This window comes from Leptonotus elevatus, chromosome 12 (genome assembly GCF_054856555.1).
Source record: "Leptonotus elevatus isolate MCC_2025b chromosome 12, RoL_Lele_1.0, whole genome shotgun sequence".
NCBI lineage: Eukaryota > Metazoa > Chordata > Actinopteri > Syngnathiformes > Syngnathidae > Leptonotus > Leptonotus elevatus.
The window spans coordinates 10,698,731-10,903,649 of record NC_141250.1 but is presented as its reverse complement, the minus strand read 5'-3'; the positions used below and the strand labels follow the sequence as shown (position 1 = coordinate 10,903,649).

General features: G+C 39.7%; 4 protein-coding genes across 9 annotated transcripts in view; 3 read left to right on the top strand and 1 right to left on the bottom strand.

Moving 5' to 3' along the window:
- The window catches only part of nalf1b (NALCN channel auxiliary factor 1b), a 101,102-nt gene extending 62,174 nt beyond the window's left edge, over positions 1-38,928 (bottom strand). Inside the window, exon 1 of the mRNA XM_086091628.1 lies at positions 37,554-38,928. Within this exon, the coding sequence (XP_085947754.1) occupies positions 37,554-38,318 (765 nt within the window). The 5' untranslated portion in view covers positions 38,319-38,928. The remainder of the gene's footprint in view (positions 1-37,553) is intronic.
- A 29,192-nt stretch (positions 38,929-68,120) lies between these two features.
- On the top strand, positions 68,121-75,281 carry abhd13 (abhydrolase domain containing 13). The gene is made up of 2 exons (XM_086092004.1): positions 68,121-68,298; positions 70,392-75,281. The coding sequence occupies exon 2, from the start codon at positions 70,425-70,427 to the stop codon at positions 71,478-71,480; it is 1,056 nt and encodes a 351-aa protein (XP_085948130.1). The 5' UTR covers positions 68,121-68,298; positions 70,392-70,424; the 3' UTR covers positions 71,481-75,281.
- Positions 75,282-77,087: 1,806 nt separating this feature from the next.
- tnfsf13b (TNF superfamily member 13b) lies at positions 77,088-80,704 on the top strand. Its single transcript, XM_086091406.1, has 6 exons — positions 77,088-77,372; positions 77,818-77,914; positions 78,007-78,063; positions 78,936-79,060; positions 79,891-80,041; positions 80,164-80,704. Exons 1-6 carry the CDS (start codon positions 77,160-77,162, stop codon positions 80,274-80,276), a joined length of 756 nt encoding a protein of 251 aa, XP_085947532.1. The 5' UTR covers positions 77,088-77,159; the 3' UTR covers positions 80,277-80,704.
- Positions 80,705-83,280: 2,576 nt separating this feature from the next.
- Positions 83,281-202,838, top strand: myo16 (myosin XVI). 6 transcript variants are annotated; one of them, XM_086091568.1, is made up of 38 exons: positions 83,281-83,440; positions 84,990-85,053; positions 85,707-85,754; positions 85,871-85,983; positions 113,019-113,294; positions 122,352-122,422; positions 122,712-122,855; positions 130,359-130,467; positions 131,498-131,622; positions 131,698-131,823; positions 137,318-137,393; positions 138,952-139,102; positions 139,184-139,334; positions 140,795-140,905; positions 142,750-142,815; positions 144,638-144,765; positions 147,715-147,820; positions 148,328-148,445; positions 149,411-149,558; positions 149,665-149,782; positions 151,767-151,884; positions 154,684-154,755; positions 154,852-154,993; positions 157,453-157,525; positions 163,298-163,450; positions 163,943-164,143; positions 165,378-165,453; positions 169,163-169,353; positions 170,870-170,950; positions 173,347-173,552; positions 180,612-180,714; positions 181,299-181,395; positions 182,575-182,857; positions 184,638-185,008; positions 186,852-188,078; positions 194,525-194,677; positions 194,872-194,954; positions 199,471-202,838. In XM_086091568.1, the coding sequence occupies exons 5-38, from the start codon at positions 113,054-113,056 to the stop codon at positions 199,642-199,644; spliced, it is 5,793 nt and encodes a 1,930-aa protein (XP_085947694.1). In that variant the 5' UTR covers positions 83,281-83,440; positions 84,990-85,053; positions 85,707-85,754; positions 85,871-85,983; positions 113,019-113,053; the 3' UTR covers positions 199,645-202,838. The 6 variants fall into 6 exon arrangements, with proteins under 6 accessions (XP_085947694.1, XP_085947695.1, XP_085947692.1 ...); XM_086091569.1 differs by lacking the exons at positions 83,281-83,440; positions 84,990-85,053; positions 85,707-85,754; positions 85,871-85,983 and adding an exon at positions 88,177-88,323; XM_086091566.1 differs by lacking the exons at positions 83,281-83,440; positions 84,990-85,053; positions 85,707-85,754; positions 85,871-85,983 and adding an exon at positions 95,138-95,246.
- The last annotated feature ends 2,081 nt before the right edge of the window (positions 202,839-204,919 follow it).

Genomic DNA, 204,919 nt, shown 5'->3' with positions numbered 1-204,919 from the left:
CCGGGGATACTTGCAAAGTTTTTATTTTGTCCAATGGATACAATACTTCCAATATTCAGAAACAATTTTAGTATTCTCATATAAAAACATACATATAATAATAATGATATCATATATCATTTGTATGATTTCATTCTCTCACCCGATGAGACAATTGATAAGCAGTACTGATAATGGAATTTAAATTGCTAAATTCAATTTGCTGATTCAATTGCCAAGTAATACCGTTCCTGCTGAGCGGTGCTCCTGTGAGGCATTTCGTGGCATTTCTGCCAGTTTCTTTCCGAGCCTCCCGCAGCACCCAGTCGTCCATTAGCATGACTTCCTGGGCTCACTTCCCCTTCTGGTGGAACGTATCGTCGAGGTACGCGGCTTTAAAAGACCCCTTATCTGCACCTTTTATTTGATTTCAAGCTTTATCAAAAGTGGGACACGCGCCACAGAAGGCGAAGCAATATCAAGTAGCGGAATGATGCATTTTCCAGCACAAAGAAATTCTGTCTGGCATTGAGGCCGAGTGCAAAATACAGCAGTCATTCTTAGAGAAGTGGAGTCATTCAGTCATGAACAGGCAACAGACAAACACCATTTGTATGCTGTGAAAATGTAGGCAGACTACCTTTTTAAAGAAGGCACATTATGCGTGCATTTCATTTCACAATTTCAAATAGTTCCAGGTGTCTTCATAACATTTCTTTGACTTGCTTTTGTCAATTTACCCTGAAGTTCAATCATTATAGCATTTGGGATTTTGTTATGACTGTGTTTTGGGTTTGGGTCATCAGGTCATATCTGACTGTTTTTGGGTTAGGTCATTGTGTTGTTTTGCAGCTGATGTTTTCAGTTGCTATGCAAAATTGTTTACTTTGTACCGTGTGATGATATTTGTAGATGCTATGCAGTTGCCATGTCCCTTTTGATGATGATGTATTAGCCACTAATATTTTGTAATTGCTATGCAGTTATTATGTCCCTTGTGAAGATATTTGTAGATGTGATGCAGTTGCGATGTCCCTTTTGATGATAATGTCAAGCTTACCTTGTCCGGTCACTATTATTTTGTAGTTGCTATGCAGTTGCTATGTCCCTTATGATGATGACATTAGCCACTCTTATTTTGCCTGGACACAATTATTTTGTAATTGCTATGCAGTTGCTATGTTCCTTGGGGTGATATTTGTAGTTGCTATGCAGTTGCTATGTCCCTTTTGAAGATGATGATGCATTAGTCCCTCTATTATTTAATAGTTTCTATGCAGTTGCTATGTCCCTTATGATGATGACATTAGCTACTCTTATTTCGTCTAGTCACTCTTATTTTGTAGTCACTATGCAGTTGCTATGTATTTTTTATATATGATGAATTAGTCACTGTTATTTTGCCTAGACACAATTATTTTGTAATTGCTATGCAGTTGCTATGTCTCCTTGTGGTCCTATTAGTAGTTGCTATGCAGTTGCTATGTCCCTTTTGATGATGATGCTGCATTAGCCACTCTAATTTTATCGAGTCACTCTTATTTTGTAGTTGCTATCAAGTTGCTCTCTTTTGATGATGAAGTATGAGCCACTCTTATTTGGTCTAATCACACTTATTTTGTAGTTCATAAGCAGTTGCAATGTCTTTTGTGACATTTTATAGTTGCTATGTCCCGACTCTCTTATGATGACGTATTAGCGAGTCTTACTTTGTCGAGTCACTCTTATTTTGTAGTTGATTTGCAGTTGTTTTATTCCATGTGATGGTGAGCTTGTCAGTTGCTATGCAGTTGCTATAGTCATGTAATGGTCACTCTTAGGTTGATGCATTTTGGCTCTGTATTTGTGGTGCTTATTTTGTCATACAAGCCTTTTTTCTGTCTTACATAATTGTGTATTGCCCTGGTGAGAGTCACTGAACTTTTGTGAGTACGTCAAGGTCCCTTAGTCAAGGTTTTTCACATCAGTTGAGGTTTCTTCCATGCTAGCTGTCCTTCATGGGTTTTGTATCCAGCCCTGCTCGCTGTGGTTACTTTGTACTTTTAAGCTCCGCATCCAGCCCGCTCAAGGTTCTTAGTCAACGTTTTCTTCTAGGCCACGTGATTCCAGCCCTGCTCTCTGTTGTTACTTTGTATATTTGTATATAAAGACTCTTTGCTTCCCAACTCTCATGTCTTGTCTGCGTGTGGTTCCAAATTCTGCACGTCCCGTGACAGACTTGCTAAAATCATCTTTATGGATTGGACCTGTTTTATGGACTTGAGCATCCCAAAAAGCTATAAAAACCTTTTAACTCAATGTGCCACTTATCAGAAGCTAATTTCATTAGCTGATGCTAATCCATATATCCAAAACTATATACTATTGGCTTTGACATGATAGCAGGTGTGCTGGACGCAGGCGACGTAGGTGTTACTGAGTGACAGTTTCTAAAGATAGTGTAGTGCAGTTGCTAAAAAGTCGCTCTGGATCTTATTCCAGCCGAGGAAATCTTGTCATGGGTGACACATTTTAATAATAAGGCAGATAAAGGATTTACTTGGTGGTTTATGTTCAGACTTGACGGATAGGCAGGTACTCAGACTCAGATATTTGTATACAAGTCTATTTTCCATAAATCAGTAAATGAATGGAGGAGTTGAAGAAAGTGTTACCTTCGAAATGGTTGCAAAATACTGTATGTACATTTTATGAGGTATAATTTTTCCATAACCATTACTTATTTGTGCAATGTGTTGCTGCATGACTTGCCCACTATTTGAACCTCCACTAACTCTTCTCAGCAGCAGGTGTGCGAGTAAGACAATTTATACACTGCATTCATTTTTTATTATCATTGTTTTATTTTTATAAACTGTCCCGTTCGGCTGCCCGGTCATGCAGTGTGATGGATCCGCACGACTTTAAATGCTGAATACGACCTTCCGTGTGTTTGCTCTGAACAATCTCTCTCCACAGAAATGATAAATTGCAAGTTTAGCACTGCACATCCACGCAGCATCTTAACAAAGGCACAAGTCTTGCAGTCTACATTATTCCAGTCAAAATAAAGCTGGCATCAAAACATTAGTTGAGAAAATTGGCTCATAACTCAAAAAGACAAAATAGGTATAATCTTGAATTGATTAATCAGGGGACAATCAAGAATATTTAGTCCAATGTTCTACGCATCTTATAGGCATATTGCTCGCTGGCTACATGCTCACTCATTTGTGTTGCCATATTTAAAAACATAAATAAAATTTAAAAAAGCATTTTCAAGGCAGCACTTAGCACGTCTGCCTTACAGTTCTGAGGTTGAGGTTTCAGAATCCTCCAACATTCCAGAAAGCAGTGGTCATCAACCATTTTGAAACTGGGAGGTACTGATTGATGTGACGGGCTACCAGTTTCATCCACATTTCTGAAAAGACAATTAATTTTGGCAAAAATTATCGGCTATGAATTAACAAGTGCATTCTAAACGGTTTGGTCAAAAAATAACCCGACCAACCCAACTTTTTGGGTTATTCACTTGGCCCAGGTTTTTGAGTTAAATAAATAACTGAAAATGATTGGTTAAATGCATGAAAAACTAGTTTTTTTAAAGAGTTATTCATTGGACCCAACTTTTTGGGTTATTTACTTAACCCAAACACTTTTTGGGATTAAATGAATAACACAAATAGTTGGGTCTAATTTAAGTTATTAAGAGTGTTGGATTTAGTTCATATCAATATGTAATGCTTTATTTCTATAATTCTGTGCAAGTGCTTACATTTATTTATTTTTATCACTTTTACCACCACCACCGGTGAGCTGTATATAGAACAGCCCTGCGGGTTACTCATGCAGTTCTCTGTGACTACCTGGTGCCTGGGAAAACTGCGTTATGCCTGCTCTAAACTATCCATAGGTGTAAATGTGAGTGTGAATTGTTGTATGTGTTCTGTGATGGACTGATAACCAGTCCAGGGGGTACACCACCTCCCACCCAAAGTCATCTGGGGAATCTGGGACTGAACTGAAAAGACACTGGGCCGGATGGAAAGATGTATTTAGATAAGTGAGTTAGCAAAGCATTCACTCTCCCAAAAAGAAAATTGGCGAAAAGATTTGTAGTCAACTGAAATAGCATCTTTTCCTGTGGTTTTAGTTCCTCGTACGCACTTCCCTGAATTTGGTTGAAGGGAAAGAAATTAGCGATGTGCTTTTCACCGGGAGATGGGATTCTACTGCACTGCTCTGTCCCTTCATCTTTATCTCAAATGACTACAATCAAGTGAAGTGAACTCCTGGAAGTGGGCTAACGTTACGCTGAAAAGAGTCTATTGACGTCATTGGCCTTCATGCAGAGGCTGGAGCCCTTGAATTGGTCAGCGGCTGTTCTCTTACGGCTGTAGTGGAAGACGCTTGTGATGCTGGCACGAGGCAACAAGATGTCAATACTTCAGTTAAAATCATTCATTGCACTAACAAGAATTGAGTCTCTTGGTAGCAACGTAAAATGGCCGCCGGTGGTTGAATTTTTCCCGACTACGAGTTAGTGGCATTGTTAGTCTATAATCGATTTAAAAAAGATGCGATAGTGACAGCACTAATAAGCATGTTGTCATTTATGATCCTTGGAGTATTTTGTCCAATTTTATTTAAACACCTAGGAACTGTTTTCATTTGTGAGGAAAATGGCATAATACATCTCCTTTCAAGTTTGGCAAGGACTCGGAAAAGCTTTGCACCTCATGGTGCGTTCCCCCTGAAGGGTCTTCTCCTCCAGAGAGCTGTAAGAGTGTGCAAGCCTACTTCCTGCAGCTCTTCATCTAACAGCGAGGCAAAGCTATTCCAGGGGCTGTCATTTCTGCCCCGCCACTGGTCATCCACGCTCACGTGGAAAAGTGGCATGTTCCGCCTTCCCCGTTTGCAGTCACATCAAGTCAAATTTGCTCTTTTGTATGTGTGTGCGTGCGTGGTCTTTAAATGCTTCCCTCGCCGAGCCTTCCGGCGACTTCGTCTCCCCTCGCTGTGCACCTACTGCCGGCTCAGCTGGTTTGGAGACCCTCCCAAATATAGATCGGGAACCTGGGAGAACCGCATGGGGTCCTGGCCCTCTGGCCTGTTCCGGAGCTTATATTGATTGGCACCGAGCTGAGCTGCCAATATCGCAGTGGTACGGGGAGCCTGTTAGTTGGAGGGAGGAGGAGGGGGGGGGGGGGGGGGGGGGGTGTTCTCCATTATAATGTTTCTACCTACAACTTGTTTTTTTTTGACAATTTGAAGGCATGTCACCAAAAATGCAGTCACCCCCCCCCCCCCCCCCCCCACTGCAAAGAGATTTTCGCTTTTTTTACGAGGAACCTTTCACAGTGAAAAATGGACGGGTAATAAGGAGAAAAGTGCAGACAGAAAAGAAAGAGAATGAAGAGGTGGTTAATATTTGATTAGTTAATTAGAGAGTGTGCTATGTTCTGAGCGAGTGTGCTGTTGCTCTAGGCTTCCGGATGTCATTGCGGTGGGCACAGTCATCACTTACTGTACAGACCCATTTCCTATGGCCTTCGCCGCACAATAAATACGCTACTGAGAATATTCTCTGGCAGACGGGGGACGAGAGCGCATGGAGAATGGTGAATGTTATTTTATTTTATTTTTTTTACCTTGGAGCATGTGAGACAAAACAGCAGATAGTTGATAATAATTCAATAATAATTAAATGTGACACTGGACATAACTGGACAGTTTTGGACTAATCCTCTGGATCTTCTTAGAGGTGCAACAAGTAATCAATTATCAAATGACTCTATTATTTTTGATAAGCAATGAATCGTTTAGATAGCTTTTATAATTTAAAATTAGGGATAGACCAATAATCAGCGCCGATATTCAACAATTTGATGAATTTGATTAATTTTTAATCTGACAGTCAATAATAGATCAATTGAGTTCAATTCAGTATATACTTTATCGGAAATGCTGTCGACAATTTAAACTCTATATCTTCTGCTTTTGTTTGATATTAAAACGAAGATAAGTGAAAATTTAACATTTCAGACAGTTTGAAATTTTGGAATACCATTTACTGTAGAAAACAATGGGGAATTATTGACTTATTTCAGTTTTCATTTAACTTTTTCAGGCATGTTGTAGGGGGTACCCTGCACTTTTACATCTATAAGATAAAAATAATAATAATAATAATCAACATTTTGCAAATCGGAAAAATTGTTCAATAAATATATGTTTAAAGACATTTCAAAAAAGTGTGTTTGGAGTATGTATTTTTAAAACATTTGGATGCCAATATTTTTCCTTTTAGTGAAAATAAATATCAGCTCCAAATATCGGTTCCCGGCCTCCTTGACTACTAATAATGAGTAATAGCATCAGTCAATTTAAAATTGTCCAAATGCTCGGAATTTCAGCTCCTTAACAGCAGCAAATATTTTCCCATTTCTGTCGTCCTCCATGAAAGCTGACTGTTTGTCGGTTTTGAATCAAAATAAAACAATTGCTTTTACTTTGAAAAACAACAATTGAGGATGGATGGATGAAATTGAAAGTCGGTGTGAAGCGCTTTGAGTCGCATAAGAGGTGGAAAAGTGCTAAAAGTGAAAGACCTTCACATGTTGAGCAAAACTAAGTGCGCTACTTGGCTGAGACGTTGACTAGTTTGCTCTTTACTCAACACTATATCAGCTACAAGAAGTTTAGCGATATCCACGCTGTGACACAACTCCTCTGGGATAAACATGAGCCTACCATGACGGAAAAACATCCCTCATCATTTTCCTTATTCGTTATTTCAAATCCAAACAATTTGACCTTTAACCCTCCACTGTATCGCCTCTAACTAAAGACAATCCTAATAAAGTGGAAGCTCAGTGTATGAACTGCATGTCCTAGACTGTGGATGTAATTAGATATTCTATGGCATGTTGAAGCAATTTAGCCAATTAGCTCTACATTACTCAATAATCAGTGACAAGGTAGTCCATTATCATGGTTTCTGTTCACTACACTGTGGGAGGCTATGCAAAGAAAACGGGTGATGAGAAGCCCGCGGGATGTTAGATTTCCTTGTAGAGTCATGTCTAGATTTGAAATTTCAAACTGATTTGCATCAAGTGCAGTGGCGCCATCATACATATTCAGGTTCGCTCATGGAGGACTTGGCAGCGCCCTCATTCTCTCCGGACACCTGGAAAGGACAAAATCCACCTTTCATCAGCAGAGGTTGATAGCATCAAGCTTTGAGGGGCCACGCTGACACAGGACAAAACCTTTGCAGGTGCACGCCTGGCGCACAATTGCTAAGCCTCACAAAAAAAGACCCTTACAGCCAAAGGGAGGGCTGGGGGGCAATGAACAGTCGCCACAGGTGTGATCTGCCGCCGCAGCTGCACTCGTATCGTCCTAATCCCTGCATACAGTGTTGTACTGCATTATAGTGCAGAGGCTTCTGCTATGGCTGTCCTGCTAAACAGTCCATATTTATGTACTCCACATTAGGAACGGAATATATCTTGTAGTCAACTATAATGTGACGAAATTTGAGTCAAAATTGATTCATACATGTTGTCATTGATGGTAGGTCCCCTGGACCAGTTTCTCAAAGACATATAACAAATAAAAGCAAAAAAAATTTTCATCTTTTTTAATACACAATTCAAACTCATTTTTGTTGCTGACCACCATTGTCGTCCTTCAGAGGAATGTTATGACTGTGAAACCAAATAAACGCATTCACTCCCAGACATTTTTACTGAAGCAACCCCCTTCGCTCCTGGCTGTTTTACTGGATGTTGACTGATTTTGCAAGGCCCACAGAATATTGTGTTCTATGGCTATAAAAATATGCAACCTACCAAAAAGAAAGATTAGAGTCTCTTCTTTCATCAAGAAAAAAAAGTATAGTTGTTTCCGTTTTGCAGCAATTAGCATTGGGATATAGCTAAGTTTCATCATTATTCACAAATCTGCTTCGAACTGTGGGGAAATCAGCTTGTTTGCAACATGGTTGATCTCTTATACTCTGCTGCCAACTGCTGGCAGTTTTTTGTAATTACTACCATTGCTTTAAGGGACCTCTTCAGGTCAGAGGCTGCATCAAAGCCTTCTGTTTGCTCTAGCATTAAAAAAACAAAAACATTAAAAACGTTTAAATACGTCCTTGGGACACTTAGAATATTTAAAATAGAACGTATTTATACGTTTTTGGGGGAAAATGATTTAATTGTCCCATCGTATTATTATAAATAAACAACACACACGCACATACACATACTCACCCACAGACAAAATAATAAAAATTAAAAATTAAAATAAATTAAAAAAAGAGAGCAATGATGATGACATTACCGAATGAACAATACTGAGCTCTTAAAAAAAATTAAATAAAAATAAATACAAATACAAATACACAACAAATTGAAGGATTGCTTGTTTTTAAATCAAAAGTCTACGGGTTTTTTTTCAAATATTGTTTAAGTTGCTGTAAAAAGGGTAACAAAAACATTCTTGCAAAATAACATTCTAGAGCTGTCAGTCGACTAAAATTTTTAATCATAATTAATCACTTGATTTCAATAATTTATTTGAGATTAATCGCAAATTAATCACACATTGTATATCGGGTTTTCATACTACTCTTAACATAAAAGTGGAAAAATATAGAACACAAATATAGCTGTATATTTTAGTTCTTTGATACAGTAATTTCATAGTTATTCATAGTTATTTCAAGTTAAAAAGATGCCACCTAGCATTACATACTGTATTGTAAGAAGGAGTGTGAAACATTGATTGGTGTTTAAGTCATTTCTCTCCCACAAGATGGCATTAGCGGTTCATGTTGGACATAGTTGATAGCAACTGTGCATTTTCTTTTTAGGAGCTCAACATGAAACAACTATTTCTAAGCCTATTTTCGACATGGGAAAATACAACTTGACTGCAGTCCCTACAAATATTTGCATTATTATTACTTCTATACTATAAGTTTTATACGCGTGTGAACTCTCATTAGTGATGTAGCATTCCTGCAAACGAGCCAGAAACGACACAGATGTGTTATGCTAGCTTTCCTCTGGAGTTGCTGAATAAAATACGCCTCACATCAAGTTCCTTGGGGTCAGTCCAAGCGACAAGACGGGCATACACTCAGCTTTTGGCGCTAACCCGCTAACGGTCAATACCGAGGGCACGTGATTAGCGATTAGTCGATCTCAAGCACTAAACGTCAAAAGTCGACTCGTCGTCAATCGACTGATCCGTCGATGTCGCTGTCCGGCTGTCCTGTACAAATATTTAGTCGTATGACTGCTGTTGCAACAAATGGATCCAGACAGAGCGGATTTGTCAAAGTGTAAATTTGCCTTGGCCATAAATCAACGACTGCCGGTTGTGTCGAATTTACAGATTTTTCGATTTTTGGCACCAAAAATCACTTTTGCCGTATCTGAAAGATTCTCGTTTCTATTTCTACTCTACAGCCCACAATGCAATTCCTCTCGACGGTTGAGGTCTCAACGTGAGTTTGACAAAGTGCACTTTACAGAAACATGCATGTACAATTAAATTTAGGCGGCGAAGGGTCCACCTTGCAAATGAGGGTGAACATCTGTTTATCTTGAGCAATATGACTCACCTCATCATCTTCATGCAGCAAAACAATAGAAAGAGGCTTCGAAAGAGACAGATAAGACGTTTGCGTACAAACAGGTAGCGGCAGCCTAATTCCATTAGGTGCACTGCACAATGCATGTGTAGATGCAGGTTACATGATTGCAAGAAGCCATCGGAGACCCAGCTTGTCTGTACCACTCAAATGCAAGCTTGTAAACATCAGATAAGCATAGGTAGGGCCATAGCAGCTGCTTCATCAGAACTTTGCTAAACAAGCAAAGGATAGCACTAAAATCGTGTTGTTTTCTCTCTTATTAGATGCTTTGTGTCAGTCAGTCAGTTAGTTAGTTAAACAATTTGTTAGGTAGTTAACTAGAAATGTACTGTTTAATTGCAGGGTTTTCCCCCAGCGCTTTATTAGATCGGCGGTCGCCCCCGTTGATAAATAGTCGTGACCACTGTGCATTCCTCATCGGCGAATGCTGAATAGTAATCGTTGGATGTTGGCCAGTCGGCCAGCGTCACATTCATCGTCACCACCCCCTAACTTGAGAATGACAAAGTTCACATTATAAAGCGTCTTAATTTGTTTATTTTGGGGTCTTGCTGTTGGTCTAGTTCACTGTGTTATTTTTTTTGTTTGTCATATTGATCTTTCATTTGTTGCACTGTTGGATTTTTTTATTTTTTTATTTTTCCTTGTTCATCTTTTTCACTAAAGAAACATCTAATTATTTGCTAATGTTGAACTATTCTTTAGTTTCTATCCATTTTCAGTACAGATGCTTTAAAATCACCATCATAAAGATCGGACAATGAAAAAAAATGTGATTTTTTTTTTTTTCGACTGGCATATTGCCCACTTAGCTGTCAAATTACCAGTAATCGATTAATCGGCAAGTAATCCATTATCAAATTAATGAAATTAATATATTTTAATAATCGAATAATCATTTGAAGCCTTTTTTTTTATTTAAAATTGTCCAAATCAACACTAATTTCACTTTTTTGTAACACACTTTAATGCAAAATTAAAATGAACCACATCCGCCGATTAATCGAATCAAATCGAATAATCGATAGATGAATCGCTTCTAAATGTATTCGATAGTGACAGCACTAGCAGCTGGAATCCTAATTAGCTGAGCTGCTGTGTCTATTTCGGAGATTGAGTGAGTTTGCAGAAAATACTACTGTAACATAACCCCCGCAGCCCCACCCCTATTCACACATCTTGCACATGAGCACACATTCATACGCATACCAGTAAAAGCATTGAGTAAAAAGCCAGAGACCGATATAACTGTCTGAGAAAGCAAATCTCTGTTGTGGTGGATGCGAACATTCAGTCAAATGCCCTTTTATAACGGGACACACCATGTCCAATGCATTCACTTTTATTGATTAGGCCGATCTTTGTAAAGAGACATTTACGGTGGCACTCTTTTTCCGCGTAAAGATGGCAACGATGACACTGACGGCCTTTTCTCGCCACAGACGGGTTGCCATAAAGCTAAGTGTGGTTTGGGTGGCTGCAGTGGACTTGAAACCCAGCTGGCCTACACAAACGCTCAGCCTGTGAACATGTGATCACATCTTCCCCTGTGAAACCCGCTACAGTCCTCTATTTTAGGTTGCCTCAATGTGGAAAATAATAGTTTTGCTGCAAATCCATTTAGTGTTCTGCCTCAAATAAAAACTTACAGCAGCCTCGATAATTGGACAAAATTGCTACATTCTACTCGGGCCCACTACCAAACTAAGAAAAATCTAATTATTTTTGCTCCATTCAAAGCTAACAACTGCATCAATAATTACACTGGGGAACACAATTTTTATTGAGTTAGGTCTGACAGATTTTTTAAACTACTTTTTAAGTGCAGAATCCAAAAGTGCTCAAGTTTTGGAGCTAAAGGATCCCCGGTTTCTTATAGATATAAAGAATATAGAAAATATAAAGACAAATGATAGCTATAAAAAATGTATGCAAAAAAACACTAAGATGGAAGCTTTGATAACAAAAAAATAATGGCATAAAACTAAACAGTATACCAATGTTGAGAAAAGCGAGCACTAATCTTCTTAATTCCTGCTACGCGAGTTTCTGTTTGCAGATATTGATGGTACAGACCACTGATCTGAATGTATGGCTGGATAGCAGATAGACCAAGACTTTTGAAGTCACAAGGCCGCCATATTGCTCCTCCCAAGAAAGGTTTCTCGGCATACGATCTTGTACATTTACAGTATCGAAATTGGAGAAAATTGGAGACAGTACTTAGTAGAAACCACCCCGGCACAGTTGAGTGTGAGTTTAAATCATCGTGGATGGATGAATGGAATGTGGAGAGGTCAACACATCTGCATAAATGGAAATTAAATGATTATCAAGATTTTGAGTTTCCTTTTTGTAAATAATGCTCTTATTCTTAACACAACATTTTAAAATCAATGTATATTCTATGAATTAAATGAATAAGCACTGTCGATGCAGCAAGAGACCGTATTTAAACAACAACAACAACAAAGGTTCCACCGCAGGTGTTCAGCACCCACTTGATGGGCTTTGGTGGTTGTGTGTAAGCCTCATATGACCCTCAAAACCAGATTTGTTATTCTGTTTTTCCTTCTGCAGAGACACTGCAGGTGCCACCAAGGACACGAGGGACAAAATGTGTCTGGATGTGCTCGCCTTGTACCTTCATTTGTCTGCAATCGGACCCTTTCAAATGGAACGCTTAGGAACAGGCTGAAATTTCGAAGGAAAATATGATCCAAAAAAGTCAAACAAAACAGACTCAAGGGTGCAATATTTAGCTGGGCCATTCTCCCGTCACGTGTGACATTCTCACATCAATTCTGTTGTTCTGTGGGGCTTCAAGCTTAGGCAAGAATTGAGACCTTATACATTATTATATTTATTGTGTCTTAGGTGAGCTCTGTCAGCATATATAAGTAGTTTAGCTTTTTCACTTCAATGAGACAATGAGGCAAATGTGTTGCGTCACGTATGTGACGTCACATCCGTATTTTGATGTCGCTCTAAATTGGTTATAATTTTTGAGATATTCCATATTTGGGTTTAAAAACGTGATACAAATCTGCACATTTTCAAATTGTGTTTCAAGCGCAAATCAAGCTAAACTAAATGAGACTGGATTAGCAGTAAACAAATACAAAAACAGGCGACGTCAAAAGCATAAACGCTACTTTTAGTAATGATCAAAGTACATTTCGTAATCTGTCAAAGCACTCCAAAATATCAGTATCTCAAAAGTGCTAAAAGAGATGGATGGGTGTAATAAAATGCTCTTTATTAGCATGATCCTCCCCACAAAACATGGCCGGTAAAGCATCACCCTTCCACATTAGCATTCCAAAGCAGGCGCGATGTTAGATTAGCTCGGATCAGACACGAATGGTCATCTTGAATCCTGAAACACATCTCTTCCTTTAAACTTTTGACTCAGTAATGCTTGCTACAAATAACCAAAACTAAGTTGCCGTATGTTTATTCATGAAGAATTTAGAGGTGGGTCAAGCCATATTTTGAGAGTTAAGCTCCTTACAAACTGGCCATCAAAGCCAGCTTTTCCCTCCAACTCGCTGTCCTGTGTGCAAAGGGTCGATGCGGGATGGGGAGAGTTGAAGTCGACCGGCTTCCGACATAGCAATAGAGGCAGAACGCCGCCAACACTTTCTGTCTACTTACCTTTGTGTTGCGTCAAATTGCATCTATTTATCTTAATGAAGCTTTGAATTCCGCTACTGGTCTAGAAATCACTGAAGGGCTTAGGTCCTGAACAAATGCTAATTAAATATAAACACATTAAGGCTCTGAGGTCAGCAAATCGGGTCAGTTAGTGGGTTCCAGAGTTCAAAACAAACATGGTGAATCAGCATTTGTCTGTTATGCTGCAAGTGTAAATGTAAATACTTTTAAATCCAGGCCCCCCCCCCCAAAAAAAAAACCTCTATGTTTTTGCCCCCAAAAAATGTATTTATTTCCTTTGCTTTTGAATGTCCTAAATCATTTTATTTATAAATACCTTTAAATGTTATATTTTTAATTACCGTATGTTTTGCACTATAAGGCGCATCGGCCAATAAGGGGCACCTTCAATGAATAGCCTATTTAAAAATGTTTTCCATATATAAGGTGCACCGCATTATAAGGCGCACAAAATAGAAGCTACTGTAACGGCTGGGGTTGCGTTAAGCATCCATTAGATTGATCTTATTTAACCAATATTGATCCATATACTGTATAAGGCGCATCGGATTATAAGGCGCACTGTCGGTTTTTGAGAAACGTAAAGGCTTTTAGGTGTGGAAAATATGGTATGCGAAGCACATTACCGTTACCTTGTCTATCAAATGTGCTCAATAAATAAAGCTGCCTTGACGTTATTATATTTTCCCCTTCCCCCTCAATCACCAAAGATTTTGTGAAATAATTTACAAAAAAATGTCATTTGCTGAGCTAGAAAATCCTTCTTGTGAATTATTATCGAACACGAAAATCTTAACACCTTTACTGGAATTGATATGAACATTACCGACATTTGATGTACTGTCTTTACCATTCAACTGCTTTAATACTCAGGTCTTCATGATACGACACTGATAGCAGTGCTATATATAATAGCGTTGGACTCTTAGCCGTTTTTATGAAAATTGTTTGCTTTCCTCTTGCCTTCTCCTATAGCTGCTCCACTTCAAACTCACAACGGCACCAACACATTTATTGTGTTGCCGTCTTCAAGAATCAAGTCTGCACATGATGAGAGCTGAGAAGTCCATTGTATGAAAAGGGAAAGGAGAGCATTGAAACAATTATGTTTGTTTTTTTAAAGACAATGAAAATGTGTATGAATTAAGACTTAATAATAATTACTTTCAACCAAGACACCTTTATTAATCAGTTTTCATGAGACATTTGGGGCCCCTGAAAAATCTCAGGGTCACAGGTGAGCTCATGCCTACCCCAGCAGACTTTGGACCTGAGGCAGGGAACACTCTCGACTGATCACCAACCAATTGGTCAATAAATGTGGAAATGGAGGTGAATGTGTAGATATTTTGAATTTGGGGCTTTTGAGAATTTTGTGAATGGGGAATAATAAATGAGATGGCTTGAACACGTTGAAGTTAGAATGGTTTAAATCAGTCAAATAATGTTGAGGGAGGAGTGATTAATTTAGAGTGCCTCCTAATGTGGGATTTTTGGGGGTGAAAATTAGGGAATTTTTGGTATGTGCAAAATGGATATGTTGAAATGATAACTTATTCCCAGGGAAATTGAATGAGCTGAGTAATATATATATTTTTAAATGGGAACGATGTGACTCGGTTTTGTGTCAAAATATGTCATTGAGATTGAATAGGGTTTTTTTGTGTGTGTGTTTGGGAGTAATTTAAAAGTGAAAATTTGGTATATTGAGAATAGTTCCCAGGATAAATTGAATGATCTGAATGATTTAAATGTCAAAATGGAACAATGTAAATGTTTAATGTTAAATGTGCCATTGGGATTGAACGATCAACAACTAATGTGGGAAATTCGACCTCATTGGGAATGCATGGGGAATATTTGGATGGAAAATCTTGATTTTGGGGAAAACTGTGAATATTAGGAATGAGAAAAATGCTAGCCCTTAAGGCGTGAATTTTCGGAATGTGTTTTAATTGGAATGATGTGAGTCGGAGGAATTATGTGGCAAGAGATGCATGCCAAAAAGGTGGAAAGAATAAAAAATAGGAGTAACATGTGTAAAGGCCTTCAGCCTTCACGCAACAAAAAGTATTCAATGGAATTTAAAATGTCTGAGATAGGAAACTCACACAAGCACTGGGAGAGCATGCAAACTCCAGAGATTTGAACTCAAAATCATAATTGGGAGTCAGACGTGCAAACCACGTTGCTGCGCATTAACATCCCTCACATTAACAACCACATTTGGTTTATCCATCTAAAAAGCACAACACGACCTCAGCTATGGAAAGCTTCGCTTTGAAAAGCAGTCAAATTCCCATTCCGGCCGCAGTGCAGTATCGAAGAACATAAGCAGACATTTGAAGTGACTAATGCATATAATATTTTGAAGCACTTCCAAGCACTGCTGCAGCAACCCATCTCTGACTTTTTCCTCACTTTCTCTTCCTCCAGTTTCTTCTTTGCACTCATTTATCCTTCCTATACAGCAGCATATGCTGCACACTCTTGACTTATTTAAATGGATATGCGGCGCGCGGTGACATGATTCATCCGGACGCGCTGCATTACTCATGACCCGCCAAACTTTTTAATAGTCCACGCTAGTGAACGGATTGCTGCTCCAACTGTTTTGCCCTAATTTTGCCCCGCGTGAGTCATGACATCGACGGCGCTTTAACGACTAAGAGAAGGAAAATGAGATCTCTGTGTCCGTCACACATACACATGCATGTAGATATGGTGGGATGTGGCGTTGGTGTGTTCACAGTGACACTGGTGAGTTGCAGTGCTAATGAGAACTTGAATGTGAGCCGCACACAACAGACAGATGACAAGAACACAATGACACACACAAAATTCACAGCAAACACACACAGGAGTGAACTTTCACAAGCAACTCAGCGTCATGCTGTACAGTTACATTCAGGGGTGACAGACATGCGCAGAGAATAGAAGAGAGAGAGAGAGGAAGTGTGCATCGGAGATAACAGGGCAAAAAACGCATTTTTTAAACGAGTGGAATACATTTCCTAAATTAATCTTTTTTTTATATATATATAACAGCAGTTTTATTTAAGCCACTTTGAGGACTTTGTAAAAGTTTGCATCAAAAAAAAAAAATTACGACATCTCCGATAAAAGCCAATGATGCTCAATGGCGGTGAGGTGAGGAGGAGAGTGCACCATTGCGGTGGCCCCCCGATCCCACACGGCTCATAGCAGCCCATTCGTCTCCATTATAGCAGCTATAGAGCACGTGACTGCGAGGCCCAGGGAAGAAAAAGGTGCAGCTGATGGAACACGTGGGGAGGAGGAGAGGACAGCTGGGTGGGCTGTTGAAGGTGAAGATGTTCTGTTTTATGCTTGCGAGAGTCGGAGAATTGTGACCTGTTGCATTCTCCGCTGACAAGGTCTAACCAAAATTAATAAATTCCTACATCCACTTGTTAATATTGGTAGTAGCACTTGATTAATAGGAGAATGTGGAATTAATTCATCACATTTTTTAATTGAATACAAATATTTGACATAATAAGCTTCTTTTTATTTTTTTATGCAAACAGATTTCGGTCGATGAATAGACATTGACGTCAGCGTTACCCCCTGTGCTTTATAAGCCTGGCGGACTGCCAGGCTTTTCTTGAAACCAGGTGAAGCGTCTACCTCCCACCCTTAGTACTTTGAGACCTGACTGTGTTAAATGATAACTCCTAGCAAAATCAAGAACTATAGATAAATATAGAGCACATTTGTAAAGTCTAAGGCCGGCCATTAGATTTGCTTTAGTTCAAAATTTTCACCGGACGAAAACTAGAACTAGACTACTACTAATACTAAACTAGACAAAAACCTTCAGTAATAAACAATAACTGGGATTTAATTAGTATGCATTTTCGTCGACTAATGAAGACGAGATGAAAATGTACTCCACGTAATAAAAACTGGACTAAAATCTATGGATTATTTAATTCATGAACAGAGACAAGATGAAAATTATTTGATTTTGTAAAATTCTTCGCCTGTGACACTCGCGTGACACATAGCGACACACCCCCTTTCAAATCTGCAGCTAGCGAGTGCAACATGCACAAACACATGGGACAGACAGGAGGTGGATTCTATGGAGGACCAAAACTGGCAAAATTCAAAATAAATAAACGACTAAATAAATAAATAAATGACTAAAAGTGAAAATAAAACTTATGGAAATAAAAACAAAAAAACAACTATATATATATATATATACATATATATTCCATTTATATTTATTTTTTATTTAATTTTCAAATTGTGTTTTTTATATCCCTTTTTTATTTTTACTTTTTGTCATTTATTTATTTATTTAGTCATTTATTTACTTTTTGGCAGTTGGTCCTCCCTACTCCACGTTGAAAAGTAAAAAAAAAAAAAAAAAAGTTAAAACCGTAACTTTGATCCAACGGCTATAACGTTCCAACAATAATGTTAATCCGACCGCTACCTCTGGCTAACTTACTAGCTTGTAGCATGGAGCCGTAGTAATGGCGTGTGTGAAGTTGTTTTTCATCAAAAAGATGAGGGAAAATTATAAGTGAAATAGTTTTAGATCCCAAATGTTTAAACATTATCTGCTGACAAAAATAGGGGGGAAATGATTGTCCTGACTAAAACATTGACATTGACTAAAATAAACACTAAAATACTAGATTTATAGTCGACTAAAAGTTGACTAAATAAAAATGGGATGAGGTTGATTAACAATGATAAAAACTAACAACGTGACTAAAACTGAGACTAAATTTAAAAATGTCTGATAAAAATTAACACTAATTTCTAGGCTACAAATGTGTGGTACCATTACGGTTCTGGGTGGTGGATGCTTTCATATTATCCATCCATTTTCTTAACCGCTTGTCCTCACAAGGGGGATGCTGGAGCCTATCCCAGCTGGCTTCGGGCAGTAGGCGGGGTACACCCTGAACTTGTTAGCTTTCATATTATTTTTTTTTATTTTTTTGTATAGCTGCATCTTTTTCCTGTTATTACTTAAAATGTATTACTCAGTCAAAATGACCAAAATAAGTCATAACAACACAGTTCGATGAGTTTGGAATCAAAGTTAGATGATGAAAATTGCTTCCCAGTTTTCCCAAAAGACTTCTTCCAAGCAATCAATCCCCATTGTTTTGCTGTGCTGGAGTTCCACAACAGCAGCATCTGCGGTGCAATTACTCTCAAAGCGGGTTGGCACCGGTGGAGGTGGTGGGTGTGTAAGGTCAATCCTCTGGTGAGAACCACCTGTTTTGTCTGCAGTCAATCTTCAACTCAACCCCCTTTTTATCTATTCATGTCATCCTTCTTCACTCAACAACTCCACCGCCCACTCTCACCTAACAAAATCTCTCACTCTTGGAATGAGGAGCCTGAAACCCAATAGTTGACACTCTTTTTTTGGAAAGTGGAGTGGGGGAAATAAATAGAAGGGATAGTGAAGTTAAGTTTAATTTGGTTGCTTGGATGGAACTTATTAATCATTTCTCAAAGCAAATGAAGCTAAATTGATTACTCTAAAAACAATTGGGTCAAACTTTTTTTCTTTTTTTTGCCAGGGTCAAATTGATACATGTAGTGGATTGGTCCATTTTTGACCCAACTTTTTTTTCAAGTGTACTACGCCCTATTCTGATAAATTTGGCCATCGTAAGACTGGAACTCAATTGTAAACAGTATACTATCTCTTGTTCTCCTTGAATAAATTATATATATATATATACTATAGCTGAACAACAAAAAGTGATTTTGTTGGGTACCCCTGCATTAGCTAGTGCAGGTATACCTAATACAGTGTCCAGCAAGTGTATTCTGTGGGTGCTGCCATTATTCCCTGCAGGGTAAAACGAAGACCAGACACAATGTGACACCCACCTGCCCGCTAGTGTTTGCTCACATGCTTAACATGAGTGACTGTGGTGGCACGCACATGCTTCTTGCGTGTGCGAACGTGTGCCTACAAAGAGTCGCACAGGAGAGGGGGTCACAGTTCCTCCTCAGTGCCTTTGAAAAAGCCTCTGGCAGATGAATAATTTAAAGTCTGTGAGGGGCTGCCAGCGCCACTGGACGGCAAAAAAAACTGCACCCGGAGGAGACAAAGCACAGTAGCGAAAGCCATGTTTTAAAGGTCATCAAAATATTAAATAATTCATTTTTTTTAACCACTTAAAGCAATCCTCCACTGTTACACGCATCATTATAAACAAAGTATTTCTAAAATGATTACAATGTCAAATCTTGTAACAAACGTTTTTACCATCTTCAAAAATGAGCTAGTTACCTTTTAAAGGGCAAAGAACCATATTTGGTAACTTCAAAACGGATGGCACATGCCTTATTGCAAGGCAGCTAAATCATGCGATTTCTCTCAGGCATCACTGAACACTGGCAACAGTAATAAAGAAAAAGGTATAATTAATTGCAGTGTTGCACATCCATCCTTTTTTTTTACTGCTTATTCTCACTAAGGTTATGAGTCAACAGGAGTCTATTCTAGCTGATTTGGGGCATACAAACAATCAGACAGTTTAGTTTTTAATTGCTAATTAATTACTTTAATTATTAAAGTAGGAGGAGGCTGGATGACCTGGAGAAAACTCCCACAACCAGGGTGAGAACTAAAAATTTCACACCGAAACTGAAACGCAAACTTTGACATTATTATGAATTTACAATAAAACATTTTTACTTTCAACCCTTTTAACAACAAACATATTATAATTCCCGAGGGTTTATTTTGGGCTTTATAAAGAATAAACGACAAGAGAGCTGCTATTATTTTGAGCTGCATGTTTTGCAGGCTAACGATGTTCGACGGTTGACTCATAAAATGACACTAGAAATGCTGCACTGTATTTCAAAAAATTATAAAAATAACAGAAAAAGTCACAAATGAGGAGAATAAAACAATAACGATTGCTGTTTTGGACACATTGGAATAGTTAGTTCAATGCTAGTAAAAATAAAAATAAAAATAAAATAAAATAAAATTACATTAAAAAAAAATTATAATAATAAATAAATAAATAAATACAATAAAAAAGAATAGTCAAATCTCATCTAGTAATGTCTTGTTTAGTGGCTAAAAAAATCTCAGAATCTGATTGTATACTTTGGTGTCATATTTTCCGGTTCCAGGGGATGTGGGATATAGGACAACAAACAAGGGTCTCAAACTCACAGTCCGGGTTCTATTTACAGCCTGCAGGATGATATTTTGCGGCCACTTGCTTTACATGCAGCCCCCACATTTTTGCCATGTGGTTGCTGTGGGCGTTTTGTGTTTTTTAAGAAGACTTATGTGCTATCATAGCTCTGGCTCAAGGCAACTTCGAGGGATAATTGTGAAGTGACAGACAGTGGAAAGCAAATAAATCCTGTCAACCAGTCCAAGTCATGTCTTCAGAACAGGCAATTTTAAGAAAAATAGGAGACGGAATGGGGCACCCCAACATTTCATGACTGCACAGAGAAACTTGAGAAATCAGACATCAGTACTCAACTAACTATGCTGAGGATACCAAGTACCAGGGAGATGAGAGAGAGGACCGGGTCACCAATCTTGTTCACATTCTGAAGAACCGCGTTAATGTTCAGACCTCTTATTAATAAAGATTGAGTGGATTGGATTAGCTCAATACTTGAACCCCTTTTTTTGTGGAATCATTGATCCAGCACAGACACACCCACAATATAAGAAGAGGTTTCAGACCCCTGCAGTAGAACCTCTAAAGTGCAACACTTTGGCAGTCGTTCCATTTTGGAGAAAGGCCTCATCATATTTGTGAGATTTCAGCGTGGTGAGCATGTCAACGACTAACTACACAAATGTGCTTTGCGTTTTCCTTGGCTTTTATCGAGATGCTAACTGGTCGATGGAAATCATAAAGCATAATTTAGATTAGTACTTAGTACAAGGCTTTTATAAATGATCAAATACTGTATACAGTTACGATGCACTTTTAATTGGAGTCTTGAGTTACCGGCACAGATGAAGGCACACAGTAAACAGAAGCAATTGCTGTGGTTTAGCATTGCTTTAGCGTTAGCACTTCTAGTTCACAGAGGGTGAAAATACCTCCTTCTTGAGTTGTTTGACACGTAAGTAGGCAACCTGTAATTAATTGTGTCTTACTTTGTGGCAACCAACAGAGGTGCGGTTGATTCACTCTCTTATTGTGAGGCAGAAATGTGAATAACTTAGCTAAATGTGCTTCTGACAGAAATTCTACCACCCCATTTTAAAAATATTCTTACCAATAGTCAGAGATGGGTAGTAACGAGTTACATTTACTCTGTTACATTTACTTGAGTAAAAATTATTGTACTGTTAAAAGTAGTTTTACCACACAATGTTTTTTATTTTTACTTGAGTAGATGTGGGAAGAAGAAACCCTACCCTTATTCCGCTATATTGGGCTACACTAGAGGCGTTACCCGCCGCGCCATTCCTACATTAGATTTACCGTATTTTCACATAAGCGCTCCACTTGGCTGACTGTGTAGGAGCATTTCCGCAGACACATTGCTTATATACAGAAAATGCGGCCCTGGATGAAGACTGGCAGGCATGATGAGAACCCAAAAGAGTCAACTGAAAGATGACATCTTGGTGCTTTCGCTTTAAGAAACTGCCACCTATGGTCGAGGCAGCACCGAGCGAGTTACGCCACAATTTAATGATAATAATATAATAATAATGCATCCGATGTCTATAGCGCTTTTCTGGACACTCAAAGACACTTTACAATGGAATGGATACATTATTCATGCACTCACACATTTATACTGTGGTGGCGGTAAGCTACTTAAGTAGCCACAGCTGCACTGCAGGTTGCGCACAACTGCCAGTGTGCTCCGACCACCACCAAACATTCGCACCTTCCATACACCTGTGTGAGTAGTACTGGAGGCAATGCGTGTGAAGTGCCTTGCCCGAGGACAGAACGACACATGACTTAGGGAGAGTGGGGATGGTTACTGAACGACCGTCGCTACACCCTGATTCACGGCCGCCACAATTTGTGAATGGATTGTGCATGCTTAGGCTAAAGGTTTTTATTTTTTATTTGAAGATGCCAGCATTTGCACATAATTTTATGTTTTTGTCTGTCTGATGACATTATTTTAAAAAAATAAATCAGACTTCATGTTCAAGTAGTTACTCAGTACTTGAGTATTCTTTCCAGTAAATACTTTTATACTTCTACTTGAGTGATTTTTTTTATGACTACTTTTTAACTTTTACTTGAGTAATAATATTTTTGAAGTAATGCTACAATTTTTGGCTCCTCTCCCCACCTCTGCCCATAGTGGATGAAGTCAATTCCTAGACTTACAGGTAAATGAGAACCGACGTCCCAGAAAGTGTCACTCAAAAATCGCACTCTTGTTCGGTGACCCCTCAAATTACACCACGCTGCGCACACGCCATCTGCACGGGATGTATACACACACTAGTGTACATTTGTCTTCAAGAGTAAGTGTATTTCCGGATGTGCGAACACAGCTTACGCTTAGAAATACTCTGGCTTGGGTCAGCTAGACAAATGGCACCTCCTTGGCAGAGGTGATAAAAAGAAGCACGTATAAAAGGAGGTCAGACGGAGTAAAAAAAAAGAAGCAGGTGAAGAAAAAAATCTGAACCAGAGGATGTGGTATTTGTCAAAAAGGTGAAAAAAACAACTCACTCTATTCCCCTTCCATCCCCTTCACACATGGGGGGAAAAAAACATGAGTAAGAGATGACGATAAGATCCTCATTATCAGGTCCAGCTCCATTCCTCTCCTCCCTTGCTTTAGTTTTTTTTCCCCATGCACTATCTGTGCCCGTCAATAAGCTCCCTTCCGCTCCCCCCTCCCACATACGTCCACAATCAAATTACTGTCAAAATGGAGGTGGGTGTTGCGTGGTAGGGCGTATTTAAGGGGGAAGAGGTGTGGAGTGGTGGTGTTGGTGTTCGGTGCAGCCCACTCTCAAAAACCCTCAACCTGGATTGTCAAACGATGCTCGCTCTCTCTTTCTCTCTCTCCCTCACACACACATACACACACTTGAAGGCTATATCAAGCCTCTGAGGTGGTTGCTAGGTGCTGCCCGAGTAATGATGTGAATAATCAGCCTCTTAGGCTTTGTAATGACGGCTCAGAGGAAGCCATCATTTGCATCAGCTGGAGAAAAAAAAAAAAAGGTATTTAGCGTATAAGACTCATAGCTCAACACAGCAAGCGCAAAAAACTTTACGCAAGCACAAAGCACGAGAAAACTGTGCGTGAACTCCTTGCGAAGTACAGCAAATGGAAACAATGGAGAGGGAAAAAAACACTGAGACCTTGGCTCGGATACCATCTAAAAATATTTTTGTTCTTGACTCTGAAACTTCTAAAAGCCTGAGCAAGATTGGCTCAGATTCCACCGTCCCTAGTATTTGATGATTTGTTTCATAATCAAAAAGCGTTTTTCATTTTTTTTTTTTAAATAATAGTTACAGTAATTATGACTTTACTACTGCGTTAGCATAGGTTAATAAATAATAATAACAATAATAATAATAATAAACTTTATTACAGACTCTTAAAGGTCCAGGTAAAAGCAAAAAAAACATTGCATACTAAAATATATAAAAGTCACATAAAATAACCCTTCCCAACATATTTACAATGCAATTAGTAAAAGCCACTTTAAAAATACAAAAAGGCTAAAACTATGTACAAATTTGGATGATGGCGCCTACGTAGGAACACAAATCCTACACCAAGCAGTCCCTGTACTTCTACGTAAAACCACACGGCCCCTTGACTCTATATCAACTATCCATTTTGTTTTCAAGATTCACATTAGAAGAAAATAATGTAAATAACCCAACTCTCTGCAACCTTAAACATTTTCGCTAAAACAGGTCACACCGATACATGCAGGTCAAAAATTGGGTGGCTCAATTTGTCAAAAAACTGCTGATTTTACTGTAAAATGTATCCCAGTGCTTTGATGACATTGTGAGCTTGGTGTAAACATCGTTTTACCTTGCTGTACATTGTTACAAGCTTATGTAATCATTCCAATACGGACATGCCAAACAAGTAAGCTTACATATTTCACAGCATTGAACCTACACTCGTTTCTGTAGTGACATTTGTTTCCGTTGATAAAGTGATTGTGATGTTTTGTACAGATTATTGGAGGATTGTTTGTTTCAGCTCTTAAAGCCTTGACGGGAGTAAAAAAACAATGTACCGCTCTGACGTTTGAACTCGACTACCTCAAACATCTTAGGTCATGCATCCTTTAAAAATTAATAAGCTCGGAGCATTCACGCGTAAACCAATAAACCCTGAAAGTTGCAAGATGATCGATTGGAAATTACAACTGGAAGTGAGCCAACCGTATACCTTCAGATGACAAATGCCTTAAGTTAAGTTTCCTCACAATTAATCACATCACTTTTTTTGATAGAGATGTTAGGTATGGCATAATGGCTTATGATTGATTGGCGACCAGTCCAGGGTGTAGTTTGCCTTTCAACCAAAGGCAGCTGGGATAGGTTCCAGCTCCCTGTGATCCCGAACAGGATAAGAAGAAAATGGATGGATGGATGGAAAAACATAACAGTAGGCTACATAAGAAACATTGCACAACTTTGTTTATTGTTTATGTTTACTGTTTAACAGTTTAAATTAGCCACAATGCTAATCCTAGCACAACACGAGGTATCCTGACTGGTCAACCGATATTCTAGAACCCTGCGTTAGAAGTGCAACTGTCAAAAAGGTGTGTGTTAATTTATTTTCATAACACTGAACAAAGATAATTCAGTTTCACAAACAAAAATGGTTTCCTCTACTTGAACATTACAATGGCGCTCTAGAATGGTCAGCTTACTGCATACTGTTCTTGTTTTGATTCAGACTGTAGAGAAGGAATTCAGCTGCTGCTGAGTGGACTAGTAGATCTATTCCAGTAGGATACAACCACGGCAAAGCAAAAAAAATAAAAAATCCTAAACTATTTCCTTTATCACCATTAACAGAAAGGCTTGACGTAGCAATTTTTCAAAATAGCTACAGCACATTAGATAAACAATACAATGACTTTATTGATTGAGTGTTTTCCCCATGTTTAATAAGCAGCAAGCACAATTTAGTCCATCCCTAGCAAATACGAATCTAGTAGTCAAATGTGAGACCGTCACTTTAAAAGTTCTTTTGACTCGTGTCACGCATAACTCTGTAAAAAAAAACATTCCCAACATCACACAATGCCATACCCTCATGCACGCACACGTGTGCACTTTCATCCATTGACAGAAAGGCTGATTAAATGAGAGAGGATTATATTTCGGGCCAGGTGCTCAAATGAATTGCTCTCGCCCACCCCACCGCCTTCCAGAAAAAATAAATAGAATGAAACCTCGAGAAAATTACAGTGCGTCTGGGGAAGTGACACATATTGTCAGATCCTGTCTGCACACATCACTGGGTATTCTCTCTAATCTTTAGCATTTTGCTATTGTCGCCGCCACCCCCTCTCTGCCTCCGGGCCTTGCCGGCTACACGCTACATGTGCTAATTCGTACAGCGGTTAAATGGGATCTCTGCTATTCATGACAGGTACTGCTGTAGTCATTAGTTACACTCTAAAAACGAATCAGCTGTTACATTAAATACTGTATATCTAGTGATATAACCAATATCCTATATAGAAAGTGAAAGTGAATAACGGCTTCAAATATTGGTTATCAGCTTCCTTGACTACTAATAATCGATATTCTATCTCTAATTGTACGATATGCGCCACTGTTTAATGGCGCAGCTATTAGTCCAGCCCGCCTGTGATTACGTGACTTGAACGGCTGAGACAGCTAGCATGGAGATGTGCTTGAACGTTCATGTTCTGTCTGTAACAGGACATGCTGTTAGCGGATGATGATGATGACTCAGTGATGTAAGAATGTCACCGCAGCGTCTGGGAGCTCTGGGAACTGTGACTGGTTTTGTATGTGTGTGTGTGTGTGTATGTGTGTGTGTCTGAGTGTGCTCTCAGAGCTTCATGTCAACGTTGTCAGTGAAATCTTTCTAGTCCTTCAGGCTGTCCCTCTTCTATTAGACCTTGGATCAATCGGCAGAAGAAAAAAAAGTGCATTATTGTACCTTTAGGGGTACAATGACTTGTCACTGCGTTTTTGAACCCTTGATGCTTGATTTTTATATTGTTGTATAGTACCTGTAACCCTTTCACGCCAGGAAAATGTAGTTACCTTAGAGACCAATAAAGAAGTGTCAATTAGTGTCAATTGTACCTTGGAGAAGGTAATATTACTTAAACTCAATCCTTATTTATACCTGAATGGTGTGTAAAAAAAGAAAAGAAACAATCAACAAATAATCTTTGCTTTTGTCTGTGCCTCTCAAAATCAAGCGTCTAACATCAACAGGGTCATTAGAAGATGGACCGATTCAAAGTTGTGACTGTTGGACTTATTAATATGTATTAACCGACTCTCAACTATCAGAAATTGTTCAATAGGGGAAAAACAAACAGAGCCAAGCAGCTTCAGCCATTTGTTGTTTGCTCAAGCGTTGCTTTAATATGAGCAAGAGGAGCTCAAAACAGGAAGTGCTTGTCATGTCTGATATATAGCTGAAACGCTTGTTTGATTTAATTATGCTCTGTCGAGTGAACCAGCGCAACAGCGCGCAGGAAGTCAGGGACGTTGGCAGAAACCCGTTGCGGAAAGTATCATTTATTGGCACAGGTGACAAAAGTACTCACTTTGTACTTTAGTATAATGAACAAAAATATAAACACAACACTTTTGTTTTTGCTGCTCTCCAATATTGTCCACAAATCTAAATCTGTGTTAGCGAAAGTTAGCTACTTCGACTTCACCAGGTGTTGTATATGAAGATGCTGATTAGACAGCCTGATTTTATACAGTTGTACCTTGGGCTGCCCACAATAATTGCTCACTCTACAATGTGCAGTTTTACCATCTCGGCAAAGGAGAAGTGCTCACTAATACAGACATAACCTTGGATGGTGAGCCACATACTGCCTCACCAAATCAAAAGACAAAGACATCACCTGATAACATGAAGCAGGATGTTTTTTCACTGTTTATAACACTGGTATTTAAAATGTTCAGATGATGGATGGATGGATGGATGGATGGATGGATGGATGGATGGATGGATGATTTATTTTGCCAACACCTTCATGACTCACACATTCTACAACATGTTATTGTACAACACTAATAATAGCATTAACAACATTCAGGCCTTAATGCTGATTTGTTTTAGTGAGGTTCCAGCTTAATGGAATTCTATTTATAAATCGATGATTCAGTAGTCTTAAAAGAACAAATGCCTTTGCAAACGCGCATGCAAAAAAGATGCGCAAACCGAGCCCCACTCGCTGCACATACTGCATAGCAGCTACATCTGTTCCATCACACCACGCAGGTTGTTGTTGCCCAAAAAGGCGTGAAGATGCAGATGTTCTCAAATGTAAATACAAACGTTCCACATTTTCTGACTGGGTGCGCGGCGCATTTGTGTGTGCGGGATCATGTTTTGAACAGCGGCCATTTCCACTGCGATGAGAAGCCCCCCCACCCGCACCCCCCTTCAATCTCGCTTCTCATCTTGTCAGAGAAAAATCAAAGCTAACACATCACCCACTCATCAAATCATTCAACTGAGCATAACAGCGACACTGTGTAAGGAAGAACAACTCTTTATCTCCGCTGAGTGAAAACAGTGATTGTCTTATTCTGTTATGGAAAATATACTTTTTAATGGATTGTATACTAATAGTTGGGTCTCTGGAGTTCCTTCTGAGTCATCAAATTGAAATTAAACAACCATTTAAATATGCACATGTTTCTATGATTTACTGTCACTCACAAAATCATTTAGTTGTGAATTTGTATCCTCTAAGAAAATGCCTGTAAGTGAGCCATATAAAAATCAACCAAGAATTTTAGCTCTTTCATTTGATCTCTGTTTGTCTTCACCTTGAAAAATGAAATGTTGGGGGGAAAAAACGATCACAGAAGATTTTCAAACCTCGTACTTAGCGAGATGTATGCTCAAAAACTGGGCTATACTGAGAGAGGCCTCTCATAGTCCGCAAATGTTCTCCTGTTTTATCAAATTTTCCTGACTCTAAACTTCAAAGGTTAGTGAAACTATATCTGTTACTTTTCTCAGAATAGTACAGTTTAGCGTGGAACTGCCAATGTGGAGCAAACATTTATGACTGGTGAGTATGTTAAAAACTCGCAAATACTTTCAGACTGATTCGCAAGTATGTTCAAACATCCTCTCAAATACGTTCGCAAATACGAGTACGTGCTACAACCGTAGCCTATTTTCCCATAATGCCATGGGGCAGTGGTGTCCAAACTCGGTTCTCGAGGGCAGGAGTCCTGCAGATTTTGGATGTTTCCCTGCTCCAACGCGCCTTTTCCAATGAACAGGATTGTTGTCAGGCTTATGCAGAGCTTGCTAATGGGCTTCAAGTGTGTTAGAGAAGGGAAACATCCAAAACCTGCAGGACTCCACTGCCATGGGGTATTACTTACACAAGTGAAATTATACCAATACATTCAAAAATTAAATACAAACATTATGTCTGCAATACATGATTTAGGTTCGACATTTTTCCCCCATGATGCAACAGGGTATTGACTTGGCATGCCCGAATACTGCGTGGCATGGGAAAATATGCTTTGTTTGTAGCATTTAGCCTACAAATACGTTCGAACCCAATTGTGAGTGTGTTCCAACGTACTTGCGAGTACATTCGAAAGTATTTAAAGGTTTGAACATACACACAAAGACGTTCGAACCTATACTTGCCAGTTAAAAATTAGTCCTTCACATTGGCAGTTCCACGCTTCTGTGGAATAGCACTTCACCATATGGAGTAGCGTTCTTGTAAATGTTTGTGTTTTGTTTTTCAGAAATGTGTAACTATGTACAACATGTCCGTTCGTAAAATAATCAATCAATGAACAATATCATCAACAGAAGACAGGGTTTCACTCCCCAGTTGTCATGATAACAAAAGCCGGACTCCTCCAGGCAGCATACAGTCTCTCTTGTGCATCAAACAAGGCAGTCTTCACAAAGTGGCTACTAAGTACTGGGGGATGTAAAGTGTGCTATAGTTCTTGATCCTTGAAGTATTTGAATGAACTCATGCCACAGGTATTTTATCAAGACACCTAAGAACTGTTCTAAATTGTGGAATGAAAATGCTTAATACGTCTCTTTCAAACAACTGCCGCAGAGCGTAATAGAGAAAACAGAGTGATACTATAGAAAAAATATGGACATGAGACATGAAGTGATGAGAGTTGAGGTTCAAGTTGGCCACTTTCATTGTAATGCATTGCAGAGAGGGAGAAATGGGAACAGAGAGAGAAGGTGTTAGCATGGGAGTGTTCTTTTTCCAACACACACACACACACACACGCCCACACACCACACATACACACGTTCCCTTATCTACTGCTTGGGATGGAGGAAGCAAACACTGGTAGCTCATTTGAAAGAGGACTTTCCCAGCATCTATTTGAACTGGACCCAGAGGCAACTTAATTGAATTGGAAGGAGAACTTGTAGAGAGTAAGTTTTGCACTTGGCATTTGTATAATTCACGGGGGAGTAAGAGTTGTATCCTCTTCAACCTTGCGTTGAAATGAAGAAAAACAAATAATCCGTTTTCTTGTTGTCAGTGGAGGGATGAATGTAATGTGGTCATTATGAACTTAGTAAATATGTCAAAATGACCTTTTTTGACCTAACTTTTGATTGTTGTACTCTTGTTGTACTGTGAATTTGTTTTAAAAAATGATTACAAATCTTAATCAAAAGGTATGGAATAAAAGCAAAGTTTTTAACCTGGATTTTAAAAGCATTTACACTTGGGGCTGACTTCACTTCAGTTGGTAGCTTATTCCGTTTTAAATGCCGCTTTGCCATGTTAACGTTGAACTCTGACCCGAGTGTGCAGACGTCAAGCATGTAAATTAAGTAACATTTTATCTAGATTAAAAACAATGGTGAAAACAGTGCTATTCGATATATATTGTAAGCATATGTAAATCGCCAATGGAGGGGGCTGCCAAATAAAAACTCACCCAGGGCGTCACATGGGTTAGGCAGCTCTAATGTTAGATAAATCAGCATATTAACATCCTAAATCAGTACAGATGCATCAATCCATCCAACCAGCCAACCAATCATTCGTGCAGCAATCTATCATTCCATTCATTCATGCATACAGTAGGTGCATCCACACATCCATTCATTCAAATGATTAATTCCTTACAGTCCTTTGGCCAGCAGCAAAAATGCAAGAGAGTCACATTGATAATTGATTGATTTCCGTTTGCAGCACCATCCAGCAGGGTTTATACGGTGAACATGTGCGCCAACATCCACAGTTTCCAGCTTGCAAATTGCCGGAAATTAATGTATAGAGACTGGATTAATGTGGGAAGTTAATTCCGATCCTTGGTCATGGAGGACACTCCAATGTCATTTGTTACACTGATGGTAATGTTATTAAAAAACCTGGCAGTTCAACATCAGGATAAAAATTAATGGCCCTTGCAGCAAGAGACGGGAAAGTGCATGTTTTACTGAATAACTGAAATAATGAATTCCCATGACTACAATTCAAGGAAAAACTGTAAAGGCCTCCTCCCAAATTGATCAAATAATCACATGGTGTTCTCTGTAGCTGAGTAAATAATACCTCCCTGCTGCTGTTTGAGGAAAGTGATACCTCCATCAAATAAAAGTCTGGTATTAACAGCAGTTGATCAAATAAAAACCCTTAAACTCAATTTCAAGAAATATTCTAAAGGCCTCCTCTCAAATGGATAACACTCTTAAATAGTCATCTGGTACTCTGTAGTTGAGTCTGGTTACTATCAGAGGAATTGGTTTAATGGTCTCCCCTCAAATGGATGCCTCCATCTAAAAAAAACACTTTGTACTAGTTGCAGTCCAGTAAACAAAAGCCCATAAACCTTATTTGCGGAAATATTTTAAAGGTCTCCTCTCAAATGAAGGCCTCCTTCCAAAAAGATGTCTCGTACTCTTTTTGTGTTAATGTATATAAATGTGCTCGGCAACTAGTTGAAGAAATTCTGTACTAAAGGCATCCTTTCAAATAAACGCCCGGTTATTTTATGCAGTTAATCACACAATAATGATTTCCATAGGAATGGAATGGGTGAGTACTGATATCAGGCATCGGGCAGATACGATTTTATTTTTGGGGTATCGAGGACTCGTGGAGCCAGCCGATGCCACCAACTGATACTTAAAGCCAAGAAAATCTGACATCGAGTAGTTGGTGCTATACTGGTATTGATCAATACTAGAACTGGTATCAGTTTGAAAATAGTGGTATCGAACATTACTAAACATAGCATTAGCAAATATGTGCTTCTGTCATGGCCACAGTGAGCGATCAGTAATAAAAGAAGATGAAAAGAAAGTGCCCAGCAAAGTCTGACATTTATGTGAAGATACTCACCTTCCAGGTGCTATATCAATCACATTTTCTAAGTTATAGTGAATGCTAAATGTGTTATCTAAGCATTCATATGCTAAATATGGTCAATATGGCTTAACAATTATAATGATACTTAAAATATTGACTGTATACTATAAGTAAAGGTTTTCTGAAGACAGCTTGGAGCGGGAAAGGATTATTTTTGCTTCTATGGTTTTGAAACATAAACGTGATCTTGACTGACAGTTGACTGGTATTATTGCACCAGTACCGCCGCGACATGTGGCCGCAAGGGGGGTTGGGGGTGGCAGGGGGGGGGGGGGGGGGGGCTTCTGCATGAGCGATGCGAAGAGCCCAAAGAAGAGTCTGTGTGAACTGTGAACGGGTCTGTAATTGAAGAGAGGGAGAGGGAGAGGGCCTTAACCTAGATCAGTATCTATCACTCTAACACTCACATATTTCCACAGAGGGAGGGGCCAATGCCCCTGACGGGAACTGAGTGCATGAAGAAGAAGAAGGAGGGAGCTACAGTATAAAGCGACCACATGGACGTGTGACGCCCGTCCTTCGTCGCTCTTGACACAGATGGGAGGAAGACAAAGAGGCAGAGGATGTGAAAGTAACCAAGAGACAATGATGAATAGACGGAAGAAGAGGATAGACATGCTGCGGAGCGGCCCCGGAGACGCAGCCACAAGAGAAGCAGAGAATTATGGGAGTGCAAATTAAATTACACCGGAAGGGATGCTCAGGTCTGGACCTGCAGGAAAGACAGGGCACAGGGGGGCCCTGCCTCTGTTTGTTGTCTGTGCGTGCGTGTGGATCAGAAAGTGTAACGATCACCAAAAAGGATTACGATGGTGAAAAACAAAGTGAATAACGAGCGTTAGAGTCACGTGTAAAATGGCTGCTTTTCCTCTTAAACTAAACATTCACACACAAGCCACATTATTAGGTAGATGAAAAAATAATAATAATAATGCGTTTGGTATGCCACTGTGACTCTAGTTTGTAATGGTGAAGAAGAGAATTGCATCATACGGAGCTGTTCAATTATTGTGGCTATGTTTAGCATGCAATTATGGGAGACTACAGGTGTGCCTCATTAAAGTGTCATTGACGAGCTCTACCAAAGAGGTTTTCAGAACAATCAGTGACAGCCACTGAATTTGGTACCTGGGCCTATACAGTAAGGATGAGACAGATTTTATCTAAATATGTGTTTTTCAGGGTCAATACCGATATGAATTATTAATAGTCAATGAGGCTGATATTCAATGTTTGGAGCCGATATTAATTTTCAGTGAAAGAGAAAATATTGGTGTCATTTTTTTTTTTTAAATACAAACTCCAACTCTTGATTTTGTTGAAATTTTTTAAGCATGTGACTTTTATGATTTGCACAATATTTAAATATTAGTGATTAGACATCTATGTTTTAAAATTCAAACAAAAAATTAGTGACCTCCCAGGGCCACCAGCATGTCTTAAAAAGTTAAATAAAAACTTGAACAAGTATATAGCTCCCTATTGTATTCTACAGTAAATAACGTTGTCCAAAAATGTTTAAATATCTCGGTAAATGTTAAATGAAGTGCACCTATATAAAAAGTGAAGCGAGTTCATAGGGTTAGCAGCACCTCTTATATAGTTAACTGAAAATTTAAATAAATAGTTCCCTGATGTTGACACAGTTTCCAATGATTCTTCCAAAAGGCAGATGCCGATCAAAATGCTGAATATTGCCGTCAAAAATCAGCCCGGCCCATATTGAGTCTATCCCTAATCTAGGGCAGTTAAGATCAATATGTATTTAATCACAATCAATACTGTGCATCATACTCACCAGAAAAATGCATGCAAATCATTACAGGTGTGTTTTGCGCATTGAAACTAACTAACTTGAAGTTGTCTGCTGGCACTGCAAAAAACTGCTTCACCATTTTGTATGACATCTATCATTAACATTCTATCTCAAGAGATTGTCCAGGTGTACCTAATAAAGCGGTGCCTAGGTGGCCGTTTGCACTTATTGACAGCTGCTTGCGCGCAATGAACACCATGATGTCACCCTTCCTTTTATAAACCGCCATATGTGTGACTTGGACCCAGTCCGGCTGGATACTGCTAATCTATCAAGAAGTGACTTGTCTAATGACTTCAAGTCATCCTCTTTATGCAGAAACTTTCTTCGCCGCTATTTGGCACTCTGCCCTAAGGCATTTTAGAAGACATTCATTAAAGAATACGTATTAATAAATAAATAAGGTCTCAGTTATGATGTAAAGTTTCATTTTGAACAAGGGCAAAGTCATTGCCTGAGATGAATGGCAGTCCAGTTTTTCAACAAACTTCATTTTCCAACTGCAGTAAACAGTGTGTTTAATGGGGTGCTATTTTTAACTGTAGTTAATTCAAATTAACCATTTGCTTTACTGTTTGTCCTCATGAGGGTGGGAGGTGTACTGGAGAATATCTCAGCTGACTTTGGCCATGATTCGGGCCGGTTGCTAGCCAATCACCAGGCACATAAAGTATGGACAAACAACTCACATTCACACCTATGGACAATTAAGATTAGCCTTCAATGAACTTAAAGGGACGTTCAGCGAAATGAATAGCATTCGAAGCACGCAGGAGCACGCACACTACGGTGGCTCAGAGAGACCACATTTCGCAAGCCTACCACCAATTCTTATTTTGCGTGAGAAAACGAGCATTTCGGCGCGCGACGGCAGCTAACAAGAGCAGCTAGCGGGAGGAGCTAGCAAAAAACAAAAAAAAAGCTATTAAAACTTGCGAGAGCAAAGCAGAAAGCGACGGGCCCGAATCATGGGAGATAGTGACGACGACCTGCAGGCCCCATCTGTGGAAACCGGTAAGCTGCGGTCGACCCATTGGGTCCAACACTTGATGCAATACCACCCAGACTAACTACATCCTTTGAGCATCCGTAGCAGGAAGATGGCGGCGAAACATGGCAGCTCTAGTTAAGTGAGACTACAGCCATTTAATGTAATTAGTGATTACTAGCCCTACGATTATAAATGTTAAAAAATATACCTTTATGCGATACAACATTTATTTATTTTTGCATACTATTGACATAAACAATCTTTTTTTTTTTTTAAATGAATGAATTATTAGTTCATCACTAGATGGCGCTAGGGATCACTGAATGTCCCTTTCAAACGCATGCTTTTGGAATGTGAGGTACGTTAGAGAATCCACACAAGCATGGGGAGAACATGCAAACACCCCACAGATTGCCAGAGATGAATTTAAACTGAAAACTTAACTCTGAGGCATCAAATTCATTCCACGTAAAAACATGATTCCAAACGGTAAGTAAAAGTAATCAACTGTTGGCTCAACAAACATATAAGCTAACAAAATTATTTGCTTTAGTTGTCATTTCAGAATGGACTGAAGCATTAACACCACCGCATTTCCTATGGGCATAAAAACTGTAAATGGCTGTTTGCATATTTAATGTAAAATTATTATCCACATAAAACTAGCGTAACCAATGTACAGTGTGCATTCCCCATATGATCCTGAGAAGAGAATATTGTATAATCTCAATAATGAGTTCCAGCATCACCAAATCTCACAGGATGCGAATCAAGCCGTTAAAGCAGCCACTACATTAAATTCATCTTCATCGAGAAAAATAAATGTAACAATTAGCCTTTCATTTGCAATACAGTCACTATGCGTACAGTAATGCCTGCTCTCAAATGAACACCTTCTTTGGATAAAAGCGTAGCACTCACTTTGTATTTGAGTGAATAAAAGCCTATTTGGTCACTTTCTGAGGAAATAAAACTATAATATTCTGTCAAGGTCAAATGGATGCCTCCTTTAAATAAACACCTGGTGCTCTTTGCAATTGAGTTGATAAAGGTCCATAGAAAATATTTGAGGAAATATATAGCACAGGCCTGCTCGAGACCGGGCAGCTTCCTCAAAAAAATACCTTGTATGCTCTCGAAATTTGATTAAATAAAAGCCTCCTTAAACTAATTGAGGAGGTACTTCGAAAGGCCTTTTCACAAATTGACAATTCCTTCAAATGAATGCCTCGTATGCTCTCAACATTTGAAAAAATAAAATCCTCCGGGCACTAATTTGTGGCAATACAAAAAATGCCTCCCCTCAACTGGATGCCACAATCAAATAAACACCTGGTACTCTTCTGCAGTGGGGTAAACAAAACAAAACGGCAAATATAAGAGGAAATACAGCATTGGCCTTCTTTCCTATGAATACCACCTTTAGATAAACACTTGGTAAAGCTCCAGGGAACTATTTGAGAAACATAGTAAAGGCCTCCTTTACAATGAGCCGAATGAGCAACGGTCACTAATCGAAGATACTTTAAATGCGTCTACTCAGTTGGGCGCCTGGTTCAAAAAATGCCCGGTACTCTCTGCAGTTGGCAACTATTGCAAGACATACCACATCGACCGCCTCTCCAATGGATGCCTCCTTCAAATAAACATACTAGCAACAATTCCGTAAATAAAAGCACCCAGTTTATTAAAGTTTCCACTCAAATTGACACCTTGGTCAAATAAACACCTTGCACTTTCTGCAGTGGAGTAAACATAAGCCCCCAGCAACTACTTGAGCAAATACAGTATAGGTCTCCTTTCAGATGGCCGCCTCCTTCAAATAAATGTCTGCTACTCTCTTTGGATCTCAGTAAATCAAATCTCCCGTGCACTATTTGAAAAAAATATAGCCGAGACTCTCAGTATGATGCCTCAATCAAAGAAACACCTGGTACTCACTGCATACAAGCTCCAGGCCAATATTTAAGGACGTATGGTTTGTATAGAATGCTGTCTACCTGTCAAAGTCATCATGTGATTGCAACCTCATGGATTCCAATGCAACAGGATTGAAAATGGATCTTAACCATTTGTTGACAGTATTCAAGATGACACCAACATTGAGACAACAATTCAAAATGAGAATGAATAGCTATAATTATCAAATCAAGTGGCGTAAATGTATTTATTGTCTGGCAGAGTGCTTCTTGAAAGGAGCATCGGTTTGTCATGCAGTCCCGGGGCGCCGCGATTTCTCAAAGGTCACTCGGACACCGAGGCCGATTAGGAATGCAGATTGGGCTAAAGGGGCTAAAAGGCGGTCATGGCACTGCCTGAGACTTATTGCATTAGCAAAGGCTAGCAGTGCTGATTAGATGACACGAGGAAGAAGCGGCAAAAAGGGGATAGAGGAAAGAGATTTGTGTATTCACGTAGCATTGAATAAGAGACGTCGCTCATGCTATATGTAACGCAAAGGGTAACACTGCAGCACTGAGTTCAGTGCGTGCTTCCATGATTTACAAATAATAAAACAAATCATTTTAAAAAGGGCCTCTTGAGGGGGCCTAGTTTGCAGCACCATGGACAGCAAGAAGGCCACAAAGGCAGAATGTGGGCTACCAAAGGTTTAGACTGGAGACGATGCAAAGACTAGCTGCAAACTAGAGCAATACACAAACGCAAAACGTCAGAAAGTGTTCCAACTGTGCAGCTGCACACCGAAAGCTTCATTTCTTGAAAGGGAAGACCAAAAATGCAAATATCCTGACATGCCCACCGGTTGCCATGGCGACCGTGAACCCACCCCCTCAAGTCCACTTGTGTGAGTCGTGCGTGCGTGCGCGTGCCCTACCTTGCATTCCTCCATGCACGTCCGAACCGAGTACGCGTCCGTCTCGTATTTGCGCACCAAGAGCTCGAAGTCCCGGTAGTTGTCCTCCGCCTGCCGGTCGAGGAGCTGGTAAGCCCGGACGCACTCGCCGCATCCCGGCGCGTCCGCCCCCATGGCCATATCCAGGGTGCAATTCATGTCGCGTGGACTCGTAAACCCGTAAAACAAATCCAAAAGTGAGTAGGAATTACAAAAAGAAAGGTACAAATCGCTCAGGTTCACGTACGCCAACTGCGTCCCATCTCCCCCTGCGAGGCCCAGGCACACGGTGTCCGCGTCCGTGAAAGTGAAGCAGTCTTTGGACACGCTGTCCGGGTGACAGGTGTCCATCCGCCACAGAGGTTCGGTAGAATTCCCTAGAAAAATAGCATCTTGCTCTCTGGCGCGGTAGTGGTGGTGGTGGTGGTCTGAAGATGGTGATGATGATGGTGGAGGTGGTGGCGCCGGCGGGAGCCAGTGGAGGGAGTGAGGCTGCTCGCCCGTCTCTCTAATCCCGAGCCCCCCCGGGCCCGAGCGCCGCTTGTCCCTGGTGCGGGTGAGCGTGGCCTCGGCGCAGAACCACAGGTGATCCGAGAGCAGGACGGTGATGAAGAGCAGCGAGGCCAGCGACAGTCGCCATCTCTGGGCCCGCTCCGACTCGGTGGATGGCTTCTCGGTCTCTCGGGGTGCGAACCAGTATTTTACGCCTTCGTCATGCTGTCGACGCATCCAAGCACCCCTGGTCATATTTTAGGAGAGTGCTGCCCTGGCCGACTCCACCGCGGGGGCTGCTCTGTCTCAATACTCATTGACTTAGGCGGACTCGGCTCGGTTCTCCTCGGGGTGCCGTTGCCTCCGCCGGTGCAGGGCGCTGCTCGATCGGCGCCCGCAGCAATCGGTGCTATTCCGGTCCAGTAAACCCGCCCGCGCGGATTAAGCTTGCCGCATCCTCCGTGGCTCCCCGCGGGGGGACAGCGTCCTCTTTGACCGCATGCCGCGTCCGTCCCTTCCTTCCTTCTTTCCTTCCTTCCCTCCCCGGGTGTCCTCCCTTCGTTTCTCTCTTCTCCTCTGATGATGTTTCTGCTTCTGCTGCTGCTGCTGGGGCGTCTGCCGCAGATTGGGCTTTCTCTCTCTCTCTCACTGAAGTGAAGCGACCGGCCCGCACTGGCCGGTCTCGTCGCTGCCTCGTAGCCGAGCGTGAAGCCTTGAATCCCGTCTCCGGCTGGCCGTTGTCATCTTGGAGCGCGCCTAAGTTGCCGCCATGTTCGCCTGGAATCACTTTTTCGGAGAGCACAGGCTATTTGCGTCATCTCCATCGCTGTGAGAGCTCCATCGTTGCGCAGTGGCCGAGCAGCTTATTGCCTATATGCACACGCAGAGAGAGGGAGAGAGGGGGAGTGGGGAGGGGGTATGGTGAGGGAGGGAAGGAGGTTGGTGAGTACTCAGGTACACGCAAAAACAACAACAACAACAACAACAACGTTTTAACAAATGTTTGGCTTGCCTAAAGGTGCACTTTGGCATCATCGTTTGTTTTGATGCGGGGTAAGAGTCCATTCAATGAAGGCTTGGTGATTGGGCACAACTCTGCATGCTCGTGATAATTGCATGGAATAAGCAGGAGTCCGTTTCTATCTATCTTCAGGCGCATTAATGGTCTCGTGCATATTTTCAAAACACGGTTGCACCCACGAAAACAGTTGAATACCAAACCCATTGGTGAGAATCGTTTAGAATTTAAGGGTGCTTCTAGAGTCAGGGTTTAGGGGGTGCTGAACTCCAAGATACATTTAACCATTTTGTACATTTCATTACCACATTTATGAAAGGGAAGCATAACACTTTTTGGTCATGCATCAGTAGCCTTTCAGTAGCACCTTGTATTTAATATTAACACATGCAGGACATCCAGCTAACTTCTCCCATTCAATTTCAAACAGAAGATAGTGGTGCTGACTCCGATCGCCCATATTCCCTCGCTAGGAAAAAAAAGTGTCAGCTAACTCCTACCAAGCATAATTGCTGTAATTTTGTTAGAATATTACGTTTCAACAAAGTACTTTATGTTAACATACTTTGCTAGCTTGTTTAATTAAAAAGTGCTTATAATTTAAAAAAAAAATGTAAGCTCTTAAATTTTAGAGGTGCTGGGATTCAATTTACGTGTTCTTGAGCACATCATAAAGGGAAGTACCCTGCTAACAAACAAATTAAAAAAAAAACACACATTTTTTTAAATAGTTCAGCCTTGGCAGAGGTTTGCCCGCTACGTTTAAAGTGGTCATTGCAGCTTTGCAAAAACAACTCCATTGAGGAAATCATGCAAAAAGTAACAGAAATAAATAAATTATTTTCACTTCTTTTATGTATCCTAATAGTTTTGTCCACTTACTATAAGTTGTGTTTGATTAAGACGATTGTTTCTCTTGGGCTAAAAGTAAAATAACAGTATATATTGTATTTAAGCACCCTTAGCACTGCTTATCATTGTCAAAGTGTCCCTGCTGCTGTTGAATAAACAAAACATTTGTTAAACTGCTACACAAACACGCTAACAAGCAAATGGATGACAAATGAAAGGAGTACCAACATAATCTGCCCTAGTGAGGTGTTGGCCCATCTTACGGCGAGCTGGCAGCGTCGGCTTCAGTGCACCTTGGCAAAGAGTCTACGTCTGGAACTCCCCTGGCGGGATGAACATCAGTCTTCCAAAAGAGATCCCCTCAATTTGTGCTCTGGTGGACGAGGCTGGCAGGGATGACTAACGCAGCATCGATCCAAAAATGTGGTTTAAGATGCAGGTTAGAAGCTACATTTATAAAGTAAAATTTAAAATACTTTAAAATGAGCAAATCTATTGAATGTAGAATATACTTCACCAAAACAATGTAAATCTTTTATTGATAGCGTGATAGCTCTTCATTTTGAATTATGTTTATCATTGTGGTTATTATTGTCAGTGGTGCTTAGCAAATTATATTTGCCAATTAATTAATTCACTGCTGTGATAGTTTATATTCCACAACTGGAATCCAACCATTTATGGCCACCGGCGAAAACATTTGTAAAAAATAATGTTTTCATCATTTAAGCATGAAAAGCGTCTTGATGACTTTAGTCGATGAAATTCAGGTCTGTAAAGCCCTTGTAGTTAAAACAGAGCCCTGTAGATGGCAGCGTTTCAAGATCAGAATGAATCTTGTCTTAACGCATCAGCTATGAGCGAGAGAAATGTCAACATGTTGGAAGTCAGACAAGTTAAGTCATGTCACACTTCAACTGAGTATGTGTATGGATGGTATAAAAGGAGTATGCGTCGCGGTAAGTCGTAGAATGTGTGTGTCATGATCGTGAAAAAAGATGATGAGATGTCAAAAAAAGCCACACTCGGGCCATGTGGTGAGTTAGAGTTACTTACTGTGCTTTTATTTGTCTTATATTGGTGAATAAATTGACTTTTTATAGTTTGAGGTGTTACAAAAATACAAATGGTAGCGTAACATTCACTGTTTTGCTTGACATGTTTCTTTTCACAAAAAGTTTATTTTTTTCTGCTTTTGGGTCAGAAACTGGCATTGTTTGTGTTCTACTTTTGCTCACTAAAGAATTGAAAGAGCTAGAAACGTTTGTTTTTCCAGTGAAAGAAGATAATCTTTTTTTTTAAGGTAGTTCTGGTGCTTATATTGTCAAAGAATACAATATCCTGTAAATCTCAAAAGATCCGTCAAAACGTTATGAAAACAACTGGCAGTGAATGTCTTAATACTTCGCACAACACTTTAATGGCATTTGAAATGCTTACAAACATCTTCAAACATTTCTTTAGCGTTAAAAACACAGTACAGTAAACCATGTACCCTGAAGCACGCTCTTTCCGTCTAATAATTGCTCCCTGCTTGGCGCATGCGTTTGTGACGTCTTTCCGACACGAGCATTTGTTGTTGTTTTTCCTGCAGCTATTATGTGTTGTCTACAGTTAGGTCGTCGCACTTTGTTGTATTGCGTATGAAGTGGTTCAATCAGACAACAAGGCGCATTCCACATTGCAAGCTTGTATTCACAACTCAAGGAAACATGAACCATGGGTCTGTTCGGCAACATCCAGCAGTCAGGCCTTCAAAAAAAAAGCACTGAACATTTACTTCCCATGAGCAGCTTTGGCGCTTCAAAGGGTATGCGTAGATGTGGGCTACGTGCTAAGCTAAAGGCTACTGCTACGGACCTCGAATAACACACCAGACTCAGCCATCCAGTTGCACAATGTACAGTATTTTAGGGATATGTTTGTTTCTAGTTTAATTCTATTATTCGGTTTTCTTGTCATCACTGATTGGCTGACAACATTGTATGGATTAATTTCATTGCCAATACATCAACCTACTTTCCCTGAACGGAAATTCAATAGTTTAAAAAATATCACAAGAAAATTGTAGCCTTTTTTTAGGGATATAAAATCTATTATTATTAGTAATAGTAGGAATGGGTGCGTGCCGATACCAGGTATCAGTATTGGGCCGATACCAGGCCTTATTTCAAAGTATCGGTGCTTGTGATGGTGACCATATTTATATGTTTTTTATGTGTATTTTATGCTAGAGCATACAGAAGGCGTTGATGCAGCCTCTGAACTGAAGAGAACACTTAAAGCAATGGTAGATATTACAAAAACGGCCAGCAGGTGGCAAGGCTATGTAGGGAAAAGGCTCTTTTCCCCAGTGTTTTAACCTATTTATGCCAGGAGCGCGTGATTGCGCTTCTACCGCTATAGCCATTTTGTTTTGACCAATTCTTGGTCTCTTGGCCGATGAAATGCATCAAAATATGCACGAGAAGGTGACATGGACCTCGAAGCATGTCCTGGAATTTTATTCGAGCATTCGTGCCTGACGCAGATTCGAGGGAGTTATGAAATAAATGACGCGATTGACGACGGCAAGGGAGGAATTTGTATCAGTGTAACGAGTCGACAGTGACATACTGTTAAGAAATATGTTTGTAGACAATGAGGATGTTGAAAATTTTGACGGCTTTGTAACGGAATGCACGGCAAATAATTACCACTCGATCCCCTGAGGTTATTACAACTGGGCTCCAGTGTTGAAGGTAAATATGTATATGGAGTTATATACCCACAGATGCGACATTTGTTTGTTGATTTAAAAAAATATATATATATATTGAAGGTTTATAATAATAAACTTAGGTTTGTGTGAACACCACATGTGTAAGCACTGAAATGTTTTTATAGTTATGTTTCTATCTGCTTAAGAAGCTGAGATATCAATTACTTTTAATATTGTTGAATTTCCAGAAAACTTCAGGTTTTCCGGGGTGACTCAAAAGTTACCCATGGGTTTTGCCAGGCGCTTTAGGCCTTAATGGGTTAAACAGATTTGTGAATAATGATGAAACTTAGCTACAGCATATTCTAATGCTAATTGCTGCATAACAGAAACAGATAGAAATATACTTTTTTTCCTGATAAAATAAGAGACTCTAATCTTTCTTTTGGTAGGTTCCATGTTTTTATAGCAATAGAACACACTATTCTGTGGGCCAAGATCAGTCAAAAATCCATTAACTCATTTACTGCCATTGACGGCTATAGACGTAAAAAAATCATTTGAACTATTCATATTAGTTTAACATTTTTCCACTTTTGTTAACAAGAGTATGAAAACCTAGAAAAAATTATTGTACATTTAGAACAGACATAGCATTTGTGATTAATCGTGCGTTAACTATTGAAGTCATGCGATTAATTACAATTTAAAAAAAGAATCGCCTGACGCCCCTAATTTTTAATAAGCTTTTCTTTAATATAAAAAAAAAAAAGATTATTAAAAAAAATGTCTAGGTTTTCATTCTCTTGTTAACAAAAGCGGGAGGGAAAAAGTTAAACTAATAAAATAGTTAAAATGAATTTTTGAGGTTTATAGGCGTCAATGGCAGGAAATGAGTTAAACAGCCGGGAGCAAAGGGGGTTGCTTCAGTGAAAATGGCTGGAAGTGAATGAGTTAATTTCATGCAATTTTAAGGTATGACGCCAAATTGGGATATATATATAGGTCTTTCTTTAAAATTATCTGTCATTGTTTTTTCAGAGGGGGGTAATTATTTATCTATCAAAAGTACTAGTGGCATCAATACTTGGTATTTGTATTGGTGCCTGTGGTCGTGGAGGAACGGCGGATGGTATAGACTTCAGCCAAGGCCCCATCTCTTTGGAGTGAATGAGACGCACTTCAGTACACCAGATGGTGATGGTAGAGGTCAGGATGGGGTCAACTCTTGTTTTGAGGTGCACCATCATAGCTGACATTAACACGTTTGGCATCATTCCTTTCCATGGAAACTTTTGATTGAAGACTCAAGATGATCCTTTCAAAACTTACTTCTACTGATCTGTGAGCCAAACCATGACAACAAACATTCTGGCACGAAGCACTGCACACACCACCAATGTGAAAGTATGTAAAAAAAGAAAAAAAGAAAAAGAGACTCACCTGATCGTAACTCTACAGAGTCCAGTGGTTTTGTCGCTTGCACAGCTGAACCGTCAAATGCGCACTCGGCCTCGCTCTGTAATGAGAAGTTTTATGGACTGGTCATGTCCCGGCATTGACATTCCCAGTCACCCGTTTCACATCACATGAATGCACAAGATTTGCAGTCAACACATGTAACAGAGAAAGCCGTTCACAAACCAGTTATTTTCCCACAGATCTAAATGCACGTCAATAAAGCTCCTTTTGGGGTCAGCGAATTTTGTATTGGACATATTTTATCAATGGTTTGGGTTGATGAAGCACACCAAATCCATGTTGGAAATGTTTGTTGGGAAAGGAGACGAGATTACTATTATTTGTCCTTATTAAGTCAGGGAATTCATAGTCCTCCATCCATTTCCCATATATGGCTTATCCTAGTAAAATCACGAATGAGCAGAAGCATATGCCAGCTGACACCTGGGGCTGATTGCCAGCCAATCGCAGGGTACATAAACTGTAAACAAACAATCATTCACACCTATGGGCAATTTAGAGTCTTTGGTAAACCATTATGGCTGTTTTGGAATGTCGGAGGAAGCAGGAGTACTTGGATAAAATCCATGCAAGGACAAGAACATTCGAACCCTTAGCTATCTAAGGAAAAGACATGTTATCAATGGCTTGACTCTGCATCAATGTTTTCTTTTTTATTGGCATGTTTTGCAACACTGCGCAATGTACAGGACTGCAGTGGTGTGGAGCTTTATGGTGCAAAATATTTATTTAAACTTAGAATATTTACAACCTCCACTTAGTCTTTTTATTCCTTCAATTTTATTAACAGCAACAAAAAAAAATTCAACCTGTTAGTCTGCTCCCACAGAGGAATTTGACCTTGGTAGAGGTAGCGTGCTCTGATTTCTGCATTGCTTGGGTTAATTGAAGACCCTAAACCAGAGGTGCTCAAATGTTTTCAGTTGAGGGCTGTATACAGAAAAATGGAAGGATACAAGGACCACTTGAAATTATTATTCTTTAATTTATTAAACACACTAAAATCAATAAAGCAAGCAATTTGTTTTTTTAACTTATATTTCCTGATTAATTTGATAAACGTACATAATAGCCTTCTGTTAAAGGTGATAAGGCAAATGGTTCAGGTTTTTCACAGTTTTTTAGGTGGCCTTGGCCCTGTAGCCCTCTAGACTAGACCCACTCCAGTGACCAAATCTGATCTCTAGATTCAGAATCAAAACAAAAGAAAACTGTATATTATTAAAGCAGTTACTTGTGGATCATTAATGTTCATAAATCGGACCTGACACAGAGAGTTAAAAAAAAAGAAAGAAAAGAAAACCATTTATGATTCTTAAATTGAATTATTATTATTATTATTATTATTATATAAACCATACAAATTATATATATATATATATATATATATATATATATATATATATATATATATATTTTTTTTTTTTATATATATATATGTATATAATATAAACCAATTTATTAGTAATAGTGGCATCTATTTTTCCAACACCCTCCCTTCTCACTCTGCCCACCTCCACTTTTTTTTTTTTTATTGCCTGGCAGGCCGTGGAAACTGATCTTTAGTACTTCCACAGGGCCACTGACAATTGGGTGGCAGGCCGCAGAGGGTTCCCGGGCCATAGTTTGTACACCCTTGTTTCCACCCAGTCAAACATGCACACCACCAAACACAAATGTCAGAGAAAGCTTACATACTGTACTGTCGTAATGATGATTGTGTCTCAATGATCGTGTGTTCTAATGTCAAAAGGTTGATACACAGGTTAATCATACCTTCTGCCATCTAGTGGAAGAACATTTAACTGTTATGCCTGTCCGTGGCCGGCACTGGCATAGCTTCATGATTAAAGATACATCATCTGTAATTTCCCCCCTGAACCAATTAGGGAAATTGGATCATTTTCTGTGGCACACCTGATTATCTCTCACCACAGTGGTACAGTGGTTGGAAATCCCTATTCGAGATGTGCTGCTATGTGACACGACTGTGTGTGTATGTGTGTTAGACCTGAGTGTTATCATTATCATACAGTATGGTCACACATTAAAACAAATCATCTCTTCAAACTGAACGATATCTTCAATAAACACATTGTATGTTTCTAAAACAAGGCAGGTAATCAAAGGGCTAAAAAAAAAAAGTAGTGGAAGGGCAACAATGTGACAAAAGGCAGATGAAGAGAGAGAGAGAGAGAGCTTGTGTGTGTGCTGTGAATGCAAATAGCTGGCCCTCACAGTAACTGTAAGCGCTGGCAGACATGACTCATCCACTATCGATGCCGCGGGTCTGCGTGTGTGTATTCACCATCGAACCACCTCTGATCGAATCATCATATAGCTCAATTATGCTTCTTGCTGTACCAAAAGTTATTTGGCGTAAATACAGTAAACACAATTTTGGAATAGATTTAACTCTGTAGTGAAATAACCATAATCCCATATTCCCCTTTTGTGTGTATTTTTTACAACTCATTTGTAAACGGAAATAAATACAAAACCACTTGCTGTTTTTTAACATTAAAAGGTCTATGAATTCAAAATTCATGATTAGCCTACTATTAATGTTATGATGTGATATAATAATTAATTTACATATATTGCATTTATCCCTCATTAGGAAAATTATGTGGTCAATTTAAGATACAGCGCTACCAGGCAATGAGCGAGAAGCATCTTTCCAGCGGTTTACTTCTTGGAAGCCTGGTTTGTCTCAAGGCATTGTGGGAAGTGAAAAGACCTTCAAAACACAAGCCTTGGAATTCATGCAAAATGTCTGCTTCAAAACAATATGGCCAACTTCCTGTTTTCTATTAAACATGTTTTTTTAGGCATTCATGTGTCTTGTTATGACAGATGTGCCCTATGAATGTTGTGTTGAATGTTGAAATGAGTGTTTTCAGGAATGTTGAGGGCCCCCATAAGAGGAATTTCAACATAAAGACAGTCATGGTGCCTTCCCACCGTCCATGTTCTCGAGCCCTAAAGAAAACAGGATGCATTCATTTATTATAACATCAATGGAAGCTTAGGGTCCAACTCCCTCAATCATTTTAGTACTACCCACCATCTACGAGCGAGGAAGTGGCCTAGTAACAAACAAATCCAAATAAACACAAATCTGACACTTCATTCTTTTCTCCCTCACGGAGCTTCACAGTTTGGCCTCACACACTTAGTGATATTCCAGGAAGGAAATGAGAACATCATGGATTTATTTGACTTGAAAAATCGGTGCTCCTCAATACCTTCCAATAAGAAGTGTAGTCGGCAACTTGCCATTTAAAAGACATTATGTCTTCACTTATGAGCGCACGCACACACGCACACTGATGTTCACCTTCTCATCAATGTTTCCTCATGCATGAGCTTTCATGAAGATGGAAGTCCTGCAGGGTAGTGAAGTGGGCTCCTCACTGCACATTATCATTACATTGTGTGTGGCTATTTTGTATTTAGAGAAGACGACAGTGTTTTTCTTTCTCTTCTTCTATTCTGTTATATTGCAGTTTTTATTTAATACAGAGCAGTTTTAATTTTAAATATGTGCCGTGTTGTCAGGAAAACTATTCAGGTTTTACTGCTTCTAGACCAGACGACACAGCGAAGGGAGACCCACAACCTTTTGACATTGGCAGACATGCTTAAACTGGTTGAATTTGTAACAATAGGGGCTTTTCCACCGCCGGGACTTTTGGAGAACTTTTCAATTTATCTTGGTAAAATTCAGTTTGCGCGTTTTTCCACCGAACAAAAACTAAATTTCCCAGGGATTATCTCAGCAGCAGGGTCTTGCTGAGCCAAGCTGGAACTTGGGGACGGGCTACACTTATGAAAGACCAAAACTGCCCAAATTAAAAAATAAATAAATAAATGACTAAAAGTGAAAATAAAAACGGAAACAAAAAATTATTTTCAGAAATTTAATCCAAACAAATAAATATAAATGGAAATAAAAACAACAAAAAATACATATATGCATAAATAAATAAATAAAAGTAAAAATAAAATAAAAAACGAGATTAATAAAATAATAATAATTATAAAAATAAATGTCGAAATAAATACAAAAATAAATATATAAATAGAATTAAATATCAGTCAATAAATAACATTTCGTCCTGGCAGAGCGTCTGCAGCATGAAATAAATAAATGTGAGAGCAGAGAGTTTTATTTATTTATTGATATTTAATTATATTTGTATATTTATTTTAACATTTATTTATATATATATATATATATATATATATAATCACTAACAGGTATGTTTTCATCATACTGGATGTAGAACTACTTCCTGCTTCCATGCCTAAGATTCATGACAAATGTAGTCCTACTAGCCTAATGCTGCGGTCGCGCAGGTTGAGCATATTTCCAATGTTGTGATACGAGACACGCGCTAGGTGACAGTGAGTAACAGTAAGTGCATTGACTTGTTTAGCGCTGTTGAACTGTCAACCAGAATAGCATTTAGCATTAGCTAAAGCAATAACACAATATATTTAATTTTTATTTGTATATTTGAGTTTCAGTGAAGTTGTAATGTCCCGGTTTTTCATTTTAATTTTGAAAATCTGGTCACCCAATGTTATACTGAAATGTCATAGTGGTCCAATATTAATTTTTAATGCTCAGCACCTCTTCACAAAACTGTAATAAACAACAAAACATGGTTGTTACTATGATGGATTACAGCACCAATAAAGTCCCAAGAGACAATTGATTCCCAAGTGAGCAGAAATGAACCATTAAAAATGCTTCAGTGAATGTGCCAAAAGCTTAAAAGATTCTGCAGCGGTGCTGCAAAATGCGTCTTAAATGATTATGATGTTAAAAACAAAACAAAACAAAAGGAATTTCATGTGCAGAAAAAACTCCCAAGAGGAGACCATGCCGCTGATTGCGAAGATGTACTCCCACTGCTTGCTCAGTTGGTCATTGAAATCAAGAGGGATTAGAGCAATGATCCAGATACCATCATGCAGTTCAATCAACCCACCCACCCATCGCCATCCCCGCTCCGCCTCGGGTTTTAGTCTCCGGATCGATCGGCTCGCCTCATTTCCATTCCAGGAATTCCTTAGCGGCTCATCGACACGGCTCACTATCTCAATGCCTTTTCCCATACCCTTGGTCCCACACGCCGCTGCCTTATATATCCCCGTCCAGCCACCTCAATCTATGATTTTCCAGAGCTTCAAAGGAAATGCGCCTGTCAGGAAAGACAGCTTTCAGAAGGAGGCAAAGAAAGTTCTGGAATATGACAGTAGAGGACAGAAGATCACATGGTTGTGTCAGATGTTTGTGCATCATGCAATCAAGTGCGGCTTGACAAATGCGTAACACCATTCAGTCGTTGTGCATTTGTGTTTGTCTTCATTGCCTCTTGCCCTGATGTTGCATCATTAATGGCCCAGGACTGAATCCTGATGCTCCACACAAGCTTATTCATGAGGGAAGGCTCCAAAAGTACCAGGAGAGGCTCAGATGGTAATCAAAATTCTACCAGCGTAACGGAAAATAAGAGCCTAGCCTTCTTTACTCTTAAAGAAAAAGTCAGTCGTTTTTATCTTAGAAGGACTGGAACATAAAGATTTGTGTTTAATATGATGTGCTGGGCAGTAAACCGCCATTTTTTTCTCATCCTAATAAAGTGGGACCTCTAAAGCGGAATGGCCCTGAAGTCATACATTTCAAAATTCTACAAAAGTTGCAGTCGAGTTCAGGTAGAGTCTGACTGCTTTATCGGCCCAATTATAACGTGTATCTAACAGTATATCTTTTTTTCAATGCCACCAATTTATCTTGGCAGGTGACATCATTTTTGATATAAGATCATAAAACAATTAATAAGTTTCATGTAAAACTCCTACGATAGGGTGACCAGACATCCCGATTTAACGGGACAGTTCCGATTTTGAATCTTGTGTCTCAAGTCCCGGCGGATTTCGTCAGCACAGTTGTTATGGCGATTCACATGATAAACCAAATAAAAAGGAATTTAATTGTTGGATTTCTTCCTATGTACTTTCACATTCACGTATGTGTCATATTGGAACTAGAATTACTTCCTGCTTTCGTGTCAACTTTTTCGGGTGTAACTACATTGCCACAAAACTGCGACTGAGCAAAAAAGGTCGTATAATGGTGAGTGCTTTGTATGTTTAACGCTGTTGAACTGTCAACCAAGATAGCATTTATCATTAGCTAGTCATCAAACTAAATCATTTATGATACTTTGTAAATAGTTCCTGGTTAGAATTTATTGTATATTTGATTTTCAGATCAATTGTAGTGTCCCGGTTTTTAATTTTGAAAATCTGGTCACCCTACTCTACGAGACTGAGACTGATCTTTTTCCATTTGTCCTCATTTAGAACTTTTGCATCTCACAGCACAGCAGACCCCATAACATCAGCTTTATCCCGAGTGTAAACAGCAGACGGTCGTATTTACAAGAACTCCAGGACTGAGACTGACGCGCCAAACTCCTGCAGGGAGACCTGAAACACAGCCAAGAGGCGTGTCTCTGTGCACCTTAACGTCCATCTAAAATAAATTCTTAAACCATACATACATATCTGCTCGTATTCGTTATAATTTCTCATGCCGTGTGAGCTTATGCGAGACAAGCGAGGAGTTGAACCCGTGTGAACTATTTATTCATGCAAAGCAGCAAGATTAGCCTGCACGGCACTTCAAAATGCATTTACCTCCCGCTAATCTGCGCTGACAGAGAGAAAACACCTCCTGGTGAAAAATGCACCTGCATCCAGGGGGGAAGTCAAAAGACATACATATTGAAGCCTTTGAAGGGCTGAGAATGAAGTCACATCTTGGCTGTGGAATCTGAACCGTATCCATCTTAAGGGGTGGCGTGTTCGTTAGAATAAACACACAGCGACTCTCCAGATTGTGCCTGGGAGGAGGCTGGAGGAAGGCCAAACGCACCGCCACTCTCGCCACTCTCGCCAGTCACCAGTCGCTTTTCCAGTTTGGATCGGTGCGCCGCTGAGCTTTGGAACCTTGCAGCAGGCGCTTATTATCAACACCGCTCACAAGGTTAATCCCAGCAGTCTGTAGCATTGTCTTCTACCTACTACACTTGATTTGCAGTCAACTTTACAATGCTGCATACTGAACAAACTTTAAATTTGATTCTTTGTTTACTTCTTTTTGTCATGTTCATGTCTATATTCCCAACCCTGAAGTAACAGTACCAGCAAGCAAGTGCTATTTAGCCAATCAGAAGTTCATCTATCCACTCCAGAAAATTCATCATAACATGTTACTCATGTTGATGGAATTATGTGATGCCGAGGTGGAGGACTTTTATCCTCTTAAGCAGTTTATTTTGTCTACAGGGACAGCACAAAATTGATCACATTTGACCTTTTGAGCTGGACTCTACTCTGTCCGTGGCAGTTATTAACTGCACTTCACACTGAGAAGCACAGCTGATGCAAGGAGAAGCAGGGGAAAAAGTAGTTCAAGAGAGTAAAGAATGTGGATCCTGCCATCCATGAAAGTGTGTATTGCATCAAAGGAGGGAAACGGTAGAAGTTGAGCTACAAGTAGGTGACGGAGGCCTGGCCCGCACTGAATGACGAGGCCAAAACTGACTGAACTGTCACGGATTGTGCGGGATTCAGCAACTGCTTTCATGAGTGGATGACCATCGGCCACTGGTCTTGCTATGGTTCAAAATTTAAAGCGCCAGGGAATGGGCCACTGCCAAGCCATAGCAATACAGTGTATATATCTGTAATATAGATATATTATTAGCACATCCCTAACAACACTCCATTTAGAGATATCTGACAGCCGAGCCTTTGCTGACAGGCCAGGGATTGGAAAATGCACAATACAAAATACACGTGCACACACACGCACATGCACATGCACATGCACATACTCACCCACAAACAAAATAAAAATGTTAAAAATAAAAATGTAATTAAAAAATTAAAAGAGAGAGAGCAATGATGATGACATGTCAAATCGGTATAATTACCGAATGAACAACAGAGCTCTTAAAAAAAAAAAAGGAAAATGCACACATTTGGCACTAATCTCAATATGTGTAAGAGATGGGAAAAGTACAGTTACTTGTGTAAAAAACAACTTTGGTAAAAGTAAAAGTACTCACCCAAATAATTACTCAAGTAAAAGTAAATAAGTACAGGCTCTGAAATGTACTTGACAAGTAGAAGTAAAAAGTATGTTTACCGGATGTTTCCTCCTACGTCAACTTGAAAGATATTAGCGAATGGAGCAGAAATTACCCTCATATTTACGGGTTGTTCTAATCTAGCCAATTGCATGTCATTTGATTGTGTGTCGTAGAGCCAATCACAGCCTGGGATGTATGGGACTGTGTGAAATGCTTCATATGATTGGCGGTGCCAGGATACATTGGCGGTTGATTTTTCTTCCAGTTGAAGAATTGTAATCGTTTTCATGCATTTAAAAACAAAAATAATGACCTTGTTTTGAAAATTGATCACGTAAAAAGTACAGATACTCGTGTTAAAATGTAACAAATAAAAGCATAAAGTAGTCTAAAAAATAAATACTCAGGAAAGCACTGATACTGATAAAAAAAAAAAACTACTCAAGTAAAGTAACAAAGTATTTGTACTTGGTTACTTCCCATCTCTGATATGTGTGTTAGTGTGTAGTACCCCACCTAACACGATTTCACATCTCAGGTTAAGTCAATTAACAGCCCACGTACAGTGGCTAATTGATGAGCCTTGTGTGCTAGATTGTATATGTTCAGGGGAAACACACAGCAGATGTGCGGAATCATCCAGACTGTAGGCACAGAAGGGAGAGGAAGGGGGTTTGACGGGGGAGGCGTGCACACGAGTGCTCGGCCGCAGAGCGTGTCTGCAAAGTCATCTGAGGTCAGCCGTTCCATGTGATCAGATACTGTAGATGAGGCACAGTCCGGGCTCAGTACAGCACAGGTGCCACACCGGCATAGGCACGAACACAACTAAATAACTTGCATACTAAATTAGCTACTAGAGGAGGGGTGTCGTAAGGGAATGAACCCCAAGGGTGTAGATTGTTCCATGAGTTATTAAATGTGCACCAGATGAAAAATATCAAACCACTTCTGTATCAAAATCGAGGATAAAGATTTATACCACAAATAAAATTAGCCCTAGTTTGTAAGAATCAGTTAAGGTTTAAGGATTTTATGCCACTTTTTACAGTATGCCGGGAATTGGCCTAAATTGACTTTGTAATTATGATCATTGCTAATAAATTAAAGCATCAAAAGTTGCTACAGTATAGTAGACACTAGACAGTGTAAATTTGGCCTACTGTATAGAGTTAGACTCAATTAACCAACCACGATGAAGTTAGTTGATGACGTTGTTGTATCTGCATTTGTGTGAAAATGGCCTCAAGCATGTATGACCAAGGAGCTGTAAACACACACAAAAAAAAAGTGCTTTCATCTCAAACGGTCACAAATCCTCCCTGCTTTCTGGCTTCTCCAGAACTACCAGGGAAATGCTAGGTGCTAAGCTAATTTGCTCTGATTCGCGCTCCAGCTACCACCTGAAAAAGAAGTTAGGTACTGTAGTACGCCGTATGCTTTTGACAGAGGTCTGGCTGGAACCCCGTTACAGCGTAGAGGAATAAAGTATGAACAGAAAATGATCAGGTTAATTAATTAGTGTCTAGACAAAAAGTAATGTAACAGCTACGTATAGTACAGCACACCCATTCGAAAACCAGAAAGGAATCAGTATGCTAGGCTAAGGGGTCAAAAGAATGCATATATATGGGTGGATCGGAGCGTGGGAATATAATTTCCATCGGCTCCGGTTCACCTGCTCCTAATTTTAATGCACCACACACACACACACTTGTATATACACTGGGTGGGGTCACATTCACGGTTTAGTTTAGTTTGGGGGGGTGCTGGGGGTGGGGGGTGTCTGGGGGATTGGGGGCGTGGGGGCGGCTGGGGCTGGGTTGGGGTGGGTGGCGGGGGTGGATGGGGGGCGGGGGGTCGTGGGGGGGGGCGGGGGTTGGGGGCCGGTGGGGTGCCTGGTGGGCCTGCAGTGCCCCGTCCTGCTGCGTTGGGCCGGGGGCGCGGGCCGTGTTGGGGCGGGGGGCGCTCCTGCTCCTGGGTTTGCTCTCCGGCCGGTGGCCCTGGCGGGGCCCGGGGGTCGTCCTTTGGCGCTGCCGCGGCCTGGGGGGCCCTGAGGTGTTGCGCTTGCTCTGTTCCGGCGGGGGTCGACGGCTCCCCTCTTTGGTGGAGATTTTCATGCATGCCAGATCCACCACACCAGCATCTACCGAAACTCAGACACAATCTGTTTCCTCCTCAGGTTATTGAATCGGTGGAGGCTGGTGTCTGCGGATCTCACGCGGCTTCGTCTGTCCTTCCTTCCTTTTCTCGGTCTCTCCGTTGGTCTCTTGAGGCCTCCCTGATTTTATGTTTTTTGGATTTGTTGGGGTCTGGATGTTTCTTGGGCTGGGGAGGAGTTCTGGTGGGGGGTGTCTGGTCGGTGCTGGATTTCACCTTCCTTGGTTTTCTTCGGTCCCCTCGGGTCTCCTGGTGTTCGATTTAGGTGAACGGTATGAGATTTTTTTTCTAATAGGTTTTCTGGTGAGCTAACAAATACACACACGCACGCACGCACGCACGCACGCACGCACGCACATACACATACTCACCCACACACACAAAAAAAATATATATATATATACATGTATATGTGTATATATATATATATATATATATATATATATATATATATATATATATATATATATATATATATATATATATGTATATATTAAAAAAAAAAAAAAAGAGCAATGATGATGACATTTCCGAATGAACAATACTGAGCTCTTAAAAGAAAAGAAAAAAAAAAAAAAAAAAAAAAAAAAAGAATGCATATATATAAATTTGTATTCAATATGCATAATGCCATGTTGTATTATATCTGCACAATAAATGTTCTCAAAATTACTTTTGTTTGTTATCAATTTTGTTTTGCTAAGGGACTATACTGTAAGTTATTCAGTATTACTTCCAATATACGGTAAGTTATACCACAAAATTGGTACCATGGAGGGATTCAATTCTAGGCCGCATCGCTTGGCCATATGTAGAACATGCAAGAACAGAAAGAACATGCAACCTCAGATTAACCTTAGAACCTTGGATTTCAGAGTTGTGAGGCATAATAATAGGTCAAATAATTTAACAAATGGTCAGCAGGAAGGCTGCTAGTCTGCTTCTGAATCCTCTTTTTGCAGTTTTTTTTTCTTTTAAATGTTCAGAATTTCCGCCATAATTTCATCAGACCTCCTTAAAGCCAAGGTTAGAGGTCAGCCTGAGGCCACAGGGATTTGTCTGCTATGAGTGTGACTGCAAACCTATTTACACCTTGTTTGTACTGCCTTCACTTTGATTGGTTGTGGTCTCGAAAATTGATAACTCTCTCTTTAGCTATATTGTCCTCAGTGTAGCGCTGAGTTCTGTTCTTGCGGTTACAACCTGAATTTGCGTACAAGTCAGAACGCTTCATAGTCCATCACTAACCTATGCTAATGCAGCAGTAATGTCACAGTTATAGTAAAAATTTGGATTAAAAACACTTCGAGGCCATAAATACAGAAAAACTGAGGTATGGCGATAACAAACTAGTTCATTACAACTAGTTTGCAACCTTGAAACATTGTAGGTCAGCACAATCATACCAGAACATCAATCCTTGCTCAAGATGCATTTCTCTATTTCCTGTAAAGGACACTTGAGGCTGAATAAATGTTACACAGTTTGATCAGCCTCATTTGATTATCTTCTCATGGGATCTGTTGTTGAGGTCACGGCTGCAGCTGCAGTCATACCTGGTAATCAAGCGGCGAGTCGGACGACCCGGTGGCCTATAAATCAACGGCGGGATCTGCCACTAAATAACAAAGTGCAGCGTAGGACAAATAAGCAATAAGTGGGTGAGCCAGGTATCATATGCCGGCATCAGCATGTACATGTCCACGGGCTGATACACTACCTGCTGCTCTCTGCTAATTCCTGCCATTAACAGTGACATTTAAAGAGATATCTCCCCAGTGAACGGCCGCCTGTGTAAAGTACCTTTTCATTAAGCGCTTATGTGTGGGCCTCGAGGGGTGAGCAGGGGAAGTGGCTCTGAGTGTGTTTCTGCCTGTGTGTGCGACGGTGACAGACTGAGAAAGGGTCGGGAAGAGACAGCGACTAAGAGCTGAGCTCGCAGATAAAGAGTGGAGAATGAGGAGGGAAGGCAGTGATTTATTCCCGTTCGCAGGTTGAAAGCCTGGCTTGTAAATCACGAGGATCCCTGAGCAATTGCTATTACGCTGACTTACTACAGGGTCACGAGATTCAAACGGCACAGTATAGGATGTCCGTCCGGAAATTATGCGCGAGCATCCTCTCCGTTCCTTGCTCTATATCGGTTTCACTATGTTAAAGCAGAGGAAGGATTGAGGTTGGATATTCAAATATATTTGGACAAAAGCTTTGGATCATTACGTCTTAAACAATTAATTAATCAATCAGGACTTGCACCTGAGTTTGCTTGACTTCCACCTTCAGCTTGTTACATCATCATCCTGAAATATTTTAAAATCATCATCTGGTTCATTCTAAAACTTATATTTATTTATTTATTTATTTATTTATTTATTTATTTATTTGTTTGTTTGTTTGTTTGTTTGTTTGTTTGTTTGTTTGTTTATTTATCTTCACTTCTCTTGTTGAATAATTATTTTAAATTGTAAGGTTGTTGTTTATGGAGGTAAATTTGGTGCAAAACTAACTTGTGCAAAAAATGTGTACCTGTAGAAAAAAGTCTAAATTTGTATCTGTAAAAGTCGTGATTTGTATCTGTAAAAAAAATGTGTGCCTGTAAAAAAAAAAATTGTGTCTGTAAAATAAATTTGTACCTGTAAAAAAAAAATGTGTATGTGTAAAACAAATTTGTATCTGTAAAAACAAATTTGTACCTGTAAAAGTCATGATTTGTATCTGTACAAAAAAATTTTTGTACCTGTACAAAAAGTATAAATTTGTATCTGTAAAAGTTGTGATTTGTACCTGTAGAAATGACAACTTGTAGTCAAAGAAGTCGCCACTAGGAGTCACAAGTGGGTTTTCTGCTGCTGTTCTGTGACGTGAGTTTTGCCCCATTTGTCGCGCTACAAATGGAGCAAAACTAATTTGTACTTGTAGAGCGCCTGATTTGTACTTGTAAAGAAGGGGGCGGGCTCTGGTGTAATGAAGGGTTGTTTTGACCAATCAAGTGAGAAGGATTTGAGCGGATTGGAGCGCAACCTCATTGGTTTAGCGAACGACGGTGGCGGGACTCGCGGAAGGATACAAGCAGGACACATCGTCGCCAACCAACATACATATTAAGAATACTTCTTAATATGTATGTTGAGGAAGAATACTTCAGTATTCTTAATATGTATGTTGAGGAAGAATACTTCAGTCGACTGAAGTATTCTTAATATGTATGTTGGTTGGCGACGATGTGTCCTGCTTGTATCCTTCCGCGAGTCCCGCCACCGTCGTTCGCTAAACCAATGAGGTTGCGCTCCAATCCGCTCAAATCCTTCTCACTTGATTGGTCAAAACAACCCTTCATTACACCAGAGCCCGCCCCCTTCTTTACAAGTACAAATCAGGCGCTCTACAAGTACAAATTAGTTTTGCTCCATTTGTAGCGCGACAAATGGGGCAAAACTCACGTCACAGAACAGCAGCAGAAAACCCACTTGTGACTCCTAGTGGCGACTTCTTTGACTACAAGTTGTCATTTCTACAGGTACAAATCACAACTTTTACAGATACAAATTTATACTTTTTGTACAGGTACAAAAAATTTTTTGTACAGATACAAATTATGACTTTTACAGGTACAAATTTGTTTTTACAGATACAAATTTGTTTTACACATACACATTTTTTTTTTACAGGTACAAATTTATTTTACAGACACAAAATTTTTTTTTACAGGCACACATTTTTTTTACAGATACAAATCACGACTTTTACAGATACAAATTTAGACTTTTTTCTACAGGTACACATTTTTTGCACAAGTTAGTTTTGCACCAAATTTACCTCCATAGTTGTTTTTTTATATATAATAATGGATTGTTTGGATTATACTAAAAACTAAAAAGTACAATAAAAAGAAAATATTGCAATATTATCAAACAAAATGTTCCTTATTACAAGGGGGAAAAGTTGTGATTTCAAGAGAATAAGAACAATTTATGATCATGATTGTAATATTACTTCTTCTTTAGTTATGTACAATAACAACGTTTTTACCTTGAATTCATTTCAATAACAATTTTTAACATTTTTAAACTTTCTTTTATAGCATTAAGACCACACTGAAAAGGAAAATAATACTTTGATTGTGAGATTAAAGTTGTAATATTGTGAGAAATATGTCATAATGTGAAATGTGTCTTAATTGCCTTTATTATTTTTCCTTTTTTAACACTTTTAATATTTTGCGTCTGAGGAAAATATGTGTTCGAGGTTCAGACGACTGCTTGTTTGTACTGTGGCTATGCAGTCCAGTAAATATTTTTGGTTTTTAAACACGGTTACCATCGCAACTACACAACCGAATCAAGTGATAACCCATGTTGAGGTTCTGTTTGTTCCTCAACCACAGTATAAGAGGTTAGAAAAACACTAACACATGAATAATATGTTTCACTTTAGCCTTAATACCCACATAAATTGGTATATAATCGTCTCTTTAAAACTATTTGTCATTAACCCCTCACATGCACAAAAACACTCATTCATTTCAAGGAATATATTATGGGAATGGGACTTTTAATGTTTGCTGCAACTAGCTTAGAGCTAACACTTAATGGGAAACGATATAGACTGGCGAACAAATAGCATCTATGTGTCAGTGTTATGGCGCGTTACTCGGCGACACATATATCAAAATACTTACAAGCATATATTCTTTATCCTCTGTGAGAAAACACTAATATTACTGAAGATTACTGAGTCATTAAACTCTTTGTTTGTGCGCCACAATCATGATCCACAAACTGGTTAATTCTTTACATTTGATTAAATGACATTGTTCAATTGCAGTCTAATGTGCTATTTCAGTATTAAAATAACACGTTCCAATTTTCTTAATTTTTTTTTTTTGGGGTGGGGATTAATGGCATTTCCATTCGTTTCAATGGGGAAAGATGATTTGGAACACAATAGTTTTGATGTACAAGTGTGGTCAAAGGAATGAAACTTGCATCTCAAGGCACCCATGTATATATTTTCTAATTACCCTGTGATGGCTTCACGCAGTAAACAGAGCTGCATTAAATGTTCTTCTTATGAAAAGCCAAAGTCACGATTTGCCGAGCAGTATGTGGGGAGGGATGAAGTTTGGCGCACTGCATGAGGCTAACCACTCACTTTTAGCATTTTAGCATTGCAAGAAATGTGCTGTAAAAATATGTCTGAAATGTTTTAATGTCTGCACTTGTAAAATAAAAATGTCTATATTTTATTCATCTTTGGGGTATTTTAACTTAAGCATGCTACAGACATGTTATTGTGGCACCTGGGAACTTTTCTTACGTATGAATTTAAATAAATGCATAGCACAGTATGTCACCTTTAAAGATGCCCTTTTAACTACAAAAGGCTCAAAAAGCAAATCTGGACAAATCTCACACTGTTTGGTGTTAGCAGTAAGAATATTCTCACTGACCTTCACGGAGCAAAATAACCTTTTCCTTTAAATTGGCTGCATTTGCTATTAAGCGAAGAGTATCTTGACCTTGCTCAAATTCCAACAGTTAGCCCATCTTCACAAAGGTCTCTACTCTGCTCTAACAACATAACCACAATCTACAGAAGTTTTCTGCCGTGCTGCGACGTGTCATTACAGTGTGTCCTTGTGTTGCACTTTTTTGGTGGGTCACACTGTGTGGTGTGCTGACTTGCTTTCATGATAGTGCCCCAGTCCCAGAAGCAAGGCCTTCACTGCGATGACTATGAAACACATTAATGTAGAGTTGCGCTTGCACACACAAATGCTACGTGAAATGTGTTTCTATTGGCATCATGACATATAGGCCATTGAGAATCATGACGATTCACAAATGATATAATTTAGGTGGAGTGAATGGTTCAAACCCATTTGGTCAAACTGTGACATTATAAGAAGCCTGTGATAAAATGATGGCAAACAAAAGAGGTCTTCCTTTCTCAGCTAAAAAGAAAAACAGGCATTGGATCTAACTTGAAGAGTGCTTGATTTAGCAGCTCTGGCATATTAACATTCCCACTGAGGAGGTTGCTCAAGTGTCTGGAGACACAAAAGGGAGCCTGCTCGGAAAGTTTGTCTTTTCATCTTTATTTTTGGCACAATAGCCAAACGCGCTAATTATCCATCTATCTATCTGTGCCATCACAAGAGGAGGTGGAGGATAAAAAAAAAATGGTTATTTACATTGTTTCCACTGAACACAGTGTTTATATTCCGAGCTATTTGAAACATTAATACCACTATGTAATCACGATACTCTTGTTAAGGGTTCGTAAGTTTCATTAGATTCAAGATAATTGCTGAAAACATGATAAGGATGATAAATGTAGTACTTTAATTGTAAGTATTTGATTGACAGTTGACAACTGAGTGCATTCTGTAGAGAGAACAGCTTGATTTTTCACCATTTTGAAGCCTCATTTTATGCACTTGACAATTAACAACACTCCTCTGTGGGGTGTCACATTTAGATGACATACTTATTTTTGCTTTATAGGGACTTCCTCAACTTCGTGGCATGGTTAAGCCGCAATCAATTTCACACCACCAGCAGAATTCTTAATAATTATTCACCTAAGTTTTCATTTTCAAAATATTGCTTTTTTTCATGTTCTGAACCCCTGTTTTCATCATGCTGCCCCAGATTAAGATACAATTTTTACAATGGGTAAAATAGTTTAAAAATGCAAAAAATATATATATATTTGGTGTCCCACCGTCCCAGTCTTCATACATGGCCTCAAACCTATAGAATGTTTGGATGCCAACAGGTTTGACAGTAGGCTGATGTGCAAGGGGAATAAGGGTGATTGTGGATTTTAATAAACGTTGACTTCTTTGCTACAGGAGGCCTCCTAATTACTGTTGGAGACATACAGCAATTTCCAGCCAAGTCATTCCTGGTGGGAACGGCGCAGAAGGCCCCCTTTACTGCAGGCACGAGTTGCCTCTTTTACTACAGCTGACTGAGCCATTGCTATACTGTATGTGCAATCTCATTAAACCTTGACTGACACTAAAACAGAGCCACAGGAGCTGGATGTGCTGATTTAATTATGAATTAGTGAGATTGTACTGCAGTGACAGGTAATATGTGTCTGGATTTTTGCATCCTCATAGCTTTTTACTTTGGTTTGATGTCAAGTTAAAAGAATTCCAATGGAACTTCTGAAATCAAACACGCAAAAGTGGTATAATCAAAATATAAAAAAAAAAATTGGTGGGGGGGGTATCTCCAAGGTCAAACAAAATCAGCAATGTGCAGGAATTTAGAAAATCTTTTGACTTCACATTGAAATGAGTGTTGCCTGTTCATCCGTTGGCGTCTCCAAATTTCAACTACTTTTACTTTGTTTGGTTTTGATTAACATATGGGGGTTAAATTTTTTACACATTTATTTACAAACATTTCGAGATACGTCACTTGGATGATTTATTGGCTTTGACTTGCAAGCAAAAATTTGACATACAATCAATACTGTATATGGTGGCAAGGTGCTCCACTCAACTTAATTCACAACAAGCAGGAATTTGGCTGAATTCTTAAAAAAATAAAAAATAAAGGGTTCAAACAGTTTATTGCCACTTCTAGTTCAACTTTATTGGCAAACTCAACATAATTAAACATAAAAGTGTCAAATAAACAAATAACTAAATACATGAATAAATAAATAAATAACCACATGACTGCCTTAGGAAATGACGCTAGCTTAATGCTAACACATGATGCAAAACTCCATTGATGGGGTAACAAATAGCATTTGCGTCATTTTGTCATAATAGATTCTTGTGCTTGGATAACAGTTAGTTGTACTAAAATGTTTCTTCAGTCAATGAAGATTTTATCATGGCATCTGGTTAAACCTAAAAAAAATATATATATATTTTTTATGAAAGGAGAATTTTTTTTTGAGATTCTAACAACATTGCCGACAACTGGAACGAATTGTGTTTGACGTTTGAGGATTTTCATTTGGGATAGGCTTCAGCTCACCCGCAACCTTATATTGAAAATGAATGGATTAATTAATTTTTTTTTTTTTTGTTTTTTTTAACAAAGTAGTACAGCATACAAAATGCAATGATCAAACAATCAATTTACAACACATATCAACATTACTGCCAAGGGAACAGCAATCAACAAAGAATGATCAATGATAGGATAGATTGATAGTAGCTTAACCTATTTTATGTTTGCTTTTACATTGCAGTATTCGTAGTAAAAAATGGTGTTGAAATTCTAACAACTTGGTGGTCAACCAAAATTGATTGTCTTCGACTTTGTAGGTTCCACTGTATCATGTCGAAGCTGTCCTCTGTGACTCGAAGCTCTCGTCGCCAAGGTGATAACACATTTACATTGTAACCATGGACACCGAATCCGTCACTTTTGTGCATGGCATTTAGTTACATGCAGATCAGATAGTGTCAAATGAGCTCAAGCGTACCTTTCATAAACACAGCAAACAAACCAACAATAAAAATAACAACACCTACACACTAGCAGATAAGGTTGCGGCTTCGGTCGTAAAACGCTGACTAGCAATCAATATGTAGCAATAGCTTCCATTTTACAGGGTGACAATGTGCCTGCTATTGGGTGCAGTGCAGCCTTTAATTTGGTCAATGGGTGCCTTGCACTTGCACAATGCTGCTCTAGTGTTGCTAGCAGGGTGCTACTGAGTGCTTGGTGTGAGGTGAATGATAAGCATGTCCCTCGGCCTGATGATATGATATTCCCGGCTAGGTCATCAAATCACTGCTCGTCCTACAGCAGCTCCCACTTTTATTGAGCCGCGGCCCTCCAGTGCTTTAGAGCCATACATTTGAAGTAATTGAAACTACACAGTGTGCTTGTGCATGTACTGGCTTTGTATGTGTGCGAGAGTGGCTGTGTTTGCTTTGACTATTTGTCAAAAAAATTCAAAGTGCAGTTAAGAGTGAGTGAAGTAGCCAGCTGTCAGTCTCTTATAAGCCTAACATGAATCCATCAGAGGTCACCAATCCCCCGGGAGACACCTTGGGCCCTATTTTCTTGCCCAGCACAAGTCTAGTGCAAATTTTCATAACTGGCCGTGGGTAGAAAGGTGCTTTTGTGCTGTTATGGGAGTGAGCACAGCCGGCTTGTTTCCCGTCCAATAGAAGTGACTTCCCTCATTACTTCAGCGCAGGAAAGGCGTGAGAACCCATCACAGGCATATTTATGAATGAAATATGAAGACATCATCCATATCTTCTTATTCAATGGTTGGTCGACATTTATTTTATTATATATTATTCCTGACTAGATCAGAAAGGAAGGTAGGTAGGTAGGTAGGTAGGTAGGTAGGTAGGTAGGTAGGTAGGTAGATAGATAGATAGATAGGTAGATAGATAGATAGATAGATAGATAGATAGATAGATAGATAGATAGATAGATAGATAGATAGATAGATAGATAGATAGATAGATAGATAGATAGATAGATAGATAGATAGATAGACAGACAGACAGACAGACAGACAGACAGATAGATAGATAGATAGATAGATAGACAGACAGACAGACAGACAGACAGACAGACAGACAGATAGATAGATAGACAGACAGACAGACAGATAGATAGATAGATAGATAGATAGATAGATAGATAGATAGATAGATAGATAGATAGATAGATAGATAGATAGATAGATAGATAGATAGATAGATAGATAGATAGATAGACAGACAGACAGACAGACAGACAGATAGATAGATAGATAGATAGATAGATAGATAGATAGATAGATAGATAGATAGATAGATAGATAGATAGATAGATAGATAGATAGATAGATAGGTAAGTAGGTAGGTAGGTAGGTGGGTGGGTCCTGGAAAATACAACCACTTAGAAGTGAACTACGCATCATCTTTTTCTAGTGGTTCTATTTAGGCTAAAAAGCTAACACTGAAGCTTCTAGTGCTTGCGCTGACGTCAGCCTACTATGACATCATGATGCAAATGATGATCATGTGACCTACTTCCCCTTGCCGCGATGCTGCAGCTTTAGGTTCAATACTGTCAGATTCTATCACGGCCATCTCCTCAGCTGTAATTAGCATGCATTAAACCCTTCATGGTTTGAATTTTGAGTGGCTATGCTATTGCCACTCATACATTTTTTAATATTTAACCTTTTATTATTATTATTATTATTATTATTATTATTATTATTATTATTATTATTAGTATTATTATTATTATTGTTGTTGTTGTTGTTGTTGTTGCTGCTGTTGTTGTTGGACAGTGCAACACCAGCTTAAAGCATTTGCTTTCCTTTTATGTTGGCTGTGATAACCCGGAATCAAATCAGTGAAACCTCAAGGACAGAGCTAAATGGCCAACAGCTGTGCTAGCTTGCTCATCATCTGTCTGCCTTCCCCCAAGGTCACATGATGGAGTGTGAGCGAGATGTTAAACGCAAGCAGGGAAAAAAAGTGTAAAAAATAATATTAATAATCATAATTTTAAAAAAAATCATCCAACGTGCATCCAACCATGATTTGCCAGTCTAATAGATTAATAGTGTTGTATATAGTGATTGTAACTTGATTAACGTATTTAGCTGTCTCACCTGTCCCATTATGTTTATTGAATGGTATCACCATAAACAGGAAGTGGTATAAACGTGATCTCCAGGGGCCTCATCCTACTAAGACTTGTGTGGCTTTCATACTAAAACACGCCGTACGTCCATTTCCAGAAAACGCCACACGCATAAATTAAATCCAGATGTACAAATCTGTGCATACGTACGAATCCAAGCACATTCTCAATCAATGCGGAAATGTTAGAGTACCAGACTCCTCCCTCTCCACGCCCGTACATAAATATGTAAATTATTATAAACAGGGCTTGCGGGCCGTCGCCGTTAGTGGCTGAATGCTGAAGGGGCATCAAATTGTGATCGTGGAGGCTTTAAGTTAAATTTCATAAAATAATATAAGACAGCCTGTGGTGTAAAATCAGGGCCAACCCTGGGCATAGGCGAACTAGGTGGTCACCTAGGGCGCCATCTAACTGAGTGGGCCAAATTGCAGGGCAAAAAAAAAAAGATAATAAAATATTTTTCCCCGTCAGGTTTTCAAAAATAAAACATGTTATACAGCATATATATTTTATATAATAATTAGTTTTTGTTTTGTTTTGGTGTGGTTTATTGAACATATAAATGCAATACAAAATAAAAGTGAAAGAAAGAAAATAAAAGTTAAAAAAGAAAATAATTATTAGTAAAGTCAGAATTTACATGTTCAAAGGGAGTAGGAAGAAGTACAATAACTTATCTAATCCTACACCCACTAACTTATATCATGTACAATAAGTTATTATATTTAATAATAAATCATTACAATAGAAAATAAAGCAAATGAAGAAGAAAAAAACAAATAATAAATAAATAAACAGAACATGCACTTTTCTTGTGTACAGTTATTAGTGTAAGTTATAAACCCTTATCCAATGCTTACACTAAAACAAGCAAAAGATCAAATAAAGCCCTCCATATACAATTAATCTAATCACAACATGATATATTTCCCAAAAATAATTGTTGTACATACATGAGCACATACAGCATAACTTCATATAAATGACTATGAGATCATGACCTGGCACCCTGAACCTGACCCACTGCTGCTGTTTACAGTGAGGGGTCGCACATCATATCAGAGTGTTAGCGCTATTGATGGATGGATGGCACGCTTGTGTTGTTGTCTGTACATCAAAAACTTGTACAATGAATAGGTCCAAGCCCTCAGGTGCTGCATTAAAAAAGCAGCGAAAGGAAGAGGAGGGAAAAACATATGCACCCTTCATACATGAGGCCCCTGGTCCTTAGTCAAGGTTTTCTTTGAGGCCGTCTAAATGCAGCCTTGGTCTCTCTTGTTGTACTTTGGATGTAAAGACTCACTGTTTGGCAACATGCAAAACTTGGTCTTGTCTAACAGCAGCTGAAGGGCAAAATCAACAACAGGCAGCTGCTAAACTGTGACCCCCAATCCAGGGAATTTATTTTTTTGGACACACTATAATAAACTGTGCTTACACATCCAATACAGCAGGTGGCAGTGGCGCTCTATTCTCGCTCTGACAATGCAAGGAGTGCAGATGTGTACATCCAACCTTTCTTTTTGGCAAATTATACTATTTATAGGCACAGCGGAGGGTTGGGAAGCACAAAATATTTTCTTCTTACTTATGATTGATTTAGAAGCACTGGCCAATACACATATCCTCTCGAGGACCAGGGTTCTCTACTCCTGAACTATGATTGAATTAGGGTTTTAAAATAAGATTTCAAATTAGAGTTTCAAACTGCAGTTTGGTCTTTAAATTATGGTTTCAAATTAGGCGTATGGTTTCAATAAGGTTTTAAACATAGTTTCAAAATCGGGTTTTATATTGGGGTTAGGATTTCAAATATAATTTCAAACTGCGGTAAGGGTTTTAAATTACAGTTTCAAATTAGTGTCAGGGGTTTAAAGTAGGGTTTCAAGCTACGGGTGAGATTTCAAATAAGGGTTAAAAGTATAGTGTTTTAAACCCGGGGTTAGGTTAAAATGTCAAATTTTAGATTCAATCTATGGTTAGGATTTTAAATTAGGGTTTCAAACTAGGATTAGCAGGGTTTCAAATTTGTGTTCTTAAATGGAGTACGGTTTTATTTTGAAACACAGTTTTAAATTGTTGTTAAGGTTTTAAATACAGTTTCAAATAGGTTCATATTTCAAATTACGGTTTCAAAGCAGCATTAGGGTTTAAAATGTGTAATTCAAACTAAGGTTAAGGTTCAAAGTATACGGTTTAAACTGTGGTTAAGGTTTCAAATTTGGGTTTCAAACTATGGTCTAGATTTCAAACTAGGGGTAGGCCTACGTTTTCAAAGGTCCTGAGAATAGTTTTGGACGTAGGTGTGAATTTTAATTAATGAAAGCCTGACTGTTGATGGTATGATATTAGAATAATCCACGCACGCACGTATGCATGAGTTTTTTTCTTCTTCTTCTCGTCCTGGCCCTTCACTGAGGTGTTATGTCACCTTGGCCACCCCATGAACATTTTCTGGCTACGCCCCTTGTCGTGGCAGTGTTGCTGAGGAGAAAGGGGTGTTTTGAGAAGAGTTAATGATTTGCGAATATCTCCAAAACAAATAACCTATACCATTATATATTTTTAGTTTTAGTTTTTTACTTTTTTTTAATAATAATAAAAAGTTTTAGTTTGTTACAACAACTGTAACACAACAATCAAACGGTTGCAATTCGAATTAATTTTGACCACAACGATGCAACATTTCCTTTATACAAACTCAATTCCAATTCGTTTTTATTTTATTTGATGTTTTCTGGACACTTTTCAGTTGCTTCACGAAATAAGGTTTATGTAGTGATACTGATAGAAGAGCGACCTCGTGTGGTGTTTGTGAATAGACGGCCGACGACTACATACTTTATAGAGCTTTAAAAACTATTCAAATAAGAGGTTTTGCATTTTCATAATCATTCTCACAAAAACATAAACAACACAATTTAAGGTAAGGATATTACGTACTGCTGTACTGTATTTTGACTAGGAACGTATGTTCATACGGAAGTATAGTCTCGGAGTATGTTCAACCCGGAAGCCAAAAACGGGAATGCTAACTAACTAGCGGTATAGCAAAAACGAGCCCCACCGGTTTTCTGTCACGGCGGGTCACTTCAAGTTAACTAAGTTGTCTTAAATGCCACAAAACTGCATGACAGCGTCCGCGTTGTTTTCGTGCGACCGAGTTGACGGCACTTCACGCGGCTGATGCAGCAAAAATGAGAGGAAGGTGAGTCAGAAGTATTCGGCCGCCTGGTTAACAACGACGAGTTAACGCTAGTTAGCTTTCTGATAGCATTTGGTATGCTAAAGCCGCAAAGAAGGCTGTAGCTATCAATCACCATTATAATGGATGGTTTGTTTTCTCATATTAAACTCAAGGCGTTTAACCTAGTCAATGATTGCTCGTTTGATCCACGTCGAATTGATCAAATTGAGTGTTCGGTCAACGTGAAATGACAGTTGGGTTAGCACTAGCGTATATTGACCCTTGTCAGCGACTACAGTACTGTGCTGTCATCAAATACTTTTAAGTACAAAGTAGTTGGGTGTGCCTCTAGTTGTTTTCATCAACGACGCTCATCATGGGCGTTAACTTCTGTAGATAAACGTGTATAACACTGTCGTAGAGCTCAGTATGATCACCTCACCCACACATATACAGATAAATGGGGAGAATTAAGTCGTTGTTAATAATATATATATGTATATGTATATATATATATATATATATATCACGTCACTTTTACAAAAGAGTTCTTTGATTACGTGGAATTGTCATGCAGTATTTTATTTTTTTAGTTGTACAGATTATACGGTGGTGAATGATTCTAAATGTTTTAGCTTGGTCACATTTATCACTAAAATGTGGCGTTTCAACAAGGATATTTAGACTTTTTGTATCCATCAGCTCAGGGTTCCTGCAGATCCTTAAAATTTATTAAAAGGCTCAGAATCAAATCATCCAATGAATAATTATGGCAACTTATGACAGGTGTCAATTATGGCATAATATAAAATGGAATCAAAAAGTCTTTAATATTTAGCTTGCTTTAATTGTAGGAACTCTGCAGCAACATTTATGTTAGCATTTGCCGCCAAAACAAATCAAGAGTTAGTAATTTGCTAGCTTAACTGATGTCTTGTAAATATAAGACGAATCTCGATTTAATGGACTGATTTGAGGACATGCTCATCCATTTAGAGCTTATTGGGTATAACATTAAGGTAAAAAAAATATCCTGGGCTAAAAAAAACTCCCAACATAATTATTGTTTTGTAAATTGTATCGTAAACAATTGTAAATAATTGTATGTATTTATTTTGTATTCAAATTTACCTTGTTGGTGCTTTGAGGGAGGATAATGCTGTGAATCTGGTCGTGTTTATGAGCAAAGATCTTAGCGCTTTTTTTGGTCACCTCTGTTACAATTTGATACCATAGATAAGAGCTTTACATAAAAGAAGAAAATGCATGGTTGAGAGTACACATACTCGCTTGGGTAATTGCAGCAGCCATTTGGTATAAATATGTGAATACAACATGGTCCTTTAAATTACCTAACTATTGCGGATGCCAAGCTAACCTTGATGCTCCATTATGTCTAAAGGAACGAGGGGTGTGAATTGCCTAGTACCTGGCGATTCGATTCGTATCACGATTCATACGTCACGTTTCGATTCGATACCGATTCATCCCGATACGAATCTATAAAAAAAAATTATACTCAAATTTAGAAAATACGAATCAGTAAACTTGTACATGTACACTGTAAGATTTGTATGAAAATGTATTTACAGGCTTATAACTGAGCCACTGCATTTAACAAACAGGTTGCAGTCTGTTTCATGTTTGAACAGCACTGAAATAAAATATTAAGGCTTAATGTTCCATTAATATAACATTCTTCCATGCTTAACGTGTGAATCCTAGCCCTAAGTAAGATGTTTTGTTGAGTATTCCCATTAAAAAAAAGATGTTTAAAAATCGATTCGGCCGCTTATCGAATCGATTCGAGAATTGCGCGCTGTAATATCGCGATAAATTGCCGAATCGATTTTTTCTAACACCCCTAAAAGAAACCCTCTCCACATGGCTCATGCCTAATTGACACGCTTTTTATCCTGCTCTCGTCTACTGTCTTAAGCCTTTTTTGCTATGATGAGAGAGCAGCGCAAGTTTGAAACACACGACCAGTCTGTCTGTTGATGGCACCACAGCGCCGTTAACTGGCATTGAGGTGAATTGCGGCCAATTTTGGAACTACGAGACAGATTTCCGTTGTCTGTTTTGCTCATGTGCGGTGCTCTCTGTATTTTCAGATTGTTGTTGTTGTGACTAAGCTCTGTGTTACCATGGAGAAGCAGTGGCGGCTGTGGGGCTCAGTGGAGCGTTGTACCCTCACTTTAGTCTCCTGGTCCTGGGGCGCCTGCCGAGTCTCCCTGCTGGCTCTGATCCTTACCTTCCACCTATACGGCGGTTTCATCCTCCTGGCTCTCATCCTCGTCTCCGTGGCAGGCATCCTTTACAAATTCCAAGATGCGCTTCTCTACTTCCCCGACCAGCCGTCGTCGTCGCGCCTCTACGTTCCCGTGCCGACGGGAATCCCACACGAGAGTGTGTACATCCGCACGAAAGATGGCGTGAAGCTCAACCTTATCCTGCTGCGCTACACGGGCGGGGACACGCCTCCCGGAGTCGCGCCCGCCAATCAGAGCAGCCCCACGCCCTCGGCGCCGCCCACCATTCTCTACTTCCACGGCAACGCGGGCAATATCGGCCACAGGGTGCCCAATGCGCTGCTGATGCTGGTCAACCTGAAAGCCAACGTGGTGCTGGTGGACTACCGTGGCTACGGGAAGAGCGAGGGCGAGGCCTGCGAGGAGGGCCTCTACCTGGACGCCGAGGCCACGCTGGACTACGTGATGACCCGGCCCGATTTGGACAAAACCAAAGTGATATTGTTCGGCCGCTCGCTGGGGGGCGCCGTGGTCATCCGCTTGGCGGCGGCCAACCCGCACCGCGTGGCGGCCATCATGGTGGAAAACACCTTCCTCAGCATCCCGCACATGGCGACGACGCTCTTCTCCTTCCTGCCCATGCGCCTGCTGCCCCTGTGGTGCTACAGGAATCAGTTCCTGTCCTACCGGCAGGTGGCGCTGTGCCGCATGCCCTCGCTGTTCATCTCCGGCCTGTCGGACCAGCTCATACCGCCCGTCATGATGAAGCAACTGTACGAAATGTCGCCGTCACGGACTAAACGCCTGGCCATCTTCCCCGAGGGCACGCACAACGACACGTGGCAGTGCCAGGGCTACTTCCCCGCCTTGGAGCAGTTTGTGAGCGACCTGCTCAAGAGCCACGCCCACGAGGAGCTCGTGCAGACATCTTCGAGTGTCACCATCATCTGAGGGAACTTTTTGACTCTTATTTCATTTTACTCACAATCTGTCAATGAAATTTTGTTCAGGGAAGGGAAACATTACTCTTTTTCTTGTGTTTCAGCCATGAATGCATGCATGTGTGACTCTTAATACAGTGCCTCCCAACCTTTATTGAGCCAAGGCATATATTTTTCATTTGAATACCAAAATGTCACAAAACGTTTGATGCACTGGTTAATTATGTATCGGTACCTTCTGCCATCGAGTAGAGGATCATTTAATTACTCTGCTTGTCAGACAGAAAAACAACGATACCTTATTTGTCGTAAATAAATATTTGGAACCAATTAAGTGAAAAGTGGATCATTTCAAGCGGCACACAAATGTGCTGCGGCACACTGGTTGGCAATCACTATCTTAATTGAGGTCACTTGTGAAAGATGATGACGTAATCCGTGGTCGCGTGATTATGGAGCGACACAGATTCGAGTTGCAACGACATGGCAGCTCTTTGGTCCACCCCATAAGACTTGAAGTCTGTCACACTAGGGCTGAACGATTCATCTTTTTTTCTTTTAATCGTAATTGCGATTCCAGACAACGTGATCGTCACAGCTTTGTTTTTTTTCTTGCAGTTCTCCTAACTGACCCAGAATCTGTTGTATTGACTATCTCACACATGAAGGCAGTCTCCTTTCTCTCCCGCCAAACTCACCAATCAGCTGAACTCACTCCAAAAAACAGATATGAATTATAAGGTCAAACATATTAAATATATTAAGTATTTATAATATCAGTTGTTTGCATTTTTCTCTAAATCAGTGGTTCTTAACCTTGTTGAAGGTACTGAACCCCACCAGTTTCCTATGTGCAATTGAGCATTCACTGAGCCCTTATTTATTGAAAAAATTACCCCCATCCTCCCCAGATTCAACACATGGGTATAGAATTGAGTGTTTACTGATGAACTAAATGAACAGGGAGAGTAGCCTTTTCATCAAATCAGGCTCTTTTCACCTTGTTCTTGTATTCCTCATCTCCATGCAGTTTAAGGAAATGTTCCATTAGGTTTGCTAGCTAGCTAGTTGTGCTGGACTAGAACTGCTCAACTTGGCATTGCAAATCATGCCGTTAAGATTGCTCAACTCTATATTTATAGAGCACTTTAAAACAACCACCAATTTTTCTTAAGAGACCAGATACAAAGAAAACAGCAGAGGCCCCAATATTGAACCCTGTAGAACACCACATGTTCCGTTATAAATGTGAATTCATATTGCACATATTTGAGCATTTGCCATAGCATGATGATGATTACATTAATAAAGAGATCACATGACGTTTATTTGGATTATTATTATTTTTTACCCCAATTTAGCTTTGCTAAAGGACATAATTTATTAAATGTATTTCATTCGGAGAATACATTTAGATTCTTTCTGCCTCTTTAACAGGAAATATTTACTTTTTACATTTAAATAACTTGATAACTTAAATGATGTATATCTTTTTTTAACACTAATGCTTATATCACCAAAGGTACCATTACGAATTATGCATTTGAGGCCATATTGCTCAGTTTCCATGTGAAACAAATTTGAAAAACAATTGACATGCAATCTTACATTTATGTACTCAACTTTATTTAATCAAGCACTTTAAAAACAATCAAACAAACAATGTGGCTGCACACTACGTACTGTACATGGAGTAGAATGAACATGTACATTAGTATAAAATTTAAAATGTTTGGTTGAAATCTAAATGGATTTTTACTTACAGTATTACACGTACTTGACGTGTATGATGTGATTGAATTACTTTTACAAAACAAGAAAACTTCCTTCCTCACACAACCTCTTTAGTGTCCTTACATTATTAGAATAATATCTTTTAATAGTATGATATTTGTAAATGTTAATGTACATAGCCTGATGCTTGATTTAAAAAAAAGTGAATTGAGTTGAAATCACAATTAATTTTTTTCCTGAAATCGTTCAGCCCTATGTAACACAAAAGTATGCACATTCATGTAAATACAATTTCATTCTTTCATGAGCATCCAATTGTTATGATTGATATTTTTAGTTTTTTTTCTTGAAACATACACTTGCTTTTCTAAAATAAAAGTACTATTCTTGAATAATTAAAGGCATACTTGACTCATTGAGTTATTTTCGGCAGCAAAAAGTTCATATTTTGTCCAGAATCACTTTGGTAACTTCATTATATTACATGTACAATTAATACCTTAAAATATTATTTTTTTAACGTTTTCTGTCAATTGAAGATGACATAACCTGTGCTGAGGAAGCGGGTAACGACCAATCATGGCTCAGTTTGCTGACCAAAGCCAGAAAACAGGTGAGCCATGATTGGTCGTTACCTACTTCCTCAGCACAGGAGATGTCATCATCAGTCAACAGCAAGTGGAAAATTTGGTTTTAAAGATATTAATTGTGCATGGAAAATAATAAAGTTATCAAATTCATTCTGGACAAAATATTAAGTTTTTACTGCTGAAATGGCTCAATGTGTCAAGATTCCCTTTAAAGTCTTTGTCCTGAAAACACGCAACATCAGGACTATTCTCTTTTTTTTTTCTCAACCTAATGTTTCTTTTTTTTGTTTATCGCAGCATCACATCATTTTAATTTGTTTTCAGTGTGGCCCTAATACTCCGTAAAATAGCATCTTTCCTTCTTGGAATGGAATAAAAGCTCTCTCTTTTGAGTGCCAGAATGATTTTTTTTTTTAAAGCCTAATCCTCAAAGATTTTTGTTATTGTGGTGTTTGTCAGAAGTCTATCCAACCATTGGAATAACAATAGGAAGCCAGTCTATGCTGGAGGAGTGTGTATATTGAGCCCCCCCTCCCCCCACCATCACCACCCAAACATACATTTGGACGCATGCGTAATGTAGCCTATCAAGTCTCCTATGAGTTAGTATTTATAACCTTAAACTGGCATTATTTTCCACTCATCTTTTAGGATCTCGTCACCCTCCCACAACGTGCCAAAATGGCTGCACTCCTTTGGAGGGCTGTTAATGAGCTAATTAACCTTTCCCCGATGTTTTCCAAGGGTGTCCGGCGGAGTTTGATGATTAAAAACCCCGTTGTCTGCTCCCGCTTTCAAAGTGCAGAACAACGAAACCGTTTGAGTGCACAGCGGAGCTCTTCAGCCATATTTGGTACTACTGTTTGTAAAGCCGACGCATGGCGAGGAAAAGAGCTGCTAAGAATGTAATTACTAGTGTGCAATCAGTGTGTGAGCTTGTATTTATTTGCTCATCTTGCATCATAAAATGAGATTTTTTTCTGTTCTCTCTGACACATGTTCACACTGCACTTAATGCAGCACATTTGGTTGTTTTTCTTTCAGCTTGAGAGCTCACCTTTGCGGTTACTATGCGTTTTTGCTTTTCGCAGATTTTGAGAATTGGGGGTTCTATCCAAGTCATGCGTGTTGTTACAGCTGCAAAGCCAGTTTGAATGTGTTTGTTTTTATGAATAAATGAGTCATTATTGACTGATGGAACTGTTCAGGAGTGCAAGTGTGTGCGTGTTGCTTTCAGGAGCTGGCATGTGATTGTTTTCTGTAACTTGCACTGTGTTGACTTTTTGTATTAAGACTTGACAAAGAGAAATTTCCTAAGCAGACATTTGAATGATTCATCTTCAGCTTGAAGAAGTCAACGAATGACCATCTTTTTCCCCACTTTCACCATTTCTGGATTTTTATCCACTCGTCGCTTTTGTAAGCACATATTTTCACTTTGTGTATTCTGTGCTGTAACATGCAATAAAATGGATACATGAAACATTGCCATGTTTTCAAATTGATGAAATTATTCATGTAAGATCATTTTGTTTAGATGTCGATGCCACTTCACTTTTTATGTTCAGAGAACTTTGTCGCTTTCATGTTTCTGCTCAATGTTTCAATTTGTTATTTCCTCTTTTTTTTGGGCGGTTTTCCCATATTATTAGAGTTAAATGAGTGTAGTATTGAGATGAGCTTTTTCTTGTAGCCTCATGCAAAAATCTCAAAAGCTTATAGCGTCCTCTGTAAAAATTTATGCTGCAGTAATATTCAATTACATTTTAGGAGAATTTAGCAAAATTGTTACCAAAAAGTAGCAACACAATGACAATAAATGAGCAATGTTATGACAAAAAGTATTTTACAAAAATAATTATTGTTACAAAAAAGTTGAAATTTAACAAGAACAAAGCTGAAATGTTAGAAAAGACAAGTAGGAATTTTAAAAAATGACGGAATTATAAGAGATGTTAAAAGGGAAAGAAATTAATTTTGTGTTAATGTAAAAAAAAAAAATGCGAGCAGTAATGTTTCAACCAAGTTAATTAATGAGAATAATGTAATTTTAAGAGACTGTCACTAATGTTAAGAAGCTCTAATTTTCCGTTCATATGGGCATAATTTGATCATATTGTTTAATATATATATATATATATATATATATATATATATATATGATTTTTGTTTTTAATTTAATACATATTTTGCTGGCATCAAGCTGAAACCTCATAAGTCATATTTTGGTAATTTTATTTTTTTTCACAAATCTATACTGGTATTATTATTATTAGTTTTTTTGTTTTTGTTTTTACAAATTATTGACCCATCTACAGTAAAGTGTTGAAAATGGCTTTCTTTATTTGATGATGCAATGTTGAACAAACATGTTGTTTGTTGGTGTCTCCTGAAGAGTGACGATTTTGGTGGTGTAGGTTTCAGCCTAGGCGCCAGCAATATATAATGTTGCAATTTTATGACAATATAATTTAATTTATAATTTAATAAGAGAATAAATAACGCTGTTACGCTGTAAATTAGGATATTATTTTAAATAAATCTTAATTTTATGAATATAATGTAATGGTTAATGTTTCAAAACTTAAGAGAATTATGAAAACTATGTTGTAATACTGTATTACATAGAGTACCTTCAGATACGGAATAACAATAACAAACAATGACATGCTAACAGTTAGGATCGATTGTTGCGGTAAAAAAAAGCAACAGATGATTGAACATAAAATGTGCAACAACAAATTTAGACTGATAATATAACAATACTCACAGGCATATATTTTATATGTTCTATAAAAAGTGATTAATAAAACAGAATCTTGGAGAGTTTCAGTAGTGGTGGTAGATGTCTATTCTTTTTCGTTTGTGTTTACATGACTGTAGTATACTGCCTCTTGGTGGTAACCCGAAACCCTAACCCTAACACCAGAAGGAGCAGCACAATGAATTGGATTGCAGCATTAAATCATGATACACAAACTGTTTAATTATTTACATTCGATTTAGTCACATTTTTACTCTGTGCTCATATACAATGTTAAGGACCGATATTTTTCCTGCAACAAATTAATGGCATTTCCACTTATTTCAGTCCGTTGACTTAACACAATGTAAAAAGTGGAAATGTATTATTTTATAAGAGCCTAATGAGCACTGTTTGAGGTCGGGGCCAGTTGAGGCAGGAAGTTGATGTGGTTAGCCAAGCAGAACAAGGACGGGAAGCGTCTCTCTCGCTCTCTCTCTCTCTCTTTTTTTTTTTGTTTACTGTATTCATTAGACTGGAGGCCGCTGGAGAACGAATGTGAAACCAAATATCATCAGCCCTCAGGAATTGGCTTCCAATGCCAGCGTGAGTGAGCTTGACAATGGCGGTTGGCTCGCATTTGGATCCCGGGATGGGCCAGAAGGCTGTTGAGGTCCGATGGCTGTCCTGGCTTGTCCTCCTGCTCACGTTGGCGGCCATCACCTCGTCTTCTCTGTCAGTGCTCTCCTTGTACCAGCTGGTGGTCCTCAGAGCTGAGGTGGAGGGCCTGAAGTCCGAGGCGTGTCGCAGGAGGGAAGAGAGTCATGGAGAGCAGGTCTTAAGATTTTTTTTAAATATGTATTCCTTTTGTTGACTCTCTTTTATCTGTCGGTCCCCTTTCAAATAAAATAATAGGAGGTGTCTTTTTGTGCTTGGCAGGTGTTATAGCCATTGCTATTGCTGTCTTTTTCTCTCTCTCTCTCTCTCTCTCTCTCTCTCTCTCTCTCTCTCTCTCTCTCTCTCTCTCTCTCTCTCTCTCTCTCTCTCTCTCTCTCTCTCTCTCTCTCTCTCTCTCTCTCTCTTTCTCTCTCTCTTTCTCTATAAATATATATATAGCCGCCATGTGCTGCATGACTTGGCTGCCGAACTGGACACATAAATAAATAAATAAATAAATAAATAAATAAATAAATAAATAAATAAATACGCAAATAAATACGCAACAAAAAGAAGACATGCACACTCGCTTCTTACATTTAGTTTTCCTTTTCTGTGTTCAGGATGTAAATGATGAGAGAAGCAACCAGACAGATCCTCAATATACATTCACTTCAATGAGGAGGAGGAAGAGGATGGTCTCTGGAACGGACACATCAGGTGAAACACAAGATCTTGAGAAAAAAAAAGAGAAATTGTGTGTCAAAAAATGTCACCGGACATTTCACATGCGCTTATTATTGTCCCCACAGTTTCACAATCTTGTCTCCAGTTGTTGGCGAACAAGAGCAGGAAAATCTTCACGAAAGGTAAAGAAAAAGAGTGTAACCTCTGAAATAGAAGACATTTTAAAGTCAGCTCTGCACGCAATCAGTCTAAACATTTTAATTTTTCTTCTTTTTTTTTTGCCTTTTTGTCAAGAGTCACAATGTATAGACTTTAGAGTATAAGAGCTCTGCTCAGAATTTACTTTGTGTGCGTTTTTATTTTCTTGTTTTTCCCCCTTTTGTCATATTAAAAAAAAACTTATTTTACAGCAGGTTATCTGTATTATACTGCCCCCAGGTGGCCAAGACACGCACAACAGAAGGAGCAGCACAATGTTAGTCGAATTGAAGCAAAAAATCTGGCCTTAAAAAAAAATAATGTATGTGATCAATGTCGTTTTTTAAAAAGTATAATATAATAGAAAAACAAAAAGCAGATTAAAAGCATTTTCATTTATTTGTGACAAGCACAACCACTGTATGGATACAATGTGTAACTCAAGACACTGTACATTGAATACCTTATAAAACATTAGCCTTCAGTTTTTCAAATCCGTTTTTGTGCAAACATGTTCGCCTGAACACCTCAATCAAGGGTCACCAACCTTTTTGAAACTGAGAGGTACTTTTTGACTACATATTAATGCAAGGGGCTACCAGTTTGATACACACATCCCAAATCCCAATTTTGTTTAAATTGCCTTTAATCATGCTATTACATTATTCATAATTAATGGTAGTCAATAATGTGAAGAAAGTAATCGTGTTAATAATTTCTCACAATAATTAGGAAACACCAATATGCATTTAAAAAATATATATCTACCAGCATTTACATTTTTAAATAAAAAATCACTGGTTAGATACTCTATTAGCACAATATTAATTATGATAAATGTGTCTTCTTACATCAGATATTGCGCTGGAGCCATACACGGGCATTCCCTGGCAGACTGGCCTGAGGAGAGGGTCTTCGCTGGAGGCTGTAGGAGACAACATCCTGGTCCGAGAGGAGGGCTTTTACTTTGTCTACAGTCAGGTTAGTAGCGCATACCAGTGTTATTCCTTAGTTTTACCACAAGGAGACGCTGCTGGCCTGCATTGCAAGCCGATGGACTTTGCGGATGAGGAGAGCAGTTCCGCAGTCAGTGCAGAAAACGGTCTATGCAAATGAGGCATGCTTGTAAAATGAATATTTAATGATTCATCATTGTTAATGCATGATAAAACCCAGGTAATCGACCAAGCTCATACGGTGAACACTTCATTATTTGCACCAATCTAATGTAATAAAAGTGTTCTGTCATTTTTTTTTTTAAATCTCTATAAAGATACTAACTAATTTTTTATTGACACTTTCGCAGATATATATATAGTTTTATGTGGTGATGGGTGAGTACCAGTAGTACCAGATAAATTATATTTATAGTACAAAGTAGTAGCTCTCCAGCACTGAAAACTACAAACAACGAGGAATGCATTGTAGCCAAACACAAAAACGTCAGAATATTTTTTTATCTGACCTACTGGTCATCCTCTGGATTCTCGTTTGCATTTTTCACTACATCATTCTAATGGGGACTGCTAATATTTAGGTTAACTGAGCTGAATGGTGATGACAAATAAAGGAATCAATTAGCCTTTCTTGCTTCTCAACTATTTTGTTAGGGTACATAAGACAAAGACGTCATGGGGAAAACGATTTAAACATTTTATCCTGAGAAATTCACTTGAAGTAACTGATCAAATTGATTAATCACTTGGCCTTACCATGGCAATAAACATATATGTCATCTTGTTTGTACTGTCTTTATACATGCTTTGTTGCCAATGCCTGTTACTGTATGTTTACCCTTTCCTCATGCACAGGTGTACTACATGGACAGCAGGTTTGCAATGGGCCACGTGGTGATCCGCAGGAAGAGGACAGTGGTGGGCGACGAGGCCCAGTATGTGGTCCTGTTCCGCTGCATCCAGAGCATGGACAGCGTGTACCCTTACAACACATGTTACACAGGAGGTGCGTTATTATTATTTACTATGTGCTTTGTACACCGTCTTTACAGCAGCAGTGCGTCGCGTGCTAAGCAGCGAATAGCAATGCCAGTTCAAGGTGTTGAAGTGTGCTGACATTCCCCTTAGGTGTCGTTAAGCTGGAAGTCGGTGACCAGTTGGAGCTGCTGATCCCCAGGTCTACTGCCAATGTGTCCCTGGATGGAGATGCCACCTTCGTTGGCGCTGTCAAGTTGGTTTAAAGCCTCTCGCCTTAAATGAGGGCAGAGGGAGCTGTAATTCTGGTGACCTTTAAATGCGATAAGAGGCATTTTGACATTGTATGAACGTTGACGATTGTTTTATGATGTAGTATCTTTTCTTTTTTTTTACCATTCTCTTTAATTCATAAGATATAATGTCACTCAATTTAAAATATAAAATGAGAGAGCTAGCTAGATAGCTAGCTAGATAGCTAGCTAGCTAGATAGATAGATAGCTAGCTAGCTAGATAGATAGATAGATAGATAGATAGATAGATAGATAGATAGATAGATAGATAGATAGATAGATAGATAGATAGATAGATAGATAGATAGATAGATAGATAGATAGATAGATAGATAGATAGATAGATAGATAGATAGATAGATAGATAGATAGATTAAAAAAAAAACGTTTAGCTAGCTCATTGTAGCATGCATATTAGGATATGCAATGTGGGTAATGCTGGCATTTCATTTGTCCATTGGTGCTACCTTATAATAAAATGTAATCCGTCACGCACGCCATCATCAATTACACTCATCATGCTATATATATATAAGAGATATTGATGAAATATCAATTAACAATAATAATAATTATTATTATTACTAGGATGGGCGAGTAACGATTCCGGGTATCAGTACTCACCTTACTGGGCCATAAGGCCATACTGGCCTTATTTGAAGGTATCGGTAATCATGGAGGCTACGGATACCAGCTACCGATACCAATGGGGGAAAAAATAGAACATTAAGTAAGTCCTCCTTGGCGCTACTGTGCTGGAGATCGCCGAATCATCGTCAGAAAGAAAGGTTTTTGTTTAATAATAATAATAATTAATATTATTATAATAAAATTATTTTTAATTAATTAATTTTCATTAATTTACATCAGTTCATCACATATTCATAGTATCAAATTAATAAAATAAATACTACTAATCAGAAACTTGTTTTAATGATTTTAACTTTCATTCAATTTGAATGCACTGATACATGTATTCTGCCTGACACACACTCTATTAAAAGGCCCCCTGCATCAACTCGACTTGTATCCAAACGAGCACAAAGTTCGACAAAGCGCAGTGGGCGGTCGCCTCACGAAGGCGTCGTGGCCTGGGAGTCATGACTCCATTTGGCAAATTGAGAGACTTGTGGTGTGAAGGAGGTGTGGGAGAAGAAAGTCAAAAATAGAAGGCACAGGAAGAGCAATTCCAAATGGCCTTAATGGATAAAATGGAGACAGAGTTGCAACCATTAGCGGAAAGAGGACTGTGATGCTGTAAGGCTGAAGACAAGGCCCGGGGGGGGTCAGAAGCCATTCTTCATGAAATGCTAAGAAGGAAGCGCTTTCAGAGTAGAAGCGTTCGTCCCCTTTGGAGGCAAAATGTGTCAAACATGATATAAAAATGCCCCGACCCACCCCTCTTTCGGTTCGCCTTTGTGTGATTCCATGGCGACAGCTGGCATGTTTGGCGGAAGCTCATGTCATTGTGGACTCGACATACAAAAGAGAAATCAGCATCTGACCGGGGAATCAGGAAATGAGACCTGCTGAGTACACATGCTGACACCGACTATGCATTGAAAAAAACACAACACAAACACAAAGGTTTTTATTGTTACTGAAAACGAATGAAATAAAACATAGCATAAAAAAAAATCCTGTTAAAGTAAGTAAAAATAACAGTTTCAAAATAACAATAACTGAAACGGCATTATCTGTTTACTGTTTCCTGTAAGGGAAATCGGTCCAATTAATTATTAAATCAATAATTGTAAATCATCAATTTAATAATCAATTGGCTCAATAATTAAAGGAGACTCAAATTTAATATTTAAATTACATTTGGATCAGAACCTCAGAGCACCACATCTGTTTTTGATAGTTTTATCAGGACAACAGATGAGAACCTCGTTGAATCAGTCATTAAAATGAAGGCTGTGCCCTTTTTATGAATTAGTGAGTTCTTTGTTCAGTTTAGAGGTTACTATAAATTGATGAAACAAGGTTTTGATTTTCGTGCACGTTTATTTTCTAACATATGTGGGAAAATCTATTCGTAACTTAAAAGACGCAAAACTCTAACTACTGTGATAGGCAATACAACAAGAACTAATCAAACCAACATGGGACCCACATTTAACCTAATTGTTTAACCCAATTGGAGGCCCCAATTTGTACAATCTGGTTAATGTCTGCAAAGTTGCACTTACAAATGGTCTGGTGTTGGTCCGAGACGCTGAATAGCCTGGATTGGAGGGTCGCCAAGCCGTTGTTTGAAGAAGAAGATGAAGAGAGAGAGAGAAAGAGTCCGGCTGGGCAGCTGAGCCTCACGGCGAGGGAAGGTCGACCTGTTGGCTGCGGAGAGACCTTTTCGGTTGGGGCCTCAGAGCACCGCTGTTAGCGCTGCGATCCGTTTAGCCTTTGCAGGGACCCAAAAGCAGTGTGTTTCACTGCGCCTGTCGCCAAAAGCGATGGCTTCCGTGAGTTTGTCGCATGTGACGTGGTCTTATATATATATATGCAATTATTATTATTTTTTTTACAAACCCACTATTCAAACTAAACATAGCTGAATTTGCAAAGCAAAAGTCAGTACCAAAAAGATAAATAAAACTACCCCCCCCCCAAAAAACATTCAAAGCTATTAAAACCTTGACATGCACATACACTTAAGTTGTGGTATTGTCGAGCTATATTATTCATATCAGCCATATCAAAAAGGCACAATCTAATGTGACCCAAGACCTAGATTTAAAATTAAAGTGGTAGAGTGATAATGTTGACTTTTAAATGCTTTTCGAAGCTAATATACAATAAAATCTATGGTTTAAATTAAATTAATATTATTGGTCAATGTCTAAGCCAAGTAACGCATGTGTTTCGATGAAGTAACATATTTCTACTGCAAAAGCAGCTGGAGCAGATTTATTTCATTTTTATTTATTTTTACACCACTCTAGACACTCACACTCTTTTTATTGATTAAAAGGTGGCCGTCAACAGCAGTAGCGACAAGGATGTGCTCATGCTGGAGTAACAGATTTTTTCCGAGATGATATCAAGCTCCATAATATCACACCACTCTCATAACTACAGTTAGCGAAGACGTGCTCATGCTCGGTAGCACAAATATGCGCATGCGCAGCTGTCAAAGGTAAGCTACTCGAAATGTCAAAAACTCGTGGCTGCATTAATTAAAATACTTTACTGTTTTTAATTAGTCGTCAATATTTAACGCAACAGTAGGCGTTTAGTGGTTTGCTAACGTTGCTGTAAAGTTTCAGGCAAATGCATTTGAAAGGTTGTGATTAGCGTCTCTGGCTAACATTAGCGCCAGTGCTAGAGCTAACACTCGGGTCACCCTTGGAACAAGAAATGTATTCTACTTCGTACAAGGAAGGTATTCTTTCTGGGACTCGTTTTTACATATTTTTGCTAAGATACAACAATCACCTTAGGACAGACCTTACACAACACAACAGGTGTCGTGACTGGTCCACTTACATGGTCACTCACTAAAGTAGATGACTGATAATTGTCATGGCAATGGCAGAGATATTATTGTCCTTATTAGTGAGCCACAACATACGAGGTGTGCTGTCTGGTCTGGCAATATTTTAGACGATATGCAATTTCTACACTTGCTATTGCTTTAAAGTTTGAGGAAAACACCGTAAAAGTTAGCAACTATAGTTCAGTAGCCCTGTCAGTTGTATAACAGACAGATACAATTAATGTTAACCTCAAATTTACTAAAACGACACTGCTTCACTGTGCATACATGTATGACATGTTTGTTCCATGTACATACTCGTATTTGGGGATTACTTGGATAGTAAATCATGCCGATCCAGAGCTCTCCAGTCGGCAGCATCGGCATTTGGGTTTAACATTTAAGGATGGCCTGAGGATTTAATCGAGCGACAAAACTGGATGTTGTGAGCTTGCCGTTCGGTAAAATTTTCAACCGATCCAGCCTGAGACGACGCTAATTATTTTTGATATGGAGCGGGAGCCGAGTGAGGGGTTTTATTTGTTTTTAACAGCGTTATTAATCTCTTCTCCGCCTGAATATAAGCTGATCTATAATTCAGACGGTTGAGCCTCGTCTTGGAATTAACTCATGTTGTAAACTGCGGCCCTATTTGCACGGGAGGAAATTAAAAGTTCAGCGCTTCATGTGTGTTGCATGTTTCAACTTTGCATCCTTTTCATTCTCAGAGGAAATGTTGACACTGAAAAACAAGTCAATATATACAGTGGTGCCTTGACTTAGACGTTTAATTCGTTCCACTATTGTATCTCAAAACAATATTATATCAAATCATCATTCCCCATTGAAATTCATGAAAATGCAAATAAACCGTTCCAGCTCCCCGACAAAAATATTCAAACTTTTTTTTTCAAACAGAAAAATAGCCCTCAACAGTATTCATAATCCAATAGAGTCTACAGTATTAAACAGTTTAATTGACATTATGATTTCATGCTTTAATTAAACTTGCCTCCTTGAGGTGTGTGAACCTTGGCCACAAGGGGGCAGTATAATACAGACATGTACTGTAAATAATACACAAAGTTTTAAGAAGAAGGTCTCTATACAATTTACTGAATACAGTAAGTAATTGTAGTCAGGGTTTTTTTTTTAGGGGTGGGTGGGGCGGAAATCACATATTCACATTTTTTTGCACTCTTTCTGTTAGGCCCTAAAATGCCACAAGGTGGAGCCAAAGCGACGTCTAATAGGAAAGTATTATCGGATGTCAAGTAAGTATTGTTGAAGTGAGCCACTTGACTGAGATGTAGTCTGAAATTATTTTAAAGTGCTTTGGGATTGTAGTTTGTGGTGCAGTATATTTACAGTTTAAATGATAAAACTAGGCAAATATATATATATATGGACTGTGGGAGTTGAGTGGGGGGTGCTATTTGCAGCCTGGCTTCCTTAGTTTACTGTAGTGTGGCCATCATTGGACTTTATAAAAAGTGAAATGGTTTCTCATTGTCCCCTGCAGGAGATGAATGAGAGCCACTTGTCAAGCTCTCCATCTTGCACTTTACTCTGTTTTATGGCTCCAGGATGGAGCTCTGACAGACCACACACTTTAAGGCTGAGGGAGTCTGCCCCTGTAAATATTTACTGCATCGCATCCGATGCCCTCCAACTTTATCCTTACTCATGAAAATAACAGCACTCTGTCTTTCTGGTGCACTTTTTAAAAGTTGGTTTATTTTCCCATTGGCAATATACGGAAACACGCAGACAACAAAAAGTTCATGTCAGTCATTAAAAAACTTCACAATTTGAAATTTGAACAGAAAGAGCAACTTTATCCGGAAGGAACATTCACAGAGAAAAAGGATGTTAAAGGGACATATATATTGGAAAATTGACTTTTTAATTGCTTGTATGCAAACAGGTCTCTGGAGTTCCTGCACTCTTGTCAAGTGGGAAATTACGCACCCAGGTAAATCTTTTGTTATGTGCTTTTTTTTGGTAAAACTTGTCTCCATTCATTCATGCATTCCACCCTACTGTTATGCAACAGAGGTGCTTCTTAACTTGCAAACTCTCCTCACTCAGACACAGAGTTTCTCCACCCATGTCATGACCAACTTAGCTGGGGGAAGATCCAGAGCCACTTTGAGGCGGCTGTCTGACACACGTGTTTGTACAACTGTCCAGTGACAAAACGGGTGAGTAGCAACCCAGTTAACTTCAAAGCGCAGATTGGGACATTGGGAAGGGGTTAGGGCCCCGGTCATGTAGCACTGTAATCTACAGATAGCAGTGGAGGGAAACTCAAGAGAGGGAAGGTCAAGGCAACGAGGGTCGGCAACAGTATATCAATCCACAAAATTGTGCTGGATAATCTTACATGGAGGCGTAGCCATCAATCTGTCAATGAGCCAGTGATCAGGAGAGTCTTATATAGGTGTGGCTGACTGGCAGAGTGTAGGGCTAAAAACACTGGGAGAGCACAACGACGACTAATGGCATCGAATTGTGACACAGTCAGACTAAACTGACTGAAACACTATCATGCAGAGGTCTAATTTTGTGCACCTCCACATCCCACCCCCACCCATTGTGCCACTTACATGCACTGCTGCCTCCACAAGCGGGTATACAGTCACTTGCATGAGACAAAAATGACATAATTTTAGCAAGATAACACATAGGGTGTTCAACGTTTTCTGTAGTTTATTTATTTTATTTTTTAATTTTTTAATGACAACATGTCATTAATCCAGGTGTGTCTGGCCATTGTCACCATGGTTACTGAGGTCAGGCACACCTGGATTTATCAGCTTGTCCGCTCATGAGAGACAGGAAATGAGGGCGTGGTATTGAGTTCAGGAAGTAGTGAATTTGTGCAAAGAGCCCATTACAACTGTCCTGTAATTGTCACTTGATCAATACACTCTGCAATGCCCCCTGGAGGTTTGTAGGTTTATAGTTTATGATTGTACTTTTTTTTTTTTTAATCTAGTACCAATGAGTGAGGCTGATTTTTTTTCCTTCTTTAATCACATTTCATAGGTTGATTCTCCTCCTCCATTTTTACTATGTCCTTGCCTTTGGCTATGTTTGTTTTACTGATGACCAACAGACACAGTTAGGGAGTAGGAATGGAGAAGGGTCTTAAGGGGATTAGAGTAGTGGGCAAGGGAGGCTAATGTGGTGGTGGTTTGGTCTGGTCTTGTATTTTGTCCTCTGCACATCTGCTCCTCACTGCTCTTTTATTTGCCCTTTCTGTTTTAACTACACGCTTTCCCTTTCACTCTATTGTTTGACCGTTTGTTTGACTCGCCTCCCACCCTCTGTCTCACACACGCACACACATTGAATTGGCCTGTGTCACGCATTGCCACCAAGCACTGGCGAGATTTGATCCTCCTCCTCTTTCATATCTACAAAGGAGTTTCAGGCCACCGCTGTAAAGAATAAAAGCCGTAAAATTAGTATATAATGAGAGAGCAGGGCGAGATTCAGGAAAAAAAAAACGACGGCAAGCATGGCTGGTTGCAGAACACAGTGAAGGCAGCATGCATGGAAGTAACCTAACATGCTGAGAGAAACGTCGGCTAAGCAAAGTTGACATACTAAAAGTCATTCTATATGACAGAATAAAGCCTATATGATAAAATAAGAGTGACTAGACAAACGAAGACAGGCACATAGCAACTGATCACATTATCATCATCATATGGAACATAGTAACTGCATAAAACTGCGGCAAATGTGGCTAAAACATCATCATCACATAATCATTATATAGGACATAGTAACTGCATAAAACTTGGCAAACTAAGATTAGCTAATATGACTAAAACATCATCACATTATTATAAAGGACATAGTAACTGCATAAGCACAATGCATCCATAACACAATGACGCAATGGCCCGAATAAGCAGAATAACTCATCATAAAGGACATAATAACCGCATAAGCATATCACATCTATAACAGAATGACCCCATGACCCAAACCAAAACGCAGTCATAACAACCAGCCACCGTTTAAGGCGCCTCTGACGAACACCCCAAAAATTCTCGCTAGCTTTTCCTGATATATTTTTTTCATCTTTTGCTGAAGCCTGGTGGTTTTATGCTTTCACTGACGGCTATTTTTAGCTTTTTGTAATTTCCTCCACCTTGTCTAAGGCCTCCAGGTCCAGCTGAAGAAAAGCATCCCCAAAGAATGTGGTAAAGAGACACAAATGTGTAAAGTTTGTCTTCTCTCTGGACTTTAAAATAACCCCCTCCCCTCTTTGGTTCACCCAGAGTGGCACACTCCCCACCCCTACCCACTACCAACCACCTCCCCACCCCTCACTCCCTTCTCTCTGAGTCTCTCTGATGGGATGTCAGTAGAGGATTGGAGCTCATGAGAGTGGATGTTGGAGGGAGCTGCAGAGTTTTTATTCACACTCACCGCATGTCAAAGTGTTTTTTGTGCTGAGGCCTCTCGGATGTTACCGCTTATCGGAAAGGAGCTCATCAAGAACTGAAGGATGCCTTCACTTTGAGGTTGGTTTGTGTTTGTTTATTGTATGTTTGTTAATATTCATTTGGCCTTATTGCTATAATTAAAGTAGTAAAGCTATTACATTACGTCCTCTCACTTGCCAATGAAGGAATGTTTTTAAGTGTCCATCGTCTACCAACTGGTCCTTTTCTCCCTCTTTGTCTCACTCAGTCTTACGAGCTGTTGTTTGCCTTGAGATACTGCTGGTAGCATAAAAAAAAAAAAAAGAAAGAAAAAAAAAAGCAAACCAGGTTTTCATTGTGCACACAAACACTACAAAAAGCCTGCGAGGCTGTCTATGAATGCCACCTGGGGAAATTATCCCACTCTCAGAGGACCTCGTCAGTCTGCGCTTGTATGATGCTGTGTAAGGAGACGCACAAGAAACAAGACAAGTGATGTAATGTGAGGAAGTAGAAACAAAACATGGGGCCGATAGGAAAAAGGGTCTGTGTTCTTTACGGTGTTGGAGAAGAACATAACTCTGGCTGTGTGTCACCACACCAAACTCTGCTTTTGTTTCACGGGAGCTCACAGATGGGCTCATTCAGACAGCAGGCCGACACACACAAGTGTTTGCACACAAGTGTGTGTGTGGGGTGGCTTAACACTTCTGTAGCTAAACACACAGTGGCCACATTAGGTTCACCTGCTCAATCTAATGAAATACAACTTGGCTGAGGTAAATACAGTAAATTCACATTACTTTATGTAATTCTAGCTAACAGGCATGCTTATTATTGCGGTTGTATTTTACATGAGTGCAGAATTGCGCAACATCACACTGAAAACTGCTTCTAATAGTCATATAGTATAATATCTTACAAGTTGTTTAGCTGCAGGGCAACACAAGTTGATAATAATAGCTTATAGCTAATTAAATTCATCTTCTCAAGAAACATTCAAAATAATTTTAATATAGAAATTAGGTAGGAATTGGCCTTCTGCAAAGTGGTTTAAAATTAAAAATAACAATTAACAAATAAATAATAATAACAATAATAGTAACTAATAAATAATTAAAATACAAATAAAATTTAAAATAAAAAAATAACTACTACAATTAATGAACATTTCTACACTATGATAATGCTGCATTGAGGAAGGTGGGAAGTCATATTTATCCCACTCGGATTGTCTCACTTCCGACCTCAAAGCATTCGAGGCAAGTGTAAACAACAAATATGGCTGATTCAGATAATTTTTTGTTGTTCTGGTTAACGCAGTCAGTACAAATCATGTTATGTTACTTATTTCGAATAACTAATAATAAATCAACAGTCTTTCAGTTGTATAGTGCATTTCCACCTAAGGCACTAAAATCGCTTCACACTGACTTCACATTCATCTACTGATGCAGCATCAGTAGCAATTGGGGGTTCAATATTTTGCTCAAGAACACTTCAACATGGTCACAAGGGCCAGGGATCGAACCCACAATATGACTCTGATACCATATCAAAGTATAATTGCCTCAACAAAGTCACTGTCTTGTGAAAACCTCCTATATCCAAATTTGGTCAAATTGACATTTTTTTTCCCACAATTCAATGCTATAGATCAGCCCCCATGTGGGTCAACACTCTTCATTTCTTATAGATGCTGCTGCTGTGGACAGCTGTTGAACCACATGGTCTCAAACCCATGCCTGTAGGTTGATTAAGGACAAAGACAAGATGACAAAAAAGAGTAGTTTACTATTTTTCATGAATGTATTGTTGTAATAGATCTAAGACTTGTTCAGAACCCATACTGACCTTTCAGCAATGACAGAAATGAAGCTAAAAGACACTTCCCCGTCCACCCTTTCTACCCCACCCACTTCCCACTGTGACACACCAAGTAGACAGATTTCATTTAGATAGCATTTCACATGGCTGACATCAGAGGTTAGACAGCTGACTGAGTAGACAGGATTGATGCTGCGGGGTGGAGGTGGGATTATGGGGGAAAATATAGGTTTAATTTACCCTCAAATTGAATTAGGATGGGAAGTTGTGGTGGGAAAAGGTGGAATAGTTGCAAGGGTTTGGTTGCAATTTTTACTCCGTTAGTCACGCCAGGATTGTTTTGATCACTGTTAGACAGATCAGATAGGTCGATAAATGGATACGTTATTCTCTCTCAGTAGCAATATTCACAAATAACCACTACTACGACAAAGATCAGCATTGCGGGGAGATTACAGAACCTTTTTAATTGAATCTAAAAAGAACAACGTAAACATTTAGTTGCATGTTGGGTAAGTAATAAATAAGTTATATTTGTGCTACAGTATATTTTGTGCAAAGTGAGAGGTATAATATTATTGACAGGAATGACATATCAGTATGATACACCAGATATGTGCAATGTACAGTATTAAACATCTGTGGGTAATACAGTATAGTATACGTTTAGATTTTCCCCGTTACAGTCTGCTTTCACTGGGGTCCAAGTGATTCTGCCACAGGCGCCCAGATTTAGCAGATGGAGCTGCTGTGAGTAATAAACTTGCTGTTTGCCGCCCACTTTGTAATGTGCATTACTGCCAAGTGCCATCTACATGCCTGGAATGGAACTGCATGATTTTCTTGTTAAGAATTATTCTACCTTGGGGGAGGTACCGCTGCATTTCAGCAAATGGTCATCAAGCATTCATGATGGTATTTGTGTTGATCCTACACATCTTGGGGGTCTCCATCTGGTGGAAAATGACCCTAGTTGAGGAGGACATCTTGGGCTGTGTCCCAAGTGAGGCTCAGGAGACCAGGCAGTTGTCCAGCTAAAGCTAATGACAGGTGGTAGTCGGGGGGTCACAGCTGGTAGTGGCGATTTATTTGGGAAATGGGACACTTCCAGGAGGCCAAGATTAAATTCCAACACAGTTGCCCTGAGTTGATCTCCTTCTGTGGAAAAAAAAATCAGAATCAAAGCATGGCCTTTTACTATATGATCTTCCTTTGTGAGCTCATGACACACTATGGACTTTCCTCATATTAAAGTTGGCATACTCTTGCTGGTGGATGTCCCTCACACTGTTTCCCTTCCAGGACTATTATTGGACACTATGTCAAGAAGGGCATTATGGTCATTCTCTGGGCTTGCCAGGACTTGCCAAAGCTATATTTACTCTACTGTATGTGCACGTGACCAGGGATTGCTGCTCATCTGTTTGTAGTGGGAACCACTACTGAATGTTTTTATGTTTTATGTTTTTCTTGTAAGGGGCATTCATCTTAAATATTTGTTGTTGTTTTTTAATGATTGTGTTTTGGGTCGGTTCACTCGGTCATAGATTACTGTGTTTTGTGTTGTGTTGTGTTATGATGTTAGTCTATTATGCTTATGAAAAGTTATTATGTGTATGCAGGTCAGGTGGTCATTGTGTTATGGATATTTTATGCTTATGCAGTTAATATGTCCCTTATGATGATGATGATGATGATGATGATGATGATGATGATGTTTTAGCCATATTCTAAGTGTGCCAAGTTTTATGCAGTTACTATGTCTCGTATGATGATAATGTGATGATGTTGTTGTGATGTATTCTAGGTTTGCAGTTATGTCAGCAGTATTGGCCAATCTTAGTTTGCCACGTTGTATGCGGTTACTATGTTCCTTATGATAATAGTGTGATGTTTTAGCTGCATTGGCCACTTTTAGGTTGCCAAGGTTTATGCAGTTATTATGTTCCTTATTATGTGATAATGGGGTCAGTTGCTATGCAGTAGCTATGTGCCTATCTTAGTTTGTCCAGTCACTCTTATTTTATCGTATTGGCCTTCCTGTCATATAGAATTGTGCATTTGCGCTAGCAAGAGTTACTGAGTGACACTTTTGTCAGTACGTCAAGGTTTTGAAGCGGAAGGTTTTTAGCGGCATCCAGCCAGCTCAAGATTCCATAGTCACTGTTGAGACCATCATATATTTTGGTGTTCAGTGAACTTATAGCAGTCATTTAATGTATAATTCAAAATTTTCCAAAGAAGAAAAGGGTTCTTGGGTTCTCCAGGGTTAAAGGAAATATGACCCAAAATATTTGTGGCTTGGAGATTTATTAGTCATAAACCAAAGTAAATACTGATTTTGATGCACCCGTCACATTAAAAAAAATTCCCATACAGTGTCCTCCTGTGAGCCCAACCTTTACTTGCCCGCTGAGCAAGAAAAGGTATTGGGACTGTACAATTGTGTCGTTTTCTCCATGAGATGATTGTAAAGGAGATGACACGATCAGAGAAGTGGAACGGAATTGAAAAGCGAGAACGAGGGATTCAAGAGGCAGCTGGTCCTCCCTTCGTGTAGGAGGGCAGGTGTGTGAAATGTAATCATTCCACTGCTGTGCTCCCGTTATTGCTATCAAACCTGTAACGCACACGAACACACACACAGACGCAAGGACCCGCCCCCTTGCACACAAACACTTGTCCACCTACGGGGGTTGCTCTCCTGCCCGCTTGACAATGCCTGCTCGAGCATCGAATAGATTACTACCATTGGTTACACATTCTCTTTAAACCGCTGCTTTGATCCGTTAGAGATGCTGCGCGGGGATTTTTAACCGAGATGAAAGATGATGTCTGGTTGTGATTTCAGGCATGTCATCAACCATTTTTCACTCTAATCATATTAGGTCAGGACTTAATGGAGCATGATGCCCCCCCTTGACTGACAATGCTATGATGCTCCAACTAAGTGTCAAATTGGTGTCTTAGATAGAATAGAATAAAAGATGAAGGAAATGTGTGGATGTGTAGAAGAAGCAGATGAGGATAAAACAAAAGAAGAGCAACAAGGCAGAGAAGTGGAGGAGGTGGGTTTGAAGTGATAAAAAACTGCTGATAAAAGAGTTTAAAAAATGCAGGCCACTATGGCTTATGAGATCCTCTCATACTGTATATTGTCTTTCTATATTCTATTGGATCCATTCGAGACAGTTGAAGTTTCCTGTTTGAACTTTCACTTCCATTGTTATGTTTTCAATGCAGATACCTGATTGGTCGGAAATTTGGGACTAAAGAAAATGCAATGGGATCCCACTTGAAGAATTTTTGAGTTCAGGATGATCATGTTAATAATAGATTGATTGTGTTTGTGGTTCATTGCAAAGAATGAATTGTCGAGTCTCCCTTTCAAGTAATATCTAACAACGACTTGATTAATTGAATATGAATTATTTGCATATTTGATCAAGGAAAATTAGTCACTGCTTATCCCCCTTCATCTGTGCCTATTCATCGGTTTATTTTACTGTACTGATTACAATTCTAACTAGAATTCTAGCCCTAAATGTTTGCTGTCTCAAGAATGAGTGCCCCTAGCTAAGAAAAAACAAAAAAATTGGAAAGCATGCCCAACAAACACCTGACATTCGTAAAGTCAAAAATCAAATCAGTGCTTTGCCCTTGTCACCCCAACGGCCAGTTTAGCAATCTTCAACTTTTTAAGGTCAGTTTTGTGCATAGCCACCCCCCCCCCCCCCCATTTGGTGTTCAATAATGACTTTGAGCAATACCAAGCCTAAGATTCCACATGTAACCAGAATCAAATGCAATTTGACTTTTATAGAGGCACTTTTAGGTTAAAACAACTTTCATCTACAGTTAACACTGTGGGAAAAGTGTTGGCAACCCAAAATGTTTGTGAAAAGGTGCTAGTCTAATTTGTGGTGGGTGAGGCACTAAATGTGTGAAAGCCAGTTCAGAGGTTGAGCGAGCGGTTGTTTTAGATAGATTTCCAAGAGCTTGAGAAGATAATTAACAGGCAGATGATGTGCTAATCAATCCAATAGACTGAGACAAGCTCCATTTTCACACACACGACACTCAGCACTCTCCATCCTTGTTGAGTGCTTTTTTATCAGTTAACCAACTTTTTTTGTCGCACTGACATCATTTGAGGCAGCATGCAGCATCTTTTAGTATTCAAATTTATTCATGAATAGACAAGCATCAAGTTCATCACCCCAAACTCTGCAGTTATAACGGCTACCACTCAATATTTCCTGGTTTGACTGTGGTAACTTTTCAAAGTTGTCAAGTTTTCCGTCAGGTATGGGCAAGCTGGAGATCTGTCCAGTCCGACCACTGTTTGACTGACTGACTGATAATGCATGTGGAAAATGAAATTATTTCGTAGTCGTCTTGAAATGCAAGAATTCAGGAACGACTGGAGATTCTGGAAAAAGCAGCCTGTGAGAGTGTAAAGCCTACGCAAGGTTTATCTTCCCCTATTCCAAGGTCAACATGCCACCCAATTAATGACAGCGGAATTCATTAACTATTCATGCTTCGGTTTTTGGACTCTTGTCGCCATATCAGCGCGACGCAGACAAACCCATCTGTTCACTGGGCTCAAACACGTCTTATGTTTTTGTTATGTGTCTGTGCGCAAAGGCGACAGACAGCTGCCTTGTGTAGAAACAGGAGATTTTCCAGGCGCTGCTTTTTGTCTGGATCATCCGTCAGTTGTTTATCGGACACTTGTCTTGACAAAAGTATGCGCCGCTGCAAAACTCTTCAGCTTGAGGGACTCCACGTGCTTCCTCTTTTTTGTGTTGAGTACCGCTCCTACTTGTCTGGGACTGGATGGAGGGAGTGGGGGATGTGTGTGTGTGTGGGAGGGGGGGGGGGGTGTAACTGTACCTCTCGACTGGAGTAAGTGGGCTTGGTTCACTGGGGTCTGGAGAGTTGGGGGGAGGAGGGACAAAGAAAGACTGCGAGAGAGATGTAAAGGAGTGAGCGGATCCCAGCAGTAGAGTTGCCATGGTTACGGCAGAAACGCATGAATGAATGACATCACAGCGGCGGGGAGGTGGGAGAGTGTGAAATTGATTTGGTGGCGGAGCGCAGGGGAGGCGGCCGTTGTTGGGTCTCCGGCAGTCGGGCGGACAGGCGCGCATTTCTCCCTTCGCGCTTCTCCGGTGGATGGACTCTCGCTGGTACGTCCTTTCTCCAAATTTCACGGGTGTGATTACTCTCTCCGATGACACAAGTGATGGAAATGTCTGTTTATGCCCATGATTGTCATGTGATTCTTCGGGGTTGCCACTTGGGGAATGAAAGAAAAAGCAGATGTGCCGCCTTGCAGTTGCCGCAGATCTAAATATATATTTTGGTGTGGAAGAATGTCTCTGTGTGCGTACGGGGCTGGGAATGAACAGCTGATTGTGCAAGATTGATTTCAGCGAGCGCTAACAAGATTTTTCCCAAGTTTCACAACTTGTTACGCCGTGCTTGGCTTTTGTTTGCGGTGAAGTCATTTTATGGAAGTTTGGTGATAACTTCTCCCCCCAAGGTCAATCACTCGCCCTTGGCCGTACTCGACAAGCTCCCTCGAGTTAACAGTTGTTCCTCATCTCAGCATGCCACCCTGCGGCGGCTTCACTGGCAAAGTCAGTGCTATTTATCTGGCGGTGTGATTAATGACCCAGTTGACCCACGCTGACCCCTGAGGGACAAACAGCTCAAGTTGGAAGGGAGGGGCTAGGGGTCACTGCAAAACCAGCCGGCAGTCTTTAACAGTCTTTTTTTTCCCCATCTTGGCCGCCATTCTGAATGAGGAAAGGGATTACATTGGGGATGAAAGGATCAGCATTTAGATATGGGATGCATAATCTGTCCCCGGGACTACCAGCTGATCAGCAGATCTGTTGGTCTGACTCTGTGCTGGTTGAGCGCAAGATTCAAACCTTCAAAACACTCTACTGTAATACATTGGATGTTTAGGGCCACCTCGGGCAAGTGCGTGAGAACAGCGCTGACAGATCGTGTCTGGGGAGAAAATGCAACAGCGGTCAATTTGCATACAAATTTGCATTAAGTCATTTATCTGCCGTCGCTCGACACTGAATATCCTGTTTTCTCTAATCTGGCAACAAGCAATTGCACTTGATTATGCACAACTTTGCCTTTAAGGCACATGTTCTGCATTTGAATTCACACTTCAGGGCTAAGACTTCTTGGAGTTGAGGAGCAAAAGTGAATATGCTTTGTACACGCAAGGTCAGTCAGCAGTAGTCGACTACAATGCCCGCCCACATGCTATAAACAACAAAAGAATCTATCTCAAGTTCAATGTTGGATGAAGGCGTGTTGTCAAAGTGTCTTCCCATTTGTTGACATTCTCGTCACACGTGTAAACACAAGTTTACTATTGTCAACAGTAAAATATAAAAACCATGAAACACTCTACCTTAATGCTTATAAACAAGAATACTAGTTTGCTCATCCTCGGCTCTGTTAAAGCAATTCCTTCTCTAGCATTGAAAGCCAAAGGAAAAGCAAAGCTGCACAATCTTCAGTAATTCACTGTATAATTTCATGCAGGGAGAAAGCGGCATAATGTCGCGTACGTTGTGTTTTGTGGAGTTACGTTGAATATTTATGAATGAAGAAAGCTATTTAGTTTTTTACTCGAGTAACTTGTGTTTTACCATTCACGGTGTTTCCAAAGGGTTCGCCATTGTAGAGCGACCACAACCGTCGTCATGGGCGGGCCATAGGGGTCCATGCCCGCCTACCAAGATAATTGTGCCCCCCCCCCCCCCCCCAATTAAGGCAAAACTCTTTTTTATTATTATATTTTTCATAGTAGCTAATTTTGTGTTTTAAAATACTAATGTTGAGTTGTTTATCACTAAGACATTAAAAATAAGTGTGTTGTGTGTTCCGGTGTTGCCCATTCTGTTTCGCTCTCTTATGTCCGAGTGTCAGTAAACGCAACACTGGTCTTGCGGTGGCTGCTTGAGTTGCTACTGCTCGCCGCTCGTGAATTGTTTTTGTTGTCGGTGTCAGCTACGGCCAACAGTAGTATAAAAAGGGTTACATTCCCAAACAACGTAACAAGTTCCGAGGACGCTGGCGCACAAGACCAGCGTACGGCAAGTAAGGAGGGACATACTTCAAACTACATTAGTGTCGGGCAAATAAAGCACATATCGTTAGGGCATCTAAAATAAGGTAGGATTTTGCTTTCCTTTTTTCTTTTTAATTCTGCTGCAGACACTGTTCAAACAGGTGGCCCGTTCGAAGCGATATGTCAGTGCATCCGCCATATTGGATGTGGCAATTGTATTCGCCATTAGATGGGCAAATAATTAGTAAGATTGAGTTAGAATGGGATAATATAATCAAAGGTAATGGTTCCTTATTAATCCAATGAGTTGTGGCTTGACGATACATCTCCAAGGAGAAACTGAACCGGACATCTTTACAAATCGCTTCACTTTGGATCATCCAATATGGCTGAGGCGTCAACGTAGTCACGACGGTGTTGCCGTCTACTGTATGTGTATGTACTGTAAATGCTGTCTGTGAAAATACTGGTCAGCGGGCGCCATTCAATGGATGGATGCATGGCAATGCTGCGTGAATTTATCCCAATTTATGGGGCAAGTTAATGCTGTCTGTAGGGTATTCTAAATAATTGCCCCTCCCCCCTTACCCCATCCTTAAGCCTAGGCTCTGGCGAGGGGTCTGAGAGTGACGTCACTTTGTAGTCGGTAGGTGAAGTCGGGGTACTTTTTTCCCCTCCGACTTCGCAAGAGGGATTTCAAGAGGGGCGTTCCCCTTACACACTTCCTGGTTTGAAGTCGGATAAGTCCGACGTGAGAGGCATGGTACACTCTAGATTGGTTGGCAATCAAAAATTCACAACCAAAAATCCACACTCACGTTCACATCAATGGACAATTAAGAATCTTCAACGAAACTAACATGCATGTTTTTGGAATATACTGTTACGCGAGCATAAGGAGAATATGCAAACTGGACACTGCACTGAAAACATTATTAAAGATCAACTCTTATTAAAGTACCAAATGACGTAAGAATGAACACCGATGCAGGGAAAGTGCGTTTGATACAGTAGATCTTAATATTCTGTTAAACTGGTTGGATCGTTGGGTAGGACTAACTGGAACAGTCCTAAAACGAGTTACTTTGTGACCATTGGAAGTTTTGAATCGTATCAAATGGCCATGACATGTGGGGTCCCTCAAGGGTCCATCATTGGACCCCTTTTCAAGATGCCTTGCCTAGACTTGGAGTTAGATGCGTTAACCATGAGGTCAGCAACACTGCTTTAAATGACAAAGTGGTGAAATGTTTGTACTGCTACATTTAAAATCTTGCCAGAAAGCACTGCTCATATGGACAATTTTGGAATCTTATGACAAGGAGGCAGAATGTGAGCCTTAAATATTTGATTTGATTTGATTCACCATCTCTCTTCTCGCCTTTGTAACACGCTAATTCGTTTTAAATAAGTTCCGTTTAACTCATCTTTTTGTGATAGATTTTCCACTTGTACCATGATCCCATCATGCCCTAATTTTTGCTGTCTTAAACGATTCTCTTCAACTAAATGTGAATGCATTTATTTGAAATACTGTCATCCTTCTAATTTAAGATGAAAGTTTAGAAGGCGGTCTGTCAAAAGGCACATTGTTGCAATAACGTGTCCCTGCATTAGTGATGCAACGCATCTTTATGTCTTGTGCTAGCCAAATCGTGTCATCATCCTTTTCCCTGTAGGCAAAGATCATTGGAAGGCCATGAATATGCAATTTACAGTTGAACACCCCTGGGGTCATACAATTAACTAAACTAACAAAAAAAAAATATTGGGGGAAGATAAGCCTCTGTAGTTCCACTAACTACTGCAAAATACTACTCGCATAAATAAGATCTCAACATTGGCAAATTTTGTTAGAGGACCTTGTTAAGTACCAGTACTCGCACACCCAAAAATAAATAAATAAATAAATAAATACATCTATCTATCTATCTATCTATCTATCTATCTATCTATCTATCTATCTATCTATCTATCTATCTATCTATCTATCTATCTATCTATCTATCTATCTATCTATCTCTTTTTTTTCTCTTTCTCTCTCTCTCTCTATATATATATATTAATATATATAATATAAATATAATATACAATAATATACAGAAATAATGCACTCTTTAAGCTAGAAGTGGTTTCATCTGAAGTGGGGGTTGGGTTTGCCATTTTCTCTCATTAACAGTAATTCTAAATCATGTTGTCTCGTGTGTTGTTGGTATTTGAAGGTTCTTCTTGCCTTGTTGCTGTGTGCATCTGAGTACATAAACTCCTTAATCCTGAATTCTTGCAAATAGTATTCAAAATGGTAAAAATTGTCCGGTATGAGGAATAAATATTTATTTGTGTAAATATGTCAAATATGATGAATAATTAATCCGAAGAGATCTCTCTCTTTTCATGTTTAATGCATTCACCGCAAACCCTTCTCACCCGCCTTTGGCTTTGCCATAATTGGGGAATCTTCAGCAGCCCAAGTCATGCAATATTTGTGTCGATTATAAAATAAAGTAAGACTTTAATCATTATCACAGTATGCAGGCTTCAAAGTGCTGATACGTGGTGGTAACACAGCCACAATGCTGACTGGCCTCAAGGCAATGCTGACAGGATGACACGTGTCAAAGCGAATATTCTCGACATATGTGAGAATGATGGCATGTTCTTCCATTGTAGGCTACTGTGAGACACGTGAAGAAATATAATTTCTTCAGTCAGTCTGCACTGTCTGTGAGCCCCGCTGTGTTCTGGTGCATGACCTAATTGCAGTAGCAGCAGCGAGGTAAAACTTATTAGGACGTGACTCGCACCCATTACTTGCTCACTGCTTCACTAGAGATGCGCCGTCTTGCCTTCTAGCACCGTGTTTCACCCCGAGAACTTGTGTCACCTTGTAGCTGGGGCCCTTCACTGCTCTATAACAGAGCACGTCCCTGCAGGCGTTAATAGCTGCGGTGCAGTTTTGCGAAACAATGACTTGATTTATGGAGCAACGTTCTAATTTTGTGGAGCAAATTATTTTGGACCATTTTGAAGTAAGGGTATTTACAATAAGAATACTGTATGACAATATTATATAATCAAGAGTTTTTATTTAATTCACATTTTGTATAACAGCAAACTGTATATTCTTATCTAGAAGCAAAGCTAAATTGAGGTAGTAAAAAAAAAAAACAGTGCCACTTCCAGGCTAACTTAGGACAGCGCATTAGGGCCATGTATAATAATAATATATATATATTTTTTAGAGGGGGGGATAATATTCAGAAAAAAACCGCACACATTTACGAGAAATAAACTCGCAAATTTGCGCGGAAAAAAATCACGCACTTTGAAGCGTTGGGTACTGCCAAGATGCCTCGCTTTGCGAAGGTCCACACACCCTGAGGATCAAGCATTTAAGTTAATTTGTTTAAATACGTATATATTTACTTGTACATTTATGTTTCCAGAATAATTCTTTACACTTTTTTTTTATTTTATTTATACAAGTAGCTAAGTTGATGTGTCGAATCTGCTGTTCACACTCATTCACTTGCATTTACCTAAAGTATGGTAGCTTCTGATTGGTTAGTCAGCATATAAGTGGGTCAGGAAGTGTTGACGAGTAAAGTTTAAGAAGAAATCCGTCTCCGTCCTGCCTTTTCATTTTATAGAGTTCCATTAACCACCAACAAATCTTCACGTTAGCTCCTGGTGGACAAAAGCCAGCACCTCGTCGTCCACACTAGAGCTATGCTACCTGTATTTCTCGCAAGTTTCAGAGTGTTTTTCTTGCAAATCTGCAAGTTTATTTGTCGTAAATGTACTAGTTTTTTTTCTCACAAATTTGCTACTTTATAATGTTGCAAATTTGTGATTTTATTTCTCAATAATTTGTGAGTTTTTTCTCAGAATATTGCCCCCCTCTAAAAAAAAATATATATATATAATTATACGTGGCCCTAGTATCCCGTCTAACTAACTTAACATTTGTCAAACTGTTAATTTTTATTAACAACTGTGGTTTGGTCGTAAATTTCACCTCATAACTGTAGGGGGAGCCTGGGAGCAAAGCCAAACCCAAACAATTATTCCACACACTTGCTCTAATGCTATGTGACATTTGGATCTCAAAGCATGACATTTTCACAGTCACATCCTCCGCTGTGAGCGTGTGGTGTCATCGCTGGAGTGTTGGGGGGCGATGAAGGGGAGGGGGGTATTGTTTCACCACTGCAGCCGAGGTGTGAATCTCTGCGTCTTAGCGATGTGCTATGCATTATTAATCGGGTGCAATTTTAGTGCAAGCTTGTTGGGGTTGTCTGTGCATCCAGACATGCACACACTTTATCCTCACTTAGTTCTCGCAGTTGTCCCGGCGCTGTTTGTCATAAGACGTAACACTTTTCTTTGACCTGATTTCCAGTGACAGGAATTACTCGAGCACATCCATTTTTCCAATCTGTGCCTCCTTCTTCTCACTCTCTCTTTCCCTGGTTCCCTTTCAAGATGGCTCTGCAGCTCCCTCTCTCCACTAAATAAATCTCACCTGCCTTTCGCGTGCTTTTTATCAGTTTGACAGATTGGCTCATATTCTCCCAGCAGAAATTGCAGCAAAAACCTGCAGACAAGTGCACTGCATGTCATATTTCTTAAATATGTGTCACAAATTGGCTTTTGTCACAATGCACACTAGGGATGGGCATTTGACTACCATTGGCTATGGTGAAATTAACAATCACTTGTTATTTTTAGTACTGAGCTGAACAGTGCTGAATTTAGCTCGACTCCCAACACCTGACGTCATGTTACGCTAGTTCAGATTTCAACAGTGTCTCTGCTGGCAAACTTGCTTCAAGACACAATTAAACGATCAGCTCTACTCATTCGACAGAATGCGAGTGTACTTTTTTATCGGATGTTTCCCTGATTCAGACCCTGTAATGAACATAACATGCATGTTTTTTGGAGATGTATAGGGGGAAGCTGGATCCTGTGCAACATGTATGTGATGTTCATTAAGGAGTCTAAACGTGGAACTGGAGAAGACCAAGTAAGCATGGGGGAGAGCAATAGCAACAACTTCAAACAGTCGAGTCGAAGCTGAGATTCAAACCGGACCTCTTGGCTGTGAGGCAGACTTGCTAAGCACTAGGCCAACATGCTGCCCATTCAGAACAATATTATTATAAAAAAAAAAAAAGGTGGTCATGAATTTTCCCAAAGTTACTTAATAGTCAAACGTCATCTCGTCAACACTGCACACCTTAAGGAATAATGATAATGATAACAATAATGTTTTGATGAAGTTTTTTTTGTTGTTGTAATATAATATAATAATATATATATATATATATATATTTTTTTTTTTTGTTTGTTTTTCACTCTCCTGATTTCCCCCAGGTTGGGTACAATTCATCTATTCATCCATTTTTATTAATTTATAAATCTATTAATTTTCACAATATGCAGGGCTGGACTGGCCATCCGGCATTGAAGACAGATGCCTGATGGGCCTGTGTCTTTTTGGAGTGGATGTGGTGCCATTTAATTATTTTCCTGCATCTCCTCTTAAGCGACACAAGCAGCCCATTAATCAATTTCCAGTATAGACAGCAGACTGAACCAACCAACCGCACATGAAATGCCATTATCTAGGAAATTAAGCTCAGCAAAACGTTGCTTTTTAGAGAGACTTGATCCTGCTTGATTTATTAGTGTGTTGAGCAAGGGTCTGTGTGAATTGTCAATTAATGAAACCCTGACCCGGCCGATTATAACCCTTCACACATTGGCCAAAAATAATTGGCCAACATTTTTTTTCTTTCCAATTGTATTATTATTATTAGTAGTAGTATTATTTCATTATTATTATTTTTTTTAACAAAACCCAAATATTCTTCAGAAAAGACTGGTAGACATGTTTTCCACCAAAAACGGGGGTAAATGGGGGTTAAAAATCCCTTAGAAGAATGTGAATGTGTTCATACTCGCTATTCGTGAAAAATAGGGATCAGGCTGGTCCGCAAATAGCGAAAATATGCATATAATTGACACCAATTGAAATTATATATATATATATATATATATATATATATATATATATGAATCGTGATACGTATCGAATCGCCAGGTACTAGGCAATTCACACCTAGTTGTATATGTCATATGTATTTACAGTAGCTTGTGTGTTTTTTTGTTTTTTTTAAAAGTCCGGGCTCTTCCTCATGTTCTCACCCTCCTGCATGCAAACCCCCTTTCAAATGTAAAGCTTGCCCATTCATTCCCCTTTGAATGCGGCCAAGAGCTTGACCTACAGACACACTGACATGACACTGCACACACGCGCACACATACTGTTACAGTAAGTTCAATGTGTGTGTCCGTGTGTGTGTGTGTGTTCATGTGGGCGTACTGGCCTCATACTACACGCATAGTAGGAAAGGACACTTACCATCCCAGTCCATTTGTGGCTAGTTTAAGAGCGACTGACACGCTCTTAACCTGTCAGTGCGCCAACAGCCGCACTGCAGCAGCTTCTCTCTCTTTCTCTTTCTCTTTCTCTCTCGCTCTCTCCCTTTAGCTTTCATTCTTTACGATACAACCATACACACACAACGTTCTCCTCACAGGATCTCCTTATTCTTCTTCCTCGTGCTGAAGCGGCATTTTCTCCATTCTTATCCTTTTTTTTTCTTATGACCTTGCGTGTTCCTCACATCTGTCTTTGTGAAGACAGGATGCCCGATTAAATGAATGAAGTTAATTAAATACATCACCTTCTTACACACACACACACACACACACACACACACACACACACACACCCCCACACACCGTACATTTGCATGAAAGATAAGGATAAGGGAACCGGCGTCGGTGTATGTGGAGGTGAAGAGCATTGCGTCATCGGGGGTGTGTTGAGCGGGAGGTGGGCTGAGCCGGCTGTCAGTCAGTGACGCGGGGGACACGTGTGACGGTCATGGCATGGAAGACGCTGCAGGCGAGGAGCTTGAGGAGGCAGCTCACTCGCTGGATGTCGGCGTGAGCGTGTGAGCGTGTGCGTGTGAGTTGCAATCGGAGCTTCTGCTGCTGCTCATGGTCAATAACGCACACACAATGAGGACAGTTTTTTTGGGGATAGTGTGCAGGAAGCTGGATGAATAATGCATCCGGTTTGGGCTGGAACCTGTAGCTGCTGATTGGGACGCCTGCTTGACCGGCTTAAGCGCCGTCGCGCCTGCCAGATTTCTACCTAACTGATGGACACCTCTAACTCAAAAATGTCTCACTACCATTTCATCAAATGCTGTAAGTAGCATGTCTGCAATGGTGCATGTGTAGCATGACATAACCGGGTGCTTTTTGCATGCCCTGAAATCCAAGTACCTGCAAGCCATCAAACTTCAAATGTCTCTTCCCTGTGTGGGTGTGCGCTGCAGAGGAATGCTGCAGATGCGTGCGAGTGTGAAGTTGACCGGCGAATTGCGGCAAGTAGCAGCAGAGGGAAAGCGGCGAGTGTCTGCCGTTTCTTTTTAACACTAGAGCAGAGCGCTTGAGAGGGAGAACAGATGAAGGGGGTGCGATTTCGAGAAGTGTCGGGATGGAAAGGATGATTGACGTGCGGCCAAGAGGTGGCGTGTGATGAGTAATGAGAAATGTTGCAGGGGATGGGACTCTGCAAATTCTTAAAGTATATCGAGGCATCAACGCATATCGCTTGTGTGCTCTTGAGCAGTGTCTGCTCGCGTTATTAGCTGCAGCCTGCATGGGATGTTTCACATTCAATCAATAACTGATAGCTGGAATGAGAAAGTATAGAAGCGGCGCTTTCCCTTTCACCTTCCATTAAAATGCCTGTCCTTCCCTCTCCTTCACATTTCTGCTGTCTAGAGCAATTCATACATGCACTTCTACTCATCTCAGTCCATTCAACCATGCAAAGGTTTTATGATTTTTTTTGGGTGGGGGGGGGGGGGGGGGGTGGATGACCTTGAAATTATTTGGTTTTATCAACAAGTTCTTGTCTAGTTTTGAGTGGAAAGAAAAATGAAATATATTTGAATCACTCATTGTGTTCTGATTCAACCAGTATTTAAGGCAACGGTCTCAAACTTGTGGTCCGCGGGCGAAGACGATATATTTTGGCCCCCAACTTGACATCAAATTTTAATGTTAGCATTTTTTGCCGTGTTTTTATTTGAATGTGCTTTCGGTGAAACACAGTTCAGGAAAGACACCAAGTTGAAGGAAATGACATCCTCTCACCCAGTCCCAAGCATGTCTTTTTCAATATGTGCCGTGAAGAGTCACCACATCATTACTCAATTAGACATGCTGATGAGTATGCAAAGTATTTAAGAGATGGGGCCGAGTCACCGATAATTATTAATCAAGCTAGAGAAGATTGACTTAGTTGTACTTCTTCCGAATACTTTCATCACTTCATTGTTCTTTTATTTCAGGCAGCAATCAAAATCAACAATTTATCAATTTCTCCAGACAATACTCAACTGAACTTAACTCATTCACTGCCATTGACGGTTATAAACGTCAAAATTAATTTGAACTATTTTGATTAGTTTAACATTATTTTCCACTTTTGTTAACAAAAGTATAAGAACCTAGATTTTTTAAAATATACATTTAGAACAGATATAAAATTTGTGATTAATCGTGAAGTGAAATCATGCAATTACAAATTTTAATCGCCTGACGCCCCTAGTTTTTAATAATCTTTCAATTTAAAAACAATTAATTATTGAAATAATAATAATAATATTTTCTATTTAACAAAATATTTAAATAATTTTTTCAAATTTTTTATAATCTTTTCTTTAAAAAAGTACTTGTAATTATAATTTTTTTAATTTTCAATATTTTTCTATTTAAAGTTTAATTTTTTTTATTTTTTTCACTTTTCTTTAAAAAAAATATTTTAAATCATAATTAATTGACTTCTTTAGTTAACTCACGATTAATCACAAACTTCATATCTGTTCTAAATGTGCAATAAAACATTTTTTTCTAGGTTTTCATACTTTTCTTAACAAAAGTGGATTTTTTTTTAAACTTATAGAAATAACATGATTGTTTTACATTTATAGTCAATGGCAGTGAATGAGCTAGCCTGAAAAGGAGTGGGAGGAAGAAAAACTTATTTATTTGAACACATTTTTTGTGGAGTACGTGATGCGGCCCAGATATCCTTTATTCTTTATCCTTTATTAGGATCCCTTTTAGCTTCCACAAAGTGGTCTCTAGTCTTCGTGGGGTCCTCAAATAATTCAACAAAAACATACAGAGTTTAAAATTACTCTATGCAGTAAAAATAAAAACACTAAACAAAAACAGTATTAAACTTAAAAAAAAATCAGACAAACAACAATGCACAATTTGAAAAGTCATAAAAGAAAAGAAAAAACAATAAAATAGAAATTGCAGATGCATACATTAATACATGCAGTTACACTAGTTCATCTGTATTGTGTATTTTAATAACTTTTTGAAAGATGACTTGCTGCTGACGTTTCTTTCCTGACTTTATGTCTATTCTAAAGCGCAAGCAATCTTGGGATCACAAACACAATTGTTTACAGTTACTCTTGGAATATGGCGAGCAAAATAAGCAGATACTAGTGAGCAACATGCTGCTTCACCAAAGTCGGGATTACACCCACCACAGTCATGACCAGCACATGGCCATTGTTTAGTATGCATTGTAGTTCTAATCTGCGGCTTTGACTACCTCAAGTTACTCTCTCTCAACTATGACTTATCCTAGCCATTATCTCATCAATTATTCAAGTAATCAGAAAACAAATGATCTTGAATTATTAAACAGGTTTAGGACACAATATGCATGTGAGGTTCAGGTACTATTTTTGTCTAATTAGGGTTACCATCCTTATGTTCTACACTGTCGTATCAGTGACTTGAATATGTGTGGCTTTAAAAAGGTGGGTGAGTGATGTGGGTGCCAACGAATGAGAGCAAAGCGTTGGCTGTTGAGAGCTCAGGTTCACGGCTGGCTGATTCACCAGTCTGCACATTGAGTCCTTGGCCGTCAGCTGTAGTCGTGCGGCTGGTTTCTTAAAGTGCTTATTTTTTTTGTTTTTGTTTTTTTGTTGTTGTTTTTAATCAGTCAAGACAGTTGCTATGTCTGTCCTTGACCATCTGTGGGGCATTACGATACCTTCTAACTCGTTCTAAATGTGAAATAATGTCTAACTTTTACTCAGTCTCACCTTCTGACTTGGTAAAATTGCACCAACTTATTACTATGTGAGTCTGCTGTAACAGTCATATGCGGAAACGTGATCACCGCAAAGCTTTGAGGCAGAGATTTGTGTTTGACATTTTTGGAATCAAATTATTTTAGCAAAATGAATAGTCGTTGCAGTCTCGACACTTCTGATATGTTTTTCATGACAAACTCACTGCTCTTTAAGTGTGTGTGGTGTATCTCGAGTCTCCACCCCTTTACCAGATGTCGATCGTAGTTCCAGGACTGACCTTTGGCAACGTTTTTAAAGCATCCATAACCAACTGTGAAATGCTAATTAGATTTTTTCCTTTTACATTATGATATCATGTATTAACAATTAGGGTAGGGAATCTGTGAATGTCTCACAATTCGATTCCGATTTTTGGGTCTGGGGATTCGATTCATAATCGATTTTCGATTAATAAAGATTTTTGGTTCAAAATGATTTGATTGACAATGATTTTTGCTTCAATCTATAGATGTGCAAGGAATTGTAATGATCTACTTCAGTCTGACTTGCTAATGCTAATTAGCGCGCTACCTGCGTCACTTTTATCACTCAAAAGAACGGCTTCACACTGCAAAAAAAACACTTTTATTGGAATAACTTGATCGGGACTTTTTCCTTCTACTATCTAATGTGGCTACAACTTAACAGTTTATTAGACCGCGTGGAACCACACTGCCCCTAAGTGGCCAAACCGGGTACAACATGAACAGCGCTCCAATTAAAGGCGCACACAGACAAGGGCAAGACAGTATAAAATACTTTTACATTATACAGAATACAGAATACATTTAAAATCAATTCTGAATCGTACTAAATGAGAATCGGGATTCTTATGAGAATCGATTTTTTTAACACACCCCTACTAACAATACTATATATCGGTTTCCTCTCTTGAAATTTGGCACCCAAAACCCCCCACTCGCTAGCTCATTTACTGTTCCTGAAGTGTTAGTGTGTTAGTTCAGTTACTGAATATCTTAACCGTGAGCACTGTTTGCTCCATTAAGCACGCGTCATTAAAAAATCCATTATTATGTCTTGATTTCAATAGATTTACAATACTAGATTTATCGGACTATTCAATTTCACCTCAAGACAGCCATGTCTTCTTGATGTATATCTTTTTAAATCTAATGAATATTGTCTGCATATGCCGCGATCTTGAGGATGAGTCATGTCCGCATAAATGCGCCGCGCATTGTGACGTCTGTCATGCGCCGCTAATAAATAGCGGCGACACGACTGTAGCCTTGAGTGCGGGGTGACGGTGTGAAGGACGTGTTGTGAGTGGCCAAGCAAAGAAATGATGATTGTCAGCGAGTCAAGGCGGAGTGAGAGGTAGTTTATGAGTCAACCACGATCAACTCTGATAGTCTGCTATCTTTTGTCACTTACATTTGTATGCACACTAGCAAATATATTAATAGATGTCTAAGTGCATTTTGATCTAAAGTATGTGAAACTTTTTGGTCCTGGTACTTGATGGGTCTATGTTTTCATTACGACCTGAAATCAGGTTGATGATGTGATATAATGAGCCAGTAAAACAACAGTTGGGACCACAAGAATTGTCATTTATCTGTGTTTCGATGCACAATTTATTCCAGACTTGCCCTTTTTTTTTCTTTTTTTTTGCATATACACTAAGTAATCAGGCACCATTTTTGGTCACTGGTCTATGAGATTCATCCATTAATTAGATAAATTACCCTTGAAACACAATTTGTTTTGCTTTCTCCCCAGATCTTCAGAGAGTTTTTTTTTTTTTTGCCATGTGGTGCAATACTCAACTGGGAACATGTACTGTAAGAGTGATAGCACCAAATTCAACACTCCCCATTCAAACCCGCAACCTTGTGACACTAACACTTGAGTCACATGACGGCAAGGAGTGAAAATTGCTAATGTGGCCCAATTTGGAAGCATTCACCTTGGTGTGTACTCACATTTGTCACCAGCAATTAAGATATTTATGCCTGTGTGTGGTGAGTTATTTTGAGGGGACAGTAGTGTAATTTCTTCAGTGTTGTCTCAATAATAAAGATTGCATTATTTGTAAAAATGTGAGGGATGTACCCTCTTATGTAAGATAGTTACATACATATCTACATGAATACATTTTGTAAGCGGTTTAAATGCTATTTCCCTTGTGCTTGTGTCTAATTCATTGGAATGAACCTTTAACTCTCTGCCAGGTTAATTCCTAAAGGTTCCCCACACATGAAGCAGTGTATGGTTTTTGACAACAAATATGGCAACAGCTCTATATACACTGTATCTTGTAAGTATCTAAGATTCTAAGAGTTGGACACAAATATTGACGGAATGAGCATCGGGTATAAATGGAAGTCTTTATGCATGCCCGTCCGTATACTGTATGTAGAGTATAACAAAGTCTGAAAGTTCTTCAATTAATGGTTCCCCTTTTGAATAAGATAGTCCATTGGACCATCCATTATATCACTATTAACTCATTCACTGCCATTGACGGCTATAGACGTCAAAAATTCATTTGAACTATTTCTATTAGTTTAACATTTTTTACCCACTTTTGTTAACAAGAGTATGAAAACCTAATTTTTTTTGTACATTTAGAACAGATATAACATTTGTGATTAATCATGAGTTAACTATTGAAGTCATGCAATTAATTACAATTTAATCGCCTGACACGATTTAAAAAATAAACATTTTATAAAAATTTAGGGGCGTCAGGCGATTACAATTTTTAATCGTAATTAATCGCATGACTTCACTAGTTAACGTACGGTTAATCACAAATGTTGTATGTTTTAAATATACAATTAAAGAAATCTAGGTTTTCATACTCTTGTTAACAAGTGGAATTTATTTTTTTAACTAATAGAAATAGTTCAAATTAATTTTTGACGTTTATAGCCGTCAATGGCAGTGAATGAGTTAAGCATATTCAATACACAGATGTTATACTTTCTCCTGAAGTTTGTTATGGATTGCATACTAATTAACTATAAACTCTCCATTGTTACTCAATCTTGCTTTGACAAGGTTGGATCGGCAATCCTCTTTCTTGATAGCACAGATGGAAAGTAGTGATAGAACAATCCCATATTTAGGATTTAGGTCCTTGATGTACTATAATGCTTCAGTTGCCCATTATTTTAACGGTGTGACTTATTTGGTGCTATATTGCTGGGAGTAGTACTATAACTGACGTGCCAATGGGATGGACGACATCAGCATCGAGGCCTGCGGCGTATAATGGATGCTGCTGCTTCATGAATTGTTCATAGAGGCCCTGATGGATCTGCATTTTCATGTTGTTTACATCACTTTCTGAAGAAGTACTGACATCAGACCAAATAATGTCAGGATGCTCTTTTATGGTTCCAAGTGCTTTTGTGGGTTTTCTGCTGGCTTCCTCCCACATTCCAATAACTAGTTAGCCAGCTAGCTAGTTCATTGAAGACCTTATATTGCCCCTAGGTCTGAATGTGAGTGTTGTTGTTTGTCTTGCTGCGATTGGCTGCCGACTAGTACTGGGTGTAGTCAACCTCTTTCCCAAAGTTAGCTAGCTCTAGCTAACTTGCGATCATGATACGCCATATAGAAAATAGATGGTTTGGTTGATTACTCCGGTTTTTAGTTGACAGAAGAAGGAGCTGTTTGGAACTGCTTCATTGGAGATTGGAGATGCTATGTATTGATGCTATTGTGTTTTTGTGTCAATGTGAACATCAAACCTGTTCTCCCTAGATTCTGGTAGGTTCTAATAGAAAGGGAGTCCCAATGTGCAATAACGCTAATGTAGCCATGTTCATACATACATACAAATTTGTGTAGGCGTACTTGAAAAAAAAATTATTTCACCGTCACCCTTAAACCATGAATGATTTGAGGGAAATATAGCATTGCATTTTTCACATGTTTCTGGAATGACACAATGTAATGGAACACATTGGAGCACGCTAATAGCTCAAGTCTACCAGTTCCAGCAATTCCAGTACACCCGCTCGAATGAAATTCTAATTTAACACAACGACTTGCAGCAAGACACTCCTTTTGCAAGTGGCAACTTTGAAAACGAGCACGGACGAAAACAAAGTCGCAATATAGTCAGTCAGTCACAGAGGAATTCAAGAAGACAGAATGACATTATACCGGATAAGGCAGTTGGCGTGATTGTGTTTTGTGGTTTGTTTGTGAGTGTTTGCTCAATATTTCAGTTGAGGTGGAAAACACCTGGCATGGACAGAGATAAAATGACTCCACCCCCCAACTTTGTTTGGGATGTGAACACAAGTGACTGTTTTTATGTCGAACCAAAGCAGATGGTACTGTATTGTGAAATGTTTAGGACAAAGATAGGATGGAGGGTCAGATGCTTAGGTAGAGAGATAATTAAAACCACCTTATTTGCCTGCGTGAACAGTTTTATGCAAACCTTATGAAAAATAGTCAGAACATTCTTTCAAACCTCAGAGATCAGCTTTGGTCATTTACATCAGCTACACTTAACTATTATACGGCAGGCGGATGCAGCCCCCCCCCCCCCCCCCCCCCGCATTTGACATTCTTTTCAGATTTTTAAAACAATTTTAAGTACGATTTGGGGGTTTTCATCTCTTTCGTCTGTGGATATTAACATTCCGTTCATATTAGAAGTCACACTTTTTTTTTTTTAAATGTAAACAACTACATAAAATGATTGGATTTAGTAACAAATCTGAATTGGGCATAATACATCAGTGTTCTCCCAGCAATAATCTGTCCACTTGACAAGTAGACTGATTGGAGGCGGGTGGGGGGTGGGGCATAACAAAAAGAGATGAGAAATTGAGACCCAGACACTTCAAAAGAGAACAGTGAAGACAAATGTCCTGCAGGTGGGGTGAATTAAGACAAGATCAATCGATACATCTCCAGATATTGCCAGCAGGACCACCAAATAGACCTCTTTTGTCCTTTTGTCTTTTGGGACCCAAACCTGTCAAATTGTAAGCACTTTGAAAAGCAATCACCCTTATTTAATGAATTTTGACCCTAATTGTCGAGGTAGAGGGACCCTTGGTTTACAGCGGTGTTGTTGTTCACAGTGTTATGAACAGCGCACAAAAGAATAGTTTTGCACAGTATGCATGTATGTGTGTTTTTCATACAAATGTTTGCAGGTGTTATTGCTTTACTACACAGGTTAGGAATAGATGTTTTGCTCTCATACGCTTGTACAAGGACAAAGTACATTTAATCTATCAGCTTTTTACGAGTTGCAATTTCCCACGCTAAACGTCGCTTGTTCGGTTTTTCTCGCTTCACCTGTGCAAATCTAGGGAGTGCGCTGCTGCTTCTTCTTGATGTTAGGCTGTTTGGCTAAAGTCTACTGAGAGACTGACAAAGCAGGGGAATCACCGTTAAGATAAGAGAGATGACAAGCACGATGCTTCTTCTCAAGCCGCCGAAGGGATAAACAGAAGCAACAGCGTTTTTATGTTTGGTGCTTTGTGTTATTAGCTCAGTATCTATCAAAGCGCATTCAAGTGAACCCTAAAGTCAAGTGTTTTATTCTGATTTACTCTTCACTGTTACTAACGGAACAAATATGCTCTGTTTTCTGTCCTCGCCAGGCTGTTTCCAGCTATGTAACGCCTTTCGTCAGAACATGGAGATCGACCAGTGCCTGCTGGAGTCTCTGCCCATCGGCCAGCGCCAGCGGCTGGTCAAGAGAATGCGCTGTGACCAAATAAGGGCGTACTACGAGCGGGAGAAGAGCCTCCAGCAGCGGCAACAAGGTGGAGTCAAGGTGCGAGCTCCACCGCCCGGGCACCGCAAGAAGCAGCAAGTCCGTTTCAGCCTTGCCGACATCCTACAGGACGCCATCATCCGCCACGATGACAAGGAAGGTGCGTCTATGGGAAGATTACCGCATGTGTACAGTGTAAACACTGCTTTGCACTGGGCTACTATCTCACTGTGAACAGATGCTAATTGTTGGCATCATTTCAATGATAACAAAAACAGTTGTAAAGTTGATGCTGCTTTGAAACAAATACATCTACTTATTGGAGGGAAAATACCATTGACTGTAGGATTTGTTATATATAAACATTCAGTTAACACTTCAACTTCAAAAATTCTTGAACCATAAACGCAATTCAGGAGAGTTAAAGCGAAGCCAAAAATAAAGGAGAAAGTGATACCCTAGGGATTAGGAAAATCCACAAATAAGCCTCGTCGTTGAAGCCAGAGGGGTTAAAGCTGACGGCGGAGAAGTTGTGGTTTATAGTTGAAACTTTATGGTACATTTTGTCTGTTTTCCAAACTCAACCGCATTGCTGTTATCCTATTCATGAGTGCTGATGTCAGGTCATCACCATAACGAAAAAACACAAGCTACATTCTTATTCTACGAGGACTCTCTTCCTTGGGAATAGCATTTTCATTTAGATTAAAAAAAAAAAGTGCATCTGTCATTGTTCATCACATCTATTGACAACAGGGCGCAGGGAAAATTTCCCTCTGGCAGAAACTTAATCAAGTTTGCCCTTGCTTGCTTTTGCAACCCCGTGTATAATATAGAAACTACGCTCTCCTCTCGTAAAGACAAATAAAACAGTAACTGATAGCCACTGTACTTCATAAACTTGAAATGAAAAACAAATCCACATAATTGTAGAGGACAGTGAGGACTTGAGCTGGTTTCCCGTCAGGCCGAAAACCTGCGCGATGCTAAAAAGACTCTTTGGCTAATCAGAGAAGCGGCATCAATCTGTCACAAGGTCAGCGTGTTAATCTCCGCTACCTCGTTGCCAATGAGGTTGGTTGAGGTCTGCGTCAGACCGAAAGCAGGATTTCTTACAAGGCGTTGCATGATGCTACAGTATGTTATCACATAAATGGAAAACACACATATATTATCTCTTACTTCAATTAAAAAATCTCTCCGCATACCGTCGAGTTTGAAAGGTTTATGTCCGTTGGAAAATATGTTAGCACAAAGTAGAGTACTTGCCAAAGTAACAGCTGGCACTATCATTCGAAACTGTAAGGCTGTTTTAACCCATCAGAACCAAATGTTTTTTTTTAATTACATTGAATAAACTACTTTTTATTATTTTAAAGAGACAGCGTGTAGGCCATAGTGCCAACTAGTGGTGAACTAATAATTCACTCGTTTTAAAAACCCACTTTTAATTTGAATAATATGTAGAAGTACACATTTTTATTATATAATCAAAGTTCCAGCAATCGCAAATTATACTACATAGGTCGTGCCGCGCCTTACAGGAGGCTGACATGTTTCGCTGCCATTCCTCTTGTACGGATACCCAAAAAAGAAAAGCTTCATGAACGTGGTTAGCATCTGGTGGTGCTTGCAGGTAGTGTTGGACCCAATGGGTCGACCGCCGCTTATCTTCCACAGCGAGGGCCTGCAAGTGGTCGTCGTTGAGTCACAGTCGCTTGTCTCTCTCTCTGCTTTGCTAGCTTCTCCCTCTCCCTCTTGTTAATTGTTTTACCGGCAAAAACTTTTAATGACATACTAAAATCCAAATGAATGCCTCCAAAAACGTTAATTGACTTCACTACGATTTTTTTTTCTCAATGGACAGTGGAACTTGTTGCGCAGCGCTGCCTAGTGAATGAGCTAACACCCACTAACTATGGCCAGCAGATGGCAGCATTGCATCTCTTTTCAATGGGCTCCCGGTAGTATGGACAATATGGACATTACAATGAAACATGACGAATCTGATAAAATAGAACGTTTTCAAGGATAACGTGAATGATCAAAGCCTTTGTCACATTTAATCTAATTCAGAGCGTAATTTAACAAAAAAGTAGTGTAAAAGTCACTGTTGTGCAGAAAATTTATCTTTTCACAAAAACTTTTTCTTCTCATCTTTTAAATTTTCGCTCAATGTCACTCAAATTACCTATTTTCAAATGGTGATTACTAAAGAACGGAATAAGGTAAAAACATACTTTTTTTCTAATGAAAGAATGTTTATGTAGACACAGCACACAATATTCTTTTTGCCTTGAAAGATGAGTTAAAATGCTCAAAATCGACTGGCATTGTCAGAGTTGTTTTTTTTTTTATAACGTGTGGCATTACATTAAAAGAGTTAACTGCTCCTGCTAGTTCTTGCTAGCTACCTTTGTTAGCTGCTCGCTCACTTGCTGACGCACAGTTTGTACTCGTGCTTCAAAATCGTTGCATTCTATTAGTTCCCCACAAGATGGCACTTGATCCTCGTTATACTTCTGCGAGAGGCGACAGCGGAGACAATACGGCGGAGTGCCGCTCGTGCGTTTGCCTTCTTACTTGTGCGCAATACACATCACAATACATCAAGGTTGTTTTGAAAATGTTTCACTTCAAGTCGGGGTGCCGCTACAGCTGCTATTGGGTAGGTCGCCACAGAGTGGAGATTCCTCTACATTTGATGGCCAATTCAGGAAGTCATTTATCGTTTCCGGAACGAGGAACAAAGTAGGGGGTGGGGGGTTGGTTATCACCATGGCAATTATTTAATGCCAATTTGCAACGGCTACTGTCGGCCCTATCTTGGCAAAACACAACACGCTCCATGCTTAGTAAACTGTTTTTTTCCCCTCTCGTCACACACACGTCTACACAATCACACACAAACGTGGTCTCCCGGGCGGGTAGTGAATACGCACTATATATTTTGTTGTTGTTCTTCTTCTTCTTCTCCTGCAATGAATGTTGCAAAAATCCCTACAAAGCCAAAGAAAAGGCAAACAGTTCATATTTTGACCATCATTGTACTCATCTATCCTCGTGAGGTATCTTGACATCATGCACAACAGTAACAAAATCTGTTTCAATGACTGTAAAAAGCAATTTGTGTTTGGGCTAAAAGAAAAACGATTTGAAAGTACGTGCGCATGACCTGAATGTTGTCTGCACCATTGAGCCGCGCGACTGCTGTCTTGGGATGCTCTCCTGACCTGTAAATTATTGAAAATGCCAACATGGGGGAATCATTTAGGTTTAACAGATAAGCTGAAAGCATCACGATCTTGAGCTGTTTTCTTCTTCGTGATTTGTTGGTTCACCATTGAGGCAAACCTAGGCAGCATATATCACAATTTACAACTCCCTGACAAGCCATCTTTAGTATTCCCCTGTACTACTTACGTGCTAGGCAGTTGTTGTTTTTTGTCCTGCTTCTGCACAGAGTCATAGCATGCGCCTTAGGCTCGCACCGTCCCCGAGAGTAGTATGTGATTATTTCTGGATCTTTTCTCCACACGACATACGTGTTTTAAGATAAGAGGAAACGTACAAACAGAGGGTGCCTCGCAGTTATTGTGCGAGATGGGGCTAAAAGAGTAATTAAGGGGATTTGCATTTGTGGCTGATTAACGATGCATGACCAGCTGAATTGCTTCATTAGAAAGCCAACCTCAGCAACAGGATGTACAAGCGCTGACTTCCCGTTTGTGACTGATGCAAGGCTCTCCTCTTGGTGCAAATTGATTGCTTGAGATTTTATCAGCATTTCAATATAGGACCAAAGTAATTGAAGTTGTATTTCCCACTGCAGACAATTCATCTCTCCATATGACCAACTTGTCTTCCTATCTTTCTTCATCATCCATTCTGTCTTCGCCGTCATCACTTGTCTTCATCTTCTGATTTCAAGTGAAAATCACTGTATGAATGAAACCTATTTGGAGACCAATTCGCAAACGTATGTACAGGATATGAGCGAAGGTGGTTTTACACAATTCATCTCTTACAGTCTTTTTATTTTCCAGTTTCTTGTCTTTTTCTGCTTGTGGACGTGTAGAGGGTAAAAATGCAAAGTGTACAAATAAACATAAATGAAAGTTTGAATGGGTTGTTTTGATGGCCTGAATGGACATGGGTATTGCGTCAAATAGCAAAATTGCAACAACAACAAAAAAGACAAGCAGTACTGTCAGTTTGAACTAGCGTTCTTCTTATGAACAAATAAAGCAAACCTTAGTGTCGTTTTCAAATGTTGCTTTGGCTCTCATTAGAATATTCTGTCTGACCATGACAGATATAACATACTGTAAGTTCTTCTTCACTTTGATGTACTTTGATGCTCTATGTCAGCTTGATATCACTCAAACCCTCTTCAGAGCGAATATCTGATATTTCTTCATGGACCTTTTATTTCATTTTTCCCTTTTAAGAGGCCTAAAACATAAATTTTACATTTCACATATTTCACAGCATAAAGTAAATATTGCATTTTTCCAGTTTGGCTTTGACTTGCCGTTGATGTTTGAAAAAGGAAGGAACCTCTACATAGAACATTTGCAATAGCTGGTCAGCTTGAGTTTCAGATATTGTTATAGGTGACGTCAACCATTGCTGGTCACTATTCGGCAGTGAGATTGGTTGAACTGTAATAAACTCATAAACTCAGTGGATCTGTTTAACTGCTTTGTACTCTGGTACTGATTTTGATGTTAACAATATATTTTTACAGTTTGGTAACTAAAATATATATACAAATAGTTATTTTGATTACAGTGAAAATTCCGAAAGTTTACTTAAGTGTTTTTTGTAATATTTTTACAAGAGCCTTCTTATTTGACTGATTTATTTTAATGAGATTAGATGAACACTTTAGCAGTTTATAATGGAAACCCCTGCCATCCTCTGCCAATAGTTTTTAGACAGGATTCGGGTTCGAATTTCCCACCCTATGTGTCTGCGAATGTGACGTGTGCATTGTGTATGATGTGAAATTCAATTTTCTGCATTCAGTAGCTTTAAGGGAGAAAGGTAGACTCCTACAGTACCTTCCCATTCCCTCAAATAATGATATCCATGCTAGCTTTATTTCCTCTGGTATTTTCCTGCTCTTTCCTTCTTTCCCCCATTTTTCCGATTGCCATGGAAATGCCATATACCCGTAGAACAGCTGTTTTGCACCACCCGGCTAAATGACAACAACGGTGGAGTTCCCCATCGTCAGCACGATCCCTTTAAGGAGTGCGCATTGAGTCAAAGGTGGATGTCATAGCATGTAAAGTAACGGAGCATGTGATCAAACGTCAAACAGTCGCACCAAGATTGATCGCTTTGTCGCTGCTGCTGCGGAACGAGCGTAAACTGTAACTGCCGTCCTGTTTAAATCTTTCAGCGGACATAAATCTCTGTATAACCCCCCGTATCCTTTCACTTTCATCTCCAGCTTTATAGAATAACAAAAATCGATGTTCCGCGCTTTTAAAATATGCTGCATATACTGCATTTCTCGTGAAAGGATTATAATGAAGACTGAAGACATCCGGGAATGGTGGGAATGCTTAGAGCAACCGATCTAAAAGCATTTGAGTCTAAAATGCACATAAAACATGGCTGGCACTCTCGATAAGCATCAGAGGTACATTATGCTGTAGTTGAAGCCAAACGCTTATGGGCACCCTGCCATGATACAGACAGTATCTCACCGAGTGAGTACACCCCTCACATTTCTGCAGACATGGTACAACACGAGAGAAATGACACTTTGACACAATGAAAAGTAGTCAGTGCACATCTTACAGTATATGCGAGTGTAAATGATTGTTTTGTTGTAATGTTATAGTCTAGGCCGGTGGTCTCAAGTACCCCTATCCAGCCTACTTTCCATGTCTCCAACAGCCAACACAGGTGTTTCAAACAATCAGCTAATCAGCAAGCTCGGCTTGAAGCCTGATAACGATCCTCAGCTGTGTTGGCTGAGGGAGACATGGAAAACAGGCTGGATAGGGGTACTTGAGGACCGGGGTTGAGAAACACTAGTTGAGGCTATCTTTGCGTACCAGAGGACCCCCCCCAAGGGATGCTTGTTTTCTGAGTTTGGTCGTAACCTTCGCAAGCTGAGCCGTGATTGGTCGTTACCTGAGCCTTGAGCAACTGTGATGTCATTTTCAGTTGACGACAAATGACAAAATGGCTGCCCCCTGATGCGGATAAAAAATGGTTCATATTCCACAAACAATATTAATCACAATACTGTGTTTAAAACGGTGAGGCTGCATAGAATATATTATTGTAAAGACAATTTTAGGGTTGCCTTCCCCTTTAAAAAGCCACACAACTAGCTTTAAGCTGGTATGGCTACTTTAGAGTGCCTCATTGTTGCATGCGAGTGAGCCCAGTTTATGATGGTTTGTTCCTAAGGAAGCAACTTGAATTAGGTGTGCCTCCTGTTGTCTTTTTCCTTCATAAATGTTTGGTTTTGGTGTTTGTTAAGGTCAAGACACGTTCACAAAATGAAAGCAACATTTGTATGAATAATATTCCAATAAGCAAATTAGTGGAGCATTTGAAGCTGGAGCCAGCGGGAGTGTTGAGTTTCATCCACAAAGAAAGAAATAATGATCTCTGCTCAAGTTTTCTATTTAGTATGCATAGATTCAAAACACAGTGAGGGGAAAGCAATGTTCAAGGACAGACTTGTAAATAAATAAAAATGCAAATTGTTTTTTTCAAAATAAGAGGCCTAGTGGTATTAAACAATAAAAATGTTTTTTTCCCCCCTCATAGCTGCATTATTGGAAATGGTGTAACTGCCCTATTGATTGCTTTTCCCAGGCAGGCACTCTGTGTTTGTCTTATTTATTTACTGTCTCAAGGTCATCATGCAGCTCGTTACCTTTAACCTCTTTTCAGAGTCATTCAATATGTGCTCTAAATTCCAGACGGCATCTTCAAAGGCTCATGGGTGTTGACTGACTGACTGATGTATGTATGTAGGAAAATTTAGTTTATTAAGCAAAGCCAGTGTATTTGTTTAATTCTCTATCACCGTGTGTCATTATTATTATATTACTATCATATGCAAGAAGGGGGGGGTGGGGACTGTAATCGTTTTCTGTGGCCATAAATCCCGCTTGTATCTCGTCCGCTTAAAATTTGCTCTTCGCTAATGAGCATCTCAGCGATAATGCAGGAAAGCCAAAGCAATATGTATTCCCTAGTAACTATTAAATCTTAGATGAGCCTTAATTGGGGGGAGTCCGAGTCCTGACTGAGCCTTTACAGTATTTGGAAGAGATGAAAGATAATTGCAGTGATTGACTTCACTGTTCAATTTCTACTCAGCAATATTACAATTAAGAGGCCATTAGACAAATGAGGAAACAAATATTTGTGCAGTGCGCTACGTGTCTGATTTTACCCTTAAAAGGATTCAATTATGGTTTGGCATAAGACAATTCAGTGCCGGTAATTTGTAGACCCGTTTGTCTATTCTTAATCTTCATTGTTTATCTTACCATGACATATATGGACAATTGAATTCTTCCAGGCACTATGGTCAATTGTGGTTAGCACTTCTGCCTCACAGTTGAGTCACTACGTTAAATAGTAAAATTTACAAGATGTGCCAAATTTCCAGGAATTGTGTCACAAAAGATTATTTTAAATCCAAACTACTAATTTCGCCCCTCTAAATGGAGTGGAATGCACTTTCCCAGACTTTTCTGCCATACCTTAATGCATCCCCGGACGGATGCTTCTCGGAGTGGTGGTGCCATTGCAGCTCTGTTATCACGGCCATCTTGATGTCAACCATGCAGTTGAAGGTTATTCCAGCATGCTGATGTTCTTTTAGGCCAACAACTGTAAGATGCTTCGGGCATTGTGAGCAGCCACGAGTCCCGCCACAGCAAATATGAGGATTTCTTTGTGGATGTGTTGGTTGATCGTCTCATAGTCTTGTATGCTTCCAACTTCGTGGGCCCAGTTTGGAAAAGTCATACTTAGAAGAATTTGGTGCGGGGGGGAAAAACTTACTGGAAACACATGATTCCAAAACCTGGGCCTCGCCAATTTCTTCTAGATTGTTCAATGCTAAATTCCACATACGAGCATCTAGAAAGTCTCCCTAGAACAATAGAAATAGTTTTAGCTGGTGTCCCAATACTTTTGTCCATTCTGAGAATATGCATTACGTAATTACTAATGAGGTTGAACATGTCTGGTAAGGTAATGAGCCATTAAATGACTTTAAGCGGGTCAATGACAGTCGGAATTAGCGGCAGACTAATTGACCCTGTCTTCATAGCTGACTTTGAGTGTGTCTGTGAACGTGTGTGTGTGTGTGTGTAGAGTTTTTAAATTTGTGAAGTAGTGGGTTGGTTAGCACACCTGCCTCACAGTTCTCATGTTCCTGTGTGGGGTTTGCATGATTTACCCTTCCTTGTGTGGGTGTTCTCTAGGTATTCTGGGCCTGGCTTTGTTCCTCATTTTAAAAACATGAATATTCGTGAGGTTCACTGAATATTCTAAATTTGCCTTAGGCGTGAATGTAGAGGAGCACTATAGAAAATGGATGTATAGGGTAGTCAGTAGGGGTGGGAATCTTTGAATGTCTCACAATTTGATTCGATTCCGATTTTAGGGTGTGCGGTTCGATTCAGAATCGATTTTCGATTAATAACGCTTTTTGATTCAAAATGATTTGATTGACACTGATTTTTGCTTCAATTTATAGATGTTCAAGGAATTGTAATGATCTACTCCAGTCTGACTCGCTAATGCTAACTAGCGCACTACACTTTTATTACTCAAAAGAACGGCTCCACGCTGCAAAAAAACAACTTTTATTGGAATAACTTGATCGTGACTTTTTCCTTCTACTCTCTAATGTGGCTACAACTTTACAGTGTATCAGCCTAAGTGGCCAACTCGGGTACAACATGAACAGCGCTCCCAATAAAGGCACGCACAAACAAAGGGAAGACAGTACAAAATAATTTAAATAAAATCGATTTTGAGACATTTAAAATTGATTCTGAATCGTACTAAATGAGAATCGATTTTTTTGGCACACCCCTAGTAGTCAGCCTAATCTAGTGTTCAATATTGGTTGTCCTTATTGCACTGATGCTACATGTGTCTCCATTTGCAATGTTCGTGTTTGATATCAATGTTTGTAAATCACAATCTTGTGTTGCAGTGCTGCGTCTCCTGAAGGAGGGAGCTGACCCCAACACTCCTATTTGCTCTGGGGGATCGTTGCTACACTTGGTAGGCAACACACACAAATGGTGCACGACAGCTATATGAGTTTGTCTAGCATGCAACTGTAGAATGTTAACCATGAAATGATGTATGCAATGTTTTGGCGTGTGAAGAGTGGATTTGTGTGAACAGCATGATTAACAAGAGTGCAGATAAACCATCGACTAGGGCGACATTTGTATTGTAGTCCAGACAAAAGAACTACAAGAAGAACAGAAGAATGTTGCGAGAAACTGTGACAAGCACCGTTAACGACAACTCCTTCTATTGAGTGCATCCTGCCAACGTTTCGCAGTGCGCTCGTCACGACAACGTGCTGGCGGCGGAGGTGCTGATGGAGCGAGGTCTGAACGTCAACCTGCAGGACGAAGACCTGTGGACGGCGCTGCATGTAGCATGTGTGTGCGACCACGCCGACATGGTGCTGCTTTTGCTTCTGGTGAGAGACACACGACGTGCATGAATTGCTTCTGTAATCGCATGCCACCAGACACTCACACAATAACAACATGCATGGGCAAGCGCTGCTAATTCAGGCATGAAAGGTACAATTTGTATTCTCGTGTTGAATTGGTTGGTATACAAGTTCTATATTTGAAAGTACACAAGTGTTCTAAGGATTTGAGGTTTGAGGTTTTGGGTAGGCCTGTAGTACATTTGACTCTAAACTGAGTCTATTTGGTCCCACTCTAAACAGATTTTTCTCTGTTTACACTTGGAAGAAAGTAAAATATTCAGAGTACATTTTTATGAAAGTATTTTTAGTGTGTACGTGAAACAAGACAATTAAAGATTTGTCACTACTTACTTTTCAAGTAAATTTTGCTTGGAGAGATTTTGGTTAAATTTGACTTAATTTATTTAAAAAAATAAAAAGGTACTCAAGGGTTGAGGAGCGAACTCACGACCTTCAGCCACTCTACCACGTGAGTTATGCCACTGCTACTGTTATATCCAAGATGGAGACCAAAAACGATGTTTTGTCTCTTGTAGTTATGATTCCAGCTGACACGAGCGATATATACGCACACAGGGTACTGAAGTTGTGGGTTTTGTTCATCAACCCCTGGGTGACTTTTTATTTATTTATTATTTTTTCCAAGTGTACATTTTACCCTATTTAGAGTGAGCCAATTTACTCTACATAATTTACTGTGTGGGTCACAGGTTTCCTGGATTTGAAAAACAAGCTCAGCTTGGATACTATATTTCTATGCATACAAATAAAGACATCCACCTTTAATACACTCTGCTCCCCATTTGCTGTTGAGTAAATACAGTAAACACCCCCACACACTGTAGCAAGTTCATCAAAGAGACACAGGTTCTATGGCGAACATGTCTACCGCTGCCTTGACAGGAGCCGTGAAGCGGCGGATTAGGCCCTTCAAGAGAACAGGGCCATCTGCAGGGGAAGGCAAATAAGACATTCAGCTCAGTCACGTTGTGTTGATTAGACCCGTAGAGGCTTGTCACCCGGCTCAAGCTAAACTCCTTCTCCACCTTGCTTGTGTTGATTGACTGCATGCGGCGTTTGAAGAGCTGCCATGCAAAGGGCGAAATGCTCGCTGCGGTGGGTCTGTCAGCATATTCTCCCTGCAGGATGCTTCCTAATGCCTACCATCCGTTTGATGGAAACCTCCCAAGTGATGAAAAGTGTGTTTCGGTTTGAAATATTGACGTATTGACGATGACGGACGGATGTCCCGACTGTTGACGATTGCCATATTACGGACGCTCAAAATTCTACCATACAATGTAGCCTGTGTTTTCACTTCCAATTTACTCTGCAACTCAACCACTATTTCCCCAAAATGTCAGTTGAGCATTAAGGATGCTTTTTGAGAGGGTAACCCAAGACCTTTCTTGTCTAAATGTATAAAAAATAACCTTGACTTCTCTAGATGCAGATACAAGAAGCTTTTTCATCTGCTCCTTCATTTTGCTCTCCAGTCATGCAGCTGCTGCCTTATTGGCGCTGTTAAGTGGGAGCGCTTTCCACAGAATAAGATGGGTTTCCATTTTAATGAGAAGTGGAAACGTGGCTTCACTCAACGCACCCGATTAGCAGCCTTATCTTTAAAAGCCACTGAAAGAAATTGTCTATTGTCTCTTGCTCTTAGTCTATACGTCTTTGCTCCTCCCCATCCTTTCTTCATCATCGCTTCCTCCACTGAAGCTGTAGGATTTTGCTGATGAACACATTTCCAAGTTTTCATATTTCCCCCTCGCTGTCCTACAAATGGTTGTAACCACTCTCATCGCCAACCGGATTCCAAGAATATTCCCACAACTATTCTTTGCTCCTGCTCAGGTTCTGGTGATTAACTGAAAATTCAGAGACAGCATGGATCGGTACAGTGGTTCTCTGATTTGAGCGTCACCCCGCTAAACGTTTGCAAGATGTAGCAGAGCAGTCAAGTGATCCACGGGAGACCCGTTCCCTCCTAAAATGTTATTTCTTATCCTCATCCTCAAAAAACACCAGTGGGGAGTTGTGGAATTGACCCACTTTCCCTTCTTGTGACGGATGCATTTGGAACGTCTGCATTTGCCAACCTTTTGAAGTTTTAGGCTAACAGCAAGCCCCTGGCTGCTCTCAGCTCTGCTTCGTATGTCTGTCAGTAGATAACGTCACTCGGTCTGCCTTGGAGTCCAATGAAGGGTGATCGGCTTTGGGGTTAATTATGTAACGTTTCACTTGTTTATTCAGTTTTTGTTCAGTGAACGCAGTCAATGGATCCTCTGGATTTGGCGAATCACCACATAATGCTAGCCTCGTGAGCTGTTCGACTAGGCAACTGGTTTATAAGTAAACCACTAAGTTACTTTGCACCTAATTTAAACAACTATTGTTTAAATGGGGATAAAGGTGTGGAACAGTGCAGTGTTTTTTGGTTTTAGGGTCTGTGTAGTTAGCAGGCTACTTCGTGGTTCTCAAAGGACGATGTAGGATGACCGAATACTTTTGTGTCTGTTTGTTTCTGGGCTGGTGTTACTGTTCCATCATCACTCAAATGGCAAAGACAGCAAGTGAAATAAAATGCGGCACACTTAAGTAGGGTGTGTCTATTAGCAGGCTTATTAAAACATGCAGGTCTGTAGCATTTGCATTCTCGCTACCCCATGGTCACGTGGCGGGAATAATAATGTGAGTCAAGTACAAGTTACATTATAGGTTATATAAAGCATCATGCATTTTTTTTTTCAATTTAAAAGGGTTCCCAAGCATCTTGACATGTGTGTGACCCAAGGGTGAAGAATTGAAGCTATTTTGTGGCTGAAATGTTGAGAGGAAAGTTATGTCTCATGCAGAAGACCCACTGCTCATTTGTTGGCCTACGGATTTTGTTACCATGACGACTAGGTGCAGAACGACTTGTCGCAAAGTCACAAGTCGCAAAGTGCAAACTGTGCAGCACGCACGAACGCCCGCAAAGACGATCGTAATTGATTATTTGCATTCATGGAGGCAGCACTTCATTACCATACAGCAGATGTATGAATGGAAATGGAAATCAAATTGTTTTGTCATTACACGTAATGCCGAAATTCATTTAACTTGACAAAGCACTCATTTGAGATCCAATCCTGATTTAGATTTTTTTTTTAATGGTACTGTAACGTCCACCTGTTTGGAATTTTGTATATCAATGCTACTGCACAGAAACTCCATAAAATAATGTATAAACTAATGTAAAGTATTTTTTTTACAAAGTGATACTATTTATCAGTCCCCATGTGGTCTGTTATTTTTACAAATTAACAAAACTAAATATAAATTGTAAATTATAACTCCACCCCTTCCTCACTCCGCGGGAGACTTGCCACAATATGTTGCCTCAAGATTGAAAGTGTTTGTTTTATAGGAATAACAAATTGAAGCAGCTGGTTAGTAGTTAGATTACGCCCGACAATGATGATATGCTAAACAGTTCGCAAGATGCGTCTACGACTTATCATTGATTCTGTGGTAGTCTCAGTACATACCAATTGCCATTATCTAGAGGAGGGAATAACTCTTAATTGAATAGCTGTCCAAATGAGTAACCAATAGACATAAGCGTAACTTCCATCAGCTGAACCACCAAGGCCATGCTGTTCATCATATTGCGGCGGTGAGCCAGACCGGGTCAGGGGTCAACTTGTTAACCTCTCCCAGTCTGCAGGGCTGCTTGCCGACGCCAACTCATTTATATCTGTCATCGCTTATCATTCCAGTGCAGACACATGACTAATGCCTCCGCGTCCACGGGCCACTTGTCATAATTCCCCTGCCGCCATCTGCGTCGCCTGGTCTCGTGGTGCTTTGTGGTGCGATGAAAGCATAGCTATTACTTTTGTGGCGGCGCAGTAACTCTCAAGAGAGTTGAGGCATTTTTCACATTATACTCTCATGGGACACGACAATAGTTACACCTGTGCAATCTAATCAGGACTGAATAGAAAAAAAAATGCCTTTACAAAAATAAAATATTGACCATTTGTTGGTTGAATTGTAGTCTACTTCCTGCTTTATGGAGAATGTATTATCCGCTTTTACATACAGATGCCACAGAATTCCAAAATACTACATGTCATCATTTATTACATGTTACTTCAACTACAAAAATAAATAAACGTACCTTTACCTTTAGCCAGATTGATCGTTCTTTCCTGGCCAATGTTCTACAGGGCTAATGTTGAACTGGGGCTAGACCAGATTCTTACAAAAAAAATTAGCATAATCCTGATAACTGACTAGCCAACAGCATGTAAATTCACCCATCGATTTTCTACAATGCAGTAGCATCCCAGGGTCATAGGTGAGCCTATCCCAGCTGACTTTCGGCCAGAGGCAGGGTACAGCCAATCTCACTGGGCACACATTTGCAAACAATCATTAACACTCACATATATGGCCAATTTAGAGTCATCAATGAACCAAAAAATTCATATCTTTGGAAAGTGGGAGCCTGGGAGGACCTGGAGAATGTACTGTTTGTGAATTTACAGAATTAAAGTGGACATTTGCAAATACCATGTTTTTTTTCACAAGTTGAAGAGTTTTTGTAATGGTGGTAGGAAAAAGGTGGACCCAAGTGCAGGGCGGCAAAGCAGGAATTCTGGATGTACTCAAAACGAAATGTATTGTTCTACAAAAATAAAACAAAAAAGAGAACAGGGCACTTTGAAACAGCCAAATACCAAATTAACTAAGAAAAGGACCCCAACTTCACCAAACGTCTTCAGTCTGACATCACTTGACAATGGAGAGACAGACCATGACAGCAAAACATAATTTACAAGATTTTAAACAGATCTTTATTTATTGTTACTTTAGTTTTTTGACATAGGTTCATGTAACACAACACAGTGATTTAGAATGACGGCATTAACCTGAACAACAAACAATTGATTGTAATCAGCCATCTTTGTTGTTTACATTTCATACACTCCGAGGTCACAACTGGGACAATTCGAATGAGAAAAGTCCGACTTCCCACCTTCCTCGAATGCTGCTTAAATACAAGCAAACTGCAGAGACGAAGAACACCTGGACAAGATACTCGTGGCTGAGGAAGTTGATTGGTAGACACAAGGGACCAGGCCCACGAGATCAGCTGGACTCTAAATTCTAACGAGCAAGACAATACATGAAAAAAGGGACACAGCGAAAATGTGACTAATGCCAATCACAACTAAATCATCAAAAACAGTTAAAAAAACAACAACTATAAAATACCTGCAATTACTGCAAGCTATTTTATTCACTTTCAAGCAGTCACCATTTTGTGTCAAAATATTTTTCCTCCATTCAATATTAGTGTAGTAAATGAATGCCTAACTTATGTGGTATTTATCATTAGTTTATATGATGTCCAGTTTACATTATAGCAATAGGATTTCTTATTTTGGCCTTCAATATTTTTGAAAATCCAGCATTATATTTGTGTATTTTGCTTGCACTTGAACTGCTGTGCTGTTTACTGTCACAGCTCATTCCAAAATCATTTAATCACGCATTGAGTATAAATGTAAAAGTTTATGTGCACATTGGCTTACAGGCACGGGCAGTATACACTGTATCCATTGTAACTGACAAGTGATAACGCCATCCAACTAGACTCACACTGGCGTATACTGGGCCCGGAGGTGAATGCTGTGGCTTTTGCTTTAGTGCCACAAAGACTCACAGGCGCACAAAAAGCAGCCGGGAGGAGATGTTAGCTTTATGAGGAGGGTGATTGGTGTTTGTTGGGGTGACGAGGACAAATCTAAGGGACATATTGCCGGTTTATAAGGAGAGTAAGAAGATTGGAGACTTTTTCCTCAATTATATTCCTTAATTGTTTTTGTTAGCCAAAAGCAAAAATGGCTGACACAGATCTGTTTACGCTGTAACCATTCTCTGATGATAAAGTGGCACCATTATACTTTCGTTATCAGTAATATCTCTTGTGTCAAAAACAGTTTGTCTGGAAGTGTGCGATATCATTTTTGGTTTCTTATGAAACAAGTCTCTGATGCATGAATCAATTAGGACTTTTGCTTTGGGGAGGTTTTCAGCCCTTTCTCTTGGTGGACACGCTCATAAATCTCTTTGCTGTTGCGCAACGGGGTCATTAGAATTCTATTAGCTGCTTATATCCAATAAGGGTCCTCACTTAGCCATCCCCACCACCACTACCCGTCACTATTATCAGACCTGGTCCAGTGACGATCATTACTTCCGCTTGTCTTTTATGGTCTAGTCAAACGACCGATTCATGTGCGTGTGTCTGGTGATGTACAGTATATTATTTTTTAATGCTTCAACATGAAAAGAACATGAGCACATTTTGCATCATGCGTGCATATCACATGATTTTAACAACTAATGAATACAACCAAAGTGAAACAATCTATCATAACCACATTGTGAGTCATTAATGGCGCCTGAGGAGAGGGCCTGCTATAAAACCACTCCAGTGCGATTTGCGAGTCGGGTAAACAAAAACACACATTCATCTTCCCACCGAACCAAATGTTCACCCCTAATCTTTATGTTTAATGAGATCGTTAGCTGAAGAGTGATCTCTTCTTGTTTCAGGTGAAAATGAAGATAGAGTTGAAGCGCTAAGGTCAAACACAATCCAATCCAAGATGCAAGTTGGGGGATTTTCTGAATTTCGTGAAAAAAAATTCGATAGAACTAAACCTGCTTGATGTAAAATGGCACACCAAAAGGACCCCTTAAACGTGCCTGATGTAAAATAAATAAACTGAGCACTAAACTAACGCTTGCATAAACTTATCAGCAACGAGGAACTTGTTTCCGTCATTTGTCAGCGAAACGGGCCGTTGGTACTGACCCAGTTATTGACGACTCTGGATCAAAAAATAAATTAAAAAATCTGTCAAAACAAGCATATCAACGGAATGCCCACCTCTGGTATAATGAATATTCAGTTGAAAGACTCATCTTAAAGGTGGTTAGCAATTTTCTAAGAAATTACCCGGTGGTTGGAGACCACTAGTGTAATGTGTCAAACAAGCATACGAATAAATTAACCACCTTTGATAATAAAATGTAAAAAGAATGGTCACTCAGCCAAGACATTTGCAACCAATGATCAAGAAGTGATGTGAATTCAAGTCACTTTGCAGATGTGCTTTATACATTTTTTAAACATTCTTGACTGTCTTAAAAGTAAAAGTTAAAAGGTTATCTGCTGTACAAATAAACTCAAGAAATTACTTTAACCTTGCGAACAAGTGAAAATGTCAAAAAAATGATTTTGGACTAAGTGTTGCAAAAATGATTTTGTGTGTTTTTGTTACTTTAAAGGTGGTAACAAAAAAAAAATGTTAGTTGAATTACTAATCGGACACTTAAGATGTTCCACTGTAATGTCATAGAATTTGTCGTGACAACTGCCGCCCACTAAACTCCTGTATGTCGTTTCGTCTTTCTCGGAAGGCTGGGGTGAAGGTTCTGCTGCAGGACGTCGATGGGAACGTTCCTCTGGACTACGCCTCTGAGGGAACCGAGAGCCGCTATATTCTGCAAAAACACCTAGAGGAAAACAGTAAAGACATCTGATGCTTTTGTTTGCATTTGAGTTCGGAGAGAAGGGCAAGCATTCACCAGTTTGACGTTTACATATTTGTACATTTGAGAGTCGAAAGCAGGTGTGCATAATATGGCCCGTGGGCAAACTACGGCCCACCATGCATTATCGTTGTCAAGAGTCATGTACTATTTTATTAGCTTAAAAGCATAATTGCCACATGGTCCCCTTTGAACGTTTTTTTTGAAAACATGGCAAAAAAAATCACACATTTGACTTTTTTTTTTTTGTCATCTATGAATAACCAGGCCATCTGCTTGTGTAAAAACAAACAAACAAACAAAACCCTTTAGTCACAATCGTAAAAATAATATTGGCCAAAATTGCACTCATTATTACAGTAAAAGCATGAGAGTCAGACATTGTCACTTCATTGGGAATTATGATTAGCATCTATAGACAGCTTTAGGTCATATTTTAAGGACTTTTTTTTTGTATTACATACTGCATGCCCTTAGGGCTAAATGTGGTTAGAAACATGTACAGCGTGTAATGATCCTCTGTAGGCCTGCCATGAAGCTACACGGGACGAGACCACAAACCCTTGAAGAGTTAAAGTGCAGCCTACGAACACACGCACACCAGTCTCTGCAATGAGCCCGAGCCATTTACAGTAATTTATGGCTACTTCACTCAGCTTTTGTTAGCCAAGCCCCGAAGTGATCACATCCCTCCTGCAGTCGACATCCCCCTCCCCTCGTACTCCCCCCGCCACTTTAACCACCATGCAACACATGGCATGCTGGGCCTCTGTTGCTATGGAAACTTTGCTTCATTGCCTTTTCCCACATTCATGGAGGGGGGGGGGACTGCCCATGTACTGTACTTTATGAAGCATATAATTTATTGTGAATCTATTAAGTTATACAGTCCTTCAATTCTTCCTACAACTTCATTCAAGTCCACTGAAGATCTATTGGTTCAGATACTATTACTTATTTTTTATGTGTGTTTTTTTTGGAAATATATACTTGTTTTTGTATGCCAGGTGTGGATGTGTCTTCTCTGCATACCATGAGGACACAGAGGCCCAACGCCATGCTATCTGACGTTAGACAGCTTGTAGCCGCAGGGGCAGACCTTAATCAGCCCAATGACGACGGGGTCACCTTGGTAAGTCTCCTTCGTGCATTGACTTCTTTTGGGTGCTATGGACTCAACTCGTTAAACCTGTCCACCTTTCAAAAGCTTCACATAGCGTGTGCCAGTGGCTATCGGGACGTGGCAGCTGTGCTGTTAGAGAACGGTGCAGATTCTCATCCAGTGGCCCGGAACTTCTGGACACCTCTGCATCTGGCTGCTAAATATGGGCAGGTAAAAAAGAAAGAAAAATTTTGTATGAGAATCCTTACTGTGAATGCTCCATTGATCCGGTGTAACTGGATTAATGAGGGAAGTATTGATGGATCGTTCCAGTGACGAACTGGCCTGCAGTCACTCAGCACACTTTCTGATAAACTGCTCCTTTTGCCTCCGTTGATCCTCAGCTACATTGCTTGCGGATCACATTTTAGATGAGCTCTTTGGTGGTGTCTTGAATAGGGAAACTATATTTTCACAAAGTCATGGAGGAAAGCTGATTTGATCTGATGCTCTGAAGTAAAAGAAGCGGATTACGTTAAAAGTTTTGCACACTCATCGTGATTTTTATAATTACATTTCTGGGCTTTGGGCTTGTATGCTGACAAAGAGAATATATGCATATTTAGACTGTCTCCCAACTTTAGCTTCATCTTGCCAAAAAGCACATTTTTGTCCTTCACATTATGAATGTCAAACACAAAATTGTTGACATTCCCTAAAGGGAAATTGGTACATTTTCTTGCTAAGATGCAACCAGGCACAGACTGAAAATATTTAGATCTTTCAACTTTTTAAAGTACTATAGCACTTGTCCTAATTTGGGTCGTGGTTGAGCTGGAGCCACGGCCTGATCATCAGCCGATCGAAGGGTTCTAAATCATATTTCATCTCATAGTGACCTCCACGCTAATAATCTTACAGTATATGCCGCTTATCCTCATTAGGGTTGCAGTTGTGCCGGAGCCTCTGGGCAAGAGGTGGGGTACACCCTGGACTGGATGCCAGCCAATTGCGGCACTATGATGATGATGATGATGATGATGATAATGATGATGATGATGGGGCCGATGTCGATCAATGGTAGTGTGGATGTCTCCCAACCCCACAGGTTGTGGGTTTGATCCTCGGCCTTTATGACCATGTTGAAGCGTCCTTGAGCTAATTACTGAGCCCCCAGTTGCTCCTGATGCTGCGCCATCACTCGGTGAATCCGAAGTCAGTGTGAAGCTTTTCGAATGCCTTAATAATTGGAAAAGCGCTATACTGTACGTAAGTCAAAGAGTATTTACCAATAATAATAAATCATATTTGTATACCTTTTTTTATATACTGACGGATGCTTAATAGACACCCCATTTCAATTAATCAAAAGATTATTATGATTTCAACAGGGAGAACCAAACAACAATTATCATCCCAGTCAAATTTCATGTGTGCACATGACAAAAAAAAAGACAATTTCCTCGTGTTCCTATCATATTGCCTATTCAGCATTGCAATTTTGGATCTGCTGAATGTTCAAGCTCTGACTTGGTCACAGGAAGGCCTTTTGCCATACCACCTATGACAAGACTCTTTCACCTCTACATTTCGTTGTACCGTGGTCTATGCCACTTGCTGGCCTCTCCTATCGCAGTTTGCAGGTGTACTCTTTCAAGTTTTAAATGCAACGTTATTTGGGGCGATCAATGTCCACCCTGTTGTCAACTGCATCTGAGTAAATCAGGTCCACATGACATCATGACTGCCACATTCATGTGGAGTAAATGGAAAGGAAGGTTTGTCTGACGCGAGGCCGTCATAGCAAACAGTTGCCTGGAAACACTGACGGCCAAGTGTAACTCGAGCTGGAGCATAAAACCCAAAGACCTCTTGTGCAATGTTGCATACACCCCACACTCTCACCCTTTAAGAAGACGTATGACCCTATTACCGCGGCTAATTAAGTTCCGCTCTCCTGCTATTGAGATAAGTAAGAGCGCCGGTGACCCCTTCGGGAAGAGTTTTCACATACTTGCAGTATGTGAGGGGATTAAAAATGCTTTTTAATGAAATGTTTTAGAATATGGCTCCGCTGGGTGTGGATTAATTTATTTTGTTTTATGATGAAGGTACATGTGAGAGATTTGAGGAATAGAACGCCATGTGTTTCATTTTGAGGTTGACTTCTTTTAAGAGCCTTTGCCAAAGCTTACAAATGTTAAATTGACTTGAGGAATACGATTGTTCTCTTTGTTCGGGGGTCACTGGGTCTGGATGACCTTTTGCTTGTCCTCGTGGGTCCTCCAGAAGGTTGAGATCTTGGTCTGTTAGTGACGTCTGAGTCAGTATTTATAGGCTGTGAAGCACAGCTGACCGTGTGTGGCTCGTGGAAGATGTTCTGGACTCGTTTTTTGAACAGCTGCTACTGTGAATGTGCTGAGTCGCACACACAAAAAAACGTATTACAGATTGCCTCAACTGCTTTGCATTGGTTATTAATTTGAATAAAGAACGTTTACGTTAAGAAAGGTTAATTCACGTGACAGGTTGTCAGACAATAACAGCACTTGATGCGCTACATAGAGCAAACTGAATTGCCATTCTCGACAACTTCACTAAGCAATCAAGGGTAAGGGATAGGGTAGGGTCTAATGAAATTCAGTGCAGCTCTGCTTACCTTTTGCTTCGATATGATAGCAGGGGTGGCACACCCATGGGGGAATTGTTTCCTCATGAGTGTTTCAGCAGCATCTGGACTCTGAGTGTTGCTTGAAAGTGGCTTTGGATCTTCACCCATTATAGCTGATTAGGCACAAATCTGAGAAATTCAGTGTGGGCGATTATGTAAATTAGCCCTACTTATATTACAAAAAGGCCCACTCACAGACACATTCTCAGAAAAAAAAGGCAGATAACAGATTTACTTGGTTTTTTAATTTCACACTTGATGGGTGAGCGGACTCTCAAGAGACCAAACTGTTTGTGTACAACCCATTAAAAAATCAATTTTCCATAATATGTCCCCTTTAAGCTAAGGTTGTTCCCATTAATTTTAATGATTATTTTGATGCATCTGACTGGAAATTTTTTATGGAATAATCAAAATTGTCTCCGCTGAAATATGACTATGCAAACCAAGTAAAAAAAAATTCTTAACTAAGGGATCAGTAGCAGTTCCTTTTCATCATAACATTTTTTTTCATTGAAGTAATTATAAATGAGCAGCATATTTGAGTAATAAATCAATTAGGAGTCTCATTCTCCCTCATTCAAGTACCAGTTGTTTTCATAACCGATGTTGGGCTTGACAGAAGAAAAAAAAAGAAGGGTCTTAAGTGTGAGTATTGCAATCTTATTTTATGAATTAATAACAATGCATCAGATTTAAATGGCGCTTTTCTTGACACTCACTTCACAGTGGATACATTATCCATGCACTAACACATTCACTTTTTGGTGGTAGTAAACTACTTATGTAGCCACAGCTGCCCTAGGGCAGGCTGACGGAAGCGCGGTTGCCAGTGTGCGCCTACGGCCCCTCCGACCATCACCAAACATTCGCACCATTCATACACCAGTGTGAGTCGCTGACTTGGGGAGAGCGGGGATCGAACAGCCGACCTTCTGGTTACTGGATGAACGTCTCTACCTCTGAGCCACGATTTTTGTGATTCTTTTTGGCTATTTATGACATTAACTTTAATCGCCCTTTATTGACAAGCATTTTGTCACAATAGTTTAGTATACTATAATACGGTATGCATAAAATGTACTGTTCCAGTCCCCTTCTTCCCCAAAAATATCCATGATGTTAAAAATGGTATACCTTCTACAAAAACATTGCTTCATAGTTAGAGCCATTCGGTTTTCAGGTTTATTAATCTTAAATCATTTACCACATCAAAATGTTTTTAACAAACAAAAGCAAAATCATTTGTCAAATAATAACAGTGCACATTTTAAACACGGTCTCCAGTCTGAGGATATTTAGTCCGACTTTTTTCAAAATATAAATCCAAATTAAACAATTCGTTATGGTCATTATAGCAAGAATTATTGAGTGTTGGTCACTCATTTGGGGTTGTGAACAGTTTAGTAGTATTATTCAGGGCAAAAGTAACTTAACATAAACAAAATTATATTTTAATGGAAATGTGCCAGTCAGTCATCAAGACCAGTACTCCCCGTGGCACTGGCACACATACGGTCTACGGTCTATTACATTTACATTACAGTCTATATGTGACAACAGCGCTGAAGTGATTGCCGCTGTGATGCCATCTCTCTTACGGCAAGAAGGTCCTAACATCCATCGATGTCACATGAACCCTAAATAAAATATAGCTTTCCCGGGGACACATATAAAGAGTGCAACACACATACAAAAAAAAAAGATCGTGACAGATAGAAGAAGAATGCAGGTCAGAGGTAACAGTCACTGTCACATCAATGTGGCACAAATGAGCACTACGGGGGTGGGCTTCTACTCTGACATGTGATGGCTCACTATGACATGGGAGTTCTTGTTGGAAGTGTCGTCTGTCAAATAAGCTGCAAATGCTTGCCCCTACTCAAATAGACGTTGTTCCTCCATCAATTAGATGCCACACTTTTCTCCCCAGGAATAATAATGAAACTTTTTTTTTTTAAGTATGGTAAGTAGGTGCTATTGTTCACATATGCTGACTTTGCCAACCAAAACAGCAGCACCAACGTCTCTATCATCAACCATTAAAAAATATTAAATTAATTTAGCTAAAATAATGCCATAAATGGCATTAAGGAGTATTAAATATGAGGTTGAGAGTCTTTTAATACAATTGTTGGTTTTATTTTAAATACAACATTGTGTAAAGGAGTCACTATAACACAATTTGGCAATAATAAATGTTATAAGAATCTATGTATTTGTTGGGACTGTTGAATAGTTGTAATATGCAATGAACAAAATCTCCTGGAGTCCACGAGTTGCTCCGAAATTTAAAGAAAAATTTTGTGTTCCTGTCACCAACGTCCAACATGAAACACTAATGCTACCTAGTGGCAGAAAATTACTACAACACAAATCTATGACTCAATGTTTCACACTCCTTTTAACTGTATCAATGAATTAAAACATATAAATACATTTGTATTTGGTAACAATATTTGTCCACTTTTAGGTTAATTCGTGAGACTATGGAAAACTTTAAATACAAAAATAATATATTGTACATTTAGAACAGTTATAACATGCAGTTAATTAAGGTTTAATTGTGAATTAACTATGGAAATCATGCGATTAATTACTAATACAAATTTGTATTGGTTGATAGCCCTAATATACGTATAAACAGTAAGTAAATATATGTATGTATGTGTGTGTGTGGGGGTGTGTGTGTGGGCATTAAAGTAGTTTTAAGTTGCATTAAAAACAGCATTGGAAAGCATTCAATTAGATTTGATGATACTGTCAGAAACCCTGTTTATATTATATGAACATCTTTGACGTGATCGCTCCACAATGTTTGCCATGTTGGCTCATGTTGTGGAGAGCTAAGTAGAAAAAAAATTCCCTTTCAGTTTGGCTCTGTCGTCTCTCTGCATTTCTCCATAATAATTGTTTTTATGCTCCAGGCCACTTTATGAGGAAATATATAGATCCATTTATTCAGGACCACTGCAGTATGAAATATGGGATTTGTTGCGCTTTTAACACAAGATGTATTACAGTATAAGTGAGTTTTTACTCCATCCCTTTCAGACGAGCATCATTAGTCAACTCCTGCGGCATGGAGCGAACCCTACTCTTTTGAACTGCAACCAAGACAAGCCCTCAGGTAACACACAGAGATGCACACATACGTATGCACACACACAGCTTTTGCATGGCTTCAACAATCATTGTGATCCCATTAAACAGACAAAAAGATCCTCCTTAATTATTCTGAGGACATTTGTGTGTATTTACATAGCGATAATTAGTCTTGAGTGGAAAAACCTCCCTGACATATTGTGCGTGCCTGCTTTCACCTACGCACGTTTACCTTGGATGTTAGCTCTAATCATTCAGACGTGACTTATTTCCTAATTGGTTACAATTGACATGTAACTACATGTGGCTTTTAAACATGGATGAATGAGAAGAATCAATATGAAATAAAAGCAGTTATATTGGAATGTATTATTAAAAATTATAAAGAAAGAAAATGTTTCCTTAGACTCATCTCTAACCTTTCCACTGTGGCAAAGCAAATAGTGTCTGCCGTTGGCTATTTAGTGCAGGTCAGCATCACTCTGGCCATAATCAATAGCTGCCCTCTCTAGCTTGTGGGCTCGCAGCACACATGAGATAAGCCCTCAGAGACCTTCATCATCCCCCCTCACCATCTTTCTCCGTTAGAGCCCTTCATCCATTCTTCAGCTTCTATATGATGAACGGAAGTAAGTGATGAGAGTCCTGGGGGTCGTCAGCTGAAATGAAGCCTCTGTGTCCAATAACGGCCTAAGTGGTGCTTGAGTGTAAAATATTTCTACTTAAGAGTGGAATATGAATGTGAACTTTTGGATGCATGTCTATCACAAAAACACATCATGACAAAGCTGTCCTTATTATGAGCAAATTTGAAATATCTTTAAGATGTTATTAGTGACACTAATTGCAAATAGGCTATAGTGGATGCTCTATTATGACCAAGTTGAATCAGATGGTGGTATAGACCCCACAATGAGAGTGCCACTGCCTCTTTAAGAAAAAAAAAAAAGAGAGAGTGCCACTGCCACTTATTGTAGTGGATGTGCGATTACATTTTATTCCCCTGAAAAAAAATGGAGTCTCGGCCAACAATCCAAAACAAATGAAAATGATCAACTAAATGTCTTGTGCCAAGTGGCGACATTTTCATATGCCACTGTGCAAACTAATTCATTGTGTGCCATTGACAACCTAAACATGTCACAGTTATTGTAAATATTTGAATGAAAACAGAATAAAACAATCGAATCTAACATATTAGCCTAAATACACCGCGTGGCGACAACATATTACACTGCCCTTGAAATGTTGTATGCCGGGATCGTAGTAAAGGTTTTTCATAATGGCATGTGGGCAGAATATGGCAGCAAAGTTTGGTGACTTGCCATAAAATACAAAACTTAAATATTGCAAGTTATCTCCGCAAGACCCACAAGGGCCTGTCCCGTTTTTAAGAGATCCATAGACGCTGCATACCGGCAGAAATGTACTGTATATAATAACTCCACTCCTGATTCTTCTCAGTCTGCAACACTTCCCAACTTACGTACACCCCCGGGAGGAGTGGAGATACAAGGGCCCCTTTCATCACCGCTCGCATCTTGAATGCCTCTTGATTTGGATTTTGGCTCAATTGTCCTCAGACATTGCTGCATCAGAACACATAGCTGACTTACTGCTGAGTGGAGAGGCATGCTGGCTACAAAGGCTGAAGGACCCCTCCACCCCTCTGCTCTCCACGGACCAACACTATGATGGCGGGTCACATGACCTCAACACCCCTGTCAAAAACCTGTTGGTGAAATACTTATCACTTTTATTTGCCTGCTGCCTCACTATTAAATCGGAGCATCACCGCTTTTATTTACCTTCCAGGAACTCTTTGGGTATCCCGATCTCAAAACGGGATAGCTTCCTAGAAAAGTGGGCCATGTTTCGAGAGACGGGCGGGGCACTCAGCCGGCAACCTTCGCTGGATAATATCCTGGATGGCCCCTTCAGCTCAGGAACAACCAAACTGGAACAGGTCATTTGCTTCTTTGGGCACTTTGAGGCCAATGTAAGAGTTGTGTCAGTTTTATTCGGGATAAGGTGTGTTAGAGAGGAAACTTTATTTTTTATTTTTTTTATTTTACAGTATGTTTTGTAATGGTAGCAGCATACAACATAAATATGGACAGCAGTGTGACCAGTAGTTAAGGAGTCTGCCTCATAGTTGAGAGGTCCTTGACTTGAATCTTGGTTTAGGTCACCCCTGATTGTGAGGGTTTCCCCAAGTACTGTGACTTCCTGAATGTTTACCAATACAGTGCAGTATGTGTCCTGTCTGTCTCTCTTACAAAGTTATCTGGGATAGGCTTCTATTTACCTTCTACTATAATGAGGACAAGCTTTATAAATTAAATGGAAGTTTGGACATACATGCTTTCTCATTAATAAGGTGATGCCAAATGGTTGTTGTGCATGGTAAAGACTTCTGTGACAGAACAATACAAAACTTCTACTGACAGATTTAGGCCAAGGATATGATAGTTTTGGATTTTTCTTTATATTTAGTTTTTATTTTTGACCATTGTTTTATAAATTCAGTTTGTTGAGTTTTTAGAGCATGTTTGTTAGTTTTTAATTATTTTTATTTTTTCGAAAATGCTTTTTTCCCCCAATTTTTATTCCGAACATGTATATATGTTTTAGTTGAATTTTTATTAGTTTTAGGATTAGTTTTATTTGTATTCTTTATTTTGAGTTTCAATTTTTTAATTATTTGTCAAGTGCAAGATTTAAAAAAAAGTGTTGTGTAATAAAGTAAAGTGAACTACAATTTTGAAGCGATTGTTTGACCCTCCTTTATTTGTACGGACGTACAGCAATACCATAAGAAATACATTTCAAATGAACCTTGAAAGCTCATATTGACAGTGCCAAAAACTAAGGACATTTTTGCTATAGCTTGTTTTAGTTAATTTTATAAACAGAAAATGTACTTTCAGTTTGTTTTTGTTTATTTTCGTTTAAATTTTATTTAGTTAATGAAAATGTTTAGTGTTTTTTTACTATAATAACCTTGCTTTAGATGTATTGAAACTTATTAGAACAATCTTAAACTTATTAAAACACACATTTTAAGCACACTGTGCATTCACGACTGTGATGCTCCTTTTCCACAGGGTATTACATGAAATAAGTAGGCCAATACTGTAAAAAGGATTGCTTAAAAAATATGATATAGTAGGGGCTCGGGCGATGAACTGCAGCATAGTGGGTTGGGACACTACATTATAGTAAACACATCTTGTGTTGGGCCTCATTAGAGAGTGCAGACGTACACATAGTGGAGTATCCAATGATCGTCTACATCAATAGTTGCATCGCAGTCATGCTGATGTTGGCTGAAAGTGGTTGCAAATGGTTAAGCAGTGCTAATGGAGAGTACAAGTAGAACTGACCATTTATTTGTCCACGTTCTCACTGTATGTTTCTCCTCAGGTGAAGCTGATGCCTCCAGCACCCAATGATGACCTGGCGTCCCTCAGCCAGCTCACCGACAGCAGCCTGCTCTATGAGATGCAGAAGCGTTTTGGCAATGACCAAATATATGTAAGTCTCTGCCTTGGATTCTGCTAACAAAATGGGCACTTTTTGCCACTACTTGACTACACTGCTGTCTGTCACTGCTGGGCACAATAAAACGTTGTCTGCACCAGTGACAATGAGAAAAAAAAACTCAATTATATCGATATGGAGGGGGATCAATGGATGCATTCAGGGCTAAACTGCCTTCATCTTCCTAAATTGCCTCCATTTTAAATGCATGCAATTTCCTTGTCCTCTGCCTGTATTTATCCATTTGGAAACCACAGTTTAAAGCAAAACTTAGACCTTTATGACACACTTTGAATTGAAGTGGAGGCCCATATGTGCGATGACGTGGTTCACAGTAGGGGGGACACAATAGAGGGGAATCAAATGGTTGGAGGAGGGAAGGAGAAATGACTGTTAATGTGTGTGAAGACAGAATGACTATGCTGGGTAAAATGCTGCAATCTTGGTGATGTCGCAGCACGCTTGATGCAATTGAGTGTAATTTCAACTCCGGGGACAAAAGGACACGCTCACGCGTTGCGATCCAGTTGTGTCAAGTGAACACAATTCAGTCAGCCTCGAATGCAAATGTTTATTTGCCTGTCGAAATGAAGTTGACATTGACTCAATATGAAATGTTGTCGGAATGCAAGACTATTACAAGCAGACAGCAGCGGCTACCAAAATGAGTTGAATATGTGTTTTATATTTCATACAGAGTAATGATTACTTTGAAAATATATATAATACATAAATTATATTATACATCAACAAAGTTGTCTCCCTGTTGCAGTCTGTTCTGATTCTAAACAATTCTTCTCCATAGGAAGACATGAAAATTAATTGATCCGTTCCAGGATCAAATTATTCTAACTGTAAAGGCAATTTTTAAAGTATACCAGTAACTTAAACATTAGTAGAGAAACTAAAAATAAGTTAAACAGTGCATAAATAATGAATAATTGCACAAATGACCACTAAGGAGGGCGTAATATGTCATGTAACAGTTGTATTACTTCCTGTTTCTACAGCATACTAATAAGTTACAGTGTTAACAATTAAAAACAAAAAAAATCCAAGCAATATTGCTAGCCTGCTTCAAATGTATATGACTTGTGATGTTTATTTTTTTAACGAGGCACATCTGTACATTAGTACATTCTCATTGAATGACAAATTCTAATAATAATAATAATAATAATAAAAATTACTTATTTTAAATGTAGCCTACCCAACAATGGCCTTCATGTCAACCCACCGCTTGGGATAAAGTAAGGACAAAGACTGCAATCGCTCCATATGCTCCCAGCAGGGTGGTCAGAGATGACACTTTTGATATGGGTTCTTTCACCTGCTGCCAGCAACGAAAGAGCCCCCCCCTCCTCCTCCCCTCCTCCCTTCCCCCCAACAGAGCATCAATTGAAGCTGTGGACAACCATCATTAACAAAAGGCTCCATTGTTCACTGGAGCGTTACTGGATTGAAAGTTGTTTACCCTCTTGGACACACTAGTAAACCTCATAAAGGCGTAATAGGTTCAGGTCATCAACCTTGAACCAGCAAGGCCAATCCACTCTTCCAGCGTTCAAAGGTCCTTTGGGACTCTTCATTAGAGACTAGCGGGTAACACCTCATTTTAAGGGGTTTCAATGGTGCTATATTTTCCAAATGACCTCCAAGTGTAAGTGTATTGTGTAGGCGGGTGCAAATAATGTACTTGACAACATGGTCATTTCTGAGGCCACATTCTGCTCATTGTACAACTGGTTAACCACACTTGGGGGGAGGGGGGGGGGGGGGTACAGCTGGCTTAGTGAATTGATGATTTTTGTTTTGTTTGTTTGTTTGTTTCTCCGCAGACTTACATTGGGCACATTCTTTTGCTGGTCAACCCAAATAAGGAGCTGCCTATCTACTCCACCTTGGTAAGCATTTAACAGACCTCAATTAGATGCTTGAAAGACTGCAACACCCAGAATGCTTTGCGCCTCATTTGCCCTGCCTCTTTGTTTAATATGAAACGTTTTTTAACGTTTTGCATGACTGGTTGTGATAACATTTGATTTCCTGTTTCAACCTCGCGTGGATGTAAATTACCTTCAACACGGTTTGGTGAAAATACAGTGCAATAGATAATAGTGGATAGATTTTTACTATATAAACACAATATACATATATATTGTAAATTTTCTATTGGCTTGTCGTTGTAGTGCACACTAAAAGTTACACGATAATGGATGTTGGCTGCCTTGTAGGGAGACATAAACCTGAAATGGACCTTGTGGTTGATAAATAATGCATTCTTCCTGTTAGCAATGCACAGCGTCATCAAGAAATCAAGGGTGGAGCCATGTGCAGACCCTGAAACTGAATTTTAAACAAATGCAGCTTCCGCTAAACGACACAATACGCATCATCCATCAGCTAGTGTAACGCACTTGATTCCAAACGGCACATTAGGAGGATTTGGACTTGATCGGAGGAGACATCTTCTCCCGCCAAGGTCCATCCCTCTGGGAGGTGCGAGGAGGACATATGTCACAACATCCTCGGTCTGCTCGTTGTCTGTCACCCTCTCGCTCCTGGTGGCCAACAACCTGCTCAGACCAGAAACCAGACGTCCAGCAAGGATTTTAACCCTATAAAGCCTGAACCATGAAATATATGAGAGAAAATTCAGATTCTTTGTAAATAGAGTATTTATTGGTCCTTTTGAAAAAACGTTGTCTTTTTTTTCTTTTTTAAAGAACTTCCATATTAGACATTTGATTTGGGTCATATTATTATCAGGGCTCAAAATGTCTTGTATTTAATATGATATGTTTGGCGTTAAAGGGTTTTCTGAGATTTTATCGTCCCAGTCGTTACATATTCTTTACATTTATCTGGCTGCCTACATTTCTAAATTCAGCCATTGTCCAAACATACAACAAAATAAGACCCAATAAAAAGCTGTGTCAGAAGGGAGACGGCAGCTCCTCCCCCTGCTTTTTTCAATTTCTATAATTATATTATGGGACTTGCAGGACAGTTAACGATGCCAAGATGTTACTTAAAGCATTGCCTGTATAATCTCTTATAAAAGGTCTCACAAAATTTAACTATGGGCCATTTTTCTTGGACGATAGTTTCTTTGGAGGCCTCCAGTGATCCCCAGACCACACTATGATTTAGGTCCTGAATGTAAAAACGGCATTGACTGGCATTTCATTCACTGTTCATGCAGTCATTAGCCAAACTTTGACAGAATCGAGCATTTAAATGGCCACTCTACATTTAAAGCATCCTGTTTTCAACACCTTCATTGGACCCGGACGTCACCTGTGCCGCGTAGCGCTCATAGACTGAGCTGTTAGTTAAGCCGGTTTCCGTGACATCCCCCCCCCCCCCCCCCCCCATTCCATCCTCTCCGACTCCAACATTTCTTGAGATTTGTTGTAATGTCAAAACGTTTTTTCCAGGCTTTTACTATGCTCCCCTTTGGGAGCATGTCTCGAGCCTTGTCGTTTTTCCCCTCCCCCTCCCTCGTGAATTCCCTTCTTATCTAAGATCTCGGGGCACTTTTTAGCGAGTAGCGACAGGCATTTACGTCCTGTCTCCCTCTGTTGGTGATTGCAAGGAAACCCTGCAAGGGTGTCATCTTTCTTGCTGTGTTCATACAATCGCCAACAAGGTGTGAAATACTAGCCCGGTTATGCGACTTTGCAACCTAACAAGTCATGGATTGTGCCTGTTTGTCTCTCTCAGGTGAGTCAGTTGTACCTGAGCTCCACAGGCCGCCTGTGCTCCTCTCTGCCTCCTCACATCTTTTCGTCAGCGGAGAGAGCTTACCACATGATGCTCCAGGAGAGACGACCCCAATGTTTCATCCTGAGGTGCGTGTCCCAACACGAGCCGCCCTAGTTGCACTGAGGCCAAAATTCAGCAGAGCGAAATAATTGCAAACAAGATAATAAAGTTTGCTCCTTCTGTTTCAGCTCCTGTTAAACATCCCCTTGAGAGATAAATAGCCGTGGGCTTGTTTAGTGTTCATACACCGATGATTGTGTGTTTGGAGTGTTGCGGTGTCACGGTCTTTGTACTTGGCTTTGACGGAGGCAGCTCCTTGATTGCAATTACGTTTCGCTCCAGCTCTCCAGTAGCATTCCTGCTGAGTTGTAACCAATCTGGCAGTGAGTTAATGCACCCTGGCCACAGGCTATCCATCTCTCTCGTGCACACACACTTGCGCACACACATGCATGCGAGGGCATTGACCTTTCTCGTCCTGCCTTTTGCTCTTTTTCTTACTTCTTGCTTATCTAGCTTCTTTTTTTCACAACACTAAATAGGAGGTTGATGGTTTTGCTTAGCCATTTTTCACAAAAGACAGGAGATACATGCTGTGTCTGAAGCGGTGACAATCGTTAAAGATGTATTTATGGTTACTGTGGCAAGAGCACTCAGAGCCAATACAGATTGCAGTGGCTAATTCCTTAAATTTTTTTTAAAAAAGTTGTCAAGTTATTATAGTCTGTAGTCTATCTTTTCTTATTCTTCCTGATTTGTGTAGCAAGCAGATGCACATTTTCATTGGTTGTTGGTAATATGTGCACACCTTATAACCATCCAGGTCTTCAGAAATGCCATTTTTCTTGCAAGCTTTTCATGCAAAATACATGCAGTGTGAACATAATATGAACGCTTAACTATTTATTGCCATTCAAGAAGCATGACTCATCATGGTGCATGCCTCTTTTACACTTCTGTCTACACATGCTACTTTGGGCCACTGACAGCACTCTTTCACAATTTCTGCCATTATTTAACCAAGTAATGGACAATATATTTTAATCTGTTAGATCTACATCGGCATAGACAAAACAGCACCAAAGTGAACCTGTGTGCCTCTTGAGTGAGGGAAAGTACTGTCTGCCTCACCTTGAGCTTTTATCTGTTACTGTATATGATCAGCAAAGTTAAATATGTATGTTACATTATCCCAATTGAGTGCATATTGTAAAGTGTCTAAAAACATTACATTGGAGACATGAAGAGAGCCAAAACAAAAAATTGCCTCTGCAATCATTACGCAATCTCAGGTGAGGCACAGTTGCTTGCTGCCACAATTAGCATCTCGCCCATGTATGTTTAACAGGAAATTATGACAATGAAATCAAGGTCATTATTGGATTCAAAATTAAATCCTTATAAAGGACTGACCAGAGAAGTACCATTTTAAATCATTTTAATTCATCTTATCTTGCCTGGTTGTTGCCAGTTTACTGACTGAGCACTGCTGGGGCACCCTCACCGAGTCCCAAGCTGTCAGACCCTTATCAGCTAACTTACCAGCTATAGTCTAAAGCCGATATAGATATGTTTATAATATAAAACCTGAGGCCTCTACAGTATTTTTGTGTCCAACATAAATTCTGCACAGCGTGTGGCATACCTCTGACCAGAGGCAGCTTAGACCCGATATTCATAATTTTGCCCATAAGTGCAAGCTGCACCACTGTAGAAGTGGTCACAGACGACTTATATCATGGTCAATCAAAGTGGCTCCTTTCATTCCACTTTAAATGTTGCATGCTAGTTGTGCGCTAGCCTGTCGACATGTTATAAAGAAGCACATACTATATGTGCCATGAAGTGGGCACATGGAGTCTGCCCTCCCACCCATGATATTTCGTGGGCCCCTCGTAGCTGTATGGCCCAAAAAACACAATACAATGGCTTGGCATGTGTGATTCCTGCTGTTTACATATACACAAAAGTTCACCAAAATCACTTTAGACCAGCTACGCCAGTATCTAGACATAGTCTGAGGAGGTGTAAGTTGAAACCGATTTTCTGCCACCCAAATGTCACCTCTCAGATGGATTAGTGCAGGGAGGTAATTGCTCTTTTTTTATCATTGTGTATTGGTATAATGCGATTTTCTTACCTGTCACCAGAAACCAATATAAACTGAACTTTAAGCCTGGATCCATCATTCACGATCCAATCCAAAGTGATGAATGAAAATATCTCCCCTTCCCCAAGACTTAAAACTTGCAATTTCACGTTTACAGACATTCAGTTAAGCCATAATCCCTGAGGTCATCTTGCTAACCAAATGCCCTTGAAGGCTAATAACCGTTCAAAGAAAAGACGCTGGGAATAAGGCCTTTGGACCTCACAGGCAGCAGGACCCTGCAGGAAATACACAAACCGAACAGCACGCTGCTGTCATTAGTGAGGCCTTCTGACCTTCTGCAGCCATCTGCTGCTGCTGTGTGTGGATGTGTCACGACAGCGGTACCTGATGTCATACAACAGGCCTCAAGTAGTGGATACACCACGGCGGTGACAGAATGTGGGCTGCACTGATCATTGGAGCGGGGTATATACGATAAGCAAGGGTATGGGAGGGTGTTTTTAATGAAGATGCTCTGAGGGAGGGGGCGGACGATGTCGTGATGTCGTATGTGATGACATATGTATGAAACATCACGATGACTAATACGGTACACCTACTCTTGTCAGAAACGTACAGCTTCAACTTTTTTTTTTTTTTACACTGAGGACCTATTTTATGAAGAAATTTTTTTTATATAAATATTTATATGTAAAAAAATAAATAAAATAAAAACATAACTGTAACCCGTGTAAGGCACGGTTTGCATTTTACAACAAAGTGTGTAAAATAATCAATCCAATAGAAACAAATTGCGGAAATCACTTTTTTGGGTCTTTAATAATGATGCAAACAAATCAGTTACCAATATCATCAGCAGGCATGACTTGTGCTGTACATTACAATTCATTTTCCTTTTTGTGTTTTTTTTTTGTTTTTTTAGTGGTGAAAGTGGTTCAGGGAAAACAGAGGCCTGTAAGCACATCGTGCGACACCTGACAGCCAGATCCAGCCCTAAAGGCTTCGCACTGGAATCCAGAATGAAACACGTAAGTTTGGATGAAGCACGAGGGTCACGTCAGGTCATCACACAAAAACCCCCCACAAAAAACACAAAAAAACTCAATACAATTTGATAGTGGTACTTGTTTAGGACAACAAGGAAGGATTCCGCTCGCGCAATAAACAAAAATCTCAATTTCAATCCTAGGCGGTCTAGTATTAGTGAGTTTAGTAGTAATCCCCTTTGGTAGTGGTGTCATGATGTGTTAGCTGCTCTTAAATCCTGCTCATCTCTTGCCTCTCCCTACTGGCTAGCAAAGCGTGTAGCTCGTGCGAGCAAGCGCTATGTTCCGTGATGAAGTCATCCTCATGCATGCAGCCGATATCTGGGTCAGTGTGCTGCCTTATCATCGAGGGACAACTTGGCAAACTACACTACACTGGATTTGACTAGATATACAGTATATAGATGTATACTGACACCTAGTGGTAGGAAGTAAAACATGGAGAACCTTGGATCTGTAATGTAATCTTTTCTTTTTTGAATGATGCAGGTGAATTGTATTCTGGAGGCTTTCGGGCACGCAAAGACGGAGAGGAACAGCAACTCCAGTCGCTTTATCAAGCTGTTGACCATCCAGTACTGTGAGAAGAGGAGGTTGCTGCTCAGATGTAATTAACACAACTTTTAAATGGCTAATTTAGTTACGTCCCTCAATTTGTTTAAAGCATAAAACGTAAAGTTGATTTTCAAAATAAATTACACGGTTTTTTGTTTTTTTTATCCTGTAATTTTATTTAAATATATTTGTGGAGTAATTGTAAAAAATTATATGCACTCACTAAACAATAATAATGCTTCGTTTTGTTAAGTGTGTTTTTTAAACTTTTAAGCTTTATTTAATGTTAATTATTGTTTTTGTTGTTTATCCTGCAACACGCTGAGAGATTCTACTCATATCTTCATCCCATACATTGTGTTATTTATTATTATTATTTATTTATTTACATGACAGTGTGAAAACATGAAAAATTCTTGAGAGAAATTACTAATGTCGCGACCTCTGTTTGTTAAACAAAACTTTCTATTATCATTCTATTTATGATCAAATGTATAAAGGTGATTGCAGTCCACAAAAGGTGACTAAAACAACGTTTGCTGCTTCACTTTCTGTTCATGGTTCAATTATTATTTTTTGATAAATGACAAATCAATAAAATTTAAATAGTTTGTAAAAATTTAAATATACATTTTAAAAACTAACTCCTGTCAACTAAATGTTTTTTTTCCCACTCGTGCTTTAAATTTGGCAATACAAATTTAGGAAATGCTTATCATTATTATTATTATTAATATTATCATTATTGTGGTGATGGTGGTAGTTAATAGTATTGAGGGTTTTCAGTGTATGTAAAAACCTCTATCTATCTATCCTTAACAAAATAAACAATCTACATTGCATTCTGTAGTTTGGGTGTAATGACTTAAAGCTCCAGCAGGGGGAAGTAAAAACTCATATTTACAGCACTGCTTGCCAACTTCCCTCCAAGTTAGATTGACCAATAAGTATACTATCAATGGCTCACACTTATAACCTAATAAAGACTGTTATTTATGTGATTTTGTCTTGTTGTAGCACGCGTGTACACGTACATGCTGGAGAAGTCTCGTGTGGTCCAGTGCCCTCTTCACCAGCACAGCTTCAACATCTTCTACTTGATGGCTGAGGGCCTGTCACTTGAGGAGAAGAGCACACTTTACCTCAGTAACATCTTGGCTCATAAGTGTGTTCTCTCATCACTTGGGAATAATAACAAACGGAATATGGGAATGATAACAAACAGAATATTTCTGTCCATTTTTAATCCACGGTGCTTGTTCTTTGTGAAGGTATCTTAGTGGAGGACTTCCTGGGGGGAGCCCTCCTGTGGCTGTAGCATCTGCAGAGAGCAGGGAGCGTCTCGCCGCTGTTAAGCATGCCTTTCAAGCTGTGGGCTTCAACAAGCAGGTATCGACTGGCGCCACATTTATGTCTTTTGAAGCCGTTTCCTGTCAAGGTTGGTGACAGACATGAGCGTACTGCTCAAGTGGTCTTTCTAAAATACTGTGTTATCACTTGCAAAAACAACTCACTGCTCACTATTTGGTGCACCTGCTGTAGTTTACACTACAATATTTTTGATTACCTCGATTATTTTGTGTACCTGACCCAAAATACGTTATGATGAAGTGCCATTCTACGGAAATGCAAAATACAACAACAATAATAAGCACATTCCTCAATAATTACATTCATGATAGTGTCAAATTAAATGTTTTTATTTTTGTGAAGGTAGTTTTTTAAAGCATTTAAATAGAAAACAAGAAAAAAGCCAATATAAACCCAAAGGTCAGTTGTTATGTTGTAAAACACAATTAAAGCTAAATATGAAAAATATTTTATATTGCTACTCACACTTTTAATGTACTACTCGCACTGGTGTATGGAAGGTGCAAATGTTTGATGGTGGTCGGCGCACACTGGCAGCCACGCTTCCGTCAGCCTGCCCCAGGGCAGCTGTGGCTACTTAAGTAGCTTACCGCCACCACAGTGTAAACGTGTGAGTGCATGAATAATGTGTCCATTCCATTGTAAAGTGTCAAGTGTCTTGAAAAGCGCTATATAAATCCAATTATTATTATTATTATTATTATTATTATTATTATTATTATTATTATTATATTAATAGCAATAATAATATTAATAGTAATAATAAATTATTACTTTTTCCCCAAAATGTATGATTATTATAATTATTAGTACTATTATTTTATTTTTTTATTTGTTCATATAAGTTTTATATGAACAGTGGTAGTACTATTTAATGTCTGTAGTAAAATTTTAACATAAAAGACAAAGTAAGTATATTTAAGCCAAGTATGTTAAATATAATTAAGCCAACATGGAGGCTTGGCTGTACTGTAAATACTGCATGAGGGATAAACATTGACAAGAATACAGATAAGCCGCACAGGTATTGATACTGGCATCAATACAAATCTCTCCCAGACTACTGCTTACACACACGCGTGACTTCAAACTTATGTACCCCCCTCTCAGACATTGAGCATTGGCTAATGGGGGTATTCCATTAAGCGTCCTCTACTCAAGGGCACAGGGGTAGAGTAGAGCATAATGGTGGAAGAGGAGGTGGAGGAAGGTTGATGTGGCGGGAATGGTGAAGAGGTGAGGGTCTTCCCAAATGTGTTTGTTTTTTGTTGTTTTTCAACACACTGTTGACCTTGTACAAATCCAATTACTCCATTGTGTGCCGTAAGCGCCTCACTGTCATTTAGAAAATATTAGTTTGCACGTGACGTGAATGATTATAACAATATGTTTTGTTGATCTTATTGTGATCATGATACAATTGAACCTATATGGCTGAATATAAAACGAAAATAGAAATATTGTGTTTCAAAGCTGTAGTCATTCATCAATTTAACTTGACATGCAATGTTTGAGTACATTTAAACACCTGAGCATGTGTAAAATGAGTAAACCAATACAACTCTTTTGGATTTGATGGCAAAGAGGGCATATTGAGATGATAAAAATATCAAAATCATATCAAGTCTGGCTAAATGGTGATTAGCTTCATAAACCTGGAACCAGGAAGGGTGCTGACACCCTTAGAACTGCTGGATCAAAATTTCGACCAATCCACTAACTCGGGTCAATTTGAACTAATGTTGGGTTGTTTCGTATAAAAAACATTTTTTATACAAAAACCCAGAAAGGTCCGTCCAAATTCTGATACAAATTGGGTGTATTTGTTTTTACCAAACGTAAAAACGTAGGAAATGTTCTGTCTGCTCAGCGCAACATAAGCAATACATTTACTGACCACAATAAAACACCATTCAATTTGGGAAGTGAGTATTTGAGGCAACCAGTGGCCTACTTTGTAAAACTTTTGCATCACATTGTAAATCGTCTCTGTGTCAACCAGGAAGTGGATTCCGTGTTCATGTTGCTCTCCGCTGTGCTGCATATTGGGGATCTGCGTTTCACTGCGCTGACAGACGCCGATAGCGCCTTCCCTTCTGACTTACAGCAGCTTGATAGAGGTCAGTACCCCCCCCCCCCCAACCCCACCCCCCACAAATCCACACGCACCCTACTTGTTTACCGTGTCGCTGTTTCTCCAACGCTCCTCATTCTCGCCATCCAAAGTCGCGCCTGGCCGCCCGCCGGCACGCGCCAGGTTCCAGACTGTAGCGTGGTAACCATGGTGACGGCAGATCACGCATGTAAACACACTCACGCTTGATTGACCGCTTTTCTACTCTTCAATGATTCTTATTCATCCAGTAGCTTCTAATGTGCACCTCTGAAGCCCCGACCCCCTGTGCAGCGGTAAATACATGACATCATGGCCTAAGCGGGTAAGCGGGCTGATGTCAGGGACACGTGAGGCCAGCAGAGGAATTCTGGCTCACTTTGACCATTTTCTTTATTTTGAGCTCTGCTGAGAAATCCCCTCATGATTCTTCCTGTCACTGATCAATTTAGCAAGAGCCAGGCTTATATGATGTCACCGTGATGTCACACACAATCAGCACTATCTCCGGTCACGCTCATCTTTACGGTTTGTCATGTACTCTGAATGTATTGGCCATTCAATTTTCAATTAGCTGATTTGTTTGTTTGTTTCTTACAAAGGAGTATTGGGGCAACACTGAAAAAAAGATTTGATCTTCGAGACTAAAGAATTAGTTATTATGGAGAAAAATGTTATGTTTTCGAGATAAAATGTTGTATATTTTCAAGATAAAATAGGTTTTGAGATGAAAGTGACAAATTACAAAAACAAAGTTGTAAATATTTGATAATATTAGTAGAATAAAGTGATTTATTTATATCATATAATAGTTATATAGTTATAGATCAATAACCGCCTGTCATTTTTCCAGATTTTTCAGGAAACACAAAAAATGGAACCCTTTGCATCATGAGGAGATGATTTAGGCAAACAAATAATTATTGCAATAACAAAAATTAGGCAATTATTTTAAGAGGGTGATGATATGAAAGAAAAATTATACCATATTTTCCAGTTGGATTTGAAACAGGCTTTGGCTTTCCTGGGTGGAGTTTGCATGTTCTCCCCGTGCTTGCGTGGGTTTTTTTCCGGGTGCTCCGGTTTCCTCCCACATTCCAAAGACATGCATGGCAGGTTAATTGAACACTCCAAATTGTCCCTAGGTGTGATTGCGAGTGTGGATGGTTGTTCGTCTCTGTGTGCCCTGTAATTGGCTGGCAACCAGTTCGGGGTGTACCAGGCTTCTGCCCGAAGCCAGCTGGGATAGGCTCCAGCAACCCCCGCGACCCTTGTGAGGACAAGCGGTACAGAAAATGGATGGATGGATGGATTTGGATGGATTACCTTAACAAGAATCTTGCATCTTGCCAAAGGTAGAATCCTGATCTGTTGGTGCCTTTTGGGGTTTTAAATAGCGAAGCCTTGTGACCGCATGTTAAACTAGCGAAAATATAAATATATGACTTAATTCTCATAATATTACATCTTTTATTCACGTACATTCATTTTTTTTTTTTTTGTGTAGCCTTCGTAAGTGTTCTCCATCAATTTATTTTTACAACACCAGAAAGGTTGCTATGGTTCCCTGGAACGGTTATACAAATAAAAAATAAAAGCTTTATTTTTTGCGATGTACTTTGAAAGTCTGAAAAGTACTTGCAAAAAGGGTTTTAAATTGCTGGAAATGATTGGCTGGTGTACCTCAGCTCTCGCCCAAAGTCAGCTTAGATCGACCCCAGATCACCCACGATCCTGATGAGGACAAACGCATTAAAATAGTGGATAGATAGAAAATTGCTTGTAGCTAAAGTCTTATTTTGTCTTATTTTAGTTCAATAATTTTAAATGCTGGATCATTTTTAGACAGGAAACTACTTGACACTATTTAGCCCGTGGTAGTAACTGATTTATCATCTACATGTGACGACTGCCCATGCAAAATGTAAGGGTTTATATAAAAAGCAACACACTTTGACTGTAGAGACCAACGTCATTGGTAGTGCTTTGCACAGTATACCAAGAATGCACATGACCAAATGACACACCCACAATAAAGGGTGCATGATTTTTATTATGCCACCACGTTGTTTAACAACAAACTTCTGATCCGCAGAAACAATAAATGTGAAGCGCAAAGGATTTAGTTTCACTTTTTGTTGTTACAGTCTGCTTACTTTGGGGTGTTGCAATGACCCAGCAGGATCCAGCAGATAGAGCTATGGTACCTTGGGGGAGGTCTTATTTTATCTACTTAATACATGTTTTTGAACAAATCTTGCTTCGGTTCACTAACAGTTTTGGCTTGACTTGATTTCTATTACACAACGAAATTGTTTGCAGTTTGTTTTGTGCATCACGTATTTCACATACAGGTACTGTTTCCTTTTGGGTGTTTTGTTTTTTTGCACAAAATGATCCCCTCAGAATGGCTGCCAAGTGAAAAGTGCAAGTGATAGTGCTATTAGGAAGTCCAAATGTATTCATATTGAAAAAGTAAAGAATAGCTAAACACGTGAAAAGCGTTTGTGTTTCTGATTCGCTGCTCAGTTTGATTTGTCATTCAAAACAAAAATATTAACAATTAATATTTCCTTACAGTGAACCCCTGCATAATCACGGTTTGGTAATTTACATATTCGTGTATGACTGTTTGTTTGTGTTATTACTTTGCTGCCATCTTGTGGCATCTTTATCCATTTGAATAGAAACTTTTTCCATCAGTTTGTGTATATTTCTAACCAAGTCTCAGAACAAATTAATTTTATGAATTAAGGTTTTTTCTGTGCTAATATATATTTTTCTTTTATATGTTTTGCATCCACAGTGGCTCGAATGCTTCAGGTGTGTTGTAGTGACTTAAGCAGCGCCCTCACCTCAGATGTTCAGTACTTCAAAGGTACCGTCACGTACAATTTAAAGGCTTCTTATAATGCAAGGCGCGTACAGTAGTGTCATTAATCACATTCTAAAGAGGCGATCCGTTTTGTGTCAGGTGACGTGATCACTCGACGCCACACGGTGGAGATGGCCCGGCAGTACACGGACCAACTGGCCAAGGCCATCTACGGACGACTCTTCAGCTACCTGGTCAACTGCATCAATGACTACCTGCAAGGACAAGATGACAGTGTCAGGTAAAAGGGGGCTTGTCACAATGTTTGGTTACATTATGTGGTACGGTCATGAAATAACAGTTCTGGCAATTGCAAAATGTATTTTCCAGTTCCTTGAAAAGTTATTGAGAATAATAACGTTTTGTATACAATTTGGGATAAGTCTTGCGCGAATTCTATTTAGGATGTGTAAAACAACTCAAATATGTACCTTGTGATTAAAATTGAAATTGACAAGGAAATGCAACGTCATTTAACGTGTTGTCATTTCAATTCTTGATCTTCTAACCACCAACGAAGAAGAACGTTGTGAACGCTGTTGTATGGCGATTTGAAATTGAGGCATAACTTTAGAAAAATAAATGACCAGTCGGCTCCGTGCAACAATGAGTAGAACATAAATAAATACAAAATAAAAATAACTAAAATGAACTAAAATGGTCAACAGAAATGCATGAAAAGTGTATTTTATACCAAGCGAGTATTTACAAGAGCCACTCCCTGTCCAAGACTTTGTCTGAAAAGACATATCTGACCATTTTCCTCAACAATAACTATTATAGTGTTTATAGTAAGAGTTTCTACTGTACAGTAAGTACCTGATGCTAATCTGGACTGGGTTGGCGGGCACTCAGTAACATTTTAAATACTTGCAGGATCACACACTCATATGTGTAAATTATCAAAAATGTAAAAAACATTTGTAATGTTTCAAATGAAATTCAAAGGTTTGACGTTAATACTAGATAAAAGTAGCCCAGTGAGAAATTCATAGTAAAGTAGATAAAAAGTAAAAATGTATATGGAATTAAAATGTATAGAGAAGTTCAGATGATTTGATTAAAAAATAAATGGCTAACTCCTTCATTTAAACCAGCGGTGTCCAAGAGCCACAGACAATAAAATCAAAGTGAGCAAGGGCCAGTTTTAAAGCTTTTATTTATTTACCACCCTTAAATCCATCCATATATACCGGTGTAGTATATAAAAAAAAATAATAATAAAACCAAAAAAAACAGCTACTCATCACTCTTCTCGTATACATAATACAAAGTGCTAAACACAAGACGTGTAAACAAATGCATGTCGATGACGTTCGAAAACATTTCTGTCGTGCCTTCTTTTACAGTCATATAAAAGAAATGTTAAGTTTTGTCAGCCATTGCTTGTTGCAAACAAACGCCCTAGTCAGACTAAAATATAATAACCCAAGTCACTGTCAGTTTGGATTTCATACAAAAATACGATACGCCAATAAAGACAACTATTCATTAGCATGTAGCACTAGTGCTACCAGTGGAAAAGATTGTGTGGAGCCCTGCAAATATTATTAAAATGTTACACTGTGCGAAGTAAATCTATACAACATATCTCTTTTTTGAACCACAGAAATGAATTAAGTTTTCCACAATACATGTTTGAATTTATTGAAGTGTATCTGTATATATTGTATACCATCTTCAGGCTTCTGATAAGGTCGCTAGATCTTAGGGGCCAGCAAATACGTTTTCATGGGGACAACGATTTTGTTTTTGAGAGGTTTTAAAAATATCTGGTATGCTAGCATAATGGTTTGTTAGAGGAGGTGCAAAATGGTGTGCCTATTCTGCGTCTGTAATGAAAAACTGACTTTGTGGTCATGGGTTCGGGCCTCCTAATCATCCCTTTCAGCATCACTGTGGTGCATGCTCACAAGTTGTTGTCATAAAGTCGACTTGTAAAATGTACTCAAGCGGAACGTGAAAATTTAACTGGCGCGTATCATCTATCCATTTCCTATTGTTTAACTGCGGTAACTGTACGGTAACGCGTGGAATTAACGCTGAGGTCAAAGCTGTTGCAAAATGGTTATGTCACAATGTGGACCAAGTCAATCAAGGCCCCGCCTAGCACTTTTCAACCGCCTGTCATTAGTGCTAACTGGATCGGCGCTTACGTTTCCCCAAAAAGCAGTCTCAAAGAGGGGGTCCAACGGCAGTCATTTCCCGTCGGCACATCAAGGTCGAGGGGCCTCCCCAAAACCTCCCGCAAGCTCCCTGCGGTGGAAAGCGCCTGGAGGCCCGTGTTGACATTGCCAGTAAACTGGTAGCGCGGCGTCAAATACTTTGAATTGCATGACATGCAGGGAATGGTATGTACACTCAAGAGTGAAATGGAAAATGCAGAACAACATGCTAGGGGACGCTTGCAAGATTTGAGGGAATGTTTGGCATACCATACACACACGCACACAAACATACCACAAAGGTGTGTGGCCATGAGAGATTTTAGGGTTGCTGTTGTTGTGTCGTCTTATCTTACACAGTCCGATAACTCAAGTTCATCTTGTGGAATGTTTTTGTCTTGTTTACAAACAGACAGAAAATGTAGAACTTGTCCGTGGCACACACCAAATGCAATTTTGTTTATCAAATCAGTGTTGATGTATGTATTTATGAAAGTATGTTTGATATGCTTTTCTGTATTTGAAAATCTTCCAGTGACCCTGCCTTAGAAATTGCAATCCTGGACGTCTTTGGTTTTGAAGAATTTCAAAGGAATGGATATGAACAGGTCAGAAAAACACTCCTCTCTGTTTTTATTACAGTACATTTGAGGATGTTATACCTTGGAACATTTATTTTAATAGTTTTAAAAATATATATATTTTATTATATGCATATCATTATTATATTGGTATTTAATTTTAATTAACTTTTTTTTTTTTTTAAATGTGTACTGGGTTTCTTCAAATAGTATCCACCCCTAATAGGGGTATGAAAAATAAAATAAAATAAAAATAAAAAAGCACAGTGTGTAGGATTTAGTGCCATCTAATGGTGAACTAAAAAAAAACACAAATAATTTTAATGATATGCAAGAAAATGTTCTATCACATCAACGTACGATAAAAAAAAAAAAAAAATTATTGAAGGTCTAGTAATCACTAAATATAGGTCGCTCTGCACCTCACGGGAGGCTGACATGTTTCGCCGCCATCTTTCTGCTGCAGATACCCAAAGGAGAAGAACTTCCAAACGTAGTAATTGGTGGTAAGCTTGTGAAGTATGATCTCTCTGAGACACCGTAGTGCATGTGTCTTCGAGTTTAGGTTGTTGCATTCTATTAGCTCACCACTAGATGGCACTAAATTCCACACACTGTCGCTTTAAGTAAAATCAGTTTATAGCTGCTGTTGTTTATACACAGAATTAACCTTTTCAGCTCTGTTGCTATCTCCGTCGCTAAGCAAAACAGCAGCAAAAACCTTCTATCCATCCATTTCCTTCAAGTCATGTCCACATTGGGGTCACAGGTGATCTAGAGCCGGCCCTAACTGACTTTGGGGAAGAGGCACACATAGACAAACAACCATTTTCACTCACATTCACACTATGGACAATTTTGGGTCTTCAATGAATGTGCATGATTGATAAGTGGGAGAATGCCACGCGTTTTAAAAAAGCGCACACAAGCACGAGTCGAGTCAAAGATTCAAACCCGGAACTTCAAAACGGTGATGAGGACAAATTATAGACAGTGTATAGTTACTGCAATTGTTGCATGTTAGTTGTGCGCAAGTATAGAAAAGGACTTCATGGAAAATGTCCATCCATCCACTGGATAACCACTTATCCTCACTAGGTTGCGTGCGTCATCGAAAATAAATCACAAAAATTGTTGTTTGCTTTTCTTGGAAAAAACTATTATTGTACTTCCTCTGATAGTGCTCTAATCTAATCTGCCACACTTATCCAATTTGCGCATTAACAAAATATGTCAAACTAATGCCCCCCCCCCCATCCCTAAAAATAACATAAAAAGAAGAAAAATAGAAATAATTGCCTCTGTTTTGAAACAGAAAATGTTCACACACATATAGCAAAGCATTGCTAACCAAAACATCAGCACCAATTGAGTCATTATAACTGTCTCTCAGATGAAAGATGAACTTGCATCTTTTCGGAGATGTCTTTAATGAGTGTTACAGTCAGTCGACGTGATCACTCCACAGTGTTGTGTGGGCATCCACTTTATTGTTACTTTTTTTTTTAACCTTCATTTTCACTTGACATGGATTCTGATATCCTTCCTGTGAACATGGTTTAATATTTTACGACATAAACTGTGTATGCTGCATATCATTTTGAATGCAACAAAACGATTTGGCTAATTCAAGCTTGTGACGTCCAGAATATTAACTCGCTGACATGATTGGCTAGCATCTGTGGAATGTAGCTTAATCATTTCCAAAGAAGTGTGACAGTCGTCATCTGTTTACGGAACATTTTTAATCTCTAATTGTAACGAATCATATGAAGCCTGCGGTTGACTTGGCTTAACTTTCACTCATCCTCACATGACCCTACAACCTCAATTGCCTCGGTTACTTTGCGTGTGTGTGTGTATGCTTGTGCTCATGTGCTTATGTGTGTGTGCTCATGATCACAATGGTAACAACACACCCACATCCATGTGTAAATGATTATGTTATAGTGCTAGGACAAAGAGGGTCTGAGTGGAACCCTATTGTTTACAAATATTTTTCCTCTCTGTGGATAGAACAACTAATCTACCATGACTAATTCAGGCTATTTTATATTAGCACTGAAATGTTTTCAGCTGTGTACACCTATGTAAAAGTGATTAAACAAATATTGCACTTAACTCATTCACTGCCAAAAATTCATTAAAACTATTTCTAATAGTTTAACTTTTTTTCCACTTTTGTTAACAAGAGTATGAAAACCCAGATTTTTTTTAAATTTGTGATTAATCGTGAGTTAACTATTGAAGCCATGCAATTAATTACAATAAAAAAAAAAATTACCTGATGCCCCTAATTTTTAACAATCTTTTCTTACCCCCTTACCCCCAAAAAATATTGTTTAAAAATTGTCACAAAAGTGGAAACAAATGTTAAACTAATAGAGATAGTTAAAATAATTTTTTGATGTTTATAGGCGTCAATGGCAGTGAGTGAGTTAATAAAAGTGTGTTCACCAAGTAACCTCGTAAGTTCTTAGAAGTCAAATGTCTTATTGCAAAATATTTTGTGGACCCTCCAGGAGTGATGACTTTAGGCGTTTCACCAAACTTGTTTTGCTTTTTGAAGTGCTAATGTGTATTTACATGTACTCAAGCACATCCAGCATGTTTGCGCTCATTGTTTCTTCCAATCGTGTGTGAAATTAGTGATGTAGGTACAGTGTGCTCATCTCTATTGTCTGCGATGTAAACATACCATGTGCTCATTTTGGCATGCATTGTCAATAGACTGTGGCATTCTAAGACCGGTATAGATCTAATATAAAATTGTGTGTGTGCGTGTGCGCGCGTGTGGCCTTATGTGTTCTTTGCATGTTGTCTAATCCAAGTGAAAAGAAGGTCAGGACGAGAGTGGGAAGGAATAAGAGTCAGACGACCCATTCAGTACTTTCCACTGTGTGTCAGCATTACTTCTAAATTAATTTACTGGTGTGCTAATGTCTGACCTAATAATCCCATACAAGAGCTGTATGAGAATTGAGTCTTCGCAACGTTAATGGTACCCAAGAGCAATTTCCTAAATCAAGCACTACAATTTTGTTTGCTGTTGGCTTGTTTCCACAAAACTTTCTTAAAGGTTAGCAAGTTTTCCGGGAAGAATCCCACTACATGTTGGTGCATGGAACCGGTACTCCTGACCCAGAATCCAAACGGTAGTGTCCTTCTATCTCTCCCCAATGTATTACATCATACCCACTGACCTGAATATATTACTGGATAGCCGATAGGCCAAGACTTTTGAAGCCTCGAGGCCGCCATATTAGTCCTCCCGAGAAACGTTTCTCAGCATACGATCCTATACATTTACAGTATCAAAATTGGACATTTGAGACAGTACTTTTTAGAAACAGCATGATTTCTGATGGTTTCAATTTGTTAAACATAAACAAGATGACTACAGACATTTTACAACTTGCCCTAAATACATGTATAAATGATATGCTTAATGATGGGGTCTTCAAAGCAACACATACTGTCCACTTGTTAATTTTCTTATCTTTTCTATTTTTACTTGTTAAAAAATAGTGCCCACTCCCGCCCCCGGCCCTAAACTAAGAGCCTACAAACTGTATATGTCTAATCTGTACGTATACGTATAGTTTACACTGTAGTCTGCTCGCGAGGTGGGAGGAGGAAGATGGCCGCCCTGTCGCTTCAACAGCTTGCACGGGCGTGTATGGGCTATCCAGTAATATATACAGATCAGTGGTCGTACCCCATGCACCAGTAAGTAGCCTCCTTGCTAAAAAATAAATAAATAAAGACAAAAAGTGTGTTTTTTTTAAATGATTTGTTTATACTTTTGGTAGACTGAATCTGTCCTGTCTAGTGCTGTCACTATCAAATATTTTTAGAATCGATTAATCTATCGATTATTAAATCGATTATCGACTAATCAGATTAATTTTAATTTTGCATTAAAGTGTATTACAAAAGCATTTCCCCCGTTGATATGCTGAAATCAGAGGATTTGGACAATTTTAAATTTAAAAAATGGCTCCAAACGCTTACTCGATTATTGAAATAGTTGTTGATTAATTTGATAATCGACTTCTTTTCGATTAATCAATTGTTTTTGACAGCTCTAGTCTCGTCCGCCCAGTTTATAAATGGTGCTCATGTTACCCTCCTTGAGTTGGAAAATAGCCTATCAGCTCATTTCTTGCCAGTAGTATTTCAATCAAAACAGTTCCACTTATTGCCAGCTCTTTTTTTTTTTTTTTATAGAATTTTAAAATGATATTTCAGTCGAAAGTGTTCTGTGACTATATAAGCACCAAAGCTACCGAAAGAAGGAGTATATTTTCTTTCACCAGAAAGATACGATAGTTTCTAGCTTTTTTAGAACACAGCACTAGGACATGGGTTGGTTTCACCCCAAAAAAATTCGGTAGGCTAATCATATTTTCTGTGACATTTAAAGTTTGCGCTGCAATAGGAAATGGAAGAATGTATGGATGGTTAATTAATATATTGTCCCTCTTATGTCGCTAAATAGACTTAGCAAAACTGTAATCCCTCCTCGTAGACGCGCACGTCCGTGACAAACAAATCCTCACACTGTTAACGTGTTTGTATACACATACACTCGGTCACACTCCACACGCGCAGCATGATCAGGGTCATTAGTGCTTGTTAATTAAAGATGTGTGTGTGTTGTACCTGCTCAGCACTTTGCTAATGAGCTAACTCAATCAAGCACCTGCTGCGATGCAGCCCCGAATAGAGCAGACAAACACAGATCAGAGGAAAACAGGAGTGCACTCACCTGTGTCCCTAAGTGCACTCTTGTCGTAAACGTACGGTCGTTATCTTCAGGCCTGTCCTGTCTGTTGTTTGTTGTTTACATCCGTTTCTGCTCCATTGAGTCACGGGATCTACCGTCAACGTTGTGGACAGGATGTACAGTCGGCGAGCGTGTTGTTTATTTTAAGCGGCCGTCGCTGAACACGTAGGTCAGATATGAATTGCTCAAATTATAAACAGGGAGCTGTATCGCACAAAGGGATTCAGCAATTGGTATCACGTATGTGTTGACTTGAATGGCGATTAGGGTGAGAAACAACCTATTAATTGTAAATGGACAATAATGAAGTTATCAAATTAATTCTGGACAAAATATTAACTTTTTACTACTGAAAAATGGCTCAATGGGTCAAGTATGTCTTTAAGCAGTCACACATCCTCCCTGCTGGCAAGTAATGCTATGCTAGTTTGCCCCAATTCCACAGCAGCTGCAAGCTGTTTTTGGCTAGCTAGCTAGCGCGGCTTAACTGTGTCCTTTTATGGTGCATACAAATTACAAGTTACAAATCCTTGCCTTCATGGTGACGAACAAGCTACATGTCTGACAAATATTGTTATCATGAAAGGAGGACAAGGAAGTAGCTAATCATATGATACAGAGAGGATGCTAATCGCTAAGATACCCATCATTCAAGATCAAGTGTTTTCCAAGCATTTAAGCATATGACTTGTATATATTCTTTAAAACTTGTGACTTCCCCATGAGATCTCAACACAGCGAAAGCTTTTGTTCCACTATGACTATAGTTTAACTCCTGGTTCACTTCCTGCGTGTGTGTGTCGTCAAAGGCACAATGTCTATACACGAGAAAGACCCTCTGGTCCTCGCTGTATACGAGGAGGCCCTCTTCCACTTCTATTCAATTTTGTCAATTACATCCCATTGGAGGATTTCCCGCGTTCCAATTTGTGTTTGTGTATAGGTGTCAAACCAAAAGAGCCTCTCCATGTCAATGAAGATTTGTTAAGTGTGTGTTGTGTACATTCCAGCTGTGTGTCAACATGACCAACGAGCGACTGAGGCGCTACGTCTCTGAGGTACTATTCCAGCAGGAGCAGGCTGAGTGTCTGCAGGAGGGCATCGCCATGGAGACCCCACCATCCCCCAGCAACCATTCATCTGCTCTGGACTTCTTTCTGCAGGTACTGCCAGTTAGGGCAATGCACACTTGCTCACGTACGGAAACGTGAGTTAAATCAATGTACATATCATGTAGTTAACGTGATGACTCCTCTGGCTAGTTTTTTACAAAAACTGTAAACAAAGTCACAAAGGCACAAAACAGTCAGACAATATGTATCAGGAGTATAAAAATAAATAACTACTAGTAATTAACTTTTATTACTTCAATTTTTTTAATGGTGATTATACCCTGGTGTGTGTTATTCACAAGATTTTACGGTCTTTATGTTGATTAGGATTTGATAGTATGTCTCTTATTTCTGCATAGCTGCAAGCCCATGGCAATGTGTATTTTGTTTGCCATATGTTCTAATTGATTTGACTTTTTCAACTCAGTCAATCCCATAACATGGTTTCCCAAATTTTCAAGACGGAAGTGGCGGCATCTTTAAGTAGTGGATGTATGCTAGTGGTTCATAGCGTAACAATGGCGGCATCTCTTTGCAAACCAGAAGCCTCAAGGACTGCTCAGTGTGTTGGATGAGGAGAGTCAGAGTCTTTGGCCGACGGAGCAGAACCTCTACAAGAGGCTGTCGGCCCAGGTCGAGTCCAACCTGACGCACGGCCTCTCCTTCACCACCAAAGACGGCAACGGAAACCCCCCACCCAAAGATCAAGGCCCCACCTTTACTGTGCGCCACTATACCGGACAGGTGAGAAAATATCCGTTTTCTTTTAATGATGTGTTCTCGAATCACATTTAATTTAGCAAGAGCAGGTATAATTTAATTATGTTGAAAAGTTACATCCTTGTTGCCTAAAGTTGATGAAAGTATTTTTTGTTATACTAGAGTAAAGTGTAATTGCACATCCACCACACTAGATGACAGTGGCAATCTCATTTATATTTTTTTAGGCCAGTTGATGCAAATCTTTTTTTTTTTGCCGTATTAGAATGTGTAATTGCACATCCATTACATTAGATGGCAGTAGCGCTCTCATTTACGTATTTTTTTTTAATTAAGGCAAATTGATGCTAATCTTTTCTGTTAAAGACTAAAACAGACTAAAAAATGATATTTTTTTTTTTTTTGTACATTGATCCATATTCCTTTTATTTTCTTTAAGACGACGCAATAGTATGCACTTATAACGACTAAGACAAATTGGATAATTTATTCTTGTTCCGAAGGGTGGCGTAACAGAAACTAATTGAGAAGTACATCATCCAACAATGCAGTATGATTTTCACACTTTCCAGAGCAAGTTGAGCAATGGAAAAGCAGCACAACACAATGGGTGTGACATTCAATACCTGATCATTTCTAATGGATATTTGCCTAATGATACAGTTAAATAATGATAAACTGCCACTGGGTAGCACATTTAGCTGCTGTCTGCTCTATGAACAATGTTATGGAGTAATACAGCTACCCCTCCTTTAAAAAAAAATCAAAATAATCAAGTTGTGAGTTGTATACATATCATTCATTTAAGAAAACGCACTAAAGGTGTAATATGGTGCTTGCTTGCTACCTTTGCATTCATAATGCTTTTATGTGACCATCCTTTCATCCGTAAGGCAAAACTGTTTGAAAGCAAGTTTTTTTTCGTCCCATTGACCCAGGCACTCTTTATATGGACAGAATAAAGAGGCTGCATCTCATATAAAACATCATATGTTCCATTAGTTGAATGGATTATAAAGCATATGAATAGGAGTAGTATTTTTTATCAAATACAAAAAAACCCAGTTTTCTCTCTTCATACTAAGTAGTCATGTCCAACAAGTGCAGCAGAATTTTTTTTTAATTACAATTTATTTGAAATTGTGCTGCGTTATTATCTGTGTCAGAACATCGCTTCCAGACATGATGTTTTTAAAACATATTTTCCACTTGAAAAAAAAAAAGAGAAGATAATTCTGTGTTGTTTTTCTTTTTCCAGATTGCATATGACCTCACAGGATCGCTCATAAAAAACAAGGACTCCCTTCCTCAGAACATCTTGTTTACGATGAAGTGTGAGTACTCGCAGAGCAGCACGCATATGAGCACATTGTTGCGTCAGCGCATACTTGATCACAAAGATCCACTCATGTCTAAACCAACAGCGCTCCAAAACACCCTCTGTCTGAGAGTGTGTGTGTGTGTTTGCGCGTGTATGTCATGGCGTATGCTGCAGACAGCAGTGTCTGTGTGCATGTATTGTCGACGAAGGTGCCAGATGTGAGGTGTCGCAGCTCCGAGGACACAGACGAGCCGTTGTGCGACTGCCAGGCTTGCTTGTGCGCGTCCAGCAGCCTAATTGCTTCAATTTCCATGATGTGGCTAATCTTCTAAAGGCCCGGCCTTCATTCACACTTGGCCCTTGTCCTCCTCAGGCCGACCGGCCATTCAAATCGCAAACAGACTGCGTTAACACAATGCAAAGGTCACATTGGGACGTTATTTTTTCACCACCAATTTTCTCTTCGAGACATATTAGGGCCACACTGAAAAGTAAAAATAGTCATCTCTGGGATACAGATTTTGTTTTTGCAAAGAAGGAGAGTAGGATAATGACAATACATTATAATGTTAGAAGAATATGGTTAATATATCATGAAAACTGTCAAAATTAATTGACTATAAAGTCAGAAATTTGAGAACAGAAGTTGCTGTCTCCCTTTAGATCTGTAATAAGGTTTTTTTTTGTCTCATAGATAATTTACATTTTTCTTTTAATATCATAATTTTATTATCATAGTTTACAAAAATGTTATGATCATAAAAAATATTAGGGATGGTCAAGTTCTGATACCAGGTATGGATATCAAGCCGATAGCAGGACTTATTTCATGGTATCGTTACTTGTATGAAAAATGCTATATTGGGATACATAGATCTTTCTTTAAAATTATCTGTCATTTTTTGTCGGGGAAATTTTATGTATCAAAAGTCCTAGTGGTATTGGTATTCAATATTGGTATTGAGTACTGATACTGACATCAGTCTGAAAAACATGGTTTCGAACATCCATCATTTGTATACTACAATATTTAATATTCAATACCCTAATGTAGAAATGTTATGCTTGCCATAATTATCATATTGCAACTTTAGTTTTGTAAAATTTGGATATATTTGTCTTGTAAAACTACTACCGTAGTTTCCCTTCAAAATGTTTCTTTATTTTTTCTTGACTTTATTTTAGAATTCAAAATAACGTTTTTAATCAAATGTTTTATTAATATGGGTCATATTAAACCTTTTTTCATCTCAGAATATTTTTGTTCTTTTAATATAACAGTTTTTTCCCCCCAAATAGTAGGGAAGGACGATTACCGATCGATATCAGTCCGATACCAGATCTTACTTCAAGCTATCAGTACTTGTGATGGTAACCGATACCAGGGTTGCTTTATGATGAGGAACTAGAAATTTGAAATTAGATGAACAGAAAATTGTCATTAATTTGATTTATTTTTAAATTATGCTACTTTTAGATATATAGATCTTTCTCTGTCATTGTCTTTTTTTGGAGGTGAATTTTATGTATCAAAAGTACTAGTGGTATCAGTACTTGTTATTGGTGACTATTCAAAAGTTGAGTTCTCGCACTAGTATCGGTCTGAAAATAAGTGATTTCGAACATCTCTACTTAATACTATGACTTTATTCTAGTAGGAATACACATTTCATTCTATTAGTCTCACAAATTTACTCTCATAACATTTTGACTATTCATGTAACAGTCTTCTACCTGTGTTATGCAACATTTAAGCAGAGAACCAAAACCAACCCATTTATATTTGTAGCATTAAGCAACATTATTATCAGATTTGTCAAGTACAGCTTTTTGGCTTCATAACCACAAAGACTGTTTTGTTTCTTGAAGGGCAAAAGGCAACACTACCGTCATTAAATGATTATTTGGATCACATGAAAGCAGTACTGACCAGTGGTGACGTTACGCTGCCAAGCATGACGTCGTGACCCAAAGTCGGTGCCCACAAGACCGTCGCTAATTTCAATGAATGAGAAGAAGCCGGCATTCCTTCATGGTGTGCCGATGTTATTTTGAATGCGTCCTGCGGCTCCCTCTCTAAGCCTTTAAGCTTCTAAAAGTTGATGAGCTCTATGTAAGTGATTGCTTTAAATGAAAAGACAATTAGCCCTGAAGCGCTGTGTAATTAAGTCCTTAAATGACTTAAATGTGTTTTTTTTTCTTTGCTCATTATCTGACTAATCAAATATTCCCTTTCACCCGCATTGTTGTATGACTAAGACATTACTTGGTCTGCCATAGGTGGCGCTATGCCAACTTTTAAGCTCTTTATGGGCCTTTTTGGAGTGTCCCTGTATATCTTAGGGTCAGACTACAAGTGTTTCAGTTGGACTAATAAGTGCCTGTAAATCTGACAAAGGTATTTCTGCATCTTTCATGTTTTAATGTTTTTATTTGCATTTTTAGTCAAACAAGCATGTTTCTGTGTATCGAGTTGGACTAATGTTTTTTGTACATCTTTGAATCGGTGTACGTTTTTTTTTTTTTGTGGCTATCTTTCACTCAGATTGATGAGGATCAATGTGACAAGTGTCGGCCATCTTTGTGGAATTTTTTTATTTTATTCTTAAGACATGGAATGAGCACTTTAAATCCTTCTAAAATAAATCTATTCACACCACTTGTCACATTATCTCATACATTCTCACCAATAATCTTCCAATTGGAGGTTAGGACAAGTTTGTAGGGCAAGTATCAGGTTTGAAGCATTGCGGTATTTTTGACCCAATCTTGGCCTGTATGAGTAATTGGTGGATATTTTTATCTGAAACTTGTCAGCCAATCGGAGACAGGGTCTCCCCGAGTAGAAGTCAAAATAAAGTGTTAAAGAGAACATTGAGAAATAAATAAGTTTTGCCGTTTTTATGCAAATTGAAGGTGTATTTTGACTTTTTATAGGCAATATCACACAAACACAACACTCCCCACAAAGGCCATTTTTCCCAACACAATTTCTCCAGAACCCATAGGCCGATTTTCAAACTTCTTATTGCGTTGTACTTAGATTGAGGTGGCAATTCCAACCAGACTCAGAATTTTGTATACACGTTTCTGTGCATCTTTCAGTTGGACGAAGGTGTTTCCAAAAATCTTTAGGTTGGACTAAGGTGTTTTCAGTCGGGCTTTAAATTAGAGTCACCAGACGTTTCGATTTTTAACGGGCCAGTCCTGGTTTTGAGTCTTGTGTTTAGCTTTAGCAAAAGTAATAACACAACCACCAATTACCAGATTGACAAGTGGTTAAATTTGTGAGAATTTATCGTATACTGTATTTGATTTTTAGCAAACTGTGCCGTTTTTTAATTTTGAAAATCTGGTCAACCTTCTATAAGTATTTCAGTATGTCTTTCTGTTAGGCTGAGTGTTTGTGAATCTAACAGTGGGACTAAGTTGTTTGCTTGTCAGTCAAAATTGTTTTGTTTTGTTGTTTGTTCATTTCAGTAGTTACAAAGGTGATTCAGTTTCTTTCAATTGGACTATCACCCACCATTTAGATGTTTCTAATGTCATGTAAACGTGTTGTTTTTAAACAACTCAACGTGCCCCCTAATTGTCTACATGCCCCCCCCCTCCCCTTTCTTACTCCCCTGCTTTGATTCTTCTGCCATCCACCCCCTTGTTTCCACCAATGCGCTTGCTTCTTTTCACGCTTTTTTTTTCCCTGTGTGCTTTGTACCCTGCAGCCAGCGAGAGTGTGTTGCTGCGGCAGCTCTTCCTGGCCAAGTTGACTCAGACTGGTTCTCTGGTCCCAGCAGCCCAGGGCCGGGTCGGGCTCAGGGGGTCCAAAGCCTCTCTGCTGCTCAACAGGACGACACCAGCCAACCTGTCCAGCACACCTCCACAACCACATCGGGGGTACCATGACCTCACTAAGGTATAGTGTGCTGGTCACAAAGCGGCGTGTTCCGGACTTGCTTTGTAGCGTACTAAAACAGATCTCAAACGACATGAATGCCACGGCCAGTCAAGTTTGTTGATCTTGGATGAGTGAAAGGAAGTCCATGTTGCAACCAGTCATCAGCTTTTCATTACAATTAGGCGGACAATAATCACTAGAAATAGAGACACTGTATTTTTGTTTAAAAAAAATATATATATATAAATATGACGGTCTAATTTCAAAATTTTCCCACCACAGACTATTTATAAACCTCTGGGAATTGGATTTGTTTGTACTGCCCAAACTGACAACAACAACAAAAAGCCCAACAACCATGTGTACGCACACACGCTCACACAATCGAGATTACACAAAAATTTCCCGTGGCACTCAATCTTCACAAAAATAATCTTAGAGCAAATCATGTGGTGCATTCAGTCCATCAAACCATTCCCCTCTTTCCATTTCATGACTATTGTTGTTTTGGAAAGCTCATTTCCCCCATGCACATGTGACTGAAGACACTTCCCGCTCATGTAACCTCCTGGGGGTCCGGCCTTCTGTCTGTGTGGCTCATTAGCCATTTAGAACAGGGGGTTTACGCCTAGTGCTGTCCCTGCCTCCAGCTTTGTGGGGTAACACCAGGTAAGGCAGCAGTGACCTCACATGATAAGAAAATAACACAATAAATGTAAAAAATAAAAAAAAAGCATTTGACAAAACACAGCATTAGTAGCTATTAGTAAAACTACGCTCTAAATACAAAGACATTAAAAAAGATTTAATCCATCCATTTGCTGATAGCAATTTGCCACAATAGGGGGCTACAACCTGGACTGGTGTTCAGCCAGTCACATGGCACAAATACACAAACCACCATTTCAACTCACACCTGTGGACAATTTAAAAACTTCAATGAACCGAGCGTGCATGTTTTTGGAATGTGGGAGGAAGTAGCCAGACAAAACCCAGGGGAGAACATGCAAACGCCACACATGAATTCCGAACCTCAGAACTGTGAGGCAGACACACTTAGAACGTGGCCACATTCTGATCCACTGAAACAATGCCTCCGTTCTCATGTTCTTCCTTTCAAGAAATTATGCAAAAGTATTCACAGAAAAAGCACAAATCAAGCATGGATTTGATCCTTTAATGCTTGTTGCATGAAGGTCTTGTGATCTCTGATGATTTCCTCACATCCCACATGGTGTCATAGTGGTTTGGTGAACTTTACAGGCGTATTTTTCTTGCAAATGAAATGAAAATTTCAAAGAGGTTGCTAAAAGGCCAAAGAAAATACGACACATGATAAACACAATTTGGATTTGATACAGTATGGATGGTGTTTTGGCTACTCCCAAACTTTATAAAACCTCTTATGATGCTGTGGGCGTACCATGGCGATGAGAGATATTCTCCTTATCACACTGCTTTGGAACCATTCAAATGATTTTAAGTGCTTTGAAGTTACTCGCGTCTCACTCTATTACTTTGTTTCAACTGTCAGATCTTAAAGAAGAAAGGCTCCAGCTCCTTCCTTCAACGACTCGAGCGTTGCGGGCCCATCACAGTGGCGGTCCAGCTCAGGGTAACGTTGCACCTCATCAGTCACTCATGCAATGCAATAACAAACAAGATGAAGCATTACAATTAGTGCCTGGACTCGGATGTCAAATCTGTGATCGCTGTTTATTTACCATTTTATCATTGAATCCCAAATCCATTTGAATGGGTTATTAATGGTACTTTTGCCAAAAAACACGTCATAGTCCCAAAAAAAGACTGTGATTTGTTATACAGTCCTCGTATTGGGTCAGTACAATCTATTTTTCTAAGGAATAATCTTTTGTTGGTGGAAAGACAGCCTTTGCGTCATAAAGCCTTAAGACTTTTACTAAAAATGTAACATGACTATATAAAGCAACAACAATATTAGTTAAGCGAGGGAAGCGCAGTGCCTGCCAGTGATGCAAGTCTGCAGATTGCGCCTCGGAGAAGGGGCGCTTGTGCTTTGAATGAGGCTAGTGTGTTTCACAATCACAGTGGCCTTGTGGGCGCGTGGTCCAAGAGTTCCTCAGGGAAGGGGGGGGGGGGGTTGCTGGAGAGAGTAGGTTGAAGAATGATGCTGTACCACTCTTGAAGCCTCCTCATGAATGAATGAACAATGGACAGCTAGTGCTGCGTGACGCGCATCCTGCGAATCCGGCGAGTACACACGTATTGGGACATGTGAGGGCTGCCGATGACGCTCGGAGTCGAAGGGGGCGGGAATCGTAAGCTATGCGGAGCGTGAGGTTGACGTTTGGCGAGTGGCGAAGCATGCAGTTGTTTTCATGCAGGGTTAAGTGTGCATGAGTACAAAGGAGTAACACCTAAAAAGGAAAGATAGGCCAGAATATGAAGAATATGACCTTATTCTTCTGATTTTGCAACATTTTTCTTGTAACACGAAATTTATGGTATCTTGTAATCTTATGATTTAAATCTCATGACATTACGGCTTTGGTTGTAAAATGTAATATGACATATTTCCTGGAAAATATTTGTCATTTTCCAAATATTACTGTCTCCAAAAGATGACAAAAATAACGTTATTCAAAAACAGTGAACACCAACTATTCAGGGCCCGGCCCGTGAATGGCAAACATCCACGTATAATTGATGTCCATTATAAATGCATTGAAAAATAAAATCTTCTGCATGGATTCCAGAAAATCAACTTTTTTCATTTTTTTTGTTTTTTTACAAAAACGTTTTTGACAAAAACAATAAGCATTTTCCGCCCAAAATGGGGATTGGCTCCCAAAAAATATAGATATACAGTATATAAAATATTATATATTAATATAATATAAGGTGAACCGTGGGTGCCGAACTGTGAGTATGTTGGGGTTCACTGCAATACAGCTTTCACCATTTTTTTCCTAATAGTATTTGCAACCTTACATCTTGAGAAATATTATTTCATATTTAAAATACCAGTATTCATTAAAACGTTTCTCTCAATAAAAAAAAAGACTCTTCTTGTAGCATTCTACCTAGTTTCCTCCATTTTTTGTCTTTATTCTCATAAGCCAACATTTTTATTGTTATTTTTATGTTATTAATGTATTTACTTTGGTCTTTTATTATATTGCCCTTTTTCCTCCTGATGTTTGCAACTTATTCTTACCACTAATGTAATGTTACACCTGGATAATTAAAACATGGCAAATTCCACCCGCCCCCTTAATTTTTTTTTCTCGCATTTAAAGGGACTGTGAGTATATTTGTTATTTGTATTTCTCAATGTTCAATTATTTTAAAACCCCACTATTAATTTCAATAATATGCAAAATAATATGTTCTATCACATCCAGGCACATTTCTTAAATAAACGTAGGTCTAATAATCGCTAATTATATTACATAGGTCGCGCCACACCTTAAAGGATGCTGATATGTTTTGTCGCCATCTTTCTGCTACGGCTATCTGGAGGAGAAGAACTTAGCGAATGTAGTAATTGCCGATAGGCTTGCAAAGCGCGGTCTCTCTGATGCACCGTACTGTGCGTGCTTCAAAATGGCCGTGCTTTAAGCGTAGGTCGTTGCATTCGACTAAATGGCAAAAAAATGCTATTCACTGTCTATTTTGGCTTTTTTTCTTGGATTATTGTTTTAATATCCATCCGTATATTTTCCATACCTCATATTCTTAAGGCGTTTCAGCTCACGGTACATAACTGACTTGCATTTGGACTTTTGTGTCATTAACTGAGGAATGAAAGACTTGAGGGCTTGAAAAGCAAACAACTACCATTTCAACCACAAAGGACGTCAAAGAACCTCACTTTCTTCTCTACCGTATCAAACAATGAACAGACTTTATGAAACAGAACACAATGTAGGTCATCATTCACAGCACAGCCTTGTCTTGTTATAATCGTAGTAAAACATACAGTGGGCACCTTTTGACTCTGCCTGCTTTTTCTCTTCCTCCCTGCAGAACACACTATCAGAGTTGATCAGCAAGCTGCAGGCTTCCACGGCCCACTTTGTGGAGTGCGTGCGCCCCAATGCCAGCGGTCAGCCCGACACCTTCGACAGCGCCCACGTGTCCGCCCAGTTACGACACGTCGCCGTGCTTGACATGGTGCACACCATCCGTTATGGCTACCCCGTGCGCCTGTCCTTTCCCGGCTTCCTCAGCAGGTCAGTGTGAGTTTGTTTTTGCGCTTTTAGAAGCAGCAATTTGCTAAACATGGTGAAAACACGACATGAATTGAAAAAAAAAGTGTAAATCACAATTACAAGAATATTTTTACAGGTGTAAAACACAATTACCAAATACAAGACATGTTATTATTACCAACAAAAGTTGTGACGAGACTAGAACAGAAAACAAGTGGTGGCCTGAAACATTTACACTCTATACTATATGTACTGTGTCTTAAGTAGAATTGACTGGGTGATTAGCTTGTTTCTAGTCGTATGGAATACAATGTGAAAATGATCCTTTTTTTGCAGGAATCAATGTAGTCTGTCAAGCATTTTTAAAGTTTGACATGAGAAAGGTCATGTTCACTAAAACAATCCTCTTCACTCCCAGCTGTTTTACTGGATTTTGACTGATTTTGACTGAGGCCCACAGCATATTGTGTTCTATTGCTATGAAAACATGAAACCTACCAAAAGAAAGATTAAAGTATCTTCTCTTCTCTATTTCCAAATATGTTATTCGTGGATGCAGTGCATGTCAGCTAGCGACTTTGGATAGATATTGAAGTTTAAGTTGTTTAGTCCAGGGTATACATTTTTCAGTAAGTATTGTGTATACCCACTTCTAAATTCCCCCTGATGCACACCGTTCATTCAGCAATATACAGGATACAGTATGTGAGCCAGATTACCCATTTTTTACTACCCTACCCTCTTCTGCTTCTAATTAGCTGGTAAACTCTGCCTTCGCTGATTCGATTGGCTATCTAGTCATGCGGACTGATGAGTAGGGAAGTTGAGGAAAATAATCCTTCAAATGGTGTCTTGAAATTTGTCGGTGACCCGGAGTTATAGCTCAATGGAAGCGCTTTGCGCTCATACACCGGAGACTTACTCATGGTATGAGTTCAATCCCCGTGATGGGCACATGATCTAGTTTTAGAGTAGCTAGGCTGTTATTTGATTTTAGAGCAAGTTGAATGGGGACAGAAAGTGTAACATTTGGCCTAAAACATTATTGAAGTCTAGTCGTGACACTTTTTCACTATTCTTGTTCATTGTTCACCAAATATTGTTTTACAACATTATGTATACTGTATATTTGTCTCATAATAAATAAATTGTGCATTAATTAAGGCAGATTGTGTTAACAGTAATAACTACAAACTGCTCCTAATCAAGGCATGATTATTGTAAGCAAGTACAAATAACAGATGTCACCTTTCTAAATCAGGACATTTTTCTGGACTAAAAATAAAAAGTGAAAATGAAGTTGCTTAGATGATAAATATATAGTGTGAAATGTTGGATAAATCATTCCCAAGACATTTAGGCTTGTACATGGTAGTTGGTACCATCAGCATTATGAGGAGGCCATTATCCCTTGTAAGGGATCTCTGGGCCCAAGAAGTTTGAGAACCTCTGCTGTCGATGATGTCATTTGTTCTAAGGATGACTCGCAGGCGGATAAGCATCAGCATCCCGAAGTCACTGCAACCTTCCTTGTTGTTGTTGGAAGCACATTATGACCTGGAATAGGTTCACTTGAGGAGGATGATGGGAGTCCATTGCAGCTAATGAATGCCACTATCACGTCTCTCATGTCAGTGTGACACGGACGCATTAAGCATTGAGTTTTGTGTGAGATCTCCGTGTCCCAGTACTTCAATTTGACGTCATTATTCGTACACCTCTTTTCTTAACTGCATTGCTACTCTCACCACCTTGCCTCGGTGTAATTTTCTTGCTGTGGCAAAATCATTTTTTTGCCTGGAAGCTGAATCTCTGACACATGTCTTTGGCATTTTACTCGACACCTCTCCCCGTTCTTCACATTCTTACAACCGGTGGAGGCTTTTTGGCTTTAAGCTTCTTTTTTCCTCTTTTTGGTTCTCTATTCCTCTGTCACTCTCTCTCATCCCCTGTTATTGTCTGGTTTAGAAAGTGAAGGGATTAACATGGACATTCCTGCCACATTATAAAAGAGGACAAAGCTGATCACATGACCCCCCCTCACCAAAAAGTTTCCACTACCGCACACTGTAAACATCACATCACATCTCATGGTCCTGCTTTTACTGAAGTGATGTCAGACTTTCTATTGTGACTGAAATGGAAAATAAAACGGTAGGTAGAAGTCTCTTTTAACATTATATGCCGTGTGATAGGGTAAGATTGGTAGATGGTAGGAAATGGTTTTCTCTCACGACAAGCTAGCTTTTTATAGAGGACATGTTATTGAAAAATTACTTTTGAATTGTTTGAGTAGATGTATTTGGATTTGTGAATCTCAATGGTGAAATGTTTCATTTGGACGTTTGGACATTGTGGAGCTGAGTCATTTCATTTTTATTTCATGGCGAGTTGTCCATCTTTGTCACATGATGAAAATTCAAACAGTCCATCTTTTTTTAGTATATGTGGTTCAAATTTGGTAGCATTCAGACAAAATTTCGAGGGAAAGTTGACCTCTGAAGGTCCCCAGGAAGTAGCTAAGATGGCTGCTTCAAACCACAAAGGAAAACTCCTCGTTTATTTTCATGTATGGGTTTCGAGACATTTTTGTAGTTCTGCTCATCATAGACATGCCTACCAAATTTCAAGTTTCCAAGTCAACCTGTCAACCAAGACAGTTTTGGGGGGGTAAACCCAGGACCGAAGCCAAATAGAAATTTTTATGGTGAGCTATTGAGTTTTGGAAAGCCTTCAAAATTTGGCATAAGAATAATAACAATGAAAAATGAAAGCACTTTTGTACAATTTAGCATCAGCCGTCTGTCTGTGGTTTTACACATGGTTCCAATTTGGGGCTGATCGGATAAACTTTCCAAACCAAGTTTGTCTTTAATGGACCTTAAAAAAAATGGTGCTAAAATGGTCACAAAATGGTAGATTTCCGGTCTCTTTTTAGTTATGAGTGTAAGACATTTTTGTACATCTACTCACAATGAACATGCTAAATTTTGAGCAAACTGGCTTAAGGGGCTGAATCTCCCCCCAAATTCCAGTTGGAGCTGCTAAGTAAATTTTTTGGGGCCCTATTACCGCACAATGAACACACTAATAACGTTTAGTGAGGTGTTGTGTCCGAAAAAGCCCTCAAAGAGGCGGTTTACTTGGCCTAATAATAACAACGGCAAATAAATTAGGTAGTTTCAAGAGGGCCTCATAATAAAGGCCTCCTCCTGATAAAAAGACTTAGCCATAAAGGAATACTAGTATTCTCTGCGGTTGGGAAAATGAGGAAATTTGATAATTCTGTATAGTTGAGGAATTGTAACACAACATGTTTACTGGAAAAGCAATTCAACTTACGTTTTATGTGGTGTGACTGATATTAAATACTAGGTTATCGCCCATCACTGATCTTCAGATTATGCTTTGTTTATGTTCGTTGTATTCTGTGTGAAAACTTTCTGACCTTTTGTGTGATTTTGCCTAAGACGAGTCTATCCACTCCATGTCATTTATACCCCCCTAATGGGATCAGCCTTGACCAAGAGACCTTACTTGCTCTTCCTTCTCAACTCTCCCAAGGGACACTAATTCTTTATTTTTTTGTTCTACGACTGATTTAATCCATTTTTCCATTTGTCTCCCATTTAAGATCAGGTCCTGGCCCTTGACCAAGTCATACGACAGCGCAATAAGTCAACCGTGAATGTTGAGTTTTTCTTTGTTCTTGTTAACACAAACCGAATTACACACACAGGCCGCTTCCCTAAAGTCCTAGAGGCTGTATTAAGGGAATTGCATTAGTGTCCTGGCAACTGCAGATTTATGAGGAAATCTATTTTACCATTGCTTTTATTTGCCTTTTATGATACTCTCTGTTTTTGTGGCCAGATTTATTTCCTGACAGTTGCACGAGATCAAATACTGTCTGCGTTTTGTGTCGCTCGTGTAAATCCCGGCCCCTCTTTTGTGTGTCTGCATTTCTTCACGGAGCACTTCAGACAACTCCATCACACAGTGAGTGGGTAGTGACAAGTGGGCCCTCGTTGCCGCTGGCTGGCGGATAGACACGCATTATGTAGCACGTTTTTAGTTGCAGCGCCACCGGGATTTTATGAAACCAAGAGGCTGCAAAAATTTAGCAACAGATGTTACATTTTAGTGCGTTGAAAAGTCTTTATTTCTACTATGGGATCTGTGTGAAATTTTAATTGACTTTTGAGACTGGATTTTAGTTGAACTCTAAATTGTACGATTTTTGCGGTGTTTAATTAAGACCTTATTTTGAATCACCCTCAAGCCCCTTATGTCATGTAAGAGTGTGGCGGGACTATCTTTGGTTTTCTTATCCCCATCTTTGGGGTCATAGGTTTACATAGTTCTTTTTTGTTTTACGGGCCCTCTGGGGGGGGGGGGGGGATGCAGCGGGCGCTGTCTGCCGAACTGGTATTTCCATACAGGAAGAGGGTTAGCCAGAGTTCAGGCTCAAATCAAGCGCACCCACGCTTGCTCGACGATTGACAACACGAGTGATTTACAGTCGCCACCATCTGCTTGTTATATTGGTCTCATTTGATGTAAGCATGACATCATCATCTCTGCATCAACAACCACAACAGCACTATGATTATAAAATTGGATGCAACATGGCTGACATATGCACAAAGGTTTTGACACAAGCCTTTTAATCAATCAATTAATCAATTACGGGTTGGGCTAGAACAAGAACAAGTAGACTTCTAACTTGGTGGGAATACATTGGGGAATTACCCGTCTCTCTTCCAAAGGCCATAAATGCATGCTTGAAAGATCCTGGCTTTGAAGAATGTGACTGAACCCAATCTAACACCTTTGGGATGAACTTGAACAGAGACGTTGAGCCAGACCTCCTCTCAAGAACTATTTCTACAGACACACTTGTAAAAAAAGTCTTCCCAAAAAGCTGTTATCGGGTAGATGCACTGGTGGTGACCTTGCACAGTTACCAAAGAGCTTTCATTCTGAGGGACCATTGCCAGAAGATATATGTTTCCCAATGTATTCCAAAGGTAAATGTCATTGAAAGGCCCCAGCAGGTTGTCTTGTATTGGTTCATTAAAGCTTACGATGAATAATTTGTGTTCATTCTTGGAGTGACGTGACTCACTGCGAGGCATGGGCCGGTTATTGGTTTGACGGTATACCGCTGTTTCAAAACTGCTCAAACTTTCCACCACCGATTATGGCCTGGGTTTAAGGCAATTTGATTGGCTGCTGTAGGCAGGATTAGTCCGTCACAGAGCCTTTGAAACAAATGACGAGAGCCGTGTCCTCATTGGGAGCACCATTTTTTTTTCCGGCTTTCTCTCTTTCTTTCTACAAATTTGTTTTTATACGGGGGGCAGTTACACACTCAGTATACACACAGGGGAACAGAGAAGGGGTCCACAAAGAGAGACAAGAACGCACTGGTAAGGAATAGTGACAGAAGGAAAAGGAGTAAAAATCTACAAAATCTGAACAGGTTTCAATTTTTTGGACAATAAAACGGCAGAGTATAGCACAACCTCTCAAACTCAACCACCTCCATCGCTGGAAATTGTACGAACTCAACGAGTTCAACAAACAGAGTCTGGGCAGTGTATATGTGCACACTGACAGGGTTTGAGTTTGTAAGTTTTTGTGTGACAGGGTGACTTTAGACACCCTACACCTCAGGCACTACATTAACATTGTATGAACAATGAATGAGGGTTGACCCTACTAGTTTGTGGTAACATTTTTACATCATCCGTAAACATCTCGTTTACAGCGCTTCTGGAAGTGCATGGATGTCAACGACATTGTCGATTACAACGTACACAACAACAGTGTACATGCCTATGTTGTGCTAGCAGATATTTCAATTGTGTTTTTTCCACTGGATATTTGTGTTTTGGAATATTTTTATCTTTCATTCATTGTTTTGTGTCCAATATAAAAATGTGTTTTTGAGAGAGAAAAAATGAAGAAATGATCTAATAAAATTGCCATTAATGTTATGTAATTTCAAGGAAAACTGCTATATCGGGATTTATATCATTATTGAGATAAAAAAAGAAAAAGAAAAAAAGTACTCAGTGCTCAATACAATGCAGCTAAAGCAAGTGAATAATATATTTTTTATGCCAGATTCTTGAAATGATCCTCTAATACTGATTGCCTGCTCTTGTGTAAGCAAAAAAGCTTTGCAATTTAGCATCAACCAAGGACACCTGCTTCTCATTGGGGTTCAAATCAACAAATTCTTTAGTTGGATTCTAGTCCTAAAATGTGCCCAAAATGTGTGACTGTGGGTCCGACAGTGTGTCCTGTCATGATGATAGGCATGTCCACCGAAATTTCATGTAACTTGGTGAAACTACTGTATACGTGCATACATTTTTACCAGGATACACATGCTTTTTTTGGGCTTTTTTTTTCAGAAAAATAATGAAATGTTCATTGAAAAGTGAGCTGTTTAGACTTAAAGTAACTGACCTCTCAGGCACCCTTAGCCACTCATCCACTCCATACACTTGTGGAATGATAAAATATCACTACTACAGGAACAACATCTTGTAAATATGAGCAAATTAAATGTGACCAATGTTCCAGAACAATTTACAGCCTTCAAAGCTCCACACATTTTTTAGTGACCCCTACTTGGGTGTGAATGGGTGGCTGAGTGAAGAGGGTTAGCAGCACTCAGCGGGTCCTTATCTTGATGTTGAGTGGATGAACTGGTAACGTGGCCTTTGGAAATCCCACTGATTTACTGGTCTGCATTCCTTTGGGCTGCTTCAAAACGAATGTGCGTTGCGTCACAATCTGTTGTGATTTTCTGGCATCACAATTATGACACATTTGTATAATATAACATCGTCGTTTGTATAAGTCATTATCTGTCTCAATCCCAGACAAAAACAGACTCATGTCTTCATAGCCACAGTTGCCCCGGGCAACCCCAACAGGAACAGATGCTGTTTTGCTGGTCTTTGACCCCCCTTCCTGACCTTTGAACCTATTGTTTCTCTCCAGCTAAAGCCTCTTCTTCTAGTTGCGCACTTTCTTCTCTCTGATGTTCTGTGTGCGTCTCAGATACAAAGATCTCGTTGTGCCAATGCTGGGAGACAAGAGGAAATTGTCGGCGGAGGAGAAATGTCGCCGTGTGCTGCAGCAGACCAAACTGCAGGGGTGGCAGGTGTGTGCCTTTTTCTGTCTTTCCGTCGCTAACAAAAGATTTTGCCAAATGACTTAATCCCCGGACCCCCGCCTCCCTGTTTGTCAGAGATTCCTTGGAATCTTCGTCAACACGTTCCAGCTGTCCCGCCTCATCATCATTCTTCCCTCGTAGCTGCTCTCACACACACACACACACGAACAGAGGACCCCTCGGAACCACCCACCCTGCCTCCACTCGGTCCCGTCTGCCAGACTGCTGTTGTGTCTGAGTGACTGACCTCAAGGGGTCACATCAGCTGCGGCCGCACTCACACACATACACAATGTTGGCTTTTTGGGACGTCCCTTCTACAAGTAGCTGCTGGAGGGATGTCACTCACCCCATCACCCATTGTGCCCTCCCAAACACGAGACTTTTTCCGCCCCCTTTTTTTAATGCAGGAATTGAATACTGTGTCAACACTATACACCCACTCATCTGTCATACGCCGTTGCCCTCCCATCGTCTCACAGGTTGCTTGGTCTCCACAGTGCAACTATACTATATGTTCTTTAGCATCAATGCTTCTTAAACATCATATTTTGTGTTTTTGTGTGTTTTAGATGGGCAGCAGTAAAGTGTTTCTCAAGTACTGGCAAGCAGACCAGCTCAACGACCGCTGCTACCAGCTGCATAAAAAGATCATCACCTGCCAGAAAGGTAAAGAAAGAAGTAGTTGATCGCTCAAATTTTCTTTGTTAGAAACCTTTCTACAAAAAATGACGGTGTTCGATTTATGCTGATCCAGCCGTCATGGTATCACCTCAACTGATACAAGTCTTAAGCCTTTTTCACACTGCACTTGGCTTTTGCGGTGTTCATTGTGGGGCAAGGTACAGGACAGCACAGGGATGAAAGTGGCCTGATGCAATCATATGCATATTTGGCACTTGTTGCTAAGCTACCGAATAGGAAGTAGCCTGGTGAGTAGTTACAACAGTAAGTCCTGGCTTTGCTTATAATAAAGAGGAGACGTGATATAAGTGAAGGATGGGTAGCTAGGCCATATGTCAAGATAAAAACATTCCTATAGTTAAAAAAATTATCAGGTAGTATAGTAAGTGTGTAGTAAATGTACACTTTGCTGGAAAAGGAAACCCTTCGTATAATATATACATTAGTGCGGTCAAACGATTAGCATTTTTTAATTAATTAAAAGCACAATGTTCCGTAATTAATCGTGATCAATTGCGATTAATCAAATGTTTCTACTTTTGCTCCTACTTTTTTCTTCAAATCTTGTAACAGATATTTACTTAAGTAAAATTTTGGAATTAATGTAAAATCATCCAATAGAAAGTGTATTTAGAATCAAAAACCTTGTGAGGAACAAGCGGTTTAGAAAATGGATGGATGGATGGATAGACTTTTCTAATATCTTTTTTGATCTTTGAATAGAGTACTTCTCCTGCAAAATACATATGTTAAACATAACGATCCAAATGGACTCAAACTCCTCGCTTACAGTTTTAGTTCTGCTCATGAGTACCACACTCCAGCAGTATAGCTTTACGAGGCCCCGTGGAGGTAACTTGAGCAGGGAATTTTGCTCTGAGATGATACGCCAAAGGCATACAACTAATATGCTATTCGAATTTTGCTCTGCAAAGTATGCAAATTACTTTAGAGTTCTCCAACAAGCATTAAGAAAGTAAATCAGAAAGTAAAACTACCTATAGTCCATTTGTATTAATCTTTTCGCCAGTCACTCCTCCAAATTTGGCTAAACACTGAGTTAAAAAAATAATAATTCACACTTTAATGAATTTAAATTCATCTCCAGATATAACACTTTATTTTGACAGCCCTATTATAAATGTGTGTAATTTTTCCTTTCAGTGGTGCGTGGTTGGCTGGTCCGGAGGCGCGTCCGTCGCCGGCTGGCGTCGTGGCACAAGGACGACGGCAGCGTGCAGCGCTTCCTGCAGGGGGCGGAGGACATGGGGCTGCGCACCTATGACCGCCTAGTCATACAGAACGCGTCTGACATCGCGCGGGAGAGCGACCGCCTGCGCTGCCACGGCAACAAAGGCCTCATCCTCGCTGCTGCCCTCGGCAGTAGCCCGCCGCTCGGGGAGAGGCCCGATCCGGTTGGCAAAGAGGAGGAGCAACCGGTTAAAAGGTGGGCTGTGAACTCATGGATGTGATGTCATCAATACATGGCTAGAACAATAGATAGACGATATATTGTTCTAGCTAGCTAGCTAGCTTGCTCGCAACATTTATCTAATAAATTTGGTGTTTCTTGTGGTGTCCCCCAGGGGTCAATGCTGGGTCCCCAGCTGTTTAAGTTGTATATAAATGACATATTTCATTCATCAAAATATTAATCTATCTATCTATCTATCTATCTATCTATCTATCTATCTATCTATCTATCTATCCATCCATCCATCCATCCATCCATCCATACATCCATCCATACATCTATTCAAAGTGGTTGCAAAGTACTTCTGCCCACTTCATTCTTTAATGCGGCCCACATTATCAACAGTGTTTTTGTATTTATTTACCCTACCAAGGTTCATTAAGATTTATTTATTTATTTATTTATTTATTTACTTACTTATTTATTTACTTTTTTTTAAAATTCATTTATTTATTTTAGATACATTTTTAATGAAATAATTGTAAATTTATTGTAAATAATAAATTAAAACCTATTTTACTTACTTTTTTTTTTTATTCATTTATTTATTTTAGATCAATTTTTAATGAAATAATTGTAAATTTATTGTAAATAATAAATTAAAACCTATTAGGAAAATATTTTACAGTTGCAAATCTAACAAGTATTTATTTATTTATTAAAAACTACATATTAAATTATGTATTATGACTTTGAAAAATACTTCTTACAATATACTGCTACAGATTATCACAATATGCCACGCAGTAAATCCACAGTAGCTCTGCTTTTATATACATGTAATAACCATGAATACCAGATTGCTCTTTGTACAATTGTAAAGAAGAAAAAAAAAAGCCCCAATGTTTTGTTTAAGCAAATTTATAACTAAACAATCCAAACTCCTAAAGGCTTTTCTGAAGGTTAATTAAGGCTACATTTACAAATATACACTCAAAAGCCACAACATTAGGTACACCTGCACAATCTCATGCGGTCTGATATGACTTTGTCAACATTTATGCAATGTTTTAGATACAAATTTATTGTTGAACCAAGATCCTACTGACCTTAAAGTGTCCTTCTGCAAAATGTCCTTGTGCCTGAAACATCTGCTGCCTGGCGTGCGCGTACACACGCACACACACACACGCACACACACATTTTTTGGAGAGTGGGTATATCTGTAACTATCAAAGGTTTTTTATTTGAGGCCGCAATGCTACCCATGCTCAAATTCAGTGAAACCCTGAGAAATTATCTCCACAGGTATTTAAAATTCCTTCCCTCATCATTTACGCACATAGCCTCTCACATGGCCACCCAACTCCCCCGAGCCCCCCTGCATGCAATCATAGGACTGACAGATGGTTCACTGAGATTAGCGTAGGAAATATCAAACTGGATATGATCAAATTACTGTAGAGAGATTAGATCTAAAGCATAATCTCTTGTCTCTTTATCCTCCAATTGGCCTCCTTAGCTCATATTTGTGGCGTGACAGTTGATGTGTGACTGTAATGCTGCACAAAAGCCTTTAGCAATGATGCTACAATAAAACGATAGAAAATTGTAATGTTTGTCAAATGCTGCTCTATTGATTCAATTGATGCCACTTGAGTAGTTGTATTTATTTCATGTATGACCATGTGGATGGAATTCATATCATCTGCTGCCGTTTTTTTTTTTTTAATGATGTGAAAAATCTCCTAATTTATAATCCTATCGTAATCCGAACTATATAGTGATCTAACTATTTATATGATGTGTGTAGGGTTCTAGAAAAAGTTGGAAAAGTCCACGAAGGTGCTGGAAAGGGGGGAAGCCGAGTCATTCGCCACTTTCGATCCAGCTCAGTGCCCGTCCCCCTGGCTATGGATAATACAACGTACTCCACCACCAGCCCGGCCGTCAAACCATTGCTGCAGCAAGTCACTCACACCAGCGTGGACAATACCACTTCCTCACCTCGGAAGCAACCTCCCCCAAAACCAAAAAGGGACCCCAACACGCGCCTAAGCGCGTCGTACGAGGTGGTTAGTGCCGGCCTGGTGATGGCGGTCAAAGAGAGCCCCACTCCAGAAGGCTACGCTTCGCCAGCTGGGAGTCCCCCTAAATCCCAGCTGTCCCCGACAGACCCTGCAGGTACATGCACTTGTTTTTAGAAGACATGACAGATGGTTGCTAGAGCTTTGTTCTTTCCATTTTCTAGCATTCAAAACTCAAAAAATATATATTTGTTATATTTAATTTTTTTCTTAACACATTTTTGTAGATCAATGTTAGGCTCAGATCCAAAAGACACATTTTAAAAATGTGCCACAGGGCCGAATTAGATTTTAATATTTAATCGGTCGTATTTATATGATCTATAAGTTTGGTAATGCGTATTAGCAAAGATGTCGTAGCTTGTTACCTGCCACAGTCAGCCAAGATCATGACCACGATCCTGATGTATGAGCTATTTTATACCAAGAACAAATTTGGACTATAAGTCACACTTTTTTTTTCTAAGTTCCGAGTGGTCCTGTGGTGGGTAGAGCAGCGAAAAATTTTACTCAAGTAAGAGTAGCGTTACTTCAAAATAATATAACTCAAGTAAAAGTAAAAAGTAGTCATCAAAAAAGTCACTCAAGTACAAGTAAAAAAGTATTCGCTCAAAAGAATACTCGAGTACTGAGTAACTGCTTGAACATGAAGTCTGATTTAATTTTAAAAACAATGTCATCAGACATACAAAAGCATAAAATTATGTGCAACTGCTGGCTTCTTCAAATCCTAAAAAAAAACAAAAAAATACTTTTGAGCTCAAACAACAGTCACGTTAGCCCAAGTGTTCGAAATAAAATATTTTAGCCCTCCGAAAAGGCTCAGTAGGACATACTCATTGTTATGACTCGTGTTTGTCTTTGTTTGTTTATTGAACATAAGACCACAGGTCCTAAACCTGGAACAAAACAGATAAAAATAATATCACAACGATATAATGCTAATATTACATGTATCATTATACAAATACATGTACTGTATACATTATGTTGTTTATTGTCGAAATGTATGGTCTATGTTGTTTCATTTGATTTTAATTAACATCTATTTTTATTACAACAGAGCTGATGCACAATATTCGCTACATAACTACATAACACATAATGCTTTGCAAGGTTGGCTCATGCACACAACTGCTCTCTTCTGCCTGTCACCGAGTCAAACGCGTGACTGTTTACTCAAGCTTCACATAGAACTCTTCTTAGTGCCACTGCACGCAATAGTCACAGTCTCAGTAGAGACTAATTCACAAATTGTGGCGCAACTTAGGTGTCAGTTTCTTAACGCAAAAGCTCCAAGACGTCATCTTTCAGTTGACTCGTTTGGTTTTTTGTCATGCCTGCGAATCTTCAACCAGGGTTACATTTCCTGTATATAAGCAATGTGTCCGCGCCACAGAAATGCTACAACACAGTCTGTCAAGCGGAGCACTTACGTAAAAATATGGTAAATCGAATGCATGAATGGGGCAGCGGGTAACGACTCTAACGTAGCCCAATGTAGCGGAGTAAGAGTAGCGTTTCTTCTTCACACATCTACTCATGTAAAAGTAAAAAGTATTGTGTGGTAAAACTACTCTTAGAAGTACAAATTTTTCAAAAAGTTACTCAAGTAAATGTAACGGAGTAAATGTCGCTTTGATCAAACCAGGTTAAGAACCACTGGGTTAGAAAAATTAAAATAACTATGAAATTCTACTAATCCACATGTGTGAGTCAGTAGATTGCTGATGGATCAGGGCCATGATCTGATTTAGGCTTCTTACCAATCTTTTGAGTCATTTAAATGCTTAAATCAAATTAAGTAATAGAAATAAATAAATCGGAGCCTAAAATTTACGTGAGAAAAGTCAGGCATGTTTTAATTTTTCGACTTTTGATTGCTAATGGATAGTTGATTGATGGTGACCATTATTTGAACTTTCTCAACGTTTCCTCAGGGTCCAAGCCCCGCCCCCACAGTGATGACTACACCACCATGAGGAAGGTGCCCCCGCCCAAACCCAAGCGCAGTCCCAACACCAAGCTGACGGGCTCGTACGAGGAGATCAACGCCGTGGCGCCCCTCCTCCACCAGTTGCGCCCCGCTGATGTCAAGCTAGCGTTGCTATCGCGCGCCGGCGGCATGATGCAGAAAGCGGCCTCTCTGGATGCGCCGCAGGGCTTAGGGCTCAGTCTCTACCAGGGCCAGGACGAAGAAGACATCTACATTGAGATGCTTGGCTCTCAGCCTCGTTCTCAAAGCCTGCATGAGCCACCCGACAGCCCGGAAGAGGCGGAGTCAGAAGCAGTTTACGAGGAAATGACCTTTTTCCCCCCCGATGATGCTGCACTTCCGCCCGCCCCTGCAACCAAACCAACCAAGCTGGAGGTTCTCAGCTTGGGCCTTGTTACATCCAGCATGTGTCGCCCTCAGAGTGAGGAGAGTAAGCGAGTGACGCCAGCTTTAGACATTGCTCACCCGCACAGCGCCACGATCGCAGGCCCTCCCAGGAGTCAGCATGGAAAAGATGGCAGCTGTGACATACCGGCCCCTTTTCCCAACTTACTCCCGCATCGGCCACCTCTCCTGGTGTTCCCGCCGTCTCCCGTCACCTGCTCCCCAGCTTCAGACGAGTCACCTCTCACTCCTTTAGAGGTCAAGAAGCTGCCAGTGTTTGAGACCAATCTCAACTACACTGCAGGTCCAGATAGCCCGCTGTCGCCTCAATATGTACGCCAGAGGGCCGACTCCTCCCCGAGTCTCACCGTCCTCATGCCGGAGAAGAAGGCTAACCCTCCGCTAACCCCGCCACTTCCACTTTCGACCACAAGTGGCCCACCTCCTCCATACAGACCACCTTCCCACTTCCCCTTTCCACCTGAGGCCAGCTACCTTACGCTGACACGGACCGCTTCTGTCACCGGGACCCAGTCAGACTCCTCCAAGGCCCAAGTGTCACAGAGACCAAATGTGGAGCCACTGGGGAAGCCACCCCCTTACTCCCCAGGGAAGATGTCTCGCCCGGAACCTCGAAGAGCTCACTCCTGCTCATCCTCGCCCCTGTTGTTCAACCCGGCCAATGGAAGACCCCTTACCAGTCCTCTGGATGAGCTCAACACCTTGTTCAGCACCGGACGCAGCCTGCTGAGGAAGTCCTCAACAGGACGCAAGATGCGAGACGGAGGTTCGTCACTCCCACACGTTTTAAAGATACAGTGGAACCTGACATCAATTTGTGTTCCTGTTGCCAAATATCAATATAACTTATATCTGACCTCATTTTACATGGCAAATGTCTAGGATACTTGCTTTCAATTTGGATGAATTCCCTAGTAGTAGTTAGTCAAACTACAAAGCCTGGAATTCACCCAAAAAGGCTGCTTGAAACCAAAATTGCTGGATGTGAGAATAGGTATGTTGGTGAAATTCATGTCGCCAGAAACTTCCAGGGTGCACAACTGAGTGAGTTTTAGTGAGTTAAATTTAGGACCCCTAAATATATTTTTACCATGATACCTTTGGGTTTGCAAAAAGTGGTGAGAATTCGGGCATTTTCAGGCCTCCAAAAAGGCGATAAAAAAACAATTAAAAAAAACAACAGCGATTCCAATAAGGGCTTCACACCGCCTGCTGGTTGGGCCCAAATAATAAACAAAACCCTCGTAAAACTTTTTTTAACGCTACACACAGTTTCAATTGCTAACATCCTCACACACTGTTCTCCAAGCCTTCTCTCTTCTGGTTCTGTCCCAATACTGATAGCGGGCCGTAGTGTAGAGCTCAGGTGACTATAGGCTGCGATGATGTTTTCGTCCGGTTATTGCTACGTTTATGCAAGCATTAGTTAAGTGCTTAGTTTGTTTATTTTTCATCAAGCGCGATGTTAGACAGCTAAGGGGTCCTTCAGTGCGCCATTTTACGGGAAGTAGGTTATTGAATAGCTAAGGTGTCCTAAAAAGTATTGAGTCTGTTGGCTGTGTGCGCCTTATTCCCGGCAGTTACGACTATATGTGACGCCATTAGTGAGGAAAACAATAGTAACAAAAAATGTCAAGCAGAAAAAAGTTGTGACAATATGTAATTTAGCATGACGGAAGTGTGATTAAAATAATACAGTACAGTTTGATTCGGCTTGAAATATTGACGGATTGTAGATGATGGAAGACTGTTGATGATTGCCCAATGACAGAAGTTTAAAATACGTTGTTAAAAAGAACAATGGAGTCTTATTGTTTTCAATGCGCATCAATAATATTCTTCTACAAAAAAAACTGAAGACGAATAAAAATATAATCCCATGCTAATGCTTGGTTTGAGCCACGACGGTGGCATTGTATGACTTTACAATATTTCCTAATAATTAAGGCGCAGTGACATAATGTTGTGTTTTTACTGGAAGAGCACCCCCAACCCCACCCGAGACAATGCTGACTTGTACATTGATCGACTTCAGAGGTTCCACTTGTATTTATAACACATAAAACAAGACCATTAAGCGCCTCTCATCATTTTTCATTGTTTGTCGTGTCTGCACCGTCTGCACACAGTGAACCCATGGGCCAAATGTGCATTAGTGTGCAGGTGATGTGAAGTCAACCTTCTGTTTTATTGTACCCTCCACAATGTCCTCAGTGCGTGTCCATTTTGTTGTAACAAGTTCATGATCCAAGTCTGGAATTGATTTATTGGGTGCTGGGTGATTACCTTCTGCACTGTAGAGGCAATAGATAAGTAATAGTCCTCTGTTTTTCATTGTAGGTTTTTCATTTCTCCAAAAATCCTCTTTTTATTTTTTTTATATCGAGAGGCGTTCTAGAAAACCACCTTCTTTGGCACACTTGAGCGAGTCCATTTGTTCCAGAATACAGCTTCAGCGTCCTTTGGCGACTGCAGGTGTATCATGATAGCTAATGAGCTAGCGGGATTATCTTGCCAGGCGTCGTTTTTATAATGCAAGTAGTAATTTAGAGCGTGGAGAGCCAGGGATGCTGATGCAAAGACTGACCTTTATGCAAAACATACTTCTCCACATATAATCATTGTCACAATGTGTTCCTCACAGATTTGCCACGCCCCCTAAAACCTGACCCCTTCCTATAGGAAAAACAAACAAGATCCACATACATGCAGCGAGCACGGATAATGAGCAGCAGCCATCACTGACCTTGTTGTCTATGCTGCCAGCTGTGGCACATTTTGTCTTGTTGTGCAGTGTACAGTATTATTTGAGTGATTTGTGACCGTGTCCATGCCTAGCTTGCGGTGTCGTGCGTGGATCATCACGGTTAGTCTTATCACCACATCACTTAGTGTTTGAATTTTTTCTCTGGGAAGCTCACGCGCTTGACGGGGATGTTCTTGGAAAGTCATGTTTGTGTAAAATGGCATAGACAGGCTATTATTGAAACACTGTTCATGTGAACAGACACATGGCCTATAGTGAAAACTAATTAGATGGGGCAAACAGTCCAATACAAAGTCAATAAAGTGAGGAGAGTAGGACTGTAATTACTGAAGCCCACTGGGCCATTTAGTCTACACTGTTTTAAAATGAAAATGGACAAAAATATAAAAACCAACAACGATTTATCTGTTCCTCTGTTGTCGCATAAGACCGCAGCCTTCTGCAGCCTGAAAACATCAGCATTTGGTCCCAAAGTGCAAGTAACTGAAAGCAATGAAAACTGACATATTTAGTGTACAGTATTTGTATAAAGTCTTCACAACAAAAGACAACCACCCTGTGGCACAGCATTCACAGGAATGTTGGAGCAGTTTTTATTTTAAGGGGGTCAGAAAAACCCTATGAGGAAAGGCACCCAGGAGGAGCTCATCCACACTGAGAGGGATGACTACCAACCACCACAGGGAGCAATGTCATCCCAAAGATCCCCGGCCCAGATTGACCACGGCCCGCCCCACTCAAAGTGAAGCGCGCCACAGCCCCCCAGGGCCAAGGGGCCCCCGGGACGACCGCCCACTCGCAGGAAAAGACCAGCTATCCCTCCCAGTGCGGAGGCTCCCCCATGAGGAAACACTGGAGCTCAAAACTTAGTAATGGACTAGGACTAGATCTAGATTCTAGAGTGTCACAACTTGCCTTCAAATTCAGGTTATGTTGCCAACGTATGAACACAACTTCATTGTAAAACCCCAGGACTTCATGCACTGCTTCTCCAACAAAGTGTGGTGATCTACCAGTAATTTAAAAGAAGAAAACCAGGAAGCGACTGGAGAATCAGAGATCATTTGACATCATAAATATTGAAGAGGTTTTCTATTTTTTACAATTGTTGGCCTGACAATTTTCTGAGCAGATTGGGAAGGAAAAAAATCACACAGGATAATCACTTAGGATCATCCTTCACAGACATTGGATTGGTTCTTTGCTAAATTTGCAAGCAGGGTTTCCCCCAGTGCTTTATAAGCCCGGCGGCCTGCCATGCTTATGTTGCCCCCATCCCAAAATGAATAGTAAGCGTGCACTCCCTGCGTCCGCCATTGACAAACGACGAATAGGGTTCGGCGCATGTTGTTCGTCGTCCACACCACCACAGCGTCAACAAAGCCGAATTTTGTTCTCAGTCCCTGACCACCAGGTTTAGCAAGTTTTCTGTGCAGAACCCCGTTTGCAAGGGATGACAATTGCTGAAATATGGTCAGATTATCGGTATTTGTGTACTGTACCTCACTTAGCAACACCCAACCATCAGACTTTGGCCAAATATTGGACATCCTCTGATAGTGTTTGAATCAATCTTCGTTCACACAGCTTTAGAGAGCACTCCAGCCAAGGGAAAAAACTGTCCTCTCATGCAGGTTTTCATCCGAGTGGCTGTTTCCTGGAGGAGTATTAGTTGTGGCGGGGTTAATAATACATGAGCAGCAGAATGATGAGGATGCCTATCAAATATTTAACAGCTCACTCATGTTCTACAGAAGCCAGTTTGATGGGCCAAAAGCGGCACACCGGGAGACCCTCAACAGTTATCTAAGAGATTCTAGAACTTGCATTCAAATGTAAATGCGAGACACCGTTGCCGTCACAGGGCTCGCGTCTTTGCTTACCCGAGGGTCGCCACTGTCACGTTGCCATAACGAGTTCAGGGGGCAAGAGTCTGAAGGCCTTATAAGAGTCGGAATGGGCGCGCTGGCGCTGACACATTGGCCTGACGTGATGTGACGCTCCTGGCTGTTTTCACGGGTGAGCACGCGCTCCTACGCAGGCACAGTGCTGGCGTGATGGAAACTGGGTTTGTGACAGGGGAAGCTGGCACTTCAGGGGGCGGGTGGTGGGGATCACAACCTTGCTGTTATTTTGAGTAGGCCAAGCAAAGCGGCCCACTTAGATCTGAGAGCGGCGGGATGCCAACGGGCTTAACAGGATGCTCCACTTCCGTTCCCTCTCGGCCGTTAAGCGGCTCAGTGTGATACCTGACGCTGGGGGCGGGGCCAGAGGTTACAGTCGCTATCCCAGACATCTCTGTGAGGAGCAGCTGCCTCCTTCATCCTCGGGGAATGAGCAAACTACCGGAATGCCAGTGGTAGAGGGCAGGTGGTCTTGGCAGGCTGCAGGAAATCACTGTCATAAGACTCCCCTCTGTCTCGACCCCCGCCCCTTCGCCTCGGCGGCTGCATTCCATGCCAGGGATTGAACCAGCTCTTCGTCATTGTCATATCTTTGCGATTCCGACATGACTCATCTCTTCTAACGTACAAGGCCGCCTCGCTCGCTCTACCTGCGTCGCCCGCTAACACGTGGCGGCCCATTGGGAACACGAGTTGAGGGTGGTGTGTTTATATTTAGGTGTGCTGCCTGCAACCAAGCCCGGATGGATGGATGAACTGGACGTGGAGGGGGAGAAACACATTCCCAGCAAATCAATGGCAGTTGACGACTTCACACTCACGCTGGTCTGCAAATATGAAGTCGCAGACAATTACTCATTCAGCGTGAAAGCATGTGAGCCCAGAGGACAGGCTTCCAGGTCATACGGAGTCACCTTCCTACAGGCCACATGCAGCTGAATGAATAGCAAATACTGCACAGCACAATGAAAGAGCACACAGACGTAATCAGGGCATGGGGCAGACAACGCCACCAAATTTATAGATACGCAGCTCCTGCTCATTTTTCAGTGTTGGACAATCAAGTATCATGACATTTCAGGGTTACCACGGGTCATTAAGAAGCATTAACAGTCATTAAATGGAATTTGCTAAAAAAAAAAAAAAAAAGGCCTTAGATGGCATTAAGAAGGATTTAAGACGATGTCGAGTGGCAGTAAAAATTACAATTGTTGTGCAAATTAGTCATTATAACACAATTTAGCAATAATAAATATGATTTAAAAATATATATACGTATTTGTGGGAAATAACTGTCATTTAAAATGAATGGCCTGGAGTCTACGAGTTGCATCATGTTCCAAATACAAATTGTTCTGCATTTGAAAAGAAAAACGTGCCGTTCCTGTCATCAACGTCCAACATGAAACACTAATGCCACATAGTGGCAGAAAAATTACTTCAATACAAAACTGTGACTCAGTGTTTCACACTCCTTTTAACTATAACTGTTAAGTACTGTTAACTATAATTTTATAAATTACTATAAAATTACTGTGTCAATGAACTAAAAATACATCTACATTTGTGTTTGTCCGCTTTTATGTTAACAAGAATATGAAAAACTTGAAAAAATATATTCCATTGTACATTTAGAATAGCAATAACGTGATTAAATTACAATTAAAAATTGTAATTGAATGACAGCAGTACGTGGCCATTAAATGGTTTTAAGTTGCATTCAAAACGCATTAAAAAGCATTAGATTAGATTTGATGATACCTGCAGACACCCTGTATTTTTTCATCCGTCCATTTTCTATGGCGCTTGCCACTATTAGGGCCATGTGTGAAATGGTACCTACCTCAGATGACTTAAACAGAGTCAGAGAGGCGAGATACCCTGGACTCGTTGCCAGCCATTTTATAGGGCACATATAGAAGTGACGCTTAGCCTGGCGGCCTGCCAGGCTTATAAAGCACTGGAGGAAACCCTGCACTCCTACGGATACAGTGTTCAATTATTTAACCTAACGTGGATTTCTAGGAACGCAAGATCAGGTATGAGCACCCAGAGAAAATGATGCAAAACCACACGAGATGGGCCGAGCCACATTTGAAATCTCTCAAAACTGCAAAGCAGACGTTCATACCACGAGGTCCACCGTGCATTCTCGTAGGATGTATTCATTCATTGTTAGCGGAAAATAATTAAGCAACCCCTTGGCCCTTTTTGTAACCTTACACTAATGTAACTCTTCCGCGGTTTACGACAGGATGCTATTTCTAGTACTGGGTTCAATACCATATGGATGACGTAAACCACTGTTGTCAAGCAGACGCGCCGTTATAGCATCATTGTAACACTTTAGGATACACAACCAGAAATGACACATAAACACACTTGCTAATGTTATCCTGCCATGTTGTGGCTCCTTCATGAGCCTTTACTATTTGTGTGTAATCCTGCTACATAACAAACGACAATACATGGCAGAGCTAATCAATCTGCTTAACTCCACAAAAACAAATCCGGATCTTTACGTGAGTGTGTTCTTCCCAGGTTTCAACTCCAACATCAATTTACCTGGCCGGGAAGAGTGTGGCTCCGCCCCGTCCTCGCCGTCGCTGCAGCTGCAGGACAAGAACGCCAACAATCATTCTGTTCACTCGTCAAGCCACGCCCCCATTGAGAACGGCAACCAGGTCTCCAATGGTAGGCGGACATTTTTTGGCATTGTTTCCTTTCAACATAATTTGACTACTTATACCTCTGCCTACATTGCCCAAGCTGATCATTTTCAAAGATGGGGTATAAATAATTGAAATCATTATACACCAATTACAGCTGTTGATAAGAATGATGTTTTGCTGAAATTATGTAAGACGCTTATTTAATTGTGTGTTCAGGTTCACTAGAGGACGAGAGCCACGTCAAATCAAACATGTCCACATCCTCTCTGCACAGGCACATGGATAGCCACCATACGCAGGTAACACGCACACTCACAAAAACGTGTCGTATGTGTTTGTAGTAAAAGTGCAGTCATTTAATAGCCATTTACAAGATATGGTTGTTGCCTTATTTAGGCTACTCACGAGAATTTAGAGTTTACGCCGCAAATGCACTTGACCAGATTATTTCAGTGCATTTGGATTGAAGTGCTAAAATGAGGCTAGAATTTAACTGGTAGTGAAAATTGAGTTTAAAAAAAGACAACGACAACAGAACAAAGTCACAAATATAAATGCAGTCAACGGCGATTATATGTCTTTCAGGTGCTGCTGATTTGGTTAACAACAGATTAACTTGCAAGTACAAAGTATTTACAATAAATGTGATTGTATTTAGAATAAATTTGACTATTTAGTGTGGGACCAAATAGCCTCAGTTTCAGAGTAGGCTAAGATTTACACTAGGAAGAGAGTAAAAAATAAAAAATAAAATCGGGGGGGAAAAACTCAAGGGTTGAGGAACGAACTCACAACCTTCAGTTTGGGAGATTGCCACACTACCACCTGAGCTATGCCCCTCCTACTGTTTGCTTATCTCCAAGAAACCAAAGACATGGTTTTTGGTCTCTTGGAGTTACAAAGATTCCAGCTGACACGAGCGATATACTAACACACAGCAGGAGCTGCGTGGCTCAAGGAGTAGATCAGCTGTCTCCCAAACTGAAGGTCATGAGTCCGTTCCTCAACCCTTAAGTCACTTATATTTATTTAGTTTTCAATTCTTTATTTTACTCTCTTCCAAGTGTAAAAATGACTCTAAAACTGAGTCTATTTGGTCCCACTTTAAATAGCGTCAAATTTACTGTGTATCCTTGTATGAACAGTAGTAGTTAGGAACTGAAATAATAACAAGTTTGCAAACAACAAGCACTATTTAAGTTAAAAAGTAAGAAGGTTTTTGTTGCAGCTGTTTTTGTTTTTGTTTACGTTTTGAGTAAAGTGGCCTCCCCAGGGCAACATATGCCACCCGTGACGTGCGAGCTTTCCCTGCCTCCGCATTAAGGTGTTTGGTTGCAGGATTGAGTTTAAAGCACACACACACACACACTGACACACAGCCGCGTTATGTGGGGTTGCTAGCATACCGATAACTAAAATAACTATTTGAACGCTGGGACCTGCCACAGAATCATACATAGACATACATGTATAAAGTATTGCCTTCATAACAGAAACCACCATTTTTATCAGATTGCCTACAAACTTGGAGGCCTCCCAGCTGCTCATTTTTTTTGTGGTCGTTAACCTGGACCACCTGGGGGAGTGCCTAAGTTCAAAGTTCACCAGTAACAAGATGAAAAATCAATGTGCGACATACGCCGTCGAGTCACACTTCCTATTAAAGTCCATGATGAGCCCTTTTGCGATCTGTGATCATTTTGTCAATATGACTTCATATGTTTATTCAATGACTACAAGACTATCATTTTATCCTTTATCTTCCAGAGGGGCCATCTCAATTTTTCTCCATTTGGAGCTGGGGCCGCCCTCTAGTCGATGAGGGCGTTGGGGGAGGGGGGGGCAGGGATCGGGGTCTTACTGGAAGCCGCAGTCCGCATGTAGGGATGTGGTGAGTCCATCCGGAAATGCATTTTGTAATGATGCTTCCATCGAATCCATTGTGAGTTCATCAAAGTGCTGATGGGAATCACATCTTTGGTCTTGCATCATTTTTTGTGTGGAAGTCCTTCACCAAAGATCATCAATCATCCCAGTTTTTTTTAGGGGGGGGGGGGTCACATCATGCTTTGTTTTCGTTGAAATTCTTCTGAAAACAGATGCCTTCTCAAAAGTTAACATCTGATTCCAGAATAAGTTCTTATCTATATCTTACTCTTGTTTTCAATTAAGCATTTGTCTTCAGCTTCTTGGAAGATACAGTATGTGTCATCTAAATTTGTGCATGCTTCCTCCAAAATCTGTTAACCAATAACTTTCAACTGAGGAGGGCAGTCATAGGAGGCTATCCTGTTGTTTTTTTGTGTGCGTGAAGACTAAAAGGCTCTTATCTAAGAAACACTCGTCTCCTGGAATCCGTTTCATGATGCGGCCTTCATCATTACCTTACGGTGACCCGTGTTTGATAGCCCCCGTCTGTTTAAACAGGAGAATCCCTCTGTTGCAGAAAGTCCACAAAGTTCTTGTTTTCCTAATGTGGAGTGGAAGAACTTGACCGCACTGCGCACAGTCTGACCTCGACTTTTCGGGTTAAACAGGGACACGAACTTCCAGGCATGCCGGCTTTATCAAACGCTCTCTCGCTCTCGTACAAGACTTTAGGTAGAGCAGTAATCCTTGCTGAAGCTACAGCGCCAGCCAAAAGTTTGGACCGGGACTATGAGAGATGGTTGAAAAACTTTTTTTGTCGAGATCCCAGTAAAAGGAATCACATTGCGTATGAGGTTGTAGAATTATATTTTGCACACGTTTATATCCTCAGCATACGTTTATACAAACATTTATACTTAATTTACATCCATCTGACGGTAGGATAGCCAAAATATTGCAATTCCATGGTTTCACTGTATTGCAATTACAGCTTTAAAATGTATTCATTTGCAAAATTTGGGTGAATAAGTTTTTTTCGATATATTAAAAACATTTTAAAATAGACCAAAAACATTTACAAAATACAGAGGTGGGCGCGACAATGAGATTTGAGCATCCGTTATTCGGCAATCGTCAATAGTTGGGACACGCTTCCGTCATCGTCAATCCATCAATATTTCAAGCCGAACCGTCAATCCATCATTCGTCGATTGCGCAGCAAAATCAGCGTCAGTCAATGTTTCCATCAATCGAAGCGGGCATCTGTCAATGTTCCGTCATTCGTCAAATTCGTCACCAAAATGGGACGTCCGGCATTGATGGATTGCCGAATTTATTGACGTCTATGCTAAATTTGTCAATTGTCAACAAAATGGCCGTCTGTCAACCTTTCCATCAATATTGACGGAATGCCCACCTTTGACAAAATGTTGTACAACGGTAGCACAGATTTTAAGCAAACTGATGCTAGTTAGCTAAGTGGTTTGTTAGCTCCCTTGGTAGCGGGTCAAAAGTATTTATGTTAGTAAACATAGACATAAACCAGCTCTTTTCAAGTCTGCGTTAAAGTGTAACAGTTAGTGTTATCATCAAGTATTATAATTATATTGTACGACTGTACTATTATATTTGTGGATGTATTTTTCAGTGATGTAGGCTATTGTACAACTGTATAGAGGCCATAAACAGTAGCGGAATTGCTAAATTGATCGGTTTCGAGGCTGAATTTCAGTCTCAGCTCCTGTAGTTGATTGTGCAGGTAAACTGAATTTTCACACAAGTTTCCAAGTCAATTATGTTATAATAGGCTAGCGAATCACGAGTTGTAATGTGATGTCATCTATAAAATAGAACCTCCGTGCCCTCTTCGGGTATGGATCTGTCCTGTTTCTGGAATTACTGACAAAGGCAGATTGGAATTCCCGTCGCTGATTGATTTACCTGCTTACCCACTCGCAGATGACTGATGTTTTCTGTGTGCGTGCATTGTGGGAGGAACACGAGATGGTCCCCGCTGAACGACACCAACTGTAATACACATGATCCCTTTTGAGGGCTAGATGTAAATGAGCTGCGACCAGAGCTGTCAATCAAAGGGGGGAATTTCCCAGGCTGCTTCACGCTGGCGTCGATCATCTCGGGAGAGATGGATTCGTCTCCATCTTCTTTCTAATACAACTGATAGCCATGTCCTAATTTTCCCGTACTGTCAGTCTCTAATGGCTGCCTGATTAGAGTATGACACGTGCTCAATCTTTTTCCTCCATTTATTTGATTTTGTCTCCTGGTGAAGAACCCCCATCTGCTTGTCATCCACGCTGCACTTTGCTCCCAACCTCCAAATCATCATTTCATCATTTAAGGTCGGGAAGTATTTACAGTGGAACCTCTAAATTCATACAAATCTGTTCAGCAGGGGCGGACTGGATCATGGGGAGTTTTCCCAACGGTCCATTTTTGCCACTGTTGATAAAAATTAATGGTTGCATGTCAGAATTCCAAGTTGTCCGGCTTTATTTTTATTTATCTATTTATTTTTCCTTTTGTGTTTTTTTCTTCTTTTTCTTTGTTTCTCGCTTTTTTTTTGAAAAAGAAGAGAAGAGAAAAAAAGGAAGAAAAAAAAGTTGTCCGGCTTTATTTTTATTTATCTATTCATTTTTCCTTTTGTCTTTTTTTTCTTCTTTTTCTTTGTTTCTCGCTTCTTCTTTTTTTTTTAAAGAAGAGAAGAGAAAAAAAGGAAGAAAAAAAAGTTGTCCGGCTTTATTTTTATTTATCTATTTATTTTTCCTTTTGTCTTTTTTTTCTTCTTTTTCTTTGTTTCTCGCTTTTTTTTTAAAAAAAAAAAAAGAAGAGAAGAGAAAAAAAAATTGTCCGGCTTTAGAGGTTCCGCTGTATTCATCCGCTCAGCGGAAATGTGACACAATCTGGTCCTCTGTCCTAACGCAGGCATTCCAGAGGCTCCGTCTTTCCAACGGAGATGCGGGCAGCACGCTGCGAGAGCTCCTGCGATGGCGGCAGACGCAGAGCGAGGGCCGGGCCAATTACAAGCACCGTCCACCGCCTCAGTCTCCGCCCCTGCCGCCCGCGCTGCTCTGGTCCAGCAGGAAGAATTCGCCGTGATCAGGACGCGGCGAATGGAGAACGCCTGATGGAGTGGCTGCAGAGGACGCCCCCCAACCCTGCCAATTACGAAGCACTTTGTGACTCTAAAAAAAAATGCGTGGAAAGCAGACAGCATTAAGATTCCCAGGGACAACTTGTATAGTCATATTTATTTTCCAAAGGTGGCATGGTTGGAGTTCGAGGGTTGAAGTCAAAGGTTGGGTCCATCCTCCCAAACAAGGTGCTGCTGATCATACTTGATGAGCTTTCCGGCGACTTTTCAAGTTTACACGTCGACCAACGCCTTTCAACGCAATCCAGGTTTTCAGAAATCTCTCTGAGCGGCCCCACAAAACAACAACGGATCAAGGCTCACCTCAGTAAACTCCAAAGGTGCATTTCTCTTCGCCGCCAGCCTTTGAGGAAAACCTCTGGACGAATGCGTTCTACCGAAATATGTTATTGCTTCATCTGTCAGTGCCAAAGTGTCACAATTACAACAGTCCTAGATTACCGCACCTGTGATGATTCCACATACTGTTTGTTGAAAAATACATATGAGGAAGGTGTTGAAAAGAAAAGTTGTCCGCCATGTTTGTACAGAATCCGCACCTATTACCCTCCGTAGCGCTTGACCCCATCTGGCAGATCCGATTCCTGCCACGATGCCGCCCTTTGGTGTTTGACCTCCTCCCTACTTCCTATTGGCTGTTCGGGTGTTTCCGCGGCAACTGCTGTGTAAATAGTGAGTGGTGTCCAAGCACAGAGATGAGACGATGCTGAGTGAGATGGAAGAATGTTTTGGGTTCGATGCAATGACTGAAAGGTTTGTTTTAATTAAAAATGTGAATACCTTGTTTTTAAGAATGTCAACGGCAATGAAATTGTTATTATTCTATTTAATAATGTTTTATCCCTCCCTTCTCTTGGTCTGCCATTTTGTTTCCAATCATGTTCGCATTGCTCATATGGACGTTTTCTGTATACCGTAATTGGCCAGCTGGGCCTCAAACAACCGCCTGATCTTTGAAGATGGGTCGGAATCACTCGAGCCGATTCGATTTCTCATTCCTCCTGATCATCTTCAATGTGTCCGATTGATTCTACCTTACTAATTAATTGCGGCTGTATTCTGTGCATGGTGACACACTCGTAATGCTCGAGGATACATCAGAAGACGCAACATTAGCTTGAGTGCTATCTTGGAATGAGTGTTTATTACTGGAACCTTGTCATAGTGTGTAAGCCGTGTGGTTTTTCAAGTAATCATGATGATGCGCTCCCCTGAAGAGGTATTGATTTGCTTAATTTAATATTTCGAACTCCAACATGGAATGGGTGTCGAACCGTGAATATTCCCCTCTTCAGAGGGAGCATCAGAGCCAAAATGAATGCCAGAATTTCAGGACAGGCAAGGCAGCTTCATGCCGGGTCTTTTTTTTTTTTTAACTACTTTGAGGGATCGCTGTATAAAAGAAGACCACTGTTTGGTAGATATCGATGACTATGGCAGCTATTTGTGTGTGATGTCAAAGTCTGGCTGCATTTGAAGGCCGATGATGTCATAACGAACCCAAATTCAAATGCAACCCACAAACGAAGTCTTCTCTTGTTTTTGCCGTTTCAGTCACTCCAATTCTTCACAGCTTACGACATCTAATTTAACATGTTCATTGCTTTCCACTTTTGAATTTAGAGCATTTTCACTGATCTGGTGGAACAAATTTCAACATGTCAAACATGCAGGGATCTTAAAGTTTCTGTTAATATATCCGGCATGCTAAAATGTAGCCACCAAACTTGGTAACATTGGAGTGGGGGAGGCCTGAATTGGGAGTCCTCCACAATGGAACCCCGCAGGAATTCACCAAAGAAGAAGAATGTGACACAGAAACAAGATGTGGACGATTCTCCATCGACCAATTAAAAGATATAGCATTTGTGGAATATGAATTAAAGGGGAAGTTAACCCCTTTTTTTGGACAATATTTTCTATGCAGCCCCACTAGTCTAAATATGTTATTCTGTTTAATATTGCGTTGGTGAAATATGAGTTAAGCAGCAAAATCCAGCCATTTTATCCATCTCATGGGGCGGCCATTTTGCCACTTGCTGTTGACTAAAGATGGCATCAATGTTGCTCAGGTCTCAGGTAACAACCAATCACAGTGCAGCTTCAGAAATCTGGTGAGCTGTAATTGGTCGTTGCTTAAGATGTCATCTTCAGTCAACAGCAAGTAGCAAAATGGCCGCCCCCCGAGATGGACAAAACGGCTGGATTTTGCTGCTTGACTCACATTTCAAAAATATAATATTAATCAGAATGTCATGTTTAGACTAGTGAGGTCACATATAACATTGTCAAGAAATGTTTAAGGTTGACTTCCACTTTAAGCAGCAAAAACTACCCATTTTTATCCAACTCAGGGGCGGCCATTTTGTCCTGTACCACTGAAAATGTCATCATAGTGCCCAAAGGCTTAAGTAACAGCCAATCACAGCTCACTTGTTTTTTTGGGTTTGGTCATGTGATATTCGCATACTGACCCCCTTAGGCACTATGATGTAATTTTCAGTTGAAAGCGAGTGGCAAAATGGCCGCCCCCTGAATGTGTGACCAGCTGTGTGTAGCGCTACACTACCACTGAACCCCTTGTTGTTATCCGGTGATGAAGAATGATGGATGGAGCATACCAAAGCGTACTCCTCGGTGAGAGCAACGTTTAGGTCAGTTATGGAGGTTGCTATGGTTAAGCAGGCATTATTATGATTTCTACTCCAGTGTTTGTGTGACCGCACATCAAGCAGATAAAGTCCCAGCTGTTAAAGCATGCTAAAAAGATTAGACATTATACATGACCGAGTGCTTCCCATCGCACTGTGAATCACCAAACCTCGTCATCCATCTACAGTACAAGACGCCCGTACGCACACACACCATGTTTTTGCGGCAGATTAATTGTTTGTTTTTTTTAGGGGCAAAAAAAAATCTAGCTTATTTTTTATTAGCACATAAACAGGGATGCGTTTCATTATTAGAATTTTTTTTTTTTTTTACTGTCATTTTTTATTTGTACATATTTTACAGCACATCTTGAGATGTATTCACGTTTGTGGAACGAAAAAAAAAGATTGTATGTGATATTACATGTTTATTATGTTTTATAAGTACTGTACCTGTACAGCAATAAAGCACAAGTGTGTCAGTGCGAGCCTGTTTATTTTTTCTTCTTCTTTTCGACATTAAGCTGAAATGACTTTCAAAATTGCTTTTAAAATGACTCCTATTCAAATAGTAAGTAATCCAACCTATATGTGTCAAATATCCATCTTGTGATGGATTTTTAAATTCTGATGCAATTTATGGGCTCGTGGATATAATGCAAGTCTCTGTATTATCAATACAGGCTTTAAGATGATAATAATGCTCCGAGTATATAGATTATGTAATAACAGGTTTATTATCTGCAGTTCTACATCTGCACTAAAAAGAGTACATCATAACATTAATGTTAAATGAAGCTCTGACCGTTTCAAATTCCCCTTTTCCATTTATGGTTTTAAGACAGGGTTAAGGGTGTTCAAAGTAGGAATGTAAGACGGGGTCGGGGCTGTTTCAAATTTGGGTTTCAAGACGGTTTTGAACGAGGGTTGTGCCGTTGAAAGGATTTCAAAGTCTATGTTGAAGCCTGTGTTAGGGCTTCAAAAGAGGTTTGGGGATTTTGAAGTATGGATTCAAGCCTGGGTTCTGGTCTCAAGTTAGGATTTAAAGCCTGGGTTTGGGTTTTAAGAAATAAGGGTATGAAGTCTTACTGGTTTTCAAATTGGGCTTGCAATATCTTGGATTATGCTTTCAAAGTACTCTTTCAAGCCAGGTATGCGTTTCAAAATGAGGGTTTCAATCAAGGGTTAGGGTTTCAAGAGCATAAGGATTTCAAAGTGGGGTTTCAAGGATTTGAAGACAAGGTTTGGGTTTCAACTCAGCACCTTTAAAATTGCTGGGTTAAAAAAAAACATACTGGATTAGTGTTAACCCAGCACTTTTAAGGCAGGGTTAGCGTTTCTGATTTGGGTTTTCATTCAGGTTTAGCGTTTCAAAGTATGGTTTCAAGCTAGGGTTAGGAATTCAAATTTGCGGTTTCAAGCCTTACACTTGCTGGGTCAAAAATTGGACTGCCACCCTAACTTAGGTCAATTTGACCCAACTTTGATTTGTTTTGTCCAAATCAAACCATTTTTGGGGTTGTTTGCACAAAACAAAACAAATTGACCCAAGTTAGGGGGTTGTTGACCCAATTTTTTTTTTTGACCCAACAGTTTTAAGGCATGATGTTAGGGTTTCAAGAAATTAGATTTTGGGGCCTTGATTAGTATCAAGGGTATGGCTTTGAAAGTAGGATATAAAGTCATGGTTAGGGTTTCAAGTCGCCTTTCACCAATCTGATCGGCTGGATCGGGATCGGTAATAGCTTAATTTGCCCAATCGATCAATTACATCATTGATCGGCTTTGCAAAATGAGACATTACATGTTATGTTTAATGTTTCTTAGAGTTTTTTTTACGATTTTCTGGGGTTTCATTCCCCCAATACATTTCAATTGCCGTCAATTATACGTGGGTTAGTGGTCGCTTATCTTTTTTTTTTTTTTTTCAAACTCGTTGATCGTGATCGACCAAAAAATCCTGGGTTGGGTTTTACAATTGGGGATTCCAGCTAGTTTATGGTTTTAAATTAAAGCCTTAAAAGAGATTTAGAATTTCTAGGTAGGGTTTTGAGCCAGAATTAGGGTTTCAAATTTGTGATTCAAGCCCGGGTTAAAGTTTTTAATAAGAGTTAGGGTTTAAGGGATCTGGTTTCATTCAGGGGTTCTTAGCTAGGGTTTGGGTTTCAAAGTAGGGTTAGATCTGTCTTCTTACAGTGAGATTGTTGTATGTGTAGATCAGAGTTGGGCAATCTCGGTCCTCGAATCCTGCCGGTCTTGGAGGTTTCTCACTTCCAACACAAGCTGATTCCAATCACCAAGATCGTTATCAGGCTTACGCAGAACTTGCTGATGAGCTAATCATATATCAACTGTGTTGGAGAAGGGCAACATGCAAAACCTGCAGGACTCCGGCCCTCGATGCCCACCTCTGGTGAAGATGGTTCAGGTGTACCTAATGTTGTGTCCGCCCCTTGTGGCTTCTTCGTAAAGCCAGCGCAGACAAACAACATCCCACTTGTGTTGGTTTTGTGTCTCTGGCGAGAAGCAGTTTGCCGGGCCATGAAACACGGCGAGGGGTAAATATGAC

What these genes read in the sequence shown, in the direction of transcription:
- abhd13 (XM_086092004.1), top strand. Translation starts at nt 70,425, where the DNA reads ATGGAGAAGCAGTGGCGGCTGTGGGGCTCAGTGGAGCGTTGTACCCTC.
- tnfsf13b (XM_086091406.1), top strand. Translation starts at nt 77,160, where the DNA reads ATGGCGGTTGGCTCGCATTTGGATCCCGGGATGGGCCAGAAGGCTGTT. An exon ending in CTCTGGAACGGACACATCAG is followed by an intron (nt 77,915 to 78,006) that starts GTGAAACACAAG and finishes TTGTCCCCACAG; the next exon opens with TTTCACAATCTTGTCTCCAG. An exon ending in CAGGAAAATCTTCACGAAAG is followed by an intron (nt 78,064 to 78,935) that starts GTAAAGAAAAAG and finishes TTCTTACATCAG; the next exon opens with ATATTGCGCTGGAGCCATAC.
- myo16 (XM_086091567.1), top strand. Translation starts at nt 104,401, where the DNA reads ATGGACACCTCTAACTCAAAAATGTCTCACTACCATTTCATCAAATGC. An exon ending in AAAACACCTAGAGGAAAACA is followed by an intron (nt 130,468 to 131,497) that starts GTAAAGACATCT and finishes TTTGTATGCCAG; the next exon opens with GTGTGGATGTGTCTTCTCTG. An exon ending in CAACCAAGACAAGCCCTCAG is followed by an intron (nt 137,394 to 138,951) that starts GTAACACACAGA and finishes AATTGTCCTCAG; the next exon opens with ACATTGCTGCATCAGAACAC.